Genomic DNA, 288,358 nt, shown 5'->3' with positions numbered 1-288,358 from the left:
GCCATCCCATTACTGGGTATATACCCAAAGGACTATAAATCATGCTGCTATAAAGACACATGCACACGTATGTTTATTGCGGCATTATTCACAATAGCAAAGACTTGGAACCAACCCAAATGTCCAACAATGATAGACTGGATTAAGAAAATGTGGCACATATACACCATGGAATACTATGCAGCCATAAAAAATGATGAGTTCATGTCCTTTGTAGGGACATGGATGAAATTGGAAATCACCATTCTCAGTAAACTATCGCAAGAACAAAAAACCAAACACCGCATATTCTCACTCATAGGTGGGAATTGAGCTATGAGAATACATGGACACAGGAAGGGGATCATCACACTCTGGGGACTGTTGTGGGGTGGGGGGAGGGGGGGAGGGATAGCATTGGGAGATATACCTAATGCTAGATGACGAGTTGGTGGGTGCAGTGCACCAGCATGGCACATGTATACATATGTAACTAACCTGCACATTGTGCACATGTACCCTAAAACTTAAAGTATAATAATAATAAATAAATAAATAAATAAAATAAAAGGAGTCTAAGAAATAGGGAAAATAAAAATGGAGAGAATTAATTGTTTTAAAAAATAATGGAGATGAATTTTCTGGAATTGAAAAATAATAAAAAACTTCATTTTGAAAAGAGTCATAGAGTGCTAAATAGGAGCAAAAAGGAAAACCTATATTGGATACTTTATAGTGAACATTAAGAGAATGAAAGAGAAAATTCTAAAAGCATCCTGAAAGAACAAATAGTATATGTATAAAGAGATAAGAATCAGTTTGATCTCAGACTTCTCAATAGCAACATTAGATATATGAAAAAAATAGAGTATCCTTGGGGAGATGTATATAGGAGACCTTTACAGAGAAAAAGCCTGGAACAGAGTGGGAACTAGAGGTAGAACTGAACTGATAATTGATCGAAAGCCCAACAGTCATAGTTTAATAGTAGAAAAGGTCTTGTGAATATTTTCCAGAGCAGAAATTTAGGCATTATTTTGTCCCAGTGGAACCTCATTCTCCTCTGGAGTGGAAAGAATAATTCAATTTTCATTCATATTGGATTTTATACCTTCAAATTGCTTTAATATTCATTGCTACATTTGAACTTACGTGGAACAGGAAGCTCAAGTGTTATTGTGTTCAAGTGGCATTTCTTCCACTGTATAGATAGGAAATCTGAGACCCACTAAGGTCATGACACTGATCAGTGACAGAGCCAGACCTGGTTCCCTAATTTACTAACTCCCACGTTTGTTTTCAAATTTTTTCTTTGATTTTTATTTGACACATAATAATTGTACATATTTATGGGATACATAGTGATATTTTGATACATGTATTATAATGTATAATGATTAAATCAGGGTTATTAGCATATGTATCACCTGAAACATTGATCATTTCTTTGTGTTGGGAACATTCACAATCCTGTCTTCTAGCTATTTGAAAACATACAATAAATTATTGCTAACTATTGTCAGTCTACAGTGCTATAGAACACTAGAACTTATTCCTCCTATCTAGCTGTAATTTTTTATCCATTAACCAACTCCTCCCTCCTCTCCCCACTTCCACTCTTTCCATCTTCTAGTGACCACAATTCTGCTGTCTACTTCTATGAGCTCAACTTTTTAAATGCCCATATATGTGTGAGAACATGCAGTATTTATCTTTCTGTGCCTAACTTACTTCACTTAATATAATGTCTTCCAGGCTCATCCATGTTGCCATGAATAACATGGTTTCATTTTTTATGGCTGAATAGTATTCCATTATGTATATACACCATATTGTCTTTATCCATTCATCCCTTGATGGACACTTAGTTTGATTCTGTATCTTAGCTATTGTGAATAGTGTTACAATAAACGTGGGGATGCAGATAGCTTTTCAATATACTCATGTGCTTTCCTTTGGATAAATACAGAGTAGTGGGATTGCTGGATCATACGGTGGTTCTATCTTTGGTTTTTAGTTTGTTGCAGAATCTCCACACTGTTTTCTATAATGGCTGTACTAATTTACATTCCCACCAACAGTGTATAAGAGTTCCCTTTTCTCCACATCCTTGCCAGCATGTTATTTTTTGTCTTTTTAGTAATAGCCATTCTAACTGGGATGAGATGATATATCATTGTGATTTTAATTTGCAATTCCCATTTAATTAGTGATGTGTAACATTTTGTCATATACCTGTTGATCATTTATATGTCTTCTTTTGAGAAAGAGCTAATCAGATCCTTTGTCCACTTTTGGGACTATTTGTTTTTCTACTGTTGAGTTGTTTGAGTTCCCTGTATATTCTGGATATTAGCTCATTGTCAACTGAAGTTTGCAAATATTTTCTCCCATTTAATGGGTTGTCTCTTCACTTTGCCGATTGTTTGCTATGCAGAAGCTTTTTAGTTTAATACATTCCTATTTGTGTATATTTGCTTTTGTTGCCTGTGATTTTGAAGTCTTAGCTATACAATCTTTGCCAAGATCAATGTTATAAATCATTTCCCCTGTATTTTCTTCTAGTAGTTTTATAGTTTTGAACTTTACATTTAAGTGTTTGTTCCATTTTTGGGTTGATTTATATATATATTATGGGAGATAGAGATCTAGTGTAATTCTTCTGCATACTGTGCATATCCATTTTTTCCAGAAGAATTTATTGAAGAGACTATTCTTTCCCCAATGTATGCTGAAAATAAGTTGGTTGTAAATATGTGGATTTATTTCTGAGTTCTCTATTCTATTTCGTTGATCTATGTGTCTGTTTTTATACCAATACCATGCTGTTTGGGTTACTATAGCTTTGTAGTATATTATGAAGTCAGGTAGTGTGATTCCCCCCAGCTTTGTTCTTTTTGCTCAGGATTGTTTTAGCTATTTGGGGTCTTTTGTGGTTACATATGAATTTTAGGATTGTTTTTTCTATGTCTGTGAAGAATGTTATCAATATTTTGATAGAGATTGCATTGAATTTGTAGATTGCTTTGGGTAGTATGTTTTTTGTTTTGTTTTGTTTTTTGAGACAGGATCTTGCTCTGTCACCCAGGCTGGAGTGCAGTGGCATGATCACAGCTCACTGCAGCCTTGACCTCCCAGGCTCAAATGATCCTCCCCACTGAGCCTCCTGAGTAGCTAGGATCACAGGTGTGCCCCACCACCACTGCTGACTAATTTTTAAAGCTTTTGTAGAGATGAGGTCTCCCTATGTTGCCCAGACTGGATTGGAATTCCTGAGCTCAAGTTATCTTCCCACCTGCGCCTCCCAAAGTGCTGGGACTACAGGCATTAGCCACGTGATCAACTGGTAGTGTGGTCATTTTAACAACATTAATTCTCCTAGCTAAAAAACATGGATGTTTTTCCAGTTTTTTGTGTTATTTTCAATTTCTTTCATCAGCGTTTCATAGCTTTCATTGTAAAGATCTTTTAATGACGTTAAGATCTCCTTGGTTAAATTATTTCTAGGTATTGCACTTTTTTGGTAGCTATTATAAATGGGACTGCTTTCTTGATTTCTTTTTCAGCTAGTTCATTGTTAGTGTATATAAATGCTACTGGTTTTGTATGTTCATTTTGTATCCTGCCACTTTCCTGAATTTGTTTATTAGTCTTAAGGGTTTTTTAGTGGAGTCTTTAGGTTTTTCTACGTATAAAATATGTCAACTTCAAAGAGGGACAATTTGACTTCCTCTTTTCCAGTTTGGATGTCTTTTATTTCTTTCTCTTGCCTAATTTCTCTGGCTAGAACTTCCAGTACTATATTGAATCACAGTGGTGAAATGGGCATCCTTGTCTTGTTCCAGTACTTAGAGGAAAAGCTTTCAGCTTTTCCCTGTTCAGTATGATGTTAGCTGTGGTTTTGCCACATATGGCCTTTACTGTATTTAGGTATGCTCCTTCTATACCTAATTTTTTGTGTCTAACACACACATTTCTGCTATTTCTTCAGCATATTGAAGCAGCACGAAAGCTGAGTGAGTTGGGTGGATTGTGAACTGATTTGTCAAGTGAATCTTGCTTTGTAAGGCCTTTTGGCTAGGGGTGGGCATTCTCAAATGAAAAGGTAACTGTGCCACCCCTGAAAAGGCTGTGTTCTGCTCTACTTGGCTTATGCATTGTGATTGTCCTCAGCTCTGAGATATGATCCAATAATGAAAAAAAGTCTCTTTTCCATCTTGGTGTTCTTGTTAGTACTTTATGTGGATAAGGTTTTTTAGAATAGTTATTTTAAATGTAGCACACATGAAGGGTGGCTCCAATTGCATTTTTAGAGAATAAATGTATGATAATGAATTTCATGACAACTTACACAAACCTCCTTGCCCTGAAAGCTACCAGCAGAAGAGACATTACTGTCTGTCACAGAAATGAGAAATAGAAAGAAACCCCTTCTTTAAATTGTCCTTCTCTATATATGAAGTGTCTCTTTCCCATATAGCCCATAAAGATCATTCCTGTTGTCAGCTGTACATAAGCATAAGCATTCTTTTCATCAACTATCCTAAGGTTCTAAAAGACCCCATTGAAAAAAAAAAACACCAAAAAGAGCATGCTAATTTCAAGAAACTGGCTGAATGTGACAGTCCCAGCACCTCCTACTCAGAGGAATGACATCATGATAGCAGCAATGTCAGCTCCATCGCTAGTCTCCTCTTTGGCAGGGTGAGGAGCCTGTTTTTTGTATGGTTTTCGTATGTTCATTTTGTATCCTGCAACTTTCCTGAATTTGTTTATTAGTTTTAAGGGTTTTTTAGTGGAGTCTTTAGGTTTTTCTATTTATAAAATCATGTCAACTGCAAAGAGGAGCAATTTGACTTCCTCTTTTCCAGATTGGATGTCCTTTATTTCTTTCTCTTTCCTAATTTCTCTGGGTAGAACTTCCAGAACTATATTGAATCAGAGTGGTGAAAGTGGGCATCCTTGACTTGTGACTATGCTTTCATTTATGTCTCCATTTGAAAGATGCACTCTGTGAGATTACGGATAACCCTGTCCTCTACACACACACACACACAGAGCAGAACCTACTTGATATGCAAACATTAACTCTTTCTTGCATAGCCCACTGAAAATTAAGATAGAAATAAGGATGATTGAGGCTTGAACTATACGTTAAGAAATTTCAGAGCTCCATGCATCAAATTGTAAATAAAAGTAATTTGAAACCTGGCCTTATAGTGGAGTCTAAAATAGAGCTTCAAATGTAAAACATAGTTGAAATGGGACAGAGAAAATGATCCACCTGTACCAGTGAGTTTGAAATGCTTTTAGGAATAATAATTTATATGTTAATACACTTTGCAATTTTAAGATTAGTAATTCTGCTTTACACTTGAAGCAATGTTTTTTTTTATTTCAATCAGAACCCTTTGGGGATGTATTTTATTACCAGATTCAAAAGAAAATGTAAAACTCTTGCAGAGCCTGGCTGGCACCAGCTGCATTTGACCTCTTCCTCTTTAGACCCCATAGATGCTTACTCAAGTTTCATGCTGAATTGCCCTTTGGTAAGATAGTGGAGTTGGCAATGTTGGTCTCTGTAACCCTCAGCCTCCTTGCTTTGCCCTCTTTTTTCTTTGTACTATCTCCCCTCCTCTACACTCCCTCTTCCTTCAGGCTTCCAGCACTACCTACTCTCTTCCTTCTCTTTCTTCCTTCCTATTACAATCCAGTCTGGGGAGTGGCCCTAATATTAGTCATTTACAACTCTGTGAATTTAAATAAACTTTTTCTCTCTCACAGGAATGGAAATTAAAGACTTGGTCCCTTATTAAAGGGATTTCAGGCATTAGTGAGCTCGAGGGAGAGGTAGATTTTTGGCCAAGTGGACGTTAATGGCATCTCAGAAATTGATGATTGTACCACCCACAACACTTAGCACAGTGGCTAGCACACCTAGTGGCAGTTTAATGAGGATTTGCTAATTGGATAAGTGGTTTTCTACTCCTCCTACCAACAAGGCTTTGGCTGTTAGACTTTTGGCTTTTCAATGTCCCCCAGGTGGATATTGTAGTACTTGGGCACATTGTGGACCCTGATATTACACTGGAGTTTGATAACAAAAAGGTTGCAATATTTGAGAAGATTGAATCTTGAAGGATAATTCAATGAGCAGTCGAAGGATAGAATCAGAAAGTTAAACAGACGTATATGAATCTTCCAGAATTGAAAACTGTCGAAATTGCTGGAAGATTAGATCATATTAGTCATTTGCTGTAAACCTGTTCTGGCTGTACCTTGAAAGAAGGGTTTATTTCCTGACTGTCAGTCAACTGTGGCCTGATTAGAGGGAGCAGGATCTGAGGAGGTCAGAGTCTGGCTGTGGAGTCATTTCTGATGAGTTTTTCTTTTACCTATAATACAGCAGGAAAAGCGAGTGCAAGGTGGAGAAGAGATTTACATTTTTTTCCCTTATTGCTCAGATGAAGCTTATATTTCCATTAAAAATCTTTTCATGGAAAGCTCTTGGAAAAATTGACCCCTGAAGCAAGCATTATTTGGAGAGCTTGGGACGTGGCTTTCTGGCAAGGTGTTGGTTTGAATGTGATTAGCAGACAAACCCTGTATTGGGCCTCTTGGCTTCTGCTAGCTAGCATTCATCTGCATAGCACCCCGCCTTCCCTGTTTCTGCTGCTGCTAGAAATATCCCAGCTACTGTTTGAACATTCTCCATTACATTCTCAAAACTTCCTTACTGTCATCAGGGAGTGGCCTGCCCTTTGTGCACAGAAATCAATAATTGTCATTTTCTCCAAGAAATCCTGGGAGAAAGGAGTGGTGATTGAACTCAGATGGGGACACTTCTGCCCTAATCTCCAAGCCTAGCTTAACTAATATAAGAACAATTTCTACTGGCTTTAGGGGAAGAAATGGGAAGCAAAATAGGGGTGCTGTGCTCTCTCCTTAACAAAGATATTCGCCTTAATTGCTAGGTAACTTTTCATTCCCTAACTCTCACACCCTGTTCCTAAGAAACCCCACCAGCTGCTCCCTTTTTTGGTCTAATGTTGTTTTACAATAGGTTAAGGCTCTAACCGTTCATAAGAAAGGGCTTTTGCTCAAGGGCTGTCAAACTAGCCCTTTTCAAGTTTGCAAAATTTGTTTAGCAATTAAAATAAAAGAGATATGGGATCTCACATATACATGTAAGTGACTCTTCCTTTCATGTTTTTGCCTGGCTGCGACTTGAGATGCTTTTTAACCACAAGCTTTTCATTAAGTAGAAAATGTAATTATTCTTTTAGAAAGGAAGGGCAAAACATTCCCAGTGACCTAAGGAATCCCTTTAACTAATGGCAGCTTCTCTCAAATTAGAGCAATAATTGTACTGAATTTGAACAATATGGGGGCAAGACAATAAAATCAGGAAAATTTTAGGAATAATAATACTGCCCTAATAAGTAGTTTTCAGCTATGAAAAGCTTGTAAGCACTTTATTAAGGGTATATTTGGAAAGACAAAAAACTACTGCATTCTAGGCTCAATAAAGGAAAATGATAATGCTGAATACTTTTAAAGATCTTTCAGTAAGGAGTTGTACTGGAATGTCTAAGAAGTTTGCAGCATTATTTGAAATAAAATTTTATATAATGAAGTTCAAAATCTTATTACAGTGAGCTTCAAACAAGTATCTGAGTGATTAATATAACTTTCTTTAATGAGGATTCTTAATTAATAAAACTTTTTACTTAATTGTATTTTTGCAGAAAGAGGGGTAGGAAAAGATAACTATCTTCTAGGGCTTTTAAAATAACATTTCTAGTGTATTTTGGGTTCGCTATGGGTTAAACACAATCTCTTAAGCCTTTTACGACTAGTCTGGACTGCTGCCGTTGATGGTTGGAAAGATGACTCCAAGACCTGGCAATATCTTTAATCTTCAAATATTGAATTTTGTTCACTAATGCAACTTACTATATTGTACACACTAAGGCAGGAAATTTGACTCATAGGATTTTCGGTCATAAATTTTGAAAAATAATAAAATTTTCAAGTTAACCCCCAGTTACCCAGACAAAAATGATCAGGCACAATACTCTAGTCTCAGATGCAGAAAGAAAAGATTGGCTGCATTGGTGTGTTGTTGTATTGAATGTAGCCAAAAAGGATTGACCACTGTTTAAAAAGCTTTTTAACAGTAAATTTGTGATACTAGAAATAGACTGAGGCATTTTTATTCTTCACTATGTATAGCTACCCCGAATAGTGCCTGGTGCATGACAGGTGCTTTAAAAGTACTTTTGGCCTAAATTGAAGAATGAAAGTGTGTCTTACATATTTTTGAAATAATAAACCAATTTTTGTTGTCATTTGCTCCTGATAATCTATTTCCTTGTTGTCTTGCATGCACTCTTCCTACTCATTGAATCAAATATTGCTTCGGGGGAAGACAGAAATGACCTAGAACAACTATATCGTTGCCTAGCTCTGAATTTCAAATGGTAATTTTGAGTGTATAGTGAGGTAATAGTTTCAAAAACCAGGCTTTGATGAGGGTAAACAGTCCCTTTACAGACCAAGAACAAAATGTGGTGGTTTGAAAATAATTTACTATTGTAAATTATTGTATAAGCTATTGTATAGTGAGGATGAGGAATATTAACATAAGGGATGTTTCTGCCACTCGGGAACCTGAAAGCTGTTTTGATGTCAGAGGAGCTTGGCAATATTTGGGAAGGAATGTGCTTAGGCTTGAGATGTTGACCTCACACTCTGGATTATGAAAGGGGATGATACTGCCCTTCCTATCTATAACTCATGGAGGGGCTCACCTCACATGATACCCCATATCAACACAGAGTAGCCACAGTTGAGTATCGAGGTGGCATGATAAAACAAAGAGAGGGTTGGGGACCACGTAGTTGATCCTGAAGGGCTATGAAAGAGATCTTAATTTCCCACATTCCCTGGTGGGGGATGCAAGAGTGAAGAAAGGGCAGGTGCATACGAAGAGGACTGGGGTCAGGAAGAGGAGAGAGCTGAGTGTAGAAACCTTACCTTAAGAGTAATGGCAAGTTTCAAGGTCATTGGCAGTGTTCCTGGCATGATTCCCCAAGGGACAGGTGGACTTGAAACATGATGCAGGATTCATGATGACCAGCCATAGTTAGGGACATTTCAGTAGAGGTCAGAGAGGAACCAGAGACCAACATGCAGCACAAAGTCCCCTTCTCTGGCTGCATTGAGGCTATACAAACTTCTCTCTGCACCCTGATGCCATCTTGAGGAAGGAGAAGAGAAGACATTTTGAGAAGATTGAGGGAGGCCTAATAGGAAGTTTGAACTTTGAATTGACTAAAAATTAGCCTAAAAGATACTGGGGGAATTGGGGCTCCAGAACAAGATGAAGTCAGATGTAGAAAATCAAGTTGCTTTTTCTCCATAATTGAGTCAGAGTGTGTAACTGTGTACTTCCTCCAATAGATGCATCTTCTAATGCCTTATAGGCTAAGATAAGGCTCACCAGCCTTTCCAACTTAGCACAAAGTCTTCTCATATACTTACTCTAGGAAAGGTATGAAGGGAAGTGAGACAACAAGGGAGAAGTTCTCTATTAAAATGCATACTCCCCTGGAAATAGTTACACCTTCAAATGGTAACAATTAATGCTAAATTACTAGTTAACAAATTAGTTGTCCATTAAAACTCCAGTATGGGTTTATAGGAAAGAGGGTAAAGACTAAGCACTTTGGAGAAGGTGGCTAAGGAGTAATTAAAAAGTGAGTGCACCTTTTTTTACATATCTGGAACTACTTGGACAGTATTTATCCCATGATTCTTTGCTTTTTCTTAACCTGCCGGGACACAGGAGAGAACACTTCTACATTTATTACTGTTAATCAAGGCAGTCCTGGGCTCAAATATCAATTCTGACATCTGGGTTTAAATACTAGCTGTGTGACCTTGAACAAGTGATCTAACTCATTTTAGCTTCAATTTTCTCTTCTGTAAAATGGAAGAAATAATATATTCACTTTACCTTATCAAACTGTGTTGGGTGTCTTATCTTTGTCTTTCCACACCCATTCCCCACCCTTTTCTACACTACTGTGTGTTCTGGAAGACAGACTTGTGTACATTTCTGCACTGTGCTTACTTGTCCTCTGGCTTTCCTGTGAATTTGACCAATGGGAAGTACTAGTGGGAGATCCGAAGGAAGAGAGTGAAATGTGGATATTTATTCCTGCAGCTTCCCCCTGCAGGATGCATGGGCTGATTGTGTCCTTCAGTGAAAGGTCAGAGCCCTCTCCATGAAACTCTCTCTCCTTTTAGGAGCAGCTCTCTCCTGTCACCCTTTCAGGCCTGAGGTGATAACACTTCTCCTACCTCTCCCAGGAGTCCATAATCTCTTTTTTAGTTTACCAACCTTTGTAAATCATCCCTTTATTAAACTCTCTTCAAATTATTTAATTTGAGTATACTTGCCTGTTTTCTGCTGGGATCCTGATTGGTACATTCTCTTACCATTTCTAAGTATCTATGAGAAATCAATGGAAGCCACATGCATGCTTTACTTGACTCAATCTCTCTGTAAAGGTCTGAGTTAGCTGTTCCAATCTTTGCTTTGGGATTCTGAGTTCCGGTGAGGGAACGGTTTGGTCTAGTATTAATAAAAAGGACACTCTGTAATCCCAGCGCTTTGGAAGGCCGAGGAGGGCGGATCACAAGGTCAGGAGATCGAGACCATCCTGGCTAACACGGTGAAACCCCGTCTCTACTAAAAAAAAAATACAAAAAATTAGCCGGGCATGGTGGCGGGCGCCTGTAGTCCCAGCTACTCCGGAGGCTGAGGCAGGAGAATGGCGTGAACCCGGGAGGCAGAGCTTGCAGTGAGCCGAGATGCGCCACTGCACTCCAGCCTGGGCAACAGAGCGAGACTCCGTCTCAAAATAAATAAATAAATAACAAATAACAAATAATAAAATAAAATAAAATAAAAAGGACACTAAGCTGATTAGAAGACTTGGGGCTTTGCTCTATTTCTGCCATTAACTCTGTGAGCTTGAGCAAGTGACACACCTCCTCTGTGGGTCTCAGTTCTTCTTCTGTAAGATGAAGAGATTGAATTAGATGACTTCCACGGTACCTTTTAGTGCTTACTCCGTAGTGACTAGAGTTTTCCCTAGTAGAGTTGTAGCAGACATTTCTTTGATGATGTAAAAGGAAAATATCTTGGGTCCCCAAAATCACTAAGCTGAAGGGAAAATTCAAGGTGGGAACTGCTCAGGGCAAATCTGCCTCCCATTCTATTCAAAGTCATCCCTCTGCTCACTGAGATAGATGCATATTCTGATTGCCTCCTTTGGAAAGGCTTATCAGAAACTCAAAAGAATGCAACCATTTGTCTCTCACCTACCTGTGACCTGGAACCCCTCCTCCCTCCAAGTTGTCCCTGCCTTTCTGGATGGAATCATTGTACTTCTTACATATGTTGATTGATGTCTCATGTCTCCCTAAAATGCATAAAATCAAGCTGTGCCCCGACCACCTTGAGCGCATGTCATCAGGACTTCCAGAGGCTGTGTCACAGGTGTGCGTTCTCAACCTTGGCGAAATAAACTTTCTAAATTAATTGACATCTGTCTCAAATTTGGGGGGTTAACAATGGTAATTCACCTAGCTTTCCACATAGGAAAGGAGATTGATGTACCTCCCAACCTTTCTTAAGAAAGAAAGTAAGCAAGAAGAAGAAGAAAGAGAAAGAAAGATCAACCCCTTAAAAATGATATGTGAAGCTTTTAGAACCTTCCAATCAATCCATTCAATCTCTTTGCCCTTAGATTGGCAGATTAAGGCTCTTGACATCTGAATGATTTATTATGACTTAAAGTCCATACTTACAGTACTTCAGCTTGATTTCTTCACAACAACAGAAGGTAATGGAAGAAGACAGATGATAGGCAGAAAGCAACAGGCCAATCACTGAAGAAATGGGAGCTTAAATGATGATTCTGTCATATGGCCTTGCCAGGCATCAGATTTTTTTGTTGCTGTTGCCGTAGTTGTTTGGTTTGAATAGCTTGTGAAAGTGGGGAGAGTAGAGAGGAAAGAAAATATTTAGACACACCTGGACAAAAAGAAGAACCATCAAGGAGAATGGAGAGAAATATAATAGCAAGAAGGTGGTTTGGGAGGAGGGAGTGAGTCTGTGATTTGAGGTCTACCTTTTTCTAGTTCATTGTGTTGTGGACTTTGCATACATAGAGATTATGACAATTATACAGAAGATAAAATTGGTTCAAAGAGACTGGGAAACTTGCCCAAGGTTACCCAGTTTTATTAGGTGAAAAACCAGGATTTGAACCTAAGTTTAGCTGGTTTCAAAGTTCATGCTTTCCCGAGACTGCTAAAGAGTGATGCCATGAATTGCATCTGGAAACTTTAGGCCACATAAATAGTTTAAAACCATTCATGTAGTTATTCAATAAATTTGTTGTGTATCTTCTGTGTGCCAAGCAATGTTCTATATACCGGGGTACAGTGGCAAACAAGTTAGATGAAATCCCTGCTCTTATTGTGCTTACCTCCTAGTGGGAAAAACAGATAATCAATGAGTACGCAAGTAATGCAATGTAACTTTCTGATAATCGTAAGTGTTTGAAGAAGACAAAATAAGGAGAAATTGATTGAGGGGTGATCTAAGGTGGCTTCTCTGAGGAAGTGACATCTAAGTTGCATCTAGAATGACTCAGGAGCTAGTCTGCAAAGATTAGAAAGAAAGAGCAAGGAAAAGGAAGGAAGCAAGTGTAACTGGGGAGAAAGGGTCAGTGGGGGAGAGGGTGGTTCTGAGGGAGGGATAGGGATGGAGAGAGAGAAAGAAAGACTGAGAAAGAGAGAGAGAGAAACTTCAGAGTGCTAGACAGCTTGTGAGCGGATCACATAGATGCTTACAGGTCATAATGAAATGAAGGGTTTCGGTTTTATTATAAGGATGATGGTGAACCATTAGTGCCCTTAACTGCCTTCTCCACCCTTGTCTTAATGGAAAGATTTTGTGAGAATGAACTTGGTGACTTAGGATCCTATTTAGAAATCTTAACTAACTCTGAGTTGGATGGCGTTTAAGTAATTAATATTCTTCATGACAAAAGCCCAAATTAAATGTCCGTTTGTGCATGACACAAGTTCCAGTTCAAGCAATTACCACCCAATCTGAGGCGTGTGTGTGTGTGTGGGGGGGGGGTGGTTAGGGATGATATGCATGACTGCAAGATCTGGAAGGTCAAGGAGGTGGGTAGGACTACCCACAAACCTCAGTAGTCTTCCACGTCATCACCTTCACTGTTTAAGGAGACTTAGCTGCTTTTCCTTGATGCTTGAGGCTATTTCCTAGTCTATCTACTGGTGTCACTCCTGAATGAACTGCAACTTCCAATGAAAATGAAGGGAAGATGTTTGCATGGCTTTGAATCTTGCATAGGCAATTCCAGTGAATGCACAGGATATATTTACATGATGCTGGAAGCATTTACATGATGCTCGAATTGCACAGCTTGTGGAGAGGAGATTGTTTATTTAAATGAAGACTGAGAGGGCTGATTTGATTTCCTTATTCAACCGAAGACTTTGTGATGGTAGAAGATGTAAATAGCTTGTTCACTGATGAAAGGTTTTATGTTTTTATTAAAAATAGAAGGAAATAAGGGGAGCAGTGTCTGGAAGAGGGCACAAGGGGGCTTCTGGTATTCTGGTTATTGATGTGGGTGCAGGTTATACAGGTTTATTCAGTTTGTGAAGATTCACTGATCTGTACTTACAATTTGTGCACTCTTCTATATATATCTCAATAAAAGTCTACAAAAAATGAAGTAAATGAAATGCAGCCCTGAAGGCTTTTTCCATATGATAATGCCAGGATAGTTAATGAGCATTGGAGTGGGAGTTTGGAGACTTAGGTTCAGAAAAAGCTCTCCCACTAACTCAGATGAATGAGCAATAATAATGCAGAGGTTTCAGGTGGCCCAATAAATAACACCCTTTCTTTTCTTTCTCCAGGTCTGAACTGACCAAGACAAACAGAAGTAAAGGAGATAGAGATAAAGAGAGCCTCATTTCTGATAAAAGTGCTAGGGAAAGTGGGTTAAATGTGTTTGACAAATGAGCTTCTTACTTCTTAACCCAGAATTAGGCAGAGATACTCATCCAGACACAGAAAATGTAAGGAAAGTGTAGGCCTAGCCTGCAAGGGGGATTTTATAGCACGGAGTAGACCAGAGCTCATTCCCTCTAAAAGCAGATAGATCCCTATTGGCTGCACATAGCCTGTTCCTGTTCCCAGATCTACCAGTCAGAATACCCTTCTTCCTGAGGAAGGGAAAATGTGAGGGTGAAGAGAGATCAACAGTGTTACACTAATTGATATTTCTCCGCTTAGGAACATGAAGCCAAGAGAAAGGGTGTCCCCCAGCCTTCCTCAACTAACAACAAAAACAACTTTTGCTGTGATGATGATAGCAACTGTCATTTACTGAGCACTTACTATAAAGAGGCACAAGGCTAAGTGTTCACCCATATGTGTTATCACATATATAATTGTATTCTCACAATAACCCCAGGAAATAGGTACAATTATTACCTTCATTTTATAGATGGAGTAACCTATTAAAGGTGACATAGCTAGGAGATGGTGGAGCTGGGACTCAAACATAGAACATAAAATCCATACTTTTAGAGGTTGCTGTAATATAACAAAGGGTAGAGATGGGATTGAGATGCCTGGGTTTAAAAGTCAGTACCACTTACTAGTTGTGTAGCCTTGAGAAAGTTACTAATCTGCTTATTAGTTCCCAAAATCAGCAAGATGGACATGTTATTTCTCTTTACTGGGACTCAATTTCCTTATCTGTGTAATGTGTAGAATAGATTAGAGCAGCAGTTCTCAAAGTGTGTTCCCTGAACCAGAAGCATCAGCATTACCTGAGAACTTGTTAGAAAGAATCCTACTGAATCAGAAACTATGGCAGGGCCCAGCAATTTGTGTTTTAATGAGTCCTCCAGGGGTGTCTGGTACATGCTGAAGTTTAAAATCCACTGTTCTGGATGATCTCAACATTTTCTTTTAGTTCTGCCATTCTGATATCTAATCTTAATGTTTACAGTTGCCCTTTCTTCTCAGCAGGTGTTAGCCTACTAGAGGAGATACTGCCTCACCCTCAGGAAGCTCCACTGTCAGACAAGTGGTGGTGTTATTGGGGGCCACAAAGCGGCCTTGAGGAATAGCCTTTTTGATGGGAAAACCACAACATTTTAGGCTCTTGGTGAAGTCCAGAAGTGAGGCTTTAGTTAAGTCTGCTTCCTTACCCCAGATTGTGCTAGTGACAGGGGAGAAAACAGAGATGAAAGCAGAACTCCTCAGTCTGGAGTGGGAGTTGGTATTGGGCTGCAGCAGCTGCCAGGAGTGGTTGGGCTACTGGTTTGGTCTGAGGTTCAGACCCCTATAGGATTAGGCTGTGGGACAGTTAGGAGACTGCTTTTTCGGCATTTCTCCCAACTTCCCTGGCCTTCCTGTTACTGCTTTTTTCTCTATCCCCGTCCCCTAGATTGCCTGGATATTCTGACTTTCTATGTCAGCCAGCAAAATTTGTCAAAGCATGGCCAGGATCTGAGAAGAAACTGTGGGTTAGTGATGCTAAGGGCACCTTAAAACATGGCTTTATATTATATGGTAGCAGATGAAGTCCTCATTAACACTTCAGCTCAGCTAAGGGATAATATTCAGTAATTATGTGAAAGGGATTTTACAAGTTGTAGAAATAGAGGGTATTATTATGAAGAGTATTGAATTAGACACTTGGGCAAACCATAGGTTTCCAATAGGCCAATGTATGGGTTTACAGATGTCTACATAGGTGTGATTTGAGGGCTGTCATTTGACATCTTAGCGCAGATTAATTTGTCAGATAACTAGCTGTTACTTTGGCAACTCAAACAGGGCTCTGACAGCATGGGACATGGGATAGGAAAGTTTTTCCTGGATGCTAAGGGTGAGAGCAGGAGGCTTAGAGGGAACTTATGGGATTAAGCGATATGCCATGTGTAAAGTACCTAGCACAGTACCTGGCAAGGAAAAAGTGCTTAATAAAAAAACAAATTAAGGTAAGAGTGTCTGGACAAATGGGGATCCACTGGGTACTGCTTAGGGGGAACAGTTTGGAGGAAAGCCAAGGCACCGAGTGGCAGCTAGGGACATGTTGCAAAGGGGAGAGAAAGAGAAGGGTGTGCAAGGAGTTGGGGAAGCAAGTGATTTTGGCTGACCTGTTGAGGAATGTGAGGGCCATTTGAAGGCTTTTGGCATGCTGATGCTGAAAGGCTTAGGAAGGCAATGAATAAAGGACTTATTTGTTTTATAGTTAAGGAGGCTGTTTTAAATCTTTTGAATTTCACTCTAAGCTATGTTGGAAATTTCTATGGCACACAAATCATGCAGGTTAGTAACCTGTTGGCATGGGAAATCACATTGTTTTCTCTGGACCCTCCTGACAGAGTCATAATACATTGCAGCAAAACCAAGAGAATTAACGTGACTCATGTAGCTTTCTTTTTTCAAAAAAACCATCGTGCTTAGCTATATTAAAGAAACAAAATTCAGGCCAATGTTTCCCTTGAGCTGAACAAAACACTGATTGAAACCAGATCAGGGCGCTGTCACTAACTGTGTGACTTTGGGAACTCACATGCCCATTCCAGGTAGACCTTTCTTCCCCAGAGAGTAGATGGTTTCTAATATCCTACTTTGGACTTCCAAGTCTTTGGTACAAAGTAAGCTTGTGTGCTTCTTCTTTCCTCCCCACCATAGCCCTCAGCTCCACTGACTGCTTTCAGAAGGTGAAGAACTGCTACAAAGTTTGCATGCAGACTGTAATCATGAATGCATAAAAAGCAAGGCAGGCCCCAAACACCAGTTAATATCATCATCAAGCCCTGCCACACCCCAGAGAAATAGAACAAGAACTCCAGGAAGAAATTATGTCCTGATTCTAGATATCAAAATGTCACATTGCATTGGCCAATTCCTGCAGATTTTGTCAAGCAAGAGGCATCATGAGACATTAAAAATTCTCTTTGTGAGTGTAGAACGTCAAACATCAGGCTTGCCTCTCTCCAGAGTTACAAACTGGGATGCAGGCTGGCCTCTTCTTTTTCCTTTGCAACTCTCTGATGTGGGCCAAAGCCAAGGGCAGGATTTCTTGGCCCACCGGCAGTCTTTCATCTGGCCCATTTACTGGGCTCCTCAAGAAATGTCTCTACAAAAGTTATAACCACAACAGAGTGACTTGTTCTTTTCCGTGGGCTGCCTGCATGGCAAACATGATTTAAAGAAATTCTTTAGATGATTGCTAGGACTTTGGGAAACTGCATAAAGCTGATGTGACTGGGAGTGAGTACTTTGTGGAGTTTTAAATTTGCTTTATATATTTGTCCTGCTTCCAGCTGTCTTCATCTTTTCTTCACCAGCCCCTAACTGTTTAACTTAGCAGTAGTTCCTCTCTCTTGGGACCCTGGTTTCCTCTATGGCTCTCTCGCTGTCCTCTCCAGCCACTAGGCATTGGACAGAGACCAGGGCATATGGGATACCTTTCATCATGTCCTGCTTTTTCTCCATGGCCACAAGCCTATCCAGAGTTCCCGCCACTTCTGTCTCTCTCTTCAGCCTCATTGTATATGTCTTTGAAATTCTGGGAGCATCACTGTAATCACATGATATACGTGAAATCCATTTTAGCCTAAAGAAAGAACAATGTTCAGTGTCAGGTTTCTGAATAAATTGTGATAGGGCTGATGAGCCTGAAACAGGCTGGCAGGAAAATTACCTTTGTATGTGCTTTCCTGTTACCTGGCAAGCTGTTCCTAGTCTTCTACCTTCTAAACCTGGCTGATCACTATATCTACTATTTCTGGAAAGCTCAGCTCAGACATCTTCACCACCTCTGGAAGCTTTTAATAAACTCTGCTTTGCTGGCCTTGTTCTCCCTCCTATGCACCACTAAAAACAAGTAACATTTATTGAATACTTCTTATGTGCCAGGCACTTTACATGTATTAATTCATTTAATCCTCACAATCATTCTGTAAGATAGACACTCAATTATAATTCCCATTGTATAGATAAGGAAACTGAGATACCAATAGGTTAAGCAATTTGCCCAAAGATATACAGTTAAGAGGTGGTAAGGTTGGTGTTCAAACCTAAGCATTCGGACTCTAAAGCCTACACGTGACTGCCTCTCTCTTCCCTAGCATAGCTAATGTAGCACTTATTGTCACTTGTGTAATTACTCGGTTACTTGTCTACTTGTCTGTGTTGACAACTAGATTGAAGATTCTGTGCAGGGCAGGAGTGGTGTCTTATTCATTTTTTTATCCCTAGGATGTGGCACTGTGTTTGGTGCAAAATAGATGCTTAATACATGTTGAATAAATGAATGAATGAATAAATAAATAATTTTGCTAAAGTAGAAAGTACAAGGCTTTTGGAATCAGAAAATCTGGATTTGGATCCTGGTACTGCCTGTGTGATCCTGGCAAAGTTATACAATTTTTTGAGCTTTGGTTTCTTCTTTTGTGAAATGGGAATAAAGGATATTGCAAAGCCATATCCTAAGGATTAAAGAAGGTCATGTTTTTAAAGCACCTAGCACAGTAAGGGTGCTTAGTGGTTTCATTCATTCATTCAACAACTATTAATAATTATTGAGCACCTGATATGTGCTAGGTACTATACTATTTGTCAGGTAAACACTGAACAAAACAGAGTTCCTACCTCGTGGAGTTACATTCCAATGAGAGAAGGGAAACCAAATAAATGAGTAAACAAGTGAAAAAACACATAACATTTTTAGAGTAAATACAGAGTAACTGGAGGACTACTTTATTTAGATAGGATGGTCAAAAGAGGTCTCTGAGGAGCAATGCTGACATTGAGGCTTAAGGGATGAAGAGGAGCTAGCCACATGAAAAGCCAGGAGATGATCATTCCAGGAAGAGGGAATAGTCAATATAAGGGCCTTGAGTTTAGAAAGAGATCAAAATGTTCAAAGAAGAGGAAGGAGATCGGGATGGCTGGCACCTAATGAGTGAGGTGGAGAGGGGTAGGAAATGAAGTTGGAGAGGCAGGTAGCTGCCAGATGCCAGAACAAGGGTGTTCCAGTTCCTGCTAAAGATTTTGTATTACTCTAAATGCAATAGGAAGGTATAGACAGGTTTTCAGTGAAGGGATGGCATAGTGTGATTTATATTTTTAAAAGCCCACTTTGTTGCATAGTGTGTAGATTTTAAGGGACAAGAATAGAAGAAGGGAAGCCAGTTAAAAGCTTATTGAAGTAGTCCAGGTGAGAAATTACAATAGCTGGGGCTAGGGTGGTAGCAGTGGAGATGGAGAGAAATAGCTATATTTGAGATATATTTTAGAAGTAGAAGTGTTATAACTAGCTAATGAATTGGATACTGGGGATGGTGAAAATGGAGGAATCAAGGATGATTTCTAGCTTTCGATTCGAACAACCGGGTGGATGATGGTATATTTATTGAAATAGGAGTAGCTGAGAAAGGAGCAGACTTGAGAGAAAAACAAGAGTTAAATATAAGACATGTTAAGTTTGAAATGCCTACTCTGTCTCAGAGGAGAGGTCAAATAGGCTGTTAGATATATGACTTTGGAGGCTGTGATGGTTAATTCTATGTGTCAACTTGACTATGTTAAGGGATGTCCAAATAACTGGTAAAACATTATTTCTGAATGTCTCTGTGAGGGTGTTTCTGGAAGAGATTAACATTTAAATCAGTATATTGAGTAAAGAAGATCCCCACTCACCCAATATGAATGGGCATTATTCAACCCATGGAGGACCCGGATAGAACAAAAAATGGAGAAAGTGAGAATCTGCTCTCTTTTCAGGAGCTGGGATATCCACCTCCTCCTGCCCTTGGACATCAGAGCTCCTGGTTCTTGGGCCTTTGGACTTTGGGTTATATCAGTGGCCCTTCAATTCTTGGGTCATTAACCTTAGAGCTGGGGTTACACCATTGGCTCCCTTGGTTCTCAGGCCTTCAGACTCAGACTGCATTACACAACCAGCCTTCTTAGTTCTCCACCTTGCAGAAGGCATATGGTGGGACTTCTTGCCCTCCATAATCACATGAGTCAATTCCCATAAGAAATCTCTTGTTATCTGTTTATCTATCCATCCATCCTATTGGTTTTCTTTTGTTAGAGAACTGTGACTAATACAGAAGTCAAGGGAGAGGTCAGAGTTGGGGGATATCATTTTATGTTATTTGCCTATGAATGGTATTTAAGATTATGGGAATAAATTGTATTACCTAAGCAACAGTGTGGACAGAAAAGAGAATAACAGCAATAACAATAATGATGATAGTAATGACGATGATTATAATGATAATAATACTGAACATGTATGTAGTGCTTATATGCTAGGTACTGTTCTAAGTTATATATATATATAAAACAGTTATATATATATGACTTAGATATATATAAACATATATAACTTATATACATAATTTATATATAAAACATATGTGCATATATATATAACTTAGAACAGCACCTAGCATATAATATGAATGAATATATATATATATATATATTCATTTAATTTTTTTTTTGAGATGGAGTTTCACTCTGTCACCTAGGCTGGAGTGCAGTGGCACGATCTCGGCTCACTGCAACCTCCACCCTCCGGGTTCAAACAATTCTCTTTCCTTAGCCTCCTGAGTAGCTGGGACTACAGGCGCCTGCCACTGCGCCCAGCTAATTCTTTTTTTTTTTTTTTTGAGACAGAGTCTCGCTGCTTCGCCCAGGCCGGACTGCAGTGGCGCTATCTCGGCCCACTGCAAGCTCTGCCTCCCGGGTTCACGCCATTCTCCTGCCTCAGCCTCCCAAGTAGCTGGGACTACGGGCGCCCACCACCACGCCCAGCTAATTTTTTTGTATTTTTAGTAGAGATGGGGTTTCACCGTGTTAGCCGGGATGGTCTCGATCTCCTGACCTCGTGATCAGCCTGCCTCAGCCCCCCAAAGTGCTGGGATTACAGGCATGAGCCACCGCGCCCGGTTGGGTTCATTTAATCTTAACAACAACCCTATGAGGTAGGTGCTATTACTCTCCTTACTTTACAAAAGAGGAATTTGAGGCACTGATAGACTTAGGCAAATTTTCCAATTTCACACTAAGTAAGTAGCAGATAGGATTCAAAACCAGGCAGTTTGGCTTGAGTTCATTCTCTTAACGGCTATACTATTATTGCCTCTCAAGAGAAGAAGGCCTAGAATCAAACTCTGGCACTCTATCACATTTAGAGGACAAAAAGAGAAGAACTCAGCAAAGGAGACTGGTAAGGAGTAACAAGCAGAGTGTGGTGTCATGCAAGCCAAGTAAGTAAAGGATATCAATAAAGAGAAAGTGTTTAAGCATGTTGAATATTTTTGAGCCATTATGTAAGAGGGCAGAGAGGTTTCTACTGGATTTGTCAATATGGGGGTTGCCTGTGTCCTGACAAGAGCAGTTCCTTCCTTACTAGTATTTACCATTTTCCAAAAGACTCCCCTCTTCAGTCACTACCTTCCTTTGTCAATTTTGATGACTCCCTTTAGTACTGTAATTGGCCTCTTTGGCCATGAATTTCATATGCTAGTAGGTATGTGCAATCAGAACACTTCAATTTCCAACGGGATGTATTCTGAGTGCCATTTTATATTTAACCTTTTATCTCACTGTCTTATTTTGGGATGTCACAGTCTAGTTTTCTTAAATTTTAAAATTTCTTCTGGAGATATTTTCCTGTGTCATCAAAGGAGTTACATAAGAGGCTCTCTCCTTTGTTCCACTACTCCCACTTCCTCGGGTGGGTGATTCAGAGTGGGAAAGAGGACAAGATTTCTGGCTGTTTCTGAATGGCAAACTCAAGCACTGTGTCACTAGATGATTATGATGTACAGCACTTCCTCCCTAGTGTTCTTATGCTTGAGTAATCCAGAGACAGTTTCTGAAGACTAAATCTCCCTCCAGCAAGGATAATTATTCCTACTAGGCAGTTTAGAGTAAGGGCAGGTCATGTGACTAGTGTCTCTAATTTGCCCCTCAGCAAGCTCTAGTCTAGATTTCTTATTTAGGGCACAGTGGTAGTTAGAAAGGGTGTGATTCATTTCTACCAGTGTGTCTGGACACATCTGAATACATAAAAAAGAAACTCATTTCCAGATGGAGTTCTCTCAACAGAGCTGCCTGGGGAGGGTGAACAATGGTACACCTCAGTCTCAATAGGACAAGGCACTTGGAGAGGGAGTTTCCCCTTGCTTTCTGATGAGCAGTGCCCTGGACCAGATGTCATAAGCCTATGGATTCTCTCTCAAACTCAAGATAGCAGATGACACAAGCACAGTAGGGGATTGACAAATACTTATCACTACTTCTCACTAACTTTCTTAAAACATGTCAACATTGGCCTTCCCTGGAGATCTTAGTCAAGGCATTGTGTTAAAAGAGAACATTCACAGATCTGAGTTCATAGAGGATTCAGAGTTTAATGGAACTTAGTGAGCTGAATTCCTCAGTGAGCTGAGTTCCTGACTTCTTTTTGTCACTCCATGTGGGATTTGGAGCTCTTAGGGGTCAAGATGTCAAGGCCCTTGGCCTCTCCTCATAAAAATGTCTTCTTGTAGAAATGGTTCAGGCTAAATAACTATCGTAAAGCACTGACTAATTTTCTTTGCATTTTTTTTGTGATCCTGCAGAATCATGGAAATCCCTGAGCATAGGTAGAGGAACAGTTATTATTGGTATTGAAGACACCAGTGAAAAGGAATGAGTTAGAGAAGTGTCTGTGATCTTGGAATAGTAGAATTGACCAGCAGACTGATGGAAGGATAAAGAGGCTGGGGAGGGAGAGATGTTAAAGGCACTCAGAGAAAGGGAAAGTGAAATGGCGAGAAGAGTCTTGGGGCCAAATTACCTTCTAGGAACAGAGATGAGGCAGAGGGAAATAGCCTGTAAGATGTTGAAGGCTCATATGAGTGAGAACAAGCAAAGCACCTACTCTTTGCCGCTATTGCTCCTATGGATCTAGAGGTGGGCAAGAAGAGATCCTCCAGACTTTTATTCCACCCAGAACTAAAAGCAAAGAGGTGCATGAAGGGGACAGAAAGGAAGGAAGGGGGGCCTTGCCATTAGATCAGAAATAGAAACATCTGAAACTTTCCACTGGAAAACTTGGCAGGATTAGACCCTCGTGGGACTTTAAAGGAATCTCAATTTAACTGGCCTGTGTAGTGCAAGGGTGTGGTGTGCTTGGAAGAGCTTGCAGTCTCGGGAGAGAAACGTGACCATGAAAAGTGTCTTTCCTATGTGAGAGCTGAGGATGGAATATTCCTTTTTTTTTTTTTCCTTGTAAACTACTTTGGACTTGCTGGAAACTTATGAGCACAGTGAAACCTGTCTCGAGGTCTGCTCTTCACCTTGACCAAGTCCCACCCTGTCAATGATGACTTTACCTTGTTTTGAGTTTCCAGGGAGAATATATTTTCAATGCCAAGCAATCAATTTTTATGAGTCGCTGCCTGGAATATAAGTTTAGAGTTAGATTCTTTACACTAAGGGGAGTTTATTAGCCAAAGTTAGACCCAAGTCATAACCAATGGATTAATCAATGCAACAGTTCCAAACTGATGAACACAAGGGGCAATTGACCAGGATTTTCCAGAACTCCGTTAGAGCCTGAGGCTCACCCAAAAGGAAGTGGATGATGAAATACTGCTGGACCAATTTGTCTGGGGCCCCTGGGGTTTTGTGTTTGAAGGATTAGCTCCAGCCTCAAAATCTGCTCTAGCCAGAAATGTTGAGGCCCAAGGGGGAGGATTTTGGGGGTCACATTCCTAAAAATATATTACTTCTCCCACATTTTGGCAGATGACTAAAATTATTTTAGAAGGAGACAGAGCCTTTCATTCCACAATACTTCTTTGAGTCTCCCAACCTTCCTAACAGAGGCCATAGTCGCAGTTTTACAGAAGTGTTAGATCCTTTTTGAGAGCAGTTTTTCTCTCAAAGATATGGCACAAGAGAATTGCCTGCTTGAAGTGGGAGTGGTAAGTACTGGGAAGGTAAAAAAGGAGAAACTGGAAATCTGAAAGCCAAATGACTGACTTTACAGTTTTGCTAAGGATGACTAGCCCTATTCAAATGGGAATTTTAGGAAAATTTACCCCAAGGCAATGGTAAGATTCTTCTTCAAGCAGCTAGTACTCTCAGCTATCTGACATGTCAGCACTATGCATATGGGAAGTACTCGAAGGGCTGCAGATATATTGCAGGCAAGTTGTAGTATTTCTGACTTAGCAGTTCTTTTGACCTTCCCTGAAAGCTTGATGACCCATAGTATATTTTTTTTCTTTCAAAAATGCCAATTTCTGATCAGCCTGGTGTGATCAGGGTTCCTCTTTCCAAACGATCCATATTCAAAACCACAATCTATTTTGGTAAGTTCTCTTGTGCATAGTGGAGACATTGCTAGGGTTGTACACAAAAACAATTGCCAATTAAAGAGACATGTTAGCATTGCCTTTGAGAGGGAAAAGGATGACAACAAAGAAAAACTGATCTCCAGCATCAGGGGCTAGCACATGCTGAATCTCTTGGGGTGTCATTTATCTGCACTCCTCTTCAGCCTTGGCAGGGAAGATTTGCTGCTGCAGCTGGCAGTGGCCTTGCTCTGTAGCAGAACAGCAGTCACACAATCAAGATGCAAGCTTGAAAGAGGTCTGGAGTTTCTTCTTCTTCTTGAAGTAGATACCACAGCCACCTTCATTATTATCTTTCTAGCTTGTTTGATCAAAAAAGGTTTGGTTGATTTTCATTTCAGCAGAGCTGGGTTGGACCAACAACTGGAGGCAGAGGAGTAGCAGATGGCCAGTCACAGAGTTCAGATGGGTGCAGGGGAAATCTGAGTGTGTTTGCAGCATTTTTACACTGTGTGGAGGAACATATGCTAAAGGCAGTGAGACTTATGTACTCCTTTCCAAGTAACACACTCAGTCTATGTGGCACCCCACTAATAGGCTTTAAGCGGCCAGCATTGCAGGAGGATGTGCCATTGCCAAAAGCCCATCACCAGCTCCAGGAGAATACTTGGCACTCCTGCATCATCTCTTTTGTTAACTTGTAAACAGCCCTGAGCTGTTAACTAAACTAAACTGTAGTAGCAACATGAAAAGGAGATGGAGGTAAATAGCCAGGAGGATATTAGGTTAAATACATACCTCATCACCAGCAATGCTTCTTCCTGTCTTTTGAGCAACATTGCCTTTAATCTGGTGGAATGATTGGTTCAAGGATAAACTGATTTGAGGAATAAATTCAAGATGAAACATTCTAGATTGTAGTCCTTGAGGTAGCTGATCCCAAAAAATCTCACACGCAGCTGAAGCTCAAATTTCAGTGATTAGTTTAATAAACATTGGGAAGTGTAAACATTTGGGAATAAAGAACTAGGCTAAAAAGTGTGTGTCATATTTTTATTGGAATAAAACAACATTATGATTGCACTGAAGGAAAACTTTTCAAACAAAGGAACAAAAAATCATCCACAAGCTCTCTAACACAGGAGCTATTTTCACTTTTAGATTTCCTTTTCTAGTCTGCATGCAAATACATACACTTTTTTTTACATAGTTGCAACTGAAATAAACATAGACTTTACAGTTGGGCTTTTTTCTTATAGCATCATATCATAAACACTGTCAATGTCTCCACATAATCTTAATAGTCTTTTTCAAGGTTTCATTTGATGTTTTGTAATTATAAAATCAATATTATTATAATTTTTTTTTTTTGAAACTGAGTCTCGCTCTGTCGCCCAGGCTGGAGTGCAGTGACGCGATCTCAGCTCACTGCAAGCTCTGCCTCCCGGGTTCATGCCATTCTCCTGCCTCTGCCTCCCAAGTAGCTGGGACTACAGGCGCCTGCCACCACGCCTGGCTAATTTTTTGTGTTTTCAGTAGAGACAGGGTTTCACCGTGTTAGCCAGGATGGTCTTGATCTCCTGACCTCGTGATCCCCCCGCCTCGGCCTCCCAAAGTGCTGGGATTACAGGCGTGAGCCACCGCGCCCGGCCGATTATGATTATTATAAGTTTATGATTATTGTAGAAAATTAGGAAAATACAGAAAATAATAAATCAAGTAATAAATCATGAAAAGAGACCTATAGTTTCACTATCAAAAGGCAGCTATTAAAAGGATATTGGTCTATTTCCTTCTAGTCTTTTTACAATTAATGTATTTTTCTTTACATAGTTGACCTTATGCTGTATATATATGTATGCAGCTTTGATTTATTAACATTGTGTAGCAAGCATTTCCCAATGCCCTTATGAATTATTATAAACATACTTTAGGAAGACTGCATCATTTTCTATTTTTTGGACGTTCCATTATGTTAGATTGTTTCGATATTTCCCTATTATCAATGATGTTGAACTGCTGTAACAAATAGACTGCCTAAAATGTAAGGGCTAACATCAGAGAGCAATTTGTTTCTCTCTCAAGTAATGGCATAAATTCCGAGTCAGGTCGTGATTCTTCCTAACACATTCACTAAAAAATGCAGATTTATTTTTGTCTTCTTTTTTAAAAAATTAACTTTTATTTTAAGTTCAGGGATACACGTGCAGGTTTGTTACGTAGGTAAAGTTGTGTCCTGGGGATTTGTTGTACAGATTATTTCACCACCCAGGTATTAAGCCCTAGTACTCAATAGTTATTTTTTCTGAACCTCTCCTTTCTCCCACCTTCCACCCTGAGGTAGACCCCAGTGTGTTCTAAACACTTAGCTCCAACTTATAAGTGAGAACATGTGATATTTGGTTTTCTGTTCCTGCATCAGTTTGCTAAGAATAATGGCCTCCAGCTCCATCCATGTTCCTGCAAAGGGCATGATCTCATTCTTTTTTATGGCTGCATAGTATTCCACGGTGTATTTGTGCCACATTTTCTTTACCCAGTCTATCATTGATGGGCATTTAGGTTGGTTCCACATCTTTGCTATTGTGAATAGTGCTACAGTGTACATACACATGCATGTGTCTTTATAAGAGAGAGATTTATAGTTCTCTGGGTATATACCCAGGAATGGGATTGCTGGGTCGAATGGTATTTCTACCTTTAGGTCTTTGAGGAATTGCCACACTGTCTTCCACAATGGTTGAACTAATTTACACTCCCACCAACAGTGTATAAGCATTCCTTTTTCTCTGCAACCTCATCAGCATCTGTAATTTTTTTAACTTTTTAATAATAGCCATTCTGACTGGTGTGAGATGGATCTCAATGTTTTTGATTTACATTTCTCTAATGATCAGTGATGTTGAGCTTTTCTTCATATGATTGTTGGCCATATAAATGTCTTCTTTTGAAAGTGTATGTTTGTGTTCTTTGCCCATTTTTTAGTGGGGTTGTTTGGTTTTTTTCTTGTAAATTTGTTTAAGTAACTTACAGATGCTGGATATTAGTCCTTTTCAGAGGCACACTTTGCAAACATTTTCTCCCATTCTGTAGTTTGTCTGTTTACTTGGTTGATGGTTTCTTTGCTGTGCAGAAGTTCTTTGGTTTAATTAGATTCATTTGTTAATTTTTGCTTTTGCTGCAATTGCTTTCGGCATCTTCCTCATGAAATCTATGCCAGTTCCTGTTCCTATGTCCAGAATGGCATTGTCTAGGTTGTCTTCCAGGGTTTTCATAGTTTGGAGTTTTACATTTAAGTCCTTAATCCATATTGAGTTGATTTTTGTATATGGTGTAAGGAACGGGTCCAGTTTCAATCTTCTGCACGTGACTAGCCAGTTATACCAGCTCCATTTATTGAACAGGGAATTATTTTCCCATTGCTTGTTTTTTTTATTATTATTATACTTTAAGTTTTAGGGTACATGTGCACAACGTGCAGGTTAGTTACATATGTATACATGTGCCATGTTGGTGTGCTGCACCCAGTAACTCGTCATTTAACATTAGGTATATCTCCAAATGCTATCCCTCCCCCCTCCCCCCACCCCTCATCCATTGCTTGTTTTTCTCAGGTTTGTCAAAGATCAGATGGTTGTAGGTGTGTAGTCTTATTTCTGAGTTCTCTATTCTGTTCCATTTGTCTATGTGTTTTTTTTTTTCCAGAACCATGATGTTTTGGTTACTATAGCCCTGTACTATAGTTTGAAGTCAAGTAGTGTGATACCTCCAGCTATGTTCTTCTTGCTTAGGATCACTTTGACTGTTCTGGCTGTTTTTGGGGTTCCGTATGAATTTTAAAATAGTTTTTTCTAGTTCTGTGAAGAACGTCAGTGGTAGTTTAACAGGAATAGCCTTGAATCTATAAACTGCTTTGGGCGGTATGGCCATTTTAACAATGTTGACATTTCCTCTCCATGAGCATGGACTGTTTTTCCATTTGTTTGTGTCATCTCTGATTTTTTTGGGGGGCAGTGTTTTGTAGTTCTCCTGTAGAGATCTTTCACCTCTCTGGTTACTTGTATTCCTAAGTATTTAATTATTTTTGTGGCAATTGTGAATGGGAGTTCATTCCTAATTTGGCTCTTGGCTTGACAGTTGATGGTGTATAGGAATGTTAGTGATTTTTGCACATTGGTTTTGCATCCTGAGACTTTGCTGAAGCTGTTTATCAGCTTAAGAAGTTTTAGGGCTGAGACTATGGGGTTTTCTAGGTATAGGCATGTTATCTGCAAACAGGGATAGTTTGATTTCCTCTCTTCCTATTTGGATGCCCTTTCTTTCTTTCCCTTGACTGATTGCTCTTCCAGTAGTATGTTGCAACCCAATCCAAGAAAGCTAAAAATCATTTCTGTCTTTTCTTCTACCAGCCCTGCTGCAAGTGATGTCACTTGAACATCCATGCTTAGAATCACAGGAAAAGGAAATACAGCAGAGTGGAGGTACGCCTATCTCTTAAGGGATCTGGCCCAGGAGAGATACACACTTTTGCTTGCATTTCTTAATCATACAGCCATACACAAGAAAGTGAAGCTTGAAACTGTAGTATAGCTGGGCACCCATGCCCCTGGCAGGTCTATTGCTATGGAGGAAAGAGAAAAGAGATATTGGGAGACAGGTAGTAGTCTCTGCCATAAACATTTTTGTCCACAAATATTTGTTTGTATGTCAGTGTTTTTTCCTTAGGATATATTCTTAGAAAGAGAGACTAAATATTATACTTTTTAAACCACAACTGCTTCACTATTGCTCTCTTATTTTTAACTCACCTCTCGGCTAACCTGAATGTCCTAAATAGTTTCTTTCAAGAAGAATCCATGACTGCTATATTTTCTGAGCCCTTGCATATTTAAGAATCTTTTTGTACCTTCTCATTTGAAAGGCAATTTCTCTAAGTATAGAATTCTTGACTTACAAAATTTTCCCCTTAATACTTCATAGCTATACTTCCATTGCCTTCAACAAATATTTACCGAGCACCTACATATGCCAACAATTACTATAGGTGTTGGGAATATAGCTGTGGACAAAACAGGCAAAAAGCCCTTGCCCTCTCAGAGGGACTAGGGGCTGTGCTGGATTTTCTCTGCTCCCAAACCTGAGCCATTCTCTGCCTACTTTGGGCCTTGAAAGACTAACTCCTGAAGACTACGTTTCCCAGTCTCCCTTCATGGCTGATTTTCATTATTTCTTTCAATGGGTGGCACTGGCAGAAGATTGGAGGGCAAAAGGAAGCTGGGGTATTTCTTATCTGCTCCCTTCCTATTTCTGTATCTCATCTCTGACAGCTGCATATCTCCAGAAGTATAGCATCTTCCAGATGGCTCTCTTCCACAGTTCCATTTTTCTCATTAAAATAATCTGAATCTGATTCTGTTCATTTTCATGATCCTGCCTTTCATGATCATTGGTGTAACGATCAGGATCACAGCAGGAGAAAGATGGCATACTCAGATCGTTTAACTAGGGATAGTTTAATGGCAAGACTATTTATAGAGTTATGGGCAGAGTTAAAGAATCCATAAAGGATAGTGTGATACCCAAGCATAGCAATAGTAGCAAGCTGTTACTACTGGTAGGCCTGAAAGCACAAGAGGAATGGTTACTAGAACCAAGTGAGACCTATAGTTGTTCGAGAGGGCCAACTAGATAGGTGCTGTCATGATAGGTAGAAAAACACAATCGTTACCCAAGCTATAGCCTGGCTGAGGAGAGGAGAATGTTTGAGGGAAAGTAAGTGCCCTGACCTTACTCTCCTCCTACCCTCAGCTCTCCTACCATTGCCGTCCATTTGTCAAACCCAACTGGAAACCAAAAACCAAGGACACTTCACATGAAGCAGTCTGTGTATCTCATCCTCCCAGGGTACAGCTAGGAAGTCAGGAGATGTATCTGGGGGGAAAACAGAGAGTATCAAGCAAAATGGGTTAATATTTACATGTAATGTTGCAATTAAGTCTGGAGTTTGTTTATTCTATTTTATTTTGTGATTGACAAATAATAATTGTATATATTTATGGAGTACAATAATGATGGCTTGATATAAGTATACATTGTGGAATGTTTAAGGCAAGCTAGTTAACATATTCATCACCTTACCTACTTATTATTTTTTGATGAAAACATTTAAAATACACTCTTTTAGCAATTTTTTTTTTTTGAGATGGAGTTTCGCTCTTGTTACCCAGGCTGGAGTGCAATGGCACGATCTCTGCTCACCGCAACCTCAGCCTCCTGGGTTCAAACAATTCTCCTGCCTCAGCCTCCCGAGTAGCTGGGATTGCAGGCATGTGCCACCATGCCTGGCTAATTTTGTATTTTTAGTAGACATGGGGTTTCTCCATGTTGGTCAGGCTGGTCTTGAACTCCCACCCTCAGGTGATCTGCCCGCCTTGGCCTCCCAAATCGCTGGGATTACAGGCATGAGCCACCGCGCCCAGCCTCTTTTAGCAATTTTGAAATACAGAATACTTTATTATTAATTATGGTCACCATTATGTGCAATAGAGCACTAAAAGTTATTCCTTCTGTCCAGCTGAAATTTTGTACCTTTTGACCAACATCTCCCCTTTCCCCATTCCCCTCCCCCAGTCCCTGGTAACTACCATTTTACTCTCTACTTCTATGAGTTCAACATTTTTAGATTCCACATGTAAGCGAGATCATGCACTATTTATCTTTCTGTGCTTGGCTAATTTCACCTTAACATAATATTATCCAATTCATCCCTGTTGTTGCAAAATGACAGAATTTCCTTCTTTTTAAAGGTGGTATAGTATTTCATTTTATATGTATATCACGTTTTGTTTATCCATTCATCCATTAATGGACACTTAGGCTGCTTCCATATCTTGGCTATTATGAATAATGCTGCCGTGAACATGAAAGTACAGATATCTCTTTGACACTGGTTGTAATTCCTCTGAATATATACCCAGAAGTGGGACTGCTGGATCATATGGTAATTCCATTTTTAGTTTTTCAGTGAACTTCAACACTGTTTTCCATAATGGCTATGCTAATTTACATTCCCCCCAACACTGTACGAAGGTTTCCTTTTCTCTGCATCTTTTTTTTTAACACTTATTATCTTTCTTCTTTCTATTAATAGCCATTCTATCAGGTGTGAGGTGATATCTCATTATGGTTTTAATTTGCATTTCTCTGATGGTTAGTGATGTTGAGCATTTTTTCATATATCTATTGGCCATTCATATGTTTTCTTTTGAGAAATGTCTGTTTACATCCTTTGCTCATTTTTAAATTGGATTGTTTCCTTGCTATTAAGTTGTTTAAGCTCCTTATGTATTTGAGTATTAGTCCCTTATCAATGTATGGTTGGCAAATATGTTCTCCCATTGGGGCTGTAGGCTGTCTGTGTTTTCACTCTGTTAATTTATTTCCTTTGCTGTACGGAAGCTTTTTAGTTTGATGCAATCCCATTCGTCTATTTTTGCTTTTATTGTCTGTGCTTTTGGGGTCATCTTTAAGAAATTATTGCCTTGACAAATGTTTTCTTTTAGTAGTTTCCTATGTTTTCTTTTAGTAGTTTCACAGTTTCAGGTCTTACATTTAAGCCCTTAATCCATTTTGGGTTGATTTTTGTATATGGTTTGAGTTAAGGGTTCAATTTTATTTGGCATGTAGATATCCAGTTTTCCCATTACCATTTATTGAAGAAACCATCCTTTCCCCATTGTTTATTCTTGGTACCTTTATTGAAAGTAAATTGAGCATAAATTCATGGGCTTTTTCTGGGCTTTCTATCCTGGTCCACTGGTTGATGTGCCTGTTTAAATGTCAGATTGCCCACACTAGTCACTTCTATTTAATATAGGACTGGAAGTCCTAGTAGAGTGATTAGGTAAGAAAAAAAATAAAATGCATCCAAATAGGAAAGGAAAAAGTGAAATTGTCTCTGTTTGTTTATAACATGGTTTTATGTATAGGAAACCCTGAAGACTCCAGCCAAAAAACAAAACAAAACAAAACAAAACTGTTAGAATAAACAAATTCAGTAAAGTTTCAGGATACAAAATCAACATACAAAAATCAAAAACATTTCTATACACTAATGACAAACTATCTTAAAAAGAAATAAAGAAAACAATCCCATTTATAATAGCATCAAAAAATACTTAGGAGTAAATTTAACCAGAGGTGAAAAATCTGTCTTAGTCTGCTTTCTGTTGCGTATAACAGAACACCTAAGGCTTTACTCTGTGCTGCTGCTGGCACTGTGAGCACATGCAAGCAATGAAACTCCATAGCCCCACTCCCATTGGTACTTGATCCCAGCCGACATGGAGGAACCCTGCTGTGCTGCTGTGGCAGCTGCCACATGCAAGCGAGCACAGATCTCGCTGCCACTGCCCTGATGAAGCATTTTGGCCAGCAACACCAATCAGAGTGTTGTGGCCAGCAGACCAGGAACACTTTAGCCCCTCCAGTGCAGCAGATTCCTAAACTCAAGGGACCAGAAAACAAAGCCAGGGGCCTGGTACCCGCCCTGTCCCCAGAGTTAAAGCACACAGCCCAGGATTGCTGAGCTAAGCCTTGGCCCCCTAAAACCTTCTGGAAACAAAGCCAGTTGACTGAATGCACCTCATACCACAATAGAACCCCCAAGGGCATCAAAGAAGATAAAACAAAAACAAAACAAAACAAAAACCATCCAAAAGATGGCAACTTCAAAGACCGAAGGAACATTAACTTACACAGATAAGAAAGAACCAGTGCAGGAAGTCTGAAAACTCAAAAGCCAGAGTGTCTTCTCACTTCCAAATGCTCACACTGCGTCCCCAGTAGTGGTTCTTAACACAGGCTGATGACACAAATAGAATGTAAAATATGGATAGAAATGAAGATCACTGAGATTCAGCAGAGAGTTGAAACCCAATCCAAGAAATCTAAGGAATACGATAAAACTATGAAGGAGATGAAAGATGAAATGGCCATTTTAAGAAAGAACCAAACTGATCTGATAAGGCTGGAAAACTTACTATGGGAATTTCATAATACAATTGCAAGTATTAACAGCAGAATTGACAAAGCTGAAGAAAGAATCTCAGAGCTTGAAGACCAGTTCTCTGAAATAACTCAGTCAGACAAAAATAAAGAAAAAATATCGAAGAATAAACAAAGCCTCCAAGAAATATGGGAGTATGTAATAAGACCAAATCTACAACTCATTGGCATCCTTGAGAGAGAGCGAGAAACCAAGCAACTTGGAAAACACATTTGAAAATATCGTCTGTGAAAATCTTCCCAACCTTGCCATAGAGGCCAACATTCAAATTCAGGAAATGCTGAGAACCCCTGCAAGATGCTAAATAAGATGACCATCCCCAAGACACACAGTTGTCAGATTCTGTGTGGTTGAAATGAAAGAAAAAATGCTAAAAGCAGTTTGAGAGAACGGGCAGGTCACTTACAAAGGGAACCCCATTGGGCTAACGGCAAACTTGTCAGCAGAAACTCTTAAAGCCAGAAGAAATTGGGGACCTATATTCAACATTCTTAAAGAAAACATTCTTCAAGTAAGAATTTCATATCCAGCCAAACTAAGCTTCATTAAGTGAAGGAGAAATATGGTGCTTTTCAGGCAGGCAAATGCTAAGGAAATTCATTACTACCAGACATGCCTTACAAGAAGCCCTTAAGGGAGTGCTAAATATGGAAAGGAAAGACCATTACCAGCCACCACAAACATACACTTAAGTACATAGACCAGTGACACTATAAAGTAACCACAGGTTCAAATCTGCATAATAACGAGCTAACAACATGATGACAGGATCAAATTCGCACATATCAATATTAACCTTGAATGTAAATGGGCTAAATACCCCAATTAAAAGGCACAGAGTGGCAAGTTAGATAAAGCAGCAGTACACAGCAGTATGTTGTCTTCAAGAGACCCATCTCACATGCAACAACACCCATAGGCTCAAAGAAAAGGATGGAGAAAAATCTACAAGTAGATGGAAAACAGAAAAAAAGCAGGGGCTGCTATGCTAATTTCACATAAAACAGACTTTCAGCCAATTATGATTTTAAAAAAGAGAAAGTTGGATATTGCATCATAAAGTAAAGGGTTCAATTCAAAAAGAAGATCTAACTATCCTAAATATATTTGCACCCAACACAGGGAAATCTAGATTCATAAAGCAAGTTCTTAGAGACTTATGAAGAGACTTAGATAACCAGATGAATAGTAGGAGACTTCAACACCCCATTAACAGTATTAGACAGATCACTGAAGAAGAAAACTAGAAGATATTCAGGACCTGAACTCAATACTTGATCATCATACAAGATCTCAAGTTAGTAAGCTAACATCGCAACTGAAAGAACTAGAGAACCAAGAGCAAACAGATCCCAAAGCTAGCAGAAGACAAGAAATAACCCAAATCAGAGCTGAATTGAAGGAAATTTAGACACGAAAAACCATTCAAAAGATCAACGAATCCAGGACCTGGTTTTTTGAAAAAATTAATAAAATAGGTAGACCACTAGGTAGACTGACAAAGAAGAAAAAAGAGAACATTCAAAAAACACGATCAGAAATGACAGGGTAGCCAAGCGCAGTGGATCACGCCTGTAATTCCAGCACTTCGGGAGGCCAAGGCGGTCGGATCACATGAGGTCAGGAGTTTGAGACTAGCCTGGCCAACATGGTGAAACCCCATCTCTACTAAAAAACACAAAAATTAGCCAGGCGTGGTAACACGCACCTGTAATCTCAACTACTGGGGAGGCTAAGGCAGGAGAATCACTTGAACCCACGAGGCAGAGGTTGCAGTGAGCTGAGAGTGCGCCACTGCACTCCAGCCTGGGAGAATGAGCAAGACTCCGTATTGAAAAAAAAAAAATGAAATGACAAGGGCAATATTACCATTGACCCCACAGAAATACAAACAACCAGCAGAGAATATTATGAACACCTCTATGCACATAATCTAGAAAATCTAGAAGAAATGCATAAATTCCTGGGCACATACACCCTCCCAAGACTGAACCAGGCAGGGGAAAGGGTCAGGAATAATAGCTAACAGGTACTAGACTTAATACCTGGTGGTGAAATAACCTTTACAACAAACCTCCACGATGCTAGTTTACCTAGGTAGCAAACCTGCACCTGTATCCCTGAACTTAAACATTAAAAAAAAGAAAGAAGGAATAAGAAAATGGGCAGGAATTGCCAAGGACGTTTTGGAAAAGAGGAAAAATGGGAGATGACTCTCCCTACCAGATATCAAAATATGGTATAAATTTACAATAATTAAAACAGTGTGAATATGGCTTAGGAATGTAATAGGCTACTAACAAAGCAGAGAAGAATTTCAAAATAGACTCATTTAAAAAATTGGAATTTATCATGTGGTAAATGTGACATTTTATATCAGTGGAACATGATGAACTCTTCGGTAAAAGATGTTGGGACAAAAAGTAATAATTTAACACAGTTAGTTCTCTATCATAATCTAAGGTAAATTCCAGATGGATTTGAGAAATGAACATAAAATATCAAGTCTTAGACTAAAATACAAGAAAATAAAGGCTTGATAAGCACGATGCTGAAGGAAACCTAGAAACCATAAAGGAAAGCCATGATGGAAAACAGTAACATATTCAACAACATCAAATAGAAAAGTAAAAACAAAAACAAAAAAAAACCTCTGAACACCACCACCACCAACAAAAAGTCACTAAAAGCTAGGTCGCAAACTGGTGGCTCATACATGCAACACAGTTTGTTCTGCACAGAGCTTTAAATAATTTTTTGTATTTAAAACTGTTGGGTGGACATTTTTTTGCCTTATTCCTTATTGTCTTGAACCTGGTGAGCATCACAAAATTAAATTACCTTCCTGACTCTTATAATTGTTTGAATTTGTGACATGTGCAATAAACGGAAACACAAGAAACGACTGGAAAAATATTTACAATATATGTAAAAGACAATGAACATTTATAATACACCGAGTGCTTCTACATATCAATAAGAAGCTGACAAAAAACTCACTCAATAAATAAGCAAAGCTATGAATAGGCAATTTATTGAAGAAATACTAATGACCAATGAGTATATGAAAAGATGCTATTTTCACTTGTAATCAAAAGAATTCAAAATGAAACAAAAATAAGATATATACATATTTCCCATTAGGTTAGGAAAAATTAAAAAGATTGATAAAATGTAGAATTGGTTAGTGTGTGTAGGAAACAGATAATGTTATACATAATGGTAGGAATGTAAATCCATATGGCCATGTTGTTGGGTAATTTGGCTCTAGTCCATCAAATTTTAAAATGCAAATATACTTTGATGTAGCAAATTCACTTATAAAAATGTTTGTACATCTTAACAAGGAGACTTGTACAAGGATGTTTATAGTTTTAAAAGACTGTAAACAACCCAATGGTCCATCTGTAGTGAAAGGATTATATAAATTATCATATCTTTTTGCTATGAAATACTACTCAGAAGCAGGAACAAAATGAGATAGACCTGTCTCTACTGACATAGAGAGATCACTAAGGTATTTTTTAGATTAAAAAAGGCAAGTCACATAAAATGTATAGAGTATGATCCAATTTTTATAAAGATAAAACATCTCAAACTCTATGTGTTTGCAAATGCATAGGAAAAATTCTGGAAGGATATACATAAATCTGTCAGCATTGAGGTTACTTCTGGGGAGTAGTATAGAATGGATTGTCAACTATACTTCTGTATAGTTGACATTTTATGGTGAGAATGTATTCATGTATTACCTGAGTAATTAAAAAACATTTAAAAAAGAGTAAAAGTAAGGAAGTGGATTTAAAAGTTTCTCGTGTTTGAGATGAGAAAATGCAGATGGGAGAGACAGGAAGTACAGGAAATGACAGTACGGTAAGGTGAGTACATTCTCAGTACTCTGACACTATGTATTTTTTAGAAAGCCAGTAATGCTTCAATTCAGAAGTTTGTGCAGGATCACTTAGAATTCAATCAGAAGGGCAGTTTTATGGTATGAGAGATTTTTTTAAGAATTAGACCTCTTACAGTTGCAAGAGGAGCATATTGCAGGAGGAAAATGAAGGTCTACAAAGAGGAGTTCAAAGATCACCAGAAAGGTCACTAATCAGCTCCCATGAGGTTGAAAGAGTTGGAGCTTACGGGAAATTCTGGAAGCTAGGCATATCAGGCTGCTAACATTAGGTCATGAAGCAGGGATGATGTAGAAAACTAAGCAAGATTTTTGGCTTTGTATGGTGATACTGCTTCTGCGAGGTTGCAGTGAAGCATCTGGTCGTGGGCCTGGGGTTGCTGTTGGTCAGCAGGACTAATAGGAAGAAAAGCAAAAGATGGAGCAGGAAAAAATGAAGAGAAACTGGAACCTGTCCACACTTCTGTTTCTGTCTCTCAATACTTATAACTAAAGATGACATTTTTTAGTGTAATGGCTACTGCTTTACAAATCTTGCACAACCTCACTTTTGGCCAACTACAAGCAAGTACCATCCAGGGAAGAGGACTGTGGGAAATGTAGTTCCTAGTGTACTAAAGTTTACAAGAGAACATACTAGGAAAGTCTTTATTCAGTAATCACTAAAAGCTAATAGGGGCACTGTATAAGCTGAAAAATATGACTGTGTATTCATATTGAGGCTGGATTGAAAAGAACATATATCCCCTGAACTTACAATACAAGTAGAATGAAAAAATAAAATAAAATGATAAAAGATGCTGATTGTTAAAAAAGAAGAAGAAGAAGAAGTCTTAATTTTGTAGCCTTCTTCTTTGAAAGCTGGGCCAGATTATAAGCCCCTTTGGTCTGGCTTTGTGAAGGTCTGGGCTGCAAAGTTGTTCCAAAGCTCAAGGATTAGCAAGAAGTGATCCATAATGGTAATTCATTCATGTCATCCAGTCAGTGAATATTTATTGGAGTCCCTACTATGTGACTGGTGCTGGCTACTGCTGGGGATATAGAATGAGCAACACTAGACATGGTCTCTGCCCTTTATAGTTTCCATTCCCATTCTGATTGTAGTGGTTGAATCACAAATGGGGGGGTACATTTATAAGCAAATGTAAATATTGTAATTTTGGTAAGTGCAATGAATGAGCATGTTACAATGGGATGGGGGGAGATTTGACAAGTCAGAGAAGAGCTATTTGAGCTAAGATAGAAGGAAAAGTAGGAGTTCAGATTATAGGCTATGCTGGTGATCATAGTGGGAAGAAAAGTTCAAGGTGCAATTTTCCATGAAAAAACTGCATAGATCTCTACTGAACAGAAGCTGAGAATGAGAACTGGGAGTTTGTGATGGTTGGTAACTGCAGCTCAATGGCAGTTTGTACTGAATGGGTCAGTAGGCTATCCTGCAGAGGGTACTCATTGTCTCAACAGCTAGTTTTGGTTGGGTTGGCAATTGAGCTTTTTGGTTCAAGAATTAGCTGAGGGTGACAGCCTCCTGCCTACAGTTCCATGGGAACTCAGAATGTCTCCCTCTCCTGTGATAGTGGATTGAGATGTAGGTCAAAGCCCAGCTGTTTCTACCTTTTCGGCAAGCCAAGAAGTTCTGGAGTGGCAGATGTGATACTGCCTGGTAAAACATATACAAAGTGTATGCTAGCAAAGTTTCTTTTCCAATATTAACTTGAGGATTTCTTAGGGGGCAGATGGGGCAAGATCTCCAGCTACATCACCAATGTCACATAAAAATCTGCAGGTTCTTGACCCTAGTTGGGTGACAGGATGTCATTGAAACCATGGGTTCTAGGCATGATATCAAGCCCTCAGTCTCTGATGGGGAGTTTGGATGAAGGATGAGTTGGGATCCATGGAGCCAGGGTAAATGTAGAGTTGTGAAAACCAAAAATGTGAGCAGAGCTAAAACTTGTGCAGGAAAGCCGTTTCCAAAGCTAGGAAGGGAGTCTTGAGAGTCACCAAAGGCCCAGAGTCAGGTATGGATGTATATGTACTGATTCAGAAGCCTGGGACCCATGAGGTGATAGTGAGTTTCAGAGAAATAGTGGCTGAGTATAGCAGCAGTGGTGGTGGTGGGCATGTCTGCAACAAGTGTCTAGAAAGACAGGTGCTGACCACTAGGTGGTCTTTCCTCGTTGGTGGTGAGGTCAGGTGTTTGTGGAGCATTTAGTTAGAAACGTCTTTGCTCTTTAATGTGTATCTGCAAATTCTTAGTTGCTGATGTGTGAATAGATAAGGAGGTAGCTAGATTGTAAATCAACTATTTTACTGTGCAAACTATTTAGTTCAGCTGATTTTGTTTTGATAGAAAGACCTTCTCAAGGAAGGAAGTGGGGTGGTGACTTACATAATTCTGGCCATGCTCCTTATCTTATAGTTGACCATCATTTTGAATAACTCCAGAGATACCCCTGGGCTGTAGTAAAACTTGCGAGCCATTGACATATTTGCAGTATTTGAACCTGTGGAGTAGATAAGATTTCTTAGAGAGCAAACAAAGAGTGAGAAGAGGAGAAGCCAAGGAAAGGATGCTGAAGGATATCAACATTTTTTAATGGTTCATTCACTGTGCTAAGTACTTTACATGCATTATCTCATTCAATTCCTATAGTAGTCCTAGGAGGTAAGTATTATTATTCCCATTTTACACATGAGCAAACTGGGGTTTATGATTACACAGCCATAGTGGCAGAGCCGGTAGTCTAACCCAAGCACTCTGAGTCCAGAACCTGTGCTCTTAATTGCTAAGATCTACCAAGGAGCTTGCTGTAAGCAGGGACCCGAGGACCTCTTAATAGCAGTTCCTTCTGAGAGAGAGGGTGCTCGGGGGAAGAACCAGATGAGTGGACCAAAATGACTTACTGGATCAAGCAGGTCTGAAAACAAGGAAAAGGGATTTGAAATGGGTTTCTGAGAGGCAGTGTCTGGGCACACACAAAAGACAGTTGCTGATACCTAAAGTGGACTTTTTTTTGGATGGGGTGGGTTTGTTGCATGAATTGTCTTGACTTGCTTTTCTGGATACAATGCCTGGTGCATAGCAGGGTGCCCTGGCTTCAAGAGCCAAGTGTGGAATGAATGGTTCCTGGATGTTGGAAATATTTGGCAATGTCAAATTGGCTTAGTTGGAATGTTGTGAGATTATTCGCTTGGGGCAGGGCCCTGAAGGGGAAGAAGTGAGAATCTGAGCTGGGAGAGACCTGAATTTTCTCCAGCCTCAGGATATATGGTCATCTTTGCTCTGTAAATGGCTCTTATCAAATGAAAACAAGGTAGGAAGGCCCCTCAGGAGCTTGGTTTTATGAGAGACCAAACTGCAGTTTTCTACTATCTATCCCGGCAAGCAAGAAGCCACATACCTTCCTGGGAGCCTAGAACAACAAACAGCAAACCTAACTTTCCCTAAAGAAAAAAAAACTGCCTTGATATGTAGTTAGCAACTGTCGCTCAGACAAAGTGAATAAGACCTATTCCTATTTTCTTCAAAACACATATGACTACATGATGCCACACTTTAGATTAATTTATTGTCTCTTACCCCCGCCACCCCACCTTCAACTGCTCTACCCCACTAAACATTCTTTTTTTTTTTTTTTTTGAGACAGAGTCTCGCTCTGCAACCCAGGCTGGAGTGCAGTGGCGCGATCTCGGCTCACTGCAACCTCCACCTCCCGGGTGCAAGTAATTCTCCTGCCTCAGCCTCCCCAGAAGCTGGGATTACAGACGCCCGCCACCATGCCCGGCTAATTTTTGTATTTTTAGTAGAGACAGGGTTTCACCATGTTGAGGCCAGGCTGGTCTCCAACTCCTGACCTCAGGCAATCTTCCCACCTTGGCCTCCCAAAGTGCTGGGATTACAGGCGTGAGCCACTGCGCCCGGCCTTAGACATTCTTTATGGTGGCAGGAACTTTATCTTGTTCACTTCTATGGCACTATGCCTAACATGCCTGGCACATCATAGGTCTTCAATAAATATCTGTTGAATGTACGAAGACAAAGATAGATGGATCATGGAGGAGGGGGGAGAGAGGCCCATACCCGTAGAGATACTTATGAGAAAATGAAGAATAGTTGTTAAAAACACAGACTCTTGAGTCAGACTGCTTGGCTTGAAATTCTATGCAACTTTGGGCAAGTTAGTTAACTTGTGCCTCAATTTCATCATCTGGAAATGGGATAATAATAGTATCTATTTCATCAGGTTGTTGAAAAGATTGAGTTAGCTAATAGGTGTAAAGCACTTAGAATAGTGCCTGGCATATAGTAAAAGCTAAGTAAATGTTTGCTATAATAATAACTATTATTATTTTGTTTTTACATTTTTGGTGAAATTGATTATTTCTTTTTTTTAATTTTTATTTCAGGTTTAGAGGTACATGTGCAGGTTTGTTACATAGGTAAAATGTATATTGTGGGAGTTTGGTGTACTGATTATTTTGTCACCCAGGTAATAAGCATAGTCCAATAGGTAGTTTTTTGATCCTCACCCTCCTCCCAGCCTCCACCCTTAAGTAGGCCCTGGTGGCTATTGTTCCCTTCTTTGTGTCCGTATGTACTAAAAGTTTAGCTCCCACTTATAAGTGAGAACATATGGTATTTGGTTTTCTGTTTCTGTATTAGTTTGTTTAGGATGATGGCCTCCAGGTCCATCCATGTTGCTGCAAAGGTCATGATCTTATCCTTTTTTATGGCTGTGTGGTGTTCCACTGTGTATGTGTACCACATTTTCTTTATCCAGGCTACCATTCATGGGTATTTAGGTGGGTTCCATATCTTTGCTATTGTGAACAGTACAGTGATGAACATGTATGTGCATGTATCTTTATAATAGAATGATTTCTATTCCTTTGGGTATTCACCCAACAATGGGATTGCTGGGTTGAATGGTAATTCTGTTTTAAGATTTTTGAGAAATCACCACACTGCTTTCCACAATGGCTGAACTAATTTAGATTTAGACCAACAGTGTATAAGCATTCCCTTTTCTCTGCAACCTTGCCAGCACCTGTTATTTTTCAACTTTTTAATAATAGCCATTCTGACTGGTGTGAGATGGTATCTGTATTAGTTTGTTCTCACACTGCTCTAAAGAACTGCTGGAGACTGGGTAATTTATTAGAAAAGAGGTTTAATTGACTCACAGTTCTGCATGGCTGGGGAGGCCTCAGGAAACTTACAATCATGGTGGAAGGGGAAGCAGGCACATCTTACGTGGCAGCAGGTAAGAGAAGCATGTGAAAGAGGAACTGTCAAACACTTATAAAACCATCAGGTCTCGTGAGAATTCATTCACTATCACAAAAACAGCATGGGGGAAACCACCCCCATTATCCAATCACCACCCACCAGGTCCATCCCTCAACAAGTGGGGATTATGGGGATTACAATTCGAGATGAGATTTGGGTATGGACACAGACCAAACCATATCAGTATTTCATTTTGGTTTTGATTTGCATTTCTTTAATGGTCAGTGATGTTGATGCATTTCTTTAATGGTCAGTGATTTTTTCATATGCTTGTTAGCTGCGTGTTGTCTTCTTTTGAAAAATATTTATTCATGTCCTTTGCCCACTTTTTTAATGGGTTGTTTGCTTTTTTCTTGTAAATTTGTTTAAGTTCCTTGTAGATTCTAGATATTAGACCTTGGTCAAATGCACAGTTTGCAAATATTTTCTCCCTTTCTGTAGGTTGTCTGTTTACTCTCTTGATAGCTTATTTTGCTGTGCAGAAGCCCTTTAGTTTAACCAGGTTCCATTTGTCAATTTTGGTTTTGTTGCAATTGATTTTGGTGTCTTAATTGTGAAGTCTTTGCTAGGACCTATGTTCAGAAGAGTATTTCCTAGGTTATCTTCCAGGGTTTTTTTTTTTTTTTTGAATTTTCTTATTTTTCTTCTTCCAGGGTTTTTAGAATTTTCAGTTTTACGTCTAAGTCTTTAATCCATCTTGAATTGATTTTTGTATATGGTGTAAAGAAGGTGATACGGTTTGGCTGTATCCCTACCCGAATCTCATCTTCATTCGTAGCTCCCATAATCCCCACATGTTGTGGGACAGACCCAATGGGAGGTGATTGAATCATGAGGAAGGGTTTTTCCTGTGCTGTTTTCATGATAGTGAATGAGTCTCATGAGATTTGATGATTTTATAAAGGGCAGTTCCCCTGCACATGCAGTCTTGCCTGCCACCATGTAAGACATGCCTTTGCTCCTTCATCTTCCACCATGATTGTGAGGCCTCCTCAGCCATGTGGGATTGTAAGTCCATTAAACCTCTTTTTCTTTATAAATTACCCAGTCTTGGGTATTTCTTCATAGCAGTATGAAAGTGGGTTAATACAGAAGTTGTCCAGTTTCAACCTGCATGTGGCTAGCCAGTTAACCCAGCACTATTTGTTGAATAGGGAGTCCTTTCCCTATTGCTTATTTTGGTCAAATTTATCAAAGGTCAGATGGTTGTAGGTGTGTGGTATTATTTCTGGGCTCTCCATTCTGTTCCTCTAGTCTATGTGTCTGTTTTTGTACCAGTACCATGCTGTTTTGGTTACTGTAGCCTTGCAGTATAGTTTGAAGTTGGGTAGTGTGATACCTCCAGCTTTGTTCTTTTTGCTTAGGATTGCCTTGGCTTTCTGGGCTCTTTTTTGGTCCCATATGAATTTTAAAATAGTTTTTCCTAATTCTGTGCAGAATGTCATTGGTAGCTTGATAGGAATAGCATCGAATCTGTAAATTGCTTTGGGCAGTATGGCCATTAAAACAATATTGGTTTTTCCTATCCATGAGTGTGGAATGGTTTAACATTTTTTTGTGTTATCTCTGATTTCTTTCAGTAGTGTTTTGTAATTCTTGTTGTAGCGGTCTTTTAATTTCTTGGTTAGCTGTACTCCTAGCTGTGTTATTTTTTGTTGCTATTGTGAATGGGATTGCATTCTTGATTTGCCTCTCGTCTTGGATGTTATAGGTGTGTAGAAATGCTACTGATTTTTGTACATTGATTTTGTATCCTGAAACTTTGCTGTAGTTGTTTATCAGCTGAAGGAGCTTTTGGACCAAGATTATGGGGTTTTCTAGATATAAAATCATGTCATCTGCAAACAGGAATAGTTTGACTGCCTCTCTTCCTATTTGGATGCCCTTTATTTCTTTCTCTTGCCTGATTGCTCTGGCCAGGGCTTCCAATACTACGTTGAATCTGAGTGTTGAGAGAGGGCATCCTTGTCTTGTGCTGGTTTTCAAGGGGAATGCTTCCAGGTTTTGCTCATTCCATGTGATTGGTTGTGGGTTTCTCGTAGATAGCTCTTATTATTTTGAGGTATGTTCCTTCAGTGATTAGTTTGTTGAGGGTTTTTAACATGAAGGGATGTTGAATTTTATCAAAGGCCTTTTCTGCATCTTTTGAGATAATTATGTGGTTTTTGTCTTTAGTTCTGTTTGTGTGGTGAATCACATTTACTGATGTATGTACGTTAAACCAATCTTGCATCCCAGGGATAAAATTTACTTGATTATGGTGGATTAGCTTTTTGATGTGCTGTTGAATTTGATTTGCTAGTATTTTGTTGAGGATTTTTGCATCTATATTCATCAAGGACATTGGCATTTTCTTTTTTTGTTGTGTCTTTTCCAGGTTTTTGTAACAGGATGATGCTGGCCTCATATAATGAGTTAGGGAGGAATCCCTCCTCCTCAATTTTTTGGAATAGTTTCGGTAAGAATGGTACCAGCTCTTCCTTAAACATATGGTAGAGTTAAGCTATGAATCCATGTAGTCCTGAGCTTTTTCTTGCTGGTAGGCTTTTTATTACTGATTTAATTTCAGAACTCATTAGTCTGTTTAGGGATTCAATTGCTTCCTGGTTCAATCTTGGGAGGTTGTATGTTTCCAGGAATTTATCCATTTCCTCTAGGTTTTCTAGCTTGTGTGCACAGAGGTGCTCATAACAGTCTCTGAGGAATTTTTGTATTTCTGTAAAGTTGGTGACATCACCTTAGTCATTTCTGATTGTGTTTATTTGGATCTTCTCTCTTTTTAAAATTTGTGTAGCTAAAGGTCTATCTATCTTTTTAATGCTTTCAAAAAACCAGTTCCTGGAATCATTAATCTTTTGTATCATTTTTTGTGTCTCAATTTCCTTCAGTTCAGCTCTGATTTTGGTTATTTCTTGTAATCTGCTAGCTTTAGGGTTGGTTTGCTCTTTTTCTCTAGTTCTTCTACATGTGATGTTAGGTTGTTAATCTGGGACCTAACTTTTTGATTTGGATGTTTAGTTCTATAAACGTCCCTCTTAGTCAGGAAAAATAACTAATGGGTATTTGGCTTCATACTTGGGTGATGAAATAATCTGTAAAACAAATCCCCATGGCACAAGTTTACCTATATAACAAACCTGCATATATACACCTGAACTTAAAATAAAAATTAAATAAAAAGAAAAGAAAGAAGGAAAAATATAAATATACTTCTTTCTTACACTGCTTTGGTTGCGTCGCAGAGATTCTGGTATGCTGTATCATTGTTCTCATTACTTTCAAAGAATTTCTTGATTTCTGCCTTAATTTGGTTATTTATGCAGAAGTCATTCAGGAGTAGGTTGTTTACTTTCCACACAATTGTATGGTTTTGAGTGATTTTCTTAGCCTGCCTTTCTTTCTTCTTTCTTTCTTTCCTTCTTTCTTTCTTTTCTTTCTTTCTTTCCTTCTTTCTTTCTTTCTTTCTTTCTTTCATTCTTTCTTTCTTTCTCTTTCTTTCTTTCTTTCTTTCTTTCTTTCTTTCCTTTCTTTCCTTCCTTCCTTGCTTCCTCCCTCCCTCCCTCCCTCTTTCCTTCCCTCCCTCCTTCCCTCCCTCCCTCCTTCCCTCCCTCTCTCCTTCCCTCCTTCCCTCCTTTCCTCCTTCCCTCCTTCCCTCCTTCTCTCCTTCCCTCCTTCCCTCCTTCCCTCCTTCCTTCCTTCCTTTTTTTTTTTTTTTGAGACAAAGTCTTGCTCTGTCGCCCAGGCTGGAGTGCAGTGGCACAATCTCAGCTCACTGCAACCTCTGCCTCCTGGGTTCAAGTGATTCTCCCACCTCAGCCTCCTGAGTAGCTAGGATTACAGACATGCACCACCATGCCTGGCTAATTTTTGTATTTTTAGTAGAGAAGGGTTTTTGTCATGTTGGCCAGGCTGGTCTCAAACTCCTGACCTCAAGTGATCTTCCTACCTCATCCTCCTGAAGTGCTAGGATTACAGGCATAAGCCATCATGCCCAGCCCCTTAGCATTGATTTCTATTTTTATTGCACTGTGGTCTGAGAGTGTGGTTGGTATGATTTTTTTTTAAATTTGCTGGGGATTGTTTTATGCCCAGTTGTGTCATTGATTTTAGAGTACGTGCCATGTGCAGATAAGAAGAAGGTATATTCTATTGTTTTTGGTTGAAGAGTTCTGTAGATGTCTTTTAGTTCCATTTGGTCAAGTGTCAAGTTCAGGTCCTGAATATCTTTGTTAGTTTTCTACCTTAATTATCTGTCTAAAACTATCAGTGGGGCGTTGTATTAGTCTGTTTCACACTGCTATAAAGAAATACCTGAGACTGTAATTTATGAAGGAAAGGAGTTTAATTGACTTACAGTTCCACATGGCTGGGGAGGCTTTAGGAAACTTACAATCATGGAAGAAAGCAAAGGGGAAGCAAGCACCTTCTTCACAAGGCAGCAGGAGAGAGAAGAGCAAACAAAAGAGTGCAAATGAAGGAGCAACTGCCAAACAATTTTAAAACTATCAGCTCTTGTGAGAATTCCCTCAGTATCATGAGAACAGTATGGGAGAAACTGACTCCATGATCCAATCACCTTTCATCAGGTCTCTCCCTTGACATGTGGGGATTATAATTCAGATTACAATTCAAGATGAGATTTGGGTCAGGACACAGAGCCAAACCATATTCTGCCCCTGGCCTTCCCAAATCTCATGTCATCACATTTCAAAACACAATCATGCCTTCCCAACAGTCCTCCAAACTCTTAACTCATTCCAGCATTAACTCAAAAATCCAATTCCAAAGTCTCATCTGAAATAAGTCAAGTGCTTTCCACCTATGAGCCTGTAAAATAAAAAACATGTTAGTTACTTCCAAGATATAGTGGGGGTAGAGGCATTGGATAAATGCTGCCTTTCCAAATGGGAGAAATTGGCCAAAACCAAGGGGCTACAGGCCCCATGCAAGTCCAAAATCCAGCAGGGCAGTCATTAACTCTTAAAGCTCCAAAATAGTCTCCTTTGGCTCCATGTCTCACATTCAGGGCACGCTGATGCAAAGGATGTGCTCCCATGGCCTTGGGCAGCTCTGCCCCTGTGGCTTTGCAACGTACAGCCCTCTATGCCTCACGCCCAACCCATTGCTTTCATGGGCTCGTGTTGTGTCTGCATCTTTTCCAGGTGCACAGTGCAAGCTCTTCATGGATCTACCATTCTGGGTTCTCGAGGATGGTGGCCTGTTTCTCACAGATCCACTAGCCAGTGCCCCAGTGGGGACTCTGTGTGGGGGCTCCAACCCCACATTTCCCTTCTGCTCTGCCCTAGCAGAGGTTCTCCATGATGGCTCCACCCCTGCAGCAAACTTCTGCTTAGACATCCAGGTGTTTCCATATGTATTAGTCTGTTCTCACACTGCTTGCACCTTCTGAAGCAATGGCCCGTGCTGTACCTTGGCCCCTTTTAGCTACAGCTGGAGCTGGAGTGGCTGGCTGGGATACAGGACACCAAGTCTCTGGGCTGCACAAAGCAGCGGGGCCCTGAGCCCAGCCCACAAACCATTTTTCCCTCCTAGCCTCCCAGCCTGTGATGGGAGGGGCTGCTGTGAAGGTCTCTGACATGCTCTGGAGACATTTTCCCCATTGTCTTGGTGATTAACATTTGGCTCCCCATTGCTTATGCAAATTTCTGCAGCTGGCTTGAATTTCTCCCCAGAAAATGGGTTTTTCTTTTCTGTCACATTGTCAGGCTGCAAATTTCCCAAACTTTTATGTTCTGCTTCCCTTTTAAACATAAGTTCCAATTTTAGATCATCTCTCTCAAGTTCAAAGTTCCACCAATCTCTAGGGCAGTGGCAAATGCCGCCAGTCTCTTTGCTAAAGCATAACAAGAGTGACCTTTGCTCCAGTTCCCAGTAAGTTCCTTATCTCCATCTGAGACCACCTCAGCCTGGGCTTCATTGTCCACATCCCTATCAGCACTTTCGACAAGTTTCTAGGAAGTCCCAAACTTTCCCATATCTTCCCATCTTCTTCTGAGCCCTCCAAACTGTTTCAACCTCTGCCCATTACCCAGTTTCAAAGTCACCTCCACATGAGGTTATCTTTATAGCAGTACCCCACTCCCTAGGTACCAATTTAGGTGTAGAAGTCTCCCACTATTATTATGTGGTTATCTAAGTCTCTCATAAGTCTCTAAGAATTTGCTTTATCAATCTGGGTGCTCCTGTGTTGGATGCATATATTTAGGATTGCTAGGTCTTCTTATTGAATTGAAACTTTTACTATGATATAATCCTCCTTTGTCTTTTTTTGGTCTTTGTTGGTTTAAAGTCTGTTTTGTCTGAAATGAGAATAGCAACCCCTGCCTTTTTTTGTTTCCTGTTTGCTTGGAAATTTTTCTCCATCTCTTTACTTTGAGTCTATGGGTGTCATTGCATGTGAGATGGGTCTTTTAAAGAGAGCATACCATTGGGCATTGCTTCTTTATCTAACTTGCCACTCTGTGCCTTTTAATTGGGGCATTTAGCTCATTTACATTCAATGTTAGTATTGATATGTGCAGTCTGATCCTGTCATTATGTTGGTAGCTCATTATTATGCAGACTTGTTTGTGTGGCTGCTTTAGTGTCACTGTTCTATGTACTTAAGTGTGTTTTTGTAGTGGCCAGTAACAGTCTTTCCTTTCCATGTTTAACACTCCCTTAAGTGCTTCTTGTAAGGCATGTCTGGTGGTAATAAATTCCCTTAACATTTGCTTGTCTGAAAAGCATCTTATTCCTCCTTCACTTATGAAGCTTAGTCAGATTAGATATGAAATTCTTGATTGGAATTTATTTTCTTTAAGAATGCTGAAAATACACCCACAATCTCTTCTGGTTTGCAGGGTTTATGCTGACAGGTTTGCTGTTAGCCTGATGGGGTTCCCTTTGTAGGTGACCTATCCCTTATCTCTTGCTGCCTTCAACTTATTTTCTTTAATTTTGATCTTGGAGAATCTGATTGCTATGTGTTTCGGGGATGGTCTTCTAGTATTTTGCAAGGGTTCTCTGCATTTCCTGAATTTGAATGTTGGCCTCTCTAGTGAGGCTGGGAAAATTTTCATGCATTATATCCTGAAATATGTTTTCCATGTTGCCTGTTTTCTCTCCCTCTCTTTCAGGGATGCCAATGAGTCATAGATTTGGTGTCTTTACATTATTCCATATTTATCAGAGGTTTTGTTCATTCTTCTTTATTGTTTGTATTTTATTTTTGCCTGACTGAGTTGTTTTGGAGAGCCAGTCTTCAAGTTCTGAGACTCTTTCCTCAGTTTGGTCAATTCTGCTGTTGATACTTGTGATTGCATTTTGAAATTATTCTAGTGTGTTTTTTAGCTCTGTCAGACAAGTTTGTTTTTTTCTTATAATGGTCATTTGCTTTATCCTCTGCTGTGTTGTTTCACTCTAATCCTTAGATTTCTTGGATTGGGTTTCCACTATCTCCTGTATGTCGATCATCTTTGTTCCTGTCCATATTCTGAATTCTATTTCTGACTTTTCAGTCATTTCAGCCTAGTTAAGAACCATTGCTGGGAAATTCGTATTGCCATTTGGAGGTAAGAAGGCACTCTGGCTTTTCAAGTTGCCAGACTTTTTTTTGCTGTTTCTTTCTCATTTGCGTGGGCTGATGTTCCTTCAGTCTTTGAAGTTGCCATCTTTTGAATGGATTTTTTTTTTCTGTTTTCTTCTTTGATACCCTTGAGGGTTTGATTATGGCATAAGGTGGGTTCAGTTGACTAGCTACGATTCTAGTCCACTCCTCCATCTTGGAGGAGCCCCCTCTGATTACTGTCTCTGTGCCTGTGTTTCTTTTTTGGGGTGTTCTGGTCCACGGGGCTCCCCACAGGGGCCACAATTGGCAGACAAGCCTTATTTTTGCCAAGTAGGCCTTAATATGCTGTCTGTGTGCTTCCTGGGAAGAGACAGGGTTGTGCCTGCCCACAGAGTTCAGGTGGAAGCAGGTCCACTAGGTTGGAAGATCTAGTGGGTTTGGCCTGTTTAGCTATGAGAGGTGGGGGTGGGTGGAGTGTCTGCCCTGCTGTCTGGGTGTTTCCATGGCTGTAGCCCTCGGCAAATTCAGGCAGAAATAGGGCCACTGGGCTGGAAACCCCAGCAGGCATAGCTCCCCTGGCTACAGGCAGGGGACGCCTGCCCTGCCAAATGGGAGTTTCCTAGGAAAACAGGAAGCTGCACCCTCCAGCTGAGTTCACACAGAAGCGAGACTGCTGGCCTGCAAGCTCTAGGAGGCATTTCCTGCCTGGCTAGCAGCAGCAGGGGTAAGGTCACCTACCCTGGTGTCTGGGTGCTTCCTGGGACAACAGGCAACTGTGAGCACTGGCTGAGTTCACATTGTAGGAGGACTACGGTGCCTGAGTGCATGTGGGGCCATGTGCTCTGTGTTCTGGGTATTTCCCTGGACAACAGGAAGCTGTACACTTTCGCTGAATTCACACAGAAGCAGGACCACTGAGCTAGAAGCTCTAGCAGGCATTGCCCTCCTGGTTCCCAGTGGTGGGGGCAGGTGGCGTTGTACGTTCTGCTGTCCAGTTGTTTCCTGGGACAACTGGAAGCTGCCCACTCTGGCTGAGTTCACACAGAAGCCAGGCCACTGTGCGGGAAGCTCTAGCAAGTGTTGCCCGTCTGGCTGCCAATGGCGGAGTTGGGTGGAGTGGCCGGCCAAGTTCAAACAAAAGTGGGACCACTGGCCTGGAAGCTGGTACTGAGCCCTGTCTCGCAAGGGGGGTGGTGAAGTAATGTTACTGCTCCCAGGCATGGCAACGGTGGCCTCTACTGGTGCTATGGCACCAGCGCTTGTTTACTCTGAGGCCTAAGGCTTGTAGAGGTCCCTTTGGACTGGAGAGTTGCCCCTGCAAAACATCCAGGTGGCTCTCTGCCTCAGTCTAGAAGCAGGGTGCGGGGGTGGTTCAGGGGAACCAGTGGTATTATCCTGTTCCCAGTCTTGCACAGGTCCCTGTGGGGAATGTGAATCCCCCTGGGGGATCTCACTCACTGACCCTTTCCTATGTTGGAGAGGTTCTCCCAGCTCCACACTGAGTCTAGGCAACGTGGGGCCCAGCTTCGTTCCTCTCTGCTCTCTGTGTTCCCCTGCTGCCTTGATGAATCCCAACATGGTTTCTCAGATGATCAGGCTGTAGGGACAGTATTCACTAGCCTTTTGTTTTCTATCCGTGAGAGTGGCACACATGAGCTGCTTCTAGTCCATCATCTTGGCCCAGCTCCACCTAATATTCTTTTAAAAAGTTGAATGCAGGAAAATATGAAGAAGGAAGGAAAGAGGTTAACACTCTTCAAGCAGTTGTTATACTCCAGGTGCTTTTCTTCATGAGTTACTTGCACTACTTCATTGAATCCTCACTTCAAACTTGGCAAGTAAGTAGCATTATTTTCCCACTGTACAGATGAGGACACTGAGATACTTGTCCCAAGTGATGTAGAGATGAAACTGAACCCTGGCACTGAGCCCAAGCTCTTTCCACTCAAGAACATTGACTCTAAGTTCTGGATCATAAAAAAGGGCCATGTCTGTTTTTATCTACAATTTTACTCTCAGCCCGTAGCAAATAGTGGGCACTCAAAAATTAATTGATGGATTTGAACAAATAGTGAATGTATAAATGCTTTTAAGAGCAACAGAAAGGTAAATTCCAACCAAACCTTAGGGAAGACTCTAGGAAGGCGGTTGAGGCTGCCATTCTGAAGTAGGATGCAGTCTGGACCACAGTGGACAATCTGAACCTACGGGAACTGATTGGAGGATGGCTTTGGGCTGTTATGGTGCCAATCATAAGCCACCTTGGGTTCTCGTGGCTGGAAGTTACAATTATGTTTCTAAATTAAAAGGGAAACTATAAGTATATGAAATACATTCTCATTTAAAAAAATACCCAAAGATGATAAAGTAAAAATTATCTTTGAACTACCTTCCACCACTAATCTGATATGCATCCCCTCAGAAATTTGTATATGAATTTAACTATATATATGTCTATATCTATATCTATATCTATCTTGCTTGGTTTTGTGGTTTTTTACATAAATAATATCCTCCTGTATGCTTTGTTTTACAGCCTACTTTCTTCACGCGACAATATATGTTATAGCTCTTTCTACGTTAGTATGAACCGATCTATCTCCTTTTAAATGATTGAACAGTATTCTATATTTTATTGTTTGGGCAAGCCAATTGATGTAAATGGTCCCCTTTTATGCCTTCTCCTTTCTTCTCACCTTCTGTCCCTTTGTCCTTCCATTTCTGTCATTCTTTCTTTTGACATTACAAACAGTACTACAGCAAGAATACTTATAAATGCCTCTTTCTGCTGATGTGCAAGAATTTCTATGGATAGAGACTTGAAAGTAGAACTGCTCAGCTGGAGAATATGCTCATGTAAAATTTAGTAGATAACTGCCAAGTTATGTAATTAGAGTTTATAAAAGCAGAGGCACAAAATTAGTGCTCTCTAAACTCATTGGTCTCTCTGTTTTTGAATTGTTTTGCCTATTTCAGTATTCTTTTTCCTTAGCTTCTCTGCGAGGTCACTTTTCAAAAATTTTAGTCTATCTCAGAAAAGCTAAGGAGAAAATTTCCTCTGGTTACACTAATTTCTATAAATTTAGGAGGACACCAAGAGTGTCCCTAGTGGCCACATGGCAGTAATGCAACCCTGGCTGCCTGGGCTCAGCTGGGGCAAGGGATCCAGAGAGTTAAGAGTGGGATTCATTCTGGGAGGAGTCAGGATGGCCGCAGTATTCGTCCTTTCCAGTTTATAACGTGCCTATATACACTTTTCTTTCCTTTGGGGTCTTGGAGAACCCTTCATCGTGGGTAATCCTTTATCCTCTCCCCACCCCAAATCAAGAAAAAGAGAAGCCATGTATTTTACAGAGAAATGAGACATTCTGAAGAGCTAGTGCCATCTACAGTCGTAAAAACTGCCCACAAGCTTTCTTGAGAATTTCTCCACAGGTCTCTATGCTCTTTCACTTGCTGCCATTTGCCTGCTTTTCCTAAAACCTTGTCAGTCAAAACAATAGTAATAATAAATGAATAATACATGATTTGTAATTCAGTGATATTTTCTTGTGTTTTTAACTACTCCTGCAGCAATTTTAATTTTTAATATTTTTTCTTTGCATATGTTTGACTCTATTAGCATATCACAATTTGTATATCCTTTGGAGTTTGCAAAGCACTTTCACATCCAACATATTATTTACTACCTGTAGCAACCACTACTGTCCTTGATTTTATAGGAAATGGTTCAGGGAAGTTAAGTTACTAGTTTAAAGTCACACAACCTATAACTGACAACAACTGAAGTCTACTTGGATCTATTTTCTTTGGCCATTATATTACAATATACCGTACTCTGTGTTTATGAATTAATTAGAATTTTTGTCTGTGAATATAAATATGATTTTAGTTATCTTTTCTTGAACCTCTGAAGATAGGGAAACTAAATTTGAATTTCAAGTTCCCAAGCCTTATAAACAAACTTCTCATAAATAAGATAAGCTAAAGATGAAGAGTATCTGATAGCTTTGTACTTGATTTTGAAGGGGATACTTTTTGGGTGTGACTGAGAAGACAGAGCTACTCTTCAGTAGGACATTGCGCCCATTCCCTCCCCTCCTGTCAGTATACAAATTGTGCTGTTGGTCACCATTGCAGCTGCCATTTGTTGAGCCTGGCTCTGTGAGCAGTTGTTGCCTGGCCCCGTTTTTCAAGAGGAGGCTTTGCCCCACTTGGTGGGGCTGGTGCCTGTGTATTTTTCTTGCCACTCAGAGTAATATCAAACTGAAGTTAAACTCTAGTGCAGCTCTGAAGTCTTCTCCAGCTTTGTAATATATTTATGTAATATTTATTGAGTGTCTGCTAGGTGCTAGGTAGTGTAATAAGTCTTTTACACATATTAACTCATGTAATCTTCACATTAGCCCTGTGAAGTAGGGATTATTATTATTAAATCCATTTTGCAGAGGAAGAAACCGAAGCTCAGAGATGTTAAGTAACTTGCTGACATTCATGGAGCTAGTGTGTAGCAGAATTAGGACATGATTCCAAGCCTGTTTTGATTTCTAAGTTTGTGCTTCCAATCATTTTAAGTCTTTCAAAAAGCTTTTCCTCATCCTCCCTGCCGCCATTTCAATAACTTCTAAAAGAACACCCAAGATATAGCACCAAATCAGAAATGGAATAGTAATAATGATGCTTTGGCTTAAATGCTTTGAATGCTGTCTCTTTAGCAATGGACAAATGGCCTTCGAGCATGGATTGGAATAGGAACTTTGGAGTCCCCCGACACTTAGATTTAGATCTCAGCTCTACCTCTTCTTTATCTGTTAGTTTCTTTATCTATAAATTGAATATAATAATAGCTACCCCAATAGGGTGATTGTGAAATATAAATGGGTTAATACATGTAAAGCACTTAGAACTGTCCCTGGTCCATAGATAGAGCTATGTGACAAGATTCTGTTATGAAGCTATAAGATAAATTTAGATACTGTGTTGTTTCCTTGCCTCAGAGGGTGAAGAGGAGGCTTATCTAGGTCAAAGGGAGCACTGGAATGGCAATACTGTTAGGAAAAAACTGTTACTCACTTGTGCCCGTTGAAGCAACATCGGAGTAGTATTTGCAGTTATCTCTTGTCACTGCTGGACTTGGGCAGATTTATTAACTGATCAAGTTTGCATTGTGGTAGTATCCCCTTCATCTACCCTCCTCAGACACTTTGTACAGTTGTTTTCTCTTCCACTCCCTGTGCCTCTCCCACACCTATGCCTGTGGAAGGAGCCAAATACCCTTCACTCTGACTGAGGTGTCTATGACTCATGAAACTTCCTTTATGTAGTTGCTTGTATTTGAACTGAACACTAGATGTTTAGCCTATACTCATGGTAGGATTTCAGGCATTAATCAGTGGACATGTCTTAGTCAGCTTAAGTTGCAGTAACAAAATACCATAGATTGGGTGGCTTAAATAATGTAAATTTATTTACTCACAGCTCTGGAGGTTGGAAAGTCCAAGATCAAAGTGCTAGCCAATTTGGTTCTTGGTGAGGGCTCTCTTCTTGGCTTGCAGACGGTGGCCGTTTTGCTATGACTTCACTTGGCAGACAGAGATAGCCCTGGTGTCTCTTCCTCTGAGGGCCATTCCCTCATTAACTCATCTAAACCTAATTATCTCTCAAAAACTCCATCTCTAAATATCATCACATGGGGAGCGGGGGTTAGGGAATCAATGTATGGATTTTGGGGAGACACAATTCAGTACATAGCAGATCACAAAACGACTATTTGAACCTCAGGGCCTTTAGGTGCCCCTAAAACCATAACAAAATGTAAGAAAGCCAAGTCCCCCTGTACTCCAGGCCTATACACAGTTCAGAAATGAGCATGTTCTACGGAGCTCCCAAGGGCTCTTCCTTCTTGGGTGGTAAGAAGGACAGATTCTCCCCCTAAATCATAGTTGTGGTTCCAAAGTTAGGTTTTGGAAACAGTCTAATCCACATTATCAGGCGGTTAAGAGAATGGGATCCCATTTGACTTGGTAATGGTTTTCTTTTTTTAACTTTTCAGTGAAAATTTTCCTTTCATTGTAATTAGACTTAGTGATTCGAATCTCTAGAGTTTGCTCTTTAAGTACCAGCAAGTGTTAAAGTGCCCAGGACTATGAAAAAAGCTTCAGCTTGAGTTGTTGGTGTAAAGGGAAGGTTTAGGCAAGCCTGCAGCCTCTAAGGCTATTGATTTAGAACAGGCATTAGGTGCCCAGAGAGACTTGGGAGAAAAGGTGTTATAGACACCATTAATAGATCCATGGGGAGACTGAATTATTTCTCTAATAACGTGGTCCATTTATTTTTAAGATCATTTATGGGTTCCTTATATCTTCCAGTCTGTGCACCAAAGAAAGGAAAAGGAATGTTTATGTCCTTTTTCCTCTTTGGATTTTGGAAAACCTTGCCCTGATGAAGACATAAAGACTCCAGAGAAGTACAATAGTACCGTGAGGGTGGAGATGCTTTTTAAAGGATAAGTGCATATGATAGACAAATACTTAATATCATGATATTATTAATATATAAAGAGCTCTTACAGATTAATAAGAAAGACACAAACATCATAACAGACAAAAAGACAAAGGAAGTAAACCATTTACACACACACAAGACAAAGAAATAAAAATGTCCAATAGACACTATTTAAAATAACAATGAAATCATGTGCTTCATTAATGCCTAACACATTATATTGACAAGGATTAAAAAATTAAAAACAGTCCAGGTGCTGTGGCTCACGCCTGTAATCCTAGCATTTTGGGAGGCCAAGGCAGGTGGATTACCTGAGGTCAGGAGTTCGAGATCAGCCTGGCCAACATGGTGAAACCCCATCTCTACTAAAAATACAAAAAAATTAGCCGGGCGTGGTGGTGGGCACCTGTAATCCCAGGTAATTGGGAGGCTGAGGCAGGAGAGTTGCTTGAACCCGGGAGGTGGAGGTTGCCGTGAGCCGAGATCACGCCATTGCATTCCAGCCCGGGCAACAAGAGCGAAACTCAGTCTCAAAAAAAAAAAAAAAAAAAAAAATTAAAAACAAATGACCATAGCCAGTGTTGGCCTGGTTAAGACAGAAACAGACACTCAAATACAGTTCTAGTGGAGGTATTAATTGGTGTAGACTTTCTGAAAGGCAATTTGAGAATACATACCAAAAGCTTTAATATGTGCATATCTTTTGACCCAGCATTTGCACTGTTAGGTATTTATCCTAAGAAAATAATTACGGATGTGTGAAAAGATTTAGCTACACAAACAATTGAAGCAGCAAAAATTGGAAGCAACTAAATACCCTCAGATTGGAAACTGGTTAAATAAATTATGGTATAGGCATAGAATAGAAAATTATGTAGCCATTAAAAATCATGTTTTGAAATGAGAAAATGTTCATGATGTCATAATATTAAAGTAAGAAAGTAAGATACCAAGCGGTGTATACAAAATATAATCTCAATTTCACATACAAAAGTATATTAAAAGACTAGAAGAAGATACACTTAAATGTTAACAATGATTATGTCTGGGTGGTAGGATGACAGATAATCTTTACTTTCTTCTTTTCAGGATTTTATGTCTTTCCCAAATTTCATACAGTGAGTATGTGCTACTTTTATAATTAAAAAAAAAAAAACAACAGCAACACAGAAACTATAAAAAAGACATTTAAGCTTGTTTCTGAAAGCTAATCTTTGATTTAATTTTTTCTCTTCAAATTTAAATGCAGACATTTCCTTTAGGAAATGAGGAAAAACATTTAACTGTCTTGTGGGAGAAATTGATAAAGAAAAAGTTTTTCTGGGGTGTGTAGGGAATACCCCAAGATAAAAGTACTCCCGTGGACCATATATATTCCAGACTGACCCTTCTTTCAAAGGCTTCATGTTACCTTTTTTTCAGAAACTGCTTTATGGAGGTATAATTCACATACCACAAAATTTACTCATTTAAAGTGTACAAGTCAATGTATTTTAGTATATTAACAGGGCTGTGCGGCCATCACCACTATCTAATTCTAGAATATTTTTATCACTCTAAAAAGAAAATTTGTACTCATTAGCAATCACTTCCCATTCTCCACTTCCCACCCTCTCACCAGCTCCTGGCTATGAATTTGCTTATTCTGAACTTTTCATATAAATGGAATCACACAATACGTAAGCTTTCACTTAGCATAATATTTTCAAGGTTCATCCATGTTTCAACATCAATCAGTACTTCATTCCTTTTTATGGCTGAGTAATATTTCACTGTATGTATAATGAAGTTGTGTGTATGTATAAACTATACTTACTTTATCCACTCATTAGTTGACGGACATTTCAGTTGTTTTCACTTTCTGGCTTTTAGGAATAATGCTGGCATGAACATTTGTGTACAACTTTTTGCCTGCAAATTTATTTTCATTTCTCTTGCATATATACCTAGGAGTGAAATTGCTGGGTTACATGACAACTGTACAATTAACCTTTTGTGGAAATGTCAGGTTGTTTTCCAAAGTGGGTGCACTATTTTACATTTCCACATGTTATCTTTCATCCAATAATTCTTACATGTACTTTAAGAAATATGTACAAGGATGATCATTTGTAATAGCAAAAAACTAGAAACAATCAAATATCCATAGATAGGGAACCAGTTAAATCGATTGTAAATTATGGAATACTATGTGGTGCTAAAAGAATGAGATATTATATATGTTCTCATTGGGAAAGATAAACAAGATGTATAAGTTGAAAAAGCAAGTTGTAAATCAGTATGTATGATTTTGTATGCAATACAATTATTGTACATATGTATATGTATCAAAATATATACATATGTACATATTGTACATATGTATATGCATCAGAAATTTCTGGAAGAATATCTAATCAATTGTTCATACTGATTCCTACTGAAGAATGAGACTGGGGGGATTGGTGGTGGTCTGAAGTGTGGTGTGGGGAGGGAATTGCTTTTCAACTTAAAGCCTTCTGTACATTAATTTAAAAAAAAGTGTTATTTTACAATAATAAAAACGTTTAAGAAAGCTTGCATTTAAAAACTTAGCTTTTTAATTGGCATAGACAGTTTGATTTTCATTATTCATGCAAGTGCAGCAGGAGGGAAATGATGCTTAGTAGTCCCAATAGCAGAGTGAGAGTGCAGAGCCTCCTCTACATCAATAGCCCAGGATTCTTTAATCTCTTATTGGATACTGGGCCAAATTTTAGGAACAAACTACCTCTTGATTTTTCTATTGCATCCAAATGGGTAAATTTATGTTACCAAGAAACATGTTTTGAGGCAAAATTTATGGCTTGTGTAAACATTTTAGTAAAAGCAGAGCTCTCAAGATTAAAATAGGAATGATTGAGGAGACAACATTGGGATATATTTGTTGGCAACCAATATTTGATAAATTGCATTTCCTAAAAAAAAAGAATTCAGCAGAACACTTTGTTGTAAGTGTGACAGAAATTTCTAAAGCCGTTTCTAGGTTAGAAAAAAATTACTTGAAAAATGTTACACTATGTGACTACACACAAGATTTGATCATTTAAAATGAGTCAGTTGTTGGCCGGGCATGGTGGCTCACGCTTGTAATCCCAGCACTTTAGGAGGCTGAGGAGGGTGAATCACCTGAGGTCAGGAGTTCAAGATCAGCCTGGCCAACCTGGCGAAATCCCATCTCTACTAAAAATACAAAAACTAGCTGGGCGTGGTGGTGGCGGGCACCTGTAATCCCAGCTACTCAGGAGGCAGAGGCAGGAGAATCACTTGAACCCGGGAGGTGGAGGTTGCAGTGAGCTGAGATCACACCACTGCACTCCAGCCTGGGCGACAGAGCGAGACTCCGCCTCAAAAAAAAAAAAAATGAGTCAGTTGTTGACAGAAACTGGACAGATTTCTGCTTTTAAAAGAATTTGTGGCCCGGCGTGGTGGCTCACGCCTGTAATCCCAGCACTTTGGGAGGCTGAGGTGGGCGGATCACGAGGTCGGAGTTCGAGACCAGCCTGACCAACATGGTGAAACCCTGTCTCTACTAAAAATACAAAAATTAGCCAGTGGTGGTGGCACACGCCTGTAATCCCAGCTATTCAGGAGGCTGAGGCAAGAGAATTGCTTGAACTCGGGAGGCGGAGGTTGCAGTGAGCCGAGATCACACCACTGCACTCCAGCCTGGGTGACAGAGTGAGACTCCGTCTCAAAAAAAAAAAAAAAAAAAAATAGTTTGCATTAAAAGCCCTATGATATGAACCCCTGTGTTGGGGAAGAGGTAAGCAATAAGGCTTGGCATAGCTACCCTTTCTGTTAATAGGAAAAAGTAGGTGGCCTTAGTTCTCAGATTAAGACAGCCACATGAGATCAACAGCTTGGTGCCCTAGGTGTAGGCAGGATGTAACTTGCTCGGTTAAATATGTTTACAATGAATTGCCTCCATTAATTCCTTTCAACTTGGTTTATATACCCTTTTCAATTCAATTATAAGAAACTCAATCAAATACCTACCGGGTGCCAGGCACTATGTTAATCCCTGTGGTGGATACAATTATGAATGAGACTAGATTTCCACCTGGAAGGAACTAATTTGGGGGCTATTTACAGCTAATTTCTTAAAACTTTTCCTTTTTATTTTAATGCACATCTTATATGCACAATATCTGTTATTTTTTTTTTTTTGAGCTTTTAAAGGCTTAAGAGGCAAGTGAAACGCTAATCAAGTGGCCTAATTCATTCCAGGGACAGTGTAGAAGTCACCTTTGTAATGAGCCAATGTGGAGCTGAAGCATGTTTGGTTATGCTGTAGGCAAAAGAATCTTGGGCTGTGTTCATCTGCCTCTAAGTTTCCTTTCATAAGACTTGGAATCCCTTCCACACCCTAGAATAGCTATGTTTTCTAAAAGTAAGGTTTTATGAAAGGAATCCCATGTTCCGTTGACCTCTTGTAGCAAACAGCCAAACAAATGAAATAGATGTATTTTGACTGGAAAAATTGACTCTCACTTATAATATAATAATATAAAACTTTGCCAAGAATTACTACTCCTCCTCACACTGTGTTAATACTTCTGCTAGCTGGACCTGCCTAAAATTGATTTCACTTTATAAACAACAACAACGGCAAGAACAACCCACTGGTAGAGATAATTTACAACCAAGAGGGTCCATGGTGTTCCTCTACCCTCCTTTGCTTCACACACTATTCCTGTTGGTGGAGTATCTATCTCTAAAACTTTAACACATAACGCTGTTTTTCACCACCTCAAACCTCCTCAGCATTTCTAAATATATATCCAAGATGATTCTATTATTACTTCTGGCCCCTTACACATTCCTTGAATTTATAGGCCTCTTTTAGACATTTTCTGATGATACCCATGCAGTTAATTACAGTCTTCCTGATTGAGAGAAACGAACAGCACCCATAGGGAGGGACTGCAGTGGCTCTTCCTTATTTGGCAGTGGTTGCTCAGTTGCAGTTTCTGCTGGGAAAGGGGTCTACATTCTGCAGTAACATAATATTAACTAGCTGCCTCATAAGGAGATGCAAGTGCAGCACCTCTTGGCCATGATTTGTAAAAGGGCATATTTCAAGAGTCTTAAGATGGATTTAGCCAATACTGAGAACTTGTTTTGCTGAGGGACATAGGATGTAGTCCACTTAAATCAAAATGGAAGAATTACTCCAGGTGAGCACATTTGACTTGTAACTCTAAGAAAGTAAAAGTAGTAACAATTGTCTGGATCTTGTGTACCTTACAGAGATAATTTTGGGGTGGGGATTTTGGTCAATGGCAACACAACTTTAGGTAATCAACTCTGCATGAAGATAAGCTGGGGAAGAGAACGGTGCGTGGGAGGACACTTTTTCTGCCAAAGAATTGCTTTCTCCAGGCTTGGCCCTTCCTAGGTGTGTATATTTGGGTAAGTTACCTAATCTCTTGAAGCCTCAGTTCCTCATTTGTGCAGTGAAGATAATAATACCTATCTTGTAGGATTATTTCGAGGATAGTATATAAAGGAATCTGTGATATAGTAAAGCAGAGGCATAGTTTAGAGTACAAGATGTTTACTAGGGATCAACACCTGTGAAAGGAAGGAGAAGGAGGCACTTTGTAGTAAGATGCCCATATTATAACCAGAAAAAGGTTTGGGTCCTTAACATTTACTGTTCTTGTTGCTTGAAATGCCATTCCCTAAAGACTCCCATGCCTGTGATAATGACCATAAAGAAAATAAAATAGTAGTGTCTTTCTCTTCCAACTCCTATTTCACTTGTTTTTAAAAATCACTTCTCATTGCTTTCCCTAGCAAAAGTCTCCTTAAATGGCAAGCTTCTTAACCTGCCACTCAAGGATCTCTGTTATCTGCCCACAACTTCATACATTTCCAACTTTTGTACCCTGTCAACCTCCAGCTGGCTGGGCCTTCCACTATTCTTGGCACAAGGCATATTTCCTCCTACATTTACCCTCTCCTGACACCATTCATTCTGCCCTCCTAGCTGCCCTTCACTCATTCAAATGCTCCCCAGTCCTCAAGGAGGAATTCTGAGTTCATGCCAATCTGATGTTTTACTGGTTTATTCTAGCTCAGAATAGTTAATTCCTCTTTTGAATTTCTAGTTCTTATGCTTGGACTTCCTCATATTATAAAGCCTTGTAATGCCTTTTGTTTCATTGCTATGCATTGTTATTATGTTATTGGTGGCAAATATCCGAGTTACTTGGCACCAAAATATGTTAGTGGCGGCAACTCCATACAGTTTTGCAGCAGGAATGTACACTTGGAAGAGAACCAAGTGGGCACCTTGGAGGTCAAGTGCCCCATTTAACCTTGAACCTCAGATTATATACGCTGGCCTACTTCTGGCATCTTGCGCCCCTTTCCTTTCATTCTTCCCTTAGGGTGAGCCACCTGCATGCGTGGTGCACTGCTTGCACTTGGGAGGTGAGCATGCACATTGTGTTTACTGGAGTTGTACGCATCTCACCTGAGGCTTTCTTCCCTTTTTGTGGAATGCCCCTGGAAGGTCACGCTCTGCCATTTTGCCTCTTAATGTGCATGCTTGATCCCACTTGCCCAATTCCTGAAAGCTGCTGATTACCAACTTCAGGTATTTTTATCTGTTAGGAAGCTGCCTCTTGCTTGAGCTGGCTGTGACCAATTATTATTTTAGAGAGGCAGTGTGACAACAGCTGGACCATCACCTGATGGTTGCCTGACATTCCTGGTGGGTGGGAGGGAGAGCCCTCTCCTGCCCTGCTCATGCCTGACTAGCTACCTACTGTAACAATTACATTCTTTGTGCGGATATTTATTAAGCATCTTTTATGTTCCTGTCCCTATTCAAGGAACTGAGGATACAGAAAGTAGTGAACAAAGAAAGCAAGTTGCTGCTCTCAAGGAGAATATATTCCAGTGAATGGGGATAGACAGATAATAAACAAACAAAGGAATAAAGGAGATAATTTCAGGTAGCGATAAGAACCACGGAAAAAAAGAGCAGTAACATAAAGGGAGGGAAGGGGGGTACACACAATTTTATTTTCTTTATGGTGATTATCACAGACCTGGAGTGTTCTAGAGGAAGAGCATTTAAGGCAGAGGGAACAGAAAATGTTAAGGCCCCAAGACTTCTTTATTTTGGCTAGAGTATGGGGTCTTACTATTAAAAGGGTAAGAAAAAATACACAGAGAAGGTCAGCTAGGTATCTGGCTATTGGAGTAACTGAATCTTATGCTGATTACTGCATACATTACTTCTTTTACTTGTTTTATAAATTGCAATGCTCTATAAATAAGTTTCCAAAACATTTCACCTGATTATCACAATTACCCTTCAAGTTTATTAAGGTAGATATTATTATCCTCTTTTTATCGGAGGAAACTGAGTCTTTAGATGACATGCCCACAATCACATATTTAACATGTTTGTTGGATGTGTCTCATTTTCCTCACCACGATGGAAATACCTCAAGTCAGCAACCTTAAAGTGAGGGTAATGGAAAGAACTCTGGAGGCAGCCAAGTCAGTTTCAAGCCTGACTCTGCCACTTAACTAGCTGCAGAGTCTTAGGCAAGTGATTTCACTCTCTATACCTCAGCTTCCTTCTTTGTAAAATAAGGATAGTAATAATCCATGAAGTGGTTGTGCAGAATGAAAATAATAATGTATGGAAAGCCACTAACACAGTGTTTGGCACATTAATAGATGGTCCCACCTGTGACCATCATTACAATGGATATAATAATTACAAGAAACAATAATAAAATAATAACCTTTCCTAAGGTTATATTTCTCGGGGAGCTGTTCTGTTACACGTAAGGAACCATTAGCTAGCAGATGATATTTTTTCCTGTGCCTAGAAGTGACCTCCATACATTATTACACACAAGATCATTGGAAACACAGTGATTTTGTGAGATTTGATGCAAAAGATCCTGTAAAGGCACTTAGCACAGAGCCTGGTATATAGTAGATCCTCAGTTAATGGTTACTATTATTATATAAACCATTATGTCTATCTTCCTAGATTTCCTAGCATTGTGATGGGTGCACTGGCATTCAATTAATATTGAATGAGTGAAGGAATAACTGAACTTAAAACACCAAATAATCTTGTTCAGTTGCAGTTCAAACAGAGCCAAATGAATTAATACTGGGTTTGTCTCTGGTTATTTCCTGGTATCTCCACTGTCATCTCAGCCAACTTGAGGGGGAAACCATGTATTATTGCCTTTCTTTTGTATCCTTTCCCACCCCCCATTTCCATTGGTCACTGTGATTAGTTCAATTCTTTGTAGAATGTGAGCAATAAATAAATACATGCTAAATCAATTACCAGTTCACTTGTCCAGAGGCTCATTTCTAATAGATCAAATTCCCTGACATCTCAATGACTCACCTGCATTACTGTCATTTTTTGATGTAGAGACTGAGTCTAAGGGCTTTGGAAATTTGATGATGGGATTTCACCATTCTGGTTTAAATTCATTCAATACCTGGCATATAGCAGGCACTCAATACATAGTTGTTGAGAAAAAAGAATGAATATTGAATTAATGCATCCTTCACCCTTGCCACTAGATTCTTCTTCTCCTTGTCACCATATGTCACAGCAGGGAAGTCTAAGACATTGTTTTCTTTGTTTTTCAAGTGCTTAGAGCCAAAGGCATTGATGAGAACTCCCTTAGGCAATGGCATCTTAGTTGAATGCCATTAGGCAAGTCTTTCAACAGAAGCAATTTGGCCTTTGGGTCATCTGGTGCCTCATTTTCTGTTGACTATTCTGCCCAAGGTAGCAGGAAATAATCTGCTCAGCCTAGGCTGAGTGAGCTTTCATGCCTATGGGTGCAGCCTATTTGAGACCCAGCAGGGTGGGGTCACACTTCTATCTCCAAAGACAGTAGGCCCTGAAAGTGAACTGTGACTGAAATAGAGATCTTCTTGAACTAACAGCGGAACCTGGTTAACTCCATTAGGTCTGCATCTCAAAAACAATAAATAGAATTTAGTTCTCTCCATCTTAAAAAAACAGCTATTTGTTTTCAGGATAACCGTGTGTTAGAGGCCTGGGTAAGGAGGAGACAATTCTGTTTTAAGCATGTTAGGCATGATTTAAAGGGTTTTTCTATTGCTTATAATAGGTTTTCATTTTTGCTGATTGAATTTAGTTGCTTCTGTGGCTGGTATGCAAGCTCCTGGTTGGGGGTGGGTGTGTGTGACCTTTTTAACTTTGTAGCACTTTAATGCAAATGAAATTTAAGGGTGGGGGAGCAAGCAAAACCAACCGAATGACAATGAAATCATTTTCTAAATATGTTTACAATCAAATATCTCCCTCGATAATTTGATTTGTAGGAAATGGCAGAGTGCAGCATTTTATACAGAAGCTTTTCAATAATTCATCTTCATCTCATTGATGTGCAAGCCTTTGGCTAGGTTGGTGAGTGCAATAGTGCTCTGGCACGGGGGAGAAATTCATTTGAGTTCTCAAATCGATGTACCCCTTGTCTGACCCACCCGTCTAATGCTGTTCTGGCCTGTGACTAGAGGCTTTTCAACCTTATTAGACTCCTATAGTACCCCTTTCTAGAGTACTGAGAGCATTTGGAAACAGTGCTTTTTCCTTGTTTAATTTTTTGGGGGATTTTTATTTGTATAATCCTTATTAAGCTGTTCAAATGATTAAACTCCTCTGTAGAAACTTCTAGAAAATTGACACTCCCAAGTGTTAGCTTTTGGGGGCATGGGGAAATGGAAAAGTGTGGAAAGTGGCAATTGGGAGAGGGTCCTCTACCGGTTGAAAAGATAAGCCTCTTAATAGGTCACAAGGTCAAGCAAACTTGAATACATAAATAATAAAGAGACCAAGAGACACTTGAAATGCTCCAAGCTTGAGCTAGCGTTAAAAAGTGGTCTTTTCCCTGGGAATTTGCACTCTTGTGGTGGCTCCTCACAGAGCTTGTGTAAGACAGACTCTTCCTGGCTCTTGGGTTGCGGTGGGGCAAGTCCTTTGCAAACTCCTTCCTGGAGCAGGAGGATGCAGGATAGAGGGAGGTGGTGGGTGGGGAGAAAATGGCATGGCAGCGTACCCAGTCATCTCAATTAGAATCCCAGAGTCTTCAGGCAGTAGTGTGCTGAGGCTCTGGCCCTCAGAGAAGCCAGACAGTGATTACCTCCTTTGTAATAATAGACAGGAGACATGAAGTTTGCTATTGTGCTGCTGCTGCTGCTCTGAAACTTTGTGAAGCCATTGATCTGACTTCAATGAACCATAATACTATTGATTTGGTGTCAGATCACTGGTAGGCACTTGAGTGACAGTCTGAGTGGATGTGATGTTACATTTATATTGTCCTTTTGTTTGTTTTCTAGTTGTCAAAACCTCTTGATAGAATGTGTGCTGCTAAATGCCTGTACAGTCCTTATTAGAGTTCAAGTGCCAAGAGCATGTGCTGCATCATTAAACAAAATGAGTGGCTCTTGGCCAAATTCTATTGGTTAGAAATGTATAATATTTGGTGAGCCTGATTTTCACTGACGAGCTCAGAAAGGCACAGTGTTATGCCCTCTGAAGCTGTCGAGGGTAAAAGTAAATCATCCTTCAACCCCCATCTCCACCCCACCAATCTTATTGGTAGCTGGGACTCATGCCATCTCAGCCACATTCCTGGCTGTGCTGGGACTGAGAAAGGGCTTTACTAGGCAAGAAAACCCAGCAGGTTTATAAGTATCTTGGGATATTGTAAGGGAAGTGGAGAATCAGCAGAATTAGCCTGACACATTCTTCCCGGGTTATAGTTCCAAACCAGCCTCATATTGGGCACAATATATGAAGTAGTGCCCCAGTGAGACTGTAAGGTGGGAAAAATTGAGATGTGTGAAGTTGTGGAGAGCATCCCTTAGTGAATCTCAGTCAGTCATTATTTTTATTCAGTGATTACATATTGAGTACCCACTAGACAGCAAGCATGGTGCTTAGTGTTAGGGATATAGTAGTAAACCAGAACAACATGGTGCCTACACTCAAAACACAGTTTAGGAGGGAGAAAAGGACCAAATAAGTCTAATGAATAATTCTAAATATAATGGTAGAAAAAGGAAGGCAGTGTAACGTGGTGGAAAGGATATGGACTTTGCAGTCTGGCAGATGTATGATTGAATTTATTTTTACTTATTTATTCTTTTGAGAGAAAGTCTCACTCTGTTGCCCAGGCTGGAGTGCAGTGGTGCAATCTCAGCTCACTGCAACTTTCACCTCTTGGGTTCAAGTGATTCTCATACCTCAGCCTCCCTAGTAGCTAGGATTACAGGTGCCCACCACCACGCCCGGCTAATTTTTGTATTTTTAGTGGAGACTGGATTTTACCATGTTGGCCAGGCTGGTCTCAAACTCCTGACCTCAGGTGATCCACTCATCTCAGCCTCCCAAAGTGCTGGGATTACAGGTGGTGAGCCACCACCCCGGCCACGATTGAATTTAAATTAGCCGCTTGTTTTTAAACAAATTACTCCTTTTCTTTGAGCTTTCATTTTCTCCTCTGTAAAATGGTGACAATAATAGTACCTATCTCAAAGGGTTGTTGTAAGGATGAAGTGGGAATATGCATATAAAGGTCCTAACACAGTGCCTGACGCTAGTTGGTACTTAGTTGTCTAGGAAGGAAGAGTGGAATGGTGGGGGGTGGTAGGGGGTGGGGAAGCACACTGACAAGTGTATGGAGGATTATAAAGAAAGTTGAGGGTTAATGGCCAATTAGGAGACTGTTGCAGTAATACAAGTGAAAAATGATGTTAGCCAAGGCTAGAGTGGCAGTGTGTGAATGGAGAGAAAGGGACAAATGCTTATGTTACGTAGGTAGACTGAATAAAGATGGGAATGAGGGAGGGGCTAATCTCCATGTTTCTGGCTATGAAAATTGGGTGGATAATTACTCTTTTTATGGATTAAGGAAAAAGAGAAGAGGATTTGGGGTAAATTAACTATGAAATGTCTATGATATATCCAAGTGTATATGAGATACCCAGTAAGTATGCAATTGGATATAAAAATGCAGAGCTCAGTGGAGAGGTGAGGCCCAGAGATCCAGATTTAGAGGTCCTCAGCACAATGATTAAAATTGTAGTTATGAGCTATCTCATTGTCTTAGTCCGTTTGGGCTGCTATAACAAAATACCTTAAACTGGGTAACTTACACACAACACAAATTTTATCGATTTAAGGTTCTGAAGGCTGAGAAGTCCAAGATCAAGGCACCAGCACACTCGGTGTCTGGTGAGTACCAATTTCTCATAGATGGCACCTTCTTGCTGTGTCCTCACATGGTGGAAGAACAAACAGGCCCCTTGTGCTTCTTTTATAAGAGCATTAATCCCATTCATGACAGCTTCACTCTCATAAGCTAATCACCTCCTACAGGCCCCAGCTCTTAATATTATTGAATTAGGGATTAGGTTTCAACATATGATTTTTGGGAGGGACACAAACACTCAGACCGTAGCACTTGTGAAGAGAGAACGGAGAGAAGAGAGTAAAGGACAGATTTGTAGGGGCACAATTTGGCAGCTTCTTACTCCTACGTTCACTATTCTTCCCACTTTTCCAGAGAGGGATTTATGGAGTTCGTTATGTCTTTTCTAGAATTTTTCTTTTGTATAACTGACTTATAAATCTCCTATAAAATGATCAGGTAGCTGTTTGTATTTTTTTTAACAGATGGGCACACAGAAGTGTAGGGAACTATCATGAAATTGTCAAGGTCATTCAGTTGGCACCAAACTCAGGACTCCTTCTTGCCCACCTGCCCATGTCAATTCCTTCTTCATGATCCTTTTTGAAATGGAACTGTCCAGTCTTTTGAGTATGGTTAAGGTATTGTGAATCACACATGCCTTGATCTCCTCGTCTATAATGGCATGGGTTGTTATTTAGGGCTATTCATGTTGGGAGGGGAGGGCAAAAGGTAGAGAATGGGAGAGCTCTATTTTTGAGTATGAATTGTCACTGTAGACAGAGGAAAAAAAGAAATCCATGGGAGATGATGACATTGTGCAGTTGGGGAGCAAAGAAAGAGGAGTCGAAGAGAGAAGAGCTAAAAGAAGTGGACGTGTTATTGGAGTAAAAAGGCACTGAGGAAAATACTCTTCAGAGATCCCAGCATGAAGTGAGAATCCCAGGAGGCAAGAGAAGTAGAGAGGAAAGTGGAGGAGGTCGCGAGTACATGTGTGCACGACAAGAGACTTGTTTATTTCCCTTCAGTTTATTCTGTGGTTTGTTAATGAAGGCCCAGCAGCAGGAGATGTGCAGTCCATTTAGGAATGACAAGGACTGCTAATCCAGGATTTACCTATGCTTGCCGGCGGTGAAAGCCCCTGCTACTAAATTATTTCAAGTGAATGCACTGGCTCAGGTAGGGATCGAGTTGTCTCGCTGGGCCAAGTCTTTGAGTTAATGCTTCAGCGCATGACAGTGGAAGTAAAATCCTGAACTGGATTTCCATATTTGTCTAATATAGACTCAGGCAAGAGGCTGGGATGAAGATTGAAGTCCCTGTTTGTTTAAAAAGGCATGCAGAATTTCAACAAGGTTCATTTGCATGATTGAGTGACTGAAATGTGACCCCTAATCACACAGTGAGGTTGAATACACTTTGTACTGGCTTGTTTCAGAGAGGAAACTCTAACCTCTTTGGCATTAGCCTGTATAGAACTCACCCCTTACTGATCCTGTACTTTTTCCATCATCCTCAGTGAATCAAGAAATCTCAACTCCGAGCAACAGGAGGTTAAATACTGGTTGATGAGAATGTTTGTTTGCTTGGTTTCTCTGCTAATCTCAGTGCTGGGAGCAGGTGCCTGCTTGGCAGCTCTGGAGTCCTGGACCATCTCAGAAGAGCTACAGTTGTAAGTCTCCAATCCACAGCCTCTCCACAGGGTCTTTCTGCTTGGCAGACCTGCCATGGCCTGGTAAACAGGGCTCACCAGCTAGCATCTGCTCTCTGGAAACTAGTCTGAGAGTCTGGCCTCAGTTGCCCAACTAACTTGCTGTAAACAGACACAAGGCTTCTGGTAGGATCAACAGGAAAGTGCCTTTGTTTGTAGAAAGAATCATTAAACTGCAGACCCCCAGATTTTCATACCTTCTTCCTCAGACATCCTTTAACAATGCTCCCAAGCATCTCTTTACCATGTGCTTCATTCCTGGCCAGATTAACACCTAGAGGTTCTAAGCACTGAAAAATTTATAGTTCTTCCTTACTGATCCTGTACTTTTTCTATCATCCTCAGTGAATCAAGAAATCTCAACTCCTCAACTTACGTAATTCAAAACTGAAAATTATACTAAACTGTAAAATAAGTGTAGCAAGTCCAAAAATCTGATTTTCGACATCATGACTCTTTTACTTTTTAAATAGAAAATATAAAATTATTTTTAATTTTTTAGGTAAATTTGATAATCTAGTTATAGTAACAGGCTGACCCTAACAGGATCGGGGAGAGAGACTACTTCTGCAGAGAAACCTCTTGAACTCTGTATGCAGTGACTCCATATTCCAAATCTCACAACTTCTTTCTCTAACATATTTTAGAGACGTCTACACAAATATCTCCTTTCCAGGTGTTCAAGTCTGATCCCAGTAAGCCTATGTCATCATTCAAATTGGCTGTTTCTTTCTGGAAAGAACCAGATAAATCCCAATTGCAAAGACTGGTTTAAATAGTCTTAGCTGCCTGGTTCCCTCTTAATTCTTAATTAGAAATATCTGATCAGTCAAAGAAGAGGATCATTCTAACACCTCAAAGTGATCAAAATCACATCTTTTTTTGAAGATGTAGCTTGACACCCAGCTGTTGTTTGGGGAATGTCTACCAAAATTTTTGCTTGGCTGCCTAATTTTCATATGAAACAATTCTCCTTTCCTTTGAGCAAAACTATTACTGAGATGTAGATGGTTTGAGCTGAAAGAGAGGATGGATTTTCTCAGTCCTCTAGTGTGGCAGAACAACCCATCATTAAGTACACAGAAGGCCTAAGGGAAACTACTCAGGGATTAGCCCATAGGGGTATTTCTTGATTTGTTCTCTGTGTTGCTTTTCTTTTCATTTTAGTGGTGGTAAAAGTACTGCTGATGGGAGGTACACCTCTTTCCACAAGATCACATGCAACACCAACAACCAGCTTCAGTGAACCAAGTAGAAAACTATAAAGCCTCCAGCATAAGGAAACTATAACCAAGAACATTCTATTTATTCAACTTAACCTTAAGCTCATTGTTGATTAGCCTCAAATAATGATAAACTTACTGGTGTATTTCCATCTATGTATGATTCAGGGAAATTGAACAGGACTCAATATACTGTGTAATCACTTGCTAAATGAGTCTTGAATACACAGGGAGCTACCTGAAGCAGCCTGAGATTGGGTTTATCCTGGCCTTGGGTTTATATCTATGCTATGGGGACTAAGTGGCAGGTGTGTGTGCAGGAGGGTGTTTGGATGAATTCCTGTTCTGAAAAAACACTTCAAAGTGTGTGTTTCACTGATTGTGGCTCAGTAGGGTTGTTTCTATTTAAAGGACAGCACATTTTATTTTTCAAAAGTGGTTACCTCTGAAACATCTATTATTTATATTAAATAATGCAATATATATGATTGGTTTATGAAAACCCAGCCTACAGTTTTGTAGCATGTAATGGTGTTGCTTCCATTTCACTATCTCTCCTGCAAGAAGCAACCAACTGTATTTTGGAAGGGTAGAAAAACTACTTCCCCATCTTTCAAATTAGCTCTGGAATCACAAATGTGGGTACAAAATTCTACAAGTACAAATGGTTTTCCCAAAAGGAATATAATTGTGTCATAAACACGGCTAAAGCTATGATCGCCAATTTACTGATAAATTAACTAAGGCATGGGAAGATCCAGTGACATTCCCAGGTTTCGTGGATGGAATAGTGACCCTCCCACCCCCACCAAGTTTATATCCATCCAGAACCTGTAAATGGGACCTTATTTGGAAATAGGGTCTTTGCAAATATAATCAAGTCAAGATAAAGTCATACCGAATTAGGGTAGGCCCTAAATCCAGTGACTGGCATCCTTGCAAGGAAAGGGAGGTTTGGAGACAGAGAGACGTAGAGGCCATAAGGAAGAAGGCCATGTGACAACAGAGGTGGAGATTGGAGGGACACAGCTGCAAGCCAAGGAACATCAAGTACTATGGGCAACCACTAGAAGATAGGAAGGAAGCATGGAACAGAATCTTCCCTAGAGTCTTCAGAGGGAGCATGGCCCTGTAGACAACTTGATTTCAGACTCCTAGCCTCCTGAACTGTGAAAGAATAAATTTCTGCTGTTCTAAGCTGCCCAGTCTGTAGTAATTTGTTATGGAAGCCCTAAGAAACTAATATACCAGTGAGGCACAGATAGGGAATCCATAGGTTAGGTTTGGCTTTTCTGAACCCCTAATGCAGTGTTTGTTTTTCCAGGATACCTCAATGTCTCCCTGTGAGTACCCCCTTTTTCATCTATTCTCACTCTTCCCAGTAAAAATAAAAAATCATTATCTTTGGGATTTATGGCATTTTGTGTTTTAGGGTATTATAATTATAAGGAGGTAGGTGACAGATTGGACACCAGTAATGGGACAGCAGTATAAAAATCCCATAGATGTTGTCCACAGGCAAAATTTGCTGTATTGGACAATCTATGTCATGTGGAGAACATAGTCCTCCTCTCTGATTTCCCCCACTGAGATTGTCTCAAAACAGAGCTATAATGAGCACTAGCTATCTCCGCTGGCAACCTATGATATAATTATGATAATGATGATGCTAAACATTTATTACACACCCACAGTGCAAGGTGTTAGTTGTTCAAAACACATAAAATACCTGATCCCCACTGTCATAGTGTTTACCACAGTATTGGCACAGTGTGGGAGTTGATACTTTGTGGTCAGTTAATGTTGAGATGATCTGCTTGGATAATAGACCATAAACTTGCATCCTTCCTAATTTCTTTCTTTCTTTTTTTTTCTTTCTTTTTTATTTTTGAGATGGAGTCTCACTCTGTTGCCAGGCTGGAGTGCAGTGGCACAATCTCGGCTCACTGCAACCTCCGCCTTCCGGGTTCAAGCGATTCTCCTGCCTCAGCCTCCCGAATAGCTGGGACTACAGGCACACATCACCAAGCCTGGTAATTTTTGTATTTTTAGTAGAGACGGGGTTTCACCATGTTGGCCAGGAAGGTCTTGATCTCTTGACCTCGTGATCTGCCCACCTCGGCCTCCCAAAGTGCTGGGATTACAGGCGTGAGCCACTGCGCCCTGCCCTTCTGAATTTCTTTTGTAAACTCTTCTAATGTGCCAGTCCCCCATGATTACACTGAGCTTGAAGGAAACTAAATCCCAGACATTGGGATTTGATCACTTTGGGGTTTTAGAATGATCCCCTTTGACTAATCAGATTGATTTTTCTAATTAACGAAGAAACTAAATTCTGGTAGGATCTACAGGAAAGAGCCTTTCTAATTAACCAAAAAAACTAAATCCCAAACATTCCAGAGTTCACGAACTCTGGAATGTTTGGGATTGCCATAATCATCAAAATATTTCTAGTATACTTTTCTCCCCAGTTGACTGATGAGTAAACTGAGATGTGAGCAGATTAAGTGACATTCCCAGGTGTAGTGGGTTGAATAGTGCCCCTGCACCCCCAATTCATGTTCACCCAGAACCTGTGAATGTGACCTTATTTAGAAATAAGGTCTTCACAGATGTAATCAAATTAGGATGAGGTCATACCAGATCACATATATTGTTTGGGTTGTTCTGAATTAGTGGAGTTTTCATGGGTTTCTCTGAATCTAGATTTACTTGCTATGGATCCTTGAATCTAATAGCAGTCCTGTTATTACGAAGAGCTGGTGATGGTCTGAGAACCATATATCTTAGAGTTGGAAGAGACTTCATGATATCATGGTAAGCCACCTGCTTTAGGGCAACTAAGCTACCATTATTTCCATTTACAGGTGAAATCGTTGAAGACAATTCCAGCGATCAAATAAAGATAACACATTTGGTTAGTAGCAGATAATAATATCCAACATTTTAAGTGTTTTCCATGTGTCAGGCATTGTTTTTAGTGTATAGTTCATTTAATTTCCAGAACCTTATGAAGTAGGTATCATTATTATCCTGTTTTAAAGAAGAGAAAACAGAGACAGAAAGGTTAACTAACTTGCCCAAGGCAGTACTGCTAGTAAGTTATCAGAACCAGGTATCTGCACCTTAGTGTAGATACTACTGTGAACCCAGAAAGTCTGATTCCCAAGCCTAAGTATTTAGTCACCATGTTATATCATTTAGTGGTCAGAATAAGAATCAAATTCTCCTCTCCTGGTGGTTTAGTGAAGTGGTTCCTAGCTATTTTCAGGGCCTATGAATCTCTCTCTCTATATATATTCCAAGCATTATCTGTAGACTAAAAACATTAATGTGATCAACAAATATTATTACATGAATATTAGTGTTTGAGTAAGTAAACTATAAATTCCTTCAAAAGCATTAATGAATTGGCTGGACATGGTGGCTTACGCCTGTAATCCCAGCACTTTGGGAGGCCAAGGTGGGTGGATCACTTGAAGTCAGGAGTTCAAGACCAGCCTGGCCAACATGGTGAAACGCTGTCTCTACCAAAAATACAAAAATTAGCCAGTCGTGGTGGCAGGCACCTGTAATCCTAGCTACTCGGGAGGCTGAGGCAGGAGAATCACTTGAACCTGGGAGGTGGAGGTTGTCGTGAGCCAGGATTGCACCACTGCACTGCAGCCTGGGTGACAGAGACAGACTTTATCTCAAAAATAAATAAAAGCATTAATGAATTAAAATTGGCTTCTTGTCATGATTCATTTTATTAAACCAGGGGCTAAAAAAAGAACAACAACCCTTTTGTGGGAGTCTGAAATATTTTGAACTATTTCAGGGGTCCTTATATTCATGAAGATTGGGAATCACAGGTGTCTTAGTCAATTAAGGCAGCTAAAGCAACATAGGACAGACTGGGTGGTTTACAGAACAAATATTTATTGCTGATAGTTCTGGAGGCTGGGAAGTCCTGGATCAAGGAACTGGCAGATTCAGTGTCTGGTGAGGGCTCCGTTCCTGATTTGCAGATGGCTGACTTCTTTTTGTCCTCTAATGGCAGAGAGACAGATCACATCTCTCATGTCTCTTCTTATAAGGGCGCTAATCCCATCATTAGGGCTCCACCCGTAATTACCTCACAAAATTCTCACCTCTGAATACCATCACATTGGGATTAGGGTTCCAACATGTAAATTTCGGGAAGACACAAACATTCAGGCCATAGCAACAGGTATAGGAAAAAGAGCTGAATTTGGAGTCAGACAGACTTGGGTTTGCGTCTTGGCTTCTGTTTACTTCCTAGCTGAGAGATCTTGGGCAAGTCCCTTAATCATCTGAGCTTCAGTTTCCTCATCTGCAAAACGGTGTTGTTGGGAGTCTCAGATGTAGCAGTGTGTGTGAGAATATTTTGTAAAACAAAAACCCATAGAATTCCTTAGGAATAAGAACTATAATGACTATTATTCCTCTATAATACTCAAGGAATCAATTTTAGTCCTGAATATGTCCTTATGTCAATTTTGCCTGTGGCCTTTTTGTACACCTTTCTTTACCTTTGTCATTACTGTGATACCAAGCTGAGGGAATAGGTCAATTTACAAGAAAATAATATCCATCCCTGGCATGAGTTGTCTCCACTTTCCAGTCATGCCTGGAATAGCACATCCTTTGTAAGATGAGGACTTTGGGTGGTAAAGAGGAAAAGAAGATGGCATTTCAGCTCTTCTGTAGCTTTGACTTCATCCAACCACTTTGAGTAGATCAAAGCTATTCTGGGAGGCCCGACATCATTTTTTTTTTCTAGGCTGAGAACTAGAGATGGAAGAATGTAGCCCAGCCAAAGAAAGGAACTGTTCTGTCTTTCTCCCACATTTCTCTCCTTTCCCAGCCTTCCAATCTCTGTTGGGGGCACTATTTTTTGAAGCAGAAACCTACAAAAGGACAGACAAGATCCATCGTTGGCCTTCTGAGTGGCATGGAAACGTTCTGGGGCCTATTTTGTGCAGATAACATGGTGAAGTAGCCAGCCAGGATACTCCTGTCAGTGGATCCAAGGGCTTCAGTGGAATTGTGTCTGAACAGCAGGGACAAGCTTGAGGGAACCTCAGTTACAGCCCTAGTCTGACTTGGTCATCTGCTGTGACTTTATGTTTCTGCTTTGATTCCAGCCATTTGTAACTGCTGAGTTGCTCCAAGGCTTAGCATGAAATAGCCTCAGCTTCTGGAGCTAGAGCTGTGCCGCCACCACCTGGGGTTGGGGAGTATTTCAGCAGCTATCGTCCTTACCTCACTCTTAGCAGTCATTCATTTACAGAAAGAATGCTGAATTTATTCTCTTGTCCGAGAAAAATCCTTTTCTCCGGAAGCTTCCTGATTCTTTGGGGAGTGCTTGATATGGAATAGGGTTTGGTTTCTGGGCTACTGATGAAATTTACAAGGTTGGCAGTGATGAATCTTTAAACAGGTTTCTTGTACTCTACCAGCCACAGCTATCCATTATGATTAATAAAACAGTGCATTAGTAACCTAGGTCTGACCAGTGGTAAGGCATGATTAATCTTGCGGCCCAACTGCACTCCAACTGTCTTTGTTAACCTCTTGTCTGAGGACATATAGCTATCAACAGAGACTGAGGATCTCCTTGTTAATTACACTATATATACTATATGCTATATATGCTTTATGAGACCTAAGAAGTTTTGGAAAGCTGGTTGGCTGCTCTGTCTTCCTAATACCAACCTGTGCTGAGAACCTTGCTATTTATCTCCTTGGTTTCATCTGCACTGCTAGTTCCTGGTTTGGGACAACCACAGATTATTTTCATGGCAGACTTGAATTGTGAGTCTTGGCAGAAGACAAAGGTGAACTTCGCTGCTTGATCTGCTACGATCTTTGTGCTAAAGGAGAGAGTAGGAATTACCTTTTTATTTTTATTTATTTATTTTTATTTTTAGTAGAGACAAGGTCTCACTTTGCTGCACAGGCTGGTCTTAAACTCCCGGGCTCAAGCAATCCTCTCACCTTGGCCTCCCCAAGTCCTGGGATTACAGGCATGAGTCACCATGCCTGTCTGGGATTACCTTTTTATAGATAAGTGAAACCTAGTGTAAGATGGGTAAGTTTTTATCTTAGTCTGTTCAAATACCAGGTAGAAAAGGGCAGGGCCCCTGGCAAGGGTTTCACCCTCAAGCCTGGGCCCACTGCCCTAAATGAGAACTTCACATCCCTGTTTTTCTGCCTGAATGTTGCCTTTTGGCCCACCAGGTCCCCCAACCCTGTACCCATAAAAACCCCAAGCTCCACTGGCAGAGGAGCAGAGTGGCATGGCAGAGAAGGAGAGAAAAGAAGCATCTGAACGTCAAGAGGAGTTTGGCCAGGGACAGTCAGAGAGGAGCTTCCCACTCCATTCCCTTTCTAGCTCCCCACCCCACTGAGAGACCTCTATCACTCAATAAAATCCTCCACATGCACCACACTTACACCTTACACCTGAGCTGTTTAACACTTAAGCTGTCCACAGATGGCAAAGCTAAAATAGCATTGTTTGTAACTCACACCCTCTGGGGCTCCAGTGGTTGTGTGCAACCTCTAGACACTGCTGCAGGCTGGTTGTCACCCAAAGGCACTCACCCTGGCTCCTGCACCTGCTCACCTACATGCTCCCCCTCCTGCAAGGGGTTTGAGCTTGGAGGCTGAGTAAACGAGTCACACCCCTGTTGCAATTCCTGTGAAGGGGTCAAGAGAACTCTCCTGTCTCACTGTTATAACAAAATATCACAGATTGGGTAATTTATAAATAATAGAAATTTATTTCTCACAGTTCTGGGGGCTGGGAAGTCCAAGATCAAGGTGCTGGTAGGTTCAGTGTCTGTGAAGCAGTGAGGGCTGCTCTCTGCTTCCAAGATGGTACCTTGTTGCTGTGTTCTCTGGAGGGGAAGAATGCTGTGTATTCACATGGTAGAAGGGATGCTAAAGGAAAAAAGAACTAGCTAATTCCCTCCAGCCTTTTATAAGGTTGCTAATACCATTTATGAGGGTTCTTCTCTCATGACTTAATCACCCCCTCCTAAAGGCTCCACTTCTTAATACTCTCACATTGGAATTTAAGTTCTAGCATATGAATTTTGGAGGGATGCATACATTCAAACCATGTACGGCCTTCTGAACTTTGTAATTGGTCCATGTGTCAGGCCTAAAACAAGTGTGTGGAGAGCACCAAGAGAGCTATCATTTGCTGAATTCACTTTTAAAGTCAGGCTTGCTTTGTGTTCACATGAAAGAGGTTAGTTGGTAGTGTTGGTCATCTGGCTGCTCTGAGACACACATTTAATTTTCATTATGCCAAGGAAAGACCTAAAGAGAGGTAAGTTACAAGCGTGGAACACACCACACCTCTTGTGCAGTCATAAGATCTGACAGAAGTAGAAATTGTAGGAATACACAGGAGAGTTCTGTTCCAAGACATTCAGTTCCCAAGAAAATGCAAATCATTGCAATACATAGTTTTACAGTTATACTGTCAGAGTTCTCAGAATTAATCATTTTCATTTCTAGCACTAAGTCTGATACTAACCTCTGCTCTCCTTACACTGTCTTTTCCTTACACTGTGTAACCTTTTGGAAAAGCACTTATTGCTTTTACCAAAACCTTCTTGGTCTAATCTCCAGGAAATATCTTGAAGAAAATTAGGTTTATTTGACAGGCTATATATTGGCATTTAGTGAATTCTTATCAATGTAGACTGCCTTAGATGGTCTTTACGTTTCATATTAAATGTGACATTCTCAGAGAGGCCTTCCTTGACTATGTGCTGTAAAGTTGGTTGCTCCAACCTCTTTTTTTTTGGTATAGTGGTTAAGAAAACATGCTCCAGAGCCAGGCATTACTTCCCTGGTTCTGTCCACCACTAGCTATGTTACCCAAGGCAAGTTACTTTCACCTCTCTACATTTCAGTTTCCTCACCTCTAAAACAGGCGTAATAATAGTATGTACTTCAAAGGGTTATCATGAGGATTCGTGATGGTGCATAAAGCACTCAGAACAGTGCCTATCACCATTATCATTATAATTTGAGCCTGTGTTGTGTCTTTCATGTCATTTATTATGAATTGAAATTGTTGTAGGTGTCAGTTTTTCTGGTTTTTTTTTTTTTGTCTCTTTCACTGTTCTGAAAGTTGCATGAGGGCAGAAACCATGGTCGTCTTGTTCATTCTTCTTTCCCCAGTGCCTAGCACAGTGCTTAGCTCACAGCAAGAACTCAATAAATACTTGCCAAGTGAATGAATGATAATTTAAGAAAATTTCCCTAAACAACTCAAATATTATAAATCTCATTACCCCAAGCTCCCATTGCCATAAAATCTCTTTATAACAAAAAGACTCCTAGATACAAATCAATGAAGCATTTTGTTTTAAGGAATATTTGCTATAAACAAAATGCCAGGGCAACACATTCCAAACAGTTTTCCATGTCAGCCCTTCTTTTTCACCAGTGCCTTTGCTTTCTCCAGCTATTGACAGCTAGATCTACTAATGGGACCTACCCCTAGGCTTGGACCCAAATCCTGTCAATCATCCAAGCTATTGATGATGTAGACTAGGGTACCAAAATTATAAAGGTAGAAACATGTTAAATAATTGAAGTGTTGGCCGGGCACGGTGGCTCACGCCTGTAATCCCAGCACTTTGGGAGGCTGAGTCCAGCAGATCACAAGGTCAGGCGATTGAGACCATCCTGGCTAACATGGTGAAACCCTGTCTCTACTAAAAATACAAAAAAATTAGCAGGGCATGGTGGCGGGTACCTGTAATCCCAGCTACTCAGGAGGCTGAGGCAAAAAAAAAAAAAAAAAAAAATTGAAGTGTTGTGTATACTGTAAAGATCCCTTACCCTAGCATGAAGTGTGTTAGAGATGAACCCTGGGTGTTTGTGTAGCCTCCAAGTCATAAATCTTGCCACTGCACCCTCTGTCACAGATGGCCAGATGTCCTAGAACCAGCAAAGACTCCACCTGTGCTTGTTGACTGAAATTTTCTGTTGACATATCCTATCTTCTGCTTCCATGCAGCATTTTGGGACTTGATGAATTCCTTGAACACAATGCCTTGGACACCCAGCTGCTATTGCTGATACCAGCCTCCTCTACTTACAATAGCCCCATCTCAGTGTTCCTACCCATTTTTAGCAGCCCTTGCTTCTGAGCTCACTCTAGTTATATTGCTTTGGTAAATGCTGTACTGGAATTTGACTTGTGTAAGAATTAGTGACGTAACCTAAAATGTGGGCAAAGTGGAGGAAGGTTGAAGAAGCCAACCTGACATTATTTTGAAATTTAAAAAATCACAAATCATAAAAATGACATTAGTTATTCCCTATTACAAAAGCCTTGGATGACTTCCCTGACCTTAATAAGGTTCTAATCCTTCAATCTAGCAATCAAGGCTCTACACAATAGCCTCTACCTACCTCTCTAATCTCAACTCCCATTATTCTACTCTATAATCCTTCCACGAGATCCTTGAGGGCACAGGATTTCTCTTCTTTAGTAGCAGACTGGCACCTTGAATTGTATCTGGCACTTTGTGGTGTTCAGAAAATGTAACAACTAAAAATTATTGAGTTCTTTATTCTGTGCTAGGCATGTAAAACATGAAGTACTTTATAGGTACCATTTCCCTTTGCAGGCATCATCTCATGTTATACCACAACTTTATAAAACAGACATTATAATATTTTCTCAAAGTCAGTCAACTAGGGAAATGGTAAAACCAGGACTTCAACTCAGATCCATTTAGCCCCAGAGCCTGTGCCCTTAATAACTACAACAAAGCACTTCAATCGTGTTTGTGGAGTAAGTGCTTGAGCCAAATTGCACTCTTCATTGTTTTCCTAACACACCTTACTGAAGCTTATATGCCTTTGCAAACACCCTTTCCCTCACCTGAAAGGCCTCCCACAGCTTCTAGGTCATCAGTCACCCCTTTGTAACTTGGGTTATACCAACATTGAGCACTGCTGTTCCGACACCTGAAAAATACATCCTTGTATTTTTAGTTCTCCTTTTATGATATCCACAGCTAGACTGTAAGCAATTGGAGGGCACAATACATGCTTCACACTATTATGCATTCTCAGTCTTATGCATCAAGTGTAGGCAATCAATTAATATTTTCTGAGAAAGCAATTAATATTTCCTGTTGGCTTAAAATGGAGACAAAAACTGAAGTTAGGTTCATGAATAATTACAAGAGATCTATATTACATAAAGATGTATCAAAACATGACAGTCCTTTTATGTGCAAATATTAGTTACTGGAATAAGAAATTGAAAGAACAAAGAAGAAATAGATAGTCATCATCATAACCACCATCCTTAGAAATAAATCTGCTTCAGAGGTTGAATTATCCTGTTATGTCTACTGTCTATTTTAGACGGATCCATGGGAACTTCCAGAAACCAGAAATCAGTTGCTTAGGCTGGACATAATTATTTTGCATTTATGGAATAATTTACATTTATAAAACTGCTTTACAATCATTTTAATGTTCACTGGAGATCAAACAAGACTGAACAGGAAACCTAGGAGGGTCTTCAAAGGCTTCCTGATGATCAGGGACTGCCTATGGTAGGAAATCTTTGGTTAAACTCTACGTGGAGCTCCTTTTCTCAAGAGAGGATCAGATTTCATTGATCTCCATGTTCCAAAGCAGTTCATGAACCCTGCTCTTCTGGATGTGTGACAGCTATTTATTTCTCAGGGAAAAGGGAACTAAATTAAGCATCTTTATTTTACTCTCCTTGGCTAAAAAAATCTAATGCTATATTAGAACAGGTTAATGGTCCACTAAGTAATATTCAGAGCCCCGAGTTATAAAGAAAGGGAGGCCCATGCATGAATCTCTTGAAATGTACAATAAAAGATATGAAATTAAGTGTTGTGAATTCTCTTTTAACACTTGCAGGTGATTACTGCTGCTGGGGTTTTAATATGGTGGTTTCACAGACTATGAGATCAAGTTTGTTGTTCTATTACAAATAACTATATGACTTCCTATCCTCTCTACATTAGGAATAGAGGTCTGGGGAAGATGTCTTCATATACATTGCATTGAAGAAAAACTTTCTATTTCTTTTTCCAGATTACCCTGATCTCTGCTATAGAGCAAGCAATTTGATTACCTTGCTAGCGTTCACTTATATTGCATGACTAACAACATTATTAATAGCTAAAAAATTATTCGGGTCCTTAAAGATGCAGTCACTATTCTTCTCTCAAAGGTCTCTAACAGCAGGAAATTCTAGGCTGATTTTAAATGTGTTTTCCATTAATTTAATCAAGCCAACTTTTGCTCCCCTGCAACGGCACCAAGAATGAGAAGGGCTTGCCTGTGTCTTTCACTGCATCCTCCATGGATGGAAGAAATCAGGCCTGGCTTTTCTTGCTTCACATCTTGAGGCTGAGTCTGTCTTTTCCACTTTACCGTTTCTTCCTGAATGACCCTGTTCTTGACCCTAAGCATGCAATCTGAGCTCTGAATGGGGGTGGAGTGGGGGGAGGATGTTCTGGAGCTCAGCAGATGGATCCCAAGAGCACAATGGCTTACCAGCCCTTCTGTGATTGTTGCCAAAACGCCTTCCTGTTTTCAAAATTGTCTCGCCCCCTGCTCCTTTGTTTTGCTCTGCTAGGAGACTGCAGTTCTGATTTTGCTAGGAACCAAATCTGCTGTTTCAAGGAAATGCAGCTGCTTGCTTTGGTGGGTGGCTTGAAAGAGGGAATTTTTCTATCCTCCCTCCATAACCTCCTTCCCACCCCACCCCCACGTGAACTCCACTGGCTCATCATCTCATGAAGCATTGATTTTAGAAGCTGACTATTTGCTTTTGATTGTTTGGCTGGGGCTGCAACAAAGTCATTGATGGATCTCATTTTGAGCTATCATTCTGTCCACTCTCTTCAGTCAGGCTTCCAGAACTGATTGCCTGTTCTCCCAAATGAAACTGCACAGCCAGACAGCGAGGCTTTCTCAAGTTCCACCATTTCCCCGGGCAGAGAACACGCAGAGCTGCACAGGCCTCAAACTGGCCTCACTGTCCTCTATGACTATTAGTTTTCTTACTAACCCATCAGTAGGTACAAGACTTAATTTGATCACTGCTGCCTAGGTTGCTGTCTCTGGGTGGATATGGCCTGCTACTGATGTCACTGCATTTTGTGATCTTTGCTAAAAGAGATCAGCCAAGCTCAGCCCAGCTGGTATCTCCTGTGACACAGGACACTCTCCCTAACCCTCTCAACTCCCAGCTTTTGGAAGAAAGGTCATTGGTCCTCTATGGCCATTCTGGCTTCAGCCCGGAGACAACAGACACAAATTAATAGGCTTTCCCCCAAATCCAGTGCACCAATATGCAAACTCTTGGACCCCAAAACAGGATGTTTTCCCAGCTGGCAAGTCATTGTTTTCTTCTCATTCGAAAAAAGGTACATAACTTCCATGCTGCTAAAATGATTTTTCTGTCACTTCTGCTCTATCTGTCCCCTTTGTGGTGCTCTCTCTGCCTCCTTCTGGGATCTCCTTCTTTCAGTTTACTCTCCACTGCCCCAGGGCTTGTCAACCTGAACAGATACTGTGCCTTGTGCTGTTAGTGGCATACGTGACATGCCTTTGGTACTTTTATTGCTAGCCCAGGTAATGTAACTGCAGCTGTCAAACTGGCAGTTCTTTATGTTTATTAGTTTTCTTCTTTCCCTTTTAAGCTGACATTAGCCAAGTAGCAAGTTTCCTAGTTCAGTGAAAAATCAGTTGGTGGAGCAGCTGGAACTCCCAGGAGCTATGCTAGGCCTCTCCTGAGTTCTAGGAGAAACTTGGGAGGAACCAAGAGCAAATCTAGGCCCAGCCTGGTCACTTAGAACTAAAGAGTATACAATAGATTTGGTGCCTCACAGAGATCATCTTTTGCCCAAGATACCAAGAGAAGCCCAGGAAACTGGCTCATCAGACTGACTTTTGTATTCTTCTTCTGGCTATTATTGTTCATTTGAACTTAATGCAACAGGGTACTGTAGTGTGGAGTTCACAAACTCACCTCAGCTCCAGTACCGTATATCTCAAGGTCTTGAAAGATCTGGTTTGTTTTCTCCAATCTTGTGGGTATCTCCAGAAAGAACTCAGCCTCCTGTAAGATCAAGCAACCAGACAGATATTTATTTTTATTTTTTAATTTGGAAAGCTGATCTTCAGGGCATATCCTATAAGGCTGATATTTCGGCCAGGGCTCTTTCAGCCTCAACCATTCCTTTCAGTGATAGTTCTGCTTCCTTTCTTGCCCCACTTGTACTGCTTCAGAAATAGCAGAAGAGACTGTGATAGAAGCCTAGGGTGGGAATCAAAAGCCAAGCCCTAATCAGGAGCTCCAGTCTGAGGAAATTACACAAGGTATAAGGTGCCTGGGATCTACCTACTAGGTTGCAGTGTTAGAGGCTGGGGACAGCAACACACACACACACACACACACACACAAAAAGGCTTGGCCTTGGCCTAAAACAGTGCATCCCAAGTGAAAGTCTGCTCACTTTCAATTACGTATTCTTTGTATCGTTGTGGTTCATATTTCGGTGGTTTTTGAGGTCTCCAATTTGGTGATAGTTTTTTTTTTTTTCAAGCTGTCAAAAAAGCATTTCCTCTGGGGAGCTGTGGAATGTCACCCTTACCCTCCTCCTTGGGATGAGGGAGTCAGCAGTGGGAAGGCTGGCCATGATTTAATCAGAGTGCCTTTGAAGGGAGAGCTTTCTGTTTTCAAAAGTGGTGATGTGGGGAGTAACAGCTGACATGAGGTTGCACCTAGGAAACCAGCATTTGGGGTCCACTTGGAGAAAATTCACATGAAAAGATTGAGGCAATAATGCTGAGAGCCCAAATGGTGCTGTCAAAACATCACAGGTGATCACTGCAGGGCAGTACAAAAGGTGTTAGAGAGCAGTGTCATTTATTGAAATGTATCTGCTGATTTAGCCTTTGCTAATTAAATAGTCCCCATGACGTGTGCTTATTTAGGGACAGTTACGAGTTTGGCAGCAGCAGGGGTTTGGTCCTGTGGGAAGTGCCATTCCTAAAGGGAGGGGATAAGGCATGGAGGAAGTTTGGACATAGCTTGTTCAAGGATGCTGGCCTTGTCAAAATGGGAAGACATGAAGTGATTAATAACTTTCTCAGTCTCTTTTTCTCCACTGTCCCGCACATCTCTTGTGTTTCTTGGAAAAGGCAGGCATCGGGGCCATGGTGAACAATTTTAGCACTTAAGAAACACTTTCTCTACTTTGTTTATCTGCTACAGCTCCCTGCTGTTAATGTTATCCTCTGTCACAGGGTAGGAAAAGGGGTGGAGTTTGAGAGGAAGAGAGGGAAAAGTGTGAGGGACCTCAAAGGTTTTTCTTGGCCTCTGTCCTAGTCTTCTTGGTGTTCCAGAAGGGTTAGAAACAGCATCCAGGATAACCCCACCCCTGCCCAGCAGGTCCACATCCCTGATTGCTGCTGTTGATGCCTTTCCTTATACTGTCTGGGACAGTGGCGGGGGAGGCAGGAAGGGAGGGAAGGACTATCTAGAAATCGGGCAATCATTGTGGGCAGAAGAGAACAGAATTTTAGGAAGCTGTCGACATAATATATCTCATCCTAGTTTCTCCTCTAGGAAAATTTATAGTACATAGACATACATGCTGTTATTAAATTAATCAACTGCATGTTAAACTACATAAGGGCAAGGTCCACTAAAAAAAATTCTCAATCCTTAACACAATGCTGGACAAAAAGCCAACACTTGTTGATCTCACGAGGGAAGTGGTTGAGTTTTGTGTAATGAGGTCGTCTTGGAAAATCGTTGAACTGCTCTGCAACTGTTTCCACATCTGCAAAGTGTCTTTATCTCCCAGGGATATTGTAAAAATTAAATAAGATGATGACTTTAATAATGACACTTTATAGTTTTTTTCCCATTTCCTCCATTTTCATTCTTTGATGTTCTCTTCTCTAGGCATTGTAACCTAAGTAAGGAGATCAGATATGCAGTCAGAAGAAGTTTGATTGAATTTGCTAATTTTAAAATCAATTTTTTCTTTCTAAGAGAACCTCATCAGGCAGCTGGTCAAACTAGTTGGGTGGAATGGGATCCCCATGATATGCAGTGAAAGCCAAGCTAGAAGATGACCCACTTTTCTGCAGCCAGGGCAAAGAGAAGGGGGCAAAAGGAAGGAGGAGGAGGAGGAGAGAAAGAGAGAGACTGGAGTTATTTGAAGGCTAATCTCTTTTGAGCTTAAAGCAAACATTAAAAAAAAAAAAACATATCTCAGGCTAGGGCACAGTAGCTTATGCCTGTAATCTTAGCACTTTGGGAGGCCAGGGGAGAAGGATTGCTTGAGGCCAGTTTGAGACCAGCCTGGACAACAGAGAGATACCCCATTTCTACAAAAAATAAAATGAAAAGAATGAGCCAGGTGTGACAGTGCACACCTGTATAATCCTAGCTACTCAGGAGGCTGAGGTGGTAGGATTGCTTGAGCCCTGGAGTTTGAGGTTACAGTGAGCCATGTCTGCAGCATTGCACTCTAGCCTGGGCGACAGAATGACACCTTGTCTCTAAAACAACAGAACAAAACAAACACATCTCAGAAAGCTTCCTTAAACTTGTCAGAGTTACAGTCCCTCATATACTGGTATCTTGGTTCCTACCATTACTTTTCACCTTTCTGGACAAAACCTTTCACCATACCCTTATCAATCTTAGGAGAACAAGAATTAGCTTCACATACTGGTTTGATCTAAAAGTAAGATTTCTCCCATTTTGGTCCTCTTTTATTGCCATTCAGCATGATTTTAGTGGCATGGATGACATTTTAAAGACAAAAAAAATTCTCTTTGCCAATTTTGATTCTGGCCTCAGTGGAGCTGCTTTGACCTGGAGAGCAGCCGTAGGCGGCATAGCACCATTAGTATTAGTATTTCTTAGTAGCTGTTGGATTAAAAAATACTGAGGATGGTCACTAGATGTCCCTCTTGTGTCTCTAAAGAGGCTGAGGAGGCGGGGCTCCCTTCAGGATTGAAGTAAAGGGAAGCTAAAACGGAGAGAACTTTCTTGTTTTTATTATCTACATGCAGAACGATTTTATTCAGTTAGTTAATAAATTCCTGATCATGAAAGTGTTTTGGGCTACTCATTTAGTCAATGGCATTCTTGGAGTATAATGATCGAGTGTGCCTATTAGAAAAAAAGAAATTCTGAGGGCAAAGGCTGTTGTTAGGATTATCTGTAGAAATAGACTGGGGGATGGAAGAGCTATTTTGTGTGTGGGGATGGGGAAGGCTGTGTAACTGTCACTTTGAGATTAGGGGTGGGGAGGAGATAATAGGAAAGAAGGAAAGCATAGGCACACGCCCCTGCCTCCCTTAGCACCTGGCTTGTGTAAAAGTGGTTTGGTAGCTGGAAGTACTTGGATGCTCTCCTTGGAAAAGAGGGGTGCCTGGAGTGTGAACAGCGAGCAGGAAGCAGGGAACACGGTGGCATCGCCTTAGCAAAGAGGGTTTGTCTTTGCAAATGCAGAACATGTCTTTACATTGTGATTGCAATTATGAAGGTAATGACATTGTACATGAATTGAATTCTCCTATTTATCTTTAAAAGACAGCAGAATATAGACATTCTATTAGCACTCCCTAAGGTAAGAGGTCTGCAGTCTTCTTATCTTGTTGTGTGCATCTTTTCAGATGCTACGACAATGTTAATCATTTTACCTGAGTAATTCTTCCATTTCTCGTTACCTGGGGGATTGTTAATGGCCGAGACTACTTCTCAGACTCTTTGCTCCCGCTCAATCAAGCCGTGGAGGCGCCAGTTTACTTTTATTGATCAGTGGGTTCCTGACAGCCTTCGCCACAAGGAAGCAGCATCATCCTTTTTTAACTTAAAGGGGGAACAGATCGCCTTAAAGTTTACAGCTAAAAGCTTCTAAGCATAGCATGCAAACATTTTAGCATGCTGCTAATTGTTCTGTTTAAATAGTCCAAGCAATATTTTAGAAAGCTGCCAAACGCCGAATTCACATCCCGTGATCAGATAGCAAACCCATTTCAAATGCCTTTTTAGGCCTTTTTAATTAGACCAAGATGCACTTCATTCCCATGCTCTGACATCAAAGGTAAATAACTGTGATAAATCAAATGGAACCCTTCCTTTCGCGGAGCCCGCGAGGTGCGCCCACCGCTGCCTGCCATGTTGTCATTCTCTACTACTTGCCCATTTCTCCAACGGTGTCTGGAGAAAACCGGTCGGGCCACCGGGCTCCCTTGAGCCACCACTCTGGTGTCCACCCGCAGCTCTAAATGACCAAAATTAAATGATACTCATTGCAGAAGCATCGGTTTTCTCCCTGTTGTTCTGGGCCGAATCACATCCTAACGTGAAACAGTGAAACGACCCCCACGCGGAAAGCGGATCAGGCTCCCTACGCTCTCCCTTTGGCCTCGGCTACATATTCAGGGGATCGCAATCTCACTCGCGAAATAATTTCTTTCTGTAAGAGGAAGCCGCCTTTCCCCTCTCCCACCGCCAAGGTAAAGGCTGCTAAAGTAGCTCTTCTTGGAAGGAAAAATATTTTAAAAAGCAGCTGGGTTGCTCTCCACAAGAAGATGGCAGTTTTGAGAAAACCCATTATGTGTCCAAATGCCGGTTTCCTTTTCTTGTTTAACGCTTTTTAGAGGGCAAAAATGACGCTCATGTGAAGCCCACAGGCTCGAGCCAATGTCGCTGGGCTAATTATGAGTCTGCTTATCCCACTCCCAAATATCCGAGACGACTCACTCAGAAGACATTTTTACTCTTCCAAGAATTGTGAATTCAGAAGCAGCTTCCCCACATTCTAAGAGAAAAAAAAACTTGTTTAACGGGCACGTTTTTGATTTTTTTGCCGCTGGCGACCTTAATTAAAAGCCTCAGAGCCCGGGTGGGGAGGAATGCCCCGCTGCCCCCAGGGAGCCTTCAGTGCAGAAGGCAGGATGAGCTTGATGTCAGCCCTGGCCACGCCGGCCTCCCGCTTCCCAGTACTGGCACATGCCGCAGCCACCACCGCCGCCCAAGTGGAGCTGGCAGCCCCCTGGGACCGAGACCCCGCGGGAAGGCTGGGGCGCCCTGCACATCGGCGCCGGCTCCCAGCTGTCGGCGACCTAAGCGGACATGTATGGCGTGCCCGCCCCAGAGCTCCTGCCCGGCTTTGAGCTCTGCTGGCTTGGCGCGGCGCGGCGGCGTCCGCTCCACCGGCTCTTCTCAAACGTACAGTTTATTTATAGGGAGCTAAATTCTCCAACAGGGTGGGGTGAGGGGCAATGAAATGTGTCCGGCCCCCTCCGTAGCTCATTCTCTGTGCCACATATCCCATTTGATTAACAAGCAACAGACAAGAGCGAACCGATCCAGGGGCCCTGCTGGGAGTGCGGCACGCAGAGAGTAGTGCGGCGTCTGCCCGGGGTGGAAGGATGGGGGTGACGGTCCGGGGGGGTGGCGGCCGTGGCTCTGGCCTGATGTGAAGACACACCGGCTAAGAGCTGGATGAATGACCACCTCAGGGGCGCTTTCTCCTTCCCTTTCTTCCTTCCACTACCAGAGAATGAGAAGAGAGGAAAACAAAAACAGACGATTTTTTAGGGTGAAGAGACAAGGAGAAATAGAGGGATATATATATGTGTGTATATATATATATATGTGTATATATATGTATATATTATATTCAAGATATGAAGATATGTAAGGGAGGTAAACACGATAAGACAATCATATCATCCTCATCTTTCCTGAAATCTCTGCAAACATGAGAAGCGCACAGTTCCCGGCGAGGCTCAGCCGCAGCGCCAGCACACCGCCTCCCTGCTCATTCCTGCCCTATTGCTCCTGCCTGGCCTGCCTGGCCTGTCTGTCCGTCCTCCCATGAATCCCGCCAGGGCTCCATGGGCCGGGGTACCACTTGGTCCCGCCGGTGTGAAGTTTCCGCTTGGCCCCGCCCCCCCGCTACCCCCCGCCTCCGCTTGGCCCCGCCCCAAGACTGGAGCCCGCTGGCGGCGCGCTGATTGGCCAGGGCCTGGCGTAGCCGGGCTCGGCAGCTTGAGCTTTCTCCGGCTTTCTCCAGACTCCGCGGCCAGTAGTTTGCGGCATCCGGAGGAGCAGCAGCAGCAGTAGCGGCGGCGGCTGGCGCAGCGCGGAGACGGACGAGCGGGCACAGACGGCAGCACAGCTCCCGTGCACCATGCCTGGCTTGCCCGGGAGGCACTGGCACCCGCGTCCCTAGCCCGGCGCTGGCCCTTGGCGCGTTGCGCTCCGCAGCATTCCGGCTGAGCGATTTCATCCGAAATCCTAAACCTCCTACCCCAAACCCATTGCCTCCTGCTTGCTCATACTCCACACTCACACTCCCCACACCACACACTCACTCTTCCTCTCTCTCTCACACATTCACACACAGCCCGAGACAGACAGAGAAAGCGAGACAGACCTCCCGAGTGCGCGAGCGCCCGGGAGGAAGGGAGCCCAACGCAGCGCGGCCAGCGCCTCTCCGGGAAGATGAAATCAAGACGCTCCTGCAAGTAAACTTCGGCGGCGACAAAATCGTCGACTGTGGCAGCTGCTGAGGCGGACCCCAGCGACGTGCAACTGAGCTAGGAGGGCTTCCTCCCGCGGCGGCGGCGGCGGCGGCGGCGGCGGCGGACCTTGGAGCGACACCCCAGCCCAAACGGAGAGAAGAGAAGCACCCGGTACCCACGGCGGCGGCCCCGCCTCTCCTGGCCGGTACTGTTGTTGCCTCCCCTTCCCTCTTCCCCATTCCCCGCCACCCCCGGCCATTAGAAAGACCGGGGCTTTGATTTTCTTGGACAAATTGCCATCTCCCCGTTTCCACAAACTTGACGTGGAGGGTCGGACTGCGTTGTTAACTTTGATTTCCTAGACGAAAACGCCCGCAGACCCTCAACTGCTCTGTGGGGGGAACTCCGCTCCCACCTCGGATCCTGGACAGACGCGCCCCCAAGCCCTTCGAAGCCAGCCTTAGCGCGAGGGAGCGCGCTCAAGCTCTGGCAGCCTCTCTCCCCTCCCCCTTCCTCTGCTGGCCCCGGGACCGCCATCCGACTCAACCCTATAACCGGGTGCCCGCGGCGCTTGCCAGTAACTGACTCCCGTCTGCGACACCCCCTTTCTCCCGAACAGGCCTCGAAGAGGCCAGTGTGGCCCCCCCAGACCCCGGAGGGCGCATTCCAAGCGGGTACTCTCTCCGCAGTGAACTGGGAGCGCTGGGGGGAGGTCTTTGCGCATGCCAGGTGCACAGACAGCGAGTTCGCCAGCCTCAGTGCCGGTGCACCGCGGCGGGCCGGGCAGTGCCTGAAAGGCTGCGCCTCCTCCGCCCTCTTTACCTTCGCCTCAAGTACTGTCCGGACTCAGCGGTGCGTCCTCCAGGCCGCGCAGACGCCGCCCGACCCGCAGCCCTGGGCGGCTGCCGACAGTCGCGCCCGGCTAACTTTGAAGGGGTAAAACTGAGTAGCCGGGCTGGAGGGAGGGGGCTCGGGGCCGCGCGGCGCTCCCTTGGCCCCTCGGAGCCCCCGGGGCCCCCGCGAGCCCCCGCCGCGTCCGCCGCAACCTCAGCATTGGAGCCGCCGCGGGTGTCCCCCGCGCGCCGCCGGGCCGCCCTGGGCGGGACTTCTCCCGCGGCCTCCGGGGCCACGGGGCGCGCGCAACAGGCGGCCCGAGCCGGCGGGAAGCTGGAGCGCCGACGGCGTCGGTCTCGGAGGGGTGTGGAGAGGCGAGGCCAGGCAGAGCCCCGTGCAGCCATGGAGTCGCTCCTGCTGCCGGTGCTGCTGCTGCTGGCCATACTGTGGACGCAGGCTGCCGCCCTCATTAATCTCAAGTACTCGGTAGAAGAGGAGCAGCGCGCCGGGACGGTGATTGCCAACGTGGCCAAAGACGCGCGAGAGGCGGGCTTCGCGCTGGACCCCCGGCAGGCTTCAGCCTTTCGCGTGGTGTCCAACTCGGCTCCACACCTAGTGGACATCAATCCCAGCTCTGGCCTGCTGGTCACCAAGCAGAAGATTGACCGTGATCTGCTGTGCCGCCAGAGCCCCAAGTGCATCATCTCGCTCGAGGTCATGTCCAGCTCAATGGAAATCTGCGTGATAAAGGTGGAGATCAAGGACCTGAACGACAATGCGCCCAGTTTCCCGGCAGCACAGATCGAGCTGGAGATCTCGGAGGCAGCCAGCCCTGGCACGCGCATCCCGCTGGACAGCGCTTACGATCCAGACTCAGGAAGCTTTGGCGTGCAGACTTACGAGCTCACGCCCAACGAGCTGTTCGGCCTGGAGATCAAGACGCGCGGCGACGGCTCCCGCTTTGCCGAACTCGTGGTGGAAAAGAGCCTGGACCGCGAGACGCAGTCGCACTACAGCTTCCGAATCACTGCGCTAGACGGTGGCGACCCGCCGCGCCTGGGCACCGTTGGCCTTAGTATCAAGGTGACCGACTCCAATGACAACAACCCGGTGTTTAGCGAGTCCACCTACGCGGTGAGCGTGCCAGAAAACTCGCCTCCCAACACACCCGTCATCCGCCTCAACGCCAGCGATCCAGACGAGGGCACCAACGGCCAGGTGGTCTACTCCTTCTATGGCTACGTCAACGACCGCACGCGCGAGCTCTTTCAGATCGACCCGCACAGTGGCCTGGTCACTGTCACTGGCGCTTTAGACTACGAAGAGGGGCACGTGTACGAACTGGACGTGCAGGCTAAGGACTTGGGGCCCAATTCCATCCCGGCACACTGCAAGGTCACCGTCAGCGTGCTGGACACCAATGACAATCCGCCGGTCATCAACCTGCTGTCAGTCAACAGTGAGCTTGTGGAGGTCAGCGAGAGCGCCCCCCCGGGCTACGTGATCGCCTTGGTGCGGGTGTCTGATCGCGACTCAGGCCTCAATGGACGTGTGCAGTGCCGTTTGCTGGGCAATGTGCCCTTTCGACTGCAGGAATATGAGAGCTTCTCCACTATTCTGGTGGACGGACGGCTGGACCGCGAGCAGCACGACCAATACAACCTCACAATTCAGGCACGCGACGGCGGCGTGCCCATGCTGCAGAGTGCCAAGTCCTTTACCGTGCTCATCACTGACGAAAATGACAACCACCCGCACTTTTCCAAGCCCTACTACCAGGTCATTGTGCAGGAGAACAACACGCCTGGCGCCTATCTGCTCTCTGTGTCTGCTCGCGACCCCGACCTGGGTCTCAACGGCAGTGTCTCCTACCAGATCGTGCCGTCGCAGGTGCGGGACATGCCTGTCTTCACCTATGTCTCCATCAATCCCAACTCAGGCGACATCTACGCGCTGCGATCCTTTAACCACGAGCAGACCAAGGCGTTCGAATTCAAGGTGCTGGCCAAGGACGGCGGCCTTCCCTCACTGCAAAGCAACGCTACGGTGCGGGTCATCATCCTCGACGTCAACGACAACACCCCGGTCATCACAGCCCCACCTCTGATTAACGGCACTGCCGAGGTCTACATACCCCGCAACTCTGGCATAGGCTACCTGGTGACTGTTGTCAAGGCAGAAGACTACGATGAGGGCGAAAATGGCCGAGTCACCTACGACATGACCGAGGGCGACCGCGGCTTCTTTGAAATAGACCAGGTCAATGGCGAAGTCAGAACCACCCGCACCTTCGGGGAGAGCTCCAAGTCCTCCTATGAGCTTATCGTGGTGGCTCACGACCACGGCAAGACATCTCTCTCTGCCTCTGCTCTCGTCCTAATCTACTTGTCCCCTGCTCTCGATGCCCAAGAGTCAATGGGCTCTGTGAACTTGTCCTTGATTTTCATTATTGCCCTGGGCTCCATTGCGGGCATCCTCTTTGTAACTATGATCTTCGTGGCAATCAAGTGCAAGCGAGACAACAAAGAGATCCGGACCTACAACTGCAGGTAAAGCCAAGTTTTCTTTCTTTGTCTTGGATGAATAAGGTGTGTTTATCTGTGTCTCTGTGTGAAAATCCTGGTGCTTTTGTTTCCTACTTAAATGCATGCAGCATACTTGCAGTGCTTCTTTTTGTAGGGTGAAAAGTTTGTGACAGTCCAAGTTGATCAATTCTTTTGATCTGACAATTTGCTGGAAGACAATCATTTAGTGTTTGAATGGATTCTGTCACATAATGATGGTGAGCAGAAACGCAATTATCATTTTAAAATTTGCATAGCTGTCTCCATGAAGTTATGGTAGGAAAAACAGAGAGAGAGAGAGGGAGGGGGAGAGAGAGAGAGATCATATTTTTAGGAAAACCACCAACTACCACAACTTGGTGTCTGGGGCACAGTGTTTTTGGGACAGGTACTGAATGAAAGGAGAGGGAGTGTTGGCAGCTACCCTGTCTTGTTGCAGTGATGAACTCTGGAGAGAGACTGGGAGTGGGAGTGTAAGATGGGAAAGGGAGATGAGGGGGAGGAGAGAACAGGAGTGTGTGGAGATGCAGGTGATTAGTGGTTTTTAGTTTATTCTTGGCTTGTTTTTTATCTAGTCCCCAAACATCTGGCTATATAAAGTGAAATTCTATCAGGCATCTGTATGTTTTCAAATATCTGGTTGGTTGGTAGTGTGGAGACCAAACATCCCAATGAGGAACAAGACTTTGCATCCAGATGTTTCAGTAAAAATAGCAATCTTCTAGAGTTGATGATGCTTTCCTCTAATGTGAGACTGTGTTGTGGCATTAAGATCTGGTTCCTACCAGTGGATGTCACTGTGGGCTATTGTGTTACAGTTTCTCTTGAAGTGTGTGAAGGATGTGTGTGTGTCTGTGTGTGTATGGGGGGGGGAGGGAGAGAGAGAGGGATAGAAGGGGGAGGAAAAGGGAGAAAAGAAGAAACACAGTATTTTTTAAAAAGATTTCCTGATAAGCACATTAGAAGGTCTTACTGAAGCCCTTTCTTACATTTGGATAGAGCACATAAGTCTAAGCATTTCTAGAATCCTAGAATCCAATTTAGGATAATACATGACATTTTTTTTCCAGCAGTGTCTCATCGAAACAGTTGAAAAAAGTTGTTTCTTTAGTTTGCTGAAAATGAATGATGCTGCTATTTACAACCAAGGTGTGTGTGTGCTTTCAACACACCTACACATCAGTGTGTCTTTTGTGCCATTTGTGTCTGCATGTTAATCAGTCAAAATATGTTCCTGTAGGTTCAGTTTGTATTTGACACCGTCTGAAATGCACACTTCTGTGAATCAGAGCCCCCTGAATATGTAACAGCCATGCAATTATTGTTTCCCTTTTACTATTCTCTGCGTTACACAAGTTAGTAGACAAATGCTAACCACACATGAATATCAATCAGGTGCCATAAAAGAGCAGCTGCAATGCCTCATAAATGCTTTAATCCTGTTACTAGTGAAATGGCCATGACTTTTCTTTCCTTCAGCACCAAGTCATTTCAGATGGGAGAAATGTAAATTAATATTGCTCTTAGCTTTCAAACCTGTGACTGCTAGTGGCGATTTTTATAGGAGAAAAATGTGGGGTCAATAAAATTTTATTTATATGGAGATAATTATGGAGAGGACTCTTTTTAAGCCATCTTCTCAGCATAAAGTAAATGCATAAGATCCTTTCCTTGATGAAAAAGAAATCAGCTTGAAATAAAGATATTGAAGGCTTTGCCACCTCTTGGTGATGTATGACTAGAAGTGAGAGCCCTTTCTGAGAACTTGCCAAGGAGATGATTAAACAGGAGGAGAGCATCTGAATATTGAAAAAAAAAAAAAAGAGTAAATCTCAGTGCTCTCCAACTTCACCCAAATGTGTATTTTGTGAAGCGTTCTGTTTCCTGTGATGGTTTGGGATTAATGAAGTACAGTATAATTAAATAATTGGTTAATACAGAAAGGGCTGCACAATGAATGCTTCAGCTGAATAATTTGATGGGGCATTGCCAAAGTTACTCATCTTGGGTAAACAAAATGATTAAAATTTCCCATTGATTCTGTAAACAGATTAGAATAGAAAATCAACCTTAGTACTAGGGTTTTGGGGATTTTATCTGCTCCCAAACCCCAGTAGTACCAGTTTGCCATCACTGCAAATCTTCCTGAGCACAGAGCGAAGGGGTGAGGGGAACTCAATTGCTTAACTCTAGGTAGATCCTGGGGACAGAGCAAGAATTTGCCTCTGTAGATGTGTAGTCTCCCTATCTGCTCAGACTTTTTAGAAACCTAAAGTTCAGGAGCGTGTCTTTCCATGTGATTAGGCAGAGGTTTCTTTTTCTAAGCCTCCGCAGAACCTCTTCCTGAAATGCATTCATTTATGAGACTTGCGAGATGATCTGCAATTGCTGCTTGAATTGGGCTCCCTTTTTGTATTCAGACAATTAGCTTTGTCGAGTGAGAATAAGGCACAGTCTTTCCCTTGTAAAGATCAACCTGTATTACTTATTAACCCTATTGTTTTGCTGATTATTGCCCAGAAATCGAATTTCCAAAAAAGAAACTGAATCATTATGTGCAAAGTAATAAATGACTTTGAGAATCTGGCTACATTTAAATGTATTTCTTTTGACAAGTCTCTTAATGCCTGGTGTCTTTGGTGCACGTTGCTGGGTCTGTGTCAGTGTTAATTAAATTGAGCTCTTTATGTTCCAGTTGCAGCACAGCTGCTTGTAGGTACACCTGAATGGAGAAGGATGCTGAATGCACTAACCTTTAAATTCCTTTGCAGTAATTGTTTAACCATCACTTGTCTCCTCGGCTGTTTTATAAAAGGACAAAACAGCAAGTGTCTGCATTGCATCTCGGTTTCTCCCATTAGCGAGGAGCAAGACAAAAAGACAGAGGAGAAAGTGAGCCTAAGGGGAAAGAGGTAAAAAGGCATTTCCCCTCATTTAAATGGGTTTGGCTATTAGATTTTTCTAGGAGAGGAGGGGGTCGGGGGGTGAGTAAAAGGGAACCGGGCTAGGGCAGGGAGGAGGGTGTGGAGGAGACGCGAAAGAATGGGGTCTGATCTCCTACCCCAGTCCAAAACTGATCGAGTGAGTCATAGAGGAAGCTGATTGAGGGCGTGTGCCACATGGCAAATGCCTGGAGGAACTGGCAAGGGGGTGGGGGCGGGTATTTTTTATTTTCCTCTATCTCCTCTTTGGTGACTTGCTTTGTATTTCACCTAGGAGTTCCTTTTGGTTCCAGGGAAGCTCCAGATTTGAGCATTTTCATGCTTTCTCTCCCATAGGCTCAACTTTCCCTGTCCCCCCACCCGTGCTCACAGGCCACTCACAATGAAAAATTCCAAATCCAAAGTATAGAAACTTTTTTAGGGGGGGTTGGTGGGAGGTTACTATGTTTAATATGAAAAGTTTATGGCCCTCAGCCTGTTTTCCCTTGTAAAAAGCACAGGGAGAAACCCGATGATGTAATGCACCAGAATAAGGAGCTGGAGCGGAGATGGGGTGCAACCCTCTGGGGTGCTTAATGTTTATTAATCAGTGCATGATTTGGGAGGGTGTTAGTGATTCATGCTGCCTTTTCTGTCACATAGAATTGCTGAGTACTCCTATGGGCATCAAAAGAAATCAAGCAAGAAGAAAAAAATCAGTAAGAATGACATCCGCCTGGTACCCCGGGATGTGGAGGAGACAGACAAGATGAACGTTGTCAGTTGCTCTTCCCTGACCTCCTCCCTCAACTATTTTGACTACCACCAGCAGACGCTGCCCCTGGGCTGCCGCCGCTCTGAGAGCACTTTCCTGAATGTGGAGAACCAGAATACCCGCAACACCAGTGCTAACCACATCTACCATCACTCTTTCAACAGCCAGGGGCCCCAGCAGCCTGACCTGATTATCAACGGTGTGCCTCTGCCTGAGGTGAGTGCAGCTAAGTGGCTCTGTGAGGTTCTCCCAGGTCTCCTTCTTTAGCTGCTCGCTGGATACCATAAGCTGCTGTGCTGGCACATCCCCTGGCAGGGGTGGGGAGAATTTCTCTGCTTATGCCCATTTTCATACTAAGGGTTTGCTATCAGTGCTTCTTGGAGCAAAAGGTAACCCAACATACTGGGCCTTTGTGTAGGTATGGGTATTGGAATTGGTAACTCAAAGAGTCTGAGCCCTTGAAATCATTATCCTGGCATAACTCAAGTTTGCTCCACCTGTTGCAAATATAGCATGCTTGACAGCCAGCAGTACCAGTATGCCAGTAAAGTGGCTTAGAAAGAGTCATCAAGTAGTGTTGAAAATGGATGAAACCCTCTAATGCCCTGGGACCAATTTTCCAGTGTGAGAGTGATTCAGCCTCCTAAAGACCCCATTTGCTTTTTCTTTCGTCACATCACTGTTCTCTAGCATTTTGGTGAGAGAATATGGATAGGCTGGTTAAAGGGAGGCAAAGCAAAAAAATTAAAAAGCCACTTTGCCATTTCTTAGCAGTTCTAGTGGTAACATTTGATGGTTGAGGAGATTGAAACTGTCATTATTGCTGAAAATTTAAGAATTAGTTGGCTGGTTGCAGTGGCTCACACCTGTAATCCCAGTACTTTGAGAGGCCGAGGCAGGAGAATCGGTTGAGCCTGGAATTCCAGACCAGCTTGCCAGCCTGGGCAATATAGTGAGACTTCGTCTCTAACAACGAAAAAAAAAAAGAGTAAGAATAAGAATAAGAATTATCTATGCATTTGAGTGAGCTCTGTTTCTTTCTCTTCACTGGGAATGAATGTATTTAAGTAGAATTTTTTTTTTTTTTTTGAGATGGAGTTTCTCTTGTTGTCCAGGCTAGAGTGCAATGGCACAATGTTGGCTCACCGCAACCTCCACCTCCCGGCTTCAAGCAATTCTCCTGCTCCAGCCTCCAGAGTAGCTGGGATTACAGGCATGCACCACCACGCCCAGCTAATTTTGTATTTTTAGTAGAGACGGGGTTTCACCATGTTGGTCAGGCTGGTCTCAAACTCCTGACTGCAGGTGATCCTCCCACCTCAGCCTCCCAAAGTGCTGGGATTACAGGCATGAGCCACTGCACCGGGCTTAAGTAGAAATATTTTTTAAAATGTGATGTGGTCAGATGTTTGCTGGCTATTGAAATATTTTAGGGCAGTAGAGTGGTATATGGATGATGGCTGGTGGGTGGCTGGGAGGAAGGCTATAAGTAACATTTCTTAAGTTGATTTCATTTTTCCATGAATTGCTTAAGTCCCTCTTTGGTTAGAAATCTGATGCACTGGGAGGCATATGTCCTCTTCCAAGCTACCAGCGAAAAGAATACTGCATACTTAGAGAGCACTTTCACATCTTTCAAAGCACCTTCCCAAACATTGTTTCGTTTGATCCTCACAATCAGGTATCTTGATAGGTTGCCCTTCAGTAGATGATGAAACAGAGGTCCAGAGATGCTAAGGGACTTACTCAGACTCACAAAGCTGGTCATCAAGAGAGGGAGGACGAGACTGAAGGACTCTATACTGCCTGGCAAATGTGATTTCAGTGACACCTTCCTGCCTTAAAAGTAATTCAGCCTGACATACCCAGGCTATGATGCATACATAAAATGGCCTCATAGTATTTGTGTCAATTTTGTAGGATAAGGGGTCTTAGGACCACTTACATTGATTGCTTCTTCTAGTTCCTGAACAATAATTCCCATCAGAATTAATGGGGCCAAACAGCAGTGCTTTTGATGAGTAACTGATGGTATTCTGCCAGCAACAAAAGCACCAATATTTTCAATTTATAACTCTATAAATAAGGATTTTTTGAAAGTCCAGTATTGTGCTAGGTAAACTCAGTTATAATTATTAATGTCAGTGAATACTACTAAGGCCTAGGCCGTAGACTACTTACAAGACTACTTGTGGATCACCAATAGCTCAGCAATAGAAAGTGAGAGGTAGTGGTGTGTAGTGGAATCAGATTGATCATGATTTTGAATCCAGGAATCACTGCTTGCTGTGGAACATAAGACTCTGTTTCTTTATCTACAAAATGGGCACACCTGTCATGCAAAGTTGTTCCAAGGAATATGACTTGTGTAGTGTAGTAGGTTCAACTCATTGGTGTCCCCAAAATAGTAGACCTCTTCACTATACAGTTGGAGAATCAGTGTTACAATGGCTTGCACTACTGATTGTGTCTCCCTAGGCACTTGTAACCAAAGAGGAATTTAGGCTGCTTCTATATAGATACATCCTACAAAGTATTATGGCCATACTACTCATATTGATCATTTAAACAATAGAGGTGAAAGATGCCAAAGTTGTGGGGTTCAGTTGTTCACAAGTAACGGCACTGTTACTTGTGGAGATGGACAAAAGGGTTGAATCCTGAGGACTTGGTGATCACTTAGGCAATCAATTCAAGGCACTAGAGAAATGTGAGTTCTGGTGTCTATGAAATAGATGGAGAGGACAGAAAACATATGACGACATCTGATTGGTTTACCTAAGACTTAGTATCATTTCTGGGATTCTTCCATGGGCTGAATGAAACAAAATATTGCTTCAATTATTTAGAAAAGCCGTTTAAAATCTCAGTTCTGATCCTGTCTCTGACTCACAAAGCCAGATGCTTTTCCTTGGTTAACAAAATTACACAGTTTTGGTGTGTACAGCTGGTCATGGCCAAGACAGTGTGTACTAGACATAGTGAGGTTGTGTGTATTTCTAATATTCAGTCCCTCCTGGAGAGTTCAACTGGCAAACCCATTCAGAAAGGAGAGAGGCCCACTTACAGCTGAATACAGACCAGGCCATTTAACCTGAATCAGTCACAATGCCCTGCGTAGGGAAAATGACACTTCTTTTCTTTTATACCAAAGGCCACTGGACTCGGTGGAATACTTAGGTCCAATGAAATCTATAGAAGAGCAGGGATGATTGATTTGTTCATTCAACTGATATTTGTTGAGCCTACTCTTTGTAAGGCACTGCTCTAGGCTCTGGCGTTAGAGAGATGAAAAAGACAAGAAATGCACATTCTAAAGTGTGAGACAATCAAGTAAATAGGTGATTTGCAATATAGAGTAATAAATGCTAATATAGGGTGCAATGGGACATTCTCCATTGCTAGGATAATAACATTTTGATATATTTCCTACATTATCTTTATATTTTCCTAATTAATTAATTAATCCATTCAAGAAAGCAACATTTATTAAGCAATTATAGCATAGAATGATAAGTGCTATGATGTGGCAAATATAAGATTCTATAGAAATTTCTCTATATTATGTTACTTACATTGTTCTTTATATTATTTCATTAAACCATTCTTTCATTTGTTCATTAATTTATCCCATTAGCAGTTATTATACATTTAGAATGTGCCAGATAATGTACTACTTCCCGGGGATCAAAAATAATAAAACACTTGTTTCTTGAACCCAGGGAGCTTACAGAAATACAGACAAGTAAACAGGTAATTTCAATTCAGAATAACATCCTATTCCTGAGCACGTTACATTCTTACTCTCCAGGTTGGGACAAAAGGGTACTACATAGTAGGTTCCTCTGTTGGGTTACCTGTGTCAAACCCAGTCCCTTTATGAGCTGTAGATCCAGTTACAGGGCTTACTCTCAAAGGGATTATAGACGAGTCCACTCAGACCTGTTGCGTGCTAGCTGTACTCACTCTATCACACTTTGAAATTTATCACCATGGCATTAGATCAAGTCAGCAAGCATTGTTGGAGTATCCACTATGTGCTCAGCTGTGTGGCAGGGACCATGGAGATTCCAAATAAGTTTAAGACGTAACTTCTGCCCTCAGAGAGTTCACAGTCTAGTTGGGGAGCTAAGATCACCCACAATGATTTCACGGGCAAGCAATACAAGATAGTTTCTGATCACCTGTCGCTTTGTAGACTCCTAAGAACTCCTTTCTCCTCCTTTAATGGCAGCCTTACATTTTATGTAGATTTGCCATTGAACCCTCAAAATTTAGTGCTGAATGGAAGATAGCTCTTGTATCAGTGTCCAAACCTAGCCACATCTGAACATTGTTGGCTCTAGAAGCTAACAGAAATATGACTTTGAATGCAGTTAGGTAGGCAAGGTAAAGGGAATGGAACACTAATCAAGAATTGGAACTCAGTTTACAGTATTGCAGAGATAATCTTGTGTAGAATTGTATATCATTATTTACTTGTCCTCTGATGTTGGCTGGGAAATCAGCTATGTGGATTTTGTGGTTTCGTACACAAATTTGAGGGGCAAAGTGGAGGATGCCTTTGCTGTTTACAGAAGACTTTTGTAGAATTATTGATGTCAGGTATCTTTTACATATTTTAAACTGAAAGGTGAGGTTTGCATTCCTTGGTATCCTGGTTTATTTTACTCATAGACTTAGTGTATATGTGAATGAATTAGAGGGCGTGTGTATGTGTGTGTGTATGTGTGTGTGTGTGTGTATGAGGGCGTAGAAAAGAGTGAAGAGAGAGGAAAGGAGGTTGAAAAAGAAGGAAAATGGAGAAGAAAGATAGTAGGTTTGTCAGTTTGCTAAGATCTTTCTAAAAATAGTCCAAATTTTTTGAGAGGCTCCTTAGTAAGGCAAATGATTTTTCTTCCGGTCTTATGGAATGGAGACATGCCTACTGGTGTCTCTGGATGCTGGAAAGTGTTATTCCTTTGTACAGCAGCATTGCTGCATTACCATTTTTGTCACCTGGCTGCAGTCATTATTGGAGGAAGAAAATGCAACTCATTGCTTCTACTGGAAATGGAGACTTGGGTGAGGCTTCTTCTTGCCTCCAGGAGGGGTGAAATGGCCCAAACACCCAGTGTCTTTGTGCAGTATTTTTAAATTTTAGTTTTCTGATGTTGAATGTTTCTGAGCTGACAGCTGTAAGGGAGTGATAGTAGGCAAAAACTTAGAGAATTCCAGTCATAGGTCCGTAGGGATTTAAATTTTGGTTTCAGTCTCAATCTTGAATTCTATTTTCTACCTTTCATCAGCAAACTGTAGTTTCTTTGATATGAGGCATCTAAGGGGTGTGTGTGCATGCTCTGCTATAGCCACTCATGCAACAGTCTTCATAAGTAGTGACGTAGCCGTGGAAGAGCTTGCAGAACAAGAATGTGTGTGGCAGCCAAATTGAATGCTTCCAATTATCCTACAAAAAGTCTGAATGCATGGTCATCTTAGTGGAAATAATGAAAATAAAACATCAGTTAGGCTTTGAAAAAAAATAGCCCAGTACACTTTAGTTCCTAAAACAGAGTTTTAAAGTTAGAGATTTGCAGTGACTTGAATGAAATTCTGGGCTAAATTAGACAGCCACAAACCTATCAGGTAGTAGATTCAGAAGGCACTAAAAAATAATAGGTATGATAAGGCTGGTTTGGATAGCATGGAAATGACACAAAGCATCACCTCTAATTAAAAGAAACCAACAAACCCTTTAGTGCGCGTCTTGTTTGTTTGTCTCCTTATTACAGTAGGGTCTTGGAATCATTTAAGTCCTATCCCTAAGGGTCAAAAGTAACCCTGAAGGAGAAAGCAATGAGAAACAATGCAGCCCACATCTTTTCGAGCATTCTCATTTCAGTTTTCTTCAAAAATCAAGGGCTCAATTTCTACCAGCAGTCATTCTAGGGCCACCCATTGCCTACATTGTATCTTATTGGCATGTTTCACCTCTAGCTGAGACAGCCGGTTTCCCAGTGGGGATGGGCTTGCAAGATGTGTTCCAGAATAAACTGTTCCTCTGTTGTCTCCATGCAACTGCCACAGAACTGCAGAACTGAGTTAGTTTACATTAGTATCTGCTAATTTATTATTATCATTCCTTATCGGCAATTAACTGGTTACCTTAGAGATCACCTCTCTCCCCGTACACCTTCACTGAAGTTGAGCTCAGCCAGAGCTCTTGCTAATCATCCTGAGATTTTTCTCCCCAAGGGGCTGGAGGCAGGACATTTTCCACAGAGGGCTCTAAGGCTTTGGAATTCCTCTTATCAGAGGACCACTTGTTTTGGGTCCAGGTGGCTCCACCTGGTTTTTTCTCTGATTGTCAGTCAGACTTACAAGGTAGGATGAGCTGCAGACCTCTCTCTCCCTAACCTTGCCCCAGCTTGTGCTGTGGCTTGGGCTTATTGTGCCCAGCGCAGAAGCTAAGGGCTTAGGGGATTGCTTGTTAGGAATTAGGGGACTGAAAAAGGATGAAGTCACCTCCTGGCAAAGCTGGAGTCTTTCAATTGTGGCAGTGCTGTGGCTCTTAGGCGTCTGCCTCGAGTTTCAGATGTTGGCCCCTCTGCATGTGTACCTCAGCTTCCAGGATTTAGGGGAGGCCAAGCTTGGTTGAATCGAGTGTCTCAGATTTGGGTAAATAAAGCCGTTTTTACAAGAGGCCTGTGTGTGAGAGGTGGGAGGATGGCTCTGGAGCAGCCATTTTCCCCCACGGAGAAGAGGCTTGATTTCTTGATGCGTGACTGGCTGGCCTTTGATGTGAGCCTCATTTACTTCGAACAATTGAGAGGCTTGAAGTGAAAATCCCAGAGGATCAGTTGTTTGCAGAGGGAAATGCTCTTCAAGTTACATTTCCTATTTGGCTGTTGTGTATTTAGAGTAGTTTTTGTGTGGGCTGCATAGTGGGGTCACTCAGCTTCTAGTGGGTGTACCCAGGCTGCTAGCACCTCCCTGTGCCCCCCAGGGGAATGATGAGGAACATTCCTGCAGCTGTGGGGACAGCAACTCTGCCAACTCCGGGAGCTTGAGCTCCTGTGCAGAAACCTTACTTGTTATCATTAGGCATATTGGTTAGGACCACACAGCTCCACAGCATTTCTAGAAGAGGTGTCAGAATGGACCAGTGTTTCCACTCTACAGTAATGAAAATGGAAAAGGCAAATGACTTACCCAGGCACACAACATTTGCGGCCAAACAAGCCTCCATTTTGCTTCACAGTAGTTCCTCTGGTGCAGCTTCCAAGCGTTTTCTGTCACATAATGAAAAACCTGACAGGACTCTCTAGGAGGACCTGCGGGTATACTTTCGATGGTAGTTGTGTTCCTGAAAAGCTGGTCAGCCAAAGGGTGTTTGTTTTGTAAATTAGACCCCATGCTAATCACAGCAGTGGAATTCTGTATTTAAAGAAAGCCTGTGATGGATCCTTTCATAAAGGAGAGTCCTTATATAATGTGAATAATCAACTCCTAACTGATTTCTTTTGTAAGTCTGGATTTTCACATATCTTGTTTGCTTAAAATTAGATTCCTCAGGCCGGGCGCGGTGGCTCACGCCTGTAATCCCAGCACTTTGGGAGGCCGAGGCGGGCGGATCACGAGGTCAGGAGATCGAGACCATCCCGGCTAAAACGGTGAAACCCCGTCTCTACTAAAAATACAAAAAATTAGCCGGGCGTGGTGGCGGGCGCCTGTGGTCCCAGCTACTTGGGAGGCTGAGGCAGGAGAATGGCGTGAACCCGGGAGGCGGAGCTTGCAGTGAGCCAAGATCCCGCCACTGCACTCCAGCCTGGGCGACAGAGCGAGACTCCGTCTCAAAAAAAAAAAAAAAAAAAAAATTAGATTCCTCAAATTGACAAGATTTACAAAACCTTTGAAAGGTGGGCCAATTCATTTTTCCCTTGATTGAAATCTGGCCCTTGAATCCTCACTGGTTAGCCTTCCTGTTTGATTTTTACTTAATTAAACAACTTGCAACTATGTAATATTTAAAATATAGTGTCCAGAAAAGATGGGTACGTGTCATTGAAATTTAACAAGTATTAGCATTTAATATTTGCTTCAGATTCTAAAAAAATGAAATAAAATATGACAGCTGCCATCTTCCCATCCTTTTCTCTCCTTTGTAAATAAACCCTTGGCTCAAAGAACAGAAGCCCATCACGAATTTTTTTTTGTCTTCACCTGTAGAGCTCGTTCCTGAAGAGATGGCTTCCCCTTTGCTGTCTCAGATTATGAAAGCTCCCCAAGTCAGTAAGGATTTCCTGGATTGGGTAGAGCCTGGGAATTACTTTGGAAAGTGAAAGAGCTCTCTTAGACTTGCCTTTAAATTCAGTGTTTGGGGAGGGAGAAAAATCACTTTTCAGAATGGGGAAAAAATGAGAATGAGAGTGAGACAGACAAATTGACAGACACATGTTAGGTCCAGCTACCTACAGAATTTTGAGCAGACCCTTTGGGACTGAAGCAGGCAGGAAGCTTGGTGTCAAGTCTGTGTTCTCCTTGAGCTCAGTGTTCATGGACTAGCACCGCGGCTTCTTTTTGTTGTTGTTGTTGAGACGGAGTCTCACTTCGTCACCTAGGCTGTAGTGCAGTGGTATGATCTCGGCTCACTGCAACCTCTGCCTCCCGGGTTCAAGCGATTCTGCTGCCTCAGCCTCCTGAATAGCTGGGATTACAGGCATGCACCACTATGCCCGGCTAACTTTTTGTATTTTTAGTAGAGACAGGGTTTCACCGTGTTGGCCAGGGTGGTCTCGAACTCCTGACCTCAGGTCATCCACCCGCCTCTGCCTCCCAAAGTGCTGGGATTACAGGCATGAGCCACTACGCCTGGCTGCATCTTGGCTTCTTAATGTTAGATGCTTAAGCACTGTCTTGATGTGCATAGTCTTCTGATGCTCCATTAAGTCTCTGAGTGCCAGGGTGGCCAGTTTTCAGTTTCTCCCACTGGGCCCCATCTGGCCGCTGTTCTGTGGCAAGCTGCTCTCCCTCACTGCCACCAGCACTGGCCTTGGCGGTCTCTGCCTTCTGGATTATTTTCGCTCCCAAATCTGATTTCCAGAGCATGAAGGGCACCTCTTCTCAGATTGTGTAGTTTGCTCTTCTGAGCAAAATGGATTCCCTGTGTAAGCCGACAGGAAGAAAAGTTCAATCCAAAGGCCAGATCCCTCTTTAGGGGAGTTTGTGTGTGTGTGTGTGTGTGTGTGTGTGTGTGTGTGTGTATGTATGTATGTGTATGTGTGGGAGAGGGAGAGGGGGAAAGGAGAGAGAGAAAGAAGCAGGAGGGAATAAAATGAACATTATCTGCTTCTCTCACTCACTTTTTTTGCCTCTGTGATGATGGAGCCTTTGCCGGCTGGGCTGACCGTACACATGTCTATGATATTAGGTCCTCAGAGCCCCCTTCCCAACTCTTTGACATTCTGCTGGTTGTCTCCCTGAGGAAATGCTCATAAGCTTAGTTACAGCAGGGTGTGATCCCCCAAATGTGAGGCCATGACACCCCAATTTGATATAGCTCAAGGATAGATCTCTCAGAGACTCTTTTTAATTGAGATCTCGGTGAGTAGGAAGCAGCCAAATAATCATTGCTGTGCATACAACTCAGCTTAAGAATACCTTATAGTGCATATTTTCAATTTATTAGAAATTATTTTCTGAGGCTTGCTTTCTCTTTTTGTTTCTTTTGGGCACAATTCTGTATCAAGCTTTCCTCTTCTTTAATTCTCTTGGCTTGAGGGAGTCTGCTATGGACTGCCTATGTGTACAGGTCGTTTGCTATAAAACCATATCTTTTCTAAGTGAGAAGAATGGACAGGGAGACCCTGTCAAACTGCATTCAGAGGGATTGGCTTAACCTTTAAGAGGCTTTTTTATAACTAAAAATGTCCGTAATCTAGCATTCATATTTGAAACTTGACATGCTTGAGGGAGGCAGGGCTCTGGAGATACAGGGACGAACAGAGGCATATGGCTACAGGTAATGGTGAACGGCTTGTTGGAAGACTGATTTCCTCCTCTGTTCTGCCAGGCACAGAGGCCATGGTAAGGACACAGACACACTGCACTCATAAGACTGGCATTGACTATGAGCTTGCTGTTCTGATCATTTCTTTAATTAGTGCATTTCCATTTTTTCAAGTATAGACTTTTGAGTGATGGAGTATGCTAATGGTAACATTTGTTCCTAAAAGCTTAGGGGAGAGAACACAGTGGCATTCGTACTAAATAATGGTTTTTTCGTAGTGAAGATTTTGCCTGATTTTAAAATTGCAAAATAATTTTATGGTAGTTATGGCTTTTTGGAAACGAATCTCAAATACTACATATGAAACACCAATTTTCTGTGTGGCTTGTGCACTTACTAATGGCATGTGTGTGCTTACACTTCTAGGTCATTCTATTTTGCCTTTACTGGTAATTCTTTAGAAATAGAAAAAGAAGTGTGCTTTGTTGCAGTAAAAAATATAATAATTTTCTGAAATGGAAAGAAAGCTAACCTGCCTTTGCAAAAACTATGCATTATGTAGTGGCCTGATGGAGCAAAACCTTATAAAACTGGTAAGCTATAAATACCATGGCACTGGGCGTTGTTGGAATGACATCCGGGGCTTGGTCTTTGCACATCTGATCACCAGGTACCCTCAAGAGGAGATCATGGAAGGTGGAGAAAAATCCGTACCTGTAAAGGTTTGTGGCTATGCATGGTGTCATATTTGGAAATATGGGATCAAATAAATGTGTGTGATGTTTCCAACACTTTGCTGTCCTCACTCTTTGAGCCTAGCAAACTCTATCAGGACAGTTTTCTCTAGTGTGTGAGTGAGCCCAAGTGACTGTATCATCAAAGATAACCATCTAGAAATCTGCAGTTCTGAGGTAGGGGAGATCACTACCAAAACAGATGAAACAATTAAAAACCTCATAAAAGAGAAGCTTTAGTTTATTGAAGCCTGTTATTACTAGGGAAATCAGAATCCAAGACATAGAGAATTCTGAAAATTCCAGACAAATGCCAAACTACACCAAACCTGCAACAATATGTGAAGAGATTGGGTTGGGGGATCTCCAAGTTATCTTTCAGCTCTGGGTGTAAATGTGTGAATGTTTGCAGCATTGGTTTGAAGGGCTTCATATAGCTGCCTGCATTGAAGTTTGAGTCCATGTGATGACAATGGTTGCTCTGTAGGTGGTATTGAAGGCAGAGGACTTAGCTATGGCAGGTGAAACAATAGGTACAGCACATTAGCTTTTAATGAGGGCAGCATATTCTGTGTATAATCTGAGTTGTGAGTGTGCATGCCAAAACTCAGAGCCTCTCTGTTCAAATATGTCTTCCTGTCCAACGCGAGTTCTGCCATAAAGGCAGCAATGGGTATTCTAACCTTGCTTCATTTGGTTTGTACTTGTTCTAGGGATGAATAGGAGATGCACGCGTCTTGCCTGGCAAACTAGACCTTTCAGGAGAGCACAAATTCACTTAAACATAAATTATGTTGATTATCACTCTACCTAAAAATTTATAGAGCTGGAAGTCACCGAGATCTCCTTTTAAGTTGGGTATTCTTGAAAACTGTTTTGTATATCATGATAAATTATCTAACCTTTTATACAGTTGAAGGCCAACATTATGGAAATAAGCAGCTTTTTATTCCATTCTAAGGTCAGTCTAACCAAATTATGCAACTTCTAATGCAGTTGCTTGAAGCTTCCACTTTGAAAGTTTTTTCATTTTAATACCTTGCAACAGAGATAAATATTTTAGCTACTATTCATGCTTAACAATATATTTCACTGATTGTCATTCTCTTTGTGGGATTTGTTGGCGTGAGAGGCAGTCCACCATGCCTCTGCTCATTTTGATGTTTGTTATAGGTTATCAGAAAAGAGCCAGAATTCAATAAAAAATGTATTTTTGTTCTTGCTGTTATTTTTAATTTCAGGCCATAGGAGGCTGACTGAGCCCTACAGAATCAATATATACTTGGCACTTGGGGTTTGACTTAAGAGCCAAAAATGTGGTAGATTTTCTTTTAAACTAGATTTGATTCCAGAATTATTAAACCCAATGCATGTTGGAGGCTGATGGACTGCATCCAGCAGGATTTGGGGCACTTTCTGTAACAAAGCAATTTATTTCTTTCAGGGAGTCACTGCTACTTCAGGGGAAGGTGCAGTCGGTGGGGACGCCCTTGGAAGTTCTGTTCTATCCTAGGCTCCCTAAACAATAATTTGTAGGAGCTCCTTGATGGTAGGATCAACTCTATGCAGTTTCTTTTGGATAGTGTCAGGTGTTTATTAAATGTATTTTGTTACTGATGACTAGCTCTATAGTGGTTATAGTGCCCTGCTGTTAGAGAGTATTCATTTATTCTGGGTCAAACCTTGCCCTCTATGATGATTTGCCTCCAGACTTTAGTGAATGGACTTACTGTTTAGTAGTTAGGCTCTTTAAAAAAATATTTTGGCTTGAAAATATCCACTCATTCATCCATCCACCAAATATTTATAGATCATCCTTCACTGACCAGGCCTGTATTCAGCCCAGAGAGACATAGAGAAAGCATAAGTAGTACCTCACCTTGTAGTTTATATTGCCACTGAGGAGACAAGATAGAAGTTAAGCACATTTTCTTTAAGTCAATGAGAAAAGCAGAGATCATTTACTAAATGGTGCCATGTAATTGGTTAACAATTGGAAAAAATATGATTTATTTCCCACTATATGACAAAAATAAATTTCACATTTATTAAAGAGTTAATATGAAAACTCAAATAATAAAATCATTAGAAGAAAATATAAATAAATATCCAATTGATTTTGAAGCTGAAGAGGACTTCAAGAGCATAAAAACAATGAAAATGAGCACAAAGAAAAATACCAGCAGCTCTGACTATATAAAATTTAGGAATGTCTATATATCTACAAGTATCATAAACTAAATTAAAAAATAAGCCATAAGCTGGGAAAATATTTTAAATTTATAGCGCAGAGAACCTATATTTATTAATTTGTTTTTCAGCTTTATTGGGAGTGTAATTGACAAGTAGGAATTGTGTATATTTAAGATGTACAACTTGATGTTTTGACTCATGTATACATTGTGAAATGATTGCCACCATCAAACTAATTAACATAGCCTTTACCTCATATAGTTACCATTTTTTAAAATGGTGAGAACACTTAAGATCTACTCTCCTAGAAAATTTCAGGAATACAATACAGTATTGTTAATTATAGTCACCATGCTAGACATTAAATCTCCAGAACTTATCTTGTATAACTGAAACTTTGTATCCTTTGGCCAATATCTTCCTATTTCCCCCACCCACAACCCCTGGCAACCACCGTTCTGTTCTCCTTCTATGAAGAACCTGTGCTTATTAATTCATTAATTAATGCTTCAATTATTTATAGAGTGCTTACCACATGTTAGTCACTATTCAAGGTGCTAGGGATACAACAGTGAACAAAAATCTCTGTCTCCATTGAGTTTACATTTTTATGGACAGATGGTGATACGAAGAAAAATAAGGAAGTATGAAGCATACATGTTTTGTCGAGAATGAGGATTGCTCTAGGAAGGTCAGGGAAGACATCTCAAATAAGAGGACTTTTAAACAATACCCTTATATATAAAGAGCTCTTACAAAACAATGAAAAGACAAACACCCCAATATAAAAAATGTAAAATGAACACAAATGGGTAATTAATAAAGAAGCCATTCAAATGGCCAATAGATATATAAAAATATTTCAACCATAGTAATCAAATAATAGCAATGAACTGCTATTAATTTTTAATTGCAAAGATGATGCCTACTTACTACTAAAAAGTCAAGGAACACAGGAATGTGTAAAACAAAAGTTAAAGTCTCCACAACTATTTCCTCACCAATCTGTTACCTCAGGGGAATCACAGACAACGATTTGATATGTAAGATGTCATTTTGTACTTATCAAATAAGCAAAGATTAAAAAAAAAACAGTGATGGCAAGAGTGTGGTTATGATACACTGCAACATGGAGTATAATTTAAAAAATTGATATAATCTTTCCTGGGGGCAATTTGGCAATACACATTAAAAGCCCTAAGATATCTAATATTTCTACTTCTGGAATTTATCCTAAGGAAATAATTTTAGATCAGCGTAAAAATTCATGTACAGGGTTGTTAATCTCAGTATAATTTATGAGGATAAAACATCGGAAATATCCTAAATATCATCAATATGTTAATAGCTAAATATATTATGATATATACATATGCTAGAATACTGTGAAGCCAGTAGAATGTTTTGAGGAATACTTAATTACACATGAAAATATGGTATAATATACATTAATTGAAAAAATCAGAAAATAACACACATAGATTAATTCCAGTTTAATGTATGCATATATTATTCCAATTGTTTAACTATAATACAATATATAAATATATATAATATATAAACAATTCCAATTGTGTGTATATATATGTGCGTGTATGTGTGTGTGTACATATATATATTCATACACACACATACACATGCACATATGCACACACATAAGACTAGAAAGAAAATTACCAAAGCATTAACAGTTATCTCAGGTTGTAGGAAGTCAGGCAATTTTTACTTTTTAAATGGTATACTTTTTTAATTTTCCAAATTTTCTGCATTGAACATGTGTTATTTTTGACATCAGAAAAGCAATTACTTAAATTAACCGTAATACTATGCAGTAGGTATTAAGGGCCAAAAAGGTGGCATAGACAGTTTTTAATGAGTTATTCCGAGGAGGGGCAGACCAAAATGTTCCTTATTTTCATTTTCCAATTAGATCATACCAATTTTTTCTTCTTAATTTTCTTCTCTTGGAGGTCTCTCTCAGAAGGTAACAAGTATGAAGTTTTACATTTTAAAATAACTATTTTATTTACAGTTTACCTTTTAAATGTGAGAAATGTTATGAACAATATTTGTTTCCTTTTTCATTCTTTTTGTCCTTGTGTATACTCTTGTAAAAGTAGATTTGATTTGTCTCACCAGTGTTAGACATCTAGTTCACATACTTTATTTTTAGAATGAGAGGTTTTAAAATAGTAAAATTTAACTGCAACTTATACATATATTTAATACTATAGAAATGATATAGGCTTTATCTAAGGGCCACTTTTGGCAAAATATATTTTTTTCAGTGCCCTTTTCAGTACCAAATGGCCAATTTGGAGGGAAGTGCTTTTTTAGTATTCTCCAATACTTGATTTCATGTTCTTGCTTCTCGGCTCTGAAGCATCCTGTTTCAACATGATAGCCCCAACCATGTGGAACACAAAAAAGAAGGAGTCAATGATTTGGTGGTCATTGAGATGCTAAAAATTTTAAATTCAACCTTGACTAAATGCACTATTTGTGTTCTTTTTTCAACAAATTAGAATGGGTTCAATCCTTTTCTGAAAGGCAGATTTATTTGATTGCTTCCTCATCTAGTAACCTAGTTTTGGACAGCATAAATACAAAAGCCAACATCCTTTGGAACACCTCTTTAATTGATGGCTGTATAAACTTCTCACATCCTAAGCAGCACAGTTAAGGGCAAAATATTTAATTCAGTGGTCCTGTGTAGATAGACATCAGAACTACTTAGATATTGTAAAGAAAATTCTCATGGAAAAAAAACTCACACAGATGCTTCACTCTCCACCCCATAGCCAATGCATGAGAACCCTGTACAACATCACTCTGATTGTGAATGAAATCTTTGCTACAGGAAAGTGTCTGTGGCCTAATTCTGTAGTCTGTCCCTTGGATAAATGGAGACTATGACTTTCAGCAGGACTATATATTTCTTATATGTGCAACCATTTAACTAGATGGGTTTAAATTTGAATTATAAGGTTTTCATGTTACAGCATGGAGCATTTGATAGAAAGAAATATCTTGATTTTTTCATGTGAGTGGGCATGAAAGAAGGGTCTAAAAATTGAGGGACCTCCCACCCCAGCCTCCTTTGTAGTTCAGTTCCTTAAAGTAAAAGTCTTCATTTAAAGAAGTATTGAGAATGTTTGAAACTTGATTATGGAGCAACTTAAGATTCATATTTTCTCTTCAGATGGCTTAAAGTTGAGATTGTTTGGATTAGAAAAGAATTTCCATGAAATTAAAATATTTAATTGCAGTTAAGCCAGGATTTGGAAAAAGTTAATGTGATAAAGCAGAGTGTTCTAGCTGAAAAAAATTTATGTAATATTATGTAAATTCATATCAGCATGAAAGTTAATATAAAACCCCAGAAGGTGATAAGAAGATCGAAAGCAAGGAATTTTGTTTATTGAATTCAAATTCTATTTACACTTGCCAATCAGTGAGGGTTTTGGACTGGCTGTGAAGAGAGCCCTACTAAGCACACGATGCTTTATTCGATGTGTGTGAAGGCCTGACTCTGAACTTGCTTATGGGCCCCAGACAGACCAAAAGGCCTTGAGGTACCCTTAGCTCCCACCCTCCACTTCCTATGGCTGCTGTTCGCTAGGTCCCAAGAACAGAACTGATGGGATGATGTGACTGAAATGTTTTTATTTACCAGTGCCGATGAGGGAGATAGAACCATGTAGGGAGATATAGATACACAAAAGCTCCCTGCAACCAATACTAATCTCAATGAGTTGGTATTTTTGAAAACACATATATTAATGTCATGACTAAATAAATGCCCAATAAATGTTTGTTGAATTAATGAGAAAAACATCCATGGTTTTAATGTTTTAAAATTTTAGTTGAGATCATTCTATTTCTCTTTTCTCATCTTTACATTATGTTATAAGATTTTTTCTTTTTTTTTGAGATGGAGTCTCACTCTGTCACCCAGGCTGGAGTACAGTGGCTCGATCTCGGCTCACTGCAAACTCTGCCTCCCAGGTTCAAAAGTTCCTCCTGCCTCAGCCTCCCAAGTATCTGGGAGTACAGGTGCCTGCTACCATACCTGGCTAATTTTTGTATTTTTAGTGAGACGGGGTTTCGCCATGTTGGCCAGGTTGGTCTCGAACACCTGACCTCAAGTGATCCGCCTGCCTCGGCCTCCCAAAGTGCTGGGATTACAGGCATGAGCCACCATGCCCAGCTAACATTTTTTTCTATGTCATTAGAGAATATTTATAAGCAATTTTTTAGTGGCTGAATTGTATTCTGTTCTACAGATAGGGTTTAGTTTTACTCAAACAATCGCTAGCATTGAACTTTGAGGTTATTTAAATTTTTGTTTTATATAAATAACACCATGATGGCTATCCTTATATATAAATTTTGTTGTGATCTCTGATTGTTTGCCTGTAATAAGTTCTCTACAAGTGAAATTGTTTTATCTGAGGGTTTATATATTTTTAAAAGTGGTATTTCCCCCAGATAAGTTGTAGCAATGTGTACTCCCACTGACAGTGTATGAAAGCCCATTTCACTGTACTGGCAAAACATTATTATAGTTTTAAACGTCACCACCACCAATCTGGTGAAGCTGTGGGAAAACAGGCAGTCCCATGCATTATTGGTGGGAGTATAATTTTTTTTTTTTTTTTTTTTGGAGACAGAGTCTCACTCTGTCGCCCAGGTCTGAGTGCAGTGGTGTCATCTCCATTCACTGCAACCTCCACCTTCCAGGTTCAAGCGATTCTCCTGCCTCAGCCTCCCAAGTAGCTGGGATTACAGGTGCTCACCACAACGCCTGGCTAATTTTTGTATTTTTAGTAGAGACAGGTTTTCACCCTGTTGGCCAGGCTGGTCATGAACTCCTGACCTCAGGTAACCTGCCTATCTCCACCTTCCGAAGAGCTGGGATTACAGGCGTGAGCCACCGGGCCCGGCCTGGGAGTATAAATTAGTACCAGTCCCATAGAGGGCAATTTGACAATATCTCTCAAAATTACAAATGCATGTACACTTTGACCCAGCAATTCCACTTTTAGGGATTTAATCTTATAGATATGCTTGACCACATGAAAAATGATGTATATACAAGGTTCTTCATTGATGTATTACATGAAATAGCAACAATGGAAACAATGTGTATGTCTGTCAGTGGAAAGTTTTTTTTAAAGGAGTGTTTTATATATTGATATGGAAAATCTCTAAATATATTGTTAACTAAATAAAAGGAAGATTCAAAAAAAAGCGTAGGGCACACTATTATTTCTGTGAAAAAGGGAGGGAAAAAGAGAATATATATCTTATTGGTTTATATATACATGAAATTGTATGGAAGAATAAATAGGAAATTAATTAGAATGGAGACCTGTTGGGAGAATGGCCAATAAGAGGATAGGGGACAGGGGTGGGAAGGAGAATTATTAGTTTCATAGATGGAAAATGAGTATCTAATTTTAGTGGAAATTTGTATTTCTTTGATTACTAATATATATATTAAGGTAAATCCCTGGTTTAATTTATTGGAAATACTTTTCTTCAGTTTGTTGAATGACTTTTAATTTGTTATGCTTATTTTTGACATAGTGTTTTGGAATCATATGAAAAAACAATTTGTCAGTGCTTTAATCTGCGATTTCTTCTGTTGCTTTTAAGCTATTCAACTTTCTACCAACAAAGAGACTATATATATAATATTTCTTCCAGTATTTTTATGAATTCACTTTTACATTACATTTTAAATTCATTAGGAATTTATTTTGACATATAGTTGGAAGTATGATGTAAAAAACATTTTCCTAGATGGTTAATTGGTTGAGTTTGTACCATTTATTGTTTATTTCTTCTTCTTCACCGTAACTTTCTGGTGCTTCTGAAAAACATGTTGAGTTTTTATAGAGACTAGGCCCTTTCCTGGGCTATTCATTTATTTTCCACTGATCTGTTTGTCTACTATACCAATACCACACTGATTTGATTATTGATACTTTATAATAGATTTTAATAGATAGTAGGTTTAGTTTCTCCTTATTCTTTGTCTTTAAAAAGAGTTTCAATTTTTCTGTTTATTGTTTCAGATGAACTTTGGAGTCATGTTAAGTCTCAAAAATGATTATGTTGGGATTTTGATTGAAAATGTACCAAACTGATAAATTTAGGAACAATTGACATGTATATAATATTTAGTCTTTTTATCTAGAAATATGACATCTTTCCATTTAGTCATGTTTCATTCTAATGTCATCAGTATATTTACATAGTTCTCCTTACATTTTTTGTTAAGATTACTTCTGGCTATTTAATGGTTTCACTGTTATTTTGAGTGGGCTCTTTATTCCATTACATTTTCTAATCAGGCAAAGCTGGCAGAGTACATACGAGAGCTCTTGACTTTTGCATCTCTATTTCGTATGGAGCGCTCCATGTTTTCTTAGATACGGTTTGTCACTTGAGTGTTCATGTAATAGTTATTTTGATTTATTGCATCTTTGCTTTTAGAAGTTAGAGTCAGGAGCCAAGTGGCTTTAGGGAAATTACTTCCTCTCTGTGCCTCAGCTTTCTTATCTGTAAAATAAGAGTAATGGGACCTACCTCGTAGATTCTTGTGAGGATTCAATGTGAGTGTTCAAGCACCTGGCACATAATAAGCCATCAGTAAATGTTAAGTAGCTATTACTATTATGATCTCTTTTTGACTAGGAAAATATCTAATTTGTGCCTCTTAATCTGGAAGGAGGCAATCAGATTCTTACTGCCTCTAGCAATGTACTGTAGAGGGCAACACAATTGAATTTTGAAATTAAAGAAAACTTTCATTTGCCTCTATTCTGTTACTGCAAACAAATTCCACCTCAGTGTGCTTTTCTGCTTTTAGTTACACAAATTCCTTTTTACATCACAGTATTCTTTTCCTTAGTGGCTCCTTCAGAGTTTCTCATTGTTCCTTACTGTGACACCCATCTCTAGTTCAAATGTGAAGTGGGAGGAGGTCCTACGTGAATCAGAGTTAGCTAGATGTGCTGGCCAGAGAGCCAGAAGCCCTCTTCTGATGTTATCCCTTAGTATTTTCTTTCCAGAGTCAGTGGATATCAATTTAGGCCTTAATCTGGCATTTTTCAACCTTTCTCCTGCATGACTCTGTGCTGGGTATCTCCATTAGCTAGGAAGCTCTGGAGATGGCAATTTCATGGACCACTGGCTTGGGGTTGTGACCTGCACTTTAATAAATACTACCCCAAGCCTTTCTTATCCTGTGACCTGCTGCTTCCGCAGACCTGGGCTCTGTTTCAGGGCCACTGCCTTTTCTTCTTTCTTTCATGCAAGTGACTTACAAATGAATTTTAAATAGCCAGTTCATGGTGAGGAACTTTTGAGATCATGTTCCCAGGACTATGCTCTGTCTCAGACATGTTTTACTTCTACCCAGGAAACCAGCTTCTTGTATCTCTTATCCAAGAATATTTTATACTCTTTTCTCAATTTTGGGGTGAAGTGTAGTGGCCTAGGGCAGGGACTCCAATTTCACTTTGGCAACTTGTGGAACAATTTATGCTTGTGGGGGGTTTTAAGGAAGTGCTAGGTGGCTTGGGGAGGGGGAGAACAAAAGCTTGGTTATCTGTTATAATATTTAACCTGAATGTGAAATGTGTGAACTCTGCCAAACAGAGTCTCACTGTAAGTGAAGCATTGCCAAGAAAATAATAGGTAGGTGGTTGTGTCTATTTCTTTTTTTTTTTTTAAATTACTGGATATTGTTCCCAATAGTCAGCAGTTGAGTACTAACCATTTTCTGTTCATTTCAGTACAGGCTGATTATTTTCCTTCTCTAGCTTATAGAGTTGTAATCCATGCACGTATAATTAAAATGATATCCAAATGCAGTTTTCCTTTGAATTTGTAGTGGCTGTGTGTGTAGGGAAGGTTGTTGCTTTGCTATAAACCACAGACCCAGAGTAAACCTCAGCTGTGCTGCAGCTATTTTGGACGACAGCTTTCTAGTTGCTTGTGTGTAATTGCCCATATTACATCATCCCAACCATTGTGAAATGTGCAAAATACAAGGCTTATCTAATGATTCATTTCAGGTGGACAGTTTCTTTTAAATTAATTTTAGGAGTGGTTCTCTGCACTAAACAGATCTCCCTACTTTGTTCTTGCTTTTTTGTTCAGGCCTACGGTAATTTAATGGTTGATAATTGATGTAGCAGAGAGAAGTGTATCATATTCATTGTGCCAGTAACCTTTACAGTCTACCTAAAATGTTCCATGGGATGTGCTTTCTCTTGGCGTAAGTAAAGAACCAAGGGGAGAAAAATTCCCTCCACAGCATATCAAGTAAGCATTAACCTCAAATGAAATTAATTTCCCTGTCATTGAGTAGCAGAGAAAAAAGCTATCTTCAACGGCTACAAGAGGCTTGGTCTTACTGGGGTTTCAGTTTGTCATATTATACTGTCTTTCATTATCACAGACATATACTATAGGGAAGACTTTCAATGTCTCTGTTGGTGGATTGCACTAACTCATCTTTAAGTCAGGTATGTGAAATTCAAGTAAGCCAAGACCTTCCAGTTTTTTTCTTATCAATGTTGAACATTCATAGGCTAGGTAATATTACATGTTTAGTCACCTACTAGTAAGATGAGGTGTTTACAACTAATATTTATCTTTGGCCTTGGACCTTCTACGTTGCTCACAGAGTACAGTTTTGTAAAATGCTTTATAGGTAATATTTCAAAGTGGACAAAAAAAGAAGATTGCTTAGAACCAGAAAGGTCAGAAATAGATCAAATAATCCTGGGACTTTTTATTGCTGAATAATGGACTTTGTAAATATCACATGTGACTATTAGACCAAATGAGACTACATAGAATTCAATATTAATTGGTTCAGTATCCGCTGATGGCCTGTTTGCAGGATTCAATGAAATTATATTATCAATACAATGTTTTATTGATTCCTTGGTTTGCAAAATTAAATAAACATAGCGTAAGCACTTGCAGTGGTAAGTTGTAGCAGGGAAACGGGTTTTGATTTGGAATTTGAAAACAAAATTAAAGGTGATTGAAGCAGAAAGCAGGCTGTGGCATAACATTTCTGCCAGCACTTTTGAAGTAACTGAATATATCTGGGTGTTTGGGAGGAATAAGAATCAGAGAACAGAGACTTTGGAGGAAGTGTTTCAAAATGCTTTCTTAAGGGTTATTTCAATACTAGCAACTCATTTTGTTGAATAGTTTAGTTTGCTTTACTATGGATATATTAATTTATTTCATTCTATGCTATTTTTTTCCAGTATCTATGCCATTCTTTGTGTTGTTCTAGATAATGGCTAAATAGTGGTCAGCAAAACTGACATAGTCCCCTGCCTTCATGGGGTGGGGGGACAAAACACCAACAATATAAAATTATAATGCTATGAAAGAAAAGAGCATATTATTATGAAAGAGTAAAATGGGGAAACTCAACCTAGTCTGGGGGAAGGGAAGTAATATTTGAGCTGACCCTTGAAGGGTGAGCAGGAGCTGTGAGGCAAAAAGGTGGGGGACAGGAAGATGGTTGACGGCTGGCTGTTGACATTAAACTCTTGGCCTAATCTCAGGGAACCATTTCCCACCCCTCCCCCACCAAGGTGGTCTGAATTTGAGTGCCAAAGTCTTGAATCCAACACACAGCCATTCGTTAAAAAAGTGGAAAGAGGCTGAGGCAGGAGGTGGTGGTTGTGGTAACACACAGAGTCTACCATGAATTCTGAAAAAATCAAATTCATTTCAGAAAAGCAGCCATGAAAAGAATCTGTTTCAAAGTAAAGAAAGAAGCAGCCTGCAGCCAGCTTCAGATGGATGGTTTGTGGCTCAAATCCATTCCTCCAGTTACTGCTCGATGGCCCTTTTGAGTCCATGCCACCTCCCACCCCCAACCAATGTCAATGGGTGGTGTGCAGATGCAGCTCAGTAAGATAGTGTTTTAGGGCATGCAAGGCTCATCTAGTCACATTTATAACATAGAATCAGAGTACTGTCAAGGCAATATTTATCATTTTATATTCTTTCTTGGCTACTCTTGATAAATAGGAGGTCAAGGGCCTCTTCCTCTTTATATTCCCTCTGGATAAACAGACAGCAGTCTCCAGAGAAGAAAGGCGTCTTTCCTTCCCTATTTTCTGCTTCCAATCTGTTTCTTTTTCCCTCTTTCTGCTCCAACTTTTTTTCTGTGACGTTCTGTCTGACAGTCAGCAGAGGGCGTATAGACGCATCAAAAGCCAGCCTTTATTCAACTTGGCCACCGTAATTTCATTGTCTTTATCTCTTCATCTTTACATTCCTCAAAGGCAGGGATACATCCTGGCGTTTTCTCTTTGTAATAGTACCATCAAGGGCAACCATTCCTTACCTATTTTATAAAGGTGGGCAAAAGCTACTGTCTAGATAAAGGGAAAGAAGTTGTGTTCCTGAGAGCTGGGAGGAAATGTGTGTGTGTGTGTGTGTGTGTGTGTGTGTGTGTGTGTGTGTGTATGTGACAGATCTCAGAGTTGTTGGTGCCCTACGTGACTCATTTGGGAAGGACTCGTTTTGCCAATAGCAAAGCAGACAGTCTGGGTTCCTCTTCTTCTTTGCTTTCCCGGGGCTGTTGTCCTGATAGCAGCTGCCCTGCTTCCTGACATGTCCTAATAATGAAGATGATGTGGCCAGGGGGAGATTCATCTTCTTCCCTAATCTGACTTCTTCATTGAATTTTCCCCTTACTGAAGTCCAAAGAGGATTGTCCCCTCTTAACTGTGTGCCCTTTTTACTCTGCCCAAGGTCAGAGAATCCAGCTGTGGCCTGTCTGCCTCCCACATCTCTGGCTGCAGAGAGTGATCCATGTTTGTCTGTGACAGCTGTGTGAATGGTACGTGAGAGGCAGAGGAGAGCTGTAGTTTAAGCTGCTCCAAAGATGTCTTGGTATGGCAGTGCTGACGAAAGGGGAGACTTGTTTGTGTCGATGACATAATCAGAGAAGACATCCATGGCCCAGCTGCAGGGAGTGAAGAAGTGTGCAGCTTAGTATAGTCTTCTGACAAAAGCCCACACACTTCAGGTTTATCTGCCCGTAGTGCTAATCTCCTTCTGATGTCTTAACCTGACTTTTGTTGTAGTTTGTTCAGACGGTTCCAGTGACAGAAAGAATTGCTTGGCTTGTGGTGGTTATACTGGCTAGCACGTTAATACAAGTGCAGGGTGTTTTATAACCAACTAGTCTCATAATAACTACACATGAAGAACAGGCAAGGTTTAGTTTAGCATATTCTGCCTATTGGAAAGCATCAGACACGGTTATAGCTCCTCATAAATAATACTGATGGCTCCTAAAGGCCATTTTTCATGTAAATTTCCTTACTGTTAGTGAGCTTGAAAAAGAACCGTATTGACGAACAGGTTATTTTAAAAGTAGAATGATTACTCAATAAAATACTTTTCAGCTTTTTCCTTTGGGGCTCTGGGGTTCCCCCTTATCTCAAGGATCCACGTGGGCAGATTGCATGTTAGCTGGAGAACCCAATAGACACATTCTTATTTCCATGCCAGCAAAACACTAATAATCTAAACACAAAGGACATTTAACACAGTAACTGTTTCTGATGGAGCAAGTGGTACTGCCAGCTCGCTTTCTCTTGGATGGCTTCTGTACGGTGAGAGCAGGATTGGGAGTTGAGCCCAGGCTACTCCTTAGTTTGTGTGGTATAAATGAACAACTTAAGAATAGTGTTTGTATAGTCAGGGTCATTTCTGCCCTTTCTCAATGGACTTGAAATCCTGGGCTGAATATTTATCCAGCTTGGTTTTGTGTTTTTGGAACAAAGGAAATTTCCAGTGACCAGTCTGGTTAATCACCAACGCTTATTCCCTCTTCACCACTATTTCGTATTGGATTTCCTTCTATACCAGTACATTGGATTTCCAATCACATCGAACCCTATTTGGCTGCCTTCCATTCACAGAAGATTAGATTCCCTTACACCTCACTGCCTCTCAGGATTTTTCTCTCCACAACGTGTAGAGTATTAGGTTCCCTTACATGAGTTGCTGCTTGTTAAGTTGTGTTCAGTGCTGCGTAGTATCGAATTCTCTTTCTCATCAGCAGTCACTGGGTTGTTAATTACACACTTGCAGATTCACTTCTCCTGCACATGCTGTGACACACAGCTCTCCAAAGCTCTGAACTCACACTTCAATGCCTTAGCCATATCTGCCCAGATTCAGTTTACTTCAGCTGTGTGGTATTGAACACCTATGCATCAGTCTGGGCTAGATACTGCGGAGTTTACAAAAATGAGTGCTGAATAATCCTTGCCCTCAAAGAGTTTACAATCTACTGGGGTGGATCCAGGGCAGGGCAGTGCATAAGATGAAGAATTATGTGCGTGAAGGTTAAGTATTGGTTTTACTCTTTTCCTAGAAACAGTTTAGTATCTGGCGTATTTAAAGCACCTTAGAAGGCAACATGTTCATCATAATGCCATTATTGCCACCATTCTGTTCCATAATGGGAAGAAAACATTAAAAACACAATTGTGTGAAAAAAAACCCTTTTACCAGGTTCCAATGCAGTTATTGGTAGAGTTGGTAGAAAACTCTTAGGTCTCTTAACAAACTCTTTTAACAGCCCTGCCTTCATACAGACTTAAGACAGTATTAGAAATCATATAATTCTAAGAGACATAAATTAGGCATAGAGAAATAAACATTGCTATGTAGACTGTGCTCTAACATGCCTTGACATTACTTGCAAACTAGGATCTATCTCTGTTGTATTTCTTTTGGTACCAAAATACTGTGCAATTTTATTCACCCCTGGAAAGAGAGGGAACCAAAAGTAATACAAAGTGGAGCAAGTCATGGTTTCCCACAAGCAACAGAAAGTGGAGAAGGCATTACCAGTTGTGATTTTATTGCTCAGCATTCTCAACTTCATTGCAAATTCACAATCTAGTGTCTCACAATGGTGTAAATATTGCCTAATACCTTCTTCATGTAGCTTCTCATTCCTTGAATGCTTAACATGTGCCAGGCACTGTTCCAGATGCTTTACTGTAGAATCCCAGTTATTGCTCATCATAAATGAATCTTCTCTGCATTTGCTGTAGATAAAGAAAAAAATCTAAGTTACTGGCAACAAAGGGATGTGTTTTTATCCCTTTCTGCCAATTCAACCAGAGCACTTCATTAATGCCAAATTTCTAATTTGATGTGAACAGCACTCCTAGCATAGTCTGAAGCTTGAAATGACAGTGATTTAAAAAGAAAATAGTTTAGAAAAAGACCTAGCTAATAAGAAAAGCTATTTGCTATAGGAATTCAGTAAAAACCCAAGCTTTGGTTTAAGTTTTTTCTTTAACAATAAAATATTGTGTCATTTTAAAAAAAATCCCTGGAAGGAAGGGAACCAAAAGTAAGTCAAAGTGGAAAGAGGTCACAGGACCAATGCTTTTGCTGTCTACCCAATCTTTTCTAACTACTCATATGTATTGTGTGTCTAAAATTCAGAGTATGATATCTGTCTTTTCTTTTTTCTTTTCTTTTCTTTTTTTTTTTTTTTTTTTGAGACGGAGTTTCACTCTTGTTGCCCAGGCTGGAGTGCAATGGCGTGATCTCGGCTCACTGCAACCTCCACCTCCTGGGTTCAAGCGATTCACCTGCCTCAGCCGCCCAAGTAGCTGGGATTACAGGCATGTACCACCATGCCCAGCTAATTTTGTAATTTAGTAGAGACGGGGTTTCCCCATGTTGGTCAGGCTGGTCTCAGACTCCTGACCTCAGGTGATCCACCCACCTTAGCCTCCCAAAGGGCTGGGATTACAGGCATGAGTCACTGCACCTGGCCGATATCTGTATTTTCTAACCTAATTGTGTAGCATAAAGAGACTTTATTAGTATGGAAAAGTGACAGCAACATTTAGAACTCATTTTTCAAAGGTGTGTTACTATTCAAAGCCTTTGGACCATAGCACCATTTCATTAGAATAATAGCATGTTGATCCTCAATTGAAATGCCCTACTTTCTTGTCCATGGTTATCACCAGTAGTCAGGGAGGTTTTCTTTTCCGAGGCTTGTCTTTAATCATATAGGGCTTGGGACTGTACTAGTTCAACCACTGTGGAAGACATTGTGGCGATTCCTCAAGGATCTAGAACTAGAAATATCATTTGACCTAGCCATCCCATTACTGGGTATATACCCAAAGGATTATAAATCATGCTGCTATAAAGACACATGTACAGGTATGTTTATTGCGGCACGATTCACAATAGCAAAGACTTGGAACCAACCCAAATGTCCATCAATGATAGACTGGATAAAGAAAATGTGGCACATATACACAATGGAATACTATGCAGCCATAAAAAGGATGAGTTAATGTCCTTTGTAGGGACATGGATGAAGCTGGAAACCATCATTCTCAGCAAACTATCGCAAGGACACAAAACCAAACACCACATGTTCTCACTCAGGTGGGAATTGAACAATGAGAACACTTGGACACAGGAAGGGGAACATCACACACCTGGGCCTGTCTTGGGGTGGAGGGAGGGGGTATATCTAATGTAAATGACGAGTTAATAGGTGCAGCACACCAACATGGCACGTGTATACATATGTAACCTGCACGTTGTGCACATGTACCCTAGAACTTAAAGTATAATAAAAAAATAAGAAAAAAATCATATAGGGCTTAATATGAACATCTAGACACAGACTTTATTCTTCCCTAATGCTGTCCCCAAACCTTTCTGGAGCTCCTGCTATGTGTAATGTAGCATGTTCCTACCTTCACAAACATTCCTGCCAGGGCATGTACTTCCATAGCTCAAATATTTCATTTTTTTTTCTTTTTTTTTGAGATGGAATCTTGCTCTGTCGCCTGGGCTGGAGTGCAAAGGCATGATCTCGGCTCACTGCAAGCTCCGCCTCCCAGGTGTATGCCATTCTCCTGCCTCAGCCTCCCGGGTAGCTGGGACTACAGGCGCCCACCACCATGCCCGGCTATTTTTTTGTATTTTTAGTAGAGACGGGGTTTCACTGTGTTAGCCAGGATGGTCTCGATCTCCTGACCTTGTGATCCGCCAGCCTCGGCCTCCCAAATTGCTGGGATTACAGGCGTGAGCCACTGCGCTTGGCCAAATATTTCATATTTCATCTTCTTTTGAATCCAAGACTTGTAAGCATAATTTATGGATGATGGCTTCAGAGAAACAATGAGTTACAATGTATCTTATGATTCCTTGGACATGCCTTATTTAATGGTAAAGTTTCCATTTTCCCCCTGTTGCTCATTTTTAGCTATAAAGACCATAATGCCAGTCACTGCCTGAAATCTAGCCACCCCCTTTCACATTAATATTAATAGCATAATGGCAAACATTCTGTACATTGCCTGTGACTCACATAATCACCATGCAAAATGCATCATTCATAAATTGTTTAGTGCGACCTTTGGCACAGTAGCACTAATTATTATTATCACAGAAGCCCAGTAAACTAGACTGGTAATTATCAGGGATTTATTTGAATGGACAGCTAAGCTATTCTTGGCAAGTTAGTCAAAGCAGTTGTCATGACAGCCATACAAATATGTCTTATGAATTGGGTTAATTAGGGTAATTAATAACTGTTATTTGTTCCCCTTTTCCCAAGATATTGCCTCAGCATTATCAAAAGGGTGAGGGGTGTAAACTTTAAAATAATGCTTGAATCCTTCTGCTAAGAAAGCTACTGACGAAATCAATGAAAGCTACCTACCTTCCAAAGGTGCTCCCTTAGAGAAACCCTCATTTTTATGGGACCTTCTCCTACTTTTGGATGTTTCAGAGTCAGCAAGCACAAGCCATACTGAAAAAAAGTAGTTAAAAAGAGAAGCTAAATAGTCAGTTCCCCGAGGCTGCTGCTTTCCTTTTAGTCACCTGTGAGAACTCCCAAGAGACCATCCCTCTGGCTTCTACTTTTAGCAGAGCCCTGCTTTGTTTTTTGCTCATCTAGAACTTTCTTGCCTTGCTCTGCAGCCTGTTCATTGTATAATTTTTTTTTCTTATTTTTCCCTCACAAGGAAATTCTGAGTTTTTCTCACCCACATTTCTGCCCCTCTGAGGTTTTCCAAGTTTTAATTTTGTTGGAGGCCTTTTTTAATTTAATGCCTTAGGGACCATCTAACATTGCCTGATGGTGGTTTTGCTCTTTTTTCGAAGAAAGGAAAATAGGCTAGCTCTGAAGAGCTTTCTCTTTCTCTTCCTTAAAAAAGTAAAGGATAAAAGTCCAAGTTTCTTCTCTCTGCATCACAGCATATTAAGTTGTTTTTCTTATTCTAGTGCAAAGAAGAGAGAAAGGGAGAGGTTAAAAACTGAAGCTGATTCTTTTCCCCAATGAGATGATTCTTTCTTTCAGAGTAAATGTTGTTCACAAAAGGACTTTAAGACTTTTTGTGATGGTTTTGAACAGCAAATCAATTTCTCTCCATTTCCTGCATAAAACTAGGAGAAGGAGGCTGGGGGAGGTGGCTCACGCCTATAATCCCGAGGGAGGCTGAGGGGGGCAGATCACAAGGTCAAGAGATCGAGACCATCCTGGCCAACATGGTGAAACCCCGTCTCTACTAAAAATACAAAAATTAGCTGGGCGTGGTGGCACGCGCCTGTAGTCCCAGTTACTTGGGAGGCTGAGGCAGGAGAATTGCTTGAACCCCGGAGGCGGAGGTTGCAGTGAGCTGAGGTTGTGCCACTGCACTCCAGCCTGGCGACAGAGCAAGACTCCATCAAAACAAAAACAAAAACAGAAGAGAAGGGACACAAGGCAGAAAGAGAACTGAGGATGTTAATTAAACATCTAATCTATGTCAGTTTCTGGGCTCAGTACTTTTCATATATTAACTAATCCTCCCAACAACTCTTTGAGACTGGAAACATTATTATCCTAGCTTTACAGGTAAATAAACTAAATTATATGAAAGTTAAGTATTTTTCTGAGATCACACATAAACAGGACTTGAACCTCAAGTCTCTGATCCAGAGTCTCCTTTCTTCTACACCAGCTAGAACAGAGTTTCCCCAAAAAAGCAAGAGGCTTTTAGTACTTCATGAATTCCAGATGCCTTGCTCACGCCACAAATTTCTATTGAATATAAATGCCCATTTATTTTGTTTGTTTCAATGCCTGTTCAGCAATTGAGATTTCTAGGTCAGTGCCAGCATTCTGGCTGACCCATAAAATTCAAGTTTGGGAGGAATTCTGGTAAAATGCTTTTAGCAGAGGGTGTTAGATTAATAGGTTAGAAAAAGTGCCAACTTTCTTCCCATGTCATACTGGAATCTCATGATCAGAAGGTAGCTTCCTCTATTTTACTTTCAGTTGCCCTGTTAGGGAAGAAAGGCTTTCTATTGCAGAAGTGGCTTGGTGGTGCTTGGAAGCTGCACAGGATATATGGAAGATGGAGTGGTTTAGGGTTCTCCAGGTGTCCCTGTCCTACTAAGTCAGAGATCAGGATCAGGTTCTGACATCTTAGGAAGCTGAAAACTGACACACAGAGACCCATTTCTTTTTTCTTTTTTTCTGAGGTGGAGTCTTGCTCTGTCACCCAGGTTGGAGTGCAGTGGTGTGATCTTGGCTCACTGAGCCTCCACCTCCTGGGTTCAAGGGATTCTCCCATCTCAGCCTCTCAAGCAGCTGGGATTACAGGCGTGCGCCACCACTCCTGGCTAATTTTTGTGTTTTTAGTAGAGATGAGGTTTCACCATACTGGCCGGGCTGGTCTTGAACTCCTGACCTCAAGTGATCCATCCGCCTTGGCATCCCAGTGTGCTGGGATTACAGGTGTGAGCCACTGTGCCTGGCCTCCATTTCTTGATATGTTATTATTAAATGGGCCATGGTATCATATATTTAGTATTTTTAAGTTTTGTGTGGGTGTGTGTGTGTGTGTGTGTGTGTGTGTGTGTGTATAGTCATTTGTCTCGTCCATGAAGGACCTTCATTCACTTGATAAACACTTTGTGCCAGGAGCTGTTTTCAGGGTTCCAGGAACAGCAGTAAACTAAACAGACAAAAAATTCCTAACATCATGGAGTTAACATTCTAGCAGGGGAAGAGAGATAATAAACAAAATAAATATGTGAAATGTATGGTATTTTAGAAGATAAGTGATATGGAGAAAAATAAGGCAGAAAAGGAAGATAATGAGTTTTGGAGAAAATTTGCAAATTTAAATAGGGTGGTTAGGTAAGGCTTCAATGAGGCCTAATTTTATTTCTTACCACTTCACACACAAACTTTCTTCTCCAGCAAAGCAGATGGTTCATTCATTCATTAATGCCTACTCTACCTACCTTTATATCCTACCAGGTATAGAATACACATTTAAGGACAAAACACACTTGCCCCTACCCTTTTGGAGCCCAAAGTACAGGAGATAGACGTTGAAAAAAATAATTACACAGATAATTACTTGCAATTGTGATAAGTGTGATGGAAGTAGTAGAAAGTACTAACACATACTACATATGGAGGCCAATACACAGCTACTAATTGTATTAAGCTAAAAGCCACAGATGGACCACCAAACATTTGGTATCCCTGGATTCTAGTAGGAAGGACCACGATGACATGATTACAAAGCCACAAGTCTCATTTGGTTTAACCTGTGTCTAGGGATCTGTGAATTTGTGATTTCAAATGTTTGATTGCCATAATTTTATTAGAAACCTTCAGCCTCCAACCTAGGCAATTACTGGCATTTGAGTTTAAACACATGCATACACACACACCCACACACACACACACACACACACACACACACATGCACACACACTGTTGTATTCTTTGGAAAACAAATGACCTTTTGATTTGGTGTATTGTGGAACTGCTAGAAAACTGGCTTAGAAGGAGGGAAAATGTTAATGAAGGTAATGGCTGATTTTTAGAGCAGAGTACCTATTTGTTTTTTCTTGTCCTTTCATTGTGCCTCCAAAGCTTCAAAACCTCCTAAAAATGAAAGATTATAGGAAAAAATGCATCTTTTACTTTTTAAATGGTAGACAGCAAAGTATTTTAATGAGGAAATATATTATATTATTCTCCTACAAACCAAGGGCTAATAGTCTGGAACTGGTACTTTGGCTGCATAAAAAGTCCAGCAAGACAAGCCAATTATGGACTCTGAAACATTTTTATTTTTAGTTCCTTGTAATAGCGATTCATTCTCTGCTATGGTACATTAACTGGGAAACAAGTTGAAATGAGAGTTTTGGCAACTTTAGAATAATTGACTATATTTACCAAATTCTTAATCGTGCAGAGAGGTTAGCAGGGGAGGGGCATAGAAGAACAAAAGATTAGGTCAGGGAAAAATACGTCTAGGAGAGTCTGACTTTCAATAAAGGCTAAATAGACAGCTTTAGAATACAGTTTTAGAGAACTCTTTTTTCCTTTCAGTTTATTCTTCAAGTAGACAACAGTTTGGTTATTTGTGCTGATTTCTGCCTTTATGTATGATGTGGTGTTACTTTTGTGAGCAGAAGTAATTAGTTGTTTACAAATGAAGAATGCAGTAGGCACAGCTGTGATATTCTTTTCCCTACCACGAGATCTGGTAGTCCCCAAATTTCCCTCTACATCTGTGTGCATTGGTAACACTGTTAACTGCTCTGTTCCCTTTCTTTTCCAGTAGAATTTCTTTTGTTTGGGATGACTGTTACTTTTCCTTTTGGTCCTCTTTTCCTTCAGTGGCTCTGCTTGCCTATCTGGTGGTCGTTTTGGAAGTTCCAACCCAGCACCAATCCAGAGTGGAGCTGGTGATGCCGAAATGGAAGGAGTGTTTGGGAAGGGTAGATATGTTATGAGGGAATCACGTTGAAGTTAAATGAACCGCTAAAACAAATGTAATCTTAGGCCTCATTAAGGAGGTATAGTTTTCTGATTATAAGAGGTATTAGTCCCTCTGAATTCTTTGCTGTTAAGACTACATCTGGATAATGATGTCTGATTCTGGATGCCTTATTTTATGTGAAACACTGACACACTAGAATGAGCTTCAAGGGAGGTTAAGAGACTGATAAACGGCCTGGAGACCACATCACTTGTGGAACAATGTTCATACTGCTTAATTATGAGAGAGGCAAAAAGTTGTATGAAGCCAACCTTAACATTGATCTGCAGTAGGCAAATGTGTTGAAATGAAGAGACTAAAACTAAACTTTCACAAAAGCATGACACATTCTTCTTAGTGTTTGGCTTGTTAATTAGTTACGTTGAGTACAAATATTTATAGTATTTGAGTCTAGGACCAGCTAACTGACCAGCACAACAGCTTTCACATACTCAGCAAGGGCAATTCGTTCTTAGGTATAAGGCCAAAGACTGACCCTTGGGTGATCATGGAGATTTCCCTTCCCTTTGTAGAGTGCTCTGTATTTAATCTTCTAATCATTAAAAAACAGATGCTCACCACTGACAGAGGTGGGGTTCCTAGAAAAGATGGACTGATGGCTGTTATGCTGTCTTCCATCTTCTTGAGACCCTTAGCAGCTTTGTAGTGGTATGCTTTAGTGGGGTTAGGAAGGAGTTAATATCTTGGAAAAACCTTGGATGTGGCTTGATTTCCTCTTAGGAATATTGAGAAGATGAACACATAGTGGGAAATTTTTAAATTTACTGGTGCTACAGGCTTTTTTCCAAAAGGCATTTGTAGTAGTAATAATAATAGTAATAATAATATGCCCAAATGACAGAAGAAATATTAACTTCTGAAAATAAAATTTCAAAAGGCAAATTTTATAATATGGTTGACCACCTTATTCTTTTTAGATCACCTAGGGAGAGGTCATTCATACCTTTATTTATTAATTCTCTATCTTCTCATGCCTTATTGATTTACTTTTCCAAAGCACAGCAGAGGAAACTTTGGGGGGAAGAGATAAAAGTAATCCCTGTTTGCACAGCAACACAATGTGTACATTGTTGGCTTAAGGCCTGTGGTGGACAGAAAGACTCTGGCCTTAGAGTCCTTCAGGCCCTCTTATCCAGGAAGAGAAGACACAGAAACATCGTTCTCAGAGTAGAGACAGTGTTTCTGAGCGACCCAAGATTTCTCGTTTCTTCTTGTGACCTTCTTCCTCTTTTGGGCACTGAATGGGGTCAGGCCTCTAGGGATGGCACACAGTTAGTTGGTGAGAGACAGGAAGGGACTCAGGGTCCAGCAGCTCCTGGAAGGGAGAAAGGTGACCCAGTAACTTTTCAGCTTCTTTTGGAGAAAAGGCACAGTGTCAAGCAATCAGGAGAGGAAGAAAACAAGCATAAAATCCACATCCTTAAAGTCCATAAATGGTGAAAGGAAAGCTCTCTCTGCTCCCCACCAAGTGTGGAAGTTTTATGGTGTATTCTCTATTCATAGGGCTGACAGAGAGTGGGACTGACCTGCTCAGGAAGGTGAAGGTCTCCACCTACAGGCTGCTGCAGGAAAGAGCTCAGTCTGCCTTTCCTATCCTTGACAAGGGGAGTAGAGCCAGTTTTCAGAGGCTATCCAAGCTAGGGTTGACTTGTCTCAGGACTCATCTTTATGCAAAGTCTGCAAAAAGAATTTGAAATTCATGAACATCTGACCACTGGAGAAAACCTTTACTGGCTCAAAAAATAAGTCTCTGTGGTTTAATTAGCTACCCCTTCGGATATTGATTTTTCTAGCACTTGTACAGAATGTAACTCATCTTCCAAACTTTACGGAAGAGCCAACCCAAATCCAGCTGGATTTGTGGCTGTAGAGAAGTTGCTTGATTTTATTAAGCATGGCTTACGTTCTGTCTTTCTCTCTCCCCTGACATTTATATGTAACTTGCAAAATCCAAAATCACAGCTAGAGAGAAGCAAACTCTTCCCCCAAACCAAATATTTTCCCTAGGTCTATCCCCCTTAGATCATATAGTCTGAGGGCACTTCTGATGGCATGTGTTACCCATGGAGGCTTTCTTCTCTGTTGCTCTCTCCTCCGTGCTCCCATGGCACACTGTATATACCACTTGCTATGGCCTAAATGTTGGTGTTCCCCACAAATTTATATGTTGGGGACCTAAGACCCAATGTGATAGTATTAAAAGGTGGAGCCTTTAAGAGGTGATTAAGTCATGAGGGTTCCACCCTTATGAATGGGATTATTGGCCCTGCAAAATGGCTCCAGGGAACCAACCAGCACCTTTTTGTCCTTCCATCTTCTGTCTTGTGAGGACACAGTGTTCCTCCCGTCCAGAGAAAGATACAGCAACAAGGTAACATCTTGGAAGCAGAGAGCAGCTCTCATCAGACACCAAATCTATTGATACCTTGATCTGGGACTTCCCAGCCTCCAGAACTGTGATAAATAAATTTCCTTTCTTTATAAATTTCCTAGTCTCAGGTATTTTGTTATAGTAGCACAAATAGACTGAGATACCACTATGGTAGCACTTACAACCCTGCATTATAATTGTCTCTCCATTTAACTGTCCCCAGCACTAGAAATGTGAACTCCTTGAGGGCAGGAGTGGAATCGGGTTAATCTCCAGATCCCTAGCGTCTCCCATGGGGCCTGACACATAGTCTTAACAGTATTTGTTGAATTGAATTAAATTATTTCAGCCCTGAGCTGTACAAGCTGTCATTTGTTCTGCAACAGTCAGTCGAGGACAGCTAGGGAGCATGAGGCAAATCTTTTCAATTGTGGGGAAGCCTCTGAATGATCTGTTTTTGCCTTTTTCTTCTACCCTTCTCATCGATTCCATCTATCCCTTTTCATTACTGGTTGCCTGCACCTTGTGCAAACAGAAGTCTTAAACAGTGCAGGATCTTCAGTGACTTTTTTGTCTTTTGATCCGGGGCTGATGGCTTTTCATTTTACTCATGCTTTATATGGCATAGTCAAGTCTGATTGAGACTTATTTGGTGGTAGGGCAGTCAGAATTACTGGTAGAAAAGAAATGCAATTTTATTACTTTCAAGTTCATAGAATGAGAAGAAGTAGACTAATAAAGTCTGTGCCAGGAAGTTTTGCCAAGTAGAAGTCCTTGGACTTGTTTTAATGAATAAATAAGAATGATGTGCAATTAACATACTTATTGTTTGTAAATTGCTTCTAAAGTGCCTAAAAACAATTTATTCTTGTTAGTTTAAACATTTTCCTTGTAACCTTGTTTATACCACAATTTGCCCAGCAAACCTTTATAAAAATAGAAACAGCAGCCTAGCTCTATCCGAATGCTCACCAAATATGAATTACTGAAATCTGAACTGCAAAGGTATGACTCCAACACGGGAAAGCAAGTAAGCCTGAGATGGATGCTTTTAGGAAGTGAGCAGAACAGATTTTCCCTTTTCTACTTAGGTGTTAGTTGCAAAGGCAGAAGGTTATAGTTAGTTGCTCAGTACTATTTAGAGAGGAAAAATGCTCCCTTCACCAGGGAGCAATACTTGTCATCATTCCAGCTCCCCTTGGTGGTCTAATGCCAGAGAGTTTCTTTCCACTGAGGCAGTAAAAATGAGAAAATTTACCTTTTAGATAATTTCACTACGATCAAACAATCCCCAGTGGGCAAAACTAATAGAAGATACTGTATTTTGATTGCAGTTTATCTCTAGCAATTATAAATGAGCAATTTAAGTGGCAACAAAGCAAGTTGTTTGCTAGAATGAGGCCGTATTTCACAGAGCTTTATCATTCAATATTCTCTGGATCACTCAGCTAAAGGCAGTCTATTTCCTTGGGTGGATCATACATCCTCTTTCTACAGTATCCCTAGGAACAATTACTTTTCTTAATGATAGGGTATTGAGAAGAAGTGATCTACAAACATAATTTACACTAATTTTCACTTTTTTCCTCCCATGAGAAATTTAGTTGACAAGACTTTGAGTATTAGGTTTTATTCTTCCAGGATTTCTTAAGAGAACTAACAAGAAGGAGCTGGGCAAGTAGAGAGAATGTCAGAAGAGCTCAGTTCTGAATCCATGCCTGAGTTTCCAATAACCAGCTGCGTTGCTTTGGGGGTGGTTGTAAGTTTCTCTGGGCCCATTTCCTTATCTTCAAAATATTGTGTGTGTGCACGCACACGTTTGTGTGTGCGCGTGTGCAAGAGAGATAATAGATTAGATGAACTCTAAGGTCATATTGAATTTTAATGCTTTACGAGTATATATTCTGTGATTGTTCATGAGCCCAAAGGGGAATTTTTCAGTTTTTCAAAGCTTTCAGTGGACAGCATAGCATTGTCAGGTTGCAGTAATGATTTCGAGAACCTTTGCAAATGACTACATTTGGCAATAAAGCTACTGTAGGCTCTACCATGGCCTGAAGAAATAATTAATATTGCATAAAAATATATATTTTTTAATTTATGAAGGATAGATCTCAAAAGGGACTATAGATTGAAAGCAGAAACAGTAAGTGAGCCAATTGGGCTTCCATTTTCTACTGTTTATAAATTTAGACTGGGTGGAAGGTCCCCTGGTTTGGAAAGAAGGAGTCTTAGGTTCTTGCTCTGACTCTGCCAGTAATTGGCTATGATCATGGATTCAGAAACTTTTGGGCCTCAGTTTTTCCATCTGTTAAAAGGGGAAAGGAGTATTTTGCCTATATACATCTGCAGACTGTTGTGGTTATTAGAAGGGAGCATAGGTCAAGGCTTTGTAAAAAAAAACAATTGCTATATTAATGCAAGGTGTTATTTGAGAAAATAATTTTTAAAATTGGGACATTGAGATACACAGTTCTACAGGTGTTTCTCATTGTGCTAGATTGTGAAACATTGTCTTTGAAGGTGTGGATTATATCATGTTCAATATTATGTATATTACACATTGGCATTTCAATGGAATGGGAATAGAGGGATGGGGAAACAACATTAGTTTGGTTTTGACTTAAAGCCAGTTTTTTCTACTAAGTTCTTGGGAAATGTTGAAAGAAATACAAGTCTAGGAAGCACATCAGCCTTTCTTAAAAGAGCTTTGCAAACTTTGCATTTCTGATTCAATCTATGAAAGAGACAGGTGAGAGGTTCCTATCAGCTGTTAATCAGTTAACCAACAGTGGGTGAGCATTTAGCCAGTGCCAGGGACAGTGACAGGCACTGAAGATACCAATACTAAAGGTGTGGTTCTTGCCCTTAAGGAGTTCTCCAACCTAGTGGGGGTGAGATATAACTAAGCAACACAATGTGTTAGGTGATGTGATAGAGGTAAGTATATTCCTTATATTTCCTTAGGTAACATTTCAGAACCGGCGAATCCTGGGTGACAAGCCTCCGGTTTCTCTCTAAGGTACTGCTGTCCAGTAGAACTTTCTGTGATGATGGAAATGTTCTATGTCTGCTCTGTCCAGGACATGGTAGCCACATGTGGTTACTGAGCACTTGGAATGTGGCTACTATGATTGAAAAACTAAAATTTTAATTTAATTTAAATTTTGTGAATTTAAATTTAACTAGCTACATGTGGCTAATGTCTATGCTATTGGACAGCACCCCCCTGAGGAATGGTAGTGTGAGCCCACAGTCAGGCTCCAAGGAGGTCCTGAGTTGGATCATAGAAAGCTCTGGTCAATTTGCCCCTGTCCTTTAACCCTGTTTTCCTATCCAAATACTGCACTAGCCCTTGAATGGCTCCTTTCCAGCCGACAACTCTGAATTATGCATGCTAATGTGTGTTACTCAACCATGGCATGAGGTTCCCTCACTCCCCTCCCCCAACCCTGCCGTAAAGAAAGGGTACTCTGTGACAGTTCAATCATGATGAAGGAAGAAAATGGGTCGAAGAAAACTAGTTTATAAAAGCTTTTAAAATGTCTGAAATCTTGCTTTTCACATAATTTCAGATGGTGTGAGGTAATTTCAACTCTCTTTAAGCTGAGTTTTAGCTCTCTTTCTCTCTCCCTCTCCCTCTCTCTCACACACACACACACACACACACACACACACGCACGCACATTCTACCTAAAGTGTCTGCTGTGGTAGATGGGGCTCCTTGTATTCCTATTGAATCAGCAATTAGAGAAGTTGGGTATATAATATATTTATTTTATATATATATTATTTATATATATAAAATAAATATATTATATATAAAATAAATATATTATATATAAAATATGTTTTATATATATTTATCATGTACAGAATATATATTATATGCCCATATATATATATATATATATATATAAAACTTCCCATGCCAAAAACACAACTCTTCATCACATTATTCTTTTTCTGATAGCGTAGATAAAGGGAGACTGAGATAAAATATCCTAGTAGGAAACCTCAGAAAGAAAACTATTCACAATATTCAATGGGAGTTTAGTTGGACATAGAAATAAATATTCAGAAGAAATCAAGTTTACGACCTGGTAAGAAGACTTGCCATTTGTCTGGTGATTCACAGTTTTGGAAAGTGCTTGCACATTTGGTCCTAAAAAAAAAAATCCCCTAGAAGGTATTTGGGACAGATATTATTTCCATTTTTTTTTTTTTTTTGAGATGGAGTTTCGCTCTTGTTGTCCAGGCTGGAGTGCAGTGGCGTGATCTTGGCTTACTGCAACCTCTGCCTCCCGGGTTCAAGCGATTCTCCTGCCTCAGCCTCCCGCGTAGCTGGGATTACAGGCATGCGCCACTACGCCTGGCTAATTTTTTGTATTTTTAGTAGAGACAGGGTTTTATGTTGGGCAGGCTGGTCTCAAACTCCTGACGTCAGGTGATCCGTCCACCTTGGCCTCCCAAAGTGCTAGGATTACAGGCGTGAGCCACCGCACTCGGCTGATATTATTTCCATTTTATAGATTAGGAAATCAAGAGTCAGAGAGGCTCCATGATGTCTGCAAGGGCACACAGCTAGTAAGAACTTTTTCTATTTTCATCTTGAAGGCTCTGTGATTGGAGGCTTTGTAGGATTTTTCTTTTACATTTTTTTCTTATGTGCTTTTTTTTTTGAAGCTTATAACCATCTGCAAGAAACAATCACCAGAGTAACTTTTTTTTTTTTTTTGAATCGGAGTCTCGCTCTGTCTCCCAGGCTGGAGTGCAGTGGCGCGATCTTGGCTCACTGCAAGCCCTGCCTCCTGGGTTCACGCCATTCTCCTGCCTCAGCCTCCCGAGTAGCTGGGACCACAGCACCCACCACCACGCCCGGCTAATTTTTTTTTTTGTATTTTTAGTAGAGACGGGGTTTCACCGTATTAGCCAGGATGGTCTCAATCAGCTGACCTTGTGATCTGCTCACCTCGGCCTCCCAAAGTGCTGGGATTACAGGCGTGAGCCACTGCACCGGGCCCAGAGTAACTTTTGACCCTAAATGAAGCTGGGTCTACCAGGAACCAACATTTAAAAATACCTATACACAAAGGTACATCATTGTTTCCTTCACAAAAATTATATATAATATACGTATATATAGACACACACACACAGTTAAGAAATGACTGCCCACACCTGTTTCTACTGGTTTAGCCCCGATAAAAGTGTTTCTTTGCTATCAAATAGACACAGGTATTGAGCCGACCAGGATGAGGAAAGGGTGTACCAGCTTCCTTCGAGAGAAAGGTGTGTACATAAGAGTGAAAGAAGAAAGGGGTCTCTAAACATATTTGAAAAATTGACCAAGAGAGAGCTGTGGAGGGAGGAAGCTGAGAACAATGTGGGGAAAGGAAAGGACACATCAACCACACTGGTTGAGGAGTATGCTGTCTGACACAGTACAGCGTTATGTTTCTGACAGTGTTAACTTTTGTTTTTTGAAAGTTAAGTTTAAAATTGGTCCTGATTTTTGCTGCTGGGAGTCTGATGGTAGAGGTAGAGTGAGGTGTTCCCCTCATTATTTCATTTCTTAATCTTCCTGCAGGAGGAAATTGCTCTGGTTGTGTTCACTGCCTTTGAACCTGTCGTGTTTAAGCAGGCTAGTGTATTTTTTTTCTCCCAAATAGTATACCTCGTCAGCCAGTCCTATTTACTTTGATTTCACTGCATTTTCCAGAATCCTAATGAGGTGTGGCCTAGTGGTGTGAGCGCAGGACCTGGCAGGAAGACTCTCAAATTCTAGTTGCAGATGCTAGATGCTTCTATGTAGTAGAGGGCAAGTCTCTTGACCTCTTCTGTAATGCCGTTAACAGGGTTAATAATATTTATTTAGCTCATAAAGGCAGCAGGGGGATTAAATAGTTAATGTTGTTTAAAAGGCTTTGAGAAAAAGAAAAGGCAAGTTTTTTTGTATTGTGTGCATTTTCAAATGCTAATTCTTATTAACAGGAAGCATCTGCTCCATTACGGTCATTCAGCACCTCATGAAAGTCTTGCTGGCTGGATGGGAAGGAAAATTCTTCAATTTTGTGCCATGAGATCTGAGAAAATGTAGCTACCTTCAGCCCCAGTTATGAACTTGGATGTCTGTTTTCTCCCTATCTAAAAACATTCTTCTTCTTTATGTGGTTTTTCTAAGGTTTAGTAGTTTTTCTCTCTTTTGCAATCTTTTATGCTTACCATTACTGGTGCAAAATGACTATTGTGTTTCAGCTGTGGGGGGAATGAACCCTTTTTATAATAGGCAGTTAGACATTCTGGAAGTCTTTGTGATAAAAGATTTCATAGAAATACAAGGTGCTTCAGTAATTGTTCTGTTGGTGCCTTGCATAACTGCATTACAGATTTCTAATACTCTGGCAGTTTCAAGATGCTGATGATATTAGCCACTTTGTGAAGGGTAATTATGGCTTTCTATGCATGGTTGCCAGCACTCTCATGTCAGATTATAGTAGCCTTTTGGTTAATCTCTATTTTAAATCAGATCAAATTCTAACCCACCCTCATCCCTCCTCATCCCCCTTCCCAAATAAAATGAGAAGCACTGTGAGGATTTGGGAGAAGGACAGGTGGGGTATTTTAGAGAATGAGAAAACATTTCTATTATTATTTTTTGAGTCATCTTCTTATTGCTTGTCAGTTATGGTTTATGAAGTGATGCCAAAGTATAAGGTCTATCTTGCCTCCAACGCTGATTTGCTGCAATGCTTGTTTAAGTTGCTAGAAACTGGAGGCTCCTGTGGGTTTCCTTCTGTGCCTAATAATTTCAACAGAGCCAAATGCCCTTTATTTACTACAGTCATAATTAGAGGGCTGCCAGTGTTAAGCAACCATGGAATCTGAGTTTGAGAAATGTTTATTGTGCCTCATTAAATCTGAAATGAGTACTTAAAGGTCAGAAATAAATAATCTGTTTATATTTTTTGTGACAGTAAATATAAGTGAATGCTGTGTGTACATATCCTTGACTCTACTCATTTCAGTGTACTGAGACACCCCTCTGTTTGCCAAGGCAGTAATCACAATATCTGCGACAAAAGAGAACTATGGCAGGTTTCATTGATCACAAACAAGAAAATGATCTATTGTATTGTATCTAATTAGAAAACATCAATATTAGAAGCTAATGCATTCACTGTTTCCAAGATGGTCTATCACTTGATTGTTTTTTGTCAGCATGATCACATTTTACGGGCTTGAGCAACAAGCTGGTACAAGGGAAATGAATTTAGAATGATATGCCAAAGGCTGTTGCTCCTTCAGTCTTAAATAAGCTTGTAGAGGCAACTGGGTTTTTAGTGGCACATAATATAAATAATGGGATTGGGGTTGGAACAGAATTTGGGGGTGTTGTTTTGGCCCAAAGGCACAAGGCCACCCACCGCTTTCTCTCTAAATATTTTGAAAGTCTTTTCAGCTGACAAAGCTTACTCAATAGAAATTGTACTCTGCACACTCCGCAGGCAGTCAGGGCTCTGTAGCTGGTAAGTGGCAGAGAACTGAGGCACTGATATAATAGAATTTAGCAGAAAGGAATGGACCAGCTCAGGTTCTGAGGGTGCTAGTCCTTCTGTGAGCCAGAAGGGCTCAAAGGTAGGCTGGATCCAGGAGAGCTCATACTGTGGGTTTCTGGATCCCATTGCTTGTGGGAGATTACACAGACACACACACACACACATACACACACACACACACACTCTTATATGTGTGTACATATATGTATATATATTATGTATATGTATATATGTGTATATTTATTTCTTTATTAGAGATGGGCTCTCGCTATGTTGCCCAGGCTGGTCTTGAACTCCTGGCCTTAAGCGATCCTCCCACCTCAGTCTTCCAAGTCATTGGGGTTACAGGCATGAGCCACAATGCCCAACCCTCTTGTGGGAGATCTTATATGGGTTTCTTATTGTCAGTTTGACCAGCTTTACCAAATCATAGCTTCTAAAATTGAAACCACCATCATGACTATTAATCTTACATCTTAGGTCACCTTCTAACAATGGTTGCCATTGCCTCTAAAGGGCAACCAAAATGGTCACCAAGGTTTCAGGGAACAAAGTGGCTCATTTCTGGATCCCTTGGGCTCTGTGAGTAGGCCCTCCAGCTAGGTCTGGAGAATGATTTCCAGTTAGTGTGTGCCAAGTTTTTCCTTTGTCTAACTGCTGGACTATAGTCCCCTGACTCTTTCATTGGAATTAGCCAAGGAAATCACTCAGAGAAACATAGGTAGGAAGCAGGCTAATCACTTCCCTGATGTTACTGTTTTCTGATTGCTTCCTATCCCAGTAGCAGAAAATGCCAAAAACGGTGCTCCTGGGGTTTCTCTTATTGTCCTTGTTGCGGCATGCTCTAGCTGAGTTAGTACTTAATGTGGCTGTAGCACTTAACGTGTGTGTTTGTTTTCATGGCTCTTTAAAGGGGAAATAACAGTTGGCACTTGCTTGTAAAGTGCTTTGATATTTGGGGATGAAAGGCACTCTGTGCCTGCAAAATAGCTTTAATGTGTTGTAGTTACATGTTTGGTAGGGCGATTGGACTCCAGAATTTGTTCCACTGGCAAATGTGGTTGAGAGCTATTTGGTTCTCCATTAAGTTCTGTTTACATGGGATTAAATAGTTTGACTTACATGACTGAATTTTTCATTTTATTTGCTCTTGAGGTACTCTTACTCATACTGAGATATTGTTGATTCTGCATTTGTACATATAATAGGCATTAACTGGTTCCAGAGAGCTTTCTATAAGCAGATACTATTTCAGAGTGCACTATGCCCCACAAAGGACTTAGAAAAGGGTCGAGGGCCTTATTCAGAAGCCTGTATTTGTTTTATGGCATGGTGTTTAAGCTCGTCTTTCAGCAGGCTTTGAATTGTATGGTTTACTGCAGACAGCTGCTAGGTTTCTCAAGGAGGCCTCTGTAGTGAAATTCACAACTGGGTTGCTCTTCTAAAGGCATAACTTTGACCCAAAGATGAGAGCAAAGAAAAGTGCTTTCCCTAAGCCATCTTTGCCACCTCTAGGTAGGGTGACCACATCAATGGTGCCAGTGAAACAATAGGAATGACGATGAGAGGCTGCTAGGAGGGGAATTCTTTCAATTTAATTTGTTGAATGTTAACCACATGGCCTGTGTTTCTCATTGATAGTCCTGTCCTGACAGTCACTGGGATGCTAGAGTTGTTTACCACCTGTAGAAAAGTAGCTGCCACACTGTCCGTCTGTGACTCAGAGGTCTACATTCTGGTGAACCCTCGTCTTCTCACAGAAACGCTATCAAATTGGGTTCAGGAACACTATCATATGTTGTCACCACCATTCCCAGAGATGTGGCAGGACTGATGGAGTTAGATGGGCAGAAGGCACCTAACTGTGTCATCTTATCCCTTTCAGTTATATATAGGCTATTGTGTATTTATAAGGTAGTAGTTGGGAGTGATAACAGTGAACAAATTGTAACTACAGAAGGCAGTGTGCAGAGTGGATGCTTTCTGAAGAAGTAGAACCACCTTGGCCTAATAAACTTCGTCACCTGCCTTAATTGTGATAAGTAGCCTCATTCTTAATCCCTTCCATCTCTTCTCTGATCATTCATTGATGCATTATATGAACGCATGCTAAATGTTTAGCGTTGTGGCAGATGGCACAGGGACCTCAAAAGAGAGCTTCCAGTCCCGTTGAGGGATGAACTGACACACTACACATGAAATAATCATAGAACCTGAGGAAATGCATAATTACATTGTACAGTCTGTATACAAAGTGCTGAGAAAATGCTAAGGAACGTGGGATGATCAGTGATGGAGATATATTAGAAATGAGGGAAATTAGATGGCTTGTGTTGGATGACTGCTTAGCTAAGGACTTCATGTAGATTTAATGTTAATTGCAACAAGGAGCTACTGTAAGGTCTTGAAAAGAGAAGTGATGTGATGAAAATAGTGGGTGAGGAAGATTTTCCAAACAGCATTTTGCAGAATGAGGTAGAACAAATGCAGGTGAGAAAAAAATGACACAAGGTGATGAAGGCTGTGGAAATGGAGCCAAAAGGACAGATAATATGGGCTATTTCTAAGAACGTTATGAATTGTATAACCTATTTGATAGGATAGGGAGATTTCTTGCCTTTTATGATGGGGGTTATGTACATATGACACATATGAGGGCCAAATTCTCCCATGTGAGTCACCTACAGCCATTGAGCCATTAGGGTGTTATTTAGTTCTACAAAGTAGCAGTGTAATTCTCCAAGTTGCAGTCCAGTAGCCTGCGTACAAGTATATGCCTGTATCTGCAGGTACATAGGTGCCAGTCTGTGTATGTGTATTTACCTGAATGTCTGACATTTTGATCATCTCTGGTAAAAGATCCATTAGTTTGTGAGCTCCTTGAAGGTGCAGGCTATTTTTTTTTAATTCCCAGGGTTTGGTTCATGCTTACTGGATAGATAAATGAATAAATTAAGAATCACTTTGTTTTAGAAGCCTAGAATTGTGGAGCTTGAAGGCAACATGGAGTCCTTTTGGTTATTCTCCTCATTTTAAAGAAAGATAAATTAAGGCCTCAAGAGGGTTAATGTGATTCATCCAAGGTCATCTGTAAGTTAATGACAATCCTAGGGAGAGAATCCAGCTGTCCCCACTATACCACATTGCTTTCTGTAGTCAAACTGTGTGTGTTTGTGTGTGTGCGTGTGAGTGTGTGTGTGTGAGAGAGAGAGAGAGAATGAATTAGGGCTGGGGTGTGTGGGGAGCATACAACTGACAATAAGTGGTTAGTAGGAGTTTACCTAGCACGTTTTCTAGTTCAGGGCAAATATGAACTTTGTAATGTTGGCAGCTGGGGATGGTGCCTTTTATTCCACCTTCACTAATTCCTGCTTCAGTTGCTGCTGTCTGGATGGATGAGTCTTTGAATATACATTCTAGCTGGAGGCACGTCAGCTTTATTTTTATACAGAATTTGCATATTCATTTTTATGTGTTGGGGGTAGGAAGTAGGCAAAAACTATTTATTATCTCATTTCCAAAAGCCATCTTTGTGAGGAGATGACCATTTGAACATCTAAAACAGCAACCAGCTTTAGGAAAGGTTATGTGTCTTTTCATTATGGATCAATAGGCACAATTATCATTATTGGAAGTCAGCAGTTAAAAAAAGAAGCAGCGTTTTATAATCACTTTGTTGTGTATCTGATACGGGATTCCAGTTTTCCTGTTTTGATTGCTAAAATGACTTAAGAGTTAAAAACTTTAAAAAATTAGGTAGCAAATTATAGTTATAATGCTTTTCAGCTCGATGGGACTTTAAAAGTGTAACTTAAAAGTTCGTTCATTTTCAAATGAAAATCTAAAGATTTGAGTAACCTCAGTTTTAATCCCAATGTCTGCAACCTTTTTTTTTTTTGCTTGGTATAGTGACCTGGGATTTGTGCCACTGGACAAAGAGTCTAGTCCTGGATATCTGCATTTATTGGGCTTCCTTCTCCTTAGGTTTGAAGTCTCTCTGCTGATAAATGTGGTGCTGAGAGAGCTGCAGTCACTCTTCTAGAGACTAGGGCACGATTCAGTGAACTGTAAAAGTAATGCAAAATGACAATTAAAGTAGGGCATTCTCTGGTACCTTGGGGGCCTGACAAAGTGGAAGTATTTGACTTCTGATATGCCAGACTTACTAACGTAGAAATGTAATAACATATCCCCCACCCAAACGTCTTACTAGAATCCTCCTATATCCAGAAGGGACCTGAGAACAGCAAGTAGTAAGCAAAGAAAGCTCCCAAGCAGCTAACAAACAAACACAGAAACAAACAACGAAAATCAAAACATTGCACAAAGGTCCCTATATTAAAGATCATGTGATTTCCCCCTTAGGAGCGCAACATCTCAGCTGTCTATGCAGAACGTTACAACTCTTTTTTTTCTAGACACAAATATAATTGTATAGTTTCCAAGAACACAGTAGAGTAAAAGCATCAAACTTGAAATGGAAGAAAAGCTACTTTTGATATACCAACAGCACTGAAAAGTTAAAAACGCTGTGTTTGATAGAAGGTTGGTGACGATCCTATGTTAAAAATTAAAGACAAGAAAAAAACCACAGCAGTTTGGGGTCCTTGAGTATACAGGCAAAATCTGCATGGGGTAATAATTTACATTTATAAAGATGCTCCTAAGTAACCAATAAGTGGTTAAATTATGTTTTTTATACCCTATTTTAAGGAGGGCAACTTTGTGATATGTTTCAGAAACAAGGCAGATGGTTAGGATTTTAAATCAAAGTTTTGGTTCTTAAAGGATAACACCCTAAGCTATCTGGAAAACTGAGCTGTCTAGAATTATTTATTGTTTGAGAATTTTTAAAAATCAACATTTTATTAAACCTAGGTCATGTGAGACACCTGCTTTCAGTGTTATACCCAAGGATAAAGAATTCGAATTAGAAAAAGAATTTGTGATAAATATACTAAATAATAAGAAAGTGACTCTTATTTACCACTGAGATGAAATAAAAAAGTTTGCTCTAGACCCATTTTTTTTTAATGTGACAATTAGGTTTTTCCAAAGCAAATGTTGTTCTTATCTCTTTGCTGTGTTCTTGTGTTAACCTGGCTGTCTGATTAGAAATGGGGACATTTCCTAGTGAAATTAATGTGACATTTAGAGAAAATTTCCTCTCTCAAATGTTTCATGTTGTTTGCCATTTAGCATACTTAGAGAAGGTATTGGAATAATGTCAAGCAAATTTTGATTAAATAAGGCTAACTAGGAGCCAATACATTCATGCAAAAAAAAAAGCTCTTGTATTATTTTAAAGAATGTATTTCTTCTGTGGTTCTTTATCCCATATTGAGATGACCTTGGCAGGTAATCTGACAAAAGAAATGACATCTTCTAAACAGCTGGGCTTGCTTTAGAAAATGCAGCACATTAGGTCAGAGCCTGTGGCCAGTCCTTTGCTCAAGACAGTTACTTGCCACCCCGGAGGTACACTAAAATTTCCTGGAAAGCTTTTTAAAAAAATCACCCAGTGCCTGGGTCCAATTCCAGGCTAATTACCTCAGAATCTCTTGGAGTGGGTCCTTGGTGACAGTATTTTTATTTTTATGTTTTACAAGAAGAAGATTCTGAGATGATTCTCATGTGTAGTTAGGGCTGAGAACCACTGGCTTAAGACATACAAACTATTCATTAAGAAAATATTTCCTTCTTCAGGATGATCTGATGATCTGAGTCTCATCCTTTGCTCCACCAGAAGTGTGAAAAAATATACTCTCTCAGTGCACAGGAGTTGGGTTTGGGCATACACCTTGAACCAGTATGAGCTAGAACACTTGATGTCAGTATACATAGACCCATAATATAATAGCCCATCTATGGCCAGTTAACTCAGTTGTTTGGAATGTAGTACTAATGAGGCCAGAATAGTGTATTCTATCCAATTAGAATAATTCTGCTGCATAGATTTTTCCCATAACTGTAACCCAACTGCCTCACAAAGAGACCTGAGACGGATTACAAAGGCACAGGACAATGGGTGAATCAGCATAGCCCCATCCATTCTGGGAAAATCGGTTCTAGGAACCTGCCACATTGACTAGCGCTACTAATTGCATTAGGATGCAGCATGAGACATCTGCCCATGATGGTTTGTGCTGATTTGGGGGAATGATATATTTTCATTTGAAGGTCAGGACCCACAAGAATGGGTGGTTTATTCCTTTTGGAGTTAAAAAAGGAGGATAAAAGATAGGAAGGTTACAAGCTTCTATGATATTCTTCTCTTTACAGTAGCAGATCATGCCTGGCACATCTGCCTGGGGTTAACTGACCTGTATTTGGGGGAAGAATTGTTAAGGTAATTACTAACAAGCCCTCGAGACTTGTCTCTTCTCAACTCAGTGCCTGGGAGTGGGAATCCTCATGATGAGATATATTATGGCTTAGGACCAAGAAGTAGTATTTTCATTAGTGATACAATGTGCATGGTATTGCTTCTTTGCCTGAACACGTGGCTCTGGCACCATGCCTGGAGGTCAGGTCTCCGCGGAGCTTCATATTTGATGCAGAGTGCACACAGGTTCCATGCCTTCATTTGCAAAGATATGGAAAATTTTCTACTTGAGAACTGTCTTCTTTAAAGGCAGTAAAGACAGATTCTTTAAATACAGTAGCTTGGGTTGCTGCTTATCCTTTTCCTGCAAAGCCAGTATCCTCTAGATTTCCTTTTTGTATTTTTGTCTCTTTACCAATCTTCTTGAAAAAATGATTTAGTTTGAAAGATGAGATGGAACATGCATGTGCCACTATTTTATTGCCTGAATGAGGTCAAATTCCTGATCCTACTTGGAGTTAGTTGCAGGTTCTGTATAAAGCAGGGGATCAGGATTCCCACCATTCCTGTCATGGGTCTGATAAATGCAGCTGAAATTCTCCTTTGGATTCATGTTCTATTATCCCTATTTTACAGAGAGGGAAACTGAGGCATGCAAGGATTAAGTAATTTGCCCAAGATCGCAGAGTGAAATGAATATTTGAACTGCTGAGTGCTTAATCAATTCCGGGTTTTAACAGATGTATTAGTCCATTCTTACATTGCCCTAAAGAAATACCTAAGACTGGGTAATTTCATAAAGAAAAGTGGTTTAATTGGCCCGTGGTCCTGCAGACTGCACAGGAGGCATGATGCTGACATCTGCTTAGCTTCTGGGGAGGCCTAAGGAAACTTACAATCATGGTGGAAGGTTAAGGGGGAGTAGGCACATCACATGGCCGGAGCAGCAAGAGAGAGAGAGATGGGGAGGAAGGACTACACACTTTTAAATAACCAGATGTGATAAGAACTCATTCACTATCGAGAGAACAGTACCAAGAGGGATGGTGCTAAACCATTCATGAGAAACCGCCACCATGATCAAATCACTTCCCACCAAGCCCTACCTCCAACATTGGGGATTATAATTCAACATGAGATTTGGGTGGGGACACAGGTCCAAACCACATCAACAGGGTAGCATAATTTTTGTGGGGTAGTGAACTTCCCACTTGTTAAATTATATATTGTACTGAATATCGTAGATGAACACATTTAACCAACATCATTTTTACCTGTTATGTTGGTACAACGAATTAACTCAAAGAGTGTTTGTTGGTTGACTGACTGTTGGATAAACTTCTTCCAGCAAATACTTGGATTGTATTCCTAACACAGCTTCCAAGTTTGCCTCCTATTCCTGTTTGTGACAATTTCAGCATTCACTCTCTATGAAGAAACCAGAAATGAACTGACCCTTTTGATTTTTAATCCCCCAACCCATGCTTCCAATAGCATTAAAAATTGCTTGAGTTTACATTAAAAAGGAGATATAAACTTCTAGATAAAAGCAGTGTGAGTAGATATTACACAGTGCATCTTCAAATGAGGGGCATGGGTGGGCACATGAACATACCTGAGTAAGTGCAGGGCAATGTTGGGGTTTAGTTTCCTTTTAAGTACTGTCTCCTCCTCTCTCTCACACATTCACCGTCCCCCTTCCTACCTATTGTAGGCACTTGGGGTCTGTATTCTGACTGCTGGCTGTTTGGTGCCCATGTGGTAGCTGGATCTGCTATTGCCTGTTCTGTTTTCTTCTCCATCAAACTGTGAGCTCCTTGGAAGCAAGGGCTGCATCTAGGAGCCTAGTACAGTTAGTATCTGACAGGTAGAGGTCTGAGAGGAATCTGCTCTTTTGTTTGCTAGACAGAAATTGTGTTTCCTTTTCCAAACACTCCCAGTTGAAGTAATTTCAGAAGGCTCCTAAGGAATGGTGGGAACAGTGGAGATTTCTAGTGGGATGGCAAGAGGGTGGGGGAGATGTGTTTGGGTAGTTTCTAGATCATACAATGGTTCAAGAAGAGTGGTACTTTAGTGCTGGGGGCGAGATCCACTTTACTAGGACATTCAGTTACTTTAGTGTCGACTTTTCTCTGGATTTCACCCTTCTAAGGCTTTTCCCCTCTAGTTCTCCCAACCTCTGGGTGATCATTAGCTGTTTTTCCATCTCTTTCATCTGGCAGGTATTCTGCATTTGCTTTTATAAAGCCATTGCTCCAGCAGTCTGCTGTAACCAGATTAAACAGGGGTGCTCTAATGATAGGAGCTGAGACAGGGGTTTGCTTGCAAACTTCATGTTTCACATGAAAGGCTTTGGCACCCCCTGTGGACTGCCCTTCACCCTGTTTTAGGCATAGTATTTGTTTGCTTTTGTATCTGTGATAAAACAAAGGCCTTCCTGCATAACCAGTGCTGAGCAAATGTCTTGAAACAAAGGGAAGTGCAGAGTTTAAATCCACAGTGGTGTATTACCTTGCCTGCATTTCCATATCTTTGGAATAAATATTTTAACATGTTAATTATCTACTACTAATAAAAATACCTTTGAACTTCCAGTCAATTTGATGGGCCATAGAATTGTCTCCACTGGGGAATGGGAAGTAATTAGTTTCTGTAAGGATTGTAGGTCACGTTGTCTCTTCTCAGTAAGTGGTTGCATGGTCAGTAGCCAGTCATATTCTAGGGAATGTTTGTGCCAAGGCCGCCCTGGTCTGCAGCGGGGAGCTGCTGCCTCCACGGAGCCCCTAGGGCCTGAAGGAGGCAGAGGCTGCTGCTGCACTGTGGCCTTGGGTTCCAATTCACTCACTGCTTCTTGACCCAGAAGAAAAATTCCTTCTAAGTAGGGCAGTTCGAAATCTACTTATGAATCATCTGTGTAACCTTTTTAATTTTTTCTTCTCATTGCAGACTGAAAACTATTCTTTTGACTCCAACTACGTGAATAGCCGAGCCCATTTAATCAAGAGGTATGTTGGTTTGCTTGCTTATTGCTGCAACTAAGCTTGATTTAACATTAAAAAGCAAAACAGATTAAAATTTTTAAAACGTATTTTTTTGGGGGATTTTAAAATGAATGTCCAACCTACTATTTGTAGAAAGTTTGGAAAATTGAGAAAAGCATAAAAAAGTAAATAAACATCACTGGTAATTTCATCAACCAAAGGTAATCACTGTTGACATTTTACATTTCTTGGTATGAAAATGTACGTATAAACACTCAACAATAAAATTGGAATTATATTAAAATATAGTTTTATCTAGTGACAGAAATCTGATATTACAAATATTCACTATTTCTAATATTTCTAATTTCTAATATTATTTCTAATATTTCTAATGTGATATTAGAAATATACAATAGAAAACTTTCACAATCATGTTGATACCAAAATTCTTGTTGCTCTTCACTTTAAATAAAGGAAAGCCTTAAAAATGTTTTTCATGTAGAACTTCCCATGAGTTTTGAGATTGATGCTATTTCAACAACTTTGAAATCATTTTAAAGATATTTTAATGACAGAGAAGCCAATCCTTTCCTTTCTAGATGAGAGAGAAAAAGAAATTTGCCTGATTCTTCTTAAAATTTTTAGAAGTGTTTCAGAGGAAACATTCAAAGTTGAGATTTATGTGATTGGTTGATCATAATTTAGTATCCAAGGAGCCATAATGGATGTGAGTACAGAGCTGAATCCTGCCAAGAAAGATCCCATCTGGTGCAGTGGGCTGCACCCAATGGGAGAAGGACAAGGGGTTTGGGAAGCCCTCTAAAAGGTGGAAACTGAGCAAAGAAGAGAACCTCTTGCACAGAAAGACCAGTCCTAACCTTTCAAATGATGCCTGTATTGCTGTTTCATGTAAATATCACTTAAATGGTCCAGTGGTTATTCTGCAGCTAAAATTGAACTCTGAGTATGTTTGTTAAAATAATAGAAATGAAACAGAGAGGCCAGCAGGGTATGTTAGAGCTGTAGCAGAGAAGGCTTGCAAATTGTATTATTTTGCTGGCTCTAATCCCATAAATTTACATCACCAGAAGAGTAGAATTCAAGGAATAAACAAGCTTCAAGTAACTTGCATTCATGTCTGATTTAATTCATGAGGCTTCAGTAACCCCTAAAACATGCTAAGTTTATCTGTATTGGTCTGGAATTGCTTGTGACCTTAAGTGATGATCATTAGTTGTCTGAAAATGGGTAGCCCTTGTATTATCAGTGAAAGCACAGTTGAGAATTTTTTTTGAGGGGTTGGGAGGAATCCATTTAGAATATTTTCCTGGGTCACAGAATAAAAGCAAGAGGTGAGGAATTCAAAATTATCTGACGAATTTGTTTTAGAAAGAAAAAAATAACCCTCTTATGTGCACTGATTAGAGTGCCTTTGTAGCAGAAATCTGCTTTGTTTCTGCTTCCGAATTGTTATTTTCAAAGCTCCATTTTAAAACTTTGATAAAAACAGTGACTTGCCTTACCCTCACAGGTCCCTCGGGCTAACTCAGGGTACCTGGGAATTCTATAGCCAGGTTAAACAGATAACATGATGCTGGGCGCAGTGGCTCATGCCTGTAATCCTGGTGCTTTGGGAAGCTGATGGTGGAGAACTGCTTGAGGCCAGGAGTTGGAGACCAGCCTGGGCAAAATAGTGCAACCCCTCCCCCCCACCCCCCACCATCTCTACCAAAAAGAAAAATAAATAAATAAAATAAAAAAACCTGATAGTATGAGTCTGATTGTCACAGCCTGGAAGAAAGCTAAGACTCCCAGGGACCCTTGCATCTTACATCAGTCCTGACTATCCAATTTACAAGGTAGACTGATAGATAAAAACTTATGTTTGAACATTTATCTTTGGGGATACATGTATTTCCACAGCAGCGTTGAGACTTACTGGGAACCTCTGATTTTGGTTAATTACTTTATATGTTTTTTGTTTATAGACACATACACACAAAAGGCACAACCTAGACTTAATGGGCTCTTGGTGAAAAAGTCTCCTGATTTTGCATGAAATCAAAGATAGCTTTTTCTTCTTTTTTTTAAATAAAACCAGGGACCACCTTGATGAAGAGGAAACATCTGAAAACTCAGGGACACATGCATTTTTGCCAGGGTTCTGTTTACAGAGCCATGAGAGCTTTGGGAAACTCTGAAGGCCTTGAATTTGTGTGGTCAATTGAGTTTAGATGAAGCATAATACCTAGAAAAATACAGGGAATCTTGTGTGCTATGCTGTTCTGGGGACCAACTGTGTTAAATGTAAAATGTGTGGAAAATGTTGAGAGTGGTGGCTAACACCAGGTGATAAAGTCATGCGAAGCCTGTTCAAATAGCTCACAACAGTGTTTGAAAAGGGTTTTGCTGTATGTGGTTTCTTGAAGATCCATTTACATGCATGGTAAACGCTCTTGGCCAGGAAATTCTGAATCTGATTATCAGTTTTAATTTTACTATCAAGTCCCTGTTTCTTTGAATGCCAATACAATACAATTTCAGGCTAACTTTGAGAACTTCTTTTTCTTTCTTTCTTTCTTTTTTTTTTTTTTTTTTTTTGAGACGGAATCTTGCTCTGTCACCTAGGCTGGAGTGCAGTGGTGTGATCTTGGCTCACTGCAACCTCCACCTCCCGGGTTCAAGTGATTTTCCTGCCTTAGCCTCCTGAGTAGCTGGGATTACAGGCATGCGCCACCGTGCCTGGCTAATTTTTTTTTTATTTTTAGTAGAGATGGGGTTTCGCCATGTTAGCCAGGCTGGTCTTGAACTCCTGACCTCAAATGATCCACCCACCTTGGCCTCCCAAAGTGCTGAGATTACAGGTGTGAGCCACCGTGCCTGGCTGAGAACTTATTTTTCTATCCATGTTCTCTTCTTCTATTCACTTTCTACTTATCCAAGGATGTTTCTTGGACCCTTCTTTTCGGCATTCTCTAGCAGTTGTTAGCATTCTTAGCCAGACTGTTTACATACAGGCATCTTTTCCTCTTTTACATCTATCTACCTTGAGTAGTTGAACAGCAGCTACCACTGTCCACCTCTGGTTCTTTCCTTCATCAGTCAGGGTTCCTACATGAAATAGTTGGCACGCCTAAATTGGAATGGCTTGAGGAAAGTTTATTTACAAAGAGGACCATTTACAAAGGCTTGGGCACGGTTAGTGAACCTCAAGGGATACTGCAGTATTATGGCACTGGAGGAGCTAAAAATACTTCAGACAGGACCAGGGAAGAGAGCATGTAGGGAACATTGACTTGAGAGTAACAGTGACTTCTGGTTGGCCAAGGGATCCAGTCATCATGAAGTGACCCTGGAGGAAGGGAGCAGAGACAATCAATATCCTGATATCACTGTCCTCCCCTGCTCTGATCTCCCGCTGATGTCTTCCTTTGGCTAAACCCAACAGAAAGCCAGAGGGCAAGGGGGTTCTCATAGGCACAAATCAAGGTTGAGAAGGATCTCAACTGTGGGAAAAGGAAGTGATATGGCAGGCTCCCCATAATTTTATGCACCAAGGAATCTAGCATTATATTTCTGTAGTTTTTTTTTTTTCCAGACTGTCACTTGCAACCCGCAGGTGTACCCAAGGAGGCTTATGTGAGGGCCCCAGATTAACAAATCATGGCAGTGCAGAGTTTCTTCTGAATGGACTTCCTTCCTGCTCTGTTTGTTTCTTGCTGTCTTCTCAGAGCAAGGAAAGCCAGCAGTGGTACTTTGTCGCTGCTGCAGCACTCTTTCCTCATGCCTGTTTTGTGGGCTGCTGTCTGATATCCACTCCTACAGTGCTTTGGGAACAATATCAAGCAGGGCATAAGGCTGTGGCCCAAAGAAAATGAAATAGGAAATGAACAAAGCACTGACTCAGCGTGGAAAGGATTAGGAGCTTTGGCTCCCTAAATCATGCACAATGCTTTCTTTTTCCACCCAAATTGTCCTGGGGTTTTTCCAGCACTTCGTATGGTGCCTTGTATATAATAAATGCTTGGTACATGTTTATTGAATGAATGCATGAGAGAAATGGAAGAAAATCTTAGCATTTTTCTATTAAAGACTAGCACTAGATTTCTCTTTAAGCCAGTGATTTCTGGATTTTAATGTGCATTGGAAACACCTGGAAGGCTTGTTAAACGCAGGTATGCTAGCTCCATCCCTAGAGAACCTCCAGTTGTAACAGGTTCCCAAGGTGATTGTGATACAGGTGGTCCAGAAACCACTCTAGGATTTTCCTTGTATTACTTAAATACAGTTATAATAATCTTCATTCTCACTCCTTGCTCATTCTTAGCCTCAGATATCATTCCCTGGGTATGTAGTATCACCTACTAGTAAGATATAACCTGTTTCCATTCTGAGTCTTATGTCTTTTGGAAAAGAGTTCTAATATTTCAGATGGTAAATATGGGTCAGAATTTGTGTGATGTTCATTCGTCATGCATCTGCTGAGTAACTCTTCTGTGCAGAACCCTGTTCTAGGTGTTTTCAAACATATCTGTCTTTTTGTTGGCCACCAGAGCAGTAATAGAAACATGGGCATTTACAATACCATTGGAAACAGGAACCCCTAATTTATTGTCCCACAAAAGTTGTTTTACAAGTCCTTCATCTCCCAAGAGGTATGCAGGTAATAAAGCAAGTGAAATCAGCATTTTTATGCCTGGCATAAATTGTTATTTGTTTTGGGTGAGTAGCCATTTACCAGGCTATTTTACAATATGTGGCATCTTGCTCACTGGGTCTTAAACTGCCTTACACAAATCCATTCATTAAACCACTAAATGCTCTTACAAGATCAGTGTAAGTGGTGCTTAGTTTGTCAGATGGGCAAACTAATCTTTAAATGAGTTAACTATTCCAAGGTTTGGGGGAGTTGTTATACCTTGCTTTTTGTTCTGAGAATACACAACTTCTCGTGCTCACACTACCAGTCCCTTACATCCTAGTAGCTAATCCTTCACTGTTTTATTATTTCCATAATTTCTATTCAAAAAGCAAAATCTCTGAGGTTGTTTGTAACATTCAGATGCCTATGAAAAAGATGATCAATTTTTTAAAAGGCAGATCCAAAACCAATTAGGAGAAGTAAGGTAGACATCCCTGGCATCCAGGGAGGTAACTGACTGCAATTAAACATTACATTTATGTTGAAGTTTTTGAGAAGTGAAGACAAAGCAGTAAGTACACCAAGTGATATAGTTTTAATTATTCATTAAAGGAAGGATGGCCATTTGACAGGAGAACTATTATTTTCTGTTCTTTAATGTTAGAAGAAATTAACACACACACACATAATAGTGTGTGACTATTGTTTACAGAAGATATAGAAGTGTTCTTTAAATATAAATTTTCTGTACCAATCCTATAAAAACTATGGACATAATATTTAATTGTAACTCAGTGAAAACATTACTACACAGAATAATGATGGTATTAAACAATAACCATTTATGGAGCATCTATGTGTATCTGGTACTTCATGTACAGAGTCTCTTTGAGTCTTCTAAATGGCCTTGTGAAGGGGGTTTTAGCAAACACATTTTACAGATAAAGAAACTGAGATTCAAAGACATCAGATATCAGGTCCAGGGTCACACAGATGAAGTGGCAGATTATAGATTATTACTTGTCCTAATGACTCCAAGTTCAGTGCTCTTTACTACAGTCTGCTATAGAAATAAAGAACCTAGAGCAGTTGTTCTCAACTGTGGGGTGATTTGGCAATGTCTCTTTGGAGACACTTTTGGTTTTTTTCCTTTAAGTGGGGGTCACTACTGGCATCCAGTAGATAAAGGGCAGGGATGTTGCTAAACACCTTATAATGCACAGGACGGCCACAACAAAGGATTTTGTAGCCCCAAATGTCAATATTGCCAAGGTTGGGAAGCCCTGCTCCAAGGGCTGGTTAATTACATTGCCCCCATACTAGATCCCTCACCATCATATGTTTCAAGCAAGTTTCAACAGCTGCTGAATTCAGAGTTGAATTCTCTGGCTTAAAGTGACAACTTTGTGTTGTGGATTAAGGACATTTTCAGATACCAGAAAATATACAGGTTGGAAAGTTAAGTATTTGTTATAAAAATGGACCTGAATATCATCCAGGCAGGTCATTTCCTTTCTCCAGAGGTACAGGGGTGCTTGTAGGCAGGCACTCACCTCACGTGACAGAGAATAATTTCTAAAAAACAAACTTTACATCTATTTAAACTGTGGGATTATAATAGTATTTACAGAAAACTCCGTAATATGTGCCATAAAGCTAGAAATGGTGAAACACTTTAAATCATGTGTTTCCAATTGGCCATCATGGCCATAAAAGAACTGTAAGATAATTTGCTTGTTTGTTTGTTTTTTAAAGAACGGCATCCTGGTGGGTCCATAAGGCTGAGTTAGCTGTGTGACATAAATTGAAGGAGCTGAGTGAGCTGGCCTATTGAGTAATTTTAATTTTAGTGCAGTTGATGCTCAGTTATTCTTTCTGAAAATAATTAGCTAACAGGTCAATGCTTCACTCTCTCCTGCTCTTCATTTTCTTATAATTATGGCTTTCCAGTTACTGGCCTCCTGGTCTTTCCTTTTTATATTCAGGTCAGCAAGCATTCTACATCTAGGTTGGTCATATGTTAAAAATCTGCTGTGATTCTTCTTGACTAAGTGTGGAGGGTGACAATGTATCCATTGTGTCCATGGCATAGCTCTTCATTATATGTGCTGAATCTTCTTATCAGTCTCAGAGAGCCAGGCCTGTGAATGTCCAAGGTTGAGCAGATCAAGTGAGTTTGCGGTGTCATTTCCACAGGGCTCTTTTCTCAGAGGCATAGGTCTATTAGGGTTTGTGTTAATTCACAAACATGCCATTCTTCCTTGTTGAGGCAACAACACATTTTCTTGAGTGTGCCTTTGCTGCTTCCTCACCGACTAGGGAATGGATTCACCATCTACTAGGTATTTCAGATGCATAATTTATGGTTCATGGTGTAGCAAAGCTGGGGATTCTGTCAGGACATACAAAGTATTAGAAATAGTAGGTGGGTGCCCTATAGCTGTACCTTATGCATTATTCTCCATTTCATGAGAAATGGTGTGAAGTTCTTGGATTGCATGCATAGTGCATTGTATGGTAGATTGATTTAATAAATGCAAGAATCATTTTACCTATCAACACTTGAGCTGAAAGTTTTCATGTTCTTAGTATAACTATACTCAGAGTTGCATTAGTGCTCACTCTCTGGCTCTCACTTTTGTCTTGCCTTCTATATTAGTCAGGGTTCTGCAGAGAAACAGAACCAATAGGCATATCTAAATCTATAAATATGTAGAAAGAGTTTTATTGTAAGGTATGGGCTTATGTGATTATGGGGGCTGAGGAATCTCATAATCTGCCATCTGCAAGGTGGAGAACCAGGGAAGATGGAAGTGTAGTTTGAAGGCCTGAGAACCAGAGAGCCAATAGTGTAGATTCAAGTCTGGGTTTGAAGTCTTGAGAACCAGGAGCGCTGAAGGCGGGAGATGATTAATGTCCCAGTTCAAGCAGTAAGGCAGAGAACAAACTCAACTTCTTTCTTAATTTTTGTTTTATTCAGTCCTTCAATGGATTGGATGATGCCCACCCACATTGGAGAGAATTGTCTGTTTTACTGAGTCTGCCAGTTCAAATGCTAATTTCTTCTGGAAACACCTTCATAGACACACCCAGAAATAATGTTTAACCAGCTATCTGGGCATTCCATGGTGCAGTCAAGTTGACTCACAAAATTAAACATCACACCTTCCACGCTCAGCTACTGACTCTCCTCTTTTTCTTTGAATATGTTCATCTATTTTTCTCAGATAAAACTGACTTACTGGGTTCTCTGATCCTGATAATCCTTCCTATTTTAGTTGCACTACTTCAATTTCTGCTACCTTTGCTTTTTACAGTTGGTTAGTAGACATCTTTTAAGAATCAGTGTACATAGTGGTTAAATTTCTAGGCAGGCTCTGGAGCTAGACTACCTGTTTTCAGTCTTAGGTCTGCTATATTTTTTACCAGCTGTGTGACCTTGGGCGAGTTATCTCACTTCCATGTACCTCTGTTTTTTTTCATCTGCAAATGAGAATATTAGTAGCACCTTTCTCTTACAGAGTTGTGATGATTTCAACAGTTAATTAATGTCAAACACTTAAAACAGTGCCTCACGAATAGTAATTGCTCAGTAAACACTAGCTATTATTATTTTACTTTGATTTTATAGGAAGAGAAAAGTCTTCTGAAATGATGACATTCTTTAGAGGCAGTTTTAGAATTGTAGCTTCTTCCACCTTGTCTGTAGTGATGCATTGAAGATAAGTGAACGAAAATATTAGCTGTATCAGCATCCAATAGTGGGAACCTCTGTGCAATGTTAAGTTTTATTATCTTTAAGCACAAATTTCTCTTCCCCTTATTCCTACCCTATTGGACAGTCTAGCCACTGTTTGCCTCATTACAGAGCCGACATCATCCTGGCTCAGAAAGATTTTTAAAATCAGATCTGTCACGGTCGTAAATTATCATTCTGTCTTCAACCCAGCAGCTCCACCTTCAAGGACTTAGAGGGCAACAGCCTGAAGGATAGTGGACATGAGGAGAGTGACCAAACTGACAGTGAGCATGATGTCCAGCGGAGCCTGTATTGTGATACTGCTGTCAACGATGTGCTGAACACCAGTGTGACCTCCATGGGATCTCAGATGCCTGATCATGGTAAGGACTGGTTGGATGTAAGTTGCAGCAATCGACTCCAAAGAACCCAAAATGTTTGTAGGCACACTATACTACTTTGCTTAATGAGTGTATTATCAAGGTGTCTACAGAGCTCACACCTCAGCAGCATCTACAGGTTTTTGAGATGTCCTGACACCTAGCCAGATTCTTCTTTGCCCTCCCTAAGTGGATCCCCTAGGTCTGTATAAAGTTCAGGCACTTTAGAAGCTGACTACATGTGCATATTACATACATTTTCTTCAATAAAACTGCACTGAGCTCATAGGAGATGAACAGATGCCTTCTCTCCAGGAATAAATGCCTATTTTTGCTTTAGTACATGAATTCAGCTGATCAATCGAATTGCATAGAACACAGCACTAATGAGACCAAAGGGGTGGGTTTTATTTCCCTATCAGACTGGTTAGCTTTACCCAGAGTGAGACTCTGTTCTCTCATTACAGATTGTGTACTATTTACTGAGGATAGAAAATACCAAACTTCCCATTTTGTCTATGGGGCTGCTATGCCAAATCCCTCCCTCTAGCTTCCACACAAAACCATGCCATTAGTCATAGGGGAGACCAGGGTAAGAGAACGTGGCTGAGTCAATGTAAAATATTCCGTTAATGTGAAAGGCACCTCAAAGCACATGTCAGGAGTGGCATCCTCATGTATGAAGAAGAGTCTATTTCTGTGAACTCGGAACTCAGCCACACATGCTTTATCGAGAGGCACTATTTAAAACTTTGCTAGGCAGAAGCCAGGGTATAAAAACATTAGCAGAGTTCAGCTAAGGCAGAATGTTTAGATGGACTTGGGCACAAATGTCATTTTCAATATTTTACTGATGCAAACATGCTATGCAAACAGCCTGTCTTTTTCAATTAAGAAATATGAATTCAACTTGGTGGTTAGGCTCAGTGAAGCTTCAGAATGCTTGGCTATGTCTTGAGAAAAGCTAGACTCAAGCTCAGCTGGAAGCCCTACTGCTAAAAGACTTAAAAATGAGAAAACAAAATATGGTGATTATGTGCTGGTCTTCAGCTGTTTCATTTCACTGTAAACATCATTAAATGCTTTTGTTTTGGTTTTTGGAAATAAGTCCAAAGGAAAAAATGTACTATCCACAAAACAAAATGTTTTTCATGGAAAAAAATTAGTCACTGTAGATTCTATTAAATTGTCTTAATCCATTCCCTCCCCAGCAGACCCAAGTGTCAAAGTCTATTATATAGAGAGGTCACTATGAATTGTGCACTGCTGTCTTCCCTAATTGGTGAGTGGTGACATCTGCAGAGATAATACACTTTCTGGGAAACCTTACTATGACTAAAGATGAAAAAAATTAAACAGTTATATAACTGAAACAGAGACAATTTAATACTCAGAGGATTAGCAGTATGTCACAGGATGCAAACTGATATATATCATTTACTAGTTGTGTGTTTCAAAGAAATGCTTTTTCATTTATATCAAGAAAGGGTTTTAGTTAGATGCTCTCTAAAATGAAATGACTCCAGGAAAGGAAATAGTCATAATTGATTCTCACTTTATGCCTGGCTAGAACAACATCTGTTTTATTTTTTTGTCACATTTCTCTAGGAAAACAGTATCAGGGAACTGCAGCTAGTTTTTTCTGAGAGAGTGTTTCTTACAAATTGGATGTATTACATATATATGTGTGTGTGTATATATCTATATATGTGTACTGTGTAGATTGGATAATAAGACGAGTATTCTTTTTTGTGAATGCATACCTAAATTTTATTTCAGCTTAGTCATTTGGGTTGAAGGTAGAGACCACCAGTCTCCATATAGGTAGAGTGACCACATAACCCAGTTTGCCTTGTATACCTCACTTTACATCTGTGTCCTTGGCATAATCAATAATGAGAATATTCTAAAGGAAATGTGTGGCAATACTCCAAGATTCCCCTACATATAAGATGATGATTTTACACACACACACATGCATACACACACATACACACTTTCTGCTGGGCCATTTTGGCAACACTTTCACATTTTGTTTCTTACTATTTGATTTGCATGTGTGTATCTTCATTTTTTCTATTATTCCGGCAGTGGTTAAACCTTGAGCCAACCCTTGAGTGAGTTCTTTTCAACTTGTGTGATTGCCTAAAGTTTAGGTACAAAAAGAATTTGGGCCTTGTTTATACCTCAGTCTCTCCCTTGTGATATCCCACTACTTCTGAAGCTTTCTGTAATAATACTTGTGTGTCCCATAGCAACTTCAGGCTTGCCACAGATTCCATCACCAGTTCACTTGGACTGATACTGCAACCTCAAAAAAGAGCAACAATTCCAACAATTAACATTTCATAGCATTTTAATATCTCAAGTCTGCATTTGCATAATAAGTATATCACATTTTATCTTAAGGTACAGTGGTTGAAAGGCAGTCACTGGGTGATCCACCATGCATGCCTGATCTTATAGCCATTTTAGTTAGATTGTCCCAGGGTAACATGGTATTGTTGCTTCAAAGGATTACCAATTTAGAAAGGTGAGAAGGGAAAATAGAATCTGCACTGGACTGAGACCTGTACTGAAAATCTCAAGAATTCCTTGAGGAGAAAAAAACTAGTCCCCAATCCCCTTGGTTCATTGACAGTGTGATGGGAATCTTAAACCCAAGTGTTCTGAAATTCTTGGAGTTCCAGAGCAACTGTTCTTGAGGTTTGGGTAGGTGTCACTGGAGCAGAATGAAGAATGTAGTGAATTTGTCAGGCTAACTCTGATCCTGGTATTTCTTTTAGTCCTGCCAGAACCACTCCAAAGTTGGGCCAAATGTATCCAACAAGAGCGTACCTTACACCTTTGTTTTGGGGAGTTTGGCTCACCTTGTATTCCATGTCTGTAGTTCTCTCTGTGACTTTTCTAATTTGGATATTAGTACTGCATATTTCCTTGCACGTATGTGGACACATGATTGAAGGGGAATCTCAGAATTTCAAAATAAAGATAATTTTGTGCATCTGTTAGTTTTTCCTTTGAGCAGGAATGGTTTGTTCAAGGAGCTGGTATTGTGTTGCCTGTGTTTGGGGTAAAGGTATAAACTATATTTGCTCCTCTTTTTAAGAGATACCTGGGCCCTGTGCTTTTCCACACTGCCAAAATTTCTATGGGATTTGTCCTTAAGATTTTATTGTAGCAGAAGAATGATCGGTGTGAATGACAAGGGTGCTTTGTGACTCTGAGTAAGGGCCCAAATTCCTTAATTTTCAGTAACCCTTCTCTGAGAACATTCCTAGAGGTGGGAACCCAGAATCACTATATTTAATGAAGGAAGGAGAATGTTATATTCAATAAAGGAAGGAGAATATCTAGAAGACTTCTTTTTTTTTTTTTTTTTTTGAGACAGAGTCTCACTCTGTCACCCAGGCTGGAGTGCACTGGTGCGATCTCTACTCACTGCAACTTCTGCCTCCTGGGTTCAAGCGATTCTCCTGCCTTAGCTTCCCAAGTAGCTGGGACTACAGATGCGCACTACCACTCCTGGCTAATTTTTGTATTTTTTTTTTTTTTTTTTTTTTTGAGACGGAGTCTCGCTCTGTCGCCCAGGCTGGAGTGCAGTGGCGGGATCTCGGCTCACTGCAAGCTCCGCCTCCCGGGTTCACGCCATTCTCCTGCCTCAGCCTCCCAAGTAGCTGGGACTACAGGCGCCCGCCACTACGCCCCGCTAATTTTTTGTATTTTTAGTAGAGACGGGGTTTCACCATGTTGGGCAGGCTGGTCTCGAACTCCTGACCTAAAGTGATCCACCTGCCTTGGCCTCCCAAAGTGCTGGGATTACAGGCGTGAGCCACCGCGCCTGGCCTAGAAGACTTTTGAACTCAAAGGGCAAAAGTCAGGTATTTAGTCACTAGGAAGTTTGGATTATGTGTTTCCTTTTCAATTTTTAAAAATGTCTAAATTTATTTTTTATTTTGTTTATAATTGACACATCATAATTTTACATGTTTGTGGGGTACAATGTGATGCTTCAATACATGTATATGTTATATAATAATTAAATCGGGGTGGTTAGTATATCCAGCAACCTCAAACATTTATCATTTCTTTGCAGTAATAGCTTTTAAGATCCTCTTTTTTAGCTATCTTGAAATATACAATGCATTGTTATAAGCTATAGTCACCCTACTATGTATAGACACCAGAAGGATTGTGTTTGATTGTCCAACCAGACACATTCGTGAGCTCAGTGAGGGTGGAAATGAGAGAGAATGACAGGAATCTCTGCTTTCTGGATTACTGTCAATCTTGGTATTTCTCTTGACATGCCTAAGACCAGGTCAGTTGGTTGATGAACTGGCTAAGCTGAATTTCCTGGTTGCCAGCTGACTGAATTACAAATTGATTTGTTATCCAGTGCCCATGAATTAATACGTTTCAGTTTGTCCTTAGTATTCAGCTCTTGTTATGGCTTCCCAGAAAAGAAGATGATAGAGAATTCTTTATCCTGTGCTTTCTACTGGTGTATTGTAGAATGGCAATTTGGAATGCTGTCTCTTAATAGCTCTGAGTGGCTTGAGACCAAGTAAGTGTTGTCATTGGCGGGTTTTACCACTTGATTTGGTTCTTGAGGCAATTTGGTGCTGAGCTTGGGAGTCAACACTCAAATTTTTTAACTGATGCCTTCTGTCCCTGAGGGAATTACTTGGCTTGAGGGAGTCTGAGTTACCTGGTAAAATTACCACCCTTTGGTGGGGATAAGAATTTTGCCTTTATGCGGTTCCTGCAGAGACTCTCTAAAAAGAGTGATTGACAAGTAGAGTAGTGAGAGGTGCCAGAGGCTCATGGGTTTGTTGCGTGATTAGGGGTATCATGGGGCTTGAATTTCTTCCTATCCGGGTTATCTCTGAGCTAAGTAGTGGGGGCTGGGGTCTGGCTCCTTCTTGCTTCTTTGCATAACAATTTTTGATGATGTGGATATCCCATTATTCTTACTTAAATATGTAATCCTGATATGAGATTGGGGTTTATAGGGATCATGCCCTAGAAGTGTACACTAGTCCCAAGCTCAGCTATTTTGTTTCAAATTACACTCAGTCCCTCTTTCCTTATGGTTTTAATTATTGATTATAAATTCATCAGATGAAAAGATGACTCTAATTGCTCTAATATGCACCCAATTTGGAGTTCGCTACAACACTGAATTGGTTTCCCTCCATGCTAACTGATACCAAATGGAAGCAACTTACAGAATTTTTTTGTAAGATTTAGCTGCTTTTCATATCCAAATGCGTCCAAATGCAATATAATGATTGCTTTATTTCTGGAAGTATAGATTCTTCTGTTTTAGTAGACTTGTTTATTTACCAGTTTCATCACCTGAATAGCATTTAACATGTTTGCTGTGTATAACATGGATTTGAAGAACTTGATCTGTACCTAATGCAACTGCTGTTAACAAATTTGCCATGAAAATGTTCTGTAGGCTGCGTACTATGCTTATTCTAGTGTCAACCACAGGTATATTAAGATGTTTACACTTTCAACACTCTACCAACAATATGTAATTTTGTTTCCTCTAGCCATTTAAAGAAATTATGATTCCATGACTGAACATCCTTCTTTTATCTTCTTATCTGTCCCCCGACTCACCTCTCTCCTCACTGAATTTTGAAACACTCATTTCAATTAGTCTCTTGGCAAAATAGGGAGTTCTCAATGGAGACTATTTTGTGTCATTGCAAAGCAGTGTGCTGCTGGGCTCCAGATATGGTAGCATGGGCCAGATGTTCATAGAGTAATTGAAAATTCCATTTTATCAGAATAGCATTTGCTGTCAAAAAGTTTTATCTTTACGTGAACAAAGCGGTTGATTAGATCCCCCTGGACCTGAATTAGCATCTTTGAGGCTAGATACACTGTTTTGCAATTCATGTGGTTATTTCTTTCCCAGTTTTGCTCATATAGAGACTTTAAAAAATGTCTTCATCCTCTTGCAAATATACCTAGTGAAATTTAATTACTTGAACCCAGGAATGTGTATACAGCGTTTCTATATATGTGATTTCCAGCTGCTTTCATCCTGCCTCTGGTATACTAGGCAGGAATAAACCATGAACAGATATATATCACTCATTACTCAGTAATATTTTTGAGTGCCCACTATGTGCCTGGCTCTGGGAATTGAATGTGTCAACTACTGCTGTTATTGACTGTAAAAGTTGTTATCTTTTTACTTTTATTAATCTGGGGTTTACTGAGGTGACCAAGGCCAGCTCAATGATGAAATGAATAATTCTATTTTAAAAAATTATAAGAATAGATTTTGGGGCCATTAAAAACCTTGTGAATATTGTGCCAGTAAAGCAAGAGAAGCAATATGAAAAGACTGTTACAATCAAGATCTTATTTTCAATGGGAATGTCATGAAATATTCCTCCTTTGATGTTCTAATTTGGACAGTATCACATTGGTAAACATTTTTTTTTAAAATCCACCTGTTGTGAGGTTGAATTTCCTACTCATCTTTGGTTAATGTCATTGTAGGATGCTAAGTTTAATCTCTGACATGTCCAATTACCTTGCTGGTTTAGAGGCAGTCAGTAGCACTCAATGCCTAGTACCCCTTTTTTTCTGATGCCCAGAAACTTTATCCTTTCTCTCAGTCTCAGCAGTTTTTGGGCAGGTAGGAAGAGAGGTGACAGGTGGAGCTTTTTCTTTTTTTTAGTTCAAAACCAATTATCTGCTGTACCACATAATTGGATTTTTTCCAAGGCAACATTTACATTTTATTGGAAAAATAATCACTAAAATAAAAAGTTGTTCTTCACTAATGGAAACCTCCCTGTTGTTAGAATTTCTTTGCTAGTATTCTTTTGGCATGGGCCCTTTGGTCAAATAATTGTTTTAGGACAGTTCACCATTGGTTTCTTCATGCAGGACATTAAGAATAATATCAACCGTTTGTCTAATTTTAAATAGATACGCTATTGTGTTATAGCATATCTATTTAACATATTGTGTTATAGCATATTGTGTTTCCCAACATATATATATATATATACAGACATATATATGTATATGTGTATATATATGTGTATATCTATATGTATATATATCGGGAAAACACATGCACACACACACTATACACACACACACACACACACACGTTGGTTATATATATGTTATGCGGTTCCTGCAGAGAGTCTCTAAAAAGAGTGATTGACAAGTAGAGTGGTCAGAGGTGCCAGAGGCTCATGGATTTGTTGCATGATTAGGGGTATCATGGGGCTTGAATTTCTTCCTGTCTGGGTTATCTCTGAGCTGAGTAGTGGGGGCCAGGGTCTGGCTCCTCCTTGCTTCTTTGCATAACCATTTTTGATGATGTGGATATCCCATTATTCTTACTTAAATATGTAATCCTGATATGAGATTGGGGTTTATGGGAATCATGCCCTGGAAATGTACACTAGTCCCACATTCCTGGATTCAAGTAATTAAACTTATATTTGCAAGAGTATGAAGACATTTGTAAAAGTCTCTATATGAGCAAAACTGGGGAAGACATAACCATATGAATTGCAAAACAGTATATCTAACCTCAAACATTTATCATTTCTTTGTGGTAATAGCTTTTAAGATCCTCTTTTTTAGCTATCTTGAAATATACAATACATTGTTTCTTTCCATATGTATATTTATGCTTGCTTTCTTACTCTCTGTATATGTAGTGTGTGTGTGTGCATGTGTGTTTTCCCAATCTACTTGGAACTTTTAGTTGTCTGATATTCAAGGTTATTTTAATATTTATTATTACTAATAATTACTTGTGGTGGGCTGGGCATGGTGGCTCATGCCTGTAATCCCAGCACTTTGGGATGCTGGAGCAGGTGGATCATTTGAGGCCAGGAGTTCAAGACCAGCCTTGCCAACATGGTGAAACCCTGTCTCTGCTAAAAATACAAAAATTAGCTGGGCATGGTGGCACATGCCTGTAAGTCCAGCTACTCGGGAGGCTGAAGCACAAGAATCACTTGAACCCATGAGGCAGAGGTTGCAGTGAGCTGAGATTGTACTACTGCACTCCAGCCTGGGTGACACAGTGAGACTCTGTCTTAAAAAAAAAAAAAAAAAATGAAGAGGAAAAAAACAAACAAAAAACGAAAACAAAAACAACAGAAAAAAAACTACCTGTGGTAAGGAATTCATTACTCATCAAAAAATAAATGCCAAAGCTTTTCTTGATTAGTTGACATTAAGAATTTCCATATTTTTAAGCATTTTGAAAGCATTAGAGGATGCAGGATATGTAAAAGGAGCACAATGAACAATTAAGAATTTCATTCTCCAGTAGTTTATGGCCCAACAGCAAAAATGGTCCAGTATGGAATAGACTACATAGGATCGGTGAAGAAAGTAATTAAGATTTTTGAGCTGGAGACCAAAATGCATTTAAAAGGACACTTTGGTGTAATGTGATCTCTTTGGAGGAATGGTGGAAGCCAGGCCCCAACATAGTATGCTAGATAAAATTATGCTCTATTTGGGTGATTTACTAGGTGAATGTTTTCCAGTAGCTTCATGAAAAATCAACTTCTATAGGCCATGAAAAGTAGGGACACTGCCAATAAGTTAATAGATGAGAGACAAATCAAGTTGTTTTGTGGGACTTTCCCTTTCTTTCTTTCTTTCTTTCTTTCTTTCTTTCTTTCTTTCTTTCTTTCTTTCTTTCTTTCTTTCTCTCTCTCTCCCTTCCTTCCTTCCTTCCTTCCTTCCTTCCTTCCTTCCTTCCTTCCTTCCTTCCTTCCTTCCCTCCCTCCTTCCTTCCTTCTTTCCTTTTTTCTCTTTCTCTCTCTCTTTTCCCCTTCCCTTCTCCTCCCTCCTTTCTTTTCTTTTCTTTTTTCTTTCTTTCTTTTCTTTTTTTGAGATGGGTCTCACTCTGTCACCCAGGCTGGACTGCAGTGGTGCGATCACAGCTCACTGCAGCCTTGACCTCCTGGGCTCAGGCGACCCTCCCACCTTAACCTTCTGAGTAGCTGGGACCATAGGTGCATGCTTGGCTAATTTATTTTGGTAGAGACGGGATTTTGCTATGTTTCCCAGGCTGGTCTTTAGCCCCTAGGCTCAAGCAGCAGTCCTCCTGCTTTGGCCTCCCAAAGTGCTAAGATTACAGGCATGAGCCACCGCTCCCAGCCTAACATTATTTCTGTCCTGTCATAAGATGATTAAGAGCCATAAACTCTTATCAGGATGGGAAATGATAAATCTAAACATGGATTTTAAATATTTGTAGAGTATTTTTTTCTGTTTATTTTCCTCTTAATCCTTTTGTTATGAAATAAATATGGGGAATTAAGTCCATTCATAGCCAGTTTAAGGGATTGATACCAAGCATTTTTTTTTTTTTTTTGAGACGGGGTTTTGCTCCAGGCTGGAGTACAATGGCACGATCTTGGCTCACTGCAACCTCCGCCTCCCGGGTTCAAGCTATTCTCCTGCCTCAGTCTCCTGAGTAGCTGGGATTACAGGCCTGTGCCACCAAGCCCAGCTAATTTTTGTACTTTTAGTAGAGACGGGGTTTCACCACGTTGGCCAGGCTGGTCTCGAACTCCTGACCTCAGGTGATCCACCCGCCTTGGCCTCCCAAAGTTCTGGGATTACAGGTATGAACCACCGCCCCTGGCCCCATAGTTTTAAAAGCAATTTCAACAATACCAAAATTATGTATCATTTATTTATTCTGTGGACAAAATAGTCGTGAGATGGCTTTCCTCTTTTATGATAGATGCTTTTTGTCATCCAGGGTCAGGACTTGCCCAAGGTATTTTTGGTCTCTTGTTTTTATCAGATGGCTCAGTGCCCTGTATACTTTGCATCAAGGAAAGCTTAATTGATACATCCACTTTGGAAACGTGGCTTTTTGACAAGAAAGCCTTTTTAATTTCTCTTTCTTTATATAAGGCTTATCCCCAGTAAAACTCCAGCCTAGAAAAATCATTGTGTTACTCCATTCTCACACTGCTATAAAGAAATGCCCGAGACTGGGTAATTTATAAAGGAAAGAGGTTTAATTGACTCACAGTTCTGCATGGCTGGGGAGGCCTCAGGAAACTTACAGTCGTGGCAGAAGGGGAAGCAGGTACTTTCTTCACAAAGTGACAGGAGAGAGAGAGAATGAGGGAATGAGAAAGTGCTATACTTTAAAACCATCAGCTCCTGTGAGAACTCACTCACCATCATCAGAACAGCATAGGGGAAACCGTCCCCATGATCCAATCACCTCCCTCCCTTAACAGGTGGGGATTACAGGTCCCTCCCTCAACACATGGGGATTACAGTTTGAGATGAGATTTGGGTGGGGTCACAGAGCTAAACCATATCAATCATCAAGCACCAAATTAGAAAAGGTTTGAGCTGCTCTTTTTAGGAACATCAGAAAAGTTGCTTTTTAGGGGATCACACACAGGTTCTTCTTCTGGGCATATTTTCAAAGATCTGACATAATCTAGGCTTAGGTCTTAGATGGACTTGTAAAGCTCACAGTGGATAGATAAAACAGACTCTTTTGCAACTGGACAAAGTGGAACCCCATAGACCAATCATTCTGCCAGGTAGAGAGAATATAAAGCAGTTCCTCATAGTTTGCGATGAAGAGATTATTAATGAAATATCAGTCTCCAGAGCTGTTTTGGAGCAAATCCTTTGGGACTGTAAGTGTGTGTGTGCAGGTGTCAATGTCAGAAGGGTGCTGTAGGATTTTAGGTTTTGTGGTAAACACTGGACTTCACTTAACAATGTGCCATTCAGAGATCTAATATGTGGTTGGAAGTATGTGTAGGATGGTGTGTAAAATAGGTAATTCGAAAGGCAGTGAATCTGGAAGGGGCCAAAAGAATTGATCAGAAAATGAACTCTTTGTGACTGAAGTTACTCAAAGTTTTGTCACATTGAGGCGGCCTAATGACAAATACTTTTTTCTTTTGAGGGTCTCTGGTCATCAGAAACAATAGTTGTACTTCATTATCCTTCATGACAGTTTAGACAACAAAAATGCAAGCTATTAAATTTGAAATAATAGACAACCCTGTTTTATCATTAGTTTAGTTCTTTTTAACCTTAGTAATACTCATTTTAATGGCAAATAAGGCTCTTTAGGTTACTGCCTTAGTTTAACAGGAAAATTTTCAATCTGGCTAAAGAACTCTAGAGTTTTAGAACTCTAAAAGCAAGTTTATCTCCCTCTGCCCCCAGTAAGCTAAGCCTTAGGGCCTTTCTAAATTATGGTCTAGTCCCTAGACTCTAAGTAATGCAGGACTGCAACTGTAATCTGCTTTGAATAAAAATACAACTTATAATGTTGCTTTCTTTTTAAGTAGAAATCTGTAAACATACAGTACTCTAATAATTTGGAGAAACTTGATACTCTTGCAGCAAGGCAGCTTCCAAGTCATGGGTTTGCAAATCCAAGTCCAATGCCAGAGATATATTTTCCAATTTCTGTGGTCGCTTTTCCACCTCTAAGCTCATATATTCTCTCCTTTTCTATCCTTAACTTGCATAATAATAAATGTTTGACAACTTGCTTTCTTTCCTCCTCTTTCAGTCTCTATGGAGTTTCCAACCTGTGTGAACAATAGAATATTTCCCTTTTAATACATGGAAAAGAGGAAAAAGAGGAATGATGTATGTTTCGAGATATTTAGGCTGGTCAAACTGTTCCAAGGCATCACCACCTGCTGTTTTTAATCATTAATGAGGCTGTCAGTTGCTCTAATCTGGGAGGTGAACCAAAAGAATTGTTTTGACTTTAATTTAATTTAAAAATCAGCTTATTGAAAAAAAATGCTTCCAGCTTCTATGAGTCAGGTTGCACACTGTTGATAAAACAAAGCAAGTCAAATGTTGATGCTGAACCATCATTCATATGCAAACGTGAACCGTTTTAAATTTGCAGAACTCTTATTATTACCATCACTAGCCAGAAATTTTAGTTCTTTTTTTGTTTGTTTGTTTTAAACAGCGTCTCCCTGTGTCGCCCAGGCTGGAGTGCAGTGGCGCGATCTCAGCTCACTGCAACCTCCGCCTCCTGGGTTCAAGAGATTCTCTTCCCTCAGCCTCCCAAGTAGCTGGGACTACAGGCGCCTGCCACCACGCCCGGCTAATTTTTTTTTGTATTTTTAGTAGAGACGGGGTTTCGCTATGTTGGCCAGGCTGGTCTTGACCTCCTGACCTCGTGATCTGCCCACCTCGGCCTCCCAAAGTGCTGGAATTACAGGCGTGAGCCACCGCGCCCGGCCAAATTTTAGTTCTTTTAATTCAAGTAGTCATTGTATTCTGGAGACATGCTGCGTGTAAATATCTGTTCCATTTTTTAGAAGAAAAACTGATGCACCAAAATTTTAAACACTCTATTAATGTCAGAACACAAATCTATAGCAAAGTCCAGAGTGAAGCCTAAAGTGCAAATTCTTTTGCTTGACTCAATGCTCATCACACTGTTTGTATGTTTTAGAAGTTTAGTGACTATCTGTGAGTACTCTATTAAGTTGGAGTTTTCTTCACTGGATGGTTTTGCTTAGTGACAAAATGAGAACTCAGAAATACAGTGTCTGTGCACAAGTGGATTTTAACGACCTAGAGCCAGACCTTTGTTTGTGCCAACTGTCAATTTGGAAGGTTTCATTATGCCTCTCTCAGCTTCATCAAACACTTTCAGATTTATAATTGATGTCAACTGAAGTTGAAGTCAAAGAAAACCTTCTTTTTTTGACTGTAGAAAATATCACCTTATTGTTGGGCCCTGGTTAGCCGGAGGGTAGGTGTATCAAATCACACTAGCCTTCTGCTAAAACAGCAAGTGAGCACTTGCTGAATTCAGCTGATAATCAATCTGCAGCTAATGAGTCTGCAGACAGACTGAGCGGCTGGAGCTGGCACCAGGAAACCACCATTCCAACTAACCATCTCTTATTAACCTTTTGGTGTTTCCTTTGTGACGCTAATTAGAGACCCATAAAACTATCTGCTCTAGATCTTCCGTTTAAAATACAATTTTCAAAGAAACACAATTCACTTTAAGGCTCCTGTTAGTATGGCCTTTTCAAACCTCATGAAGGAAAATGACTGACTTGCCATTTAAGTAAAGTTTGGATAATTAATCTGTAATGTTTTGGTAATTAAAATGCCAGGAAAAGTTGGTTCTGTAGTTGGTATAATTTATAATACTCTCCAGATTCCGGTGGTACTGAAGTAGGCGGCAGATGTTTCTACCACCGTTATGTTTTGACTGTCTGAAAGTACCCATTCCCACGCTGTAGCCCTGTCTGCCAGACTGCCTGTCTGCCTCCTCCTTTGGTGTGAATTTGTTTTGATTGCCTGAGGGGGTTAGATGTGTGCTTTGCTTCCTTTCTGGGGGATGATGAGCCAAGGAATGAGCTTTGTACTCTTGGGAGAGGGAAAAGTCTTCGAAGTTGACATGCTGTTTAGCTCAAAATGAGTTATCAAATGGGCCCACTCAACGTTCAAACTGTTACATTTGCATGATGAAGATGGAGGAGCACCATGCCTTCCTGCTCTAGTCCCCCATCTCATTTCCTCTTTAATATTTTTTACACCCAGAACAAGAGCATTATGAGATAAGTGTTCTAAGCGTGTTGGACCCATGTATTCATCCTGTGCTTTCGTTTACCTGTCTACAGCACCTTTTAGTGCCTCATTTCTCTCATTTGTTTAAAATAAAAAATTACCTAGCATAAATGACTTACATGATCCTAGGGGACAGAATCTCTAGATGAGGAATTGACTGACTATTAAATAAGTGAGATCTGCAAAGCTGGACATTGTTTTATTTGATTTAGCAAAGAGGTACTCTTCGAGAAGCCCAATATTAATCATCTAGGATCCTTTAGAGATTAAAATATCCATACCAGAAATGCAGGCACAGAACCCAATATTCTTGCAGCATTACCTGGAGCCCCTTTGGTATCTTAAGTTTTCATTGTCATCAATATGGAATGTTCAAAGTCCTAAAAAGTCCCTGAAATCATTGTGATATGGAACTCATGTTATAATATATCATTTATCCCTTACAGCAACACTGAAAGGGAGAGACAAGCATAGAATTCCAAATAGTCAACAGAGGAATGACAGCCATCTATAGTGAGGATCAAAATCAGAATCTTGGCTGATGGGGAAAGGTTCAGAAAATTAGAATGAGGTGATAAGAGAGAATGAAATAAGATAAAAATATCTATGGTTGAAACCGAGATTGGCAGGGACAAAAGGGGTATAATCCAGATTTCCTTTTATATGTACTATCTAGCTAATACTCATTGATAAACCTAAGAATTCTAATTCTCATTGGAGTCTTCCAGACAGATAGTGTCCAATCACTTCAGGCTCCAACTAATATGAGCCAGTCCTAATGAATCAGTACAACTATTTCCACTCTACTCCATTATATTCAAGATTGACATCATTAGTCTGCCTGTAAATACAAAGGCAGGCAGAACATCATAGTGGCTAAGAGTACAGACTTTGAAATAATACAGATTTAAGTTTCATGCTTATCTTTGCCACTTAATAGCTATTGACCTTATTTGTTCGAATCCTCAATTTTCACAACTGCAAAATGGGAGTAATGATAGAAATTACCTATCAGAATGTTGTGAGAAGATCCAGATAAATACTTCCTGGAATATAGCAAGTGTCCAAAACATAGCAAGTGTTATTGTGGGGACTGAGTCAGTGGAATAGCCACTTTATAGGATTTCAGGTACCCTACCACTCAAAGCCCCTCATCTGTTTGCTTCTATCTCTGATCCCTTTAACAGAAAATGAGGCATTTCATTTTACAGTTACTGTTCACACTTTAAGCAGTCCATGGGGAGAGAAAATGCATTTATTTAAATTCACACTAAGTTGTAAATAGTTGCTATTAGATTGTTTCTAAGCTTATTATTTGAGAGGAGTGGTGGGGGGAAGAGGATCGTTTCTAGAATATTGAACTTTAAAAGTCTCAGAGGGGAGAATCAGAGGGGAGAAATGCATAGAAATGGGGTGACAACCTCATGAGTTTGCCAGAGCTATTGGTGTCCAAAGAAAGTAATTTGATTTACTCACTGTGAAATGTCTGGATGCTGGAAAGCTGCCTTTACTATCAAATCATTTTTCTGAATCAGCCCAGACTTTGAGAAATTATAACATGTCTGCCAAAGGTTTGAAAAGAGGTTGTGTTCATTTACATTGCAAAATATACATATTCTTGAGCACTTACTGTGAGGTAAGAGAAGCCCTGGTTCCTCTCTGGAGGCATTGACTCCACTTTGCCCTCCCTGTATCAAAAGCTGCATACCCCAGCCCCAGGATCCCTGCTGCTCTTCCCTGCTCTCCCTCTCTTGCTTCACGGTTCTTAAATGGCTAATGGGTGGTAGACGTCATTTTGATTCCTTTATTTTCTCTCCCACTGCATGCCCAGACTTTCATTAAAAAATAAATGAGGGGATGCATTTTTCATTTTTAGTTTATTTTCTAAAAAAGCCACACTGCAAAGAATCCCTTCTATTCTTTTTTTCTAACAATGGACTGAAAAATGCTCAGCTCCTACCTGAAAGGTCATATCTCCTTGCCATATGAATGAGCTTCCAGCAGGTCCATAGGGAGAGTGTCATCTGAGAAATGATGGGAATTTATGTGCCTTTGGATTTTGGCCTCATTTTGTAGTGGAAAAATAAATTTGTTAATGATAGAAAAAAAATCTCAACCAAAGCCCTTTATAAAATTCTCTCTCTATAACTCCCAGGAGGGAGCCTCTCAGACACACAGTTGATAAATGAAAAAATATTTTTTACCCTTGCCTTGCTTAGAGCTGTTTCTCTTATATTAATGTAAGCCAGGTGGCCCACCTTCGCTGATAATATGGTGTTGAATATAGCAACCTGCAGTTCTATTGCATAAAGTATTTTGGCTTGTAAGGGACCTTGTGACATGTTTGTGTTTGTCAACATCCTATTGGAAAGTAGGGCTTGGGGAGACATGTACACACATAGAACTGTGTGGAATTAGGGATATGAAAAAAACAACTTATAACACAGAGGCAAGCACTGTGTTTTTGAAAAAGGCAGATTCATTGTGAAAATAAACTTTCTTTTATAGTTTGAACATTCCATGAACAATGTAACTGGAAGTGCATACTTTTTGCCTTCCCCAAAATCTAAATCCACGTGCTATATACAAAATGCTAAGATCATTATAGTCCTGGCCGGGCGCGGTGGCTCACGCCTGTAATCCCAGCACTTTGGGAGGCCAAGGCAGGTGGATCACAAGGTCAGGAGTTCAAGACCAGCCTGGCCAACATGGTGAAACCCCATCTCTACTAAAAATACAAAAATTAGCTGGGATTGGTGGCGCATGCCTGTAATCCCAGCTACTTGGGAGGCTGAGGCAGGAGAATTGCTTGAACCCAGGAGGTGGAGGTTGCAGTGAGCCGAGACCTCGCCACTGCACTCCAGCCTGGCAACAGAGTGAGACTCCGTCTCAAAAAAAAAAAAAAAAAAAGATCATTATAGTCCCTAACATACTTTAATGCCATGACCTACTGGGAAATGAGAATTGTAGTTTTCATTCTATTGTTTGTTCATTGTAGAGCCTTGGATAAGTCACTAACCTCTCAAAGTCTCAATTCGTATATTTACAGGTGGGATGATGAGCAATGTTGCATTAATGTTGATAAGACCAATAATCAAAGTGTCTATCTGTCTATCTATCTATCTATCTATCTATCTATCTATCTATCTATCTAGTATTTTTTCTTAGTACAATATAATTGTGAATCGGATGGCTAGGTGTTTTGCCGGTTTTTGGTTTTTGTTTTTGTTTTTTTGTTCCCTTCTCTTCCTTGGCCTGTTGACCTGACCTGAGAATTGGGAACTTTATGTGCTCATCATATTCCACAGATTCATAGCCTATAAACAAGTTACTTGTCCAGTCTGGTCTTTGGATTTCTCATCTGCAGAATGGAGGATACTGGTAGTACCTGCCTTGTGGGGTGGTTGTAAGGATTAAATGAGATGACACATGTAAAACACTTAGTGCAGTGTCTGTTCCACAGTAGGCACTTAAAAAGAGTAGCGGCAAGATGATGCTGATGAAACATTCTCCCTGGGTTCCTGTCTCCCCTCTTCACTTATCTACGTCTCTTTCTCTCTTTAAAATTACAAGCAAAATTTAAGTCCCAGAAAGCAGCCTCTTTTGACTAATGGTTTGTCCTGATCTCTCCTTTACTTGGCGTTCTTTAATATCCATGTACAGAGTTTATATCATGTTAATTTGCTTTTTTCCTGTTTTTTAAAAATGTAAAATGAGAGAGTTGATAATTGTTAAGACATTTCAACTTCTGAGCTTCTTTTATTCTGATTTTGGGTTCTGGGTACAACCTTTTCAGATTCCTGAGCACACAGCCATTTGCCAATGGATCTGTAATGAGTGCCACACTCAAATTAACAGATGGTGTGGTGCGCTTGCTTTGAGGGGTAATTACTCTTTCATCTTAATTTCCTCCCTTTGGCATTCCTTCTTTGGATACTGTTCAATGGCAATGCCACGAAGCATAGGATGAAAATCAAACAAGTAGCAGGTCACTTGTCTATCTCAGACAAAATTATTGTTAAAACTAAGAACCAGTGAAGGTCTACCAAGTGAGGGGCTTGTAACTTCTAGTATTAGGGACCAAGTAACTCTTAAGGGTACTTAATTGTCTGATCGTTCCTCCTTTCCTAAACAAGGTGGCTATTTCTAGTTGATAACTGTCTCCATTTTTCTTAAAGTTTAAGTAGATTCCTCCTCTATGGCCATCATGTCACACCTCTCACAGTTGGTTTGTTCTTAAACTCTTAACACTGTAAGCCAAATCTGATGTCCTTTCATCGTTGGAGCCAGTTGTAAACTGCTAACTTTACTATATAAACTCCTTTCCCCTATCTTCTTCCTCCTCTCTCGTCACACACACTTTTTCCCCTGATGCTTCTTATTTAGTTCTTTCTCCAACCCTCCCTGCTTTCACCTCAGCCTAATTCTATCCTTTTCCCCTCTAGGCAATTTCTCATTCATCACTGTGTTTTTACAGAGAATAGAAATAATTTTTAATGACATTGAGAATTTTTTTTTTGGGTTTTAGTGGTTCAGTCTTCCCTTGTGAAGATTTTTATGGCTTATTTTTATTTGGTAAAGTTACCTTCTTTACTATTTTTTCTCTCCTTCCACACAATTCACAGTATACTACCATGAGTGAGGAAAACCCTCAGTGAATAAGCGCTGATCAATTTATTTCTCTGAACATTACCAAACAACAGATGCCATCCACCAATGTTTGATCCCCAGGGCAGTTCTTATCTACCTTATTTTACAGATTCCAGAGGTGAAATGATCTATTGTAAAGCAGTGCAAGGATCAGAAGAGAGTTTGTGTTTCCTGGATATATTATGTGACTTCAGGGCATTGTTCTGCTTTCCATTTGAAATCTCAAAGGCTATTGGACTGACAGGAAGTTTTCATTCCTGTTATGAAAGGGTTACTGCCTCCAGTTTGGAAGAGATGTTGCTTAGGGAAACAGCAGCAGATTATAGCAGTAAAGCCAGAAAGATCAGGGAGTCAGAAGTATTACTATGAGATGGAAGGAAATAGCTGGTGTGCCTAACTAGCTCAGGGGCATGTTTGATAGTACCCAGGTATGTCTACAGAACTGGCACCTGTATAGATATTGACCTCTCAGTGTGTGTTTTACTTTTTACTCTTTGAGTTGGACTGCTGTGTTTTCTGTGTCACTGGTAATTCCATTGACCAAAACACTTCAGTTGAATCACAGCTTGAGTCTTCAAGTTTCCTTCCCTCTAACCTTGCTGGTTTCTTGCTCATGTTGATATTTAAGAACGTTTTCTTTCAATTCAGCAAAGTTTCCGGATACAAGATTAATTTACACAAATCAGTAGTTCTTCTATACCACAACAGCGACCAAGTTGAGAATCAAATCAAGAACTCAACCCCTTTTACAATAGCTGCAAAAATATATATATATATATATATATATATATATATACTTAGGAATATACCTAACCAAGGAGGCAAAACACCTCTACGAGGAAAACTACAAAACACTGCTGAAAGATATCATAGACGCAAACAAATGGAAATACATCCCATGCTCATGAATGAGTAGAATCAATATTGTGAAAATGACCATAATGCCAAAAGCAATCTACAAATTCAATGCAATCCCCATCAAAATACTACCATCATTCTTTGCAGGATTAGAAAAAACAATACTAAAATTCATATGAAACCAAAAAAGAGCCTGCGTAGCCAAAGCAAGACTAAGCAAAAACAAAACAAAACAAAACAAAAAACAAAAAAACAAATCTGGAGGAATCACACTACCTGATTTCAAGCTATACTATAAGGCCATAGTCACCAAAACATCATGGTACTGGTATAAAAATAGGCACATAGACCAATGGAACAGAATAGAGAACCCAGAAATAAACCCAAATACTTAACAGCCAACTTATCTTCAACAAAGCAAACAAAAACATAAAGTTGGGGAAGGACACCCTTTTCAAAAAATGGTGCTGGGATAATTGGCTAGCCACATGTAGGAGAATTAAACTGGATCCTCATCTCTCACCTTATACAAAAATCAACTCAAAATAGATCAAGGTCTTAAATCTAAGACCTGAAACTATAAAAATTCTAGAAGATAACATTGGAAAAACCTTCTAGACATTGGCTTAGGCAAGGATTTCATTACCAAGAACCCAAAAGCAAATGCAATAAAAACAAAGATAGGCCAGGCGCGGTGGCTCACACCTGTAATCCCAGCAATTTGGGAGGCCGAGGCAGGTGGATCATGAGGTCAGGAGATCGAGACCATCCTGGCTGACACGGTGAAACCCCGTCTCTACTAAAAATACAAAAAATTAGCCGGGTGTGGTGGCGGGCGCCTGTAGTCCCAGCTACTCAGGAGGCTGAGGCAGGAGAATGGCGTGAACCCGGGAGGCGGAGCTTGCAGTGAGCCGAGATCGCGCCACTGTACTCCAGCCTGAGCGACAGAGCGAGACTCTGTCTCAGAAAAAAAAAAAAAAAAAAAAAAAAGAATAGGTGGGACTTAATTAAACTAAAGAGCTTTTGCACTGCAAAAGAAACAGTCAGCAGAGTAGACAGGCAACTCATAGAGTGGGAGAAAATCTTCACAATGTATGCAGACTAATATCCAGAATCTACAACGAACTCAAACAAATCAATGAGAAACAAACAAACAATCCCATCAAAAAATGGGCTAAAGACATGAACAGATAATTCTCAAAAGAAGATATACAAATGGCCAACAAACATATGAAAAAATGCTCAACATCACTAATGATCAGGGAAATGCAAATGAAAACCACAATGCGGTACCACCTTACTCCTGCAAGAATGGCCATAATCAAAAAGTCAAAAAACAGTAGATGTTAGCATGGATGCGGTGAACAGGTATAACTTCCACACTGCTGGTGGAAATGTAAACTAGTACAACCACTATGGAAAACAGTGTGGAAATTCCTTAAAGATCTAAAGGTAGAACTACCATTTGATCCAGCAGTCCCACTACTGGGTAGCTATCTAGAGGAAAAGAAGTCGTCATACGAAAAAGATACTTGCACACACATGTTTATAGCAGCACAGTTCACAATTGCAAAATCGTGGAACCAACCCAAATGCCCATCAAAGAAGCTGTGGTATATTTATATGATGGAATACTACCAGTGATAAAAAGGAATAAATTAACGGCATTTGCAGCAACCTGGATGAGATTAGAGACTATTATTCTAAGTGAAGTAACTCAGGAATGGAAAACCAAACATCACATGTTCTCACTGATATGTAGAAGCTAAGCTATGAGGACGCAAAGGTGTAAGAATGATACAGTGGACTTTGGGGACTTGGGGGGATGGGTGGAAGGGGGGCGATTGATAAAAGACTACAAATAGGGTGCAGTATATACTGCTTGGGTGATGGGTGCACCAAAATCTCACAAATCACCACTAAAGAACTTACTCATGTAACCAATACCACCTGTACCCCAATCACTTATGGGAAAAAAAAAGGTTAAAAAAAAAAAAAAGAACTTTTTCTTTCAAAAAAATGCTGATGAAATGCAAGTTTTTAGCTTCTTTTTTTCTTGTCATTTCCACTGATCTGGGCTGTTTTAGATAGGATGTTTTCAAAAGTTTTATCATATGGCTCTATTCTTTTTGGCTTATTGGACTGCAAGTGTGCTAAGGCCCAGTCATTCAAGATTGATTAGTTCTTTGTGGTACTATATGGGCATTTTGGTGATTGTCATTTCTCAAAAATGATCCAAAAACGATTTTCCACATTGTTTAAACACACTGTTATTACTCTTAACATCCCAATAGTTATTGAGGTGTTTATTATTGCCTTTTTCTTTTAATTGGGGTTTTTATTGCATAGGAAAGGGGAAAAGCCCTGATTCAAGCATTTGGATTCAGGTCCTGGAACTGCCACTAACTCTGTGTGATCTCAAGCAACTTGCTTCCTCGCTTTGGGTTCCAGTTTTTTTCATCTGTAAATGAAGAGTTTGGATTGGAATGACTTATAGGTGCTTATTATTGCTAATACTCTATTACTGTTTATTGTATATTTAATATGGAAAGATTGTTTGGAAAGTGGATGACATTTTGGCTGGATTTTCCTGTGTATTTCTAAAGACCAGGGCAAGGTGGGAAATCTGACTCTTACTCCTGGGGCTTTGGGCTGTAATAATCCTTCCGTTGTGGCAAGAGGAATGAGGGTGAGACATTGGTGAAGTTGGCTTTTGTTCAACATTCTGAGCTTATTCCTTCTTTTAGGCTTTTGTTTGCATATGTTTAGCTTAACTCTGCTTTCAAGTGTGTGTATTTTCGTGGAAATGGTCCTCTTTTCCTTTTACACCAAATTCATGTTCTCATCTTCCTTCTCCCTTACTGAATCATCCATTTCTGAATAGTTAGCAATTTTCAACTTAATGAGGTCTTTCCCCTAAGTGAAGAACACAGCTGTTCCTCCTCTGATACTTTGGCAGCTGCCTCTGCCTTTCCCAAAATGGAATGATTAGCTCTTTCCTTTGATTTTTTAGCTGGCCATTAGTTCAGGACTACTAGCCCATTTCCTGTGTGATGGAACTACCAAATCCCATGGCCAGAATTGTTCCAATTTGCCTTTAGTGTCTTTTAGTCTTCTGGGGACTTAATTCATATGAAGTGGAGGATTTATCAATCTTTCAGAGGTCCATTTGCCTCATTATCTCCAGTGATTTCATTGTTCAGCCTTTTGAGATGCTGATCTACGAGGAGAACCTAGCCTGGTGTCCCTGATGTGGTTTTGCTGGAGAAATAGCAGATAAGAAGATCCTCAATGTATTTTGTTCCTGAATCAAATAGCCCTCATTTGTCACAGGATCTCCACTTCAGTTTCTGAAAAGCCCTTTTGCCTATTCCATTTTAGTCTTATGTACCTGTATTTAAGAAAGTGATTACTGTTTTTCCTCATGTACTTTGACTTCATCTGCCCCTCCAGCCTTTAATTTTATGATTTCACATCCCTTGTTAATTGTTGGGATTTCCTTTTATCATATGTGTCCCTTACACTTAAGATATCAAGTCAACTTCTCCACTCCACTCCAATTCCCCTCTCACATTATGCTCCCTGTTAATCAATCAAAAGCATTGTGGGTTTAGTAGTGCTGTTCCAAATGTGTGTGGTGCAGCCCGTTTTTGCTTCCCCACCCCAAACGCCTCATTCAATTTAATTCCATATACTTAGCATATTAGGCATCTTGTCAATATTTCCTTTCTGAGGTCTATTTTTAAAATTTGAATGCATTCTGCATGTGTAGGTTTTTTTTTTTCTTAAATGATGAGATCTACTGCAACAGAGAGCCAGAATTAGCTCTGTGCCTAGGAGAAAAGGAAAGCACAGAGGGAAAGAATATTTCTCACATTCTCAGAAGGTGTATGCAAGAGCCAGCCCTTGGCACAATTATTTATACAGTGCCACTATATCTATCTGCGTGCACCTTCCCCTCCATTTGGGAGCATAGGCATCCAGTATTCTCCTTGGGTTTTCTTAGTTTCTGTCACCATTAACCCTTCTACTCAGGGCCCTGCATTCCCAGTCTTTCCTCGTTTCCTACTTTCCCCATAAAAAACTTACCTGGTCCATGTTCCATTTCCCCAAAATCCTAATTATTTCAAGGGACCTGTTAAAATGACCTGTTCTTTCTTTCCAAATAGTATTTGTATCTCAATGTGATGATAATCCAAAAGAATACCTAATGGTGGCATTTGGGTCACCAATGCAGCCTGATGGCGTGATGTCTTCAGGATATGGCCTTTTCCCCAGCATCAGTTCCTTTATATCCCACCAATAGTTGGCTACATGGTCAAATGATAAGGCTAGCTTGGACTCCATTTATCCCAGAGAATTAGAGCTGCTTGATGAATAATAATACCTACCTAACATATATTAAATTCTTCCTTAGTGCGAGGCACTGTGTAGCTCAGCTTCCATGCATTTCCTCTTTTAGTCATTCCAACAATTCCTTATGAAGGTCAGTGCTATTAGTCCTGACTTATGGAAGGGAAAAAAGGCACACAGAGTAACTTTAAGTAACTTCTATAGGATAGGGCTGTTAAGTCTTAGATCTGGGACTCTAAGGTAGTCTCGCTCCAGAGCCCATAGTCTTAGACTCTGCTGCACTGCCTCTGGGAAAAGGATGGTACCTTTTTCACATGTACACCTCACTCAGAAGAGCTAACTTCAGATGTGCTGCTGGGTAGTAAGCTTCCCTTTGGCAAGGAACAAATGAAGTCTTGAGTTGCTCCAGTAGATCTAGCTTATATCTCATCCTTTCTGGAGAGAAGTTTGCCTTTGGACACAATGCTACAGCAGAAAGGTTTGCCTTTGCTTTTCTGCACCCCAAAACTTAGCAGTATTAAAAACTTTCTTCACCAGTCCCTGTAGTTGTAAGTCATCAGTAGGGATATTTGCCAAATGCTTAGGACCAAGCTTACACTCTATCTTTTCTCTACCTTCAGAGCTGAAGGAGCTATGTATGTGTGTGTGGGAAGGAGGCTCTCTTTGGTGTTGGTGAGCATGAATATGACAGACTCGGGGTAGGGGGATACATGAAGGGGAGAGCAGACTCATCCACACTCTCAAGGCAAGTATGGTTAGAAACCCTGCTTCACTCAGGTAGCGCTAGTCTCTTCACTGTAAGTAGGTTTTTTTTTTTTTTTTAAATATGGTGATACAATGAATTGTTTTCTGAGGTGGATGGTTGTGTTTTCTGTTATTACTGCTTTTCCTTCTGGACCGAACTTTTATTGGCTGCTGCTTACTTACTAGTAGAATGCTTCACACCTGTGGGCTGCTGCAGTCATGACAATGAACATTCTGTTCAGAAGGGGAGCATTCATTCTCTTTCCCAGCAGCTGTTACCCCAACATTGGGAATTTAATGCATTCATTTGTTCTTTAGATAAATAGGATTAAATTCAGAATGAAGCAAGGAGTAGTCTTAGTCTGTGCTTTGCATGATTTTCAGGGTCTGTACAGTTCCAGCTGTGTAAACATGATTGCAGAACTTAAGTATCGTCTAATGGGGGAGGATTTCAATTTAGGAGTGGCACACCATAGCTGGGCTGGAGCCAGACATTCTTCCACCCACTTCAGTCCACACCCTGCGGAGTCGGCTTGCTCAGCTCCTAGAGTCAGAAGTGAAGATGGGGCAGCTGTAGTTAATTATACTGTATTATAGCTTCTTATCAGTAGGGGATGAGAACTAGGCAAGGGCTAGGAAAATCTAAAATTATATCCTCAAATATGCTCCAGTTATGGCAGTAGGAAACAAAGAAATGGAAGACATTGGACAAAGTAGGGCAGCCCCAAATATTAAATATGACAAGAAAAAATCCAATAAAATATCTATTGAAATTGTAGCTACATTTATATTCCAATTGATTCTTTTTTGTGGTCACTGAAAGCAAGAGTAGAGAAATATTGTATTGATTGTAAAATATTGATTTGTTCTAATATTTGGACTCAGTTTTGTTTTCTTGAGATTTGTTTAAATAATGAATAGCTAAGTAATGCTAAAGACTTCTAATAAAGGAGCACTATTATTATGGAAGGAAATGCAATTTCTTCATAACAAATACAAATATTATGGATCATCCAATTCCTTTGTCCTTGTTCCTCCACCCACAATTATGTACAGTGTTGGCCCTGCTCAGTTCAATAGAGTCTTAGATCCAGTAATTATTCTGTCTCTCTAAAGAGGAACATGGGCATACGTATTCCTGAGCCCTAAAGGATGGGATTTCTGATGATATAGCAGGTTTTGTTTGATGCCATAGATTCTCCAGGTTATTCTTGGGGGAGTATCATTGATAGCTAACACAAAGGTACTTGGCTTCCTACTGGATATGAATGTCAAGACATGGTCCTGATCAAGGAAGACAACAAAGCATTGCCTTTTGAATGTGCTGGGGATTGTAATGCATTTAGGAATAACCCAATCAATGATATTCGTTCCTATTACAACTGGCTATTGAAAAACTATTTTTCTGAGAAGCTCACTTCAAAATGTCTCTGAGACAGAATATTCTTTTATAGGATGGGGAGCTCTGGATTGAAAAAGAGAAATGCTAGGCTGATAAATCACTGAGTTTGAATCATATGGAAAGTGTTCAAGAACAGAAAGAGAGGAAAATTCAATAAATTACTGTTGATGCAATATTGGATGGTCAGGGTGATAAGACACTCACTAGAGATTTCCAGTCTATGATGTACACACATGCATTATTTTGTTTACTAGTTGTGGTAGCCTGAAGAGGCAGAAACATGCCTCCAGAATACCAGCAGGGCATAGGGGAACCTCTCCATCATCCATCATATTCAACTGTAGTCGGGGGGTGATCCTGTCAATATTGCCTATGTGGTATCTCTGGAACTTGGGACTGGGATGCCTATTAGTGCTTCACTGAATTCTGTATTTGTAGCATGTGCATTGTAGCATGTACATACCATAGCACTTAGCTCGTGGATGCTTGTCTGAATCATTAGGTATGAACATTATGGGTGCCATAATAGCACAGGAATTACTGCAACTAAAAAGGAAACACATGGCTTGTACTTCATCCACAATCACTTACACTTAAGCTATTGATAGTTGATTGGGATATGTGAACTGCTGGGCTTGTGCCATGGGACTTCTAAGCATATTTGGTGGGCGGAACAGACAGGAAGGCTGTAGATTTTGGCAAGCTGTGGTTCCCATTAGTCAGGCTAACTGTATCTGACAGTAGAGATCCCAATTCACCAAGATGAAGCTTACTTCTCTAGGTTTTGGCTGATGGCCCAACAATATTGACGTGAAGGACAGGAGAGGACCAATGTTACGTTAGGCTGTGAGTTTCTAATGAGCAAATAGTTGAATGGTTTAGTGAATACCCTGTTGGTTTTTTGGTGGGGTAAACACAAAATTCATAATTTGAGAGACATGTAAGACTCGAAATTTTCTTTTATAGTACATGTTAACCATTCATTCTCCTAATAGGGAAATGTGGGCTCTTTTATAGGGTGTGCATATTATGTAGTTGTACAGTTAATACTCTTCTCTGTGTTTTTCTTGTAAGGGGTGCTGATAACATACCCTACTAAGGAAATTCCAGGCACAGCTGTTTCTAATAATAGGTGCCCCACCCCACAGAATTGTCAGGCTTACTCTCAAGGTTCTTTGGTGGGAAGGAGGATTTTCTGGCAGAGTCTTGGCCACTGCCATTGTCTCAGATTGCCTCCCTGTAGCTTCCTTGGAGGTATGAGTTTCTAAGCAGAAAGATTTGCTGTGATGAGGGAAGGCCACAAAACTGAAGGAAGAGAGATGAGGTCTTATAGAACTAAGTGAGAGGCTGTTTTGGTCATGGCAGAGATGAGTTGAACACTATGGAATGGAGACAAGATGAGAAGAGGAGTGGGAATCAATTCATGAAAGCACTTATTATTTATAAGTTGGAATAAAAGGTTCATTGAACTCCAGGGGACCCTTCTTATATGAAATGCTTGTGAATATGTTGAAATTTTGTAACGGCAATTCCATCTTAAATACACTGGGGGAGCTGACAACCTGCAGTTCATGGATTATTCTATCTAGTGTACAATCACTCTTCTATTCTACCCTGGACATTCTTCCAGGTGTGGTCAAGAGAAAGCGGATAGAACAGATGGAATATTTCCTCTCAGGAGAGTTCAAGAGCTTCCTTAAACAAAGGCAAGATGTGAGCATAACCTTTTACTTTCTAAACAACTTTTTCTGAGAGCTACCTGGAAAAATTTCTAGCTTCCTCACAGATCCAAGTAATTTCTGAAAATATTTAGAGACTAGTAATCGTTTAACTTCTAAAAATCAAAGTTGGTTTGTGCTAAAAATATCATCCGGACAGTCTGTGTCTAGTTGAGTGGGGAAGAAAAAAAGGCAAGCTCTTGGTATCAATCTTTATTCCCTCTGTAAACACACATGACCAGAAGAGAAGGCTGTTATTAATGGTAATGCAGACCAGAAAAAAGGGTATTATTTTCAGTCTGTTGAACAGTACAAAAATGCTTCTCAAGCACTGTGTTCAGATGTTTCTTTTTATTAGCCATCACACAAGGAATTAGACTCATTTCAAACAGTTCGTTTCCCTACTCTTGTCTCCGTAAAATCGTTACTCATGAGTGGTTTCTTTGTTGAAATACTGCTGACCTCCCATATTGGAATGCACAACAGGGTGTTAAAAATATAAACTTTTTAGTTTGCATAAACTCTGGAAGAAGGGGGACAAAGATTCCCCAGGAGAATAAAACCATTCGCCAATGTCCTTGTTTATTAGTGTCCTATAAGCATCTTATTCAGGAAGCTATGTCAGCATTACAATTCTGTATAGACTTTGTGTGTGTGTGTGTGTGTGTGTGTGTGTGTGTGTGTGTGTGTGTGTGTGATTAACAGCAGAGGGCTCTTTGAATTCCAGCAGGAGGTTTTAAAATATAATTCTGCATCTGCCCCTCTTTCTTGTCCTTTCCAACCCTTTTCTACCTCCCTTCTCATCACCGACCCATCCAGGGCCATTAGGATAGATAAAGGAGTTGTGCCATGTCTTAATATATGAGCAAATGATGATCCTTAGCTCTACAGCTAGGCGCTGTTTGCATTTTGCCAAAGGTGATTATTTTATCTGCAGTTTTAATAGCAAACCAGATTATTTGCTGTTCACTAACTAATAAAAGCAAATAAAAACAGATTGCAAAGTGGAATTAAGGGGATAAGAAAGTACTAGAGCCAAAGAAGGCTTTTTCTTTAATTAATAATTTCCATTTACTCTTAGAATATTTTTATGCTAGAGTTCAACATCTTATATTAAACATGTGTGCACCCTTCCTCTTATAACTGCCGAATTGGAATCTCAGAATGGAAATCATGCAGGCTTGAACGGAGCTTCAAATTCTCCCAGTGTTGTCTTATTGTCTGTACACAGAACTAGACTCCTCAGGGCTTCCCCCACCACAGCATGGCATTCCTCCATTAGCCCCATGTTTCCCAGACCCAGTCATGAAGAACTGGCATTTTAACCAACAAGTAGAAAACACAATAAAATTGGAGTTCAGGAGATGCAATGTTTTGGAGAAACAGATTATTCCAAGAGTGTAAAGATACATGATCTAAAGATGGACAGAACATTTAAATTTACCAGCCTGGTTTTCAGTGATTTTTTGATTTGTTCAATTAATTTGTGAATGAAAATGCATCTTAAGGATGGTGAGGACTGGTGGTAGTGGTGGTGAATGTGCGTGTGTGTGTGTGTGATTTTGTGGCCATGATCCAGGCTTACTATGCATCAGCTCCTAAAGAGATTTTTACAGAGCTGTGTCTGAGTGTCTTAATTCAGGTCATCTCAACCAGAGAGCCTTCTGCTACTCCTACGTGCAAAGGCTCGAGTTAACTCAGAAAAAGTTCTCACAGCTGTGGCCCAGATAGATTCCAAGACTTCTCTGAAACTTCAGATGGAAGAGCCTTTCTCTTTAATAGAGAGCCATTCTCTCTATTAAAGAAGAGTTGGGCAAGCTGGAGGCCAGAGGATTATATTGTAATCTTCATGTGCTGAAAGGTGTAAAGAATCTTTTCTTCTTAATAAGAGCACTGGGACAAGCATAGGGTGCCTTCAAATTATCAGACTTCCTCAAACAATAGATCAATTAGCCTTTCTTCTGAATTTGTGTAATTGTTTTTGAGGCAACACCCTGAAAAAATATAGCTTACTTTTTCCGACTAGTATAATTAAGCGGACAAATGGAAAAAGAATCATTCAAAGTAAATTTTAAAGAAAAGAGCAAAAGAGTAAAATTTAGCATTGTCCATGTAAGATGGATAATGACAAGTAAACACAGAAGGTGGTGTTTGATCCCTTCGATTTTGGTATTCATTATTCATAGTTATTATTCATAAATTCCAGGTTAGGCTTGTGCCCCAGTGACACATTTGCATTTTACTTTAAGTTGATTTCTACCTGGTTTTGCAAACAAGGATTTAATGATTTGGGCTGCCTCTCACTCTTCCTCTGTTGCTTGTCTTTTCATATACAGTGCTGGCTTCTAGCCCCTTTTACACCCTTTGTCTCCATCATCAGTCTTGCTCTCCCATCCAATGTTTTACTCTCACTCTCTTTCTCTCTTCTCTCTTCTCTCTCTCTCTCTCTCAATGTTTTAGGAAAAAAGATTTCTAACGTGGAAAACTGATATTTGAATAGAGTCCCCTAAGGCTATCAATTTACTTTTAATTTGTCTGGAGCTAAGCTTTTCTTTGTTGCAATGAGGAAGGATTAAAACTGCTGTAAAATTTATTAGCTTCCAGAAAGATATTTGAAATGCATTTTTTTAATGATTGTGCTGTTTGCTGTACCCAGAAGCAGTGTCATCACAACTATAGTATTCCAGATGGTTCCCGAAGTTACACTGAAACATCAAGATAATGCTAGACTTTTTTATGACGCCTCTATTGGTAATGAATAGTCCATCCCAGGTAGCTAATATATATTAATTAATATATATTTGTTTCCAATGACCATTTCTAGTGATACCCAGCTGATGACAAAACACACACACTATCCCTTTGAATCATTACAGGAGACAGTGATTGGTTTACTGAGCTCTTTATTTTCCAAATGTGGAAGAAATGATTGGAGATTTACTAATGCTGTTTCTTAGCTTCCCCACCCAGTCCTAGGAACATATTGGTAGTCAAGAACCTTTAAGGAATTTAGAAGTTACAGTTGCAACATTTTTCATGGACTCATGTATAGTATGGCCTATTCTACAAAACTGAATGTCCTGGGACTTGACTGAAGGAAGTGTCAGTTCCTGTTAAGGGGAACACCAGCTGCTGGGTGCCCTTTTTGTTCCATTCAACAGTAAGTTTTCATTAGAAAAGGGAAGATTTTTCTCTTGGCCAACGTGCTCTGTCTACTCTTGCTTTCTGTGTCAGTCTTATGTGTGCCATCTTCACTATGTATTCTCCTAGAAGCTCATGACCATCATGAAAGTGGCTTCTTCACAAGCTGATGATCTGCTAGCAGTTTCCTTATTTTCCACAAAAGAGTGAAACCAAGTTGGAGATAAGTTTAGGTTCAGAACTATTTTTTAAGTGTGATAGGCTCTGTGACTGGGCGCGGTAGCTCTCTCCTGTAAACCCTGCTACTCCTGAGGCTGAAGTGGGAGGATCCTTTGAGTCCAGGATTTTGAGACCAGCCTGAGCAACATAGTGAGATTCTGCCTCTAATTTTTTTTTTTTTTTAATTAGCCAGGCACCTGCCTGCAGTCCCAGCTACTTGGAAGACCGAGCCAGGAGAATTCTTGGAGTCCAGGAGTTGGAAGCTGCAATGAGCTATGATTGCACTATTGCACTCCAGCTTGGGCAAGAGTGAGATCTTGTCTCTAAAGAAGTTTTTTTTTAATTTTTTTATTATTTATTTATCATTTTTTTGTAAAGGCTCTGTCATCCTAGATGTATAACTGCATGTAGAATGCATCTGACTTTTAAATCTACACCAAGTCAAATAACTGATTTGAACTCTTCAGAGAAGTGACAAGATGTTGTAGGTATCCCACTAATATAGGTTTGAGGGACTTAATTCTGTGGGCGTCTTTATATGAAACTTTCAAAAACGGTCCTATGTTTTTCAGAGTTGTAGTATCTCAGTGTTCTATCTTTTGGGGAATAGCTCATTGGCCTTCTGTGTCACCTCATATTTACTAGTAAAGTTGCTTTTTCAAATGGTTTATAAGCACCTAGATGAAGTCCAGCACTTTGTCAGATTATTTTCTCCATCACAGAAGCCAAAATACAAAGATTTCAGTCTAGTCAATCTCTGCTTATCTCAGTCACTGTCAGCACCTCTTATTTCTTAGTCTCAATTTTCCAGGCAGCCTTTTGCTTGATTTCCTTGCTCCCCATGCATCAGCACAAATGATTTATACTTATGTACATCTTGAAATCTCTTCTTTATGGATTGAATTGAATCGAGCCCCAGTACAAAAATGAAAACTCCAGGAACTGTTGTGATTGCCCAAATTACAACTTGGATTGTATGACTGTACACGCCACACTCTCATCTATCATAAATATTAAATTCTCAAGCACTTATACTTCAATATGTTTTAACTTTGTCTGTTTGACCAGCTCAGCACTAAAGATTCCATTGAAGATAATTCAATTGCTTTGAATTCTGAAAGGGGCATCTTTTTAATCTATTTTCATGTTGCACTGGGAGTTAAGTGAATTTCAGGTGCATAGCCTGTGAATGATGGGAGAGGCCTATGTGCCATTTGGCATCACAGAGGCCAAATATTGGGTGACATTTGCTAACTAATGCTGATCAGTGAAATGGTCTAGGACAAGATTGGGGTTCATCAGTCTTTTCAGCCATTCTCCCTATCTCAAACTAAAACTAAACTTTGCAGAATTTCTGCTGTTTTGTCAGCCATACTGAAAATGCCAAGTTATGCTAACCAGGGCTGGCCTTTTTTCTTCTGTCTTGTCTTTTGGCAACATCCCTTTGCCAGTCTCAGGAACTTTGTTCCCACACCCCATCCCCATCCTTCATCCTTCCTGAGGCATCTCCACATCCAGACATTTCTAGTGTTTTTAACCCCATCAAATCTCTCTTATCCTGGATACCCTTATTCAGGGCTCTGTTATGTGACCCAAAAAAATCTGATAATCTCAGTTCGATAATGGTGCCTCTTCTAAACATTTTTTTAAATTTATTTTTTATTTTAATAGTTTTTGTGGAACAAATGGTGTTTGGTTCCATGAATAAGTTCTTTAGTGGTGATTTCTGAGATTTTGGTGCACCCATCACCCAAGATGTGTACACTCTACCCAATGTGCAGTCTTTTATCTCTCACACTCCTCCCACCCTTTCCCCTGAGTCTCCAAAGTCCATTGTATTATTCTTATGCCTTTGCATCCTCATAGCTTAGCTCCCACTTATTAGCGAGAACACATAATGTTTGGTTTTCCATTCCTGAGTTGCTTCACTTAAAATAATAGTCTCCAATTCTATCCAGGTTGCTGCATATGCCATTATTTTGTTCCTTTTTATGGCTGAGTACTATTTCCATGGTGTGTGTGTGTGTGTGTGTGTGTGTGCATGCATCACATTTTCTGTATCCTCTCATTGATTGATGGGCATTTGGGCTGGTTCCATATTTTTGCAATTGCAAATTGTGCTGCTATAAACATGAGTATACAAGTGCCTTTTCCATATAAGGACTTCTTTTAGATACCTAGTAGTGGGATTGCTGGATCAAATAGATACACTTTTAGTTATTTAAGGAATGTCCACACTGTTTTCCATAGTGGTTGTACTAGTTTACATACTCACCAACAGTGTAAAAGTATTCCCTTTTCACCACATCCATGCCAACATTTATTATTTTTTTATTATGGCCATTCTTGCAGGAGTAAGGTGGTATGACATTGTGGTTTTGATTTGCATTTCCCTGATAATTAGTGATGTTGAGCATTTTTTCATATGCTTGTTGGCCATTTGTACATCTTCTTTTGAGAATTGTCTATTCATGTCCTTAGCCCACTTTTTGATGGGATTGTTGGTTTTCTTCTTGCTGATTTGTCTGAGTTCCTTGTAGATTCTGGATATTAGTCCTTTGTCAAATGTATAGATTGTGAAGATTTTCTCCCTCTCTGTGGGTTGTCTGTTTATTCTGCTGATTATTTCTTTTGCTGTGCAGAAGCTTTAATTAAGTCCCATCTATTTATGTTTGTTTTTGCTGTGTTTGCTTTTGGGTTCTTGGTCATGAAGTCTTTGCCTAAGCCAATGTCTGTAAGAGTTTTTCCGATGTTACCTTTAGAATTTTTATGGTTTCAGGTCTTAGAATTAAGTCCTTGATGCACCTTGAGTTGATTTTTGTATAAGATGAGAGATGAAGATCCAGTTTCATTCTTCTAAGTGTGACTTGTCAATGATCCCAGCACCATTTGTTGAATAGAGTGTCTTTCCCCCACTTTGTTTTTGTTTGCTTTGTTGAAGATCAGTTGGCTGTATTTACCTTTATTCCTGGGTTCTCTATTCTGTTCCATTGGCCTACGTACTTATTTTTATACCAGTATCATGCTGTTTTGGTGACTATGCCCTTATAGTATAGTTCTAGTCGGGTAATCTGAAGTTTCCAGATTTGTTCTTTTGTTTAGTCTTGTTTTTGCTATGTGGGCTCTTTTTTGGTTCCATATGAATTTTAGGATTGTTTTTTCTAGTTCTGTGAAGAATAATGGTGGTGTTTTGATGGGAATTGCATTGAACTTGTAGATTGCTTTTGGCTGTATGGTCGTTTTCACAATATTGATTCTACCCCTCCATGAGCATGGGATATGGTTCCATTGGTTTGTGTCATCTATAATTTTTTTCAGCAGTGTTTTATAGTTTTCTTTGTAGGGGTTCTTTCACCTCTTTGCTTAAGTATATTCCTTATTATTATTATTTTGCATCTGTTGTAAAAGAGGTTGAGTTCTTGTTGATTCTCAGTGTGGTTGCTGTTGGTGTATAGCTGTGCTACTGATTTGTGTACATTTGATTTTGTATCCTGAAACTTTGCTGAATTCATTTACCAGATCTAGGAGCTTTTTGGATGACTCGTTAGGGTTTTCTAGATATACGATCATATCATCAGCAAACAGTGACAGTTTGACTTCCTCTTTACCAATTTAGATGCCCTTTATTTCTTTCTCTTGTTGGATTGCTTTGGCTAGGAATTCCAGTAATTTGTTGAATAGAAGTGGTGAAAGTGGGCATCCTTGTTTTGTTTCAGTTCTCAGGGGGAATGCTTTCAACTTTTCGCCATTCAGTATAATGTTGGCTGTGGGTTTGACATAGACAGCTCTTGTTACCTTGAGGTATGTCCCTTCTGTGCTGATTTTGCTGAGGGTTTTAATCATAAAGGGATACTGGATTTTGTCAAATGCTTTGTCTGAATCCATTGAGATGATCATGTGATTTTTGTTTTAAATTTTGTGTGATGTGTCACATTTATTGACTTGCATATGTTAAACCATCCCTGCATGCCTGGTATGAAACCCACTTGATCATGGTGGATGATCTTTTTGATATGCTGTTGGATTCGGTCGGCTAGTATTTTGTTGAGGATTTCTGTATCTGTGTTCATCAGGGATATTGGTCTGTAGCTTTCTTTTTTTGTTATGTCCTTCCCTGGTTTTGGTATTAGGATGACACTGGCTTCATAGAATGATTTAGGGAGGATTCCCTCTTTCTCTGTTCTGTGGAATAGTGTTAATAGGATTGGTACCAATTCTTCTTTGAATATCTGATGAAATTCAGCTATGAATCTGTCTGACTCTTGTTGACAATTGTTTTATTACCATTTCAATCTCACTGCTCATTATTGGTCTGTTACGAGTTTCTATATCTTCCTGGTTTAATCTAGGGGAGTTGTATATTTCCAGGAATTTATCCATTTCCTCTAGGTTTTCTAGTTTATGCACATAAAGGTGTTCATAGTAGCCTTGAATAATCTTCTGTTTCTCTGTGGTATCAGTAGTAATATATCCCGTTTTGTTTCTGATTGAGCTTATTTGGATCTTCTCTCTTCTTTTCTTGGTTAATCTTGGTTAATCATTTTTATTCATTTTTTTCAAAGAACCAGGTTTTTGTTTCATTTATCTTTTGTATTATTTCTTTTGTTTCAATTTCATTTAGTTCTGCTCTGATCTTGGTTATTTCTTTTCTTGTGCTGGGTTTGCATTTGGATTGTTCTTGTTTCTCCAGTTTAATGAGGTGTGACCTTAGATTGTCTATTTTTGCCTTTTCAGACTTTTTAATGTAGGCATTTAATGCTATGAACTTTCCTCTTAGCACCGCTTTTGCTGTATCCCAGAGGTTTGGATAGGTTGTGTCACTATTATCATTCAGTTCAAAGAATTTTTCAGTTTCCATCTTGGTTTCATTGTTGACCCAATGATAATTCAGAAGCAGGTTATTTAACTTCCATGTATTTGCATGGTTTTGAAGGCTCCTTTTAGAGTTGATTTCCAGTTTTTCCACTGTGGTCTGAGAGTACTTGATATCATTTCGATTTTCTTAAATTTACTGAGACTTGTTTTGTGGCCTATCATATGGTCTGTCTTGGAGAATGTTCCATGTGCTGGTGAATAGAATGTATGTTCTGCAGTTGTTGGGTATAATGTTCTGTAAATACCTGTTAAGTCCATTTGCTGTAGGTTATAGTTTAAGTCCATTGTTTCTTTGTTGGCTTTCTGTCTTGATGACCTGTCTAGTGCTGTCAGTGGACTATTAAAGTCCCCCACTATTATTGTGTTGCCATCTATCTTATTTCTTAGGTCTAGTAGTAATTATTTTATAAATTTGGGAGCTCCAGCATTAAGTGCATATATATTTAGGATTGTGATATTTTCCTATTGGACTAGTCCTTTTATCGTTATGTAATGTCCTTTTTTGTCTTTTTAAACTGCTGTTGCTTTAAAATTTGTCTGATGTAAGAATAGCTATTCCTGCTCGCTTTTGGTGTCCATTTGCATGGAATATCTTTTTCTAACCCCTTTACCTTAAGTTTATGTGAGTTCCTATGTGTTAGTTGAGTCTCCTGAAGACAGCAGAAACGTGGTTGGTGAACTCTTATTCATTCTGCCATTCTGTATCTTTTAAGTGGAGCATTTAGGCCATTTACATTCAACATTAGTATTGAGATGTGAGGTGCTATTCTATTCACTGTGCAAATTATTGCCTGAATACCTTTTTTTCATTGTGTTACTGTTGTATAGTTCCTGTGAGATTTATGCTTTAAGGAGGTTCTATTTTCATGTATTTCAAGGACTTGTTTCAAGATTTAGAGCTCTTTTTAGCAGTTCATATAGTGCTGTCTTGGTAGTGGCGAATTCTGTCAGCATTTGTCTGGAAAAGACTGTATCTTTCCTTCATTTATTAAGCTTAGTTTCACTGGATACAAAATTCTTGGCTGATAATTGTTTCATTTAAGGAGGCTAAAAATAGGACCCCAATCCCTTCTAGCTTGTAGGGTTTCTGCTGAGAAATCTGCTATTATTCTGATAGGTTTTCCTTTGTAGGTTACTTGATGCTTTTGACTGACAGCTCTTAAGATTCTTTTCTTCGTCTTGATTTCAGATAACCTGATGACTATGTGCCTAGGTGATGATCTTTTTGCAATGAATTTCCCAGGTGTTCTTTGAGCTCCTTGTATTTGGATGTCTAGATCTCTAGCAAGGCTGGGGAAGTTTTCCTCGATTATTCCCTCAGATGTGTTTTCCAACCTTTTAGATTTCTCTTCTTCCTTGGGAACACCCATTATTCTTTGGTTTGGATGCTTAACATAGTCCCAAACTTCTTGGAGGTTTTGTTCATTTTTTAAAATTCTTTTTCTTTTTCTTTGACAGATTGGGTTAATTCAAAAATCCTTGTCTTTGAGCTCTGAAGTTCTTTCTTCTTTTGTTCAATTCTATTGCTGAGACTTTCCAGTGCATTTTGCATTTCTCTAAGTGTGTCCTTGATTTCCAGAAGTTGTGATTGTTTTTTGTTTATGCTATCTATTTCCCTGAAGACTTTTCCTTTCATATCTTGTGTCATGGTTTTGATTTCTTTAAGTTGGACTTCACCTTTTTCTGGAGCCGCTTTGATTAGCTTAGTAATTGACCTTCTGAATTTTTTTTCTGGCAATTCAGAAATTTCTCCTTGGTTTGGATCCATTGCTAGTGAGCTAGTGTAATCTTTTGGGGGTGTTAAAGAACCTTGTTTTGTTATATTACCAGAATACTTTTTCTGCTTCCTTCTCATTTGTGTAGACTGTGTCAGAGAGAAGATCTAGGACTCAAGGGCTGCTGTTCATATTCTTTTGTCCCATGGGGTGCTCCCTTGATGTGGTGTTCTTCCCCTTCCCCTGGGGATGGGGATTCCTGAGAGCCGAACTGCAGTGATTGTTATTTCTCTTCTGGGTGTAGCCACCCAGTGGAGCTACTGGGCTATGGGCTGGTACTGGGGAGTGTCTGCAAAGAGTCCTGTGACATGATCTGTCTTCAGGTCTTTCAGCCGTGGATATCGGCACCTGCTCCAGTGGAGTTAGCAGGAGAGTGAAGTGGACTCTGTGAGGGTCCTTGGCTGTATTTTTGTTTAGTGCACTGGCTTTGTGTTGGTTGGCCTCCAGCCAGGAGGTGGTGCTTTCAAGAGTGTATCAGCTGCAGTACTATAGGGTGGATGCTGGATCATCTTATTTTAACAGGCATTTTTTAATGCATGTATCCAGATGAATGAAAAATGTGGAAATTTTTCTCCATGCTGCAAGGGCTGGTTCTTGGATAGCACTTCTTTGGCATCTGTCAGGTAACACCACATAGGTGTTTTGAATGCCAATCAGTGCTGGCATCCTTTCCCTTCTGCCTGATGTCTGTCTGTCATTCCATAGTGTTGTAGGGGAGGGCTGCTAACAAGGACGAGGCTAGGGAACGGGAGAACAAAAAGAAAGTTTTAGGGAGCAACCAAAAGTGGAGAAAATTGCTGAAAAAAAGGGAAGAAGGGAGTGAGAAAGAGACAAGTAGTTGTTTGTAGTGTAATTTGTGATGTGCTTCTTGTCACATAGAGTGACTACAGGATAGCTTGGTATCATTGGTTCATGAGTGTCTACAGATATCTCAGCCTTCACTGGTGTTCCCTTGAATGTTTTACGGATGGAATTCCATCTTTTTTTTGCTAAAATTTTACTTTAGAATACGACTGTAAACCCCCTGCAACATTACAGCCTGGGAGGGCTCTAGGAAGTTGTCATTACGCTCATATTGAATTTTTGCTAGATACATAACAGATATTTTCCATATGATATCTAAACACCCAAATAAGCCCAATCCTCAAGATATCAAACATATCAAAACCAAAATAAAATGCCTAAAGCCTTGGTAATATTTTCCTTCCTTCCTTCCTTCCTTTTTTCCTTCCTTCCTTTCTTCCTTCCTTCCTTCTTCCATTTCCTTCCTTTCTTTTCCATTGATCCCGTTGCTGCTTTACTTGCCTTGTTAAGTTACAGAGATGGGATTGATAATAGTGCAGGAGAGAGCACTATTAACTATTGTTAGTATAGAAAACTTGCAGGTCTATGGCAAATGTATTTTCAACGGGATGTTAGAGGGTACTAGATCTCTCTAACACCTGTATATAGTGTGCAGGAAACCACACAGAGGCTAAGAGGACACTTAATGTTTCTCAAGTTCTAAATTTACTTTACGCCTCTGACAAAGCTACATAGTTTACTTTGTAGGTTTCTGTAGTATTTATGATAAAATAGTTATTTCCACTTTAGGAGTTGCACAGTATCTGGGGTGGGACAGTATCTGGGGCGTTGACCAATATTCTTCCTTCTTTCTGTGCATTTTTCATTCAATTAAATTAAACTATTATTAACAGTTTAATTGACAGCTCTGTGCTGGACGCTTTGCTAGGTTGAGATAGATGTAATCTTTGCTCATCCAGAGCTTAAAAGGTAGCAGAAAATATAGACATGAAACAAGTACAGTTGTCTCTTGGCATCCATGGAGGATTGGTTCCAGGACTCCTGAGAATACGAAAATCTGTACATGCTCAAGTCCTGCAGTTTGCCCTGGGGAATCTGGTGGAACCTGTGGATAAATGAAAAGGTGACCCTACAAATCTGAGGGTTTTGCATCCCACAGATGTTGTATTTTCTATTCACATTTTGTGGCAGATGCAGAACCTGCAGATACAGAGGGCTGACCATATTTATTTTTAAAAACCTACATGTAAGTGGACCCATGCAGTTTCAAACCCATGTTGTTCAAGGGTCAATGGTAATTACGCGTGTGATGAATGTTATAAAAGGGAAGTGCTGTGAGATCTACCTTAGTCTAAAGGATCACAGAAGGACTCCCTGGGGAAGTGAAATTTAAATGGAGACTTCAGGGATAATGTATTAATCATGAATTGTGTTTAACCGCTAGTAATAAAGATGCCCCTCTCCTACTAAAGAAAATAAATCAATGACTTAAATAAGAGATATTTATTTTTCTTCTTATTAAAGAAGTTCAAGTTTGGTGAGGGTAGCTCTACAGTATCTTTAATAACCCAAGGTCCTTATATCTTTCTATTCTGCCACCCACAGGCACATGGCTTCTATCTTCAGGGTTGCCTCATGGTAGTCAGACAGATGTTGCAGCATCAGTCATTATGTCTCCATTCCAGACAGGACAAAGCAGGAAGGAATAAAGACAAAATAGTCTCTTACCTAAGTCAGCTCTCCCCTTTTAAGGAATTTTCTTAACATCTTGCTTTATAATGTTGGTCCAATCTTATGTTACATGTCTGCAAGGGAGCCTGTGAAATGTAGTTTCTTTTAGCTGAGCACACTGCCATTCCTAACAGAAATGGGGCTTTGTTTCTATTTAACAAAAACAGATAAAGATATTTGGCAGGCAATTAGTTATCTCTGCTTCATAGAGTAGGAGTTAGATAGGTCAAGGGTGGGTGGTGTACTTCTCAACAATTAGGTTTCCTCGATTAGGCACATGTGACCAATTTTAACAGCACTAAACTTCTTCATAATCATTGTCATAATCTCCTCCATTATATCTCACAAAAAATGGCCCTGCTTTGGTTACAGATTGTCTTGTTCATGAGGTGATGCAGAATAAACTAAGTAGATGTATAAGAGTACAATTCAGGAAGCTTGTCTGATATACACATCACTTGCTTGTTGGTTCTACTACTGCTGCCACTTAGAAGTAGCCAACTACTTGAGCTCTCAGGAACTGGAACTCACTTTAACTTTTTTCTTTCTGATTCATTGATTGCAGATTATTTCTGAAGAGGAAACATATTGCTCTTGTAACTGTAACCTTGAACTATTTTAGTGCTGGATTTTCGTCTGTGATCATTAGGATCTTTGAGTTAATACACCCAAACTCTGAATCACAGTAAAGAACTGCCAGCATTATCAAACACATCCATTGTGACTGGATATCTATACAAACCCAGCAGAGCCTCTTAGCTCTTCTATTCCACCAGGACTTGGAAAGTTTTAGCAAAGCCTGAAATGATGTTTTCATCATTTTCTTTTATTACTTTGGTGGGGACCATGGGTAGGCTCTTTCTAGTGTGGAAGTACATTGTTTGGCCACATCTGAGGAGATGGCAGTTTCATGTCCTGAGGAGAGTAGTAATTGCTGCATAAAGTTTTGCTATTATCTGCACAAAATAGCATATTCTGGTCTTTTTCTGTTTGAATTACTTCCTTAATCTATCATGACTTAGTCATTACTGCCTTACTGCCTCTTTTGCCTCTTGTACCCTCGCAAGACTGATGCTTTAATTTTTTTTTTTTTTTTGGCCAGGGGTTTTGGAATTCTCTCACCAAGTTTCCTGATGACAAATTGTGACCACCAAATACTTACTGCTATGTAGATTGAAGAAACTTTCACTTTTTTCTGTATTTTTTATGGTCTAAAATAATCAGATTTGTTTTGAACTAAGGAGTTCTCTGGTCTCAAGATTTGTGTTCCTCTTCCAAATTTATGCACTCTGTTCTTGTTTCTTTTGCAAATCCTAGGGACAACTTCAGAAGCAGGGAAAACCAATTTACAAATTCATCAGTCAACCCTCATCATGAGTATGTTTAAATTAAAGACACCTGCCTTCATTCATCTATACGTGAATTTCCACAACTATATGTGGATTTTAGAATGCCACATTTTGCTTTGCCTAGGTTCAGGTCAGAACTTTCAGATAAAAATGTAGCAAAGTATCAGGTCACAGATAGGTTCATAAGAAGAATCTCAGCAGGAACTTAGTGAATCGTGAGCCCATCTCTCTATATAAGCTGGAGCCAGCACCTTGACAGTTTGTGATGCTACAAAATGGTTCTTCTCTAGTCTCATAGCTCCATTCCCAGCCACTATACTACATGAGGACTGGCACATAATCTTTACAAGTCCTATACAATTACAGAAGTAGTCTTTTTAATTTTTATTTTTTTACATCTGGTCTGTCTTCATTGCTATTTTTAAGGGGCTTTGTATTGTGACTTTCTCACATTTACTACACAATTTCTTTACTAAACTGAAATTTTGATTTTTGAAAGGTAATTCATCTGCAGTATATTTATGAATGTAAATTACCCTGTGCTGGGCAGAGATGTTCTTCCTGCCTGTCTATATTGACAATTTTTATTTCATATATAAAGTGGCTATAAACATATTTAAGCTAAGTTAGACTTCATTGTAACTGTATAGACAAAAATGTCACAAAATATCTGAAACACAAAAATAAGAAACAGTAACTCAGTGCCCTTGGTAAGGACTTAAAAAAAATATAGGTATCAGATCCAAGCCAAGGATGAGACACTGTGAGTAAAAGAGTCTCTTAGATTCAAGTCTTCACTTGCGTGAGGAAGGGCAGTGCATATAATAAGTTTACATAAGTAATCTGAGAAAACTGCATATGATTCCAGCTCATATGGAGCTGAGGTAGGCTCAGTGAGCTTGGTGGGGAGGCTTAGACTGATTGCATTGTTGGGTGTGTCCTGAGTTAGTCTCCGTTTCTCTTTTCCCAACAGTGATTGTTTCATTTAGACAGTGGGTCAGCTGAAGGCAAGTACTATCTATACAGAGAAACCTCAGAGAAGATTGAATTCCCTGCTCTGGTCTTCCAAGATTTATAAGATCTTGGAGGTGTCTGTCTCTGGGCTCTCTATTCTCCCTCCCCAGATATTCTGGGGATCCAAGTCTCCTCATGCTGTTCATTTGAGGCAGCCTAGTATAGGGAAGGAGCATTGTACTTGGATTCAGGGTGACACATGGGTGGTATTCTCCTATTGAATGCTGTTGAAAAAAACTAAATCTCAAAATTAGAGGACAGTCACTTCATATTAAAAAACTCAAAGAAATAAGAGCTTCGTGTTGAAGACATTGGGCAGATGGTACTCAATTGTACTTCACTACTGCTCTGCTCTAGAAGTGTGAGCAAGTGGCCTGAAATATCAGTCTTAATCTTGGCTGGGATTTTCTTTTCTTAGTTGGTCATATGTCCATGGTTTCAGGGCTCAAGGGTTAGGTCTTTATGCTTTTATGCCTTTCAGGTAGGGACAAAAAGGGCAGAGATCTTATAGCCTTCTGGACATTTTTTTGCTGGCTTCCAGGGATTTTTACTCTGATTTGTAGAAATGGAAATAATTTATTGAACTTTTCCCCCACCTGCAACTGCTTACTCTCTCTACCCTGAAACACTCTCACTAATTTTTTAGAGGTATTATTTGGAAAGTTACCAGATAGGCCTTGGAAGAGATGAAGAGGCAAAAACAGCTTATTGGGAAGCCCTAAAGATGTGACTTCTGTTCTACTGAAGGGATCTTGGGACCTCCTGTGGAAAGCACTATATTTGGAGGAAACTGATTAAAAGTAGATCAACTAACTCTTCCACTCATACTGTTTAGTCTACACAAAGTGCTTCTCAAGTATATCCCAAAATGCTTCCCTTACTTTCATATTTTCTGCCTCCCAGGTACATGCATGTTGAATGATAACAGGGTATCAGATGGCAACACAGAGAGTTTGCAGGGAAGGGGCGGAGAAAGGGCCTTGACAGACCTTTCATTTTGCAGAAGTGGCCATGCAGCCTGATGTGGAACTGAGCTGGAGTTTGCAGAAACATTGTCCTAACTAGGTGGAAGGCACTTTCCCTGTTCATGATGTTGTTCATTTGTTATTTGGTTCCACTGTACAAAATTCTGAGTGTTTCATTGCCCAGCACTGAAAGGGGGATGAAAGTGTCCATCTTAAAGATAAATTGGCAAATTATGTCAAGGTACACTGAAGAGGTCTTGTCTTTAGTTTGCTTTTAAGTAGCTTAAATGAGGTCAAGGGCCATGCCCAGAATTGTGTTGAAATCTGGATTTAGCTTGGATTAGGTCCTTGATATTTAACAGGCTTCTAATGTCTTTCCTCCAAATAATGAAGTGTACAGCCAATTCAACCATTATTCCTTGAGCCCTCTGCCTTGTGCCCCTTCACCAAAGAACCTTTGATGAATGAGGCATAGCAGTACCTTGCTTTGCTATGCCATTTACTCTTTAAAAACAATGAAGAAGCAAACAAAAAACACCAAAAATATAGAAATACAAGTATACAAGGAAGATGTGTTATATATAGACTGATGCCAAGTAAGACTCTGAATTGCAGACATCTTCCCCCTGCAAAATAAGTCACAACATAAATATATATATTTTATATACATATGTATATATAAGATATATATATGTATTTTCTGTAAATGTTAAGCTGCTCATATTTTGATGCATTGCGCAATGTTTTCATTAGGTCATCCTCTTGTAAGAATGTAACATAAATATAAATAGATCTGGAAAACTAGGGCTATAAAACAAACATTGAGATTAACAGTTTTCCAGTAACAGGCAGAAGTTAACCCTGGGTCCATGCCTTGGTAAAGCCTGTGCAGTAAGCCTCTCTGAGAGCCAGATTGAAGCTTTAACCCTTAGTGAACCTGACCTGGAAAGATAAATCTATGTCTGCCCAATAATTATGAATTGTAACTGCTGAGATCTTCCAGGATGGAGTTAAAATAATCCATGAAAGATTTCTTTAAGAAATATTTCTCTAACAAAACTGCAGATAAGAAAGATAAGGAGGGATGGCTAGTTGGGTCTAATTAACAATGACCAACATGTCACTGATGTTTGCGTAGGGCCAATTGAAGCTTATGGGTCAGCTGGATAGAAGGGCTCTCAGTTTATTCCTTCTGATGGGAAATCAAGTCATGGAAGTGGCATAGTGAGGAGATTGGCTGGTGGGACTGGTGGTCAAAAAGAAGGGGTGTGATTGGGCTTTCACAGAGAGTAGGATATCAATCTAAAATTAAATTAAGCACTGTGTATCAGTGATGGGTAGGGTGGAAGGGTGTTTGGCAGTGCTGTTGTTCAAAAATATGGCCAAGGCTTCTTAAATACACTGACTGTTGGATTCCCTTCCCTGCCTCCACTCCCTCATCTGCTGAATCCAGTTTCAAACACAGGTGATTTTTAGCAGGAGTTGTTGATTAAAATGCTGACTCTCAGCACCTTGACACTCCAGATGAACTTTAGAATATATATGTATTTTCATCATAACGTGTTTCCCTTTAGGTTTTTTGTTTTGTCAGTAGTGGGAACCTTAAAAAGGATATACATAGAGGGAGATCTTCAGCCTTTTAAAAAAATCCAGTTCTTCACACTTGTCCCAAAAGGCAATAAAGGACTACCTAAAAGTGCCATTTCCCACAAGGGCCTGTGGATATCTAAGAAACCAGAACACTGGGGAGTAACAGTGAATCCTGGGAAAAGCTGATGAAATTGATATTTTCTTTTTTCCAAACAGATCAGAATGAAGGATTTCATTGCCGGGAAGAATGCCGGATTCTTGGCCACTCTGACAGGTGCTGGATGCCCCGGAACCCCATGCCCATCCGTTCCAAGTCCCCTGAGCATGTGAGGAACATCATCGCGCTGTCTATTGAAGCTACTGCTGCTGATGTCGAGGCTTATGACGACTGCGGCCCCACCAAACGGACTTTCGCAACCTTTGGGAAAGATGTCAGCGACCACCCGGCTGAGGAGAGGCCTACCCTGAAAGGCAAGAGGACTGTCGATGTGACCATCTGCAGCCCCAAGGTCAACAGCGTTATCCGGGAGGCAGGCAATGGCTGTGAGGCGATTAGCCCTGTCACCTCCCCCCTCCACCTCAAGAGCTCTCTGCCCACCAAGCCTTCCGTGTCTTACACCATTGCCCTGGCTCCCCCAGCCCGTGATCTGGAGCAGTATGTCAACAATGTCAACAATGGCCCTACTCGTCCCTCTGAAGCTGAGCCCCGTGGAGCTGATAGCGAGAAAGTCATGCATGAGGTCAGCCCCATTCTGAAGGAAGGTCGCAACAAAGAGTCCCCTGGTGTGAAGCGTCTGAAGGATATCGTTCTCTAAACCAGTCTCCAGGAAGAAGAGAAAGAAACCACACTGGCTAGTGAAGAAGCAGGAGCTTCTTGTTTTAATTGCTCACCAATGGTTGGTTCTTGAGTGGCTATATTTCAGAGCTTTTCCTAAATGTATTGTTTATAGGTGATTATCATTCTGTGACAGTCCCTTGTTTCAACAGGCAGCAGGGGTGTTCAGTTGGAGCAAATTAGCTTTGGCTTGAGTTGTTCATGGGGCCTTGATGTTGGGGAAACAGAGACAAATTCAGTTGTGAAAAGTATTATGTATTAAGTGTTTGAATTTATATATTTTTCTATGTCAAAATTATAATATAAATTACCATTGTTTGTGGAGGATTACATTTAAAAAAGCAAAAAGTGAAAAAAAAAAGCTCTGGACACCTTTAATAAGCTCGCCACTGTTTTTTGTAGTGTAGACAAGTTAATGGTCATTTATTGTGTACTATTCATTGATTCAGTGATGTGAAATTGAGCCCCCAAAAGGTTGTTTCTGAAGCTCGAGTACTTCCCAATGCCGCTACTTTGCTGTGGACACCCCTGCTTTAAAAACCCTTTTGCTAGCTGTGCTATTGTTGTATTTGATATTGCAAATTGCTATGTGTGTGGTGATGGCAAAAGGCTTTTAAAAGTTGGTGTTTTCTTTTTCTTAAAAAAATAATAAAACTACAGACAAAAACAAAGTGCAAACAACTGAGACAGCAAATGAATGAGCAACACCATGCATATAGATTGAGTACTTGGAGAATACTCACGTTTTTTAACTCATGTAGTGATTGCTCACCACTTTGCAAAGTATTTTTCCTGCCTTTCAGTGGTCTGCCCAGGTCCATGATAGATCATTGCAGAAAGTCATTTTTGGATAGGCTGCTATCTAATTTGCAGTTGTCAGAAATACTGTGCTGAAAGTTTTATGACATCCATCTTTTAAATTTTCAGGCCCTGAACAGGAAAGTTGCTCCTGAAGTTATGTTTCCAGGCTTAGAAATTCCCTCTCTCCAATCATCTAAAATTGAAGATGACTGAATCTATTTTAAGATCTAAATTAGCATCTCTTCAGACACACACTTCCTGATTCAGTGTTTCCCAATCATGATTAGAATTAGACTGCAAAGCACGTCATGGGCTGGGATTGAGAACTCCATGTTGCTCTGTATCTTAGGCTTATATACGTAGGGATAGAGTAAGCAGTACAAAGTGTATATTTTGGAAAAGACAGGTAACAGGTAACAGCATCGCTAATCCAATTACTGTGCCTTCTAAACGGAGACACTCAGACACTTGAACTCATCTTTTTATGACTAATAGTTTTTTGATTAAAAATGTGAACAAGAAAATACTAAAATAAAAATCCTTTCGATTTAGCCAACTCTTTTTGCTGTAGGCTAGGAATACACCCTTTTTAAATTAACACACTGTAGATCCTTTTTTTCTGTTTTAACATTCCTCTAACTCCCCCATTTATCTTTTGTCTATTAATATTCACTAGCCAACATAGTATTTTTGCAGCCTAAGAGTTCATTATTTAAAAATAAACTAAAGAAATATGTCACCTTTGTTCTGCCTTGGTCTTAAGAGAGTTGTTTCTAGAGAAACAAGTTTTATGGTTCTGTTTTCATTTGTTTCATTTTTTGAAATTCAGGAATACACAGAGAGAAGGCCTAGAGGTTAGAGCACTAGAATGCAAAAGAGGATTTATTTTCTTAAGTTTAGGTAGATAAGTCAGCTCTTTTGAATGTTTTACTTATTTTTGCCTGAGTTCCTAGCTTTACGCATTACTAGGAATATTTTCTTTTACAGGAGGGAGAAGGGTTTTGAGGGAGGGGGTGGGTAAGGCAGTAGGGATGGGGTTAGGTAGGGGAGAACATTTCTGAAAAAGAACTTATAATGAAGCTACAAATCCATCCTTATTTCTTATTCAGTGCTGAATACTACCTCATGCAAAATATTGGTGTGGCTGCAAATTTCCCTCTGAAGCTGACACAATTAAGGATGAATTACCATAACATCTTCATTTTTCCTCATTTCATTGCCTCTCATACAGTTTTCTCCCTCTGATTTATTTCATTTTGGTAGTGGATTTTGAATTAAGTATTTATTTCTCTTTGCAAGTGACTATTTGATTAACACATTAAAAATTTTTTAAAAATTTCCCCTTTAAGTTATGATGGCTGCCTATAGAATTTAGACTGTTTCTCACCCTGATCCATCCTGATATTATGTTATTAGCTACGATTTCAAGGTCACTTTGAAGTCAGACTTCACAGTTTTCTACAGGTGTATTTCTTGCTATGCTCAGTGGGAACCAGGGAGCAGAAAAGATTGTGGAAAGTGGGAACATTAATTGTCACGTGGCTGTTGAGCCAGAGAGGCCACTGGCTGCCATGCCTCTTACCAGCCAAGTTTTAAATGGTTAGAGTGGCATTGGCATTGATTTTGCTTTTCTCTTGGGTTTTCTTCATTTCTTTTCATAATTCATCTTCAAGCTATAGATCCATCCTTCTTCCCTATCCAAATACTTTGTTCTCAGTGGGCAGTCAGATTTTTTTGGCTTCCAAACCTCACTGAGCATGTTCAGAGAATTCCTCTCATTAAGGAAATATTTTTCCCCACAATTGTCTGATGTATGAGTCCTCTCAGAAGCACAAGTGCATACTAGGAAGGCTTTGTAAACTGGTTTTGTAGGCAGGCTGTACCTGCAAATAGGCATTCTGAGCAAGGATCCTAAATTTCCCTTTGGCTCATGTCCCCCCCGCCCCACCCCACCTTCTCCTTTTTGGCATGTCTGGTGAAAAGCTACAAGGTTCACAGGGCCAAATATTCTCCCTTTTGTTCTCTAAACATGTTGCACACATAAACTCAAGGGAGTGATTTCGGTTCCTAAGTCCTAGGGAGTTCTATTCCATTTATTCTGATGTCCCTTTTAAGGAGGAGTTGGTGTTGAAGTGTGACATGCTTTAATGATAACTGCTTTGGCAATTCCCCAGACAGGTATACTTCTTCATCCAAAATTGCACCTAAGGTGTTCATTTAGACAAAATTGTTCGCTTAGTGATCCACTGATCTCTAATCAGAAATATTTTTAAAAAATACAATTTAGATCTCTGAAAATTGGAACCACTCAAGAGTATCATCTTGATAGTGTTACTTCAGCATATGACTGACTGATTTTATGAAGGGAGTTTAGCTGACTTTTCCCTGTAGCCCTATCATATTAAAAACAAAAAGTGGTCCACTTGAAGCAGCAAGGACAAAGGGCAGTTTAGGGAGAGGCAGGGTGAAGGGGATAGCTCGATTGGGCATCCAGAGTGGAAAAGGATTATTATTGTACATAATAGCAGTTCTGGCTGGAATTCCAATCCACTTTCTGGGGATCATTTTGATGTTGAATGTTCCCCCAAAGCATTCTGACAAGTTTGGTCCACTTGGCTCTTTACCCCGGGTAATAAGACCCTTATTGACTTTGAAAAACTGGCATAAATGAGCTTAAGAAATCCATTGTATACAGTCCTAGTGTTTGCCTTCTTGGTAAAATTACATTTAAGGATGTCATTTCATGAGTCAAATTGTATCTGCTGACACTGAAGTGTATTGAGATGTTGTTCTTTAGTTTAAGTATGTAACAAAGTAATATTCAAAGGGGATGTTTGGGGGTGGGGCTGGGACCGGGTGGCTTTATATTGATAATGAAATATTCCAGAGCAAAACACATTGTCCTAATGAAGTTGTTGCAGCTCTCTTCGTTTTCTTGTGCCGCTGGAATTGGCTTGTGGGTCACTTGTTGTGCAAAAGTGAATTAATTTCAAATAGGAATCATATTGCTTTTGTGAAACAAAGAAAATTTACCACCTTGTCTGATACATAGATTGGAAGGCGCTCTTGGTAAAGAATAACCCACAAACACCTGATCTTGATTGGAAAGCATTGTAGGTCATTAGGGAAAACTGATGATGCTGACTGTTGCTCCAGCTGTGTTGGCAATTCAAGATGACCTTGTTACTAACTGAAAGTTGCTGTCAACCTTAGCAAACAAACCAGCTAACACCATTACAGCACTGGTTAAGTAGATTTTTACTGGCACTGGCTGGCGTTCAGCTGAGGAAGGCTAGGATACAGACTTTAATGACCAAGAGCCAGACTAGCTCGAGCTAGAAATCAGCAACAAATACCTCCTTGTGCTATTTGAATGCTAAGGTATTAGTTGCAATAGGCTTACGCCTTCGCTCCTCTAGTGAGGGGAATGAGCCTGATGACACTATTACTGTTTACCTGTCAAACCAGGGTGGAAATTTAGAGGGATGCAAGTACAGTATGTCTCATTAAGCAGTCTCTGTTGCTGATTATATGAAGATAAAATTGTTGTATATGCTGATCTGTATGTTATGTACATTTTCACAGTGATTGAATCATTGTAAAAAGAAAAAAGACAAAAAAGAATCACCACTGTCTATTTTATGAAGATGATAAAGCAGCTTTATTAAATTATTACAGTTATGTTTCAAATGGTGTTATCTGCCACATTGTTTCCTTTTATCTGGTGGTTCTCTGTTTCCCCCTTTAAATGTGTTTTCTCTGCTTCAAAAATTTAATGCATTTTAGTATTAAAGGCTATTATGGAAAAAGTATTGAGTGTTTGGTGGAATGTGTTTCAGAGAGTGTTTGTAGGCTCGCGGGAAGCGACTCTTAGACCTAAGAGGTCACCAGTCCTTAGCGGAGTCATTGATGTTCAGACCCCAAGGGATCCTTTTGCCTTTTCCATTTCACAGCATTCACGACCTCCAACTAAGGGGGGCCTCTTCCTCCAGCAGGTTCCAGCTATTTCCTGAGCACCTCCTCTCCTTCCTACCCCAGTGAATACCGTTGCCTGAGGAGGAAGACCCATACATATCTGGAATGGTAAAGACTTTCCTGGATGGTACTTTAAACAAGAGCGCTAAAGCCATTCTTTAAAATAAATCATGTCAGGGCAACTTCACAGTGAGACTTCTCTGAAGAATTAATTTAAAAAAAGGTGAGATATAGTAGAGGCTGACAGCAGGGGAAAAGAGAGTTTAAAACAAAGATGACCTGGCTGCCCCTTTGATGCCTTCAGGTTTGAAAGTGAAGCAACAGGAGAGGCTCTGACTTCGCACAGAACAAGGCTGCAGAGAAAGCCCTGACAAGTTTTCTTTATCCAAGCCATTATTCTCTGGGACTTAGCAGTTGGGCTGTAAGTATTCATTCTGCCTGCGACAGGCAGAAAAAAAGTCAGAGTAGAGGAAAAACAGGAGCATGGCAGAACATTTCCAAATAGTGCCGTTAGTGGTTAAAGGCTAAATTGCTTCAGCATGACCTATTCTCTCCGGACAATTAAAAATGATCTCAAGGAAATCTACTGTCTCCCTGGATCTCCATCTTCCTGTTATCTCTATCCACCTGTATTAAATTGAGATTGCATCTTATTCTCCAGAATTAGCCCTAAAGCCACAGCAATAGCCAGCAATTTGGTACTGTAGTTTAACAGGTGTTGCATCAGAATGCAAGCACAGACATGCTGGGACACATGGAGTCACATATACTGATGTATGTACAGATGTTCACGCAGACTCCCAGATGTTCATAAAGGCATATGGGAAGGAGGCTGCTCTGTCACTGGCTTGGAGGACATTAAGTCATAGGAGGCTATATGAGTACTTCTGAGGTAGTTCACACCAAAAACACAAAGAAAATAAGTTTCTTTGACCCCATTTCAACTACCTTTTTTTTCAGGGGGAGGGGCTGGAAAGGAAATAGCAACTCGATCCTAAAATAAGATCCTCCAAGGAATGAGCAAGAGAAAATAAAGTCTCACATGATGAAGGGCATTTACATATGCAACACAGGCATATCCAAGGTCATTGACGAAACCAGTAACTCTGCCTAAGTGTGGGAGAGTGGCAAGATTATAGGCGTAACCTCAAATCGATTCAAATTTATAAAACAAAACACGTTATTAAAACTATCGAAAGTGCTTGTGACACATATGTGTCACTGACATGCTGTGTGTGAAGTCAAGAAACCATGATGGGAATTGATATGTAAGAGGGCATTCTCCAACAGGAGATGATAGCTGCTCCAGAGACAAAGATACGAGTAACCATTTTTATTATTTCGGTTTGGGGGTATAGACTTGCCTTAGAGAGGTACACCTTGAATGCACTGCCACCACTTGTAAAGGGATGGGGCTCTTATCGCGAGAACAAAATTCTCTAGGATGGGAGCAGAGAGGTATTCCCTGAGAGTTTCAGGTCTTAACCTTTCTACACGTTGGCAAATAACCTACTTGCACATATCTGACACTTCCAACCATTTACCATTTTTTTGTGGGCAACTCATTCAATGTGGACATTCAAGACCTGGGCAGAGTGGGGAGTGCTAGGGCTTAAGGGACCAAGTCTTTTCATGAGCACTTACTGTGTGCAAGACACTTTACAAACATTATCCCATTTTATCCTTACAGCAACTTACGTAGTAAATAATGATATCTACATTTTATACACAAATAAATTGAGACTCAGAGAGCTTAGGGGAGCTTGCCCAGGGCCACATGAACACTAAATGACAGAGCTAGGATTCAAATCCATGTTTGTCTACTTAGGAATTATTATTCTTTTCAATTACTCTTAAGGGATCAGCAACCAACATGGTAAGTTCTTCCTGACTAGAGTAGTAATGGTAGGTGCTAATGTCTTAAGGCATTTATCCATCCTGGAGGACATGTTGACATTTTAACTGAGATCTTTGGGAAACCAATGTCATGGCCCAAAGAAGTGATTGCAGCAGTGGGATTTTCAGGCTAGGGTGCTTTTGATCAGCCTCCTAGGCATGTTCCTACTCCTTCTCTACCAAGTGCCTGCCTTTCAAGTTGCATTAGTCATGCATGGCAGAACTGTGGCTCCTTTTAGAGTCTGTGCACTCTAGCTAGTCAACAGCCCTTGAAATGAAGGTCTGGTAACCCTGTATTCATCTGTCCCTCTGGGTTTCAAGCAATCTGTCAAGGATGTATTCATGTGTATTACAGGTCAGCACAGTTGGAGTCAATCCCAGTATATGTTAGCAACAGGTCTTGGCTACTTTTTTAGATCCAGAAAGTTAGTTGAGGGTGAGGGAGGTTGATGGCTAAGGCAAGGTTATAGTGGTAGTGGGTAGGGGAGGCATGTTTGTAAAAGAAATTGAAACCCCAGGCTACTGCAAGGAAAGAGATCGGGGGTGGAACAATCAGCTGGGAAATGTGGCTGAATCAGCTGTAAGCACTGGGCAATCAGAAGCCTAGGGATTGGTTTCTATGCTTGCCTCATAGTGCAAGTGGAGTTGAAGAGGTGTTGATAGGCCCCCGAAGGACCTTCATCTGGCCCTTCTAACTTAGCAAGGGATCTGAAATGGAGCTAAATTAAGAAGTGAGGTCAGATAAAAAAAAAAATGGGAAGGGAGCTGAGGAACGATCCCAACTACATGCATAAAGTCTCTGGTAATGAGTAGACCAGCTTCTCCAAAGGAGACCTCTATATAGAGAGGCTAAATGCCAAGCCATTTAAAATACTTCATTGTTGAAGTGTTCCTAATTTGCCTCAGTGGCCCAGCACTTCTCAGTCTGGGATATAGTTCTCAGGGTTTTGGATGTCAGAGCTGAGTTAAATGCAATGGTAAACACTGAGTTGCTTTGCCAGTGCCGTTCTAACATTCTTTTTTTCCCTTCTAGCAGAAAAATAGGGATATTGTCAGAGACCAAGACAGAGGTATTTTATGCCCCTAAATCAATACTCAGGAACTTTTCCAAAAATGTCTGATAAACTTTATTCCCACTGCTACCACAGTGGCCCAGGCCTCAGCATCCTTCATCTGGATGATGGAAATAGTCTCCTAATCTGCCTCTTATTCACCTTGCCTCTCTTTATCACATTCTTTATACTGCAGCCAGAGGAATCTTGCTAAAACACAACACTGGTTAAATCACAACTCAGCTTAGAATCCAACAATGGTTTCTCTTAAGATGAAATCCAATCCCTTAACATAGACTACAAGAGTGGTTTTCAATTTTTTGTCTGCTTTCCATACTAAACAATGCATTTTGCATCTCAATTCAGTGTCACATGCTCATAACTGAAATGAACATTTCACAAACAATACTTATCCTTACTACCTAAAAGGCACTGATATATTCTATTCAACTCTGAATGCCAAGGGTCAGCAAACTTTTTCTGCAAAAGACCAGATAATAAATACTGTAGACTTTGTGAACCATATGATGTCTGTTGCAACTACTAAATTTTAGCATTGGAGAAGCACACACACATACTTTTGCTTACAACTCCAGGGGCTTTTTGCATCCCTCAGACAAAGATTCCCTGGTTTTCAGAATGCAGAGCGCCATACCCTCCACCCCAGGTAGTAAGTGCTCTAACTAGAGACATTTCAGTATCACACAATGCCATAATCACAGGCCCAAATCATGACTGGTTCCACACCAATGTCCCCTTTAAATGTTATACCTCTTATTTTAGGAAGTCAAACTGGCTATTTGCCAATGACATGATTGTATACCTAGAAAACCCTAAAGACTACTCCAAAAGACTCCTAGAGTTGGTAAATGAATTCAATAAAGTCTCAAGTTACAGAATCAATGTACACAAACCAGTAGCACTGCTATACACGAACAAAGACCAAGCTAAGAATCAAATCCAGAACTCAATCCCTTTTACAATAGCTGAAGAAAAAACTAGGAATATAATTTACCATGGAGGTGAAAGACGTCTGCAAGGAAAACTACAAAACACTGCTGAAATAAATCATAGGTGACACAAACAAATGGAAACACATCCCATACTCATGTATGGAAAGAATCAATATTGTGAAAATGGCCATACTGCCAAAGGAATGTACAGATTCAACGCTCAGTGGCAGGGAGACCACTTAGGAGGCTGCTGCAATAATCCATGCTAGATAAGATAGTAGCTTGAATGAGGGTAGTGGCCATGGAGTAGGTAAGAAGTGATCCCGTTATTTTCTTAACTGCCTTAATGCAGCCACAGATGCTGTTATTAATATTAATAGAAGATAAAGACTAGAAAGAGGGAAGATATGTGGCAAAATGGTGCAGAGGCTCGAGGTCCTGGTGAGTAAAACAGAATAGGCAGTGGGGAGAGGAGGAAAGATAATTGTGAGAAATAAAAAAGGCCATGTGGGAGAGTAAAGTCAGAAAATGAGAATGTGTCTTAAATCCATTTTCAATATCAGGTGCTTCTGATTACAGAGATTAACTCATCACCATGTCTTTTCACTTTATCTATGTCCGTGTAAGGTAACTTGTTTTGCAGCATTTTGAAATAATGGACTTTTTAAAAATATGTATAGATTAAGGAGATACTTGTTCTTCTCCAAGCTAACTGAGGTGAAAAGAAATTCCAATCAGCCCCAGGAAAGGAAATGAATGGGTCAGAACAGCCCAATACATTTTTTTGGAGCTGTGCTTCCTGCATGAGTGGACTGTAGGCAAAGTCCCCTCTCTTGTCTACTCTCCAATCACCAAGTGTGTGATGCCCAGGTGTGGGGTTCAGTACTATCTGTTGGTAGATGAAAACTCAGAATTCCTTCCTGTTGTTGGAAGGCTGGAAGCAAACTAGGTAGTATCTGGAAATTGTTTGGGCCTTGAGTTTTTGAACTTTATTATGAACAATTTCAAATCTATATAGTATTGACAGAATAGTATGATAAATGCAATGTCCCCATCACACAGCTTTAATACTTATCAATACATCTGGGGCTTGTATTTAATAGAGATTAAAGAGAGAAGCAGAACCCTTGAGTTAGACTCTGTCTTTTGGAATTTTGACGTTTTGATCTCTCTGAAATCAGAAGACCCAGAGTAGAGTCTGGTCCAGAAATAGGAGGCAACTCCAGGTTTTACAGACTGAAGAACAACTGAGGCTAGACAGAGGAGGTGTCATACATTTTAGAATTAGGAGAATTCTATTAAGGAAAAGTAGAAAACACTGAGCTGCTGGTGGAGCACAACCTCCCAGAGGCTATGGGTTGCCAATTATGGCTAATTTCTTTGTCCTCAAAGTTTTTCGCTCAGTTCATCTATTCTACATGGGATTTTTCCTTTTGAAGAAATTCTAATTCAGTGCTATATTTTATCATTGCAATCCATGGGAAAAGTAATCTGCTTTGCCAATAGTTGCCTTTCACTTACTTTTTTTTTTTTTTTGCAATGCATTGACTTTTTTTTTTTTTAAAGTTCAAGCTCTATGTTTTTTGAAAGATGTAAGCTCTTTGCAGTTTCCTGTAGTGTTTCCTCATAGAATAAATGTCAAGCTTAACTTTGCACCATCTTCGCACCATCTTTATCACTCTTATCCCTGACCTTGATTGCATTGGAAACAAAAAAGTGTGTGTGTGTATTTGTGTGTGGGTGTGTGGATACAGGGAAGAGTGCTTCAGAAGTTCTTGGAGGAGGTGCGTAAGAAGGAGGAGTATCTACAAATGTTTTCATTTTTTCAGTTGGTAATTGTTGTCAGTAAGGGGTCCAACTGACAAATGGTGGTATGATTTTGCTTAGAAAATAGCTAGTTTGACACAAAGAACTCTAATGAGGCTATATCAGGGAGGGTCATCGTCATTTGCCATAGACTCACCCTGGTGATGGTGGTGGTGTGGACTGGGCTGGCTCCAGAACCTACACCTGGGTGGAGCTTGAGTTGAGCATATGGTAGTTTTTCACTTACTTGCTTTCAGATGGCAAGTCAAATATTTGACCTGGACCAATCCCTCTTGAGGTCTCCAAAGGCAGCTGAAGGTGTTTTAAATCTCTCCCAACACGTTGTGAGGAAGCTGCAGCTGGCTTTGATAAACCAAGGAGTAACATGATCAAAACAGTAGCCTCAGTGAGGAGGCAGTGAGCACAAGAAGGCTTCCTTTCCCAGGACTGCGTAAGAAAGAGAACTACACATTTGGAACTTCGAGGAAAAACACACACACACTCCTGGTTTGCCACTTAGTGGTGACTGGGAGTGCTGATGCTTCCTGGCAATGTGCTTCAGGTAAGAAATCTTAGCAAGGGCCAAGTCCTTCCATTTTTTAAATCTGACAACTCAGTTAAAACGAGGTGGAATTCAAAGAAATTTCAGAAAAATAGGTGCGATATGCAGGTTGGCCCTATCCAACCTCTGTAGTCAAGGTGGGGCTTTATAAGGAGCAACTTCCCATAAGGGGACTTAGAGATTGTATATCATAGAGTGACAGAACTTGAATAGTATTAACCACCATTTGTTGGGCATTTAGTATGCACCAGGCATTATCAAAGTGGAATATATATATATATATATATTTTCTCATTTAGTCCACCTAACATGATAGTAAGATAGTTACTATTATTATTCCCACTTTGCAGACGAGGAAGCTGAGGCGTGGAGACCCTTTACTTGATGAGGTTCAAATGGCTAGCAAGTATAAGAAGCAGGATTCAAATACAGGCAGCCTGATTTGAAAACCCATGATTTTAAGCAGCATGCTATATTTTGTCTCTCAACTGGTAGGCACCTTAGAAATCATTCAACTTCCTAATTTTACAGATGAGGAAAATGAATTACAAAGAAATCACTAGACTGTAAGATCCATAGCTCTATGAGGGCAGATCATAACTATTTTGCTCACCATTGTAGGCCCTGCTACTAATCATAGGGTCAAGTCAATTCTATAGTAGGTGCTCAATAAAAAAAAAGTTATTGAATGAGACTTTCTGCGGGAGGTGGAGCAAGATGGTGGAATAGAAGGCTCCACTGATTATCTTCCACCCCAGCAAGGACACCTACTCAACAAGTATCTACACAGAAAAAGCAGCTTCTTAAGAGCCAAAAAAACAGGTGAGCACTCATAGTACCTGGTTTTGACTTTGTATTATTGAAAGCGCATTAAAGAGAAAGGGAAAACAGTCTTGAATCAGGAATGCCATCCCTCCCCCAGGCCCTGCTGCATCAGCATGGTACAGAGAGCAACTCTGGGCACTGGGGCAGGAAGAACACAGCAATTGTGAGGCTATTGTAAAAGGGATTGAGTTCTGGATTTGATTCTTAGCTTGGTCTTTGTTCGTGTATAGCAGTGCTACTGGTTTGTATACATTGATTCTGTAACTTGAGACTTTATTGAATTCATTTACCAATTCTAGGAGTCTTTTGGAGTAGTCTTTAGGGTTTTCTAGGTATACGATCATATCATTGGCAAATAGCAAGTTTGACTTCCTAAAATAAGAGGTATAATATTTAAAGGGGACATTGGTGTGGAACTAGTCATGATTTGGGCCTGTGATTATAGCAATGTGTGATACTGAAATGTCTCTAGTTAGAGCACTTACTACCTGGGGTGGAGGGTATGGCATACAAATACATGGAAATTAAACAATATGCTCCTGAATGATCAGTGGGTCAATGAAGAAATTTCTTGAAAGAATTGATAATGGAAACACAACATACCAGAACCTGTGGGATACAGCAAAAGCAGTACTAAGAGAGATTATAACTGTCAGTGTGTACATCCAAAAAGAAGAAATTTTCAAATAACCTAACAATGCATCTTAAAGAACTAGAAAACCAAGAGTAAACCAAACCCACAATTAGTAGAATAAATGAAATAATAAATAAAATAGAAGAAATAAATGAAATTGAAATGAAAAAGTACAAAAGATCAATGAAACGAAAGGTTCATTTCTTGAAAAGTTAAACAATATTGACAAACCTTTAGCTAGACTAACAGAAGAAAAGAGCGTAGACCCAAATAAATAAAATCAGAAATGAAAAAGGAGACATTACAAATGATACTGCAGAAATTCCAAGGACCATTAATGACCACTATGAATAACTGTATACCAATAAATTGGAAAATCTAAACGAAATGGACAAATTCCTAGACACATACAACGTAGTATGATCGAACCAGGAAGAAATCCAAAAGCTGAACAGACCAATAAGAAGTAACAAGATCAAAACTGTAATAAAAAGTTTCCCAGTAAAGAAAAGCCTGGGACCTGAAGGCTTAGCTGCTGAATTCTAAGAACATTTAAACAAGAACTTCTACCAATTCTAAGCAAACTATTTCAAAAATAGAGGATGGAATACTTCCAAACTCATTCTATGAGGCTAGTAGTACCCAGATACCAAAACTAGACAAAGACACATCAAAAAAAGAAAACTGTAGTCTAATATATCGATGTATTGATGCAAGCTTCCTCAACAAAATACTAGCAAACCAAATTTAACACTACACTAGAAAGATCATTCATCATGACCAAGTGGGATTTATCTCTGGGATGCAAGTATGGTTGAACATACACAAATCAATCAGTTTGATTCATCATATTAACAGAATGAAAGAAAAAACCATATGATCATTTTAACTGATGCTGAAAAAGCATTTGATAAAATTCAGCATGCTCTTATGATAAAATCCCAGAAAAACTGGGTATAGAAGGAACACACCTCAACATAATAAAAAGCCATATGCTACAGATCCACAGCTAGTATTATACTGAATGGGGAAGAACAGAAAGATCTGGAACATGACCAGGATGCCTATTGTCATCACTGTTATTTATCATAGTACTGGAAGCCCTAGCTAAAGCAATCAAACGAGAAAGAAATAAAGGGCATCCAAATTGGAAAAGAAGAAGTCAAATTATTCTTGTTTGCAGATGATATGATCTTATACTTGGAAAAATCTAAAGACTCCACAAGAAAAGTCATAGAAGTGATAAGCAAATTCAGTAAAGTTTTGGGATACAAAATCAACATACAAAAATCAATAGCATTTCTATATGCCAACAGTGAGCAATGTGAAAGAGAAATTAAAAGTAATCCCATTTAGTATAGCCACACATAAAATTAAATACCTAGGAATTAACCAAAGAAGTGAAAGATCTCTAAATAAAAACTATAAAACACTGATGAAGGAAATTGAAGAGGGCACCAAAGGATGGAAAAATATTTCGTGTTCATGGATTGGAAGAATCAATATTGTTAAAATGTCCATACTACCCAAAGCAAGCTACAGATTCAATGCAATCCTTATCAAAATACCAACGACATTCTTCACAGAAACAGAAAAAAAAATTCCTAAAATGTATATGAATTTATATGGAACCACAAAAGACCCAGAATAGCCAAAGCTATCCTGAGCAAAAAGAACAAACCTGGAGGAATCACATTACCTGACTTCAAATTATACTACAGAGCTACAGTCACCAAAACAGCATGGTACTGGCATAAAAACAGACACATAGATGAAAGGAACAGAATACAGAACGGAGACACAAATCCACACACTTGCAGTGAACTCATTTTCGACAAAGGTGCCAAGAATATGCACTGGGGAAGACAGTCCTTTCCATAAATGGCGCTGGAAAAACTGGATGTCCATATACAGAAGAATGAAACTTGACCCCTATGTCTTGCTATATACAAAAATCAAAATGGGTTAAACACTTAAATCTGAGACCTCAAACTATGAAACTACTATATGAAAACACTGGGGAAAATCTCTAGGATATTGGTCTGGGCAAAGATTTCTTGAGCAATGCCCCACAAGTACAGGAAACCAACCCCAAAATGCACAAATGGGATCACATGGAGTTAAAAAGCTTCTGTACAGTAAAGGAAACAATCAACAAAGTGAAGAGAAAACCCACAGAATGGGAGAAAATACTTGCAAACTATCCCTCTGATAAGGGATTAGTAACCAGAAAATATAAGGAGCTCAGACAACTCTATAGGAAAAAAGTCTAATAATCCAATGAAAAATTGGGCAAATGATTTGAATAGACATTTCTCAAAAGAAGACCTACAAATGGCAAATAGACATGAAAAGGTGTTCAACATAATTGATCATTAGAGAAATGCAAATCAAAACTAGAATGAGCTACCATCTCACTCCAGTTAAAATGGCTTATATCCAAAAGATAGGCAATAACAGATGCTGTTGAGAAGGTGGAGAAAAGGGAACACTTGTACACTACTGGTGACAATGTAAATTAGTACAACTACTATGGAGAACAATTTGGAGGAAGTTCCTTGAAAAATTAAAAATAGAGGTATCATGTGATCCAGCAATCCCACTGCCGGATATATACCCCAAATGAAATAACTATATCAAAGAGATATCTGCACTCCTGTGTTTGTTGCAGCATTGTTTGCGATACCTAAGATTTGTAAGCAACATAAATGTCTATCAACAGATGGATGGATAAAGAAAATGTGGTACATATACACAATTGAGTACTATTCAGCCATAAAAAGAATGAGATCCAGTCATTTGCAGCAACATGGATGGAACTGGAGATCACTGAGTTAAGTGAAATAAGCCAGGCACAGAAAGACAAAAATTGCATATTTTCACTGATTTGTGGGATCCGAAAATCAAAACAATTAAACTCATGGAGGTAGAGAGCAGAAGGATGGTTACCAGAGGCTGGGAAGAATAGTGGGAAGTGGGTGGGAAGTGGGGATGATTAATGGGTAGAAAAAAATAGTTAGAAAAAATGAATAAGACCTGCTATTTTGATAGCACAACAAGGTGACTATAGCCAATAATAACTTAATTGTATACTTTAAAATAAAGAGTGTAATTCGATTGTTTGTAACACAAAAGATAAATACTTGAGGAGATGAATACCCCATTCTCCATGATGTGATTATTTTACATTGTATGCCTGTATCAAAACATCTCATGTAACCCATAAATATACATACCTACTATGTACTCGCAAAAGTTAAAAATATAAAATTTTAAAAATAAAATTAAAAAATATTGAATGAATGTAGAATAAATGAGCAAAATGGAGGACTTAAATGGTGGATCTGCAAGATCTCCTACACATTTGATATTCTATTTCATTTGATCCCCATAATTTTTTAAAAAAATACTAAGGCTGGGCACGGAGGCTCACGCCTGTAATCCCAGTACTTTGGGAGGCTGAGGTGGGTGGATCACGAGGTCAGGAGATCGAGACCATCCTGGCTAACACGGTGAAACCCCGTCTCTACTAAAAATACAAAAAAATTAGCCGGGCGTGGTGGCGGGTGCCTGTAGTCCCAGCTACTCAGGAGGCTGAGGCAGGATAATGGCGTGAACCCGGGAGGCGGAGCTTGCAGTGAGCCAAGATTGCGCAACTGCACTCCAGTCTAGGGGACAGAGAGAGACTCCGTCTCAAAAAAAAAAAAACAAAAAACAAAAAACAAAAAACAAAACAAAACAAAAAACTACTAAAAGCATTTACACAGTATGTGATGCAGGTAAGGGAAGCCATGGGCATGAAAGATCAGACTTCACTTACTTCATAGTTTTTGATGAGCAATGGCTAGCTAGCTCAGACTAGAGGGACATTTACTCATTTGTTCACTCTGCAAACATTTTTTGAGGGCCTAACCTGTGCTAAGAACTGTACTAGGCTCTGATGGTACATGTGATAATAATAGCTAACCTTTTCCTATTTGAGTACCCAGGTCTATTTTAAATGCCTTATGTGTAACTATTCAGCAAATTGGTATTGAGCACTTATTGTGTGCTAGGTATGGTCTGGGCACTGGGGTTACATTGTTGAGCAGAACAGACAAAAATTTTGTCCTTGTAGGACTTATACTCTCATCTTTATAGCCCATTTATAAGATTGATTCTAACATTAGCCCCATTTTATCGATGAGGAAACAGATACAGAGAGATAAAGATCTCACTGGCAGTAAATAGCAGAGCCAGGCTTGAACCTAGGTATTACAGTTCTAGAAACGGCTTTTAACAGTTGTATTCTACTGCTTTTCAAAGAGGAATATGAGTCTTTGCACTTAAGGGGCTCATGGACTATTTGGGGAGAAAGGCAAAAAAATTAATCACTGTAAAACAACAAAAATAGCAGTAGCTAACATCTATGAGTGCTTACTATGTTTCAGTCCTTATATTAAGAGTTTGACATGTTTTCTTTCATTTCAACTTCCTAACAACCCCCCAAAATAGATAACATTATGATTTCCATTTTATACATGAAACAACTGTCAGGCTCCACGTCCCATGTCCTTAACCACCTTAGTAATACATTACCCAAATACATGAACACAGAGTCCTGCATACAGAATAACAACGTTGTAACCTCCCCATGCCCAGCTCTCTTTTTCACTTACTTTCAAACCAAAAGACTCATTTCTTGATCTTTGGTAGTGTGTTCACACTGTAGGAGCTGGGTATTTTGCTGTGAGAGCTTTGAAAGGCCAACTAAATTAGCTGTTCCATTTCTGATTTTATTGCTGACCTGACGTCTCTAAAGGTCAGCTAGGTTTGTGATGGTACTAAAGGCTGCTTTTATAATAGCAATTTTGTTTTTTGAGGCAGAATCTTGTTCTGTCGTGCAGGCTGGAGGGCAGTGGTGCGAACTCGGCTCACTGCAATCTCTGCCTCCCGGGTTCAAGCGATTCTTCTGCCTCAGCCTCCTGAGTAGCTGGGATTATAGGTGCTGCCACCATGCCTAGCTAATTTTTGTATTTTTACTAGAGGTGGGGTTTCACCATGTTGGCCAGGCTGGTCTCGAACTCCTGACCTCAGGTGATCCACCCTCCTTGGCCTCCCAAAGTGTTGGGATTATAGGCGTGAGCCACCTTGCCCGGCCTCATAATAGCATTTTGTAGGACATTTCAAAAATGACACTCTCTCCCTGGGTGAAGAGGCAGTATGGTATGGTGGCTGAAGTTGTCATCTTTAGACTTATACAGACCAGAGTTCAAATCCAGTCTACTCCCTGTTTCCAGTTGAGTGACCTTGGGCAAGTTATCTAACTTTTTACTACTTTAGATTCCTAGCACACAAAGCAAATTTTTCTAGATACAGTCTCTAAAGGAGGGAAAAGTCAATATTGAAAAAAAAATTAGGAGAACTACTTATTTTTTCTGTGCTCTCACTCTCTGTATTTGTGTGCATGTATGTGTGCACATGCCTGTGGGTGTGAAAGTAGAAACTCAATCGCACTGTCACCAATCTCACAGGCCAATTGACTAGAATATTAAAAAGTATCCTTGTCACTCATCCTTTACAATTTTCCCTTTAGAAAGGTGGTATATAATAGAATTACACACAAACTGTATTTCATATCTATCCTAATAATGAGTTCATTCTTGACCACATTTGTTAAAATGAATATCAAATAATTATTTGCCACTTAGCAAATGTTAGCCAACTTTACATCCACATCTAGTTATCATGTGACAGTTGAGCATTGATAGTTATTGCTGGATATTAGCAATTTTACAGAGCTTCACTTAAAATGTTTGCTGCCTCACAATCTGTTGGCACAAAAAGTATAACAAAGCAAATGACAGGAGAATAGATTATAATGGAGTCTGATGGTTCATCTTTAAAAGAGAAACCTATTTCCAGAGAGAACATCTGCTCTCAATGCGGAGTGCGGGGCCATAGCTGGGGCTGCTATACTTTTAGCAGATGGAAGTGGGGTGGACTGGAAATTCACAGAGCATTGGAGACTGAAGTTTGTCACCTCACCAGATTGCTTTCTGAGTATTTCCTTGTCTAGCAGCTTTGAACCTGCACATGCCAAGTGAGTACACATTGTCTTCTGAGTAAAAAAAAAAAAAAAACCTTCCCATGTGTCAATGTCAACATTAATCTTTTGTTAAGAGACCCATGGCTCAGATAGTTACATGTTTCCCTGTACTGTGTACATGTAAATATCACAGTCCATTTGTCTGTGGATACATTAGTAAGAATTGAATGACAAACTCAAGGCTATCATATTAGGAAATAACCTAGCAGGTCAATTAACTCACTTCCTTCTAACCATGGCAGCATTCTTCCCTCAACAATCAGTCTGGCCTTTGACCAGTTTCATTTTAGAGGAAAAGCATTTGCAAAGTTTCTTTTCACATAAGGTCATTAGCCTCCTGTTTGTAGTACGCTTTTTTTCTTCCTTCTCCCCACCTTTTTTTGGTCAATAGTTCTCTTAAGATAATGAAATTCATACTGTGTTAAATTGCTCAAAGATCTAAAAGTAAAATCTTATTATAATATGACAGGGCTGTGCTAAAAAAAATATTGTGTGTTAGTAACTTTCCATTATATTAACTTACTATTGTAGCTGGAAGTGAAAAAAGCTGAGACTTGTAACAATGAAGCGAGTTTCTTTAAAGGCCTCAATTAAAGACAGGTAGTTGTATTCTGAGGGTTAAATTTAACATAATGTAGTAAGTATATTTTTAAAATGGCAGTAAAATGTGATTTGAGGGCTCTCAAACTTTATGCTGAAGTGTCATTTCTATCTCTAACAGGAAAGGACCATATATTTAATATATTTGGCTTGGTACCGATGTCTGATAGGCTAATGGACACTAGAAATATGTAGAGGGATAGATTTAGATAAAAGAGGCTAGTGATTCATGCTCACTTATCAAACAATGTTTCATTCAGAGTTATGAATAAGCCATAATAAACACAGAGATATGATTTGTAGTTGAGCATCAATAAAAGAAGATTAATATGAGTAGTGAAAAAATAAGCAATAACCAGAAGAGATCAAAAAATTACTGTAAGTAAAAGACTTTTCATCACTCTCCCTTTTGTGTCTGGAAATAAGAGGTTTTTTTTTTGTGTGTGTGTGTGTGTGTTTTAATTTTTAAGCAATAAAATTAAGTGCTTTGGCAATAATATTATATATCACATCTTAAATATGTGTAAATTATCCTGGAGTTACAGGGCACTTCACTTTGTATTACTCAACAGCCTCAAAATCTTGAATGTCCACCTATTCTGTTGAATGAACTGTGCTAGGTGCCATGGGAAGAACTAAAAGGTATACCGTGATCTCTTTCACATATGAAATGAGAGAGCTCAGAGCCCTGTCCAATATGTTTTTCTTTCTATAGCCCCTAAATTAATCCAACATGTGGCAATCTTCAATACCAGGGCAGTTTGAAGGGTCTGCTTAACAGCAATGAGATTTTAATCTAAAGAGCCAAGTAATGCCACATGTATTTGTGAAACCCAAAGGACATGTTTCAAGGTAACAGCATTCCCATAAAACTAACTCATCAAATAGAGCTAAAAACTAGAATAAATTGGAAATGCAATTCGTGTGAATTTACAGATGTATAAAAACCAGGGTCATCAGATCTGGATTTGGGCATAAGAAGGAATACCATGGTGTTTGCTGTATTTGTCATATGTCTGTAGTCACATATCCTAATGCTCTAATCATTTGGATGATGGATTTTTTCCCCTAAGGCTTTGTACATATTTTAGTAATTTGTTGATGGTCATAAATATTTAGACATAAAGTTTGGAATATCAAGGCTCTTTGGCATCGTGCACATGCACGTGTGTGTGTTAAAAATTTTCAAACAGAAAGCATCAAGTTTCTTCAAAGGGTTCTTTTCACTCACTTTTGACATTTCTGATTCTAAGCAATATAAATAGATGGAACCTGCCGTGTATTGAGCCTCCTTTGAAACTGGCCCTGGAATTTTTTCTCTCTTCTGTAGATTTTTATTTTTTTGCAGTGTTTGGGATTTTATCAACAATGGCTGGGGAAGAACTCAAGGTGGTAAGAACAGCTTATAATATAATAACTCCTAGCTTTCTTATCAGATATTAAGAATAAGGGTGCTCATCAGAAAAAGTAACAGCTAACATCATCAGGTGTTTACTATGACCAGGCTTTGCTTTAATTACTTCACATAATTAATTTTATTTAGTCCTCACCATAACCCTGTGACTTAGGTAATATTACCCTCATTTTGCATTTGAGATAACTGAGGCCCAGAGAGTTTAAATAACTTGCACACAAACTGATGGTCTTAAGTGGCAAAACTGGGTGTCATACCCAAGCAGTCTGGCTTCAGAGCCCAAGAAAGTAAACATTTCACTAAACTGTCTTACCCTTAGAGAGTTTTGTTGACAGACCTGAGAGTGGTGTGGTCTGGTCATCGGTATTTTTAAAAAATCTGTTGGAATTCTGGTGAGCTTCCAGAGTTTAGATGCTCTGTCTGAAAGCAAGCTGACCTAGCTTCTTTGAAAAAGAGCCAGTACCCAGGTCTGAAGGGAAAATGGAGGCAGACAGCAGAGATGCTTATGAGCCATCTGATGATAAACACCCACCATATGGTCAAAATGATTCCCACTGCCTCCCAGTGAGGGAAGCAGACACTTTTGCGTATGAAATGCACTGTTTATTTTCTTGTGCAGTGGTTTCAGTTCAAATTAAATGTTTCACGTCAGACAAGGAACTAATAACAAATGATCTCCTTCCTCAGTGGTGCAGTAACAAATATGTAGTAATTTGAAAGCTGGGAAGAAAATTATTACTCCCAAAGACGCAATAAATACACGATATGTTTAGAGAGTCCTTTGATGAAATGAACACTGAAGGTGCTGCTAGCAGTACTTCTGCTTAAGAAAAAAAAGCATAGTCAAAAAAAAGAAGCATTTAAAAATGCTGTCTGATCTGTCAACATTTTGTTAACATGTAATACCTTAAGGACACAACTTAGAAGTAGAATCTTCAGTGAAGCAAAAACTCATTCTTTCTTCACATCACAGGAGATGAAACTAGCAAGTAGAACAGCCAGGCATAAAATTTTGCAGTTTAAAAGCAACTTAGTAAGATAGACTGCTTCTTCCCTCTTTCTTATTTTGATTGGTCTCTGAAAAGGGCAATGGCCCAACATTTTGTTTTTCTTCGGAGAAGTGCCCTGATGCCTGCCCTCCCCTCTCCCCAAGACCCATTTCCATTCTACTCTCTTAGTTCTCACACTATCCTGGGAGATCTGCTGTTTCTTCTTCTCACTGCCAGGCTTCTTGTTTCAAGGACTCCAAAGAAATCAGTTACAGCCCATGTATTTGATTGCATCTGGCCCTCATCTAAAGCATTAGCAGAGGCAAGAAAGAAGTCCAAGGCCAGGAGTACCTGCAGTTGCTAGTGTCCAGTCCTAGGGAAAGTCCAAGGTCAGGTCTCTGCAAGGGGACTTGCCTACTTAATGCTTTCCATAGCCAGCCTTCTTCCTGGATCCTAGCAGGCAGGATACCACACTAAAAGGCAACAGCGCACCCATGTTGAGATCGGGCTTTTTACCTCTACCTTTTTTTATTTTGAAATAAGTATAGATCCACAAGCATTTGCAGAAAAATGTACAGAGAAATCCCATGCACCATTCACCCCTCTGTCCCCAATGTTATCATCTTGCATAATTATAGTACATTATTAAGACCATGAACTTGACATTGGTATAATTTACAGAGTTTATTCAGATTTCACCAGTTATAGATGAACTCATTTGTGTGTATTAGTGTGTATGTGTAGTTCTATACAATTCTATCACTTACGTAGCTTCATGTAACTACCACCACAAACAATTTGTAGAACTGTTCCATTACATCAAGGCAACCTCATGCTACCGCTTTATAGTTACCCCTCCCTCCCAAATCTTAGTCTCTGGCAACTACTAATCTGTTTTCCATTTATATATTACATTATTTCAAGATTATTATATAAATGGAATCATAACATACATAAACTTTTTTCACTGAGCATAATTCCCTTGAGGTCCACCAAAGGTGTTGCATGTATTAATAATTCCTTCTGTTTTTGCAGAGTAGTATTCCACAATATGAACATACCATCATGGTCTGTTTAACCATTCACTTGTTGAAGAACATCTGGGTTGTTTCCAATTTTTGGCTATTACAAATAAAGCTGCTTTGAAAATTACTGTACAGGTCTTTGTGGGTCATATAGCAGTTGCACATTTAGTTTTACAAGAAACTGTCAAACTCTTTCCCAGAGTGGTTGTATCAATTTACATTCTCATCAGCAACATATAAGTGATTTGGTTTATTAACATCTTTGTCAGCATTTGGTGTTGTGACTATTTTTTATTGTAGCCATTCTGATAGCTATGTAGTAATATTTCACTGTGGTTTTAATTGTCCTTTCCATAATGGTTAATGATGTTGAACATTTTTTATGTGCTTATTTGACATCTCTATATTCTCTTTGGTGAAATGTCTATTCATATCTTTTGCCCATTTTCTAATTGAATTGTTGTATTTTTAGTATTGAGTTTTGAAATTTCCTTATATATTCCAGATAGAAGCCCTTTGTCACATAGGTGGTTGCAAATATTTCCTTCAAGTATGTAATTTGTCTTTTTATGTGAACATTATTTTTGCTTGTTTTTTTTCAGTACAAAAGGTTTTAATTTTGATGAGGTACAATTTATCAATTTTTCTTTTTATGGACCATACTTTTGGTGTCAGGTCTAATAACTCTTGTCTAGTCCTAAATCCCAAAGATGTTTTCTTTTCTTATTATTTTGCCAATAGGTGTATAGTTGTCCGATTACTACAACTCCATTCGTTGAGAAGTCTAGCACCCATTCTTCTTCCATTGAATTACTTTTGCATTTTGTCAAAATCAGTTGGGTATATTTGTGGGGTCTATTTCTTGCTTCTCTGTTTTTTTCTATTGACCTATGTGTTTATCCTTCTGCCAATACCACACTGTCTTGATTACTGTATCTATGTAGTAAGCCTTACTAGTAGGAGGAGTGATTTTTCCCTCATCTTTTTGTAAGAAAAAAATTCCTCTTTTTTCACCCTTTTTTTCCTCATTAAATTCCTATTCAAGAGTACATTCAAGAGTAAACTCGTCGGCAATTTTCCTATCCATAAATTAGCTATGGCTAAGAGTTCATTCTATCTAGTCTAAATAGAGTAAGTGCCTTTTGGGAGGAGACAAAGGAACCTGTTTACTGTGGGGGATTGCCAAGTGCACAACTTAGATTTTGTAGGGTAAGAGAATAAGGCAATTCAAGGATATATTTGGTTTACTTTACTACTAACTGTTTTTTTTTAAATTATATTTTAAGTTCTGGGATACATGTACAGAACGTGCAAGTTTGTTACATAGGTATTCACGTGCCATGGTGGTTTGCTGCACCCATCAACCCGTCATCTACATTAGGTATTTCTTCTAATGCTATCCCTCCCCTAGCCCCCCACCCCCCAACAGGGCCCGGTGTGTGATGTTCCCCTCCCTGTGTCCATGTGTTCTCATTGTTCAACTCCCACTTATGAATGAGAACATGTGGTGTTTGGTTTTCTGTTCCTGTGTTAGTTTTTTGAGAATGAGGGTTTCCAGCTTCATCCATGTCCCTGCAAAGGACATGAACTCATCCTTTTTTATGGCTGCATAGTATTCCATGGTGTATATGTGCCACATTTTCTTTATCCAGTCTATCGTTGATGGGCATTTGGGTTGGTTCTAAGTCTTTACTGTTGTGAACAGTGCTGCAGTAAACATACATGTGCATGTGTCTTTATAGTAGAATGATTTCTAATCCTTTGGGTATATACCCAGTAATGGGATTGCTGGGTCAAATGGTATTTCTGGTTCTAGATCACTGAGGAATCACCACACTGTCTTCCACAATGGTTGAACTAATTTGCACTCCCACCAACAGTGTAAAAGTGTTTCTATTTCTTCACATCCTCTCCAGCATCTGTTGTTTCCTGACTTTTTAATGATCGCCATTCTAACTGGCATGAGATGGTATCTCATTGTGGTTTTGATTTGCATTTCTCTAACGACTAGTGATGATGAGCTTTTTTTTTCATGTTTGTTGGCCTGATAAATGTCTTCTGTTGATATGTGTTTATTCATATCCTTCACCCACTTTTTGATGGGGTTGTTTGTTTTTTTCTTGTAAATGTGTTCAAGTTCCTTATAGATTCTGGATATTAGCCCTTTGTCAGATGAATAGATTACAAAATTTTCTCCCATTCTGTAGGTTGCCTATTCACTATGATGATAGTTTCTTTTGTTGTGCAGAGGGTCTTTAGTTTAATTAGATCCCATTTGTCAATTTTGGCTTTTGTTGCCATTGCTTTAGGTATTTTAGTCATGAAGTCTTTGCCCATGCCTATGTACTGAATGGTATCGCCTAGGTTTTCTTCTAGGGTTTTTATGCTCTTAGGTTTTACATTTAAGTATTTAATGCATTTTGAGTTGTTTTTTGTATAAAGTGTAAAAAAGTGGTCCAGTTTCAGTTTTCTGCATATGACTAGCCAGTTTTCCCAACATCATTTATTAAGTAGGGAATCCATTTGCTGTTGCTGTTTTTGTCAGGTTTGTCAAAGATCAGATGGTTGTAGATGTGTGGCATTATTTCTGAGGCCTCTGTTCTGTTCCATTGGTCTATATATCTGTTTTGGTACCAGTACCATGCTGTTTTGGTTACTGTAGCCTTGTAGTATAGTTTGAAGTCAGGTAGCATGATGCCTCCAGCTTTGTTCTTTTTGCTTAGGATTGTCTTGGCTATATGGCCTCTTTTTTGGTTCCATATGAAATTTAAAGTAGTATTTTCTAATTCTGTGATGAAAGTCAGTGGTATCTTGAGGGGGATAGCATTGAATCTATAAGTTACTTTGGGCAGTATGGCCATTTTGATGATATTGATTCTTCCTATCCATAAGCATGGAATGTTTTTCCATTTATTTGTGTCCTCTCTTATTTCCTTGAGCAGTGGTTTGTAGTTCTCCTTGAAGAGGTCCTCCACGTCCCTTGTAAGTTGGATTCCTAGGTATTTTATTTTCTTTGTAGCAATTGTGAATGGGAGTTCACTCATGATTTGGCTCTCTGTTTGTCTATTATTGGTCTATAGGAATGCTTTTGATTTTTTGCACATTGATTTTGTATCCTGGGACTTTGCTGAAGTTGCTTATCAGCTTAAGGAGATTTGGGGCTAAGACGATGGGGTTTTCTAAATATACCATCTTGTCATCTGCAAACAGAGACAATTTGACTTCCTCTTTCCCTAATTGAATACCCTTTATTTCTTTCCCTTGCCTGATTGCCCTGGCCAGAACTTCCAATAGTACGTTGAATAGGAGTGGTGAGAGAGGGCATCCTTGTCTTGTGCCAGTTTTCAAAGGGAATGCTTCCAGCTTTTGCCCATTCAGTATGATATTGGCTGTGGTTTTGTAATATGTAGCTCTTATTATTTTGAGATACATTCCATCAATACTTAGTTTATTGACAGTTTTTAGCATGAAGGGGTGTTGAATTTTATTGAAGGCCTTTTCTGCAACTGTTGAAATAATCATGTGGTTTTTGTCATTGGTGCTGTTTATGTGATTGATTATGTTTATTGATTTGCGTATGTTGAACCAGCCTTGCATCTGAGGGATGAAGCCGACTTGATCGTGGTAGGTAAACTTTTAGATGTGCTGCTGGATTTGGTTTGCCAGTATATTTTGGAGGATTTTTGCATCAGTGTTAATCAGGCGTATTGGCCTGAAATGTTCTTTTTTTAATTGTGTCTCTGCCAGGTTTTAGTATCAGGATGAGTCCCTCTTTTTCTATTGTTTGGAATAGTTTAAGAAGGAATGGTACCAGCTCCTTTTTGTATCTCTGGTAGAATTCAGCTATGAATCCTGGTCCTGGGCTTTTTTTGGTTGGTAGGCTATTAATTACTGCCTCAATTTCAGAACTTGTTATTGCTCTATTCAGCAATTCAACTTCTTCCTGGTTTAGTCTTGGGAGGGTGTATGTGTCCAGGAATATATCCATTTCTTCTAGAGTTTCTAGTTTATTTGCACAGAGGTGATTACAGTATTCTCTGATGGTAGTTTGTATTTCTGTGGGATCAGTGGTGATACTTCCAATTATGTGGTCAATTTTAGAATAATTGTGATGTGGTGCTGAGAAGAGTGTATATTCTGTTGATTTGGGGTGGAGAGTTCTGTAGATGTCTGTTAGGTCTGCTTGGTCCAGAGCTGAACTCAAGTCCTGAATATCCTTGTTAATTTTCCATCTCGTTGATCTGTCTAATATTGACAGTGGGATGTTAAAGTCTCCCACTATTATTGTGTGGGAGTCTAAGTGTCTTTGTAGGTCTCTAAGAACTTGCTTTATGAATCTGGGTGCTCCTGTTTTGGGTGCATATATATTTAGGATAGTTAGCTCTTCTTGTTGCGTTGATCCCTTTACCAGTATGTAATGCCTTTCTTTGTCTTTTTTGCTCTTTGTTGGTTTAAAGCCTGTTTTGTCAGAGACTAGGATTGCAACCCCTGCTTTTTTTGCTTTCCATTTTCTTGGGAATATTCTTCCATTCCTTTATTTTGAGGCTTGTGGGTCTTTACATGTGAGATGGGTCTCCTTGGTACAGCACACCGATGGGTCTTGACTCTTTATCCAATTTGCCAGTCTGTGTCTTTTAACTGGGGCATTTAGCCCATTTACATTTGAAGTTAATATTGTTATGTGTGAATTTGATCCTGTCATTATGATGTTAGCTGGTTATTTTGCCCGTTAGCTGATGCAGTTTCTTCATAGTGTGGGTGGTCTTACAATTTGGTATGTTTTTGCAGTGGCTGGTACTGGTTTTTCCTTTCCATATTTAGTGCTTCCTTCAGGAGCTCTTGTAAGGCAGGCCTGGTGGTGACAAAATCTCTCAGCATTTGCTTGTCTGTAAAGGATTTTATTTCTCATTCGCTTATGAAGCTTAGTTTGGCTGGATATGAAATTCTGGGTTGAAAATTCTTTTCTTTAAGACCATTGAATATTGGCCTCCCTCTCTTCTGGCTTGTAGGGTTTCTGCAGAGAGATCTGCTATTAGTCTGATGGGCTTTCCTTTGTAGGTAACCCGACCTTTCTCTCTGGCTGCCCTTAAGATTTTTTCCTTCATTTCAACCTTGGCGAATCTGACAATTATGTGTCTTTGGGTTGCTCTTCTTGAGGAGTATCTTTGTGGTGTTTTCTGTATTTCCTGAATTTGAATGTTGGCCTGCCTTGCTAGGTTGGGGAAGTTCTCCTGGATAATATCCTGAAGAATGTTTTCCAACTTGGTTCCATTCTCCCCATCACTTTCAGGTACAGCAATCAAACGTAGGTTTGATCTTTGCACATAGTCCCATATTTCTTGGAGGCTTTGTTCCTTTTCATTCTTTTTTCTCTGATCTTGTCTTTACCTTTTATTTCATTAAGTCGATCTTCAATCTCTGATATCCTTTCTTCTGCTTGATTGATTCCGCTATTGATACTTGTGTATGCTTCGCAAAGTTCTTGTGCTGTATTTTTCAGCTCCATCGGGTCATGTATGTTCTTATCTAAGCTGGTTATTCTAGTTACCAATTCCTCTAACCTTTTTTCAAGGTTCTTTGCTTCCTTGAATTGGGTTAGAACATGTTCCTTTAGCTTGAAGGGGTTCATTATTACCCACCTTCTGAAGCCTACTTTTGTCAATTTGTCAAACTCATTCTCTGTCTTGCTGACAAGGAGTTGTGATCCTTTGGAGGAGAAGAGGTATTCTGGTTTTTGGAATTTTTAGCCTTTTTGTGCTGGTTTTTCCTCATCTTCATGGATTCATTTACCTTTGGTCTTTGATGTTGGTGACGTTTGGATGGGGTTTTTGTGTGGACGTCCTTTTCATTGATGTTGATGCTCTTCCTCTCTGTTTGTTAGTTTTCTTTCTAACAGTCAGGCTCCTCTGCTGCAGTTCTGCTGGAGTTTGCTGGAGGTTCACTCCAGACCGTTTGCCTGGGTATCACCAGCGGAGGCTGCAGATCAGCAAAGATTGCTGCCTGTTTCTTCCTCTAGAAGCTTCATCCCAAAGGGGTACCCGCCAGATGCCAGCTGGAGCTCTCTTGTATGAGGTATCTCTTGATCCCTGCTGGGAGGTGTCTTCCTGTCAGGAGGCACAGGGATCAGGGACCCACGTGAGGAGGTAGTGTGTCCCTTAGCAGAGCTCAAACTCTGTGCTGGGAGATCTGCTGCTCTCTTCAGAGCCATCAGGCAGGGATGTTTAAGTCTGCTGAAGCTGCACCCACAGCCGCCCCTTTCTCCAGGTGCTCTGTCACAGGGAGATGGGAGTTTTATCTATAAGCCCCTGAAAGGGGCTGCTGCCTTTCTTTCAGAGATGCCCTGCCCAGAGAGGAGGAATCTAGAGAGGCAGTCTGGCTACAGCGGCTTTGCAGAGCTGTGGTGGGTTCCGCCCAGTTTGAACTTTCCAGGGGCTTGTTTGCACTGTGAGCGGAAAACCATCTACTCAAACCTTAGTAATGGCGTACACCCCTCCCCCCACCAAGCTCGAGCATCCCAGGTCGACTTCAGACTGCTTTGCTGGCAGCAAGAATTTCAAGCCAGTGGATCTTAGCTTGCTGGGCTCTGTGGGGGTGGGATCTGCTAAGCTAGACCACTTGGCTCCCTAGCTTCAGCCCCCTTTCCAGGGGAGTGAACGGTTCTGTCTCGCTGGCATTCCAGGCACCACTGGGGTGTGAAAAAAAACTCCTGCAGCTAGCTCGGTGTCTCCCCAAATGGCCATACAGTTTCGTGCTTGAAACCCAGGGCCCTGGTGGTGTTGGCACCCAAAGGAATCTCCTGGTCTGCGGGTTGCAAAGACCATGGGAAAAGTGTAGTATCTGGGCTGGAATGCACTGTTCCTCAAGGTACAGTCCCTCACAGCTTCCCTTGGCTAGGGGAGGGAGTTCCTTGACCCCTTGCGCTTCTGGGGTAAGACAACACCCCACCCTGCTTCGGCTTGCCCTCTGTGGGCTGCACCCACTGTCTAACCAGTCCCAATGACATGAGTTGGGTACCTCAGTTGGAAGTACAGAAATCACCTGCCTTCTGCATTGATCTCACTGGGAGCTGCAAACTGGAGCTGTTCCTATTAGGCTATCTTGCCAGCCACTGCAAACATCACTACTAATTAGAAATGCACTCTCAAACATCTCAGGCTAGACAGCATAAACAATTTAAGGAACCAAAGTGATATTCAGTCTGGGTGGCCTTCAGATAGTTAACTAGAAGAGCCTCTATGAGAAGTTGTCTGATTTTTGCCTCTGTGGTTTTAAAACTTTTTCCATCATGAGGAAGCTGAAAACCACGGGGTTAAGCCATTGGCCTAATTAAAAAACAAATCAGAGAAAAACAAACAAAACCCCCAAATTTCTAACTTTGTTTCTCCCCAACTGCTGACTGCTGATATCCACTTTACCCCTTTAAGATAAGCTTTTAAGTCCTTATAACATGTAAGCATCACTGGGAGGGCTGATGTTTTCAAGATTTCTTGATAACTTCCTTCTTAGCATGAGTCTGTGCATTTCATCCTTTATTGAGATTGAATTTTTTTGTGGGGAAAGGAGTAGAAGAGATCCTATAAAAGTACTCAGTATGGGACGATCGAGAGGGCCATAGGAGAGCCTAGGATGGAGAGGTCAGTGGTTCTGAGGACAAACTTTTTCCTGTTCATCATGCTTTCCAAAGCCAAGTTTGCCTTAGACTCTTAGCTTTCTGTGCCAATTATGCAATTATCCTTCTCTTTTACTTAGATGGTTATCATTACAAAAATAAAAATCTAGCTTTATCTTTCTTCTTCATATATACTACATTCTATTAATCATTTGGTTATTCTGAGGTTGTTTGAGGAAGGTTGAAATAGGATACTTGGAAGGCTGTCATATATGTGAAAGAAAAAGCCTCATTTAATACATCTAAACCAAATAAATTCTATTTAATTCCATTGAATTTTACGTGGTTCAGTTCAATTCAATTAAACATTTACCACATGTTAAGCAAATGCCAGACACTGAGTTCTGGTTCCAAATATGTGTGTTAAGCCAAAACAGAACCACTTCTGGGACATGTGTACTGGCACCCAAACCAGTCACTCCACTCTTACCAGGACAGAAAGTTGTATTTTTAACAATAAAGACAGAAGAAAGTTAAGGTTATCAACTGAGGACAAAAAATGGATTTCTGAATGGAAGTTACATCTCTTTGAGTCCAACTGTGACATGCTTCCTGGAGGGTGAGTTCATAATTTCCTGGCTTTTCCTTATCTGACATTCCAGCAGTGGATCAGAGGGCTGTTGAGAGAAAAAGTGGGCTGGGACATGATAGTTAGACCAAGATAGTATGATAAAGGGAATGCAGCCTCAGAGCAAGTATATATTATGGGGATTTATTCCTGAAAATGATTGTGGATTGATACCTCCATTATAAGTCTCACACTCTTGATTTCAGTGAGCTGCAGAAAAGAATGCTCATTATGTTTCGAAGAAGGTGCAAGCTTGTGCTGACTTTATGTCAAGCTGGATAAGTGCAAATGGGCTGGGATCTTAAAATACATTTGGTGGCTTCTCCTGTCATTGTGTTGCGTGCCTAACACAACAGTGTCTTTGCTTTGGAAAATGATGTTGCCTGGTTCTTGGATCCAGTTAAACTTTGGAAGCCAAGCAAAAGGAATCTGGATCAAGCAGAAGTGAATTTTTTAATCATAGACCAAATAGCTTCAACTTTCTTCTCAGGCTGATTCTCAGAAGTCAAACACCCTTAAACGCAGAAACATTTGAGGCACAGCCATCTTCTTCATGCAGGAAAGTCATATGGCTGGGTCAGGATGGCTGGCCACTGTGACAAACCTGGCTAGTAGGCACCTAAAACTTTGCAGGGAACTGCAAGGTATTTCTCATGCTATGCAGGCAGAATTGGTGGAGGGATTGTCCAGGTCTCTTTCCTAAATGTCAAAGCACAGGCGTTCACCCAAGAGAAGCACTCATTGAGTAGCTACACATCTTTTCCTTCCCTCCAAGTCTTCTGATATAGAGTGGTGAGCCAGTGAGATCAGCTTAAATCATACTTCAGGACATGCCACTGACTACTTCGTGGCTGTAAGGGAGGTGGGGTGAGAGGCAAGTGTGAGAAATACGTCAGGTCATAATACACAAAGGTTTACAGTATGTCCTACACTCCTTGTAAATTGTGAAGCCTCTTAGTGGTAAGGAAAGTCAAAAGCAAGCAAGATGACTGATTTAAGTACCTATTATGCAACATCTTCTAAGTTGAGGTTTTCAAAGTAGGCACTTCTTGCTTGTTCTTCAGCCATTTATAGGTTATGTTTATGAAACCCAGAGATAGTGGGAAAGTACCTCACTTTCTACCCACCTCAGATATAGCTGAGCCAGTAACTGGAATATTTATGAGGGACAGACCTGGAAGCAGGGAACCACTGTGAGAATGAGAACCTCTAGCCAATTATTTGTACAATCAAATCAAGTTATTTAGGTCCTAACTTGCACCTCTGAGGCTTTTACTGGTTATTGTTTTTGCTGCTTTCTTCTGGGGATTGCTTCTAGAACAGGAATAAGGGAAATATGAATCAGTAAGATGTGTATAACATGTCAGCATCTCTGATCAAAAGTTTCAGTGGTAACATGGAAAAAATGTTTAGCTTCAATGATAATCAAAGGAATGCAAATTAGAATATTGAGATTCCTCCCCCACATCAAAATAGTAAAGAAGGGAAAATGAAAATACCTAGAGCCGAAGAAATTATGATGCAATAGGCACACTCATATGTTGCTGGCCGGACTATAAATTGGTACAACTTTTTGGCAAACAATGTGGCAGTGTTTATATCCCTTGATGTGATTATTCAGCTTCTGGGAATCTGTGTATCCTCAGGGAGTTATATAAAGTAGGTAAGGTTTTAGGCACGGATATGCTCATTGTAACTTATTTATTGTAGCCAAATACTGGACACAACCAAAGTGTATGGGAGTGTGGGAATATGTTTAAGTTCATTATGGCATATCCACATGATGTGCTACCAGGCAGTCATTAAAAATGTGTTCACAAGGAGGTTTTAATAACATGGGGGAAATACTTATGTTTCAATATTAACTGGAGAAAAAAAGAGCACAAGCCTTTATACATAGAGTGAACACAATCATATTTAAAAATGTGTGTATAAACACACAGTGAAAAGGAGGGAAGGAAATGCAACTGAATGATAACAATGATTGAGTTTGAGTGGTGGTTCTATGACTGATTTTTTCCTGATTTTTACTTTTTTGGTATTTTTTTTTCAAATTTTTTACACTGACTATGTACTACTGCTGTAACTGAGAAAATTTTTATTCAAAAATATTCAGTGAACAGTGGGATTAGGAATTCAAAATATTGACAAATATGAATTTGGTAGATCATCGAGAGGTTTTATTTAGCTATCTTCTTCCTATTTCCTTTTAGGCCTGAGAGTTGTGAAGTAATTGTGTTTAAGTCACAGCCTATGTAACTCTGTATGACTCATTTTACAGATTCTTCCAACTCTATACATGGCTCTGTCCTAGGCCACATATAAGAGAACAGAAAAATATTAATAACTATCCTTTATTTAGTGTTTACTGTGTGCTGGGAGTTAGGATAAGTACTTGTCATTTATTTTTTCATTTAATTATCACAAAAAGTCTTTGATGTAGCTTATGTTATTACTATAATCATTTTACAGTCATGAAAACTGAGGCTTAGAGAAGTTAGATGACAATCTAAAACTACAGCTAGTCAATTGTAGACTAAGAATTCAAATCTATGTCTGTCTTAATGATTATAGTAGATGTACTTCTTGCTTTCAGTAAATGAATGAATAATAAGACCTATGAAAAATGTTTCAGGTTGGACACTTTTGCCTGCATGTACCAGAAAACTCAATGAAGAGTGGTTTAAGCCATGAGGCCATTATATTATTACTTACCAGCAAGCCTGGAATTAGGTAATTCCACGGACGTTTCAGCAGCTCTATAATCCCTGGGTATGGGGTAGAATCCTTGGGATTCTTTTTGCCTTTCTCCAGTTTGAAGATGGCTGCAGAAGAATTAAGTAAGCATCATGTTCTCACAGGCAAGTGTTCTAAACAGGGAGGAAAGGAAGGGGCTTTATTTTTGCAGCATTTTCTTTTTCTTTCTTTTGTTTTCTCCATAACATTGTTTTATTTATTTATTATTTTTATATTGTTTTATTTTTAAATTTAAATTTTAAGTTTGGGGGTACAAGTGCAGGTTTATTATATAGGTAAACTTGTCCTATATGGGGGATTTATTGTACAGGTTATTTTGTCACCCAGGTATTAAGTCGAGTACCCATTAGTTATTTTTCCTGATCCTCTCCCTCCTCCCACCCTACATCCTCTGATATGCCCAGTGTGTGTTGTTTCCCTCTATGTGTCCCTGTGTTCTCGTCATTTAGCTCCCACTTGTAAGTGAGAACATGCGGTATTTGGCTTTCTGTTCCTGTACAAGTTTGCTAAGGATAATGGCCTCCAGGTCCATCCATGTCCCTGAAAAGGACATGAGCTTTTTCTTTTTCATGGCTGCATTGTATTCTATGGTGTATATGTACCACATTTCCTTTATCCAGTTTATAATTGATGGGCATTTAGGTTGATTCCATGTCTTTATTTTTGTGAATAGTGCTGTGATGAACATACATGTGCATGTGTCTTCATGATAGAATGATTTATACTCCTCTTGGTATATACCCAGTAATGGGATTGCTGGGTCAAATACTATTTATGTTTTTAGGTCTTTGAGGAATCACCACACTGTCTTCCACAATGGTTGCACTAATTTACACTCCGAGCAACCGTGTACAAGCATTACTTTCTTTGCAACCTCTCCAGCACCTCTTGTTTCCTGACTTTTTAGTGATCACCATTCTGACTGGTGTGAGATGGTATCTCATTGTGGTTTTAATTTGCATTTCTCTAAGTATCAGTGATGTTGAACTTTTTATTTTATTTTTATTTATTTATTTATTTAATTATTATACTTTAAGTTTTAGGGTACATGTGCACAATGTGCAGGTTAGTTACATACGTATACATGTGCCATGCTGGTGTGCTGCACCCATTAACTCGTCATTTAGCATTAGGTATATCCCCTAAAGCTACCCCTCTCCCCTCCCCCCACCCCACAACAGTCCCCAGAGTGTGATGTTCCCCTTCCTGTGTCCATGTGTTCTCATTGTTCAATTCCCACCTATGAGTGAGAAGATGCGGTGTTTGGTTTTTTGTTCTTGCGATAGTTTACTGAGAATGATGATTTCCAATTTCATCCATGTCCCTACAAAGGACATGAACTCATCATTTTTTATGGCTGCATAGTATTCCATGGTGTATATGTGCCACATTTTCTTAATCCAGTCTATCATTGTTGGACATTTGGGTTGGTTCCAAGTCTTTGCTATTGTGAATAGTGCCACAATAAACATACATGTGCATGTGTCTTTATAGCAGCATGATTTATAGTCCTTTGGGTATATATCCAGTAACGGGATGGCTGGGTCAAATGGTATTTCTAGTTCTAGGTCCCTGAGGAATCGCCACACTGACTTCCACAATGGTTGAACTAGTTTACAGTCCTACCAACAGTGTAAAAGTGTTCCTATTTCTCCACATCCTCTCCAGCACCTGTTGTTTCCTGACTTTTTAATGATTGCCATTCTAACTGGTGTGAGATGGTATCTCATTGTGGTTTTGATTTGCATTTCTCTGATGGCCAGTGATGGTGAGCATTTTTTCATGTGTTTTTTGGCTGCATAAATGTCTTCTTTTGAGAAGTGTCTGTTTATGTCCTTTGCCCACTTTTTGAAGGGGTTGTTTGTTTTTTTCTTGTAAATTTGTTTGAGTTCATTGTAGATTCTGGATATTAGCCCTTTGTCAGATGAGTAGGTTGCGAAAATTTTCTGCCATTTTGTAGGTTGCCTGTTCACTCTGATGGTGGTTTCTTTTGCTGTGCAGAAGCTCTTTAGTTTAATTAGATCCCATTTGTCAATTTTGGCTTTTGTTGCCATTGCTTTTGGTGTTTTAGACATGAAGTCCTTGCCCATGCCTGTGTCCTGAATGGTAATGCCTAGGTTTTCTTCTAGGGTTTTTATGGTTTAAGGTCTAACATTTAAGTCTTTAATCCATCTTGAATTAATTTTTGTATAAGGTGTAAGGAAGGGATCCAGTTTCAGCTTTCTACATATGGCTAGCCAGTTTTCCCAGCACCATTTATTCAATAGGGAATCCTTTCCCCATTTCCTGTTTTTGTCAGGTTAGTTTGGTTGTAGATGTGTGGTATTATTTCTGAGGGTTCCGTTCTGTTCCATTGATCTATATCTCTGTTTTGGTACCAGTACCATGCTATTTTGGTTACTGTAGCCTTGTAGTATAGTTTGAAGTCAGGTAGTGTGATGCCTCCAGCTTTGTTCTTTTGGCTTAGGATTGACTTGGCGATTTGGGCTCTTTTTTGGTTCCATATGAACTTTAAAGTAGTTGTTTCCAATTCTGTGAAGAAAGTCATTGGTAGCTTGATGGGGATGGCATTGAATCTATAAATTACCTTGGGCAGTATGGCCATTTTCACGATATTGATTCTTCCTACCCATGAGCATGGAATGTTCTTCCATTTGTTTGTATCCTCTTTTATTTCCTTGAGCAGTGGTTTGTAGTTCTCCTTGAAGAGGTCCTTCACATCCCTTGTAAGTTGGATTCCTAGGTATTTTATTCTCTTTGAAGCAATTGTGAATGGGAGTTCACTCATGATTTGGCTCTCTGTTTGTCTGTTATTGGTGTATAAGAATGCTTGTGATTTTTGTACATTGATTTTGTATCCTGAGACTTTGCTGAAGTTGCTTATCAGCTTAAGGAGATTTTGGGCTGAGACAATGGGGTTTTCTAGATATACAATCATGTCATCTGCAAACAGGGCCAATTTGACTTCCTCTTTTCCTAATTGAATACCCTTTATTTCCTTCTCCTGCCTGATTGCCCTGGCCAGAACTTCCAACACTATGTTGAATAGGAGTGGTGAGAGACGGCATCCCTCTCTTGTGCCAGTTTTCAAAGGGAATGCTTCCAGTTTTTGCCCATTCATTATGATATTGGCTGTGGGTTTGTCATAGATAGCTCTTATTATTTTGAGATACATCCCATCAATACCTAATTTATTGACAGTTTTTGGCATGAAGGGTTGTTGAATTTTGTCAAAGGCCTTTTCTGCATCTATTGATATAGTCATGTGGTTTTTGTCTTTGGTTCTGTTTATATGCCGGATTACATTTATTGATTTGTGTATATTGAACCAGCCTTGCATCCCAGGGATGAAGCCCACTTGATCATGGTGGATAAGCTTTTTGATGTGCTGCTGGATTCGGTTTGCCAGTATTTTATTGAGGATTATGGCATCAATGTTCATCAAGGATATTGGTCTAAAATTCTCTTTTTTGGTTGTGTCTCTGCCCGGCTTTGGTATCAGGATGATGCTGGCCTCATAAAATGAGTTAGGGAGGATTCCCTCTTTTTCTATTGATTGGAATAGTTTCAGAAGGAATGGTACCAGTTGCTCCTTGTACCTCTGGTAGAATTCGGCTGTGAATCCATCTGGTCCTGGACTCTTTTTGGTTGGTAAGCTATTGATTATTGCCACAATTTCAGAGCCTGTTATTGGTCTATTCAGAGATTCAACTTCTTCCTGGTTTAGTCTTGGGAGGGTGTATGTGTCGAGGAATTTATCCATTTCTTCTAGATTTTCTAGTTTATTTGCGTAGAGGTGTTTGTAGTATTCTCTGATGGTAGTTTGTATTTCTGTGGGATCGGTGGTGATATCCCCTTTATCATTTTTTATTGCGTCTATTTGATTCTTCTCTCTTTTCTTCTTTATTAGTCTTGCTAGTGGTCTATCAATTTTGTTGATCCTTTCAAAAAACCAGCTCCTGGATTCATTAATTTTTTGAAGGGTTTTTTATGTCTCTATTTCCTTCAGTTCTGCTCTGATTTTAGTTATTTCTTGCCTTCTGCTAGCTTTTGAATATGTTTGCTGTTGCTTTTCTAGTTCTTTTAATTGTGATGTTAGGGTGTCAATTTTGGATCTTTCCTGCTTTCTCTTGTGGGCATTTAGTGCTATAAATTTCCCTCTACACACTGCTTTGAATGCGTCCCAGAGATTCTGGTATGTTGTGTCTTTGTTCTCGTTGGTTTCAAAGAACATCTTTATTTCTGCCTTCATTTCGTTATGTACCCAATAGTCATTCAGGAGCAGGTTGTTCAGTTTCCATGTAGTTGAGCGGTTTTGAGTGAGTTTCCTAATCCTGAGTTCTAGTTTGATTGCACTGTGGTCTGAGAGATAGTTTGTTATAATTTCTGTTCTTTTACATTTGCTGAGGAGAACTTTACTTCCAACTATGTGGTCAATTTTGGAATAGGTGTGGTGTGGTGCTGAAAAAAATGTATATTCTGTTGATTTGGGGTGGAGAGTTCTGTAGATGTCTATTAGGTCCACTTGGTGCAGGGCTGAGTTCAATTCCTGGGTATCCTTGTTGACTTTCTGTCTCGTTGATCTGTCTAATGTTGACAGTGGGGTGTTAAAGTCTCCCATTATTATTGTGTGGGAGTCTAAGTCTCTTTGTAGGTCACTCAGGACTTGCTTTATGAATCTGGTTGCTCCTGTATTGGGTGCATATATATTTAGGATAGTTAGTTCTTCTTGTGGAATTGATCCCTTTACCATTATGTAATGGCCTTCTTTGTCTCTTTTGATCTTAGTTGGTTTAAAGTCTGTTTTATCAGAGACTAGGATTGCAACCCCTGTCTTTTTTTGTTTTCCATTTGCTTGGTAGATCTTCCTCCATCCTTTTATTTTGAGCCTATATGTGTCTCTGCACATGAGATGGGTTTCCTGAATACAGCACACTGATGGGTCTTGACTCTTTATCCAATTTGCCAGTCTGTGTCTTTTAATTGGAGCATTTAGTCCATTTACATTTAAAGTTAATATTGTTATGTGTGAATTTGATCCTGTCATTATGATGTTAGCTGGTTATTTTGCTCGTTAGTTGATGCAGTTTCTTCCTAGCCTCGATGGTCTTTACAATTTGGCATGATTTTGCAGTGGCTGGTACCGGTTGTTCCTTTCCATGTTTAGTGCTTCCTTCAGGAGCTCTTTTAGGGCAGGCCTGGTGGTGACAAAATCTCTCAGCATTTACTTGTCTGTAAAGTATTTTATTTCTCCTTCACTTATGAAGCTTAGTTTGGCTGGATATGAAATTCTGGGTTGAAAATTCTTTTCTTTAAGAATGTTGAATATTGGCCTCCACTCTCTTCTGGCTTGTACAGTTTCTGTCGAGAGATCTGCTGTTAGTCTGATGGGCTTCCCTTTGTGGGTAACCCGACCTTTCTCTCTGGCTGCCCTTAACATTTTGTCCTTCATTTCAACTTTGGTGAATCTGACAATTATGTGTCTTGGAGTTGCTCTTCTCGAGGAGTATCTTTGTGGCGTTCTCTGTATTTCCTGAATCTGAATGTTGGCCTGCCTTGCTAGATTGGGGAAGTTCTCCTGGATAATATCTTGCAGAGTGTTTTTTAACTTGGTTCCATTCTCCCCGTCACGTTCAGGTACACCAGTCAGATGTAGATTTGGTCTTTTCACATAGTCCCATATTTCTTGGAGGCTTTGTTCATTTCTTTTTGTTGTTTTTTCTCCAAACTTCCCTTCTTGCTTCATTTCATTCATTTCATCTTCCATCACTGATACCCTTTCTTCCAGTTGATCGCATCGGCTCCTGAGGCTTCTGCATTCTTCACGTAGTTCTCAAGCCTTGGCTTTCAGCTCCATCAGCTCCTTTAAGCACTTCTCTGTATTGGTTATTCTAGTTATACATTTGTCTAAATTTTTTTCAAAGTTTTTAACTTCTTTGCCTTTGGTTTGAATTTCTTCCTCTAGCCCAGAGTAGTTTGATCGTCTGAAGCCTTCTTCTGTCAACTCGTCAAAATCATTCTCCGTACAGCTTTATTCCATTGCTAGTGAGGAGCTGCATTCCTTTGGAGGAGGAGAGGTGCTCTGCTTTTTAGAGTTTCCAGTTTTTCTGCTCTGTTTTTTCCCCATCTTTGTGGTTTTATCTACTTTTGGTCTTTGATGCAGGTGATGTACAGATGGGTTTTTGCTGTGGATGTCCTTTCTGTTTGTTAGTTTTCCTTCTAACAGACAGGACCCTCAGGTGCAGGTCTGTTGGAGTTTGCTAGAGGTCCACTCCAGACCCTGTTTGCCTGGGTACCAGCAGCGGTGGCTGCAGAACAGCGGATTTTCGTGAACCGCGAATGCTGCTGTCTGATCTTTCCTCTGGAAGTTTTGTCTCAGAGGAGTACCCGGCCGTGTGAGGTGTCAGTCTACCCCTACTGGGGGGTGCCTCCCAGTTAGGCTGCTCGGGGGTCAGGGGTCAGGGACCCACTTGAGGAGGCAGTCTGCCCGTTCTCAGATCTCCAGCTGCGTGCTGGGAGAACCACTGCTCTCTTCAAAGCTGTCAGACAGGGACATTTAAGTCTGCAGAGGTTACTGCTGTCTTTTTGTTTGTCTATGCCCTGCCCCTAGAGGTGGAGTCTACAGAGGCAGGCAGGCCTCCTTGAGCTGTGGTGGGCTCCACCCAGTTCGAGCTTCCCAGCTGCTTTATTTACCTAAGCGAGCCTGGGCAATGGCGGGCGCCCCTCCCCCAGCCTCGCTGCCGCCTTGCAGTTTGATCTCAGACTGCTGTGCTAGCCATCAGCGAGACTCCGTGGGCGTTGGACCCTCCGAGCCATGTGCGGGATATAATCTCCTGGTGTGCCATTTTTTAAGCCCATCGGAAAAGCGCAGTATTAGGGTGGGAGTGACCCGATTTTCCAGGTGCCGTCTGTCACCCCTTTCTTTGACTAGGAAAGGGAACTCCCTGACCCCTTGCACTTCCTGAGTGAGGCAATGCCTCACCCTGCTTTGGCTCACGCACGGTGTGCCTCACCCACTGTCCTGCATCCACTGTCTGGCACTCCCTAGTGAGATGAACCCGGTACCTCAGATGGAAATGCAGAAATCACCCGTCTTCTGCTTCACTCATGCTGGGAGCTGTAGACCGGAGCTGTTCCTATTCAACCATCTTGGCTCGATGTTGAGCTTTTTAAAATACGATTCTTGACTTCATATGTCTTCTTTTGAAAAGTGTCTGTTCATGTCCTTTGCCCACTTTTTAATGTTTTTTTTTCGTGTAAATCTGTTTAAGTACTTTATAGATGTGGGACATTAGACCTTTGTCAGATTAATAGATTGCAAAAATTTTCTCCCACTCTGTACATTGTCTGTTCACTCAGTTGATAGTTTCTTTTGTTGTGCAGAAGCTCTTTAGTTTAATTAGATCTCATGTGCCAATTTTTGCTTTTGTTGCAATTGCTTTTGGCGTCTTCATTAGGAAATCTTTGCTCATGCCTATGTTCAGAATGGTATTGCCTAGGTTGTCTTCCAGGGTTTTACATTTAAGTCTTTAAATTTAGTTTTCGGTTTAAATTGAGTTTTTACTTTTGGGTTTTACATTTAAGTCTTTACTCAATCTTGAGTTAACTTTTGTATATGGTGTAAGCAAGGGGTCCAGTTTCAATCTTCTGCATTTGGCTAGCCAGTTATCCCAGCACCATCTATTGCATAGGGAATTCTTTCCCCATTGCTTATTTTTTGTCAGGTTTTTCAAAGATCAGATAGTTGTAGGTGATTGGCCTTATTTCTGGATTTTCTATTCTGTTCCATTGGTCTTTCTGTCTGTTTTTCTACCAGTACCATGTTGTTTTGGCTACTGTAGCACTGTAATACAGTTTGAAGTTAGATAGCATGATGCCTTCAGCTTTGTTCTTTTTGCTTAGGATTGCCTTGGCCATTTGGGCTCTTTTTTGGTTACACATGAATTTCAAAATAGTTTTTTTTCTAGTTCTGTGAAGCATATCATTGGTAGTTTAATAGGAATAGTGTTGAACCTATAAATTGCTTTGGGCAGTATGGCCATTTTAAATGATATTGACTCTTCCTCTCCATGAGCATGGAATGCTTTTTCATTTGTTTTTGCCATCTCTGATTTCTTTGAGCAGTGTTTTGTAGTTCTCCTTGTAGAGATCTTCCACCTCCCTGGTTGGCTGTATTCCTAGGTATTATATATTTGTTGTGGCAATTGTGAATGAGATTGCATTCCTCATTTGGCTCTTGGTTTGGCTGTTCTTGGTGTATGGGAGTGCTAGTGATTTCCGTATGTTGATTCTGTATCCTGAGACTTTGTTGAAGTTCTTTATTAGCTGGAGGAGCTTTTGGGCCAAGACTAGATATGGGATCATGTCTTCTGTAAACAGGAATTGTTTGACTTCCTTTCTTCCTTTTTGGATGCCCTTTCTTTCTCTTTCTTGCCTGATTACTCTGGCCAGGACTTCCAATACTATGTGGAATGGGAGTGGTGAGAGATGGCATCCTTGTCTTATGCCAGTTTTCAAGGGGAATGCTTCCAGCTTTTGCATATTCAGTGGGTTTGTTGTAGATGGCTCTTATTATTTTGAGGTATGTTCCTTTAATACTTAGTTTATTGAGGGTTTTTAATATGAAGGGGTGTTGAATTCTATCAAAAGTCTTTTCTCTATCTATTAAGATAAATATGTAGTTCTGTCATTAGTTCTGTTTAGGATGAATCACATTTATTGATTTGTGTGTGTTGAACCAACCTTACATTTCAGGGATAAAGCCTACTTGATTGTAATGAATAAGCTTTTTGATGTACTGCTGGATTTGGTTTGCCAGTATTTTGTTGAGGATTTTTGCATCAATTTTCTTCAAGAATATTGGCTGAAGTTTTCTGTTTCTGTTGTTTCTCTGCCAGGTTTTGGTATCAGGATGATGCTGGCCTTATAGATTGAGTTAGGGAAGAGTCCCTCCTCCTCAATTTTTTGTAATAGTTTCAGCAGGAGTGGTGCCAGCTCTTCTTTGTACATCTGGTAAAACTCAGCTGTGAATCTGTCTGGTCCTGGGCTTTTTTTTGGTTGATATGCTATTTATTACTGATTCAATTTTAGAGCTCATTATCAGTCTGTTCAGGTGCTCGATTTCTTATTGGTTCAGTCTTGGGAGGGTGTATGTGTCCAGGAATTTATCCATTTTTTTCTAGATTTTCTAATATATGTGCATAGAGGTGTTCTTAATATTCTCTGATGGTTATTTGTATTTCTGTGGGGTCGGTATAAATATTTCCCTTGTTGTTTCTGATTTTGTTTATTTGAATCTTCTCTCTTTTCTTCTTTGTTAGTGTAGCTAAAGGTCTATATATTTTATTAATGTTTTTTCCAAAAACCAACTCTTAGATTCACTGATCTTTTGAATGGTTTTTCATGTCTCAATCTCCTTCAGTTCAGCTATGATTTTGGTTATTTTTTGTCTTTTGCTAGATTTGGGGTTTGTTTGTTCTTGATTCCCTAGATCTTTTAGTTGTGATGTTAGCTTCTTAAATTGAGATCATTGTAACTTTTAGATGTGGACATGTAGTGTTATAAATTTCCCTTTTAACACTGTCTTTGTGGTGTCCCAGAGATTCTGGTATGTTGTATCTTTGTTCCCATTAGTTTCAAAGAACTTCTTGGTTTCTGCCTTAATTTCATTATTTACCCAAAAGTCATTCAGAAGCAGGTTATTCAATTTAAGTGTAATTGTATGGTTTTGAGTGAATTATTTAGTCTTGATTTCTAATTTAATTGTCTTGTAGTCTGGGAGATTGTTATGATTTCAGTTCCTTTGTTTTTGCTGAAGAGTGTTTTACTTCTGATTATGTGATCAATCTGAGAGTACATGCCATGTGGCGATGAGAAGAATGTATATTCTGTTTTTGTGGGCGGGGGTGGACAGTTCTGTAGATATCTATCAGGTCCATATGATTCAGTGCTGAGTTCAGGTCCTGAATATCTTTGTTAACTTTCTTACTCAATGATCTGTCTAACATTGTCAGTAGGGTGTTAAAGTCTCTCACTATTATTGTGTGGGAGTCTAAGTCTATTTGAAGGTCTCTAAGAACTTGCTTTATTAATCTGGGTGCTCCAGTGTTGGGTGCATATATATTTAGGATAGTTAGATCTTCTTGTTGAATGGAACCCTTTACCATTATGTAATGTCCTTCTTTTTGTTTTTGATCTTTTTTGGTTTAAATCTGTTTTGTCAGAAACCAGGATTGCAACCCCTACCTGTTTCTGTTTTCCATTTGCTTGGTAAGATTTTCCTCCATCCCTTTACTTTGAGCCTATGTGTGTCATTGCATGTGAAATGGATCTCTTGAAGACAGCATACCAATGGGTCTTGGTTCTTTATCTGGCTTGCCATTCTGTGTCTTTTAATTGGGGCAATTAGCACATTTACATTTAAGGTTATTATTGAAATGTATAGATTTGATCCTGTCATGATGTTAGCTGGTCATCTTGAAGTCTTATTTATGAAGCTGCTTTATAGTGTCACTGTTTTGTGTAATTCAGTGTGTTTTTTAGAGGCTGGTGATGGTCTTTCCTTTCCATATTTAGTGCTTCCTTCAGGAGCTCTTGTAAGGCCAATCTGCTCATAACAAATTCCCTCAGCATTTGTTTGTCTGAAAAGGATCTTATTTCTCCTTGACATATGAAGCTTAGTTTAGCCAGATGTAAAATTCTGAGTTGGAATTTCTTTTCCTTAAGAATGTAGAATATTGGCCCCCAATCTCTTCTAGCTTGTAGAGTTTCTGCTGAGAGGTCCACTGTTAGTCTGATGGATTTCCCTTTGTAGGTGACCTGACCTTTCTCTCTAGCTGTCTTTAACATTTTTCTTTCATTTTGACCTTGCAGAGTCATGATTGTGTCTTAGGGATGATCTTCCTGTGACGTATCTTACTGGGGTTCTCTGCATATCCTGAATTTGAATGTTGGCCTATCTGATTTGGGAAAGTTCTCATGGATGATATCCTAAAATATGTTTTCCAAGTTGGTTCCATTCTCCCCATCTCTTTCAGGGACATCAATGAGTCATAGATTTTGTCTCTACATAATCCCATATTTTTCAGAGGTTTTGATCATTTTTATTGTTTTTTTTTCCTCTATTCTTGTCTGACTGTCTTACTTCAGAAGGACAGTCTTCAAGCTCTGAGATTCTTTCTTTCACTTGGTCTATTATGCTATTAATACTTATGACTGCATTATGAAATTCTTTTTTTTTTTTTTTTTTGAGACAGAGTCTTGCTCTGTCACCCAGGCTGGAGTGCAGTGGCGTGATCTTGGCTCACTGCAAACTCCGCTTCCTGGGTTCACGCCATTCTCCTGCCTCAGCCTCCCGAGTAGCTGGGACTACAGGCGCCCACCACCATGCATGGCTAATTTTTTGTATTTTTAGTAGAGACGGAGTTTCACTGTGTTAGCCAGGATGGTCTCGATCTCCTGACCTTGTGATCTGCCCGCCTTGGCCTCCCAAAGTGCTGGGATTACAGGCGTGAGCCACCGCGCCCGGTCATGAAATTCTTGTAGTGAGTTTTTCAGCTCTATCAGGTCAGTTACATTCTTTTCTATAGTGTCTATTTTATCTGTCAGCTCCTACATTGTTTCATCTTGATTCTTAGCTTCGTTGGATTGAGTTTCAATGTATTCCTTTAGCTCAATGATCTTCATTCCTATCCATATTCTGAATTTTATTTCTGTCATTTCAGCCATCTCAGCCCAATTCAGAATGCTTGCTGGACAGGTGATACAGTTATTTGGAGGAAAGAAGGTATTCTGGCTTTTTGAGTTGCCAGGGTTCTTGCTCTGGTTCTTTCTCATATTTGTGGACTTATGTACCTTCATTCTTTGAGGTGGCTGAACTTTGGATGGGTTCTTTTTCTTTTATCTTATTTGATGACCTTGAGGGTTTGGTTGTGTTATAAGGTGAATTCAGCTGACTGGCTTCATTTCTGGAAGATTTTAGGGGGACAACGCTCATCTCCCAACTCCTAGATTGCATGCTCTAACTCTGGGGGACTTGTATTGAAGGCCCCTGACTTTGTTTTCTGGCTCCTTGAGGTTGGGGATCCACCGCCCTTGAAGCGGTGGGGGTGGGGGGCATGCTGAGATGCTCCTGGACCACTGGTCACTACACTTTGGTGGGTGGCATCAGCCAAAGTGTTTTGTAGTGTGATGACAGTAGGTTTCATCCTTGTTGCATGGACCAGCAGTAGCCATCGTGGCAGCACAGTGGGGTGCATGCTCATTGGCTGCATCAGGGTGCTAGTGGGTGCTGGGGTATCTGCCTCTCTGTGGACGTTCACCACAGTGGCTTATGCAAGCCACTAGGAGGGGAGAATTGAGGGGCAGGCCCTGCTGGTGACTCTGTTTATGGTGATATTGGTTCTGGGCCATTTTCTTTTTATTATGGAGAAAAATCACACAAGTCTCTGCAGCATATTTCTGCTTATGTCTCTGTTAGGAGACATAGGAGACAATTATCACTTGTATTTCAGTACATCTTGTGAACAGAGACACTGATAGCTTTTGTTCTGGACTATTTTTTTCAAGGATGCCTATATAGTAAATAGCTGTGGAAGATAGAGATAATGCCTTCTTCCAGGGCAAAGGTCAAACATGTTTACTGCCCATCATAAAATATTTGGGTTTTCTATACTTAGGTTTCCTCTCCTGTAGCATAATCCACTGAGTATGCAGGTGTCCTGTGGCCCTGTTTGTATCAACCTGTGGGAATTGGGGACTGGAGAATGGGCTTAAGAAAATGCTGATACTCTGGTTACTGCTGTTGCTATGAATGGTGAAGTCCTTTGTCTCTGTCCCGGGAGTTGTGTGTTTTCTGCCAGTATCCATAATATTACATCACTATGGCAGGCTAACTTGTTAGCTTATAAGTAGGGTAAGATCTCTGACCTTTCACAGTTCTGAGTCTTACTGGTCAGAATTTTTTCATATGGTCACCCCTTACTGTGAGGGAGGTTGGAATAGAGATTGTACAGCAAAGGAAAATGGAATAATCATATTTGGCTTACATATATTATAATTCATTCTCTGGGGCTGAGCACATTACTCCTCTGACCAAGGTTTCTTTTAGCAAGAAAGTAGAAGAAACTGTTGTTGAGTATGTGACCAACAGTGTTTGCCACAGTGAATGGCCACCATAAAAGAGAGAATGTGACACACACTTCAGGATAGTTTAAACAGTGGACTCTGTAGCTTCAGTGAAGAAAGGCATTATTTTGTTTGAGAGCTTAGCATTAGAGACAACTCCATAAAAAGGTAATACTTAATATGTGCCATGAAAAACAGCCAGAATTTTGATATTAGCTTGGTGCAAAAGTAATTGCGGTTTTTGAAATCACTTTTAATGGCAAAAACCGCAACTATTTTGCACCAACCTGCAATAGATCATGATGGGGATGGGCTAGGATGGTAGGAAGATATTCCAGGCAAAGGACTAGCACGAGTCAAGGTATAATGTAAAGAAGACACACAGCATATTCAGGGAGGCAGTATAGATGGGTTAATTTTTACCCTAAAGTCAAATCTTATATATCACCTACAGAACAAAGGTCGAATACTGGAGTTTATAATGAGCTCTGTGAAACTGGAAAGATCATTTTGTCACTTCCTTTCAGTGTTTGCAAGATGGCAAGATGCAGCATGCCATCTTGCAATTTACATGGCAAAAATAATATGGATATTGGCTGTGGAGTTACTATGGAGGTAAAAATGATTAAAATATATCATTACTACAGTTCATGTGATTAAAAGGGCAAATCAGTTGAGAACTGTCCTATTAAATAGTGTGCTCTCTACAAGTTCCCTTCTTATAGAGAGCAGAAAGACACACATTAGAAATTAGAGGCCTGGGTTTGAGAACTAATATACTCTGCCTCTTGACTCATTTTCCTTAGTTATAAAATAGGGGTTTTGAATTTGATGTTCCTAAAGGTTTTCCAGCTGTGATATTTTACATATTTCCAGATCAGAATAATTACTCCCCCAATCATATACAATGAGTCTCCCCTTGATCACTCCCCCACTTCTCCTATTTAACACACATACATACCACACACTGGCAGCATGATGCATAGACACACTAAGACATGAGCTTTGATCCCATTAAATATTTTCATATCAAAGTCCTGTTGAAGCTGTGCCTTCCTTGTGGAGTTTATTTTTAATTTACTCTGCATATGCCAAATCATTCTGCGGTGGGCAAGGTCAATTTGGGACTAGGAACTGGAACTGGAAGGCTCATAGTTTTAGAGCTGGCATTTCAGGTAATATCTGCCAGGTTAGTCCTCTATTCTACGAATTCCCCTGGAGTAAAAGCTTATTTTCTACAATTTTTCCTATCTGCTATTTTTAATGCCCTATCAAATGCGTTATCAATTTGTGTGACCTGTGATTGCTCCATAACTCAGCTCACAGAGGAATTAAGGTAAGACCAACTTCATGCAGAGAAATCTCTGTCATCAGCTTTCATTATGGGGCTTCTCTTTGTCATCTCCTTCAAAAGCCTGTCACTGTGGAGTGTTCCTTCAGTGCAAAAGGGCTGGAAGAAGCTCAGTCTGTTTGGAGCCTGTCATTCTTTATGTGCTCCTTTGTGATGGATAGAAAATGGCAGTAGGTGAGGAATCTTGTTCTGAGAGCCTAATACAGAAGGACAGTAGAAATGCATCCAGTACAGAAGTCAGAGCCTCAGAGCAGATTCTTTTGTCTTGGAGGTTACTGCACTCCATTTCTCAAAGAAGACTGACAACCTCAACAATTAGCAATGCCAGTCATGGCACTGTCTGAGCTCCCACTGTGTGCTCCTCACTCTTCTAGGCACACAGCTGAGGGGGAATAGTAGGATGCATGATTACAAGGAGCTTGCTATCTAGCTGAGCAAATATGTATTGTTTTTAATTTTTTGTTTTTAAGACGGAGTCTTGCAGTGTTGCCCAGGCTGGAGTACAACAGCGTGATCTTGGCTCACTGCAACCTCTGCCTGCTGGGTTCATGTGATACTCCTGCCTCAGCCTCTCTAGCAGCTGGGATTACAGGCACACACCACCACACCTGGCTATTTTTTTTTTGTATTTTTAGTAGAGATGGGGTTTTACTATGTTGGCCAGACTGGTCTTGAACTCCTGACCTCGTGATCCACCACACGCCTTGGCCTCCCAAAGTGCTGGGATTACAGGCATGAGCAAAGATGTATTTTTAAGGGGATAAGAAATGACTTACAAGAACATTTGTGAAACAGCATACGAATAAGTGAAAATTAATGTGGTGCAACTAAAATAGGGAGAGGCTGTGGAAGCCCAGAATGAAGAGGTGACCTATTGAAGCAAGGTCAATAAGAAAAGGCTTCCCTAAGGAGGAAAATTTTAAGCTGAATTTTGAACAAAGGAGGCCCATAACACATACACACAGTGCTCCTGGCACCATTCCTTTATTCGGTATTTATTTGGCTTCTGTTGTAGCATGGCACTATGAAGGATACTTTGGAGATACACAGAGGTACAAAGTTCCAGCCCTGCCTTACCCCAGGAGCTTCAGGTCTGTTAAGGAGGTTCACATATTCCCGACTCCTGATGTTTCGTTGCGTATGGAGTGATATCTCATCAGTATAACACTCCTGGCCTCTCTCTGCCTTCTAACCTGATCCTTTCCTGGGGGTAATTGGTGACTACTTGATTGATGAGTTTGAGAGAAGGCACTAGGCAGGTGAGGCTCAGCTGTGCCCTTCTGCTTCCATGTGAGAGCCAGCAGCCTTGCAGGAAACACACATTCTAGTCTGCTCCTGCGTGCTTTAACTCGTATAGGTGCAGGTCCCCACAAGGGGAGGCCTGCTGGCTTCCAGTGTCATTTGTGACTGGGTGGTTAAGTCTATCAAATTCTGGGGTACACATTTAGGAAGCCCACCTAAGCTATGCCCTTGACTCTAAACTTCAGCAGTGAAAGAGGTGACATTCTAGTTTTTACCAGCCTGACCTCTTTGCCTACTATGCAATTGACTCAGAATTCAGAGGAGTGGAATTTATTTGGCCTCCTCTCCATCCCCAACCAAAGTCTAATAGAAGATTTGAGACAAGTCTAGTCCATATATAATGGTAAGAAAAGGTGAATATGATAAGCACCATAAGCGTGGCTTGGCTGTTTTTGAGATTCTGCTCCTGACCCTGCAAAGCCTGTCACCAATATAGAAAAAGTACCTTTTGAGACTCTCGACGTTTACAGAATTGGATGCAGTGGCCCCATTTCACTTGCTTTCAACTGTCTCTTGACTTTCTAGTTGTTGACTTTTACTGTTCCTTTTATTTCTACCCCTGACTTGTCTTCTGAGTCCCTGACTGTATATCCAATTGCCTACTTGACATCTCCACCTGGATGTTGCACAGGTTTCTCAAACTTTAAGTGACCAAAATTGAACTCTTTAGTTCCCAGAGTTCTACCCCAACTGACATCTCTCCCAGTTTTCCTCATCTCAGTAAATGGTACCACCATCCATCCAGATGCTCAAGCAAAAGATGTTTGTGTAGTCTATTTGTATGATTATTTGGTCAATGTCTTCTTGTTTCTCTTGGGTGTTATTGCTTCCTCCCCCGACTTTCTTTGTGCTGTAAGTACTGTATCTCTCAGGGTGCCTGGCACATAAGGAGTACTCAACAGATATTTGTTGAATAAATATATTCTGTTCATTAACTGTAATTCTAGCCTTGTCATTGTGATGTAGCAGTTTGTTTGGCTTTTGACCTTTAAAGTTTTCCCCCTTGAATTCTAGCATCATCTTGCCCCTCTCCCTCCAATACTAAAATGTGCTTTAGTCCTACACTACTATAGATAGATTACTGTGAGAACTCAGAAGTGGCTGGGATGAAAGAATGATGGACGGTTCATGGAGGAAGAAAAATTTGAGCTGGATCTTGAAAGAACCAGGAGTGTAGAGAGGTAGAAGCAAGAGAATGAGACTTTTCTGGTGGAAGAAGTCACTAGGGAAAGTTGTAGAGGTAAGAAAGCACTGAGCATTTTTGGAACATGGCCAATAGACCAATTTGTGAAGGAGTAGAATTAAAGCTACAGTTGGAAAGTTAGGATACAGCTAGTTTGTGGAGAGAAGCAGTACCTACAATCCATCTAGGAAATATGGATCTGCTTGGTAAATCATGCAATATGAACTCTTCACTAAAACTGTTAAACTATAAATGAAAGCTGCATAGAGAGAGTATAAAATTAAAATCTGTTTCATTAGGTTGTGACCAATTTCTTTGTAAAATGAGTATGGCTGAATTTTAGAGAATTTCGCAGAAATATGCTGCTTTTGACAATGTTCATATTTCTTGTAAAATTCTTCACATCCTCAACATTCTGTCAGATTTGCTGTGAAATTCTGTGAGTGCAATTATTCCCCTTGTCATCTCATGAAAACGCATGTTTTAGGTTCGTCTGTTCCACTCCAGTTTTCCTCTAGATTCCTAGGAGAAATAAACCCCGGCTCAAGACAGTGAAAATGCAGCTATGGGTGGGAGGGAGGGGCTTTTGCTTTCTTTAGAATTTTCAGTTAAGGAGCCTCCACTGGCCTCAGCATCAGGTAATAATTAGTGTATAATATAGAAGATTGTGAGAAAGTTTTCAATTTCATAAAGAATAATTGCTGAAGAGAAAATGGATCCATTTTCCCAGTTCCTCACTTGAACACATTTGTGCTGGCTGCTTGCTTTTTTGAATTGGAGGCCACCCAGCAAGTTGCTGTTTTTAGCAGTGATTATTTTACCAGGCCTACTTCTGTGTCTATTTTATTTTTTCAGAAATGCTTTCCCCTTTGGGTGGGCTGCACTGGGATAGGGATGTTCCTGAGTCTACTGGGCTTGGGCATATTGTACATGAATTTAAGAAAAGAATGTCTTCCTCACTTTTGCCTGACTCAGGAGGACTGAAGAACCGCCTTCTACAATGTGGAGGGTCGCCATGTGGGAAAGTGAGTAGACATTCTTTGGAGCTGCAGAGGGCAGATATAAGACTAATGGCAGAAGTTACGAAGAGGAAGACTTGGTTTGGCAAAGGAACCAATCAGAGCTGCTCAGAAAAAAAAATGGGCTGCCTAGTCAGGTGATGAATGACCTTTGTGTCCCTGAAAGTGTTTAAATAGAGGTGAGATGGCAAACTGTCATGGATGTAGTAGAGAGAATTCCTGCATAGCTCTGCTTATCTGAATCCTACTGCCTTTCTATTGAATTCTGCCAGTGTTTAAAGACCAAGCCCTAATACAGTTTTCTGCACAAGACCTTGCCTAGTTACCTTCTAAAGCAACTGTCTACTCTCCACACTTGACACCAACCATTTATGGCCCTATGTTGTTAGTTCAAGGTGTCAAAATAGCTGTCCCCAGATATATATAACACAAAACCACTGTATTTCTTATGGATGATATGTACAGCAACCTTTCCTTTTACCCCATTCCTGAAATTTACCCTAACCTTCCCCATCCCCATCCTTTTGAGAATCCAGGATGGCATGAGACTCAGAGAAGAGAGAGAATATCTACATCAAATATTCTTTATTTTGCACTTACCTTATTCAAGTCCCCATTCTAGGCATCAGTGGGCACAATACATCAGTGAACAAAGTAAACAAAGATCCCTGGCTTGTGAAGCTTACATGTATGTAAAGTACCAGCACATAGAGAGCACACTATATATACTATATTAACTTCCTTTTCTTTCAAATATACTCAGCTCGTATGGTGTTAAAGAAGTAACATTTATTGAACACCTAATATGTGTTGTGTGCTTTACACATGTGATCTTATTCAATTTGTGAAACAATCCCATGAAGTAGATCGTCTCATCTATACTTTTACAACTGAAAAACTGAGGGTTACGAGATTAAGTAACTTACCCAAGACCAAACCATAAGTATCCCAGGTACGATTTGGTTTTTTAAATAATAAATTTTATTGTGTATATTTAAGGTACACGATGTGCTGTTATGGGATACAAATAGACAGTAAAAAGGCTCCTATGGTTGATATGGTTTGGATCTGTGTCCCCACCCAAATTTCATGTTGAAGTGTAATCCTCAATATTGGAGGTTGGGCATGGTGGGAGGTGATTTGATCATGGGGGTGGATCCTTTATGAATGGTTTAGCACCATCCCCTTGGTGCTATTCTCGTAACAGTGAATGGGTTCTTGTGAGAGGTGGTCATTTAAGTGTATGGCACCTCCCCCTCCTCTCTTCCTTGCTTCCGCTTCTGCCATGTAAGATCTCTCACTTTGCCTTCCGCCATGAGTAAAAGCTCCCTGAGGCCTCCCTAGAAGCTGATGCCATCATGCTTCCTGTACAGCCTTCAGAACTGTGAGCCAATCAAACTTCTTTTCTTTATAAATTACCCAGTCTCAGGTATTTTTTTTTTTTTTTTTGAGACGGAGTCTCGCCTTGTCGCCCAGGCTGGAGTGCAGTGGCACGATCTCGGCTCACTGCAAGCTCTGCCTCCCGGGTTCACACCATTCTCCTGCCTCAGCCTCCCGAGTAGCTGGGACTACAGTTGCCCGCCACCACGCCTGGCTATTTTTTTGTATTTTTTTTAGTAGAGATGGGGTTTCACCGTGTTAGCCAGGATGGTCTTGATCTCCTGACCTCGTGATCCGCCTGCCTCGGCCTCCCAAAGTGCTGAGATTACAGGCGTGAGCCACTGCGCCCGGCCAGTCTCAGGTATTTCTTTACAACAATGCGATCATGGACTAATACAGTGGTGAAGCAAATTAACATATCCATTGTCTCACATAGTTACCTTTTTTGTTTTTGTTTTTGTGTCAAGAGCAGCTAAAGTCTAGTCATTTAGCAAGGATCCCAAATACAGTACAATTTGATTAACTATATAGTCTCCATGTTGTACATTAGATCTCTAGACTTATTCATCCTATATATCTGTTACTTTGCAACCTCTGATCTACATCAGAGAAGGAAATGAGGTTCCATTTCGTCCTCCAACCCTGCCCCTGGTAACCAGTTTTATTTTCTCTGTATATTTGAGTTTTATTTTAGATTCCACTATGAGATCAGGAAATATTTATCTTTCTATGTCTGGCTTATTTCACTTGGTATAATGCCCTTCAGTTTCATCCATATTGTGGCAAATGACAAGATCTCCTTTTTTAAAGCTGAATAATATTCCGTTGTGTATATATACCGCAGTTTCTTTATCCATTCATCTGGTAATGGACACTTAGGTTGTTTACAGAGATTGGCTATTGTAAATAATGCTACATTGAATTTGGGAGTGCAGATATCTTTATGAGATGATGATTTCATTTTCTTTGAATATATGCCCAGAAGAAGGAATGTTGGGACATATAGCAGTTCTATTTTTAATTTCTTTAGGAACATCCATACTGTTTTTCATAATGGCTACATCAATCTACATTCCCTCCAATAGTATACTAGAGTTCCCTTTCTCCACACTTCTCCAGCATTTGTTGTCTCCTGACTTTTTGATAATAGCCATCTTAATGGATGTGAGGTGGTGTATCATTGTAGTTTTGATTTGCATATCCCTGATAACTAACGATGTTGAGTACCTTTTCATATACCTGTTGGCCATTTTTATGTCTTCTTTGGAGAAGTGTCTATTCAGATCATTTGCCCATTTTGAAATTGGGTTTTATTCCCTACTATGGAATTGTATGAGTTCTTTATAAAGTTTGGTTATTAATCCCTTATGAGATATATGGTTTGCAAATATTTTTTTCCCAATCTGTAAGTTGCCATTTCATTTTATTGATTGTGTCATTTGCTGTGCTGAAGGTTTTTAGTTTTATGTAGTCCTCTTTGTTTTTGCTTTTGTAGCCTGAGCTTTTGGTGTGAGATGTGTGTGTGTGTGCGTGTGTGTGTATATATATATAACTTATTGCCAAGGCCAATGTCAAGGAGCTTTCCCCCTATGTTCTCTTCTAGGAGTTTTATGATTTCAGGTCTTATATTTAGGTCTTTTATCCATTTTGAGTTGATTTTTGTGTATGGTGTAAGACAAGGGTCTAATTTCATTCTTCTACATGTGGAAATCCAGTTTTTCCAGTACCATTTATTGAAGACATTATCCTCTCCCTGTTGTCTCTTCTTGGCGCCCTTGTTGAAAATTAATCGATCATATAAGTTTGGCTTTACTTAGCACAAGTGCAATTTGAACACAGATTTGTCTGATTTTACACGCATGCTCTTTTCTTATGCTGCTTTCAAGAAGCATGGTTTTTTTTGTTGTTGTTGTTATTCCATGGCTGGTTACTGTCTACCTAATTGAAGATTATGTTTTGAAAAATGAAATTATGGTCTTTAAAGGCATGGCTTTCATACTTTAGACATAAGAATCACCCAGAAAGCTTGATGAAAATGAATATATCTGAACTCAAGTGAGTTCAGGAATCTGCATTTTAACAGGTACCCACCCCCAAGTAATTCTGATATGTGTAAGCCACAGACCACACTTTAAGAGACCTAATGTCCTTTGACGCTCTAACACTTTGTGCTTCTATGAGATTTTTACTAGTCCCAATCTTGTTACAAGGACATTTTAAGAACACTCCTGGAATTCATTAGCAATTGATGTAGTCATTATCATCATCTCCACCACCACCTCCAGCACCATCAGAGGCAGTTGTTTTCTGTGTGTAAGCCACTTGATCGATGTATTGTTTTTTTCTGGGAAACACCTGTGGAAGTGGTGACCTTTTCTGTTCTGCAGGGATTACCTGGCTGGCTGGGTAGCCCATGCAAAATCAACAAAATCAAATAGTTGTAGGACTGGCTTTATAAAGCTGTAAAAGTGTAATTAGTGACTTGTTTTTATATCATATGCCATGAGAATAATCAGTGTTGTAGATTTGGACTATTCAGTCCTACTGAAGGGCTGATTTTTCTCACTCACTGAATTTCCTTTTCTTTCCATGCCCACAATGGACCCTCCCACCACCTTTTGAAAATGTTGCATTAGTGGACCCATTGTTGACAAGAGGAGCTTTGTGCTTTGGGGCTGCTGAACATTTTTGAGAGTGAGGTTGACTGGGTACTTACCAATCAGCAATATGTGGTTTCAACAGCTACTTGGAATTTGCGTGTGCTTCTACACAACAGCATTGTAAGAGATGAGAGTATCCCTTACATCATCGTAACATGGTTCTGGGCCCTTAATATACAATTGATTGGTCATTCACATTTATGGATTGTTTACCATTTGCCAAACACTGTACTAAGTGCTTTACAAGCTAGTTGTCTTGTTTAATTCTCCTAATACCCCTGTAGGTGCTTTCATAATCTCCATTTTACAAATGAGGAAACTGTACTTGGAACTCAGATAACTTAAGCAATTTGTTCAAGCTCTCACAGCTAGAAAGTTGGAGAGCCTGGATTTGAACCCAATTTGATGACAAAGCTTTTCCCTTTCTTCTCAACCTGTGTACTATATGCTTTATGAAAATGAAAGGCCAGTATCTTAGAGGAGCTTGAACATTTGTATTGAGATTAAGGGCTTACAGGTTGATCTGGAAGAGAAAGGGATTCAATCATGTTTGAATTTCTCAAAACATAATTCTTGCTAACAAATCTCTGTTTTCTTTTCTTCCTTTTTTATATTAACAAATCTTTTCAATATGTCTGTGCACTTGGTAAATAGCTAATGATAATGGCTGCCACCTGTACTCCTCAGAAAAGGATTGAAAGAACACAATTACAATTAATGTACACGAAAATGAAAATAGTCAAATTAACACAGAGCATTACAGTGCAGGATGAAATGTGGCAACAGTTTTGCCATAGAAATAAGCTTGGGCTAATTAGGCATTACTTTTCCCATTGAAGAGCCTGTAGCTTCATAGCCACTTTGCCTCTCATCTCTATTTGGGCGGTATCTCTAGAAGCAGCCAGAAAACACAGTAGTTCAGTGCTTGCTTAGATCTCAGCCTTCCCGCTTCATTTTCTCTTTGCTTCCATGTATGTATGCAGTGCAGCCCCATTCCTTTTGGCATTTATTATTGTTGTTATTATTTTTATTATCATTTCTGTTTTCATTCCAAAAGTAATTCCTATTATTGTTTAAATCTGAATTTTAAAGAGAAAGGTGAAAAGTAAAAATTCTCCTCCTTTCCCACCTATCCTTACTCAGTAGTAGTCAGTAGTCACTGTTAAGTTTCTTATATATTTTTCCAGAAACTTTCTATGCATATATAATATTTGTACACATACATATACCCATATATAGCTTTCAAGATATTTATATTTTCACAGTCTTTGACAACTTAATGGGTGGAAAAGTGAGATCATGTTGTTTTATTTTGCATTTATTTAATTACAAGTCATGTTGAATATGTATTTGTATATTTACTTGTGATTAGCATTTCTTATTCTGTGAACCACACATTTTCTATTTATATGTTTTTCTTAATGAATTTTAAGAGCTCTTTGAATATGAAAGAAATTAGCCATTTTTCTCTGTCAACTACATAGCAAACATTTGTTCTTAATTTTTCATTTGTTTTCTGCCTTTGTAATGGTAATTGTTCTTTGCCATACAGAAGGTTTTAATTTTTATGTAGCTAAATGTGTCAAATATTTTCTTCAGAGATTCTGTGTTTTATATCTTCGTTAGAAAAACCTTTCCTATTTCAGTATTATTTTAAAATTTCATTTATGTTTCTATCTGGCCCTTCTTTTAAACTGAATTTAAAATTTGTATTTAACAATATTGAAGGACTTAATGCAAATTAGATACTATGAGTGTGCTCTAGGAAGGTTCTAGAAATGTTAGATAAATCATAACAAACCACCTATTAAATATATAACATCGCTAAAGAAAACGAAGAATATTTCTAGGATCCAGAAATAAAGTGGGAGCTAAAAATTGAGGGGTAAACACATATTTTATGATGTGGATGCCCTCGGTGGGGGTTGCTATGGTTTGAGTTTGTCCCCACCAAAACTCATGCTGAAATTTAATCCCCAAACTGGTAGCATTGAGAGGTGTGGCCTCATGGGAGGTGTTTGGGTCATGGGGTCAGATCCCTTATGAATAGCTTGGTGCCATTCTCACTGTAGTGAGTTCTTGTGGTAGTGAGTTCTCGCTCTGGCAAGACTTGGTTAGTTCTTGTGGAATGGGTTAGTTCTCTCCAGAGTGAGTGGTTATAAAGCCAAGATGCCCCTCATTTAGCATGTGACTACTTTTCCTTTGACCTTCTCCACTATGTTTTGACCTAGCACGTGGCCTTCACCAGAAGTGCAGCAGCTGCTGGCACCACCATGCTTCTTGTACTTAGCCTGCAGAATTGTGAACTAAATAACATTCTTTTCGTTACAAATTACCCAGCCTCAAGTATTCTGTTATAGAAACACAAAATGGACTAAGAGGTAGAGGGTGTATCAGGCTCAGTCTAAAAGCTTATGTTTTAACATGTATTTGGGGAAAAGAGATAAAACCTTAAGTAAGGAAAAGTGCCTCTCACATGGAGCCATAACTTTGAAGGGTTACAACTTTAATGCATGGGTGAATGAGAAAAATAAAAAAAAAATACATGCCATAATACTAGGAAACAACAAAGAAGCTTATCTTTGTCTAGGATCTGGGTGAGAAAAAAGTTTCTCCTGAAAATTTCTATCAACAGGTCTGTGACTCTCATAGGTCCAGAGTTTTTATTTATATTACATGCAGAGTTTAGTTAGGCATCTGCAAGGCAAAAAATTCGACATAGAATTGTTTCCAGGGCGGTGATAAAATCAGGCTGCAAAAGAGTTCTATATATAAGGTCCTGCTGAAGAAGAACTTGCCACCCAACATCATATAAAACAAAACAAAATGAAGCAAAAACCACGTCACCATGAGATGTGGAAGTACGATAAGAAGCAGGATTAGAATCCCAAGAATATAATAAAATAGAACAATCCAATAGAGTCCATCAAGTTAGAATGTTTAGAACCATAACAGAAATAAGATAAAGGACTGAAAACATTAAAGAGAATAATAATAAACTATATAAACAGGTAGATTATAAATAATAGAATATCCAAAATAAAAATATAGACATTGAAATTTAAAAAGTCCTGAATAGATATAATAGCAAATTAGAGGCAGCTCTAAAGAGAAGTAATTAAACTGAAAGAGATTGGATGAAATTAGCCAGAATGAAACATAGATGGGAAACAAAACTAAGGTTAAGAGACATAGAGAAGGTGTGTGTGTGTGTGTGTGTGTGTCTGTGTATTTATAATAAAAACACATGAAATGCCAAATTTATACACACACATTCATGTTATATATATGATTGACATTATACAGAGAGAATAGAGAATAAGGGGAAAACAAAATTCAAGGAAACAATGACTAAGAAGTTTATAGCATTGAGGAAAGAATTGAATCCACATTGTGGAAGTATAATGGATCCCTAGCAGGAAAAGTAGAAATAAATTTTTACTTTGACTCATCATGGTGCAACTACAGAGCATCAAGGACAAAGAAGAGCTTAAAAGGTAGCAGAGAAACAGGACTGTTTAACAGCAAGGAATGACAATTAGTCTGACAGCAGAATTCTCAACAGCAACAATAGAAATCAGAAGAAAGTTGAATAATGGCTTCAAAGTCAGGTTGAAATAATGAACAACACTGAATTCAGAAAGAGGGAGTAAGATGTAAGAAGAGCTGGCAAATAGGCGGTGGCTGGCAAGATGGCCGAATAGTAACAGCTCCTGTCTGCTGCTCCCAGCGAGATCAACCCAGAAGGTGGGTGATTTCTGTATTTCCAATTGAGGTACCCGGCTCATCTCATTGGGAGTGGTTAGATAGTGGGTGCGGCCCACGGAGAATGAGCCGAAGCAGGGTGGGGCATTGCCTCACCCGGGAAGTGCAAGGGGTCGGGGAACTCCCTCCCCTAGCCAAGGGAAGCCCTGAGGGACTCTGCATTGAAGAACAGTGCACTCTGGCCGAGATACTATGCTCTTCCAACAATCTTCGCAACCCAACCCGCAGACCAGGAGATTCCCTCTGGTGCCTAAGCCACCAGGGCCCTGGGTTGCAAGCACAAAACTTGGCTGCCATCTGGGCAGACACCAAGCTAGCTGTAGGTGTTTTTGTTTTTGTTTTTTTAATACCCTAGTGGCACTTGAAACGCCAGCGAGACAGAACCATTCACTCCCCTGGAAAGGGGGCTGAAGCCAGGGAGCCAAGTGGTCTAGCTCAGCGGATCCCACCCCCATGGAGCCCAGCAAGCTAAGATCCACTGGCTTGAAATTCTCGCTGCCAGCACAGCAGTCTGAAATTGACCTGGGATGCTTGAGCTTAGTGGGGGGAGGGGCGTCCACCATTACTGAGGCTTGGGTAGGCGGTTTACCCCTCACAATGTAAACAAAGCCTCCTAGAAGTTCGAACTGACCGATGGGTTCTCATTCTAAAAAATTTCATTAGGTAAGCACAAGGATATCTGTGCAAGATTGTTCACTGAAGCATTGTTTTGCATGTGTGTGTGTTTATTAATTAATTCATTTTTTCTTAATCACATTTCTTTCTTTATTTTTCCTAAAAATAAAAACAGAATACATGTGCAGAATGTGACGGTTTGTTACATAGGTATACGTGTGCCATGGTGATTTGCTGCACCTATTGATCTGTCCTCTAAGTTTCCTCCCGTTACTCCCCACCCCACAACAGGCCCTGGTGTGTGTTGTTCCCCTCTCAGTGTCCATGTGTTCTCAATGTTCAACTCTCACTTATGAGTGAGAACATGCAATGTTTGATTTTCTGTTCCTGTGTTAGTTTGCTGAGGATGATGGCTTCCAGCTTCATCCATGTCCCTGGAAAGGACATGATCTCATTTCTTTTTATGGCTGCATAGTATTCCATGATGTGTATGTACCACATTTTCTTTATCCAGTCTATCATTGATGGGCATTTCGGTTGGTTCCATGTCTTTGCTATTGTAAATAGTTCTGCAATAAACACACATGTGCATGTGTCTTTATAGTGGAATGATTTATAATCCTTTGGGTATATACCTAGTAATGGGATTGCAGGGTCAAATGGTATTTCTGGTTCTAGATCCTTGAGGAATCTCCTTACTGCCTTCCACAATGGTTGAACTAATTTACATTCCCACCAACAGTGTAAAAGTGTTCCTATTTCTCCACAGCCTCTCCTGCATCTATTGTTTCTTGACTTTTTAATAATCGCCATTCTGACTGGCATGAGATGTTATCTCATTGTGGTTTTAATTTGCATTTCTCTGATGATCAGTGACGTTGAGCTTTTTTTCATATGTTTGTTGGCCACATAAATGTCTTCTTTTGAGACGCATCTGTTCATATCCTTTGCCTACTTTTTTGATGAGGTGGTTTGTCTTTTTTCTTGTAAATATGTTTAAGTTCATTATAGATTCTGGATATTAGCCCTTTGTCGGATGGATAGATTGCAAAAATTTTCTCCCATTCTGTAGGTTGCCTGTTCACTCTGATGATAGTTTCTTTTGTTGTGCAGAGCTCTTTAGTTTAATAAGACTGTCATTTGTCAATTTTGCAAGCATTGTTTTAGTAGTAAAATATTAGAAACATCCTAAATGTACATGGACAAGAGAATGATTAAATAAATCCCGATATAATTACACAATGGTGTGGTGTGGTCATGGCACCAAAAGTGAAATGTCACTGAAAGTGGATACTCCAGAACTATGTGTATGAAAACGAGTAAGCCTGACAAAACACTTTGAATAAAAAATGCAAGTGGTAAAATAATATGTAGACTGTTATGTCATTTATATAAAGTTAAACAAATGAAAATACTGAATATTGTTCCCGGATAATACTACATGTCCATTTAGTAGATATTTAAAAGCACACATGGAAATATTAGACACCAAAATAAAGATAATAAATAGCTAAGATTTGGAGGGGCAGGGAGGAAAGGAGCAATGGATTAAGAAAATGTATCCAAGGGGTGGTTGGTAAAACTTTGTGTGTGTGTGTGTGTGTGTATTTATATATATGCATACACATACAAATATATACTATCTATATATCTATACCTAAATCTATTTTGTACCTGAAATATTTTGTAATTGAAAAAAGAAAAATAAAGAGCAACATACACTTCTATAACCACACCAAACAGAGGTAACTGTTATTTCATTTTAGTGAGTATCCTTTCAGTATGTGTATATATATGTGTCTGAAATGGGTCTAGTTGGACTAAGATTGATGTGTCAGCAGGACTGTGTTTCTATCTAGAACCTCTAGCGGAGGATCCATTTCCTTGTTTTTTCCAGCTTCAAGAGGACGTCTGCATTCCTTGGCTTGTGGCCCCCTTTCTCCATCTTCAAAGTCAGCAAACCTCATTTCTTGGACCATTCTTCTGTAGTCGTATCTCCCTCTGTCCCTCCTCTTCTGCTGTCCTCTTCTGCTCTTAAGAACACACATGATTAGATTGAACCCACCTGATAATCCTGGATAATCTTCTCATATTAAATTCCTTAACCCAAATCACATTTACAAAGTTCCTTTTCCCAGATTCCAAAGTTTAGGAGGTGAATGTTTTTGGGGGGCCATTATTCTGCCTGCTGCCATATATATATATATATACACACACACACACATACACATACACACACACACATACACACACACACACACACAAAGTTTCTCTATATGTGTACATATATGCAGTATATATGTGTGTGTATATATACACACACATATGCATATATGCAGATTTAAAAATTCAAATTCTACTTTAGGTACAGTTTTGTGCCCTGATTTTTAAATACTTAATATTAGATGATGAACATTTTTTTTCATCTTCAACTTTTAAGTTGCAGGGTACCTGTGCAGGATGTGCAGGTTTGTTAAATAGGTAAATGTGTGCCATGTTGGTTTGCTGCACAGATCATCCCATCACCTAGGTATTAAGCCCAGCATGCATTAGCTATTGTTCCTGATTTTCTTCCTGCCCCCTGCCCGACAGGCCCCATTGTGTGTTGTTCTCCCCGCCATGTCCATGTGTGATGATGAACATTTTTAATAACTCTAAATATTATCTGAGAATATACTTTTAAATTACTATATAATGCTCAATTATATGCATTATTATATTTTATTCAATTAATTTCCTTATTTTGTCCTGGAGATACTTTAATAAATAATTTTGCAAGGATATTCTTGTACATATGTATTTTGGTTTGTCACTGTTTCTTCAGAAATTACTTAATCAAATGTATCAAATGTCTTACTCATTTTGAATGCTAATACTTATTTTCAATTCACTTTCCTAAAAGGGTTTACCAATAGCGTATGTTACTCTTACCAATCATTAGCAAGAGTTTATCCATTCCCCACCTTTTTACCAACACATTTTCCTACTTACACAAACAAGTAAGCAAGCAAACAAACAAATGAAAATTTCAATAAGTTTTGTATGTGAGGTCTCTAGTTTTTCTATTATCAGCGACTGCTTTTAAAAGTTTGCTCAGGGGTTACGTAGCTGTAGGTTGTCATTGGCCTGGTGCATAGATACACAAAAGCAGCACTGCAACTCCCAAAGATAAAGGAAAGAGATTTTTTGGCCTCAGAGGAGTCAACCAATTCATACCAAGAGTTTCCTGTTAAATCTAGTAGACAGGTTTCCCACTTCTCTCTTCCTTAAATGAATTGCAAACATTTGCAAACATGAGGCTAAAACTTTATGGGGTTTGTTATATTTGATAATTCTTCAATGAAGGATCATTCAGGTTTGGGCAGAGAAAGAGCTTTCTGCTTAGATGATTGATTTGGACCTGCAGTGTATCTTGAGATAATTATTTCTAGATTAGAGAAAAAGTGAAAAGCAGCATATTGAGAAATGTGTATTTAGAAAGTTGGGGTCAAAAATATTTACTTAGAAGGTATGTGTTAGGGTTCTAGTAGGAAGCATATGGCATGCTCAAAGGGCAATGGAAGAGAGACTGATGAAAGGAGTATTTACAGAGATATGAACAGGGTTAAGGGATGGTGAAGTGCCGTGAGACTAACAATAGTAGGAACGGCATGAAGAGACAAGAGGAGAAAATTGTGCTACTGAAATCTGGAGAGAGGATCCTTAATGAGAGGGCCACCTGATAGGAACTGCCAAATCACAGCCTGGCAGAGAGTGGGCGGAACAGATAATTTGAACTTTATCTCCTCTCACCTTCTTATTTCTTGCCAGTGTCTCCCATTGGTTGGAATCACCTGAAAGCCTAAGGGCAAAGGGGCCCAACTGATGCAGTCCATATCTTCTTGAGGCCTGGAGCAGAGTAGAGAAGGTGGAGAATGGATATAGAGGCATAAATAGAGAATATCCACTAAAGCCTATATGAGAGGTAGTTTATAAATGTTATCAGATTTAAGCTTCACAATAGCCTTATAAGACATATTTTATTCTACTCCCTACCCCCAGTTTACAGATGAGGAATTCGATGAACAAAAAGGTTAACTGACTTGTTCAAGGTTACACAATTAATAAATGGCAAAACTAGGATTCAAACCTGGGTCTGCCTAACACAAAATTCCATCCTCTTAATCTATAAGACATTGTCTCCTACAACTTTATTTAGGACCCTTTTATGTGTCAAGAATAGTGCTAGGTGCTGCAGGGAATACAAGGATTAAAAAGTCCCTGCCCTCAAAAAGGTTAAATCACTATTTTTTTACATGTACTGTCTTGCTTAATCCTCACAGCAATGCTATGAAATAGGAACATATCATCACCATTAAACAATTATTTAATAAATACAATTACTATAAGTTATGATTTGGCACCTTTTAAAAACCATTTAATAGTCTTCTTTGAAGATAGTTTCTTAGCCTCTAATACAGATCTACCTCATTCTTTTAATGATTACATAGCAGGTGATCACACAGAGATTTCATTATTTAATCAGTCCCCTATTGAGGGACATTTGGGTTGTTTCCTGTTTTGTACTAGTGTAAATAATACTTCAGTGAACAATCTTGTACATTTATCTCCCATACCTTTGCAAATATATCCTTGGGTTAAACTCCTAGCAGTGGAACTGCCTAGTGAAAGAGTAGGTGTAGTTATACTTTTCATGGATTTTGCCAAATTGCTCTCCAAATAATTTGTACTACATTCCCTCTAGCAGAATGTAAAAGACCTTTATTTCTACATGACAGATGGGGGAATTAAGGATCAGAGAGGTTAAATAAATTGTTTGGGTCACAAAACTGGTGAATAGCAGACCTGGCTGTGAACTCGTGTCTGTTTGACTCCAGTGCTTTCATTTTTCAGACTATGTTGTAGATAACGTAAGGGAGAGATCAGTTTAGCTGTAAGTAAATATTTTTCTTAAGCTTATTTACTGATTGTGGCCTTTAATGATGTGGTTATTTCTGATTTTCTTTTTAATGCCATGTGGGTACAGATGGTTTAGAATAGGAGTCAGAACACTATTGCTCATGGGCCAAATCAGGCCCGCCACCTGTTTTTATATAACCTGTAAACTAAGAATGGTTTTATGTTTTAAAATGGTTGGAAAAAAAATCAAAAGAAGAGTACTATTTTATGACACATGAAAATTTCATAAAGTTCAAATTTCACGGTCTATAAATAAAGTTTTATTGGAACGCAGCCACCCGTGCTAATTTGGTTATGTATTGTCCAAGGAGGCTGCTTCCACACTACAATGGCAGAGTTGAGCAGTAGTGACAGGGACCTTATGGCACACAAAGCCTAAAATATTTACTATCTGTAACTTGTCCAGAAAAAGTTTGCTAACTCCTGGTTTAGAACTATAGAATCATTCATTTAGCAAATACTAAGTGCTTACTCGTTGTAAAACAAAACTCAGGGAGCAAATTGTCCTATGGATTTTAATTTTTTTTCACATGGTGAACCCCCTTTTCAAATGAAATTTTACCCAGACAAAAAATATAATATAGATAAAAGCAGAGCTGCTCTGTCATGACAGGGACAGATGTTCAAGAGTCTCACACAATTGGCTTTCCTCTTGTTTTTCCTCTTGGCTTCTCTAGTAGCAGATCTTGAGGCATTTGTAGCTATAGGGATGTGCAATCCAAGGCCACCACGGAATATCATTTGAAAATTACTGCTACATTTTATTCCTTTATTTTACAGAGAAAGAGAAAGACCCAGAGACGTTAAGTGAGTTACCCAAGATGACCCAGTGGCACGGCTGAAACTATCATCCAAGTATCTGGATTTTAGTGTGTATGCAGTGGGAGTGGTCCTGGGTGTCTACACAAATAAAACTTGTGAACAGGGTCAGCCTTCTCTGTAGATGAATATTCTTTCTGACTAATATTAACTTAGATTGTCAATATTGGAAGTGCAGTTTTAGGTCATCTACTTCAAAACTTCCATTGCACAGAAGAGAATATAAGGAGATAAAATAACTTTCTTAACAGAAATTAGTGAGTTGCTGAAAAAGGTAGAATTTTGGCTGCCATTCTGGTGACATTTACCTTAAAATCAGACTGTACCATACCTAACCCTACTCTAGTTAATCTTACCTTTGAAGGCAAGTTGGCTATTAGCAAAGACAAAAAAATAACAAATGCTGGCAAGGGTGTGGAGAAAAGGGAACTATTATATACTGCTGGTTGAAATGTAAATTAGTACAACCACTATGGAGAACAGTATTGAAGTTTCTCAGAAAAACTAAAAATAGAGCTACCATATGATCCAGTAATTCCACTGCTGTGTATAATACATCCATAATAAAGGAAATCAGTATATTGAAGAGATACCTGCACTCATATTTTATCATATCTGCACTCACTTTATTGTAGCACTATTCACAATAGCCAAGATATGGTATCAACCGAAATGTTCATCAGCAGGTGAATAAAGAAAATATGGTACATATACACAATGGAATTACTATTCTGCCATAAATCAGGTGAAATCTGTCATTTGTAGCAACATGGGTGGAATTGGAGGTCATTATGTTATGTGAAATAAGCCAGGCATAGGAAGACAAATATCACATATTCTCACTCACAGGGGAAAGCTGAAAAACTGGATCTCATGGAGTTAGAAAGTAGAATAGTGGTTACTAGAGGCTGGGAAGGCAAGGGGGGAGGGAGGAATGAAGGGAAGTTGTTTAATGGGTACTAAAATACAGTTATGTAGAAGGAATAAGTTCTAGTATTGGATAGTACAGTAGGGAAATTACAGCTAACAATTTATTGTATGTTTCAAAATAGCCAGAAGAGAAGGTTGGAATGTTCCTAAAACAAAGAAAGATAAATGTTTGAGGTGATAAGTATCCCAATTACCTTGATTTGATCATTATACATTGTATACAGGTATCAAAATATCACATATACCCCTAAAATATGTACAACTATTATACATCAATAAAACTTGTTAAAAAGGAAAATATAAATCAACAGAGAAGTAATATTATTAGTATTTAGTTTATCAGAAATAAGCAAGTCTTATCAGCTTTGGTATAGCACCACATAACTTGAAGAGGGAGTGGCTAGGAGGGGAGAATTGGCAAACTATGTAGTTAGGAGCTGGCCTTACATGTAAGGCCATGAACTATGAATGTTTAAGCCCGCTCTTAAATACTTAGCAATAACTGCCAAGACTTTTGACCAGTCAGACCACATTTCCTTCTGCTACTCACCTTCTGGGTATTTTTCTGGCATGTTGATAGCTGCTTGATGTATGGTAAAAGCATTGGTGGGAGAAAGGATTATAATGATTAGCTCAATACAGGTCTTGTTGCCATCTGTGGATGTATCTTTTCCTCATTAGTTTGGCTACTGAAGAAAGGCACATTTGGTGCTTTGCTGAGGAGACACATGCTGTGAGGGTAATTTAAAGATTTTCTTTGCCAATATCCACTTTGCAGTACAGAACTGAGGGTGTTTACTGGGCTTACATATCTAGGTGCATTTTTGTATATCCTCAAGTTGTGTTGGCTTTGAGCAACATAAATCCTGATGTTAACAAACAGGGACGCTGTCTTCTCCCTGAGGGATCTGGAAAAACCATTCCCAATTTTGTTCAAACTGTTGGGATTCCTTGATTCTAAAATCAAGGAATTGAATTGCTTCCAGCTCTTCTGGACCCAGCCTTGAAATGTTGCCAAGTGGCTGCTGGTTGGTCAAGCGGTCTTTGCCATTGCTTGCAGAGTAGATTCTCTGATCAACTTGATTGTCAAGCTTTTTTTTCTGAGGATGCTGAAAAGATTGCTAGGAAAATGGCTAGTGCATGACTAGGTGGTAGGCTGTCTCTTGATTCAGAAAGATTTCTGTTGGACATATTCTGAGAGAGGGTCAGATGCTATGGAGGTTTCATTATGAATCCATTGCACCTTTCAGTTTCTTATAAAGAAAGGTTGGAAGGCCTAGCCTTTAACTCTACTAATCATGGGGGTCCTGAATACTTGTTTCAAGGGCATTCAGTAGGAGCTATTTGCATCTTGGTGTAAGTTAACTTATTGACAGTAGAGTGAGCTGTTTTGGAGGGTTCCTGGGGGAGAAACAATTCTCATGTCCTCTTGAGATCAACTCTCCAATGAAAAGTTTTTTCCTGTTATATACTTTTGGCAGTATGATAATACAGTTTAATTGTTTACATACTTTAAATTCTGTGCTGTGACAGTTGTCTATCTTAATCATTAGTTTTATATAATTAAAAACATCATAAACCTAAAGTTAGAGACATGCTCAGACATTCTTGAGTTCTCTTTGGAGAACATCTGGCCATCCTTAAGCAATCACCTGACTTCTCTGGAGTCAAGCAGTAGCCTCTTTTTAGTCAGCACTGTTTGAAATTAAATCCACCATCTGAATCCTATTCTTCATGACTAGAGGGATCACATATGCTGGTTTGCCTGGGGACAGTTGTAGTTTAAGCTTGCTGTCCGCATGTAGTAGTAACTAATAGCTGACACTTTCCCCTTCAAAACATGTTCCAGTTTGAATAGTAAATATATGGTTATCCTCTGTCCATGACTAGGCAACCAAACTTTGAATGTCCCCCATATATCAGGCAAAGTGCTGGCTGCTGTTCTGTGGGGCTACCATGCAACAAAATACTCTGTTGATTCTGATGATTCTTTTCTTCATGGTATGGCAGAAAGAAGCAAAGAATGGCAAGTTGAGACAGGTCACAAAGTTACTGGCAAGAAACTTTCCTAGTTACTAGCTTTTCACTTAATCTATACTCTCATGGAACAGGGTAATTAGTGGAAGCTCTTTTTTTTTTTTTCCTAATATTGCTTCCATCCTAAATTGCAGTTTTGGTTTCAAAGGCTCTGCATTGAGAAGGAGATTCCTGATCATTTCAAATGTCTTTGAAACAGGACATCAAAGAGCCCCTTTCTTGCCCATTTCACTCCCAGTGCTTCCTCATTCGAGGTTTCTGATGTTCTTTTTCATCTTGAAAACTCCTTGGCCAGCCATGCGGCTAATGTGTTACAACTTTCTAGAAATTCTTTCTGGGAGAAGTGTTCTCAAAAACAGCAAAACCAGACTTGATTCATCACTAAGCCAGGAAAAACTTGACTTGGAGCTGTGTTTTTAAAAATGTACTTTAAACAAACAAAAACAATAAAAGTTTATTTCTCTTTTGAGTCTCTGAGAGTAAACTGGGACATTTTCGAAGGACTACTTTAAATCAGGATAATGTAGACTCTTTTGGGGATAGTGGTAACTATTCTTTGATTTTATGTAATATATCTCATGTCAGTGACCTGTCTTGCTCATCTGATAAGCTCAGTTTATACGGGATAACCCCCACAAGATAAAATATAGAAAAGGTTTATAAAAAGCATAAACCTTTGCACTTATGTGAGGTAGTGTATCATTGTGGATTAAAAGGTATATGTGGTTACTGTGGTGAGGGCAAGCTGGGTAAACCTGGTAAGCTGAGTAGTGTGTAGCATTGAGAAAGGCAAGACTTTTTGGGGCCAGAAATATTTAAGGCATAACCACTGGGATCCCCAAATCTTTTGGGTACAGGGAATGTGGAATCCTCTCTCTCTTTCTCTCTCTCTCTCTCTTTGTCTCTCTCTCTCTCTCTGTCTGGAGCAACTTATGTAAGTTTAGAGCTGTCCCTGTCTGTATAAGGAGATGAATGTGATTTGAGATACACAGCTGGTTGCATGATTTGTGTGTGTCTGTGTCTGTGTAATATGAGCTATAGTTGAGACCTTCAATATGGGACATGGCCAACATTTGGAGGTTGCAGATTGTAGATTATTGGGATTTGCAATGAGGGGATAAAGGAGACCCACCAGTTATTTATTTATTTATTTATTTTGACAGATTCCTTCAATATCTCTTGGAGTTGTTTTTGAAGTAAGTGCTCAAAAACACTTACTTTTTGAAGTAAGTGCTCAAAAACCATACAGTGGTTCTGAAGATAAAACTTTTGAATGTGGCCCTAAAAGAATGGCAAAGCCTGGGCAAGAAAGGGCTACATGATGCATAATCCTAGGAATTTTAAAGCTAGAAGGGCTCTTAGATACCATCCAATTGATGTTTGATTGTAATGTACCAAAACCATTTTAAAAATCAAAACATAAGAGCTGATGTAGGCTTGACAACTTTCAATTTTCCCAAGTAGAGACATTTTTAAAAAAAATTACCATTTTTCCGCACCACTATATCATAAAATAATGGACTTTTTTTGGTCCAATACCAATAAAGCCACACATTCAGAATTTTTAAAATTGAGTAAATTTAGCTTAATGAAAACCTTATTACATTGTATTAGTGCATTTTTTGCTCAGAAAGGACTGATAAATGTTTTATCACAAACTGGTACCTATTTATGGACTATTATTTGGGAACAATTGATTTAGTCCAACTACATTCATTCTACAGTTGAAGAAAGTAAGGCATAGGGAGAAAAAATAATTTCCTAGGATCCCACAACTGGTAATGACAGAGATGAGGCTAGAATGTGGACCTTATGTGTCTGGTAGATGATTCTCTGCAGTCCTGGAATAGACCATAAAGTGAAGAGGAATTTTTCGACATGAGAGTTCATATATTATGAACATTTTTAAAAACATAAGTTTTTTTTTTTTTTTACAGCAGATGCTGCCACAAACTCTATATTAATACATCTGTCTGGAGCAACTTATGTAAGTTTAGAGCTGTCCCTGTCTGTATAAGGAGATGAATGTGATTTGAGATACACAGCTGGTTGCATGATTTAATTTATTCTTCCATTATTCAGTTGACTTTACAAGAGTAAGCAGGGGGAGAAGTTAAATACAAAGAATGATTTCTTAAGTCAAAAGGTTGTGAAAATTGTTAAAATTGTATTAGTGTCTAAATATGAATCTTTGCCAAGGGCTTTGGTACAATTTTTTAAATCTGCAATTGTTGGTGAGACTTCCTCTTCACATCACTTTAAATATTTGTGTTTCTTTAGAGTCGTTCACTGAATCCTATTGCTATGTGGAGCCGCATATTCACAAATTTACATTGCATAACAAGTGACATTACATGTGCCATGTTCATCTCAGAACATCACAGAGAGGAAGAATTGAAGGGGCACATGCCCTTACTTTATTATCAGTATTCAAACTACAACCTACAGATCACTGGGATCTCGGTGCTCTCAGTTACCAAAGTTTTCAAACCCAAGACTAGCTTATGTGGCCAACCATGTATACTTATATACAACCAAAAGGTGACTGAGCTCAGAGAGTAGAGGTGGACTGGGGGAGGATTTCTTTTCAGAGTAGTTTATCCCTAAGTAACCACCCAAGGGGTTCACCTTGCCGGCTGCGTAGACAGAGCTGATTCGTCAAGACAGGGGAATTGCAATAGAGAAAGAGTAATTCATGCAGTGCTGGCTGTGCAGGAGACTGGAGTTTTACTATTACTCATATAGCCTCCCTGAACATTTGGGGAGCAGAGTTTTTAAGGATAACTTGGTGGGTTGGGGGAAGCCAGCGAGCCAGGAGTGCTGATTGGTCAGAGATGAAATCATAGGGAGTCGGAGCTGTCTTCTTGCTCTCAGTCAGTTCCTGGGTGGGGGCTACAAGATCAAATGAGCCAGTTCATTGATCTGGGTGGTGCCAGCTGATCCATCAAGTGCAGGGTCTGCAAAATATCTCAAGCACTGATCTCAGGAGTAGTTTAGGGACGGTCAGAATCTTGTAGCCTCCAGCTGCAGGACTTCTAAACCATCATTTCTAATCTTGTGGCTAATGTTAGTCCTACAAAGGCAACCTAGTCCCCAGGCAGGAAGGAGGTCGGCTTTGGGAAAGGGCTGTTGCCATCTTTGTTTAAACTATAAATGATAAACTAAGTTTTTCCCAAAGTTAGTTCAGCTGACGCCCAGGAATGAAGAAGGACAGCTTGGAGGTTAGAAGCAAGATGGAGTCAGTTAAGTTAGATCTCTTTCACTGTCTCAGTCATAATTTTGCAAAGGCGGTTTCACCTATGTTGCCTATGTAAAAAATTCCATGAAAAGCTCTGTGTAATCAAATAATGACATTCCTGTCCCCTAGTGGCTCATTCCTTTGGGATAAGAAGGCATTTGATCTCTATCAATGGACAGCTCCCAGAAAAGGAGGAGAAAAAGGACATGCTATCAGTGTTTAGTACTTCAGCCTGGAAGATTTTTTCACAGCATTTCCAAGAAACAGTTTTCAGAAGAGAGCCAGAGTCAGTCAGCTACTAAAGTGAAGAGGAAAGGAAAGGAGGCCCAAGGGGCTGTCTGAGGAGGGGAAGACTGGGGGATGCAGTAATGGCCATCCTAATTAGCATAGGAATAGGAGGAGGAAGTTGGGAGCCTGGCTAATGGTTTTGATGGTGGTGAAGAAGGTTCTTAAAAGACAGGCTGCAGAGGCTGTAGGAGGACCACCCATTTTCCATTACCAAATGGTTTTTTCTTTCAACACATTGTTAAGAAGTTCCTATTCTTTGCCCACTTTTTATTGAGGTTGTTTGTTTTTCTTTCATAAATTTTTTTAAGTTCCTTATAGTCGTTGGTTATTAGACCTTTGAAGACATATATGGGGCCAAGAAGTATATGAATAAAAAAAGCGCAATATCACTGAGCACTAGAGAAATGCAAATCAAAACCACAATGAGATACCATCTCACACCAATCAGAATGCCTATTACTAAAAAGTCAAAATATATCAGATGCTGGCTAGGTTGTGGAGAAAAGGGAATACTTATACACTGTTCGTAGGAGTGTAAATTAGTTCAACCATTGTGGAAAGCAGTATGGCGATTACTCAAAAAGTTATTCAGTTGGTGCAAAAGTAATTATACCTATACCTTCACCTGTACCCCCTGAACCTAAAATAAAAGTTTAAAAGACCACCTTTAGATGTAATAACATAAAGAAGTTCTTTGTACTTGTATTTAGAAGGAGGGAAAGGAATAGAGCCTCATAGGAAATATCAAATGGCTTGAGCCACTGGAAGGTTTACATGTTCTTGGAGTGAGGCTGGAGGTGGGTGAGGCGAGGAGTAATATTGATATTGATAGCAATAGAAATTTGCCAGAGAAGTAGTTAGCCGTTTATTCATACACCAGTGGGTTGAATGATGCCTGGTGCTTTACAGGTTATGAAACACTTTTAAATCTTATATGATACACTGTCTCAGTTAATTATTACTCCATGTGATGGCCAAGGAAAGCATTTTTATTCTTACCTTGCAGATGAAAAATAGAGATTAATCAATTTTAAATGATTTGACAAAGGTCAAAAGCATAATATGTTACTGAACGGGGTCTAGAACCCAGGTATTCTGAATCCAAACCCAGTGTCTTTCCAGCAAATGTTAACACTCAGTTTTCTGAAATCTCTTAATTTTTTTTTTTTTTTTTTTGAGACAGAGTCTTGCTCTGTCGCCCAGGTGTGAATGCAGTGGCATGGTCTCGGCGCTCACTGCAACCTCCACCTCCCAGGTTCAGGCAGTTTTCCTGCTTCAGCCTCCAGAGTAGCTGGGTTTACAGGTGCCCGCCACCATGCCTGGCTAATTTTTGTATTTTTAGTAGAGATGTGGTTTCACCATGTTGGCCAGACTGGTCTTGAACTCCTGATCTCAGGTGATCTGCCCACCTCGGCCTCCCAAAGCGCTGGGATTACAGATGTGAGCCACTGCACCCGGCCCTCTTATTTATTTTTTTTTCTTATTTTTATTTTTAATTGACAAGTAATAGTTTTACATATTTAGGGGTGCAAACTGATAGTTTGATTTGTGTATACCATGTATAATGATCAAATCTGGGTAATTGGGATATCCGTAACCTCAAACACTTATTATTTGTGTTGGGAACATTCAAAATCCTCTCTTCTAGGTGTTTGAAAAAATACAATGAATTAGTGTTAACTATAGTCACCCTGTAGAGCTATAGAATACTAGAACTTATTCCTCCTATCTAGCTATAACATTGTATCCATTAGCTAACTTCTCCCTGTCCTTCCCTCCCCCAATTTCTAGCTTCTTATAATCATAATTCTACTGTTTATGAACTTGACTTCTTTTAGCTCCCACATATAAGTGAGAACATGTGGTATTTGTCTTTCTGTGCCAGACTTATTTCACTTAACATAATGTCTTCCAGGCTCATCCATGTTGCCAAGAATGACAGAATTTCATTATTTTTTATGGCTGAATAGTATTCCATTGTGTAAATATAGCACATTTTATTTTATTTTATTTTATTTATTTATTTTTTTGAGACGGAGTTTCCCTCTGTCGCCCAGGCTTGAGTGCAGTGGTGCGATCTTGGCTCACTGCAACCTCCGCCTCCTGGGTTCAAGTGATTCTCCTGCCTCAGCCTCCCAAGTAGCTGGGACTACAGGTGCCCACCACCACACCTGACTCATTTTTTTAATTTTTAGTAGAGATGGGGTTTCACCATTTTGGCCAGGCTGGTCTTGAACTCCTGACCTTGTGATCTGCCCGCCTCGGCCTCCCAAAGTGCTGTAATTACAGGTGTGAGCCACTGCGCCCGTCCAGCATATTTTCTTTATTCATTCATCCACTGATGGACATATCTTGGCTATTGTGGATAATGCTGCATTAAACATGGAAGTGAGATATCTCTTTGATATATTGATTTCCATTTTTTTTTTTTGGATAAGTACCCCATAGCGGGTTGCTGGATCATATGGTAGTTCTAGCTTTAGTTTTTTCAGTTTTTTGAGGAACTGCCATGCTGTTTTCCATAATGGCTGCACTAATTTACATTTCCCCCAACAGTGTATAAGAGTTCCCTCTTCTCTGAATCATTGGCAGTATTTGTTATTTTTTGTCTTTTTGATAATAGCCATTCTAACTTGGTTGAGATGATATCTCATTGTGGTTTTGATTTGCATTTTCCTTATGATTAGTGATGCTGAGCATTTTTCTTATATACTTGGCCATTTGTATATGTTCGTTTGAGAAATGTCTATTCAGATTTTTTGCCCATTTTTGATGAAATTATTATTTATTTATGTATTTGCTTTTGAGTTGTTTGAGCTACTTGTATATTTTAAATAGGAATCCCTTGTTAGATGAATAGTGCAAATACTTTCTCCCATTCAAGAGGTTGTCTCTTCACTCTGTTGATTGTTTCCTTTGCTGTGCAGAAGATAAATTAAAGGATTCATTTATTCACTATACATTTGGAGGCCTACTCTGCAAGTGGCCATAGAATCTACCCTCTAGACTAGCATAGATTTCACCCTCACAAAGGTCTTATATAATACAATCCAAAGAAATGGATGTTAATTGCCAGAGGAATAGAATTAATTGGAAGATTTAAAGCAAGCTTGTCCACTCAGGACAGCTTTGGGTGCAGCCCAACACAAATTCGTAAACTTGCTTAAAACATTATGAGTTTTTTTTGTGATATTTTTAGCTCATCAGCTATTGTTAGTGTTAGTGTATTTTATGTATGGCCCAAGACAATTCTTCTTCTTCCAATGTGGCTCAGAGAAGGCAAAAGTTTGGAGACTCCTGATTTAGGGATTCAGAGAAGTAGGAGGACATAGAATCATTATTATCTTTGCAACATGGAGGGGTTATTCAAGGCATCTTCTCCAACATCTGACTCCAAAACAATTTGCTTTTTAATATCTTTGAGAGTGGGCATTCAATTTCTGTTTAAGTATTTCCAGTGATACTGGGCCTCTGCCTCATAAGAAGCTGTTGCATTTTTAGATTGCTTCAGCTATAATAACATTATAACATTATTTTTAGAATTGCCCTCCTATAATATTCAGCTGGCTGGTTTATTTCCTCAGGGACAGTAGTCCTCAGCCATGTATGTGGCATGGGTATGGTGGATTCTGTGTGTATTTGACGCATTGATGGGACTTTCTCAAATCACACATGCCCCTCACCACTCTTTACCACCTGTTTCTTTCCTCTTTCCTAGAGATGCTGCTACATTCCTTGACCCCAGATTTTCTGTTCTCAGTGTATATGTCCCCTGGTCCTTTAGCTATCTGTCATATACTATATTTTCTACATTCTCTCATCATTCTAGTTTATCTACTCTGAACTTAATCAGTTTGTAAATGTTTTTCTTAAAATGTTGAAAACAATATCACACATATGGTTGGACTGTAACAGGGTACAGTGGGACAATTGCTTTTTGTGAAGCAGACAAAATACTTCTCCTAGTTTAGCTTTAGATTGTACCAGCATCTTTAGCAGTCAGATCTCACTGCTGGCTCGTATTGATCTTGAGGCCAACTAAAATCTCTAGGTCTATTTCACACAAACTGCTGTCAAGACTGGTCTCTCCCTGTGCTGTACTTGTGAAATTGATATTTTGAACTTGAATGCTGGACTTAGCTCATATTTCAGTTAAATTGAATCTTTTTCATTTAGGCATTTTATTCTGGTTTATTGAGATCATTCTGAATTTTGATTTGGTCATCCATCCTATTGACTATTTCTTCTAAGCTTTGTGTACCGTTCACATTTTATAAGTTTGCCTTCTGACTTCATTCAGGGTGGTATAAAGATTCCTGTTAGGTCAGGGGTAGTGGAGGTAAGAGCTCCATGGAGGAGGTAGATTTTGTGTTAGGGTCTGGTGGGGATCCCCTTATGCTCCAAGGCAATGAACTTTTCCTGATTGGGAGAAACTATCTAAAATGAGAGCTATCCACCTATTTATTCATTCATTCAGTGAATATTTACTGAACTCTCATCATATCCTCAACACTGTTCAATGGGCTAGGGATGTAGTAGAGAATATGACAGTTATGGTAACTGCCCTTGTGAAGCTTATAGTCTGGTTGGCTGACTCTAAAATCTATTTCATAACTTTTACACTGTATTGCCAGAGAAGGTTAAATTTCCCAATCATAAATTTACTATTTTGGCAGCTTTCTTACCTATGGAAGTTCAAGTACAGTTATATTCAATTGAATAAATATTTATTTCCTAGGCACTGTGCTAGGCACTGAGATATAATAGTGAAAAAGGAACACATTGTCTCTGCTTTACTGAACTCACAGCTTAAAATGGATGATTAGGCAAGCAAATTAGCAATGATAATACAGTGTGATATAAAATGTGCTCTGACAGGGATAGTATATAGCATTCTGGTTACATAAAGCAGTATTAACAAACCCAAAGTTGTGGGGAGGGGGTGGTCAGGGAAAGCTTTTGGTCAAAGTGACATTTTAAATGAGATCAGAAAGGTGAGTAAGAGTAAAACAGGTGATGGTGCAGAGCAAGAATATTTTAGGCAGAGGGAACAGTTCATGTGAAGGCTGGAGGAGAGAGAAAGCATGGTACATTGGAAGAACTGGAGGATGTTCCTCAGGCTGAAGCAGAGTGAGGGCTTGGAGATTGCCTGTTGAGTCCATTTGGTCTTCCCACCGAGTTTGGGGTACTAGTCATTTGACACACCCTCTTTTTTCCTAGGGAGTGGCTACAGAAGACAGATTGCTAGTTATATACTGTGCTACAGCTTTTAGGGGTGGCATTATTAAATGACTTTTTTTGTCCTAAAGGCTTAATGTATATGGTTGCAGCTGTAATAAAATTAGAGCGGTCTCTCACTTTCCCAGCACTTTACTTTTCTTCTAATGTTTCCCTTAACATTTTTTAAATGGAGTTTTATAAATTGGCCATTTGACTCAACCTTGCTAAGCTGTTTGATCCTGGGGATGAAGCTCATTCTTTATAAGCAGTGCTTCTGCTTACCTTGTTGAAATAAAAACTGGACAATTGCTTTATAGCAAAAATAATCCCATGGCAATTAAAAATAAATGATAGGTATGACTGTGCTGTACATGCACACTAAATATTTCAGTATCAGGGCTAGGAACTCAGGTTTTTATACAGAATGAAGTAAGTTAACCTAAGAATTTGATTCTTGGCAATGTGTTTGAAAAGGAGCAGCTCTTTGTAACAGCAACCTAAAAGAGTATTGTGGAGGAGACTTAAATATCTGTTTGGATTATGACCCAATGAAGAGGTTCTCAGGGATCATGGCTACAAGAAAGAATTCTGAAATTTGGGTGGATGCCTAAGGTAGGTGAATTGAAGGGCTGATTCAGTGAATTTGGTTATTTTGGGAGAAAATCTTATATTCAGTTTAAAAATCTGACACCCTTGTTTCTCTAAGGATTTTCCCCTGATGTGGCACTTTCAAAGATCTTTGAGGGTCTGAGGCCATATTACAACTGCGGTGCTTTATAGGTGAAACATAGCTTCCAGGAGTGCTAGGGGGTAAATACCAGCCACAGTTGAATTTGTGCTAGAGTGCTAAGACAGGCATAGCTTCAAGTTGAGGAGAGAGAGAGAAATCCTTTACTTTATACATGAAGATATTATATAATACACTAATAATGATAGCTAAGATTTACTGAGCACTTAGTATATGCCAGGTACTATGTCAGATAGTTTACATGCATGACGTCACTTAATCTGTATTGCAATTTCTGTGAGATATGCCATAGTATTATTATCTTCATTTTTCAGGTGAGTAAATCAAGTCCCAGGGATAGGTATGTTATCTAAGATCCCACAACTAGCAAGTGGTAGAACTGGAGAATTTCCAGGTTTATCTGATGTTAAAACCCATATTGCAACCATAATGCTGTCTTTTTACCACCAAATCCCAGCAGAAGGAGTTCTTGAGATGATGTGGAACCTTCTTTCAGTCAGTAGGTCAAGGGTACTGCTGAAAGTGATTATTCCCTTTCTCTGCCCCAATAGAGCCAAGGCAGCATGTCACACTAGCAAGGGCACAGGCTTTGCATTCAAACAGATCTGGTCCAATCTTTGCGGTATAACTTAGAAGCTGTGTGAGCTTGGGTAAGTTACTTAACCTTTCTGACTGTCAGTTGCCAAATCTACAAAATTAAGATCATAATGTCTACTTTGCATGGTTGTTGTAAGGATTAAATGCAGCAAGATAAGCGAAATGTCTAATGAAGAGCTTGGTGGATCACAGGTACCCAATAATGGTGACTGTTTCAGTAATTAGAAGTGGTACAATTAGATTATTGAGTTGACATTTTCTGGTAATGGGTACTTAACATCTCAATCCAGAGCCAAGGGGATAAAAACAGCAACTGCACGTGACTCTTTAAGCAGATCTTGCTCAATGTGTGGCTTCCAACGCCTCCTACCTATAACTGCTACATTCAATAGCTTAGCCTTAATGTAAGTAATAGAAATTGATATTTCTAAGTTGTGGTATTAACCTGAACTCAATTAAAGCACCACATTCCATTACTGCACTCCTCGGCCCATTGTGATCGCACACCACTTGAACAGATGCTGGTTTCCACGATTTTGTTTCAAAGCAACACATTCCACACATGGAAAGAGAACTGTGGTACAGAGGGAAACATGATGGGGAGTTATTTACTTGTAGGTTTAGAAGAAAAATAGTATCCTTAATTTATATCCTACTCACAATACACAACCATTTGTTCAGCAAAAACCCCTGCTGCATTTACACTGTAAATTATTTGCTGGAAACTTGAACTACAGAGAGAAGCTGAGTTCAATTTCTTTGAATTCAATAGCAGCAAACCCACTTATTTTCACCCCTTTGTCTGAGAAAGTAAATCCTTTAATATAGTGCATTTCCTTCACAGTCAGGGTTTGTTGGTTATTTATGTTTCAATGTTGAATTTTCATTTCCTTGCCTTTCATCAGAAGCAATTATGAAGCCACAATCATGAAAATAATAAGCACATATACATGGTTCAACATGTCTGCATTATGACTCCTCAGTCCATTCAAATAATGCTCCAGGGTTAATTTCTTTACACACAATTTGCAATTTTTTCTTTTGGGTCCCACATATGCTAAGAATTAGTATTGTCACACAGCCTTGCCTTGCGTGTCCTCTGAGGTTTCAGTATGATGAATAAAACAAAAGGGGGAGAAAAAGAGCTGAGGGTAAATGTCCAGTGAAAAGAATCTCAAGGTGATTCATACAGCCGAGCCCCAGAAAAAGAACCTGGCTCCCACCTGCACAAACACCGACGATTGTTTAGAAAATGTCAGTAAGTCAAGGGTATCTAGAGGGGAGGGCAAAAGTTTTACTTCTACCAGCCAACAAAGGAGTTTGGAAGACTCTGAAATTATCCTCACCCATTGAAATTAGTCTGAAAGAAAAGGACATGTCTCTTTTCTCAGTGGAGATTTTATGCCTGAAAACATAAAATTCATCAACAAACACAGATAATAGTTGTGAGACTTGAAGGAGATAATGCATTTGAGAACATAGCATAGTGCCTGCCTGAGTACATGCCCAGTGGAGGTTAAGAATTCAATTAATGAGGACTTTTAATGGGCATAGCATTATGCTAAAGGGTTATCAAGAGGCTTAGAGTATGGTCTTAGTCCTTAAGGGCTTATCATAGACCCGGAGAGATAGGACCCACAAACCAAGAGAGAAGCAGCAATATGAGGCAGCATAGGTGTCAAATGATGGATGCAAACAATGAGGAAGTAAACAGGCATTTGCTGAGCATCTACAGAGGCCATTAGTTCCTTACAGCAATCATATGAAGTTGGTGCTATGATCAGCCCCATTTTGCAGATGAGTAAACTGGAGTTCAGAGAGGAAGAGTGACTTTGTTTTAGTAACACAGGTAGTAACAGATCTGGAATTTTGCCTCCTACTCCAAAGTCTGTATTCTTTCTATAGTATATACCATGGTTTCCTGTGGACAAACAGGTAAGGGGCTTCTTTATCCCTCCTGATCATCCATTATGTACGGGGCTCCTTGTTAAATCCTTCACATATATAGCATATCATTATATATCATTATAATGTAGAGGTTAAAGGTCATGAGCTGGGGTTACTAGACTCCCTAGGTTCAACTTCTCTCTCTACGCACCAGCTGTGTGACCCAGGGAAGTTACTTAATCTCTCTGTGCCTCCAAAATAAATGAATTAGGGAGGCTGGAAAGATGGCCAAATAGGAACAGCTCTGGTCTGCAGCTCCGAGCGAGATCAATGCAGAAGGTGGGTGATTTCTGCATTTCCAACTGAGGTACCCAGCTCATCTCATTGAGACTGGTTAGACAATGGGAGCAGCCCACGGAGGGTGAGCTGAAGCAGGGTGGGGCGATCTCTCACCTGGGAAGCACAAGCGGTAAGGGAGAACTCCCTCTCCTAGCCAAGGGAAGCGATGAGGGACTGTGCTGTGAGAAATGGTGCACTCCAGCCCAGATACTACACTTTTTCCATGGTCATCACAATCCACAGACCAGGAAATTCCCTCAGGTGCCTATGCCACCAGGGCCCTGGGTTTCAAGCACAAAACTGGGTGGCCATTTGAGGCAGACACTGAGCTAGCTGCAGGAGGTTTTTGTTTTTTTTTTCATACCCCAGTGGCTCCTGGAATGCCAGTGTGACAGAATCATTCACACCCCTGGAAAGGGGGCTGAAGCCAGGGAGCCAAGTGTTCTAGCTCAGCGGATCCCACCCTGACGGAGCCCAGCAAGCTAAGATCCACTGGCTTGAAATTTTTGCTGCCAGCACAGCAGTCTGAAGTTGACCTGGGACACTCGAGTTTGGTGGGGGGACAGGCGTCAGCCATTACTGAAGCTTCAGTAGGCGGTTTTCCCCTCACAGTGTAAACAAAGCCATGGGGAAGTTCCAACTGGGAGGAGCCCTCCACAGCTCAGCAAAGCCGCTGTAGCCAGACTGCCTCTATAGATTCCTCCTCTCTGAGCAGAGCATCTCTGAAAAAAAGGCAGCAGCCCCAGTCAGGGGCTTATAGATACAATCACCATCTCCCTGGGTCAGAGTACTTGGGGGAAGGGGAAGTGGTGGGCACAGCTTTAACAGACTTAAAGGTCCCTGCCTGATGGCTCTGAAGAGAGCAGCGGATCTCCCAGCACAGTGCTCAAGCTTTGCTAAGGGTCAGACTGCCTCCTCAAGTGGGTCCCTGAACCCCTGCCTCCTGACTGGGAGACATCTCCCAGCAGGGCTCGACAGACACCTCATACCGGAGAGCTCCAGCTGAGATCTGGTGGGTGCCCTTCTGGGATGAAGCTTCCAGAGGAAGGAAAAGGCAGCAATCTTTGCTGTTCTGCAGCCTCCGCTGGTGATACCCAGGCAAACAGGGTCCGGAGTGGACCTCCAGCAAACTCCAGCAGAACTGCAGCAGAGGGGCCTATTAGAAGGAAAACTCACAAACAGAAAGGAATAACATCAACATCAAAAAAAGGACATGTACTCAGAAACCCCATCCGAAGGTCACCAACATCAAAGAACAAAGGTAGATAAATCCACAAAGATGGGGAGAAACCAGAGCAAAAAGGCTGAAAATTCCAAAAACCAGAACAACTCTTCTCCTCCAAAGGATCACAACTCCTCACCAGCAAGGGAACAAAACTGGGCGGAGAATGAGTTTGACAAATTGACAGAAGTAGGCTTCAGAAGGTGGGTAATAACAAACTCCTCTGAGCTAAAGGAGCATGTTCTAACACAACGCAAGGAAGCTAAGAACCTTGAGAAAAGGTTAGAGGAATTGATAACTAGAATAGCCAGTTTAGAGAAGAACATAAATGACCTGATGGAGCTGAAAAACACAGCACGAGAACTTTGTGAAGCATACATGAGTATCAATAACTGAATTGATCAAGTGGAAGAAAGGATATCAGAGATTGAAGATCAACTTAATGAAATAAAGCGTGAAGACAAGATCAGAGAAAAAAGAAAAAAGGAAAGAAGAAAGCCTCCAAGAAATATGGGACTATGTGAAAAGGCCAAACCTGCATTTGGTTGGTGTACCTGAAAGTGACAGGGAGAATGGAACCAAGTTGAAAAGCACCCTTCACGATATTTTCCAGGAGAACTTCCCCAACCTAGCAAGACAGGCCAACATTCAAATTCAGGAAATACAGAGAACACTACAAAGATACTCCTCAAGAAGAGCAACCCCAAGACACATAATCATCAGAGTCATCAAGGTTGAAATGTAGGAAAAAATGTTAAGGGCAGCCAGAGAGGAAGGACAGGTTACCCACAAAGGGAAGCCTATCATACTAACAGCAGATCTCTCTGCAGAAATCCTACAAGCCAGAATACAGTGGGGGCCAA

General features: G+C 40.0%; 1 protein-coding gene across 3 annotated transcripts, besides 10 other annotated features; it reads left to right on the top strand.

Moving 5' to 3' along the window:
• Positions 6,175-6,674: an enhancer, noted in NCBI's record as "H3K27ac-H3K4me1 hESC enhancer chrX:99749777-99750276 (GRCh37/hg19 assembly coordinates)". NCBI's record gives its function as "activates a minimal SCP1, AML or CMV promoter by ChIP-STARR-seq in naive H9 embryonic stem cells {active_cell/tissue: H9 hESC(naive)}" and the evidence as "EXISTENCE:reporter gene assay evidence [ECO:0000049][PMID:30033119]".
• Positions 6,675-7,176: an enhancer, noted in NCBI's record as "H3K27ac-H3K4me1 hESC enhancer chrX:99749275-99749776 (GRCh37/hg19 assembly coordinates)". NCBI's record gives its function as "activates a minimal SCP1, AML or CMV promoter by ChIP-STARR-seq in naive H9 embryonic stem cells {active_cell/tissue: H9 hESC(naive)}" and the evidence as "EXISTENCE:reporter gene assay evidence [ECO:0000049][PMID:30033119]".
• Positions 65,266-65,883: an enhancer, noted in NCBI's record as "OCT4-NANOG hESC enhancer chrX:99690569-99691186 (GRCh37/hg19 assembly coordinates)". NCBI's record gives its function as "activates a minimal SCP1, AML or CMV promoter by ChIP-STARR-seq in naive H9 embryonic stem cells {active_cell/tissue: H9 hESC(naive)}" and the evidence as "EXISTENCE:reporter gene assay evidence [ECO:0000049][PMID:30033119]".
• On the top strand, positions 91,181-209,810 carry PCDH19 (protocadherin 19). Of its 3 annotated transcripts, NM_001184880.2 has the most exons (6): positions 91,181-95,003; positions 97,790-97,930; positions 98,603-98,930; positions 150,750-150,808; positions 159,379-159,551; positions 204,579-209,810. In NM_001184880.2, the coding sequence occupies exons 1-6, from the start codon at positions 92,857-92,859 to the stop codon at positions 205,175-205,177; spliced, it is 3,447 nt and encodes a 1,148-aa protein (NP_001171809.1). In that variant the 5' UTR covers positions 91,181-92,856; the 3' UTR covers positions 205,178-209,810. The 3 variants fall into 3 exon arrangements, with proteins under 3 accessions (NP_001171809.1, NP_065817.2, NP_001098713.1); NM_020766.3 differs by lacking the exon at positions 97,790-97,930 and having other exon boundaries at positions 159,382-159,551; NM_001105243.2 differs by lacking the exon at positions 97,790-97,930.
• Positions 97,872-99,071: an enhancer, noted in NCBI's record as "CDK7 strongly-dependent group 2 enhancer chrX:99657381-99658580 (GRCh37/hg19 assembly coordinates)". NCBI's record gives its function as "activates an origin of replication core promoter dependent on BRD2, BRD4, P300/CBP, MED14 and CDK7 cofactors, with strong dependence on CDK7, by STARR-seq in HCT116 cells {active_cell/tissue: HCT116}" and the evidence as "EXISTENCE:reporter gene assay evidence [ECO:0000049][PMID:35650434]".
• Positions 97,872-99,103: a biological region, named in NCBI's record as "CDK7 strongly-dependent group 2 enhancer GRCh37_chrX:99657381-99658580".
• Positions 98,809-99,103: a silencer, noted in NCBI's record as "tiled region #9739; K562 Repressive non-DNase unmatched - State 24:Quies". NCBI's record gives its function as "represses a minimal TATA promoter and a strong SV40 promoter by Sharpr-MPRA in K562 cells {active_cell/tissue: K562}" and the evidence as "EXISTENCE:reporter gene assay evidence [ECO:0000049][PMID:27701403]".
• Positions 105,809-106,413: an enhancer, noted in NCBI's record as "OCT4-NANOG hESC enhancer chrX:99650039-99650643 (GRCh37/hg19 assembly coordinates)". NCBI's record gives its function as "activates a minimal SCP1, AML or CMV promoter by ChIP-STARR-seq in primed H9 embryonic stem cells {active_cell/tissue: H9 hESC(primed)}" and the evidence as "EXISTENCE:reporter gene assay evidence [ECO:0000049][PMID:30033119]".
• Positions 149,324-149,544: a silencer, noted in NCBI's record as "fragment chrX:99606908-99607128 (GRCh37/hg19 assembly coordinates)". NCBI's record gives its function as "represses an EF-1alpha promoter that drives an FKBP-Casp9 reporter gene in an ReSE screen in K562 erythroleukemia cells {active_cell/tissue: K562}" and the evidence as "EXISTENCE:reporter gene assay evidence [ECO:0000049][PMID:32094911]".
• Positions 204,350-204,899: an enhancer, noted in NCBI's record as "OCT4-NANOG-H3K4me1 hESC enhancer chrX:99551553-99552102 (GRCh37/hg19 assembly coordinates)". NCBI's record gives its function as "activates a minimal SCP1, AML or CMV promoter by ChIP-STARR-seq in naive H9 embryonic stem cells {active_cell/tissue: H9 hESC(naive)}" and the evidence as "EXISTENCE:reporter gene assay evidence [ECO:0000049][PMID:30033119]".
• Positions 204,900-205,451: an enhancer, noted in NCBI's record as "OCT4-NANOG-H3K4me1 hESC enhancer chrX:99551001-99551552 (GRCh37/hg19 assembly coordinates)". NCBI's record gives its function as "activates a minimal SCP1, AML or CMV promoter by ChIP-STARR-seq in naive H9 embryonic stem cells {active_cell/tissue: H9 hESC(naive)}" and the evidence as "EXISTENCE:reporter gene assay evidence [ECO:0000049][PMID:30033119]".

The sequence above is a fragment of the Homo sapiens genome, chromosome X (genome assembly GCF_000001405.40).
Source record: "Homo sapiens chromosome X, GRCh38.p14 Primary Assembly".
In the NCBI taxonomy this organism is placed as follows: domain Eukaryota; kingdom Metazoa; phylum Chordata; class Mammalia; order Primates; family Hominidae; genus Homo; species Homo sapiens.
Note: the sequence above shows the minus strand (reverse complement) of the source record. Positions and strands in the feature narration are given on the sequence as shown.

Bases quoted from the DNA above. Each gene is read 5' to 3' on its own strand.
- PCDH19 (NM_001184880.2), top strand. From the start codon at position 92,857: ATGGAGTCGCTCCTGCTGCCGGTGCTGCTGCTGCTGGCCATACTGTGG. The intron at 97,931-98,602 runs GTAAAAAGGCAT...TCTGTCACATAG, and splicing joins GTGAGCCTAAGGGGAAAGAG to AATTGCTGAGTACTCCTATG. The intron at 159,552-204,578 runs GTAAGGACTGGT...TTTTCCAAACAG, and splicing joins ATCTCAGATGCCTGATCATG to ATCAGAATGAAGGATTTCAT.